Raw genomic sequence first — 288,358 nt, 5'->3', positions numbered from 1 at the left:
AGGGCCATTTCTATAAAAGTACCATAGTTTCTTTTCACTTCTCCATGACATAAGATATCAGGGTCAGCAGGTCATGGTAGCATATGCTTTTAATCCCAGCACTCAGAAGGCAGAGGCAAGTAGATCTCTGAGAGTTTAGGCCCAGCCTGGTCTATAGAGTGAGTTCCAGGACAGCCAGGAATACAAAAGAAACCCTCGAAAAAATACATCAGGGTGATCAGGCTCAATGTAGTATCTACTTTCTAAAGAGAACATTTCAAATGACAAAAAAGTAGTTTAACAGATTTTTAAGGGATAACATGAGAGTACAGCAAGGTAGACCTTCTCCCCTAACGTGATAGTTAAAGCAGACAGAGAACCTGTTCAGCATCAGGGGGCTAACAGACTGTGCTGCTTGGCGACGTGGGTATAAAATAGGGGATCTTCTAGCACCCAACCATCCCTTCTCTCCTGCAGCTTCTCACTCATTCTGCATGTTTCACAATCATTGCAAGCTCCTGACCTCACTTACCTACTCTAGCAATTCATCTCTGCTCTGCCTCGTTTTTACTTTCTATGCTAAATATATCACAAGGGTATATTTTGACAGTTGAATGAAATAAGAAAAGAAAATTGCCTGACATAGTACCTAGAACATAGTGAATAGTAAATAGTAACTCTTTCTTCTCTATATTAAAGATAATTACAGTTAATTAGTGTGTGCACCTTACATTTGTATTTTGTGCATGTGCAGTGTGTGTGTGTGTGTGTGTGTGTGTGTGTGTGTGTGTGTGTGTGAAGGGAGGAGACAAAGAAAAGTTGAATTTTCTTTCTGTCAGTGCCAGTGGCATAACAGAAATAGAATCTTTCATGCTCCATTTCTCAGAAGCATAGAGTAATGATGGATAGGTTTATTACAAGATATTGTGAATGAGATAGTCTACAATCATTTCATAGGTGCATTTGAGAAGCTACTTTTGAAAACTCTTGTCTTATCTGCATTTTCTACTGCTTTGAAGAGGCGTCATGACCTCAGCAACTCTTACAAAAGAAAACATTTAATTGGGGCTGACTTAAAGGTTCAGAGGTGAAGCCCATATTGTCATGGTGGGAAGCATAACAGTGCACAGGCAGATAAGGTTCTGGAGGTAGAGATGAGAGGTGTGCACCTAGATCCTCAGGCAGCAGGAAGAAAGAGTCAGCCACTCAGCCTGACTTGAGCTTCTGAAACTTCAAAGCCCATACCCCTGACATGCTTCCTCCAATAAGGCCACACTAACCCAAAAATGGCACACATCTTAATCATCTCAAATAATGCCATTCCTATCTGCCTATTGCGGTGATTTTCAGTTAAATCACCACAACTCACAAACGCCAACAATGGGGTGGTTCTGATCCTCTGCTTTATCTTATACCTAGCTCTCTCCCCTTGTAATGCAATCTCCCTTATATTGTAGTGCTCCGTATTTGTGTATGTATATGTGTACTATAGGAGTAATTTTATCCTATATTATAACCAGCTCTAGAATGGGAATTATTTTAAATTAACAGTTTCATTATATAGCAATAATTAGCTCTCTCTTCATAGCGAATGCTTTATAAATAATAGCATAACAATAAAATAGTAAATAATGACAATTACATAGTAATTCATGTACCTAGTGTTTTTATAACATGTTCATTGAAATGCTTGCTCTTTTTGTTAATTGACAAACACTTTAACATACCTTAAATATAAATAATAAATTTCTTTCTTGGAGGAAAAAAGAGAATTCTAGATATATCTGAATAGATACCATTTGACTGGATATTGGGATTATAGGAATCCCTTTAACTACTGGAGAAGTAATCCTGTGATTCCAGGGGAAACATCACAATGTGCTCATGCAGGGGACCATGTGAAACTTACACAGGGCCACTGCCTCACTTATATCTGAAATGAATCATGGCTGCTTTTATTTAACTAAACCACAGCTGGCTTAACCAGGAAGAAGTTGGCAGAGCAGAAAAAGTTGCCAAGAGGCTTGAAATATGTTCCAATTTCAGAAATGGGATTATGGATCTGAAATACAATTAGAATTCCTCAGAACCAAAGGATGCCATGGCGATGTTTTCTGTTTGAATCCAAATGTTCAGAAACGAGGTCATCTGTATCCACTAGCTTCTCCCCAGAGTCCAAAGGGACCAAGTTTAGCTGAACCTTTCACCACTATTTTTTTGTTTCTGAAAATTATGCCTTTAACTGTGCCCCCATTCCATCGCTTACTTGCCTTTACATAAACTACTCAAGTGCTGCCAGACAGAAGAACATTCATGTCCATTGACAAGGAATCGATCTACTCCTTAGAATGCAAAGGAAAGTCCTCTAAGGTATTTCCTGTACTAAGAAGTCCAACACTATGATTATTCCATTGAACAGAACTAATAAAGCTCCCATCCTTCACATCTGCTGTGTTTCTACTCATTATTCTGCTTTTCAGACATCAAAGAGGGAAGTGATGTGTGTCTGGAAATGATTCCTGAAAATCTTGAGGGAGGCCAGGGATATAGGGGGTAAAACATATTAAGATTAGTTCTGTAACAGAACCACTGAGGTGTAGGCCACTCTCTGTTTGGTTGTTGAAATCCTTTGAATTATTTCTTCTTAAAATTCAATTAGGCCATCATTACACTCGATGATCAAGGGACAATAATGGATTGATGTAAATAAAGTCTAAGTAAAATACCCATTAGTTGGTCCAAGAAACTAGACCAATATATGTAAAGCAAATGTAAAAAATGCAAATGCAGAATATTGTTCGTGAGTTCTGAATTCCTTGGTAACTCACAAATGTCAGGGAATTCAAAAAAAAAAGGAAAGATTAATGTAGCATAACATGATTCTGCAAAATTGCAGAGGCAAGAACTTTGTGTTTTAAAGAATGATAGCGATTTGCAAAGGAAACAAGGCCACAGAGGTGTTACATTGTCTATATTGAAGTTCTCTGTGGTAGAATATAAAGGCGAATAATCTCATTTTTAATGCCTTGATTTTCTTATCAGTAATATAGAAAGAATAATTTTATAAAATTATTCTGTACATTTAAGGTAATATAATGAATGGTGAACACACAGCAGCTCTGATTACCTGACACAACCTGCACAAGATCAAGACAACTGAAATGCTGGCATAGACAGCAAGCAGTTAATGAAGCCCCACTGTCTTGGTCAAGGTTTCTATTCCTGCACAAAACACCATGACCAAGAAGCAAGCTGGGGAGGAAAGGGTTTATTCAGCTTACACTTCCACATTGCTGTTCATCATCAAAGGATGTTAGGACTGGAACTCACACAGAACAGAAACCTGGATGCAGCAGCTGTGGCAGAGGTCATGGAGAGGTGCTGCTTACTGGCTTGCTTCCCCTGGCTTGCTCAGCTTGCTTTTTTATAGAACCCAGGACTACCAGCCCAGGGATGGCACCACCCACCATGGGCTGGGCCCTCCTCTCTTGAATACTAATTAAGAAAAAACCTTACAGCTGGATCTCATGGAGGCATTTCCTCAAGGGAGGCTTGTTTCTCTGGGATACAGCTTGTGTCAAGTTGACACATAAAACCAGCCAGTGCACCCACATACTCTTTACTGAAACACCACTGACAGTTAATAGTTTCTGGGGGAGGAAGAATCATTCTTCTTTGAAGGTATCATCACTGATATGTTTCCCATGCTCCAGTGTGTGGCTCCACACCTATGTACATAAGAGAAGCACTAATCAGATATAGTGGGTTATTTTTTAAAAGGCATGATGTTAGGGGGGTAAGATAAGTGGAGCTGAGATCCAGGGAGAGTTAGGAAATGGACATAGGGGCTGAATATAATCATATTTCATCAAGAAAGAAAAAGGAAAACAAAACAGAGATAACTTATTTTCTAATTATGAAAGAGTATCTATAATAAAAATTAAGATTCTATTATAATATAAAATTGTTCACAGCAATCATCGCCTATGATAAGATCTTAAGAGCCAGGTCACACCTGTCTCACCAAGCAGGCACAGTGGAACCCAGCCAGGCTAGGCACCAGTGTATCACAGAGAAGAGGGATGAAAAATGGAGTGGCATTTGCACTATTGAGGAAGGTGGAACTGGAGACACAACAGTGGTGACAAATGAGTGTAGGCCTAGATTTTTTTTTTTTTTGGTTCTTTTTTTCGGAGCTGGGGACCGAACCCAGGGCCTTGCACTTCCTAGGCAAGCGCTCTACCACTGAGCTAAATCCCCAACCCCTAGACCTAGATTTTTAAAACCTACTTTTAAAGAGGGTTCTCAAAAGTTTCGATCCCCCTCAAAGCCCACAGATCAAAGGTAGGGGTTAAAAGACGATAACTAGGACAAGAGAATGTGGACCTGTTTAGTAGCTCCTTGGGGTGTTCTCAAACTTTGTTTGTAAGGATATCAGCAGTCTAGTCCAGTAGGGCCAGGATACCAAACATGAATCAGCAGTGATGGCATGATCCAGCAGAAACAACCAGGCCTCTGCCAAATCTACTAGAGTTAGCAGAAGTGACGAGAGCAAGCCCAATGACAGAGGAGTTCTCTGCTGTGCTCAGTGAAGTGAAGATCAGCACTATTTGCAGGATTAGCTATGCAAGTGCCCAGTCACTGTCTGTTGAATCCTATTCATACTTTCTCCAAATATCATGCATCCTCCCATGGGTCTTAACTCAGCAAAACTCCGTGTGAATCTGCTTCAGCGAGATACTGTGTGGGTCTTTACATGACACAACAAGAAACTTCCACTTCAGATGAGAGCTAGGACTTTGACAGTGGAATGGAACATGTTCTTGCCCTATAGGGCTGATGGGACAATGGAATCACTTCTGTCATGGTCTATGATGCCATGAAAGGTCATGCTGGTATATATGGTCCATTCTGCTGCCCAGGCCATGATAAAGCTGCAGATCCATGTGGACATACACAGTCTGTACTGCTGACTAAAGCCTTGGTGAGCTTTGCCACCTCAGGGGCCATGTTCATATGAGTGGCCTGTGTAGCCACCTGAGAGAGGTGCATGCTGCCTGCCAATGAGAGCCATGAATAGTAGGTGTTTCTGATATGGCCTTGGGTCATGTAGATGTCTGTGGTCCATGGTATTACCCAAAGTCATGTGACGTCAGTGGTCAGTGCTGTGACCTGAAGTTGCCCTGTAGATGTTCATGCTCTGTGCTGCCACCAATGGCCATGTCTGTCCAGAGTCTGTCATCCTACTGAAGCTGAGGTGGAGAGAGTTGTATCTCGGGACTGTGCTACTGCCAGAGAAGGTGCAGAGGCCCATGATCTGTGCTTCCACAAACTGTGAAGCGCGACATGATTACTTTTTCTGTAGTATTAAAGACTCCAGACACACAGTTGAGAGGGAGTGACAAGGAAGGCTTCTATGACAATCTCATCCCACACCCCAAACTTATCAGCCTAGACAGGAACTCTTCAAAGAAATCTCTTAATATGTGTGAGGGAGACACTGAAGTGTAACGGTACACACTGGAGTGTGAGAGGGGAGGGACTTAAGACTTATTTAAGAACCAGGCTACTGAAAGTTTGACCATGCTTCAGTGATCTAATGAGTTTATCCATAACATAAATTGGGCTCCTTTTTTCTAGTTTTAATTTATTATTTTTATTTTAACTTTTTTTTGTGGGGAGGTTACAATGGTGGGAGTGGACATGGAAGGACTAGGACGTGAATGTGATCAGGGCCTGATGTAACATACCCGGAGAATCAATAGAATGCTATGTTGAAAAATAAATCCTAATAGGTTTTATAGATAAACTGAAACATATCTGGACTCCATTTTTATTTTTTTCTTACAGAGACTAATAACTACTACTTCTGGTTCTCTAGTTCAGATATACTTTGCTGCAGCTTCCAAGCCCAGCCATACCTGTCTATAGCAACCATATAGATAATCCAACAGACTCAAACAGTACACAGGATGGATTTGACTCACAAGCACCCAGTGCTGCTACTGTAGGTAGGAAACTGAAAATATTTCATCTGACCAAGAAATGGATTCTCAGTTTCTATGCTTCCTGATGTTTCACTGGGAAGCAGTGATTTTCTCTTCAGAGGTTTATAGACTAAGGATTCCTGAGCTGCCTCCTCCTCAACCTTTCTAACTAGAGATCGATGCTTGGCTACTATGTGGAAACTTCATTAGGAACTAGAGTCTCACAAAGTAGACACCATGGAGGTAAGAAAACACAGCTGCCTGGGATAGTGTGGACTGCAATCAGTGGCTAGTCTGTGAGGACAATAGATTTAATCCAGTAATGCTCCTCTGTCCTCACAAAGGATACATCCTTAATCTGTAATGACAAAGAAACCCAGGGATTGCTACATTGTATTTTTGAGAATGATTTGGTGGTTACAATTCAAATGCTTTATAACCTCAAACAAAAGTAAAACTTGCTTTTGTTAGGGTTTATTTTCTTTTGAGAGTCCCCAGCATCACTGAGAGAACATTGACATCAGGGAGAATAGAGAAGGTTTTGCTACTGTGAGAAGGCAGAATTTTTATTTGAACTAAAATAACGTGTCATTGAATTGAAAATCTTCAACATGGTAAAAGAAAAAATCTTTCACTCTGGGTAAGAAAAGAAATCTTGATGTTAGAAATGTTTATTTCTTAGAATGGCTTGCTATTAGCATGGGTGTGTCAACAGATACATGGTGGATGACGAATATTCCTAGAAAGAAGAGCTAATATTTTGTAGGGTTTCTCCAAAAAAAATGGCAAATAGGGGGTATTAACATTTTAAATTTACTATTTTTATATGCAATAATACTTATTTAATATTACTTTAACCTGTTGTAGTGGTTAATTATGATTGCCAACTGGAGCAGCTTGAGAAGTACCAAGCACACCAGTGAGAAACACTTCTGGGTGATTCTGTGATGGAGTCTTTAGAGACTTTCCTTTAATATGGATGACTCCATCCCATATGTAAGGGACAGGAATTGAAGACATAAAGGAGAAAGGATCACTACTGAAGACATTCTTCCCCTACTTCCTGGCCACTATAAGGTGGAGAACCTCTGTCCACATACCTATTGTAATGAAGTCCTGCCTTTCTATGGGCCCAGAAACGTAGAGACTGTGAACAGACTGGATCCTCTCAAACTAGAGCCTAAATAAACCTGTTCTTCTTGTATGTTATTTTCCAAGTGTTTGTCACAACAGTAAAGTCTGAATAATGCACCTATTTCGTAGAAAAAAAAGATTGTGCATACTTTGCCATTTACATTTCTTCAATTGAATATTTACTTTTGCAACCAATACTGATCATTGTTATCTATTACTAGAGACATCAGGTATCCTTGACAGATACCCAAGTATTTCCCTCTAAACTTGTCATAATGTATAAATAGCTGTAAACTAGTTGATAAGTCTTCACTAAAACTCTTCAAGTACAGAGTATCTAACAACGAAAGAGTGAAAAAATAATTCTCCCAAGAATAAAGAAGAAAAATGCTAAGCATGAAGAATTAATGTAAAATATGTTTTCTTGTATTAAGTCTATTAAAAATGGACTTCTTTGAAATGGTCTAAGGAAATGGTTCATTAAACAAAGGCAATTGCCTCCAAGAGGTTGATTCATGGTACCAAAATGCGGGAAGAAAAAAACAGTATTTCACAAATTGTCCCTTTGACCTCTACATGGTCACTACACAACATTCATGCCCACAGGCATGTGCACCTACATAACAAGTTAGTTAATTAATTTAGATTTTACATATGCATATATTTTAAAGAAGCTTCTACTACAGTAGGAGTCCATACAACCTCTCCAATGGCACTTAGTTTTAGATATCCCTCCCTGTCTTCTCTCCATTACTCCCTCTTACCTCCTCATCTACACTCCTTCCTCCCATTCTAGCCCCTATCCATCCATCAATAGCTATCTAGTCTACCTCCCCTTTCAAGGTAAAAAAATTGTTAGTTCCTTACCAGGTGAGTAATGGTTCATTGTACAAATGTGCCATATTTATGGACATCTAGGCTGTTCTCAAATTATATTATGAATGGAGCAGCTAAGAACAGGGTCCAGCAAGTGTCCTATAATAAGATGCAAACTTGTTTGGGTATATGTCCAAGAATGATACAGCTCAGTATTTCTCAGCCTTCCTAATGCCATACATACCCTTATAATACAGTTGTTCAGGTTGTGATGATCCCAAACCAAAAAGTTGTTTTGTTGCTAGTTCATAACTGTAATTTTTCTACTTTTTTGAATCATAATGTAAATATCTGTGTTTTCCATTGGTCTTAGGTAGCCCTGTGTAAAGGTCATTCGACCCTCAAAGGTGTCCTGACCCACAGACTGAGAATGTTGTTATAGCTGAATTTTGAGATATTTCTAACACACGGTGTGCCTACCACATGATAGGAAAGTAGAAAACATGTTTCTCTGGGCAGGGATGACTAGTACATATTGTGATAGATGAAGGTGGATGAGAAAGCTTAAGATATAGTACAGTTACAAGAGTGGAATCTAATATAGTACAGTTACAAGAGTGGAATCATCTTAGTCAGATCTTCAAACAGAGCAGTGTCACCTTCAAAAAAAAACCACTCATCTTCCCTATGCTATGATAACCCTGGGACTATGGTTTTGCAGGGATAAGGTAGATAAAGGGATCAAGTACAAAAGATTGCAGTTATGTTGACCTAGTGAACTGTGTGCAATGGATTGCTTAATGCATAAATTAAAAGCCAAATCTTGAACTTGGACATGAATGTTCATGTTGATGGAACTTGGGAATAATACACTGCAATATTGTACATTAACAAGTTAAAATACTTGAATATATTCTATATTCATCGAGTACTTAATAAAATATGTGATTATGCTCATATGTGTAATGTCTTGATATTGACAGTAGTCCCAGGGCTCTCATTCTGGTGATGAATCCATCATCCTTGGTATGACAGAATCAAGATTGTCTTCCTTATTTATTAAAACAATTGAATTGTTTTAATGTTGAATTTACCTAACACAGCTGCGTACTAAGATTTTAAAACAAATAAACATTCCCTTTTCTTACGAGACTTAATTTCCTGAAGAGACAGGACTTATATGCTTATGCATGTGTGGGGCAACATTTGGGATGTAAATAAACTACGTAATTAAAAGGATATATACAGACGACTACTTACTAATCTTAATTTATGAGTTTTTCATCATCCTTTTTTGGTCTAAAACCAAACTTTTCAGTTTTAGGGTTTCAAGAAGCCCATACTTTACTGTTAAAATTGTGCAGAATTTTATGCTGAAGACCAAGTGACAGAGTAGCATATAGAAGGCAATTATAAGGTCATAATTAAAGAAGCCTTGTATAACATTAATTCTAAAGCAAATCTTAAATATACCTAGATCAAAGTCCATATCTTTCTGCCCATTACTATCCCCTATACTGCCAACGTCCCATTCAATTACTTAAGCAAGACTTGGTCCCTATTTAGAGCAAGCTCACTAAGACTGTTTATTTAAAATGTATGCTGGACATGTCAAAAGCCATCAGATTTTGTCATGTACTAGTTTTATGACAGATCCAGGACACAGACCCAGAGCTTGGCAAGTACCACATAAATTATAGCTGCTCTGAAGCCGTCAGCAACAGCATTCAGTTCGGGCCCACCTTCCAAACACTTCTGCGAACATAAAATGATGCAGTGACCTAACACAATGAAGCAAAAATCCAATTCCTCCAAAAGCTGTAGGCCAAGCATTCAGTAAAACTCCTACATTCTTTATAGTATATTTCTTTTCTAAAAAGCCTAAAACTGTCACAGTTAACAAGGAAAAACACCCTCACATTATGCAAGGCTTTTTATTTTCTTTTTTACATCAATGTGTGTATGTGTGTGTGTGCACACATGCATTCAAATGTGCATCAGTATACGCAGAGGTCAAAGGACATCCTGCACTAGTACTTCTCTTCTTGCCCTTCAGGCCTTCAGGCTTTGCAAATGTCTTTTCCAGCTACAGCCTCTCTGCAGCCCTGCAGAGTTGTTCTTTAATTTTTAAAAAGCTCTTTTTTTATAGAGCCACAACTCAGTTGTTATTATCTCAAACATCGACAACAGAAAAGGGACATGTCGATTTTGCTTGTTCTTTAGTATTGAGCACTGACCTGGTAAGTTTTCCATGTAGTTGCATATCCTATCTGTGTTGTTTATATTCCATTTTGTAAGAGGGTGGGGGAAAGGTCATTATTTGCACAATCTAATAAACTCACAGATGCATAATTGTTCTGTGTTAAATGTTTAGACCCAACACAATTCAACCACATTTTTGAGTACATGGATAGTAAAAATGACAGTATGATTGATTATGAGTTTAAAACTAAGAAAACAAAACCCTTTAATGAAGTTTTGAACTCATTCTGAGCAAACACAACCTTCGATTTTGACTACAGATGCACTTAAATATTCATAGTTAGAAATTCTTCATAATTTATTTGTGTGGATTTTAAAAATTAAACAGTAGTAAGCCTCAAATGAATTTTATTAAATGTTTTAAACATGCTTAATCTTTTTCTTCACTTTCATATAAGCATCATAGGTTCGTTATATTTTCTAATTAGTCATCTAAACTATTATTTTTCCAAGAAATATACACAATCCATGATCACTTTCAGATTATCAGAAAAGATGAATTTCTCGTTTCCTTTAATGTTATTACAGAATGACGTCGCCAGCAATCAAATATCTTCAGCAAAAAGAAAGAAAGAGAGAGGGGGGGAAGGAGAGAAGAAGGAAGGAAGGAAGGAAGGAAGGAAGGAAGGAAGGAAGGAAGAAGCAAGCAAGCAAACAAGCAAGTAAGCATTTATTTACGTAAAGTAACCTTTAATTCCTTAAATTAGCCGAGGGGATTGGAGAGTGCACACATGTGCTATAGAACGATTATGGCAGACATGGGACAGCATGCTGGAATCTACTCTCCTTTCATCAACCACTATGTAGATTCCAAGATAAGATTCAGACAGTGTGGCTTGGTTGCAATCTCTTGTGTCTGCTAATCTGCTCTGTCAGCCTGAAAAGAAATCTACTTTTTGAAGTATTTTTTAGTGTTTATTGTGAGAAAACTATAAAGTATGATTCTGATACTCCAGCATTATTCTCCCCCTTTTCTCTGCTACTTTCAGAATAATGCTCCCTACCCTTATGGAAACATGTTCATCATCTAGATGGAGTTTATTACCTTCAGCTGTAATAGAGTTTCTTCATTAAGTACTGAAGAGATCAAATGAGTTCGTTTTGAAATATTTTATTGCAAACCAATAATATAGTTTTATTTTATTGACTTCAAATGAAAACTATAATCTTCTAAAATCTATCCGCATAGCACTTTCACTTCTAAACATATAAAAACAGTGATATGGGAAAAATAACCAATAAAAAAGAACATAAGGGTCCTGTACTTGAGGCCATATTGAGAAGTCTATGTTCCTTCTTGTTAACAACCAGTAAACCAAGCAAATTTTTCAAAAAAAGCAAAAACTGAGCGAGTTGCTCAATAGCTGTGATCCACTCTCAGACACATAAAAGGAAGCCATCTGACTGCAGTAATTCTATATAGAAAGTCCTATGTATACATAGGAACTAAGTGTTGAAATAAAACTTCCTGGAACCATGAGGGTGACCCTAGCAAGGACTAGTAAAGGAGAAAATAGAGCCTGAGCCCGCCATCCTCTGCAAACAGGCTTTCAGTGGTAGGACTCAGAGACCATCCTAGCCAAAAAACTTTGTATCTACAACCTGCCTCACCTGCAAGATTTGTGGGGCAATGGTGGCTCCAAACCTGAGGGAGTGGCCAACCAACAACTGATCTAAATGAACTCTGAGCCAGGAAAGGGAGCCCATCCTGGTACTACATGGATGGCCAGGGACTTAAAAACAACTGACAAAAAACAAATAATGAAATTATTCCTATTGATATTCTACTATACTTACTATATTGGTGCCCAGACCAATTAACATCCCAGAGACTTCCTCCAGCCAGTGATGGGAGAGGATGCAAAGACCCACATGCAAATATTAAGCAGGGATTGGTATACCCTGAGACACATGGTGGGAGGGGTTGAAGGCACCAGGAGAACACAGCCCACAGAAGCAACTAAGTAGGGCTCATAGTAACCCACAGAGGCAGAAGGGGCAATCACAGAGCTTGCATGGGTCTGCACTATGTCCTCTGTATACATGCTGTGGTTGCTTTGCTTGGGGGGTTGTCAGATTCCTAACAGCGGTAGCATTGGTGGTGTCTCTGACTCTTTTGCCTGCTGTTGGGACCCTTTTCCTCCTACTCGGTAGCCATGTCCAGCCTTAATTGTGCATATTCTTATTGCATCCCGTTATACCATTGTGTTGATATCACTGAGAGGCCTGCTCCTTTTTGAAGGGATCCAGAAGAGGGGAAGTGTGTGTAGTATGTGGGGGTGGGGAAGTCTGTTGCTGAAGAGAGGAGGGAGGGGAAACTATGTTTAAGATGTATTATATGAATAAATTTCTTAAGACATTTCTTGTTCAAAATTTAAAGGTCAAAACATTCATTATTCTGTGAATTTGCTACAAAAGTTTAACTTAATGGAAACTGAAGATAAATTGCTCTTCAGACTCATTAGATTCTCAGTTTCTAAAGGAAAATCTGACTTCCTGGATCCCATCAGACATGTTTTTGGATGGTCTGAAAAGGAACTTTGAGACATCAGATTTACAAAAAGGTAAAACTCAAGACTTTCCACCATACATACTCTAACTTCTAGAGGTCATGCTCCACTATTCCCAACATGCTATAGAGAGTCCCGACAGTGGACTGCATTCCAACAGATACAAGTTATGACAGTTTCTCAGTATCTGTTAACACTTAAAGTGAAGTCCTCATGAGGTCCACTTCTTATACTGCTTTTGTGGTTAACCCAAACTGACATTATTTGAAGCTTTTCTCAAAAGTGACAGCCTGTATTTTTTGGTTACTTTCTTATTGCAGTGATAAAACACTATATCCAAGGAAACTTTTGAGAGAAAGGCTTTATTGGGGCTTATGGTGCCAGAGAGTTAGGATCCCTGATGTCTGAACAGTCATAGCAGCATGAACAGCTAAGAGTTCACATCTTGAACTACAAATAGGAAGCAGAAAGAGAACGCTGGAAATTGCATGTGAATTTTGAACCCTCAAAATTTTACCCTAAGGACATTCTTCCTCCAGTAAGGAGACACATCCTAAACCTACCCAGTGTAATGTATTGAGGATCTAATAAGTCTTCAAAAGCCCACAAATTAGAGGACATGTCATTCAAACCACAACAATCTCCACAGAAGCTTTCTTAAAATTTCGCACACATGCACACACACACACACACACACACACACACCACTTGTGTACAAACACGCACATGTACACACACATATACACATGGAGAGAGAGAGAGAGAGAGAGAGAGAGAGAGAGAGAGAGAGAGAGAGAGAGAGAACTTCATATCTTACTTTGAACATTCATAACCCATTATAAGAAGCCCTCAAGGTACTTGATTTAGCCTTGTGCTGCCTATGCACTTAACATGATGATCTATGGCTACTGACACAAAGATGGCGTCTTATGTACCATGCTATCCACAGCAAATCTTTCTCAATGATCACTAATTACAAGGTTAAAGGAGATGAATTACTGAGTAGCTTTAAATCTACCAGAATCTAATCCAGGATTCTATGACTTTAAGGTACACACATGTGTGTGAGGAGAGCAAGAGCAAGAACAGAAAAAAAGACAAAGACAAAAAGAGACTGACTCCATATCCTAGGCTTACCTGAAATTCATGACAACCTTCTTGTCTCTCAATCCTGACATTCTGGGCACCAACCACCAACCCAGCTCAAGTTGTATCTCGTCTCTTCAAAATAATAAAAATAATCAGCACAGTTTATTATTAGTAAAATTCTAAGGTATGATTTTCAAAATGAAAAAAAAAGACTTAGGGAAGTAAGGGATGGAATGGATAAGTTTTTGAAGCAGAATTTAAATGTATTTTGATTAGACCATTTTATATAGGAAAAAGTGTTTTGTCAACTCCAAAGTCAATTTTATAAATCTCTGAAAAAAAGAAATATATTTATATCAAATAGATCAACTTTCTTTAATATGTGTTACATATGTATGAAATTAAATACAGTTTAGGTGATAAAATGCTGAGACAACTTTAATTGCTCCCAAAGGTGTCCATGTGTGAAACCTAAAGAAATTTTAGATATTAGTTGATAGCAATGATTTTTTATTTATTTCGATAGGTAACACATATATTCTCTATCTATCTATCTATCTATCTATCTATCTATCTATCTATCTATCTATCTATATGTCTATCTTTCAATCTAATTACAAAAATCCCTAATTCTTGTGACAAAACAGCATAAAAATTTTGCATATTAAACCAAAGATAAGTGATTCTGCTGAATCTTCATTGTAACATGATGTAACAAATACTATCTATCTCAAAGGGTAGACATGGACTATATTCCTGACTTCATTTTGGTCACTGTAGCTCACAGCTGTGCAACATGCCCTCATCTTATAATTTATTGATATTATGTGATAATTGTTTAAAACCTAGTAATCAGTATCTAAATGTTGTATACTTATAACATGCACTAAGTAAATGTATGAAAAAGGTAAATATTTTTACCTATCTACAATGGTAGCATACTGGGCTGTTTTTAATAAGTATATTTACTGTCTCTCTCCTCAACATCCATTCCAAAATGCCTCATAATAGCAATAATTAAAATTTAAAATAATGATGATCTTCAATAATTGGTTGCAATTATTGTGGTAATAATCTGTGGAAGATAACTCCAAGCAGCTAATAGCAAATGCCTAATTGTAGGGACTGAATAATGGGACTAATCAAATGAATTATTTCCCTACTAAACATTCATTTTTGATAGTAACCTGATTAATTGATATTGTCAGCTGCAAATCAACTTGGAAATAAACAAACCAGATTACCTTTTAAAATAATTGAGGACACTAAGGCTGGGGATACTGCTTAAGTGATTGCCAGACAAATTTGGGGACATGAACTGGTATCCTCAGAGCCTGTGTGAAAGACTAGGCACAGCAATGTGCATCTGTAATCCAAGTTCTGGAGATACACACACACACACACACACACACACACACACACACACACACACCTGAGAGAACTACTAAAGCACACCATGGAATTGATATTAGTTATGATAATATGTAAAAATTAGTAATAAAATTCAAGGTTCAATTAGTAGCCGTGGTGATAGCTGATAGAATTTTGATTCTTTGGCAAATATTACATAATGTATCAGTGCACAAGCTGCCAGACTAAATCTTATCCCCCTCTTTATCCACAGACATTTGCATTTGGTGCAACTATAGGTATTAAATATTTGCTGAAGAAGTGACTCAGTCCTTGAAACATTTCTAGGACTGCCTTTCATGGTGAAAGGACCTGTATGTGCTCTTTTAATACAAGGACAGTTTCTAGGGCAAAGGAACACAAAGATTAGTAAATTGCTAACAAGGTGCCCAGTGGATTATTGTTCTCTAAATTCATTGCAGTGAACATGTCGCCTAGGGGAGCTGGAAAGCTTAATACACAGGTTAGCATGTCCTTTTGCTGTTTCACTGTGTTAAAGCACAGTTAAGTTTTATGGGCTGCAGACAAACAAATGAAAACGGTAATTCAGGTTCAAGTCTGAATAGCTGCATAGTGTCTAAGCTTTGTTCTACGTTATAGCAAAGCCGTGGGAGTGTTCACATCACAAAATTAAAATCCCACAATCAACACAACAATATAAATAGCAAAGACCTTCATCCCTTTACAGAGATCTGCTATGCAGAGGTCAGTGAAGGTCAGAAACTTCCTCTAGTTCATTCTTTTAGTTTCAGAACTCATCCACCTTGATGGCCCTTTCACCCATAGAACTCACTAGGAGATATATATATGTTAAAATACATCTTCTCAGGCCCTAGAGTCAGCCCTCCTACAACTAAGATTTCATGAGAAGAGACTTTCATAGCCTTAGATGCAATTCATAAATAGATCAACAGTGTTGATGATATGGATTTAAAGACAGCATGAGTATTTTTAAAAGAATATTTGATGCAGAAAATGACATAACAAACTCAAATGAGTGTAAGAGGGACCATTCTGTTACTAAGAATAAGGTAATAGGTGGGCTGAGATGTGGTTGCAGTTCTGTGGGATGAAATACTGCACAAAGCCAGTTTCTTACATCTTGTCTTTTCTCTCGCTCTAGCACATACGTAGTAGAAGCACTTTGGAAATGCCAGCATAAAATTAGTGCCTTTTGTGAGCTCAGTTCTAGGACTTTTTTCCAGCATTTAGAAAAGTTTAATTATCTGTGAAGAAATACAAGTGGTATGTAGCCATCTAGGTGGGATTTAATGAATAAATAAATATTAGATTTTCATTGAAGACATACCTGAAATATCTGTGTTTCTATATCAGGATCTCCTCTTTTTTTATCAGTATGTATGAAATGTGTCAGCTTGAATTGACACCCTAATTTTCCGTTTTTCACTGGAACTGATGTGCTTGAACTATGTGTTGTATCCTCTTTGGCTCTCTATGAGTAAAAGAACAGTATCAAGAGAACAGACTTCTAAAAGCTAATGGAAAGAGAATCGTAGGAAATACTTCCAGGAGAGAATTATAGACAGAATCTCATCTAGACAGAACAATAAGCAACCACTTATCATTTTGAATTTATAGAAATCAACCTGTATTATCATATGAAGGATTTGATTTAAAAAAAATACCTTATCCAAGAGCTAGAACAGAAACACATGCTGACTGTCTGGGTCAGTGACAAATTGCTAGTTTGTAGTCCACTGTGCTGTTCCACTTGTTTGCACACCACCTAAGAACATCTTTGTACCATGGGGTATGTGTGCCCGTGCACGCGTGTGTGTGCGTGTGCATGTGTGTGTGTGTGTGTGTGTGTATTAAAGGGAGAGTTTCAGTTATCTGTCTCATTCATATGTTGTATACCTCTTTAGACCATGCAAATATATTTTCAGACATTTTTATGCTGTGGTGCTTGGTCATAAAAGTCAAATGCATAAAAATTATATCAGTCTTAATAAATGCACATTATTATGAAAAAATAAAATCTTGGCTTTTATGTCAGATGTTGGTAGCACTCACTTGTAATTCCAACATGGGATGAGTGGGCTAAGGGGATGTGAACATAGAGAGTTCAAATCCAACTTAGGCTATGCAGTGAGACCGTGTCTCACAAAGAAAAGTTAGTAAAAATATCTTAGCATTTTACAATGATATGGATATGAAGTAGAGCGTATTTATTTTCTAAGAAATCACTAAGAGGACACAGGGGAGCTTCCAAGAGAAAAATGACAGAATGCATTTGTTGTGGGCTAAGGGGAATAATGGAAAAGAAAGAGTTTAACTGGGATGATGGAGCAGAAGGTAGAGTAGAGGAGGAATATGAGGAGGACTAAATAACATTAAAGAACTTTGGAAAAAGACATGGAACACTCCTCCTGTAGAATCTTCATAAACACTGAGGCAGAGTGGAGAAGGAAGAAGACAGAGACAGAGTCGGAGAGATAGAGACAGACAAATGGAGTTACCCTACAACTTATACCAAGGCATCAGGTAGCCTACTACCCAACACAGGCTAACTAGTAAAAACTGCAATTCCAGGAAGAGGTTGCTTATCTTGGAGGTTTTGGCCACTGTGTTTCTGTAGATGTCCTTTACCATTGCAAAATATTGCCATTGCTGTTGGCTATCCTCCAGGACTTGATGGTACGACCATATTGCTGAAGAATCTACATACATTAAAGAACATAATGGGTTCAAGCTGGTAAGGACCTGCAAGCTTCATCCCCACTGGGTCTATTTCATAGTTCTGGAAGGTGCTATGAAAGCTACTAGAGAGAGACGAAAGCCGCCTAATCATCGGTTTTAGGTAACTATGAACTCGACTAGTTATGGTCCTGGCCAGAACTGCCTAGTCTTGCAAGAATGGTACAATGATCACGATAATATCCAACCCCTTTCAAAGTCCTATCTTTAATGGTAGCAATTAATATTTTTCTGCCCCAACCCCATGCTTTCTAAATTAACACACTTTTCTAAAGTTATACAGGGCTTGACAATTGCCTGACATGTTGTTACTTCCTACTTCTGGGCATTGAGCTACTTGGGAATATAGATCAATAGATGATATAGAGACAAGATAGGTAGGTAGGTAGATAGATAGATAGATAGATAGATAGATAGATAGATAGATAGATAGATAGATAGATAGATAGATGAATGGATAGATAGATAGATAGATAGATAGATAGATAGATAGATAGATAGATAGATAGATAGATAGATAGTAGATAGATAGTAGATAGGTATATAGATAGATGATTGATAGACAAATAGATTATAAGTGGTTGATAGACGATAGATAGATAAATAGATGATAGAGATAAGTAGATAATATATACTTATCTATATGACACTGTCTAGTAGGTATTCAAAAACTATTTTTAACTTTAAGACACAGTGGTATAAAGTAAAATAACTATAGCTATAGCTTTGAGCACTGCCACCTTAACAAAAATGTACTGTGTAAACCTGATATAAGAGAAGCTAGGTTTGCTGAAGAGAAGAGAAGCAGGTAAGAAAAGTGGCAAGGCTTGCAAAGATAATAAGGCTCTCAGAATCAAGCTGGCTCACAACTCTAGTTCAACGCTCCTAACAACAAGTGCAGTCATCTCTCCCTTCAATCCTTCATTTTCTATCCCAAGCATGCTTTTTCTCAGTATTAGGAGATTAAACACAAAACCAATACTAGGTAAAGACAAAGACATTCAGTAAAAATCCTAGACAGCTAGTTTTATTGCATCATCCCTTAATCTATTATAATAACGTAAGTCCATCTTGCTTTTTTTTTACAGTTCCTCAAAGATGTCCCTTTCTACTCCCCATCATTGAGATTTATTGGTATCATTTCATTTACCAACTGCCATTTTCATTTTACATTAGAGCAGATGTTCAGTCTGGCATCATCCCCAGATGAAATCAATGTGCATAGTGTTATTGCTTCTTGATTCATTTCAAAACATTTTCCTGTCTACAAGTAGAAAGACAGTTTAAGGTTCTGATGGCACAATTCAATGAGGCTGTTTGCATCACGTGCAGTTCATTGGTTGCTTCATGCTAATCTTTAAAAGTCGGCTTCCTGAAGTTCAAAACTGAGAAGTGATCATTAAGAACCCAAGAATTTAATGAAAATAAAGGTACAACATACCCAAACTTATGGGACACAAGGAAAGCTGTGCTAAGAGGAAAACTCATAGCGCTGAGGGCCTGCAGAAAGAAACAGGAAAGAGCATATGTCAGCAGCTTGACAGCACACCTAAAAGCTCTAGAACAAAAAGAAGCAAATACACCCAGGAGGAGTAGAAGGCAGGAAATAATCAAACTCAGAGCTGAAATCAACCAAGTAGAAACAAAAACCATAGAAAGAATCAACAGAACCAAAAGTTGGTTCTTTGAGAAAATCAACAAGATAGATAAACCCTTAGCCAGACTAACGAGAGGACACAGAGAGTGCGTCCAAATTAACAAAATCAGAAATGAAAAGGGAGACATAACAACAGATTCAGAGGAAATTCAAAAAACCATCAGATCTTACTATAAAAACCTATATTCAACAAAACTTGAAAATCTTCAGGAAATGTACAATTTCCTAGACAGATACCAGGTACCGAAGTTAAATCAGGAACAGATAAACCAGTTAAACAACCCCATAACTCCTAAGGAAATAGAAGCAGTCATTAAAGGTCTCCCAACCAAAAAGAGCCCAGGTCCAGACGGGTTTAGTGCAGAATTCTATCAAATCTTCATAGAAGACCTCATACCAATATTATCCAAACTATTCCACAAAATTGAAACAGATGGATCACTACCGAATACCTTCTACGAAGCCACAATTACTCTTATACCTAAACCACACAAAGACACAACAAAGAAAGAGAACTTCAGACCAATTTCCCTTATGAATATCGACGCAAAAATACTCAACAAAATTCTGGCAAACCGAATCCAAGAGCACATCAAAATAATCATCCACCATGACCAAGTAGGCTTCATCCCAGGCATGCAGGGATGGTTTAATATATGGAAAACCATCAACGTGATCCATTATATAAACAAACTGAAAGAACAAAACCACATGATCATTTCATTAGACGCTGAGAAAGCATTTGACAAAATTCAACACCCCTTCATGATAAAAGTCCTGGAAAGAATAGGAATTCAAGGCCCATACCTGAACATAGTAAAAGCCATATACAGCAAACCAGTTGCTAACATTAAACTAAATGGAGAGAAACTTGAAGCAATCCCACTAAAATCAGGGACTAGACAAGGCTGCCCACTCTCTCCCTACTTATTCAATATAGTTCTTGAAGTTCTAGCCAGAGCAATCAGACAACAAAAGGAGGTCAAGGGGATACAGATCGGAAAAGAAGAAGTCAAAGTATCACATTTGCAGATGACATGATAGTATATTTAAGTGATCCCAAAAGTTCCACCAGAGAACTACTAAAGCTGATAGACAACTTCAGCAAAGTGGCTGGGTATAAAATTAACTCAAATAAATCAGTTGCCTTCCTCTATACAAAAGAGAAACAAGCCGAGAAAGAAATTAGGGAAACGACACCCTTCATAATAGACCCAAATAATATAAAGTACCTCGGTGTGACTTTAACAAAGCAAGTAAAATATCTGTACAATAAGAACTCCAAGACACTGAAGAAGGAAATTGAAGAAGACCTCAGAAGATGGAAAGATCTCCCATGCTCATGGATTGGCAGGATTAATATAGTAAAAATGGCCATTTTACCAAAAGCAATCTACAGATTCAATGCAATCCCCATCAAAATACCAATCCAATTCTTCAAAGAGTTAGACAGAACAATTTGCAAATTCATCTGGAATAACAAAAAACCCAGGATAGCTAAAGCTATCCTCAACAATGAAAGGACTTCAGGGGGAATCACTATCCCTGAACTCAAGCAGTATTACAGAGCAATAGTGATAAAAACTGCATGGTATTGGTACAGAGACAGACAGATAGACCAATGGAATAGAATTGAAGACCCAGAAATGAACCCACACACCTATGGTCACTTGATTTTTGACAAAGGAGCCAAAACCATCCAATGGAAAAAAGATAGCATTTTCAGCAAATGGTGCTGGTTCAACTGGAGGTCAACATGTAGAAGAATGCAGATCGATCCATGCTTATCACCCTGTACAAAGCTTAAGTCCAAGTAGGTCAAGGACCTCCACATCAAACCAGACACACTCAAACTAATAGAAGAAAAACTAGGGAAGCATCTGGAACACATGGGCACTGGAAAAAATTTCCTAAACAAAACACCAATGGCTTACGCTCTAAGATCAAGAATCGACAAATGGGATCTCATAAAACTGCAAAGCTTCTGTAAGGCAAAGGACACTGTGGTTAGGACAAAACGGCAACCAACAGATTGGGAAAAGATCTTTACCAATCCTACCACAGATAGAGGCCTTATATCCAAAATATACAAAGAACTCAAGAAGTTAGACCGCAGGGAAACAAATAACCCTATTAAAAAATGGGGTTCAGAGCTAAACAAAGAATTCACAGCTGAGGAATGCCAAATGGCTGAGAAACACCTAAAGAAATGTTCAACATCTTTAGTCACAAGGGAAATGCAAATCAAAACAACCCTGAGATTTCACCTCACACCAGTGAGAATGGCTATGATCAAAAACTCAGGGGACAACAGATGCTGGCGAGGATGTGGAGAAAGAGGAACACTCCTCCATTGTTGGTGGGATTGCAAACTGGTACAACCATTCTGGAAATCAGTCTGGAGGATCCTCAGAAAATTGGACATTGAACTGCCTGAGGATCCAGCTATACCTCTCTTGGGCATATACCCAAAAGATGCCCCAACATATAAAAAAGACACGTGCTCCACTATGTTCATTGCAGCCTTATTTATAATAGCCAGAAGCTGGAAAGAACCCAGATGCCCTTCAACAGAGGAATGGATACAGAAAATGTGGTACATCTACACAATGGAATATTACTCAGCTATCAAAAACAACGACTTTATGAAATTCGTAGGCAAATGGTTGGAACTGGAAAACATCATCCTGAGTGAGCTAACCCAATCACAGAAAGACATACATGGTATGCACTCATTGATAAGTGGCTATTAGCCCAAATGCTTGAATTACCCTAGATGCCTAGAACAAATGAAACTCAGGACGGATGATCAAAATGTGAATGCTTCACTCCTTCTTTAAAAGGGGAACAAGAATACCCTTGGCAGGGAAGAGAGAGGCAAAGATTAAAACAGAGAGTGAAGGAACACCCATTCAGAGCCTACCCCACATGTGGCCCATACATATACAGCCACCCAATTAGACAAGATGGATGAAGCAAAGAAGTGCAGACCGACAGGAGCCGGATGTAGATCGCTCCTGAGAGACACAGCCAGAATACAGCAAATACAGAGGCGAATGCCAGCAGCAAACCACTGAACTGAGAATAGGACCCCCGTTGAAGGAATCAGAGAAAGAACTGGAAGAGCTTGAAGGGGCTCGAGACCCCATATGTACAACAATGCTAAGGAACCAGAGTTTCCAGGGACTAAGCCACTACCTAAAGACTATACATGGACTGACTCTGGACTCTGACCTCATAGGTAGCAATGAATATCCTAGTAAGAGCACCAGTGGAAGGGGAAGCCCTGGGTCCTGCTAAGACTGAACCCCCAGTGAACTAGACTGTTGGGGGGAGGGCGGCAATGGGGGGAGGGTTGGGAGGAGAACACCCATAAGGAAGGGGAGGGGGGAGGGGGATGTTTGCCCGGATGCCGGGAAAGGGAATAACACTCGAAATGTATATAAGAAATACTCAAGTTAATAAAAAAAAAAAAAAGAACCCAAGACTTAAACCATAGTTGGTACTCAATGTTGGCCAGAAGTAGGAAAGCCACAGGGAAATGACAAAATAGTTCACTATGACTCCTCCTGACTATCTGTTCTGTTACTTTGCACCACTCTCAGGTAGGAAATGGGAATTTTCTTAGCAACACCTTCAAATGATTTCCATCACTCTTGGAAAAATTATTTTAAAGCTATTGAAGATGAGTAATTTCCAAATAGTTCCACATTATGTTTTTACATAAGAAATTTTTACAATTGCTCCAAGTAAACTTAGTGTAATACATATTATTTGTTTAATACTTTTATCAAGCATGATACAGAACTTGCTATGGAAGTTTGAGGTCCTAAATTCCTCCCCGCAGTACCTATGTAAAAGAATAGGAATAGATGCACACGTCTGTAATCCGTGCACTGCAGGGTTGAGATATGACAGATCTCCAGATCTGCCTGGCCATCCAGCCTTGGTAAAACAGTGAGTGAGCTTCTTTCCAGTGTAGTGAGAAACCTTACACAAGGCAGTGAGGCAGAGAACAATAGAGGAGACCACCTGTCCTCTTCCTCTGAATTCGACAGGCACACACTTATGTGGTTGCAACAGACATGTATCTCTCTCTCTCTCTCTCTCTCTCTCTCTCTCTCTCTCTCTCTCAAGAGAGAGAGAGAGAGAGGAAGAGAGACAGAGACAGAGACAGACAAATAGACACAGAGACAAACAGATATCAAATAAATGAAGTTTTAATTTATAATGAAATATGCAATGTATGGTTTCTAGCTGGCACCGAACCATAATATGTATAGGAGAGAGTGAAGATTCCCAACGCAAAGGACCAGTAAATATCTTCAACAAAATCATAGAAGAAGGGGTTGGGAATTTAGCTCAGTGGTAGAGCACTTGCCTAGCAACCGCAAGGCCCTGGGTTCAGTCCCTAGCTCCAAAGAAAAAGAAAAAAAGGAAAAAAATCATAGAAGAAAACTAACCTAACTTAAAGAAAGAGATGCCCATAAACATACAAGAAGACTACAGTACTCCACATAGATTGTAGCAGAAAAGAAACTCCTCCAACCACATAATAGTCACAATACCAAATGCACAAAACAAAGAAAGATTATTAAAAGAAGTACGGGAAAAAGGTCAAGTAACATATAAAGGCAGACCTATCAGAATCACACCAGACTTTTCGCCAGAAAATATGAAGGCCAGAAGATCCTGGACTGATGTCATACAGACCCTAAGAGAACACAAATGCCAGCCCAGGTTACTGTATCTAGCAAAACTCTTAATTAACATAGATGGAAAAATCAAGATATTCCATGACAAAACCAAATTTACACAATATATCCCTACAAATCCAGCCCTACAGAGGATAATAAATGGTAAATCCCAACACAAGGAGGCAAGCTACACCCTAGAAAAAGCAAGAAACTAAAGGTTTTGCTACAAAACAAAGAGAAGACAAGCACACAAACATAATCTCACCTCCAAATATGAAGATAACAGAAAGCAATGATCACTATTCCTTAATATCTCTCAGCATCAATGGACTCAATTCCCCAATAAAAAGACACAGATTAACAAACTGGATATATAATGAGGACCCAGCATTATGCTGCCTACAGGAAACACACCTCAGAGACAAAGGCATACACTACCTCAGAGTAAAAGGCTGGAAAACAATTTTCCAAGCAAATGGTCTGAAGAAGCAAGCTGGATTAGACATTCTAATATCAAATAAAATCGATTTTTCAACCAAAAGTCATCAAAAAAGATAAGGAAGGACACTTCATATTCATCAAAGGAAAAATCGACCAAGATGAACTCTCAATCCTAAATATCTATGCTCCAAATACAAGGGCACCTGTATACATAAAAGAAACCTTACTAAAGCTCAAAGCACACATTGCACCTCACACAATAAAAATAGGAGTTTTCAACACCCCACTCTCATCAATGGACAGGTCATGGAAAATGAAATTAAACAGAGACATAGACAGACTAACAGAAGTTATGAACCAAATGGACTTAACAGATATTTATAGAACATTCTACCCTTAAAAAAAAAAAGGATATACCTTCTTCTCACCAACTCATGGTACTTTCTCCAAAATTGACCATATAATCAGGCACAAAACAAGCTTCAACAGATACAGAAAGATAGAAATAATCCCATGTGTCCTATCAGATCACCATGGGCTAAAGCTGTTCTTCAATAACAAAAAGGGAAGAAAGCCCACATATACGTGGAAATTGAACAATGCTCTACTCAATGATAACTTGGTCAAGGAAGAAATAAAGAAAGAAATTAAAGACTTTTCAGAATTTAATGAAAATGAAGGTACAACACACCTAAACTTATGGGACACAATGAAAACTGTGCTAAGAGGAAAACTCTTAGCTCTGAGTGCCTGCAGAAAGAAACAGGAGAAAGCATATATCAGCAGCTTGACAGCACACCTAAAAGCTCTAGAACAAAAAGAAGCAAATACACCCAGGAGGAGTAGAAGGCAGGAAATAATCAAACTCAGAATGGAAATCAACCAAGTAGAAACAAAAAGGACTATACAAAGGATCAACAGAACCAAAAGCTGGTTCTTTGAGAAAATCAACAAGATAGATAAACCCTTAGACAGACTAACCAGAGGACACAGAGAATGTGTCCAAATTAACAAAATCAGAAATGAAAAGGGAAACACAATCAGAGAAAATTCAAACAAACATCAGATCCTACTACAAAAGCCTATATTCAATAAAATTTGAAGATCTGGAGGACATGGACAATTTCCAAGACAGATATAAGGTACCAAAGTTAAATGAGGAACAAATAAACCATGTAAACAATCCCATAACTCCTAAAGAAATAGAAGCAGTCATTAAAGGTCTCCCAACCAAAAAGAGCCCAGGTCCAGATGGGTTCAGTGCAGAATTCTATCAGAACTTCATAGAAGACCTCATACCAATACTATCCAAAATCTTCCACAAAATTGATACAAATGGAGCACTACCGAATTCCTTCTATGAAGCCACAATTACTCTTATACCTAAACCACACAAAGACCCAACAAAGAAAGAGAACTTCAGACCAATTTCCCTTATGAATATCGATGCAAAAATACTCAATAAAATTCTGGCAAACCGAATCCAAGAGCACATCAAAACAACATCCATCATCATTAAGTAGGTTTCATCCCAGGTATGCAGGAATGGTTTAATATAGGGAAAACCAACAAAGTAATCCACTATATAAAAAAACTGAAAGATAAAAACCACATGATCATTTCATTGGATGCTGAGAAAGCATTTGACAAAATTCAACACCCCTTCATGATAAAAGTCCTGGAAAGATCAGGAATTCAAGGCCCATAACCTAAACATAATAAAAGCCATACACAGCAAGCTGGTAGCTAATATTAAACTAAATAGACAGAAACTTGAAGCAACCCCACTAAAATCAGGAACTAGACAAGGCTGCCCACTCTCTCCCTACTTATTCAATATAGTTCTCAAAGTCCTAGTCAGAGCAATCAGACAACAAAAGGAGATCAAAGGGATTCAGATTGGAAAGGCAGAAGTCAAAATATCACTCTTTGCAGATGATATGATAGTATATTTAAATGATCCCAAAAGTTCCACCAGAAAACTACTAAACCTGATAAACACCTTCAGCAAAGTGGCTGGGTATAAAATTAACTCAAATAAATCAGTAGCCTTCCTCTCCACAAAAGAGAAACAAACCGAGCAAGAAATTAGGGAAACAGCACCCTTCATAATAGTCCCACATAATATAAAATACCTTGGTGTGACTTTAACCAAGCAAGTGAAAGATCTGTATAAGAACTTCAAGCCTCTGAAGAAAGAAATTGAAGATCTCAGAAGATGGAAAGGTGTCCCATGCTCATGAATTGGCAGGATTAATATAGTAAAAATGACCACTTTACCGAAAGCAATCGACAAATTAGATGCAATCCCCATCAAAATTCCAATCCAATTCTTCAAAGAGTTAGACAGAACAATTTGCAAATTCATCTGGAATAACAAAAAACCCAGGATAGCTAAAGCTATCCTCAACAATAAAAGGACTTCAGGGGGAATCACTATCCCTGAACTCAAGCAGTATTACAGAGTGATTGTTACAAAGACAGACAGATAGACCAGTGGAATAGAATTGAAGACCCAGAAATGAACCCACACACCTATGGTCACTTGATTTTTGACAAAGGAGCCAAAACCATCCAATGGAAAAAAGATAGCATTTTCAGCAAATGGTGCTGGTTCAACTGGAGGTCAACATGTAGAAGAATGCAGATCAATCCACGCTTATCACCCTGTACAAAGCTAAAGTCCAAGTGGATCAAGGACCTCCACATCAAACCAGATACACTCAAACTAATGGAAGAAAAAGTTGGGAAGAATCTTGAACACATGGGCACTGGAGAAAATTTCCTGAACAAAACACCAATGGCTTATTCTCTAAGATGAAGAATTGAAATATGGGATCTCATAAAATTGCAAAGCTACTGTAAGGCAAAGGACACTGTTGTTAGGACAAAACGGCAACCAACAGATTGGGAAAAGATCTTTACCAATCCTACAACTGATAGAGGGCTTATATCCAAAATATACAAATAACTCACAAAGTTAGACAGCAGGGAGAAAAAATAACCCTATCAAAAATGGGGTTCAGAGCCAAACAAAGAATTCACCGCTGAGGAATGCCAAAGGGCTGAGAAGCACCTAAAGAAATGTTCAACATCTTTAATCATAAGGGAAATGCAAATCAAAACAACCCTGAGATTTCACCTCACACCAGTCACAATGGCTAAGATCAAAAACTCAGGTGACAACAAATGCTGGCGAGGATGTAGAGAAAGAGGAACACTCCTCCATTGTTGGTGGGATTGCAGACTGGTACAACCATTCTGGAAATCAGTCTAGAGGTTCCTCAGAAAATTGGACATTGAACTACCTGAATTGAATATACCTCTCTTGCGCATATACCCAAAAGATGTGCCCAACGTATAACAAAGACACATGCCCCACTATGTTCATAGCAGCCTTATTTATAATAGCCAGAAGCTGGAAAGAACCCAGATGCCCTTCAACAGAGGAATGGATACAGAAAATGTGGTACATCTACACAATGGAATATTACTCAGCTATCAGAAACAATGACTTTATGAAATTCGTAGGCAAATGGTTGGAACTGGAAAATATCATCCTGAGTGAGCTAACCCAATCACAGAAAAACACACATGGTATGCACTCATTGATAAGTGGCTATTAGCCCAAATGCTTGAATTACCCTAGATGCCTAGAACAAATGAAACTCAAGACGGATGATCAAAATGTGAATGCTTCACTCCTTCTTTAAAAGGGGAACAAGAATACCCTTGGCAGGGAAGAGAGAGGCAAAGATTAAAACAGAAACTGAAGGAACACCCATTCAGAGCCTGCCCCACATGTGGCCCATACATATACAGCCATCCAATTAGACAAGATGGATGAAGCAAATAAGTGCAGACAGACAGGAACCACATGTAGATCTCTCCTGAGAGACACAGCCAGAATAAGGCAAATACATAGGTGAATGCCAGCACAAACCACTGAATTGAGAATGGGGCCCTCATTGAAGGAATCAGAGAAAGGACTGAAAGGGACTTGAGACTCCATATGAACAACAATATCAACCAACCAGAGCTTCCAGGGACTAAGCCACTACCCAAAGACTATACATGGACTGACCCTGGGCTCCAACTGCATAAGTAGCAGTGTATAACCTAGTAAGGGCACCAGTGGAAGGGGAAGCCCTTGGTCCTGCCAAGGCTGGAACCCCCAGTGAACAGGATTCTTGGGGGAAGGGTGGTAATGGGAGGAGGATTGGAAGGGGAACACCCATATAGAAGGGGATGGAAAGGGGTTAGGGAGATGTTGGCCTGGAAACCTTGAAAGGGAGTAATGTTTGAAATGTAAATACGAAATACCCAATTTAATAAAGATGGAAAAATATGCAATATATATATGTTGGCTTAAATTTATCTCATGAGTATTTTATTTTAACTTTACCATTTATTTAGAATCTATTGACCAAATAATTTGATTCTGCCACAAAGTCTCTGGCTGTCTTAGCTTCTATAGCAAAATCGCATAAAAATTCTAATTTTAGGTGGCAAGTAAATCCTCAAAGTGAGTGACTTTCCTAAACACATAAAAGAAAAAGCATGTGAAGCATGTCCACATATACCAGTCATCCCCATACTTGGTCAGCTGAGGCAGGAGGATTGCTGTGAGTTTGAGGCCAATCTACCCAGCATGGTGAGTTTCAGGCTGTTGAGACAACTTTTAAAAATGTGCCTGGGGATATGGTTCAGCAGTTTACACACTTTACACACTTGTGGAATAAATATGAGGGCTAGAGATAATATCTTCAGTATCTGCCTTATAGCCAGGTGGGCATAGCAGCCATTCTGCAATCTCAGCATCCTATAGGCAGACACAGTGCATCCCAGTAACTAGCTTGCTAGCTAGACAGGCTGAATTCCTGAGCTCTGAGGTGCCAGCAGGTGACATTTCCTCAGTGTAAGCACAGAGCATGATCAAGGAAGACAATAGTGTCAACACTAGTCCTCTATGTGTATATACAAACACATATGTGCACTCAAACACAAGAACAAGTATACACATACACATAGAGAAAAATAAAATGGAGAAAGAGAACAGTTATGCTTCCAGTCACAGAAAAATCCCTTTATATTCTAATGAGGTGTTTCTTACTTTGCTCCTTCTGTTTGCATGTAGATTGAACTGTTAGAAAATTCTGTGGATGGACTTTTACACATTTTGTGAATATATTATAACATACCTAAAATAAATTTGAGCAGTCCTTGTGCCAAATAATATGTGATGTCAGAAGGGAATGAGGGAGCTGCTTCTGAAGGGACAGATGCAAGTGACTAAGACAGGAGAGGAGGTGATTCACTTGTTCATCATATTGATTTGAATTCTTGGAGGACAAAGATCTTAAGTCTGAAGGAGAAATGCAAAGGGTTTCCGCAGATGGATACTTCTAAATCTCTAAAGCAACTCTAGATGATGGTGAGAGTACAAAGGAGGTTGCCCTATCTGAAAACAACCTCAGCTTCTGTCTTGGAGATTTCCAAGTTCCTGAGACATCTTGACTCTTCTCATAGAGCAGAGTGTTTGTAAAGGCAAGGAAGTAGTCAAGTAGAATCAGGTGAGTCTAATTTGAACATGAGCCCTTGTTTTGATGGCTTATTGACTCTGAAGAAGTCATTGAAATTCTCCAAGCTTGGATTACCTACATAAGGTAGTGTTTATTGAGAACTATACACAGGTATCAGAGGTATGCGTTGGAGGTTCAAGCCCCAAGCACTGTAATTTCCTCAGATTCTTGTTCCATGGCTTACTAAACATATACCTGTGAAGCATGTAGTCATTCCAGAAGGTTCTGGTGATATGTAGTACATTATGTTTCTGTGTAGTAAACCACTAAACATATGTCTTAGAATACACTAAAATAATTTATGTACATAAATTATGTAATTTATGTATTGGCAAGCACTTTCGTAGGAACATAAATTTCATCTTGAAAAAAATAGTATTTTGTCTTAGCCAAATAACCTTGGGCATCCCATTTAACTTCTCTGAACTTTGCTTTTCTTTATTTTTTGTGAGCTATGAATGGAAATCCTATCTCAATTATTTCATGGAATTATAAAATAGAAATAAAATAAGGAAAGCAATATCTATTTTACTATCTAGGGATAAACTGTTCATAGGCAGAAGTTAAATGTGTTTCATAAGCAATAGATTGCTTTCCTAACATAAAATGGGAATTGTTAGGTGGGAATTCATTAATTTATTTATATACCCACATAAATTTGCTTCATATGTGCACTCTAGTATAGGCAACTGAGATACAAAATACTCAGTCTTCTAATTTCAAGATATATATGGTCCAGCAAAAGTTATAAACTTGACTCCTTGTGGTCCACAGATGTATTTTGTTTACCAATATGGTTTGAATTTTAAGACATTAATATACTCTTATTACTCACATGATTACCTTCTTTCTATTATTCTATTTCTTAAAAAGTGTTCGGTTAGCATATAAAGTAATAGATTTCATCATCGTGTCTTTATATTCACTGTGGTGACTTGAATGAGAATTGTTCTCATAAGTTCATATGCTTCAATCCTTGATTACCAGTTGGTAGAATTGTTTGGGGAGATTAACAGGAGTGGAGGAAGTGTGTCATTGGGGATAGGATCTGAGGTTTCGAAAACTCATACCATTACCAGGTAGCTCCCTCTGCTGCATGCTTGTGAATCATACCTAAACTCTCAGTTCTGCTCCAGTTCCATGTCTATGGGTTTGCTACCATGATCTCTGCCATGATAGTCATGGACTCTCTCTGAGACTTAAAGCTCCAAATAAACCATTTCTTTCATAAGTTGCCTTGGCCATGCTATCTCATCACAGCAATAGACAAATACCTAAGACACATGTGTGTCATTATTCTTTGTTCTCATTCCCTCCCTTACTGCCCTCTGTCCACTCTCTCCTCACCATGGCTGGATCCTTTCCCCCTCCTATATTTCCCCTTTATAGTTTCCCCTTTTTAAAAATTATCTTTAATCTTGTTTTACAGTGTAGTCTTTATCCCCCTCCTGGTCTGCCCTCCAACTGTTCCACATTCCATTCCATTCTTCCTGCCCCGCCCCCAATCTCCAAGAGGATGTCCCCACACTCCACCCACCCCACACTCACCCCACACCCACACCCACCACACCAAAACTCCCCACTCTCTGGAACTTTCAGTCTCTTGAGGGTTGGGTACTTCTCTCATTGAGGCCAGACCAGGCAGTCCTCTGCTGTATATGTGTTGGGGGTCTCATATCAGCTAGTGTATGATGCCTGGTTGGTGGCTCAATGTCTGAGAGATCTTAGCAGTCCAGGTTGTTGAGACTGCTGGTCTTCCTTTGGGGTCATCCTCCTCCTCAGCTTCTTCCAGCCTTTCCCTAATTGAACAACAGGGATCCTCAGCTTCTGTTCATTGGTTGGGTATAAGTATCTGCCACTGTCTCTGTCAGCTTCTTGTTGGGCCTCTCAGAAGGAAGCCATGCTAGGCTCCGTCTGTGAGCATACCATAGCATTAGTAATAGTGTCAGGCCTTGGAGCCTCCCCTTGAGCTGGATCCTAATTTGGGGCAGCCACTGGACCTCCTTTCCCTCAGTCTCTTCTCCATTTTGTTCCTGCAGTTCTTTCAGACAGGAACAATTCTGGGTCAGAGTTTTTGACAACCCCATCTCTCCACTTGATACCCTGTCTTTCTACTAGAGGTGGACTTTACAAGTTCCCTCTCCTGACTGTCGGACATTTCATCCAAGGTCCCTCCCTCTGAGTCCTAGTATCCCTCATCTCCCAGGTCTCTGGTACATTCTAGAGGGTTCCTCCACCCCCTACCTCCCAAGGTTCTTACATATATATTAACCTGTTTACTCAAACATAGTATGTGAACCTGCTTCAAAAGGTTGCACACATAGGTATACCTCCCCTTAGCCAAATTAATTTTCTATTATCCAGAAGCACTTTTTGCTGCAGCTTGACTCCAAGACTGCATTCAAGAGCCCCTTAAACCTGCAGGAACAACAGTCAAGCATGAAATTATTTGAATATTTTTTCCATGTTGGTTGTTTATTTTTTTTGTCCAGAACAAACCAAGGTTGTTCAGCATTTGACATTGAATTGTCACATAAATACAAATGTATTGGGCAGCACTCAAAGCTGTTCTGGGACACGCATGTGGTCATTTGTGCCCGTCAAACTTTCTTTGTTAGATTCTAAGTCTGGTGAAGCCATTCAAGATGGCACACTTTTCTCAGATCCTTCCAGGCCCTGAGCTTTCCCCAGACTTAACAGTGTGCCTGAAGTCTCCAGCAGGTTACACTTGTACTTGTTGGTTTCTCCTTTTTAACATTATCCTAACACTCCTCATGTCTATACCACTTACTAGGGAAAGGAACCATGTACAGGTCAGCCTCTTTCTAAAACCATATTGCTTATTTTGGTTTAACATCAGAAATTAGGTCTCAAATTTCCCTGCTTCCAGACCTTCTCCCAATGAAATCTTAGTGCAATAAGCTGATAAATAAGTGATGTATGACTGACAAAGCTTAGTCAGATAGATAAGTATTTGTATGTGTGATAGTTAAGTATAATATATATTTATGTAAATATAAACATACATAAAAATTAAAGGTCCTTGTAATCTTCAGAATCAAGTAAAGAAAGACTGCTATCTCCCCTTCACCTTGAAAAGTCAACACACCAAAAGAGTAAGAAACAAGTAATCAGAAAACCCTATGTGCTAAAATTCTTTGCTAGGAATCGATTTATTCTCAACAGCTAGAAAAAGAGCACTGTCTACAGAGACATACGGTGCATATCATCTTCTGCTGTCCTTGATTTTCAATGTAAGTGAACATTTTGGGGGCTATGTCTCTACTTTGTAGAATTATATTTTAAGTGTCTCTGCAAATAACATCTCTGGTACAAAACTAAAGAAGGAGAAAGATCACTATCTTTGTGGCCACAAATAGCACTTATCTAGGCAGCTCCTACAACATTGCAGAGTACTACACTGATGCACAAACATTTAGGATGACATCCATGAGCTCTCCGCTACTGCACCTTACTTACCTCCTCCTGTCACAATAATGGTCATAGATGCTAAACCTCTGAAATTGTAAATCCCAACAGTTAAATCTTCTATGCATTGTCTTGGTTATGGTGCCTGATCACAACAATAGAAAAGCATTTTCTTTTATCTTCATATTTTATGCCGTGACGATTTGCCTGTTTATCTACATTCATTTTTCTTTCATTGCCTTTAATGTAACACTACATGCTAGCCAGGCATTCCCAAATGACTTATAAATAAAAAGTAAATATTCTGGTTGTTTGTAAACAAATGTTCTATAGTGATATTCTATATGTAAATGAAAGAGTAACAAACAAACAATGAGTAGAAATGAAAAAAGATGAGACTTTAAATATTAAAATCAATGTTCATTATTTCTCTGCCAGTAATATCTACATGCCTTTGGTTATATGTGTGAATGCTTTTGTGTTTATTTTTGTGGCTCAAATACTGAGATGATGGTAACAATCCACCACCTTTTAACTTTAAATGAAAGGATGGAACATTTTAAGGAAAGTTGTTTTTCAAACAGTTAAGTATTACAAAAATGCTCACAGGCATCTGGGGATGTAGCTCATTGCCAAGGACTTTTCCTCTATGCAGGAGACACGAGGCTTAATCTTCAGCACTACAGATCATGACCATAGTATAAACACCAAGTATGAGTAGCAATCATAAATCACTTATATTTATCACTATTTACTCTTTGCTATCTATAAAATAAGAAGCATAGAATTAAGTCAAGAACCTACCTAGGCCCCATGTTAGTAAAAACATAGGAATACTAGAGAATTTAAAAAGTGAACATTAAAAAAAAATGAACCTAAGTCCACAACCAAAAGAATATTTCCTTGCGGTGAAAGCAGCAGATGAGATGAAATGATACAATTGTTACTGTTTTAATTATGACATGAATATTCAATCAGGGTCCAAATTTCAGACAGTTTATCCAAACATAAATAGAGCAATGACAAAAGAGCTAAGCATTTGGCAGCATTCAAATCAAGTAGATAGGAAGCCAACATTCATTTGAGCTCCCAGGCTTTGATGGGCTACTCATTAGAACACTTGGTTAATCAAAAAGAAAGAAAACACACAAAGGAAATACTTCTAAAGATTCGTTTCTACTTTTACTTAAGTGTGTATGTGTGTCTCTGCGTATGTATTCCGTGTGTGTGCAGGTACCTGTGGAGAACAGAAGGGGCATCTGACTCACTGGAGATGGATGACAAATGTTTGAGAGTGATTCAATGTGGGTGGCTGGAACTCCACCCAGGTCATTTGGACAAGCACGAAGTGTTCCAACCACTGGGTAATCTCTGAAACCCCAGGAGTATCTTCGTGTTTGTTAAGGAAATACAATGCAGAAATGAAAAGTACCAGTAATTAAAATATAGATATAGCTATAGATAAAGGTATAGATATGGATATGGATATAGATATAGATATCGATATATAAAATCTCTGCAGGACAAACCAAATGCAAATTCAGTATTTGGCTATGCAATCATGCAATCACGGTCTCAAGAATCTTTTAACCTTTATTAACCACCCTCTTGCCATTTAGGCTAGGACTTATGGACTTTAAAGTCAGATCAAAGATGGCAATGTAGGCCATGTTGGAAATAAGAATTTCATTTATTTTTATTGTGTCCTTGTCACTAGTAAGATTACTGTTTACTAGGTGAGAAATGAGGATGAGACATATTCAAGGCTACATAATTAAAGCTGTCACAGTCACATACCAAAAAATTGTTGACATTTGTCTACTAAATTGGGTGTTTAGTTATCTGTTTCTACTGGAGAAAATTTCCTGAAAAAGTACTAAGTTGAAGTATGATTCAAGTTAGAAGCTAGGTGGTGGGGAAGATGAAATCAGGGAACAATCAAGCATAAGCAAGCACAGACCCCCTGGATGGCCAGTAAGCCTAGATGCAGAGATCAAGAAGATGGGAGGAAAATAAAGATGCAAAGATAAGTTTCAAAGGACTTACTTGTAGACTTTATCAAATAGTTTGTTCCTATGAGAAGATACTTTTGAATTTTTTAAGGTAAGAAGTAGCGTCTTTCCTTACATTTTGTAAACACTGGGCTACAGTAGGGAGACGAGATTTAATACTGTAATTTAGGCACGAGGAGAATTAGTTGCATAGGACTTCATCAGGGAAGAGAATAAAAGTAAGACTAACTCAATGATAATGGAAATGGAGAGACTGAGTGGGGAACTATTTACAAAGTACAGTTAATTAAAAGTGTGAAACTGTAGGGGGAAATAGAAGTGTGGCGTCATAAGTGGTCTGTGGATGTGTTTGTGGGAAATACATTTGTAATGGTGTGTGTGTGTGTGTGTGTGTGTGTGTGTGTGTGTGAATGCATATTCCTGTGCATGCACTAATGAAGCCAAAGGAATGGAAGTCACAGGAGGAAATTAGATGACCTCACCTACCACACTGTGTACTGTGTTTCATGAGGAACAACATTTCTCACTGGACCTAGTGCTGCTACTCCAAACTTTCATGCTCATATTTGCTCCTAAGCAGTTTGATCCACCATGATAGTGGCTGTAGTACCCAGTGTGATAAACACTGGAAAAGAATTAGTTTAGAGTCGTAATGATGAACTCAGGGATGTTGACTCATGAGTATTCTGACATTACCCAAATATAGGTATCAAGGCTATAGGTGAGACAATGTTCTGGATTTCAGAAATTTCAAGACTATAGATACAAATTTTTATGTGTGTGATTTGAATACATTCAGTAACAGAATTGTGTTGCACATCCATACATAACTTGGTAATTCTTGGCCATATTTTAAAAATTTTCTCAAAAGTGCTTTTTTGTATGTGTATGAATGCATTCATGAAGAAAGCAAGAATTGTTAATAACTGGAGTTACACTGGATTAATATGACACCCTAACAAACAGACTTGGTAACTCTGGTGGCTTGAATGACAATTGCCCCCATAGGCTTACACATTTTAATAATGAGTCATCAAGAAATGCATCTGGTTGAAAAGGATTAGAAAGATTAGGCAGTTAGAGTACATGTGGTCTTGTTTGACGAAGTGTGCCACTGGAGGTGGGCTCTGAAGTTTCAGAAACCCAGTGTCTCTCTTTCTTTGTGCCTGCTACCTGCAGATCAGGATGTAACATTCTCATCCTGAGCATTTTACCAGTGCCAAATTATATGCTTTCCACCATGATCACAGACTAATCCTGTAAAACTAGATGCAAGTCTTCAAAGAAATGCTTTCTTTTATAAGGATTACCTTGGTCATGGCAATGCAAAAGAATAGTAGCTAAGATAGTAACAGTAATGTTATTAAAAGAGTGTTGAAATATGAACAGTGCACACTAGCTAAACGTGAGTATTCAAAATCAAAGAAGAGATGGCCAAGTGATTTATGGTCCCAATGAGGTCTGTTATAAAAGCAGCTGCAGTAGAATTTAAGTTGAGGGGGGCAGGGATGTGCCTTCATGACTGATCAAAGCTAGGATAAAAACCAATGGCAGCAGGGTGGGGGGGGTGGAAAGGAAGTTCATTGGCTATGAGGTGAAGGAGACGAGCTTGCCTGATGAAGAATGGGATCTCAAATTAGTAATGAAGAGGAAAACAAAGAGCAGCAGAAATAAGAAGAGAAGACATTCATGTACTACTTCCTTAAGCAAAAAAATAAAGCAATGAATCATGAGATATGTTGTTCCAAGAGATAGAAAGAGATGATCACAATATGCCCCATTCAATTCCTTAGGTTCTGGATATCAACTGATTATTCTTCAGATCCCAGCATCTTTGAATATGTCCCATTCCAGCTAATTTTACTTCATTTCTCCAGTTAACACAGACACATGCATGCATGCGTGCACATGCACACACACACACACACACACACACACACACACACACACACTCACACACACACACCCCTAAAACAGAACAGAGAAAAATTCTTATTTTGACACTTTTAATCATGAAGAAGCAAAGAAGTCAGTCACAGGATGCTTTCTAGTAGGCTCTTGGACAGAGAAAGGAAGTGTAATTAAGATGTTGAATAATTTAGTGACGTATATTCTCCAGAGCATATCTACTTTTACTGCTGTTGCTATTTCCAGAACCTATTTTCCAGCCAGTGATTTTTTCATGAGTTGCGATATTCATTTGAAACCTGAATCATTCTCTGAGATTCAACTCTCAAATGGAAAGTAGGGCTTTTCCCTCCACCTGGCACTCACTTGAAAGAACTAGAGCTGCTGTGTCAACTGCTTTTAAGAATTATGGAGGCCAAGGCAAAGGACACACTTAAGAATGATGTAATCGTTTTATAAAAAGGCACTAGTTACCTGACTTACCCTGTAAAAGTCTCAATGCTAATGTATAAGTCCCAGAGGAAAGCACTGTTTGATACACAAAATAACCTTGCTAACAATTTCTAATAAGCACCATGTGATGGTAAAATGACTCATTTGGTAGAATCTAAAATAATGTAACTGCACATTGAATGTGAAGCAAAATATTTACAAACAAAATTCTAATTTGGAAAATTCTGCTAATTAACTTATAATTTGCTTTTAATGTTGTTTTAATGTATTTGAAATCCAGTTCCTATTCATTCCTAATAGTATACTGTCTACTGGCTCTACAATTGCCGTTAGTTTTAAAACACTTTTACTCGCTCCCTGTGTGTCTGCAGGCTCAACATCATCTTCATTGCTTACTTAGAATTATCATTTTCTGCACTGTCTTCTCTCAGTTAGATTTTACATTACTGGGACAAAACACCTGACAAAATCAACGTAACACAAAGCCTTAAGGTTGACAGTACAGTCCTTGTGGTAGGGAGGTCTTGGTGGCCAAAGCATGATGTAACTCCTTACATGGCCTCTGCAGGAAGCAGACAGGATTGAACAATGCTACTCTGCTCTTTCTGTCCCTTTTATTCGAGGCAGGACCATTGCCCATGTAATGGTGTCCATTATATTCTGGGAAGAGTGAACCTCTTAGTTAAGCCTTTCTGGAAACGACGCCATGGACATAGCCAGAGATGCCATTCCACGGTGATTCTAAATACAGTCAGATCTACAGTGAAAATTAACCACCACACTCTTGTATTCACAAAATTAAGTAAAAAAAAATGTTTATTTTCATCTCATCCTTGAGTTCCAGTCTGTGATAAGCAGAGTAACTGCCTTCTCCATACAAAACTGTATGACACCCGCGGATCCCGGCCCGCAGCAGCTCTCTGCTCCCAGACCCTGTGGGAGAGAGACCTCACCGCCTGGTCAGGTGGGCACTCCTGAGGCTGCAGAGCGGAAGAGACCACCAACACTGCCCACCCCTGCCCACATCCCTGGCCCAAGAGGAAACTGTATAAGCCCTCTGGGTTCCCATGGGGGAGGGCCCAGGAGTGGCAGGACCCCTGCGCCTGAGACACCGCCAGAACCTGAAGGAACAGACTGGATAAACAGTTCTCTGCACCCAAATCCCATGGGAGGGAGAGCTAAACCTTCAGAGAGGCAGACAAGCCTGGGAAACCAGAAGAGACTGCACTCTGCACACATTACTGATTCCAGAGAAACACCAAACGCCATCTGGAACCCTGGTGCACTGAAGCTCCCAGAAACGGCGGCACAGATATTCCTGGTTGCTGCCGCCGCAAAGAGCTCGTGGGCAGCACCCCGCGAGCAAACTTGAGCCTCGGGACCACAGATAGGACCAACTTTTCTGCTGCAAGTGACCTGCTGGTGAACTCAAGACACAGGCCCACAGGAACAGCTGAAGACCTGTAGAGAGGAAAAACTACACGCCCGAAAGCAGAACACGCTGTCCCCATAACGGGCTGAAAGAAAACAGGAAAACAGGTCTACAGCACTCCTGACACACAGGCTTATAGGACAGTCTAGCCACTGTCAGAAATAGCAGAACAAAGTAACACTAGAGATAATCTGATGGCGAGAGGCAAGCGCAGGAACCCAAGCAACAGAAACCAAGACTACATGGCATCATCGGAGCCCAATTCTCCCATCAAAACAAACATGGAATATCCAAACACACCAGAAAAGCAAGATCAAAATCATATTTGATCATAATGCTGGAGGACTTCAAGAAAGACGTGAAGAACTCCCTTAGAGAAACACAGGAAAACATTAATAAACAAGTAGAAGCATACAGAGAGGAACGGCAAAAATGCCTGAAAGAATTGCAGGAAAACATAAATAAACAAGTAGAAGCCCATAGAGAGGAGACACAAAAATCCCTGAAAGAATTCCAGGAAAACACAATCAAACAGGTGAAGGAATTAAAAATGGAAATAGAAGCAATAAAGAAAGCACAAAGGGAGAAAACCCTGGATATAGAAAACCAAAAGAAGAGACAAGGAGCTGTAGATACAAGCTTCACCAACAGAATACAAGAGATGGAAGAGAGAATCTCAGGAGCAGAAGATTCCATAGAAATCATTGACTCAACGGTCAAAGATAATGTAAAGCAGAAAAAGCTACTGGTCCAAAACATACAGGAAATCCAGGACTCAATGAGAAGATCAAACCTAAGGATAATAGGTATAGAAGAGAGTGAAAACTCCCAGCTCAAAGGACCAGTAAATATCTTCAAGAAAATCATAGAAGAAAACTTCCCTAACCTAAAAAAAGAGATACCCATAGGCATATAAGAAGCCTACAGAACTCCAAATAGATTGGACCAGAAAAGAAACACCTCCCATCACATAATAGTCAAAACACCAAACGCACAAAATAAAGAAAGAATATTAAAAGCAGTAAGGAAAAACGTTCAAGTAACATATAAAGGCAGACCTATCAGAATCACACCAGACTTTTCGCCAGAAACTATGAAGGCCAGAAGATCTTGGACTGATGTCATACAGACCCTAAGAGAACACAAATGCCAGCCCAGGTTACTGTATCCTGCAAAACTCTCAATTAACATAGATGGAGAAACCAAGATATTCCATGACAAAACCAAATTTACACAATATCTTTCTACAAATCCAGCATTACAAAGGATAATAAATGGTAAAGCCCAACATAAGGAGGCAAGCTATACCCTAGAAGAAGCATGAAACTAATCGTCTTGGCAACAAAACAAAGAGAAGAAAAGCACACAAACATAACCTCACATCCAAATATGAATATAACAGGAAGCAATAATCACTTTTCCTTAATATCTCTCAACATCAATGGCCTCAACTCCCCAATAAAAAGACATAGATTAACAAACTGGATACGCAATGAGGACCCTGCATTCTGCTGCCAACAGGAAACACACCTCAGAGACAAAGACAGACACTACGTCAGAGTGAAAGGCTGGAAAACAAATTTCCAAGCAAATGGTCGGAAGAAGCAAGCTGGAGTAGCCATTCTAATATCAGATAAAATCAATTTTCAACTAAAAGTCATCAAAAACGATAAGGAAGGACACTTCATATTCATCCAAGGAAAAATCCACCAAGATGAACTCTCAACCCTAAATATCTATGCCCCAAGTACAAGGGCACCTACATACGTAAAAGAAACCTTACTAAAGCTCAAAACACACATTGCACCTCACACAATAATAGTAGGAGATTTCAACACCCCACTCTCATCAATGGACAGATCATGGAAACAGAATTTAAACAGAGCTGTAGACAGACTAAGAGAAGTCATGAACCAAATGGACTTAACGGATATTTATAGAATATTCTATCCTAAAGCAAAAGGATATAGCTTCTTCTCACCTCCTCTTGGTACTTTCTCCAAAATTGACCATATAATTGGTCAAAAAACGGGCCTCAACAGGTACAGAAACATAGAAATAATCCCATGCGTGCTATCGGACCACCACGGCCTAAAACTGGTCTTCAATAACAATAAGGGAAGAATGCCCACATATACGTGGAAACTGAACAATGCTCTACTCAATGATAACCTGGTCAGGAATAAATAAAGAAAGAAATTAAAGACTTTTTAGAATTTAATGAAAATGAAGGTACAACATACCCAAACTTATGGGACACAATGAAAACTGTGCTAAGAGGAAAACTCATACCGCTGAGTGCCTGCAGAAAGAAACAGGAAAGAGCATATGTCAGCAGCTTGACAGCACACCTAAAAGCTATAGAACAAAAAGAAGTAAATACACCCAGGAGGAGTAGAAGGCAGGAAATAATCAAACTCAGAGCTGAAATCAACCAAGTAGAAACAAAAAGGACCATAGAAAGAATCAACAGAACCAAAAGTTGGTTCTTTGAGAAAATCAACAAGATAGATAAATCCTTAGCCAGACTAAGGAGAGGACGCAGAGAGTGTGTCCAAATTAACAAAATCAGAAATGAAAAGGGAGACATAACTACAGATTCAGAGGAAATTCAAAAAATCATCAGATCTTACTATAAAAACCTATATTCAACAAAACTTGAAAATCTACAGGAAATGGACAATTTCCTAGACAGATACCAGGTACCGAAGTTAAATCAGGAACAGATAAACCAGTTAAACAACCCCATAACTCCTAAGGAAATAGAAGCAGTCATTAAAGGTCTCACAACCAAAAAGAGCCCAGGTCCAGACGGGTTTAGTGCAGAATTCTATCAAACCTTCATAGAAGACCTCATACCAATATTATCCAAACTATTCCACAAAATTGAAACAGATGGATAACTACCGAACTCCTTCTATGAAGCCACACTTACTCTTATACCTAAACCACACAAAGACCCAACAAAGAAAGAGAACTTCAGACCAATTTCCCTTATGAATATCGATGCAAAAATACTCAATAAAATTCTGGCAAACCGAATCCAAGAGCACATCAAAACAATCATCCACCATGATCAAGTAGGTTCATCCCAGGCATGCAGGGATGGTTTAATATACGGAAAACCATCATCATGATCCATTATATAAACAAACTCAAAGAACAAAACCACATGATCATTTCATTAGATGCTGAGAAAGCATTTGACAAAATTCAACACCCCTTCATGATAAAAGTCCTGGAAAGAATAGGAATTCAAGGCCCATACCTAAACATAGTAAAAGCCATATACAGCAAACCAGTTGCTAATATTAAACTAAATGGAGAGAAACTTGAAGCAATCCCACTAAAATCAGGGACTAGACAAGGCTTCCCACTCTCTCCCTACTTATTCAATATAGTTCTTGAAGTTCTAGCCAGAGCAATCAGACAACAAAAGGAGGTCAAGGGGATACAGATCAGAAAAGAAGTCAAAATATCACTATTTGCAGATGATATGATAGTATATTTAAGTGATCCCAAAAGTTCCACCAGAGAACTACTAAAGCTGATAGACAACTTCAGCAAAGTGGCTGGGTATAAAATTAACTCAAATAAATCAGTAGCCTTCCTCTACACAAAAGAGAAACAAGCCGAGAAAGAAATTAGGGAAACGACACCCTTCATAATAGACCCAAATAATATAAAGTACCTCAGTGTGACTTTAACCAAGCAAGTAAAAGATTTGTACAATAAGAACTTCAAGACTCTGAAGAAAGAAATTGAAGAAGACCTCAGAAGATGGAAAGATCTCCCATGCTCATGGATTGGCAGGATTAATATAGTAAAAATGGCCATTTTACCAAAAGCAATCTACAGATTCAATGCAATCCCCATCAAAATACCAATCCAATTCTTCAAAGAGTTAGACAGAACAATTTGCAAATTCATCTGGAATAACAAAAAAACCAAGGATAGCTAAAACTATCCTCAACAATAAAAGGACTTCAGGGGGAATCACTATCCCTGAACTCATGCAGTATTACAGAGCAATAGTGATAAAAACTGCATGGTATTGGTACAGAGACAGACAGATAGACCAATGGAATAGAATTGAAGATCCAGAAATGAACCCACACACCTATGGGCACTTGATTTTTGACAAAGGAGCCAAAACCATCCAATGGAAAAAAGATAGCATTTTCAGTAAATGGTACTGGTCAACTGGAGGTCAACAAGTAGAAGAATGCAGATCGATCCATGCTTATCACCCTGTACAAAGCTTAAGTCCAAGTAGATCAAGGACCTCCACATCAAACCAGACACACTCAAACTAATAGAAGAAAAACTAGGGAAGCATCTGGAACACATGGGCACTGGAAAAAATTTCCTGAACAAAACACCAATGGCTTATGCTCTAAGATCAAGAATCGACAAATGGGATCTCATAAAGCTGCAAAGCTTCTGTAAGGCAAAGGACACTGTGGTTAGGACAAATCGGCAACCAACAGATTGGGAAAAGATCTTCACCAATCCTACAACAGATAGAGGCCTTATATTCAAAATATACAAAGAACTCAAGAAGTTAGACCGCAGGGAGACAAATAACCCTATTAAAAAATGGGGTTCAGAGCTAAACAAAGAATTCACAGCTGAGGAATGCCGAATGGCTGAGAAACACCTAAAGAAATGTTCAACATCTTTAGTCATAAGGGAAATGCAAATCAAAACAACCCTGAGATTTCACCTCACACCAGTGAGAATGGCTAAGATCAAAAACTCAGGTGACAGCAGATGCTGGCGAGGATGCAGAGAAAGAGGAACACTCCTCCATTGTTGGTGGGGTTGCAGACTGGTACAACCATTCTGGAAATCAGTCTGGAGGATCCTCAGAAAATTGGACATTGAACTGCCTGAGGATCCAGCTATACCTCTCTTGGGCATATATCCAAAAGATGCCCCAACATATAAAATGACACGTGCTCCACTATGTTCATCGCAGCCTTATTTATAATAGCCAGAAGCTGCAAAGAATCCAGATGCCCTTCAACAGAGGAATGGATACAGAAAATATGGTACATCTACACAATGGAATATTACTCAGCTATCAAAAACAATGACTTTATGAAATTCGTAGGCAAATGTTTGGAACTGGAAAATATCATCCTGAGTGAGCTAACCCAATCACAGAAAAACACACATGGTATGCACTCATTGATAAGTGGCTATTAGCCCAAATGCTTCAATTACCATAGAGGCCTAGAACAAATGAAACTCAAGACGGATGATCAAAATGTGAATGCTTCACTCCTTCTTTAAAAGGGGAACAAGAATATGCTTGGCAGGGAAGAGAGAGGCAAAGATTAAAACAGAGACTGAAGGAACACCCATTCAGCTCCTGCCCCACATGTGGCCCATACATATACAGCCACCCAATTAGACAAGATGGATGAAGCAAAGAAGTGCAGGCTGACAGTTACCGGATGTAGATCTCTCCTGAGAGACACAGCCAGAATACAGCAAATACAGAGGCGAATGCCAGCAGCAAACCACTGAACTGAGAATAGGACCCCTGTTGAAGGAATCAGAGAAAGAACTGGAAGAGCTTGAAGGGGCTCGAGACCCCATATGTACAACAATGCCAAGCAACCAGAGCTTCCAGGGACTAAGCCACTACCTAAAGACTATACATGGACTGACCCTGGACTCTGACCTCATAGGTAGCAATGAATATCCTAGTAAGAGCACCAGTGGAAGGGGAAGCCCTGGGTCCTGCTAAGACTGAACCCCCAGTGAAGTAGACTGTTGGGGGGAGGGCGGCAACGTGGAGAGGGTGGGGAGGGGAACACCCATAAGGAAGGGGAAGGGGGAGGGTGATGTTTGCCCGGAAACCGGGAAAGGGAATAACACTCGAAATGTATATAAGAAATACTCAAGTTAATAAAAAAAATAAGAATGAGCTCACTTCTACCTTGTGAGCCCTGGGGATCAACCACCTCAGGCACTTGGGCACGTAGCAAGTGCCTTCACCTTCTTGCTGGCCCACCATTGCACTTACAAGAGATGTACAGATGTTATAATACACATCTGTATACTTTTGTACCTCTATCTTTTTTAATTCCTTTGCTTTTATGTAAAATAGTCTATCAAGAGTGGAATTGGTTAATCGGGGGCTCACTTGCATCTTTATAATATATAGTTTGAGATGACTTCCTTAAAAAGTTTGTCTTGGGTTGGGGATTTAGCTCAGTGGTAGAGCGCTTGCTTAGGAAGCGCAAGGCCCTGGGTTCGGTCCCCAGCTCCGAAAAAAAAGAACCAAAAAAAAAAAAAAAGTTTGTCTTAATGTCTCCCTTGACTAGTCAAATATGAAAAGATAGCTTTTGCTTTTGTTTTTATTTTTATTCTTTTGCCTCCACTGACGATTATGGTACTTAAAAGGTAAACATTTGTTACCTGTCATGAAAATTTATTTCTCAGGATGAGTTCTATTGGTTTGATAAATTAAAGTGTTAATCATTTACTTTAAAAAAAACTGTATGACAATCCTAATATAGAGAGTTGCTACAATTGGCAAAGGAGAATTAAGTAGGAAAATGATTAACATCTCATGATCTGAGCATAAAGATTGTCCCAGATATATTATTGGGTCCAATATAATCAAAAGAGTAAGAGGCAAATGAGGGTATAGCTGTTAAATATTTATAATGTTCTGAGTATAGAGGAAGATCTTCAAGCTAAATACTGTAAGTGGCTTCTAGAAGATGAACAACACTAGAATAGTTTCTCTTTTGGACTCCTTAGAAGAATAACAGTTTGTAATATCTTGAACTTAAATTATCAATGCACACTCAGAGACTTTGAGATTCAGAATGGTAATACCATTTATGAGTATTAGCAGAAGCCAATACAATTGTTGGAATTAATCACACCAGTCATAGAATGTCAGTGGGCATGCTTTGAAATTGTGTCCACTGACAATTTGTGTTTCAGGATCCTCATCTTCAGCATCCGCATGCTCCAGTGGTCTACCCATGACAGTGAGTAACTTTGTTAGTGAAACCCACAGCGCTTAATTTTCTGTGTAATGATTATATTTTCACATTGCTTTGTGGCAACATCATAACTTTAAAGATGTAAAACTTCTTTGGAAATTATAGCGGTCTTCTGAGAGACTTACCAGAAGAATCAGTTTCCTCCACTTCTACCCATAACGTCACTATGCTCTGTGATCTGTGTGCTGCTGCCTTCCCCTCCACCCAGATTTCCTTCTTTCATGGTTTGCCAGGTACCTTTGTACTTTTATTAGTGGCCCACTTCTATTTCTAGGATGCATGCCAGGGCTGTAATATGCCTTATTTTTGCTGCTGCATATTAAAACAATTCATGAAGTATCTTTTTTCCATTGTGTACCCTGAATAATTACAAATAAATGAGCAAAATTCTCATGTACACATGACCAATATCAAACAATACTATCTGAATTTTTTTATTAAGCCTTCTTAACTAGTAGTTCATCTGGCGAAACAAAATGTTATACAAGCTAGAGGAAGTAAACATTTGATTTATAATATACTTCTACAACACAAAGTTGACTTGTGAATCACTCAAATTAATATAGCTTGCCGTTGTCACATATGAAAGTATTTTTTCTAAAAGTGATGGGAAAGACACAAATAGACTATTGCTCTTTACACTTTGTTACAGGTTTAAAATGGGAGAAAATGGTGAAATATTTCAGTATCCTTCAAGAATGTTGATTGCTTGGATTTCTTACCATTTATTTCTGAGAAAATAGAAAGATTTTGTGCTCAGAGATGGTTACTCAGGAATAAATGAATACCAACTGGGTTGTATAATAACTTAAGAAACACAGACATAGTGAATTTTTTATATCTTTTTGCAAAGCTGTAGGCTTTACTATAGCAAAACCTTGTGATATCTTCAAACAGAATCCTCGAGTATGAAAAATGTCTAGGGTTTGATGGGTCAGCTGTAGTAAGGTAGAGATGGACCCCAGCATTGCCCACAGGGCCCTTGGTGTTTTCCTTATCCTTTACAGGTCTATACTCAGGTAAAACTGGAATGGTTTTACTGTAGAAAAGAATTTCAAGGAGAGTCAATGTGAAACATAATTTAGTAAAGGAGATTTGAAAACAAAATTATGTGTGTATGTTTGTGCACATAAGTGTAGGTGCTCAAAGAGTCAAGAAGAGTGTGTTAGATCCATGGTGCTAGAACTACAGGAGTTTGTAAGCTACCTGATATGGGACCTCTAGGAGAACAGTAAGCGCTCTTAACCAGTGAACCATCTCTCCATCTCCTAAACAGAGAATGTTAATGTAGTTTTAAGTGCAGGGTTTAAAAATAAAGAGAAAGTAAGATCACACTTGGAGCATAAGCATAGCCTTCTCAAGGAACTGTCACATTAATTGCCCTAGCAACGGTCATGTTGGTGACTTTCAAGTCATCCTGGAGGTGTCATGCATGGGATTGTAATCTGATAAAAATAAAACTGTGGTCTTGGGGGCTGCAAAAGGAGGTTAATTAGGTCATGTTATTTATTGTAAATATTATTTCTCAGGTGATTACAAGAAAACTGCTGACTGAAAGCTCGAAAGGAGAACAGACATAGATGCTAAGCTTTAAGCATGATTCTTCATTATATTAAAGTTCTTATTTGAAAATGTTCTTTATATGAAGTAGATGTCTCTGTGTAGATAAACTTCATAGAAAATATTAACTATGCTAAAATTCTTTAGTCTCAGTTGGCTAAATGCCTCAACCACATATAAGAGTTCAGGGTGTCTTTCTATCCCATATCCACCATTTTGAAACAGAATTCTCACACTATTATTGAAAAAGGCAAACTAAAAATAGTAATCACAAAATGACAATTATTCATTAATTGCCAACAATTAATAAATTGCTCCTTATATTAATGGTGAATCAGAAAGGGGACAGGATAGGAAAAAGTCCCTCTCAGAAAACTATGATATTTAAGAAAATAAATGCAGATTAAATTGAAAAACAAAGCTTAGGGAAAAAGGAAAAGATTAAAAAATCTCAATGTTTTCTTCTCATGTTTTTTTTTTCTTTCTGGATATTCAAGAAAATTGTGTCAGCTTTCTTTTATTTAAGGAAAACAGCTACCACTTCCAAAAGTTAGATAGGACTGTTTTAAAATAAGGTCACCAGCTTTTAATTCCATTGAGTAAACAAGGCACTACTTTATTTCCAGTAGTCTCTTTACCATAGCTAAGCATGAGAGGGAATAAATAGAGAAAGGAAAGCAAAAGCACAAAGAAACACATCTAAATATTACAGCAGAATACAAGTAGATTGTAGCAGAACACGAAGGTCTGGCATCATTACACATGGAGAGATAACTCCATTGTGCCCAGATAAATGCTTGAACAGGAATATGCAATGGCCAGTTTTCTCAACTGAACTTCCTTGTAAAACAAAATCTTTTCTACCTGGCTTATAAAAAACGCACACACAAATAAGCCTCACATTGTTTCTGGACAATGTTTTTGTGTCATTAAGTGATGCATGACACTTTAAATGAAGAACTTTGTGGAAATAAACACTTTATCTCGATAGCATAGCATCTTGGTAGTCAGTTCCTAAGTGTTTTCATGAAGCCTGCGTACATCATGCAAACTAGTCCAACCTGTATAGTCATCAAAAAGTTCTTAGTGCAGCATGAGCTGTGAATAAAACTCTATGGACCTCTTGTAAGAAAATCCAGCTTCCCAAATTTTTATTCACATGACAGAATGGCCACTAAATCTGCAAAGTTAGAATCACCTTATTTTAGAGTTTAAGCGATCTGTGTAGGGTGTGCATGTTGGCATCTGAAAACAAGCTTGGGTATTAGTGTTCTCCTTCCAAGTCGTTTGAGATGGTGTCCGTCTTCAGTTGTCCACTGCTTTGAGCACTAGACTAGCTGGCTAGTAGGCTTCGTGGATTCCCTTCTTTTTCTTCCATGTCACCTTGGGAGCACATCTGGCCTGGTTACTGAAGAGGGTTCTGGAATTCAAGCTCAGATTCCAATGCTTACATGACATGTGCGTTACGCACAGAGCAATCTTCCCACCCTAGAAATTTAAATAATCTTCATCACTAGAATATTAGGTTATGTTTAAAAGGTCATGTACTTGAAAAAATGCAACGCTTAATATATTGCACACGATATGAAATGGATTTGACCGGGTACTTGTTTAACTATAAGGTTATGATAATTTGCATTCTGGCACATCTATACATTTTCCATGGTCTTTAAGCCAGAAAATATTAAAGGAGTGATAAGACAATGAAGAATAGTGTTCACCTAAATTCCTGTCACTAAGTGATAAATAAGAAAACTGCTACTTCAGTTAATGTTGCTCCAACAACGTAAACCAGAAAGGAGCCTTGAATACCTCCTTTAAATATTTTATATCTTCCCTATGCTCCAGCCTACTCTTTGCCTGAACAAAAATTTGGGATGCTATTTTGTCTGTTGATTGTGATACTAAAGTCATCAATATGGGAGATCAAGTCCTTGATGATTTCCCAAATAAGCCAACTAGAAAATTGCTTTCATTGTCTTTTTAAAATTACAAAAGAGTTAAGTAATCTAAAGTATCAATCTTGTAAACAGAGAAAAGCAGCTCTCTAATCTACATTGTTTGCTGATATCTCCTGGGCACTGTTTGAAAGGAGCATCTGTGAAAGAGTGAGCAAAAGATAAACACTCTGCCTCACTATTCTTAGATCTTTGGACACCCATATCCCAATGTAGATTCATGCTATTTTATGTCAATGATATGTGTAACTGACTTAAAACTACATTTATAAAATAATGGGGGTTTAGGTAACTAGATGTAATGCACATGCCTGTATCTCTCAGTGCTTAGAACTTTGAGGCAGGAGAAATGCACCGGAGGTCAGCCTGGGTTGCAGTAAAATATTAACTAGCTAAAAAGTGCAACTGATTTTCAGTATAGTGCACACCTTTCACGTTCACACTTAGGAGACAGAGGGAGGTGGTGGATCTCTGTGAGTTTGAAACCAGCTTGGTCTCCATAGGGAATTCTGGGCAAGCCAGAGCTCCATAGTTAGAACTGTTGCAAAGACAAAGCCAAAGAAAATACACACATACACAAATATACACATATGGTGTACGTGTAATCATTTCTAATTTTTTTTAAAAAATTCTCCCTTTCAACATGTGTCAGGTTTGAATTGTAATGTGCATAGTAACTAAATTACTAAGTCATATTTAACTGTTTCTGTATTTTACCTTTAAGGCATTTTTTATTTCAAAAGTAGTACCTTTAAATTTTCTTTAGCGTACTGTGAATACAAAATAAAATTTACATTTATACCTGCCATTCTCTCTATACAGCAATTGTTCCATGACAGAAAAGCAGAAGAGCCAATTCTTTAGTGGCTACTGCTTTTCTAAACAAAGTGACGTTGCGCAAAGCATCGACTTCACAATGTGTTCTGTCTCAGAATAAAGATAAAAGAACGTGAGAAAAATCCCAACTTGAAAACTGATCCTTTGAAAAATATGGGACTAGAAATAAGTATTTTTATTATTGAATTTAATGCACAAAGTATAGCACTGTGCAAAACCACCTCATTCGGGGCTGGGGATTTAGCTCAGTGGTAGAGCCCTTACCTAGGAAGCGCAAGGCCCTGGGTTCGGTCCCCAGCTCCGGAAAAAAAAAAAAAAGAACCAAAAAAAAAAAAACCACCTCATTCATATTTTAGTATTTATAACATAATTGGCCACCGCACATAGATAACACAGAGAGAGCTTGGACTGCTTCATTCATTGTTTCAAAACTTGAGTTCATTTATCGTTCTCTCTCTCTCTCTCTCTCTCTCTCTCTCTCTCTCTCTCTCTTGCTATGTCACAAGGGTAGAAGTCAGGAGTTCACCATATTGGTCCTACGGATGGAACTGACATCAGCAGACTTGGCAGCCAGGTCCTCACACCCCTGCACCATCCATTCCTCCTCTTCTACCATGGATATCAGCCAGCCTTGGCATATCAAGTTACAGTAAGACTACGTGCATCTTCTCCTATTGAGACTAGAAGGGACAGCCCAGTAGATGGAAAGGGTCCCAAAGGTAGAAAACAGAGTCAGAGACATCCCCTGCTCTCACTGGTAGGAGTCCCACATGAAGACCAAGCTGAACAAGTGTTCCATATAGGCAGAGGGCCTATAGCAGCCCCATGCATGCTCCCTGGTTGGCAGTTCAGTGTCTTGGAACCTCTATGGGGCCAGGATGGATGCTTTTGTAGGTTTTCCTGTGATATCTCTGACCTTTCAATCCTTCTTATACCCATCTTTCACAGAATTCCCCAAACTTTGTCTATGATCGGCTGTGAGTGTCTCCATGTGTTTCTATCAGTTGCTGGATGAAGTCTGTCTGATGATAGTCATAGTAGGCTCCTGTCCATAAGTGTAGTAGAATATCTCTAACACTGTTGGGGTTGGGAGGCTTGCTCTCACAGCATGGGTCTCAAGGTGGACCAGTCCTGGCTTAGCTATTCCCTCAATTCCTAGTCCATCTTTGCCCCTCATATCTTATGAACAGGAAAAGTTGTAGGTTGAAGGTTTTGTGGCACATTTGTATCCCAAACCCTCTATGTAAAGTCTCACCTGATTACAAGAGATGGCCAATTCAGGCTCCATATCCCACATTGCTAAGATTCTTAGCTAGGGTGTCTGTTATAGATTCCTGGGAGTTTCTAATGCCCTAGGTTTCTCCATCATTCTTTGCATTCAAGAAACACACTTCAACATTAAAGATAAACATTAAATCAGAGTAAATAGTTGGCAAAAGATTTTCCAGTAAATTGGACTCAAAAATCAGGTTGGTATAATCATTCTAATATCTAACAAAATAGACTTTCAGCAAAATTAATCAAAAGAAATGCAGAAAGGACACTTCATACTCACTGAAGGAAAATAAATCATACTAGGGACTTAACAACACACCTAAGAGCTCTAGAACAGAAAGAAGCAAACACACCCGAAAGGAGTAGACAGGAGAAATAATCAAACTCAGGCTGAAAGAGACAAAGAGAACAATACAAAGAATCAACGAAACCATGAGTTTGTTCTTTGAGAAATCAACAAGATAGACAAACCCATAAGCAAATAAACTAAGCAGCAGAGAGAGAATATCCAAATTAACAAAATCAGAAATGAAAAGTGGAACATAATAACAAACACAAAGGAAATCCAAATCATTAGGTCCTACATCAAAAACCTACATACCACAAAATTGGAAAATCTAAATAAAATGAATAATTTTCTTAATAAATACACCTTACCAAAGCTAAATCAAGATCAGAACAACAATCTAAATCAGCCTATAACCTCTAAGGAAATAGAAGTAGTCATTAAAAGTGTCTTAAACAATGAAAGCCAAGGGCCAGATGGTTTTAGCACAAAATTTTGCCAGACATTCAAAGAAGATCTAATACCAATACTCCTTAGACAAAATAGAAATAGAAGGAACATTGACAAATTCATTTTATGAGGTTACAGTCACCCTGATACCTAAAGCACAAAGATTCAACTATGAAAGAAAATTTTAGACCAATTTTCCTGATTAACATTGATTAAAAACATTTAATAAAATATTCACAAACTGAATCCAAGAACATATCAAAACAATCATCTACCATGATCAAGTAGACTTTATCACAGAGATGCAGGAATAGTTCATCATACAAAAACTCATCAATGTAATCTATCAAATAAACAAACTGAAAGGAAAAAACACATGATCATCATCTCATTATATGCTGGAAAGACTGAAAAAAATTCAACATACATTGAACGTAAAAGCCTTGAAGAGATCAGTGTTACAAGACACATACTTAAATGCAATAAAGACAAATCAGAAATCTGATAGCTAATTAAATTAAATGGAGAAAGGCCTAAAGCAAATCCACTAGAATCAGGGACAAGACAAGGCTCTCCACTCTCTCCCTATCTATTCAATATAGTACTGAAGTTTTGGCTAGAGCAATAAGACAATGAAAGGAGATCAAGAGGGTATAAATTAGAAATGAGGAAGTAAAAATAAACTTTATTTGAAGATGCTATGATAGTATACTTAAGTGACCCCAAAACTCTACCAGAGAATTACTGCAGCTGATAAACATCTTCAGTGAAGTGACTGAATACAAAATGAACTTTAAAAAAATCAGTAGCCCTCTTATATACAAATGATAAACAGGCTAAGAAAGAGATTAGAAAAACAACACCCTTTAAAAAGAGCTACGAATAATATCTTGACATAACTCTAAGCAAGCAAATTTAAGTCATATGTGACAAGAATTTCAAGTTTTTGAAGAAATTGAAGAGGATACCAGATGAAAAGATATTCCATGCTCATGGATCAGGAGGATTAGTGTAGTAAAAATGATCATCATATCAAAAGCAATTCACAGCAATTTTCATCAAAAGTCAAACACAATTCTTTACAGACATTGAAGGAATAATACTCAACTTTACATGGAAAAAAATGACCCAGGATAGCTAAAACATTCTGTACAGTAAAAGAACTTCTGGAGGTATCCATTCCTGACCTCAAGCTGTGCTACAGTACAATAATGATAAAATTCACATGGTACGGACATTAAAACATACAAATTGATCAGTGGAATTGAATTCAAGACTCAGAAGTAAATCTGCACACCTATGGACATTTGATTTTTAACAAAGAAGCCAAAATTATACAATGGAAAAACAGAATCTCCAACAAACGGCACTGTTCTAACTGGATGTCAACATATAGAAGATATAGGGTCTAGATCTATATCCATCACTCTGCCCGAAATGCAAGTCCAAGCTGATCAAAAACCTGACTATAAAACCAAACACCCTAAATCTAATAGAAGAAAAAGTGGGAATAGCCTTGAATGCATTGGCACAGGAGACCATTTTTTGAACAGAACATCAATACCTCAGGTTCTAAAATCAACAATTAATAATTGCAACCTCATGAAATTGAAAAGCTTCTGTAAGGCAAAGAACACCATTAAAAGGGTAAGACAGCAGCCTGCAGAGTGATAAAAGATTTTCATCAACCCCACATCTAACAGAAGGCTGATATCCAAAATATGTAAAGAATTCAAGAAACTGGATATCAATAATGCAAACCATACAGTAAAAATGAGGTACAGACACTAGCAAAGAATTCTCAACAGGGAAATCTCTACTAGTCAAGAAACTCTTAAAGAAAAATTCACCTTCCGTAGCCATCAGTGAAATGTAAATCAAAATGTCTCCGATTCCACCTTATTCACACCATTATGACTAAGAGCAAAAGCACAAGCAACAGCTCCTGCTGTGAAGGCTGTGGAGCAAGGGGAAAGAACGCTCCACCACTGCTGCTGGGAGAGCAAGCTTGTAGCGTCCTTTTGGAAATCAGCTTAGTGAATCCTCAGAAAACTGGGAACAGATCTACCTCAAGACCCAGCTACACCACTCTTGGGCATATACCTAAAGGATGCTCCAACACCCCACAAGGAGACTTGCTTCACTATGTTCATAGCAGCATTATTCATAATAGCCAGACATTGAAAATAACCTAGAGGCTCCTAAACTGAAGAATGGAGGAAGAAAACATGGTACATTTACACAGTGGAGTCTTACTCAGCTGTTAAAAATGATGACATCGTGAAATTGGCAGGCAAATGCATGGAAATAGAAACAATCGTCCCAAGTGAGGTGTCCCAGACTGAGAAAGGCAAATACAGTATGTACTCACTTATAAGCCAGTGTTAGCCATAATGTAATGATAACCAAGCTGTATACAATCCGTACACTCCCCATTAAAGGTAAGGATAAGGAGAGCTTGGGGGAGCAGGGAATGTGTGAATCTCACTGAAAAGGGGAAGTAGAGTAATCATCCTGGGGTAAACAGGGGGAAGGGAGTGGATGGAGGTAGAGGTGGGGATGGGGACAGAGAGTCAGGTGGGAGGATAGAGGAAGAGAGTACTGGGAGAGATAAGCTGGAACTGGAGGAGGCGCTGTCAACTCTGGAATGACCTGGAAGTCTAAGTCTTAAATGGACTCTTTGATTTGCTTTTCAGTGTAGTTCATTCATATTTTAAAAATTATTAAATATGAATACAAAAGCTTCAAAATTAAATAATTTCATTCTTTACAATATCAGAGTGCTTTAAATTAGTATTTATAATTTTTAAAAGTAAATAATTATAATTTACAATTATAACTATAATTAAAATATCATATTTATAGTATTCTGGAAAGGTGCTTTAAATCTGTTTTATACAGATTTATTCATTCACAACTCTGAAATCTGAAATGTCCTGTTCAGGAGAGCTTTGCACAATAGAATATAGTCTCAGTGCACATTTTGTACTTATGCCAATGATGTCCAGAACTGAAGTATATATATAGTAATTGGGCCAGGTAAGCGGTATTTTTAAAGCTGGCTGAATATTATTTTTAAGTCAGTTATTTTGATATGCTATTTTGTTGTTTTTCCCTGCTGAAGTTATTACTCAATTCTGAGATAATTGTCAGGGAGTTATTTTGATCTGGTTTGTGATGATTGGTTTAAGGGCATAGAAAAAGAAGAAAACTTCACCCCTAATACTTACCTTATCTAAAGCTATCACTCTTTTTCTAATACTAGTGAGACTTTCTCAGGTAGGTATAGTGTAAGAGACTAGAAGAAACAGGTAGCTCTCATTAGAGAAGGGAATTAGAATAGATGTTTACAGATGTGTGGGAGGCATTTGGGATGGGAAGATTTAATGGGTAACGAAAAAGGAGAGCAGAAGTGAGAGGGTTTGGGAAGAGACAGCAAAAATTAGTGGGCATTTAAGAGGGTAGAATGGAGAATTGAGACATAATATAGTAGAATATATATAGAATACATAGAATATATATATTCTACTGTATATATGAAGGAAATGTAATTAAATCACCAAATCATGGGGGAGACAGACCTAACTGGTCATTTCTTGTCATCTTGTCACCAAGCAAAACTTCCAGTACTGAGTTTGGGTTACATCTAAACGACTTATTGGCCAGAGAACCCCAAACAACCCAAGTTGTTGCCAAGACAGTAGGTTGCTCTCTATAAACTGACATTGTAGAAGACCGCCCCTACATAGTTCATTGAAAATGGGGATGTCAAACTGGTACCTATATAGTGCTTCTGCCCTAATTTCTAGTATCTTTGTTACAGATGTCACTCTCCATAATGTCTGGCTGTGGGTCTCTATATTTGTGTGTATCTGCTGGAGGAGAAAACTTCTCTTATGGGATGTCTCTATCAAAGTCCTCCACTTGGAGCTCAGCAAACCTTATGCAAGTGGAGGTTGAAAGAAGGTAAAAGCCAAAGGGGATGATGGACACCAAGAACATGAGACCCTCTAAATCAACCTGATTAAAGCTCATATGAACTCTAAGAAAATGAAGCAGTATTCACAGGTACTCACCATGTCCTCAGTGTATATATTATAGGTCTCAGTTTACTTTTTATGGGGTTTCTGAATGAGTGAATGAGTAGGTTTCTGACTCTTGTGCCTTTTCTTCAGCATTTCTCCTTCTGTTTGTTCATCCTGTTCAACTCGGATGTGTTAGTTTTTGTTGAGTTTTGTTTTATTATATCAGATTTATTTTATTATTATCTCTTAGAAGCCTGCTTATTTTCTAATAAGAGACAAAAAAGGGATGGATCCAGATAGGAGGAGACATGAGGAGGAGCTAGGAGGAGTAAAGAGAGGAAAAGCTATACCTAGGATATATTATTTGAGGGGGAAAGTCTTATTTTCAATGAAAAGAAAAATAAATAAACAAAATGCACACACACACGTGTGTGTGTGTGTGTGTGTGTGTGTGTGTGTGTGTGTGTGTGTGTGTCCAGATATTGCCTTGTTTAATTTTCTATTGCTCTGGTAAAACACCATAACCAAGGTAAGAAACAGAAGGAATTTAGGAATTATAACTCTGGAAAGATAGGAGTCCATTACCACCATGTCAGGGGCATAGCTAAGCAGACATGACACTGGAGCTGCAGCTGAAAGTTCACATTTTAATCCAAAAACAGTAAGCTGAGAGCATATCAGAAATGGTAGGAGTATTTTGAAATCTCATGAAGGCTTCTAGCGACACGCCTTCTCCACCAAGGACATACTTTCTAATCCTTCCAAACCAGTTCCACCAACTGGGAATCAAGTATTGAAATATATGAACATGGGATGATTCGCATTCAAACTACTATTTTTCATTCCTGTCCCCCATATACTTGTGGCCATATCATTATGCAAAATAAGGTTAGTCTAAATTTGAACCCCCCCTAGATGGGAACTAATGCAAAGAAGTATTTGTTCTCATAGCCAGATATTACTCAAAGATTGAAAGACCTTGAAAACCTCAGTCCTAAATTGAATGTCTTCATCAAATCACTCCCCACCCCCTTCATTACTTAGAGAACCCAATGGAAGTAGAGTTCAGAGGAGTGTAAGAGCCAAAGGGGACGGAGAACACAAGGAAGGAAATCCTTCTAAATCAACCTGATCAAAGTCAAAACTTCTATAAACTTACAGAGAATGTAGCAGAAAGCACGGGGACTGCACACTTCACCAGAGGTCCTTTGCACTCACATTATGGCTTTCAACTTACTAATTTATGGGATTCCTGAGTGTGCTAACCAGTGAGTCTCACTGTTCTGTGTTCTGTTGGGCTCATTACCTTTTATTGTACTGTCTTGTTCAACTTCAATGTGCTAGTTTTGTTTTATCTCACATTTCTTTTGTTTTTTTTTAAATCCTTTTAAACTTTTCCTCACCAAAAATATCTTCAGAAAATATTAATTTATGCATGTCTATACCTGTCAATATATAAAAGCCATCTTCCTTGTGGCCCTGTGTACTAAAGGCTTTCCATGGAGATCTCTGACCCAGCCAGTCCAGGTGCCAGGGTTCAGGTGAAGGGGAGAGAACGCAAGCAGGAGAAGGAATTTATTCCTTCTGGAAAGGATCCTTATAAAAGTCATGGGGTAGGTCAGGGTCTGACAGTAGATACTTCCTATTGGCTTGGTCTGAGAGCTTGGGGATACCTTATCGACATATGGTAGAGCTTGGGGTGCTGCTCTTATGTGACTGATAACTACAAACCTCTCTACAGGGAGGTTGCTATGGGGGGGGGGGGGGTAAGCTACATGAGAGGGACCTGGTGCCCAGGAACAGATGAAACACCAATGGTCCCTTGAGGGTCACTAGGGTTTGTTACCTTAGCTCAACCAGGAACCAGACTGCCTTTCACAGTCCACCGCCCTATACTTCCTAATTTTACAACCTAAATTTTCTTTGAAAATCTATATATGTGTGGAATATAATTATTCACTACCAACTTGCCCCTTTTCATTTTTATTGGATATTTCTTTATTTACATTTCAAATGTTATTCCCTTTCCCAGTTTCCTGTCCATAAGCCCCCTATTCCCCCCCTCCCCTTCTTCTATAAAGGTGTTCCACACCCAACCACCCCACTTCCCGCCCCCTGACATTCCCTTACACTGGAGGTCAAACATTAGCAGGACAAAGGGCTTCTCCTTCCTTTGGTGACCAACAAGGCCATCTTTTGCTACATGTGCAACTGGAGCCATGGGTCCGACCATGTATAATCTTTGGGTAGTGGTTTAGTCCCTGGGAGCTCTGATTGGTTAGCATTGTTGTTCTTATGGGGTTGTAAGTCCTTTCAGATCTTTCAATCCTTTCTCTAATTCCTACAACTGGGATCCCATTCTCAGTTCAATGGTTTGCTGCTAGAATTTGCCTCTGTATTTGACATGCTCTGAATGCATCTCTCAGGAGACATCTATATACGGTTCCTGTCAGCATGCATTTCTTAGCTTCATCAATCTTATCTAGTTTTGGTGGCTATGTATATATTGGCCACATGGGGGGCAGGATCTGAATGACCATTCCTTCAGTCTCTGCTCCAAACTTTTAATATTTTTGTTCTACCTTTTACCAAAGAGTGAAGCGTCTGCACTTTGGTCAACTTTGAACTTCATGTGGTCTGTGGATTGTATCTTGAGTAATTCGAGCTTTTGAGCTAATATCCAATTATAAGGGAGTGCATACCATGTGTCTTTTTCTGTGATTGGGAACCTCACTCAGGATGATATTTTCTAGTTCAGTCTATTTGCCTTTGAATTTCATAAAGTCATTGTTTTTTATTGCTAAGTAGTACTCCATTGTGTAGATGCGCCACATTTTTTTAATCCATTCCTCTGTTGAAAGGCATCTGGGTTCTTTCCAGCTTCTGGCTATTATAAATAAGGCTGCTATGAACATAGTGGAGCATGTGTCTTGGTTATATGTTGGGGCATCTTTTGGGTGTATGCCCAGGAGTGGTATAGCTGGGTCCTCAGGTAGTGGAATGTCCAATTTTCCGAGGAACATCTAGACTAATTTCCAGAGTAGTTGTACCAGTTTGCAATCCCACCAACAATGGAGGAGTGTTCCTTCTTCTCCACATCCTCTCCAGTATCTGTTGTCACATGAGTTTATGATCTTAGCCATTTTGACTGGTGTGAGATGGATTTGCATTTCCCTGATGACTAACGATGTTGAACATTTCTTTAGGTGCTTCTCAGTCTTTCGCTATTCCTCAGCTGAGAATTCCTTGCTTAGCTATGTACCCCATTTTTAATAGGGTTATTTGGCTCTCTGGAGTCTAACTTCTTGAGTTCTTTGTATATTTTGTGTATTAACCTCTATCAGATGTAGGACTGGTAAAGATCTTTTCCCAATCTGTTAGTTGACGATTTGTCCTAATAACAGTGTCCTTTGTCTTACAGTAGTTTTGCAATTTTATGAGGTCCTATTTCTCTATTCTTGATCTTAGAGAACAAGCCATTGGGGTTTTGTTCAGGAAATTTTCCCCAGTGCTCATGTGATCGAGACTCTTCCCCACTTTTTATTTTATTGGTTTGAGTGTACCTGAAGATCCTTGATCCACTTGGACTCAAGCTTTGTACAGGGCAATACGAATTTGTCAATTTGCATTCTTCTACATGCTGAACTCCAGTCGAATCAGCACCATTTGTTGAAAATGCTCCTTTTTTCATTGGATGGTTTAGCTCCATTGTCAAAGATCAAGTGACCATAGGTATGTAGGATCATTTCTGGATCTTCAATTCTATTCCACTGATTTACTTGCCTGTCTCTGTACCAATACTGTTTTTTCACTATTGCCTTGTAATACTGCCTGATGACAGGGATGGTGATTCCCACAGAAGTTCTTTTGTTGTTGAGTATACTTTTCACTATCTTGGGTTTTTTGTTATCCCAAATCAATTTGCAAATTGTTCTTTCTATCTCTATAAAGAATTGAGTAGGAATTTTGATGGGGATTGCATTGAATCTGTAGGTTGCTTTTGGCAAAATGGTCATCTTTACTATATTAATTCTGACAATCCATGAACATGGAAGATCTTCCCATCTTCTGAGATCTTCCTCAATTTCTTTCTTCAGAGACTTGACGTTCTTGTCATACAGATCGTTCACTTGCTTAGTTAAAGTCACACCAAGATATTCTATATTATTTGGGAGTATTGTGAAGGTTGTCATTTCCCTAATTTCTTTCTCAGCCTGTTTATCCTTTGAGTAGAAGAAGGCTACTCATTTGTTTGTGTTAATTTTATACCCAGCCACTTTGCTGAAGTTGTATATCAGGCTTAGTAGTTCTATGGTGGAACTTTTGGAATCACTTAAGTATACTATCATATCATCTGCAAATAATGATATTTTGACTTCTTCCTTTCCAATATTTATCCCTCTGACCTCCTTTTGTTGTCTGATTGTTCTGGGTAGGACTTTGAGAACTATATTGAATAAGTAGGGAGAAAGTAGGCAGCCTTGTCTAGTCCCTGATTTTAGTGAGATTGCTTCAAGTTTCTCTACATTACTTTAATGTTAGCTGCTGGTTTGCTGTATATGGCTTTTACTGTGTATAGATATGGGGCTTGAATTCCTGATCTTTCCAGGACTTTTATCATGAAGGGGTGTTGCATTTTTTTCAAATGCTTTCTCAGCATTTAATGAAATGAGCATGTGGTTTTTCTTTTTTTTTTTTTGAGTTTGTTTATATAATCAATTACATTGATGGATTTCCATATATTAAACCATCCCTGCATCCCTGGGATAAAGCCTACTTGCTCATAAAGGATGATTGTTTTAATGTGTACTTGGATTCAGTTTGAAAGAATTTTATTGAGTATTTTTGTTTTGATATTTATAAAGGAAATTTGTCTGAAGTTCTCTTTCTCTGTTGGGTCATTGTGTAGTTTAGGAATAAGCGTAATTGTGGCTTCATAGAAAGAATTGGGTAGTGCTCTGTCTGTTTCTATTTTGTAGAATAGTTTGGACAGTATTGGTATGAGGTCTTTTATGAAGGTCTGATAGAATTCTGTACTGTACCCATCTGGTCCTGGGTTCTTTTTGGTTGAGAGAATTTTAACAACTGCTTCAATTTCTTAAGGACTTCTGGGATTGTTTAGGATCAGGATCTGATCTTGATTTAACTTCGGTACCTGGTATTTGTCCATTTCCTCCAGATTTTCCAGATTTATTGAACATAGGCTTTTGTAGGAAGATCTGATGATTTTTTTAATTTCCACAGATTCTGTTGTAGTGTCTCCCTTTTCATATCTGATTTTGTTAATTTGGACACACTCTCTGTGCCCTCTGGTTAGTCTGGCTAAATGTTTATCTATCTTGTTGATTTTCTCAAAGGACCAGCTCCTGGTTTTGTTGGTTTTTTGTATATTCCTTTTTGTTTCTACTTGGTTGATATCAGTGCTGAGTTTGATTATTTCCTGCCTTATACTCCTCTTGGGTGTGTTTGTTTCTTTTTGTTCTTTTAGGTGTGCTGTCATACTGCTAATGTATGCTCTCTCTTGTTTCTTTTTGGAGGTACTCAGAACTATGATTTTTTTTCCTCTTAGCACTGCTTCATTGTGTCCCATAAATTTGGGAATGTTGTGCCTTCATTTTCATTAAATTCTAAAAAATCTTTAATTTCTTTCTTTATTCCTTTCTTGACCAAGTTATCATTGTGTAGAGTATTGTTCAACTTCCATGTATAAGTGGACTTTCTGTCATTTTTGCTGTTATTGAAGACCAGCCTTAGTCCATGGTGATCTGATAGGATGCGTGGAATTTTTTTAATCTTCTTGTATCTGTTGAGGTCTGTTTTGTGATTGATTATATGGTTAATTTTGGAGACGGTACTGTGAGGTGCTGAGAAGAAAGTATATTCTTTTGTTTTAGGATGAAATACTCTATAAATATCTCTTTAGTACATTGGGTTCATAACTTCTGTTAGTTTCGCTATGTCTCTGTTTAATTTCTGTTTCTATGATCTGTCCATTAATGAGAGTGGGGCTTTGAATTCTCCTACTATTATTGTGTGAAGTGCAATGCATGCTTTGAGTTTTAGTAAGGTTTCTTTTATGAATTTAGGTGCCCTTGTACTAGGAGCATAGATCTGTAGGATCTACAATTACTAACTGTACTCAGTGTAGCAAAGGTTTAGAACTATTCTTTGTAGTTTAGAGAAAAAAACATTAAATATACAACTGAAAACATTAGCTATCTCTTACCTAGTATCCACTAGTAACCAATTGTTCAATAAAAAAGAATAGGGCTTCACTGGCCTCTCCTTAGTCTATACAATTGGCTGATGACAGACAGCATTCTGCAGACCCAGCACAACAAAAATTGTTGTGAGATCATGAGTGTATTATATGCTAAAATAGAATTTCATAGCCCTTCTTTGTATCTTCCTGCTTTTTCTTTCAATCCCTTCATCTTAAACTACATTTTCCTATCTTTACCTACAACCTTTTCCTCCCAATTTCATATGCCCTTGCTTTAAACTCACCAAGTCTATCCAGTGCTGTGTTTGTGGGTGTAAAATAGTCTAACTGATCATGAATAGTCTCTTAGCAGATACTGAAGTAAACTCTACCTTTTAAGACCCATCAATTGCCAATAACTTATCAGCTAGGGGTATGATTTCATGAACTCCCACCCCTTATTTGCTGGAATTTTGTCAGGCTAGATCTTGTAAAAGTCTTGATATATATTTACAGCCACTATGAATTCATGTGACCAATGGCCCTGTCATAAACAGCAAATACTCTTCCCCAATGATCGCTGAGTGTTAAGATAAAGAGTATGATGTATGATGTGTGTGTATACATATATATATATGTATATATATATATATATATATATATGCTATTTAAAGTGGAACACCTCACAATCTCTTCTTCCATACACATTGCCCAGTTGTGGAAATCTCTATTGATCAACATCTATATAGAAAAGATGTTAGATTTGACTCTTTAGATGGATGTATGTATTTCAAAATTGAGTCATAGAAATCAGAAAAACAGTAAAGAATCTCAGAAAGGGACAGTGGCTAGAGAACAGCAGTCCTAGAAATCAGTTTATCAGACAGAAATCTCAGGCACTTCCTTTTGAGTCTATGGCAAGGCAACTAGAGAGGCTCCCAAAATAATACAAATTATTGTCATTCCTCTTGTGTGCCAACCAGAACTCTGATGAGATCCTTCCTATTGCTTAATGCAACAAACACCATTGTTATATAATTTAGAGAAAACACGCTGGATCTGAGCTGGAAAGTTCCTCAGCACTGGTTAGCTTTCATAATGCCAGTTGGTGCTTTGTAGCTTTGTGGGCAAGACACGGCATCAATGCTCTTGTGTCGAGATAAGCTCTACCAGCTACTATGCAATTCTAACCAAGATATGTCTGTGACTGCAATAGTGGCATGACTATATGGTAGCAACCAACCATTCTTAGCTTAGATTCAAGACTGACTCCATAAGAGAGAATACAAGGACATGCTATAAATCTAGTCAAAATCCCATACCTTGGAGGTCATAGGCCATATGAGAGAAACCTAACCGCTGTTGTTTAGCTAACTGTATTATAAATATTTGTTTTACCTCCATTGTTGTATTTAGTTTTTCTGTAAGAAGCATTTTAATGACTATTTTATTACAGATATTTATTTTCTTGTATGGCTTTTCATTATAGAACGATGACTTAGTCATCATGAAGTGTTCAACAGCTCATTTTTGTATTTTTTACTTTATTTTTCTAGGTTTTTAGTTTCTGAGCCCTTAGATTTGTCTAACATAAATAATTTGTAACCTATATTATGTTATATGGATAAAAAATTCATATACATGTATGTTGTGTAAAAGAAAACACACACACATACACACACGTGCACACACACACACACACACACACACACACACACCGCTATCTTGCATTTTTCCCTTAACACTTAAGTTCTATTCGTGCTCTGCTGTTTTGCAGTATTCCACAATTACTTTTCCATTGACTTAGAAATGAAAAGTTAGATTGCATCCATCACTGACACCAACATAAGTATCGAAGTGAAATCCTTGATACCCTTCCACCATGGTATACCTGAGTTTTTCTTACCATTCTCTAATGGACATGATCACGCAATTTCCATCCACTAAGTGCGATAAGCCCGAGCTTTGAAACCGCTCTGTTCATGCGCTTTTCTACATTATGCTGAGAACTGCCATCAAATCCATCAATGAATCAAAATAAATGAAATTGTCCTTTGACTTTAACTTTCCAATGAAGTTGTGAGAGTCCCTTCATTTACTTTACCATTCTTATTTGCCTTTCTGTAAATTCACTTTCCTGACTAATATCCAGTAGAGGTTCCTAAATGTGTATTGTCATATTTCCTAGAAAACTGAGTTTCAGAATTTAAAAGTGACCCTTTGTAGCCTTCAGGGAAGGAGTCTTTTGTTAAACCCGACTCTCATTTTAAATCATATCCTCATATATTTTCACACTGCTAGTTGACAGTTTCTTTTGCCTGTTGAAAAATTTCACTTTGAAATTATGTAAAAATTTTGTCTGTGTTGAATACAGTTTGAATTGGATTATAACCATGACATCTTCTTTATAAGTTGAGCTAATTTTCCCAATTCAGTGCCCTCTTAACATTTTTCTATGTAAATTTGAATCTATTTCTGAATTTCCAATTCATGCTCTTGGTCTATGTGTGTGTGTGTGTGTGTGTGTGTGTGTGTATATATATACATACATATATGTGTGTGTGTGTATGCACATATATGTATATGGGTATGTATTTGTATATATGATGTATATGTTTATGTATATATGTATATACATATATATACATACATGCATAATACATTTTACATCTAGATCATATATATACTATACATGTACATATACATGTACACACACATATACATATATACATTCATATCCACACATACATACATAATATGTTGTATATTCAGAGTGTATCCTACTCTTGGTAGTCTCTGTTTTGCTCCTTCTCTTCAAAACTGGCATGTTATCAACACTAAATGGAAACTGACCTTACTGCCATGGTCCTTGTAGGTAGAGTCTTTTGTAGGTTATTAGAACATAAGAGTCAGGCTTTTAACTACTGAAATTCATAGTTTAAAAAGGCTACACTTCTAGCATGTGAGAACTGAGCATGACTAAATGGGACCCAGCAAATGGGTCTTCACCAGATACAGATTCTTACCACTTTGATCTTGAAATTCTGAACATCCAAATCTGCAAAACAAAAATCTACTATTTTGGTCCATTCATTGCAAGGTATTCTGTCTTAGAAGTCCAAAAGCACTAAGATATATTTAAAGATAAGTACTGTTTTATACCAGTTTTAACATAGACCTAAAGTATTAAAAACTTTTCTTGTGGTCTCTTGAGATCAGGCTATGCCATACTCATAATTACTAAATATTGTATTAAATAATGTAGGCATTTATTTATTCATTCATTTGTTTATTTATTGGTTTGGTTTTGTTAAATTTGTTTTTGGTTATCAGCCTTCCTTTCCCTGGGAGACTTCGTTTTACAAGCACCTTTTAACTAGATTTCTCTGAATGAAACCAGAAACTACAGCATTTTTCAGGGACCAATCATTCATTCCTGGGCACAGAATGGGATTCAGTCACCCTATAGGTTTATTGGACGGATTGTAACTGTGTATGTGTCCTCTGTGAACATATTAAAATCACATCATGGAAAAGAGGATCAAGAACTTATCAGACATAACAGATAAGGAAAGGGTATAACTCTTTTACCTGGACCCCAAGAGTGACACTTCACTATGAGATAGTATGGTCTCACACCAACCTATCATCTGAAACCCTGTTTGTGGGACAAGGTCTAAGAACATGCCACATGTGTCTGGGACATCAGTCTGACTCAAGCCCCTACTGTGGACACAACCTATTCAACTGCCTTCTAGACCACGTGTTCTTTCACTTCAACCTAACTCACTTCCTGCCTCGGGTCAATCTCCAGTTCTCTGCCCCATTCAGCTTCAAACCTCTCACCTAAGCTTTTACAGCATCTCTCCCTCAAACTTGAATCCAGCAGCTCCAGCAGAAGATCCTCCTGGCCTGGTTCCTTACCTTATATAGACGTCCTCTCAGCTGACTTCTGAAGTCCCTTGAACTCTGTTGCAGCCATTTTTTATTAGATATTTTATTTATTTACATTTCGAATGTTCTCCCCTTTCCCGGTTTTCCCTCTGCAAACCCCCGTCCCAGCCCCCCTCCCCTTGCTGCTATGTGGGTGCCCACCCACCCACCTACCCACTTCCGCCTTCCCGCCTTTTAAACTTATATTCGTCTGTAAACTGTATGTGTGCGTGTAGGTATATTTATTGTGTACTGTGTGTCACAAGAGTTAACATTACTATTTATGAGGCAATAAACAAGCTGTCTTTTGCCCTGGCAAAGCAACCAAGATAGGATTATATGACAAGTCAGTCTCACTGAAAGGACTGGATTCTGAATGTCTATTTTTATTCAGTAGGTTATAATGTTGTAAAAGGATTCAAATGTGTTTCACTATGTTCCTGTACTGTTGAACTCATGACAGTCAGATATGAGTTTGGAACTAATTTGTGTAGCATTATACACATGTTTATAATAAGTCCATTTCACCATGGTTAGATTTGCATTCTGAGAATGAAGGAATTTGTATTTATTGATGTGTTTGATAGAATTTAAAATTTCCCGTAATTTCACTACATCGTTTTGGATTAATTAATTCCTAACTCATACTAAAACTTTTATTACTTCTACCCAGTTTATCATTAGGTTGAAGACTTGCAGTGTATTTTGTTGTTGTTATTTGACTTTTGATAGTATTTTAGGGGATTTTGGGGGGGGGATTTATCAGAGCAAGCAAAAAACATTTTTCTTCTATTTGTTACATTCTCATTTCTCCTTCTCTTCTTTTAAAACTGGCTAGGGCAGAATATTCAGAACTGCAGTGTCAAGGCACATACATACCTAGTGACATCAATCATGGAACGTGTTCTATTTATTTCTGGATATCCTGCCTTTGTTACTGTAGCTTTTAGGACCTACAGAACTTTCCCACTATAGCTTCCTATATTTAAAAGCAAATCATAACAAGGTATTAATTTTATCACAACTTTTTCATATAATAGTAAGGTTACAGATTTTATATCAATCTAGAGAATGATCAGCTTTCTGATACCGGACAATAATCATATCCTTGTAGTCAGCTTCCATTGATCATGGTGAAGCATTTTTAAAAGTTTTTCTTTTTTCCACATTTGCACGCCACAGTCTAAACAAGCATATGATTCTTTTATTTATTAATTTTGCTTGTGCTTTCTTTTCTTCCATTTCAAATCAAAGTCGCATTAACTTCAGAGAAAATGATTGGAAAACTTCCATTCTATCTCTCTATTCTGTACCAGTTCCTTGACAGTTTGCACGGACTTATCAATCAAAGCCATTTGGTCGGGCCTTTTCTTTGCAGAGCTGGAGCGCACGCTAATCACCGCCTTAGCAGGTTAGAGCCTCTTCACCTTTCTATTTTATACTGCATGAGTTTTGATATTCTACACATAAATTTTCTGACATTCTACGCACTTCTACTAGATTTTTAAGTTTTGTTCTCACATACCTACTAATGTTATGCCTTTTATAGATTAGAATCATAGAATCATGATAGTATCAGAAGTCCTTTATTTTCCTTCTGGATTTTCTGTATCTCAGAACTGTATGAGTTTCTGTGAACAGTTACCTGAAAATTGTCTATTAGTCATTTCAACAGACTAGATGTTCTTTGATTCATTAGCTCTTATTTTGTTGTTTTGGTTGATTCTGTCCTAGTTGATTTCTTCCTTATTTTGACTGGATTTCCCTTGCATTCTCTCCGTCTCTCCATCACCTAGCTTTTTGGAATGTGTGCTTGCCTTGATGGTTTTCTTTTTACTCTTTCTTCTGTGGTTAATGTACTCAATGGTATCAGTAGCCATGCAGAGTTTGTATTCATACACGTTTTGGTACACAGTGCTTTCACTGCTATACAGTTTTAAATATTTTGTTTGTCTTATGTTCTTATATTATTATATACTTATGTCCAGATATATGGGACTTAGATGATTTCATTTCATTGTGAGCATCTTTTCATCTTAGAAGTCAGTTTCGGATATTGTTGGTCTATTTGTTGAAAACAGGCTACTCCCTGCTCTAAGTTACTTCCTGATGTATAAAACAGTAGTTGTTCAGGCTGCGCTTAGCCCTGTAAGGTTCCCATTTTCACACAGTTTCTGATTTCATTTTGAGATAGAAGGAAGCCTGCGCCCCCGGGTAGAGTTACAATATCCCTCATCTGATCATCACTGCCCATACTGCGCTGAGGTAGATGACATATTTTGGGAACTAGAAAAGGTGCCACCCTGTAAGTTCATCAGGATGAGTTGACAATGAGAGACACATGACAGTTTTAAAATGTCAGGGAAAACTCAAAAACTTCCTGATGCACTAAAACAAGAGAAGGGTGTAACTCCCTCGGGTTTGACTCCATAAACTGATGAACACACGGCACCAGGATGGCCAAGACCCAGTGATCTGACACCCGGTGTGTTTCCCAAACAGAGAAGTCTCACCTGCTCTCTGGGTCTCCTGTGAGCTTGGTCCCTGCTGTGGAGGCCTGAACAACTGCCCACCTACACACCTAGACACCTAGACACCTGGCCATTTAACCTCTTCGTTACTTAGCCTCCTCATCACCTAGCCACCTAACCACCTAACCACCTAACCACCTAACCACCTAGCCACCTAACCACCTAACCACCTAGCCACCTAACCACCTAACCACCTAACCACCTAGCCACCTAGCCACCTAACCACCTAACCACCTAACCACCTAACCACCTAACCACCTAACCACCTAACCACCTAACCACCTAACCACCTAACCACCTAACCACCTAACCACCTAGCCACTTAGTCACTTCGCTACTTGTCAGTACTGAACAGGACATCCTTCTTAGGACGGAGTTCTGTGTCTTGCTTTCTATTGTGACTCTCCTAGCTAGAGAGCAACAGCCTCTTCCCCGAGGCTGGTTTGACTTCCTATCAATCAATAGAGACCCCATTAACAGTTCGATCAGGATACTTGTGAAACTCTAATGTATTCTATTTTGAGGTAATGCCTGCAGGTGTCAGACAAGGACATGAACCAGTCAAACAGATAAGAATGAAGACCCGATTAGATTGACTTCGTCAACCTGGATCAGACTCTGGGAAGTCTAATAACAGGTGGTTTATTCCCAGTGCTTAAGCCCAGTATAATTTGGGGGGAAAAGCTCTCTAGTGTAATACAATCCCTGTTGTATAAGAGTAATTACATCAAAACGCAGGGTAGTGTCATTTCTTCCAAGAAGATGACTTCTAGAGATAGGCTGTCTATGGTAGCTTAAGGGCCTGGCTTTGCTCTCACAGATAGCAGGTGTTTCAGCTATTAACCACCTCTAGTCCTTAAGGGAGCATCGAGGAGCCTCTGGCTATAAAGTCATTTACATTACTAACTACTTCTGGTCCTCTTCTGGAAGCTTGGGGGAACCCCGTTGGATATAAGGAGCATTTACAAATATCTGACCTTGCTTGTTGGAATTTGGCATGGCCTGGTCTAACAGATAACACAGAATTTCAGACTGTTAATTCTTTCCAATTCCCAGCTTTCTGGATTAAAGAACAGGTTTTTATTGGAAAGACAATCCTGCATGCTTCACATTCCTGGTTTCCCTGGAGATCTGTGGGTGAAAGGATCTTCATGAACAGTTCCCAACCCTTTTAAATTTAAATCTATTCTGTAAACCATGTGCATGTGTGTAGGAATATATTTACTGTGTGCTATATGATATGGGAGTTAATATTAGTAATTAAGATTGGAATGACGCACATTGGTTCATGTTTTAAGCTTTTCATCTTAGCACTGGGGAGGCAGAGGCAGCTGGATCTCTGAGAGCTCCAGGCCAGCCAGGGCTCTATAATCTCAGAAGGGAAAGAGGAGGGGAGCAATAAAAACAAATACATTCACCTTGGCCAGATTGCAAAATAGGCAGGATTTATCTGGCAGCATTCTGGCTGGCATTGACTCCACTGAGCCTTGTGGGTTTATTTTCATTCAATAAACTCTGACACCGGTGAGAGACACACATAAGCTTGTCTACGTTCATGACACTGTTAACTCGTAAAGCATCCTTTGCATTCCAAGCTGTGTTGGTTTCTGTGCCTGGATTTGAACAGTGTCTATAAATCAGAGCTCATCCTCTCTCAGGTGTTCTTCATTGATCATTTCTCTAAGCCAAGTTTACCATTTGTCTCACAAATGCTAAAACCATCTTTAAGTGAGTTTTCCTGTCGTTAAAATTGCTAACCCTGCTTCCTTTTGATTCACGCCGTCCTGAAATGGCTTTATTTCTATTTTCTTCTATTGCGGCTCCCCGTACCTCATTCATTAGTGCAAGTTCAGACTTTTCTTTTAGAGTTTTATTTTGTACTGACAATCATTATGTAAGGATCTATTTTTTATTATACATTTCTGTCATCACTTTAATTTTCCTCCATTTATATTGTTCGCTGAACATATCTCTTTCTGTTGTGAATGTAACACATGCTAAATTTATTTTTACCTACAGGTTATTCTCAGTTTCTGCTATGAGTCAGAAACGCATGCACATGTTATTTGCTTCTGTAAGTTTCTTCATCTGACAGCACCCATCTCGTCTTCTAGAACTGAGGGATGTATTCATTTATTTTGAAACTCTCTCTAAACTCTCATGAACTTCTATTAGTTCATGGGCTCATTATTTGAACGTATGTCTACTTTTGAATTCTTTCATAAAGAAAAGTAAACAAGTAGGGGGCATATAAATTGATAATTGTACATCTATATAGCATATCGGTTTGTAGAGAGACTTAATTTGTACATTTGTTTTACTTAGACACTGTGACTTTCAGTTTCATATGCAGCAGTCCCCTGTGACTCATTTTCTGGCATTTGTCAGCAAGTACATCCTCCAAGAATTCGTGGGGGGAAAGGCTTGCATGTGCACAGGGGAGGTGAGTGGGGGGAGCATCTTTGGAGGATTAAGTCTTGAGGCACTACCCTAACAATATTTAAAATCCCACTCCTGTATTTAAGTGGCAGATAATCTGGACAACTAATACTAATCTTCCTTCAAAATTTTACCAAGATACTTCACAGTTTCCCTGTATTGCAACTCTGTAGTTTTCCAGCATTGCTAACTTCATAGTTTTCCTGCATAGCTACTCCAGGTCAAACTCACCATTAGTCTGGTACTCTGTTGATAGAGGAATACTCTCCCTCTCTGGAAGGGCAACTCTTTGTTTTTGTTTGAAACTCTGGGCTATTTCAGTCCAATCTGTTTATTTCTGTTTGTGAGCAAGAATAGTCATCACTCAGATATATATTTCTGTCCCTTAAGATTCTTAGAAAATCTCATTAACGTTGAAAATTCTATTTCACTGTTGCAATCTCTTATCTCTTCCTCTTTCCTTCTCCATTTCTTTTCTGTTTGTTTGGGTATTTTGTGGGTGTTTGTGATGTTGGGAATGGAATTGAGAGCCTTGAACAGGCTAGTCAAAAGCTGTTCCCAGGAACTGCATCTACAGCCTTCCTTTTCATTGTAATACAATGGAAGAAAACCATTGACCTCATCTTTCAAATTATTGAATTTCAGTTCTACTCACTGTGCTGCACAAAGTTTCCATTTTCTCCTTCCCACCCCATTTTCACATACTGTTTTTGAACAAGGGTTCGGGAGCAGGCTAAACAAGCATTCCCTAGCTCCCTCTTGTGCTCTCTCTCTCTCTCTCTCTCTCTCTCTCTCTCTCTCTCTCTCTCTCTCTCCCTCCCTCCCTCCCTCCCTCCCTCTTCCCTTCCTCCCTTCCCCTCTCTCCCTCTCTCTGTCTTTGTTCTGTTTTGTTTTTGTTTTTTTGTTGTGATCTTGAGATAAAGTCTATCAACAAGTTGCTCAGATTTTACTTAAGCTTTCTCTGTAGCTAAGCTGACCTTGCAATTCTCTTGCCTCAGCCTCCTAAATAGCTGGGATCACAGGCATGGGCTGCTAAACTGGTCATTCCTGCCCAACAGAGCCCCCCTCCCTGCCTCCTTCCTCTCTTTGCCTCCTCTCCTCTCCTGCTTTCACTTTCCCTTCCCTCTCTTCTCTTCCTCTACCCTTTCCCCCGTCAGGTCTCAGTGGATATGTTCCTGGCTCTGCCCCATCAAGAGGAGGGTCTGAAGGTGAAAGGAAAATAGCAAACAGAGATGGTAATGTTTTGAGGCTACCTGTGTTCTGCTTTATAGTGTTTCTATTCAGCAAGACCTGTGTCCTTTTGTCATGGGATGATGACGATTGATGCGGCTGGTTTTGTTTCTCTTTTGTAAGGATCTTCAAGGGGAAGGGGAAAGCTTCTAAGTAGACCCTTTCTTGCCTCCATTAGACATTCCATCCATGACCTCTCTCGTTAGTTTACCCTGGCAGCATAACAAGAAAGCTCTATTTTCTGGTGTGTCTCTTAGAAAACCCCAGAATCCTCTCTGTTTCTGCTGCCTCCTAAGCCATGAGAGTCTTTGAAAAGGAAATAACAATTCTGATAAACACATAAACAGGTCCAAAATTCCAGCAGAGAAGAGGGGTTTTGAGTTTGTATGACTCTTGGTTTTGCTTTTGAATTTTTATGATAGGGAGTTAATGTGAAAACAACTTTAAAATGTTATAAAAATAAATATATAAAAGACAGCATAAAGAAATTGCCCTGTCATTAAATATTTTCATTAAAGCAATGCTTTGTTTTAAAAAAATCATTGAATGCTAACTAAATGAATTGTAGTAAGCATAAGGAAGAATAAGAAGGAGGAGGAGGAGGAGAAGGAGAAGGAGAAGGAGAAGGAGAAGGAGAAGGAGAAGGGAAGGAACACGCTATGACAGACTTTCCACTAGGATTTTAGAGCACAGAACAGACTCAACTTGAGACTTAAATTTATTTTTACCTCTTCTCCCCCACCCCCCACAGCAGATGCTAAAGGGACTCTCAGACTCACTTTTCCACTTCACAGTTGTTGGTATTTCCTCAAACTTCACAGAGAAACAGCACTGCTGCTGGGGCCGGATGGACCTAAGCATGTGTTAAGGTCCATGCGTCACTTCCTGCCTGTTCAGTACTCTGGTGGTGATGCACACAGTGATGATCACAAAGATAATGACGAGGATGGATCTCAGAAGAGCTTTTCAGGGATGACAATGACATTTCCGTAGTCCTGCTTTCATGAGACTAAACTGCTTGCTACCCTGAAATGATCTGACTCCCAGATGAGTGATATGTACTGATGTGTCTTGTTGCTTAGTGTAACGAGAATGAAAGCCACAACAGCCTGTTGTTCACCACCTAGGGGTGCATTTCACATTTGTTTTCCTTTCTCCTTCTCCAGCGTTGTACATGGGGCATGACTTACCCAAGAACCCAGATCATCTGCTTCCAGGAGCTCAGCCTTTACCTAAGACCGGTGCAGTCACTTTCTGAGCAGAGTCAAGCCTTAGATAACGAAGGAATGTGTCAATTACACTCCATCCTCTATTTTCAGTCCCCTCCTTCTGCTTCCCGGCCTCTCAGGGGATGCCTTCAGAGGACAACTTCCTTTGAAAGGTTGAGTTCCTGATTTTACCATTCACAATCTCAGCAAACCTGACCCGTGTTCTGCTTTCACAGTGCGTGGTAGGTGACTTCCTGGCTAATTGGATTTGAGAGGAGTTTTAATGGATAATGAGTTATTTTGCCTGTCCTCTTGAAGGGTATTCAAATAATTATCAGCAACCTACAAGGCTTAACTCAAGGGAATGAAATATGTGGTAATTTCCAGTCTAGTGGCAAGGGTAGGGGAGAAATGTCTTTGAATCACAGTGTGTGGGAGTGGCATGATTCTGGTTTAAGATGAGCTGAATCACAGGGTGTGGGCAGCCCTGCCTACACTGCCCACTGACAGGTTACAAAGCTCTGTGAGTGGCAACCTCAAGATACAGGTATTTAGAGGCTTAAGACTCAATCGCCAAAGAACCACTGCAAACATGCCCCCCCACACACACACACAAATTCTGCCTATATTCCTTATACATCAGAGTTAAGAAGTTCAGTTTTATTGGGAATGTTTTAAAGAGATTTTTAGCAATTTTATTTGTTTTTTGCTACGTATTTCATATTACATGAAAATAATGAGGTCAACTAATTGGATAACTAGTTACAGTTTCAAAGATTTGTTTTGTTTTGTTTTGTTTTGTTTTTCTTACAATAGCCTACAAAGCCTCACCTGGTCTAGTCCCGAGATCATCCCTCTTCATCTCCTTTAGTTCCTAACCCCCAGTCAAGCTGTGTTATCTTCATCCCCTTCCCCTTGACCTAAAACCTTCCTCCAGATCTGTTTCACAGTAAACCATTTCCCAAATGCTCCATAAAGCATAGTGCTCGCACATCAATCCCTTGTTCCTGTCTGTCTGTCTCTGTTTATTTTTGAATCAAGGTTTCACACAGCCCAGGCTGACATTAAGTCGCTATGCAGTGACTTAGCAGTCCTGAATTTTTTATCATGATCTTCTACTTCCAGAGAGCTCCCATTACAGATGTGAGCCACCTCAGCTGCTTTGTCTAGTGCTAGGTATGGACTAGGTAGGGACACGCATAGGAGACAAAGCACTGTACCACCGAATTCACATCCACAGCCCTTCTTTATTTACCGTTTACCCAAAATCATCCAAATATATTTTATATCTTTCTCCAGTACAGCATAAATTTCAGTCAGAAAAAAAATTATTAAGCTCACTGAAGCTGTGTGGTTCTTAAAATTAGTAAAGTTTAGCAATTATTTGCTAGTGAATGAAGCGACAAACCTTATGTATATTATGCAAGAAACCTTATAATTATGAAACAGTGTCAAACAAGTGGGAACAACAAACTTTGAAATGTCTTAAAGCACATAATGTGTTGTATAAACGAAAGGTAGTGTCTCCCAGTGATTGCTGGGATTAGTGACTACAGTGTTGTAAACTGTCCTGTAGAGCTGGGATGTTTTTGCAGGTATCAAAGCCAGGGCATGACCCAGGATAACTCTGTTCCTCAGCTATAACTTCACTTCTGGAACTTGACCTTTTCATCATCACAATAATGCCTATCTGAGAATATTTTATGTAAAAGAATGTCAATAAAATCAATACACAAATAAGCAACCATGTGAAAGAATTTCTTTCATTCCTTACTATCCATCAGGAACTATCAGTTGATTATTCTTTATGGCTAAAATTGTAGGTTATAAATGCTATTTTTAGAATGGCTTATACAGTTGGATGGCAAATGCAATTTGGGTTTCAGCACCATGAGTCAAATATATCAAATTTACTGTCCTGTTCTGTTTTACATATCATTGTCATTGAGGCGAGAGAACCGGCTATAGTTGTTATTTGAACAAATTGTTCTGTTTTACCCCTAAATTCTAGGACGTTACCAGGGTCTCATCAAGGTGAGAAAGAGAAAGTTCTTTGGCCTTTCATTCTCACCGATGGCTAAAGTTTGCTGTTATTTTGATTTAATATTTTTTTTACCTGGGGTGGGGGACAGTGAGAAGAATTACAGAAGGTCCACTTTTAACCCTATTGTGGTTGGTTGTCTTCCAACCTAAGAGGTTGTGGACACTGGGCTTTCAGTGTACCTGCTTCTTCTGGAGGTGCTTGAATTAACATGTGGTTCAGTCTAGGTGATGAGTTGTAGAACATTGCTTTTCACCATGGTCATTTAGTCATTCTGATTCATGGACTAACTATTACAGGCAGGAACTATAAATGCCATAATGAAAACAAAGAATTAATCCAACAGGGGCAGCTTATGTCGTTAATAGCTGAAGCAATGCTGAACACCTACTTCTTCCACTGACTGGAGCCAGAGAAATGAAGAAGAGTGACTGGGTTGGCCAGTTCTACTAGCCAATAGGAACATAGGGAGGAGCACCTTAAGAGAGGAAAGGCTTATTTTGGCTCATGGTTTCAGAAGTTTCAGGCCATAATCACTTGGCGCTATTGTTTCTGGGTTGTGGTAAGGTATAGAAAAGCTTCTCACCTCGTTACTTAGTAGAAGAGAGAGGAAAGAGACAGAGAGATATAGAGACAGAAGCAGAAAAACAGAAAGAGACAGAGACAGAAAGAAACTGTCCATGGACAAAATACAGCCTTTGAAATCAAGTTACCGGAATGTGCTTGTTCCAAGCAGTTTACACCAACTCCTGCTAGACTGTGAAGTTGTGAGTCCACTTATGATTAGGTCATTGATAATATAAAACTCATCATCATCCAATGGCCACCAAGTTGCCATGTCTTTTAACACTACACGCCTTCAATACAAAGAGTTCTCAGGAGACACATTAGATTAAAAGCAGAGCAAGTGTTTTAGAGTTCTGTCTTCTATTGGAACACCTCTCTAACTGAAACACCAACCTGGTAATATGACCTTCTGGTGTGGTCGCCTTCCTGCTTAAAATTGTACACCATGCAGCTACTTCCTTTAGTAGCCTCCTTCCTTTGGTAATGCTGTTTCCTGAGTGTCATGATCAAGTGGATGTGGCTGGATGTGGTATTAGTTCAGTTTGATTGCTATAAAGAAACACCTCAGTTATGTTGGTAGTGCCTATACAAAGGACATATGCTTGTCATAGTTCTGAATGCATTGGTGTCCAGAATCAAAATGCTAACTTTTGTAGTTGATGCTTTGAGGCGATATCCCCACACGACAGAACAGAGAAGGCAATTCTCTTTACCCTTTTATGAAGGGTCGTTTGTAAGTTACTTGTACTTTTGATTTCATCCCTTTGAAAACTATTCCTTACCAAAAGTCTCATGTTACTGGAAATTTTCAACATACAAATTTAATGGTGGACAAACATTCATAACACAGGATGTGATTCCTGTAATTATCATCATCCCTTAAATATCTTTCTCCTTCTCAGTCCTAAAGAAGGTAAATCCAGTCTTTCTTCTTCAAGCATTTTATTTACCCTTAATTCCTTTAGAAAGAGCCAATAAATTTACTTAAAATGGCTTTCAAATCCTAAATCGAGATCTTCCTTAAGGTAATATATAGAAAATGAAGTCCTGGAGAGAGTAGATGGCGATATCTGAAACATTTCCATAGTAACTAGCCAAGTTCGCCTATTTCTCTAGAAGTATGTATTTCACTGTCAGTCGAAAATAAAATTTTAATTCTGGTGTCTGTGTCAGGTACTATCAGCCAATCAAATGAAAAAAAGAAACGATGCATTTATGATTGTGATAGGAATAAACAAAATCCCACATTTCAATGTTAAGATGTACTTCAAAGGATAACCATAGGCAAAACTGAAATTTAGTTTGGGAACAGATTTTACCAGAGAATGGAAAGCAAAGTCTCATTTGAATTCTATGTGAGCCACTTGAAGCTTCTCTCAGTCCAGAGACTGTGCACTATTTGCATGTAAAGTACAAATGTTCTAAAGAAACCTTTTCCTTTGTCCAGAAACACGTGAGACATATTTGTAAAGAAAAAAAATTATAAATGCTGGCTTGTTTACTCCTTGCAAAGTAACATCGCTAAGTCCGACTGCCAGAACTCAAAGCGTATTATGACCTCCATTTATTCTACATTCTCAAGCTTCTGGACACTCCCTGCTTCATTTCTAAACTTGTGTTCTTAATTCCCTTGCTGCTTTCAACTAGCTCTCCTTCCTTGTCAGTGTGGAAGTAACCCACACAGCAATCCTGTGTCCCTTCTGCTTCATACCCATACTCTGCCTTCTTTGGCAACGTCACTCAACCAGATGACTTTAAAGCTGTGCACTATGCTAACAGTATCGAAGTGCGTGTTTCCAACAGAGATATCCCAGCTAGTCCGCTGGCTCGTGTGTCTCCCATCTGGGTATTTAAAGGGGATGTTTGTATATGCTTCAGAAATACAGCAATATTATCAACTTTTTAAATAACTAAACATATTCGGTCAATTTCTATTCAGTTTTAGAATATATATTTATCCCTGCCCTTAGGACTTAGTCAGCCAACAACAAAGGATATGTGAAAATATGCTCATGTTGATAAGAGAATGAGTTTAAAAGAAAATGGATTATTTTTAAACACATTTGTAAATGTTTGCAGAAACTCATTCTAAAATGTTGCTCCGTGGCATACACTACAAATAAAATAAATTAAAAGGAAAAATTACCAGTGGCTAAGCTATAAGAAGTGGGTGTTAAAAAAAAATCTATGGTAACATAACAATTATTACAGAAGTTCACATTTGCTGAGCAGAATCGCTGAGCAGATTACTAAATTTATTATTTACATCATCTTATCTAGAACACATGCCAAATTATAAGGTACAAGTTTTACCATCATACCAATTTTTGTAAAATCTATAGTTCAAACTGCTTTCCTGAAATCACCTCACTACTAAAGAACAGGAGCAAAATCTCAACTTAAATTTACTTTGACTCTAAAACCCAATTTCTGTGCCATGGTTAAGGCTACAAGACATAGCAATTACCTGAGTTATCTAGAGGAGGAGGCACTAGTGGGAACCAGGAATGTGATTTCTGGCCTTAGGAACTAACTCTGTCATTAGTATAGATAATTGTTAAAGAAATATATGCGATGTCTTTAAAATAGTAGCCATGCAATCAGTGGCAAAATGAATTACATTGCACTATTAATGGATGAAAGAGACCAATCAAATATAAGAGTGGATCAAGAGATCAAAAGACGACAGAAAATCTGTTTATTACATTCAAGACATTTCATTAGGTCCTGGAGATGAGGAGAAAAAAAGGAAAGAATGAAATAAAAATTGAGTTCATATTTGATCCTAAATAGGTAAAGAGATAAGTCATCAAATGCTTTGGATAGGTAAAAAGTTTGTGGACTTTTTTTTTCCTTCTGAGGTTTATAAATGAACAACCAGGGGACAACACAGCAAGATATAAATTTCAGAAAAATCAAGCTGAGTAACTAACCACTCAGCTTGACAATTCTTATTAAACAACTTCTGTGACCCTGGAAGAATGCCAGCCAGGGCGGTGTGGTAAGAAATGCCTTCTGAGGGAAGGGAGAGGGCAGCAGAAATATTACAAAACAGAAAGCAACTTATTTTGAGTGATTTTTTTTCACACGAAGTTTATATTGTTGAAGGTTCCTAAGGATCTACTTCAGACTAAAGTGGCTTTTCAATTGGTTCGAATTCCTCCCCATCCCTGTTCAGTCTCTGAACATCCTGAAAGCTGATCATTCAAGATTTTCCACAACTCATGTCTGTCAGTGAACTGTCAAAAACGTTGCATCCAATCCGCTAATCCGACAGGGAAGATTTTTGTCAAGATAATTGCAATAAAATCCAAAATACAGCACAAGTCAGGCCCAGTGTCACTCTCTCTTTGTGTTGTCTGATGATCAATACATAAAAACTTTTAGCTACCTCCTCAGCACCATGTCTGTCAGCCTGCATGCTTCCCACCATAAGGGTGATGGCTTAAAACTCTACCCACAAGCTAATGTCGTCCTTATAAGTGTGGCTGCGGTCACGGTGTCTCTTTGCAGCAATAGAAACCTTAACTAAGACACTGACCAGTCTCCAAAGATTCTCTAATGTTTCCTCACCACCTCATCCCAGGACTTACATCTCTCCCACTTCTCCTTCTAATAGTCTACATCCCCAGTAATGTCACTCCCTGTAGGGGTCGTTTTCATTCCAACCACCACAGTCAATTTCAGTAACTTGTTTGTTTTGTTTTGGTTTTTTTTTTTGTTGTTGTTGTTGTTGTTGTTGTTTTATTATTGACGCTCTGCAGTTGACTCCTGTCTTTGCAAAGAAATGGGAAGAATAGAGCTCTAAACTTCTAAATACCAACATTTAACGATTACTCTCAGTCTGTTCAGGAAAAAGAAACCTGAGTGGGAAAGCTAGAAACACACTGGACAAAGATGTCTTTCCTAAAATGCAGTAAAAAGAATGATCTAATACTCACAGCCAACCTCTGGACTGAGCCTGGGGACCCCAGTGGAAGAGTTAGAGGAAGGACTGAAGGAACTGAAGAGGATTGAAACCCTACAGGAAGAACAATATCAACTAACTGGACCACATAGAGCTCCCAGGGACTGAACCACCAACCAAAGAGTATACATGGAGGGATCCATGGCTCCGGATATGTAGCAGAGGATAGCCTTATCTAGTATCAGTGGCATCAGCCCTTGGCTCTGTGGAAGCTAGATTATAGGGCACAGGGCTGTGAAAAGTACCCTGATTCCTGGTCGAGATAGGTCGAATCCTCAGGGAACCCTAAAAGGGTCGGCAGGAGCATTCCCAGCCTCCAAGTAGATTAGGCCCTTCATAGCTACAGCCCCCCCATAACCCCTGTAGAGAGGTTTAAGACAGATCAGTCATGTAAGGCAACACCCCAAGCCCCTCCTCCACAGGTGAGGACATGATCACTGGTCACATAGACTCAAGACAGATCATACATAGAAGCAAGACCACACCCCCAAATATGTAGATGAGGTCTCCCCAAGCTCTCAGGCCAAACCAATAAGAAGTAACTGCTAGCAGACACTGACCCATCCAAAAACTGTATTTAAAGAATCATGTTCAGAAGGATAAAAGGTGTGCAGGAACTATTCCATAGTCTGAGAGCTTCTGTCATAAGAGCTGTAACACTGCTGCCTGGGGAAGAGACCTGCTCTTCTGAAATTGCCCCCAGAAGCCCACTGCACTCCTCCCTGGCTATTCAGTCTCCTGCTGGCTCAGCCTGGCTGGAGCAACCAAAGTAGCACTGGCAGAAAGGAGCAGCACCCCCAGCAGAGGCAGCAGAAGCAGTCCCCCCTCCCTGCCTGAGTTCGCTTCCCTTTGCCCGAACCTAGCTGTACCAGAGATCACTGTGGAGAGCCCCAGGCATGCAGCCCCACACTGGATGACCCAGGAAGGGGATGATAGACGTGTATGGAGGGAGTTGGTTGGGTGGGTTGGGGAACACCCTTCCTCTTAGAGGCAAAGGGCAGGGGATTTATGGAGAGGAGACCTGGAAGGGGGACAACATTTGAAATGTATATAAATAAAATAATTAATTTTTTTAAAAAGGAAGAAAAGAAAAAGATGTCAAAAGCCTATAGTTGGTAGAAGTCCATGATTCTCTCAAGGTGAGAAGAAGAGTGTGGCCATCTTTATGACACCTAGCATTTAGTAACCCAGTGTTCTTGCTAACATTTGTCCTCGTGTAACAGTGTCATAGTTGATCTGGTTGAGATGAAGGATATTGTGAAGGGTTGAGTGCCCTGTGTCTTTAGGGAAGGAAGGATATATCTAGGGATGCCTTCTAAGTGTTAAGTCTGTCTTCTCTTCCCACATGTACAAAAACTCTGACTCAGTCTTTAACTGTGTACCTCAGTAATGCTTAGACATTCGTTTGGTACCCAGGGGAGCTTTCATCAAAGGGAATTAGTCTTTCCCCAGCCTTATTATGTGACCACTCAGTGATATGCATAGGATCATTGGTTCTAAATCATAAGCAAATAGATATAAAAATAAGGACACACAATTTTGGGAAATTAATAGTATTCACATGGGTGTGATAAAGAGTATTAAAAATTAACTCAGACAAATGAACCTTTTAAAAGTTGATGCACACAATTTATCACCAACACAGTGCCAAAAGGAATGCTTTCGGGCTCAGAAAGAGGCTATCAGAGAAGCATCTCTATAGTGCTAAGGGAAACAAAACGAATCATTTGATTGGTTAAATGGAAATGCCAAGCTTTCAGATCATTAAAGTCCACTTAGAGATTAGTGGTCCTGACTAAACTTTGGTTTTTTTGTTTGTTTTGTTTTTTGTTTTTTTGTCTGTTTGTTTGTTTTCCTGTAATAATATAATTCACACCCGGTTCAGCTTTGGTTTGCCCACATAAGAAACCAAGTCTGTGACAATGTCTTGTTCTTCTATTAAATGAGGTACAATCTATGTAAACATATTTTATGTAGAAATAGCAGTTATATTTTAAATGTTTAGAGTTGATCTTGAAAGCATTCAGAATGTAAATGTAAAAAAAAATTACATGCAAAGAGTAAGTTTCTTTGTTAAAACCAATGAGAGTAGTAAAGTGTTTAGGAGAAATTTATCTACATTTGCAATGTTAGGAATGTAAAATAAGCAAACAAATACATGTATAATACATAAATTATAAATAAATAAAATGCTGCTCTTTTCTCCTGTCTCTCTGTTATGTATTAAACCATTTCCCATGGGGGAAAAACCATCCCTAGTCTTTCAATACTGAATTTATTCTGAGGTGGCTTACTAGAGAGAACTGTAGAATTATTGTTTTATTTTCTCACTAGCGTTGTTTACCTCCCACTAAATGATGTAGCTTCAGGCCATGTTGTGTCTGCTGCTTAAGTCTGCCGTTTTTCTCCCTTTCTGTATACTCCCATATCCCAACTCTCACTCAAGCATAGACTTCCAAACTCTAACTGCTGGATTACATTTTTAGACTTTTAAATCTAGACCTCATTGGTCAATCACTGCGCATACATATACAGTACGCAGCCTGTGATGTGACACTTGACCATACACATAAAAGTGCTCAAAGCAAAAGAATTTTTTTAATTCTAATCGAGCTAAGAAAGTACCTGTGATAAAATTAATTATAGGAATTGCTAACAAAATACATTGATATTACTAAATCTCTTAAGTATAATTTTAATTTTTTTCATATTCTTTTAAATTAGTTCTGTTCTTAGAGTAGTTTTCAGAGGTAACAAAGAGAGCTGAACTTAAAAAACAGAAGGGAAACATGGTTTTTGAATGGAAAATAATGAAGTTATGGTTTTTCTTATTAATTTCTATTATCATTTTACTATGTATTGATTTTAAAGAGACTATTTTGAAAGAGAAAGCATCTGATTGCAGCTAATACGCTAATATATTTACAGCTTCAACTCAAAGTGTCATGGTTTAAGAAGTTGGCCCACATTCATTGTCCCACAGAAGACAATGAATTAGAGGGAGCTCTAGTTGTGCAGTTCTGGTAAGGGACTAGTTTTTAAAATAGCTTTGCTGTCTGGAGATGTAGGTCAGTGGTAGAATAGACAGTGGCAGAATAGTGGTTTCATATACAGAAAGCCTTAAGTTCATTCTTGGGCATCACACATGCACCCATAAGGGTATGACACGAACACCCTCAAGGCATTTGGTCAAGAGATATATATGCACACAAAACGGCACATAAAAGTAAGTACACCCTTATTCATAATTTCTAACACTTGGAATCAACCTATTCCAGGAGATACCAAATGACAGTATTCACCAGTCAAAGTAGGAGTTTATGGGAGTCGGGCAATTGACATTTTTGGCACAGGTCTGCCTTCCAATGGTCCCTGGGGGATTCTCATCATTCAGATAGATATAATCAGCAGTTAACAGAATCCCTGCGTTTATTTCATGACACATAGAGTGGGAACTATTGTGGTGAGAAAAATCAATCAGAAGCCATTGAACTGTTAATAAAACAAGCAGCTAGGCTCAGTGTCTGAATAAAATATTATATTAAAATAATATCATAAATAGTATATATTTCATATGTGTATACATGTATGTACATACATGTATATGTGAAACAACAATAAGAAGATGCCATCGATTTGAAAATTAACAAGGGAATGTACATGGGAGAGTTTGGAGGAAGAAAAAGAGGGAACTATGTAATTGTATTATAACTTCAAATTTTTAAAACATAAAAGTATATGGAATATTTTTACAATATTTCCATTCAATTAGCCTATTTTATTCTATGCAAAAATTGGTTTTGGAAAATGACAATTAAAGTCTTATAAATGTAATCAGGTTGGAATTATTATAATTGAAACTACTCTTTCAGATTTGTTTTTCTTTGTGTTTGAACGAACATTTCTGGAATTTAACTGTTTTCTGACAAATGTCCACCCATGGTCCCACTAACATCAGTTCTCTTTTACCTGGCAAGGCCAGCAATGTGCCTTCACCTCAGATGAGTCACAGACTCCAAAATTTTTACCATAACTTTGTCATAAACTTAATTCGTTTTCTTTTCTTTAAGATATCACTTCTGTTCTTAAAGTCAATAGTATTATTCAGATTTGACCTAGTAAGCAAGTAGCTACTACCTTGGAGTTATTGCTAAAACAATTCTTAAGCAAATAGGAAAATTATCCAACAAAACTTAAGTCAATTCTAGAGGTTTGTGGTAAGGATATTTCTTCCAAGGTGAAGTAGATCTTATTATATTTTCTCCCCTCCCCTACAAAGAAAAATGAGTTATGGCACTAAATAAATCTCTCTGGATTTTAGAGGCAACATAAAACTTATGTGGGCATCTAATTCTTCTCCATTTGCTGCATGATCCATAACCTGGCTAGCTTTATTTGAGACCTAGTGAAAAGGATGTCATGCCAGAGCAGGTCCAGACTATTGTGCAAGCTATGAGGACAGATAGGTTATACAACAGAATGGACATGATTGAGCTTGTTAGTGACCTTTAAGGATGCTTTTTGGAAACTAGCAGTAACCATAGACAAATCATAACAAGAACTTCTGGTGTTAGGGAGTAAAATGTGCCAGAGTATACAGATAAGTATGTGTTTTCCTTTAAATAAATCAATCTTAGCCTGTTTTGCAGTATACAGAAACTAAGCACTCACCACATACCATATTTTGATAGTTAATTTCTAATGTCAACTTGATTAGATTTGAAATAATCTCAGAGACACACCTCTGGATATGTCTTGAGATTTCTCTCAGACACATTTTCAGAAAAAAAATTTCAATGAAGAAGGAAGACCTACCCTGGATGTAATAAGAGTATGTGTGTCTTGTCAAACACAAATATATCTATGGCAAAATGTAAATCTGTCACAGTGAATTAGGACACAAACCTATATACTCCAAACTAAATAAAAGACAGAGGAGCGCCAGCAGTCACCTCTCTGTTTCCTGACTGTTGATGCAATCGACTTTACATGTCCTCCCCATGCCCTCTCTACCATAAGAAACTATCTTCTCAAACAATGTGCTGAAATAAACCCATTATTCCCTGAATTAGTTTTGATGGGCATTCTGTAAGAGGAATAAATGAAGTAGCTAATATAGCCACCTTATTATTATATAACATTGCCTGCCTCCAAACATTGCTGACACACCATGCTATTAATTAGGGAATGCGTTGGACTTCACTAATAAATGAAGTTGGTGTATAAAATGTTGGCTCAACAGTCACTGAAAGCCAAGTAGCACATGCAGTAGCACACATGTTAATGAGCTGCCATGACGCATTTGTCCCCTAACGATACGTATGATAAGGTCTCTACTGTTAGTTTGTAAAGAACAATTTGGCATGGTTTATTGAAGGTTCAGCATCATGGATTGGCACAGCCTGAGAGTGGACAGTTGTGGCACTGAGCCACCTTTTCTAGGACTTCTCTTAAATGCAACAATGAATGAACATCATCTTCTCCATGGGCACACAATGCACAGTGAGTGATATTGCCTTTCTCCTTTCTTCGAAACAACTGCAGGCAATCAGGTAATGGTATGGTGATATAGGGTGTGTAATAAACAACTTCACAAGACTGTAACAGACTTTGGACTAACGTGTTTGGAAAACTTGTGGCAAGGAAATTGGTAGACATCTTTAAGAGTACATTATACATTTTGGACAAGGAGAACTGCAGATAATTGTTCCCGGTATAAATGCTCAGTAACCATAGAAGGAAAATAGTTTTGTTATCAGTTCTCAGAATGACCCATTATGTCAATAGTGGTCTTTTTGCCCAGCTACTAATGCCATAGACCAAAGGGACTAAGAACAAAATTTCTATGCTGGTATTTGGCTATAAGTCAGCAAGTTCAACAAGGCAAAGTTCTACTCATCAAGACTGACCTAGGAACAGCCATGGTTGCAGGCTCAATCTTCCAGGAGCAGAGACCAAAACTTAGTTGCTAATGTAGTAACATTTCTCCAGGGAGGATGCTCAGACAGCTACCTGGTGGTGAGTAGACTGGACAAATCTCATCATCGTTACTGCAGTATTTTATTTTTACTGAAAACATACAGGCAATCTCACTATGGATTTACCATTTTTGAATACAGTGCTCTTACTTAAACCACCTCTGTGAACTGACAGAAAGTCTGCCTATGGGCTTGTGCCACAGAACTCACTGGTCTCGCCATGACTACAAACATCAGAAGCAACTGTGATATGATGGTTATGAATGACATTTTGGGTGTTCATTCACAGCATCATTGGGGTACAGGTCTTGCAGAGGGCTCTATATCCTCTGAAACTACACAGATAAAGCAGGTCCTGTTTTATCTCAGGACCATGATTCATAGATGCAAGAGTCAAGGAGAAGAAAGGTGGGTAGCATCACTCATTCACAGTACTAGTGCCCCAAGAGAAAATTCTGTATTTTCTTGTCTCCTTTTATGTTCTGCTTGAGGAAACATCATATGTCTATGGAAGCCCCCAGATTCCTGGACTATTGTTCAATCCCTTTGAGTTCTTTCCTCTGAATCAAATGGCAACAAAGAGTGTTAGTACATTAGCAAGGGTGACTGACGTGTTCAGATTATCAAGGGAAGATTTTTGGGACACCTCACAGGGCATCTCATTACTATTGTGTTGACTAACTTGAATGGCAAATACAATCCCTCAGTCCTAGAGGATTGCAAATGTGCTAACTCTTTAAGGAATGAAGATCTGTGTCATCCTACAAGATAAACCATAACTAGGTGGATGAAGGAATGCAGACTGAGGGCAGGTATAATCCCAATACTAACTATGTAGGTAGTCGTGAGTCTTTCTTCACGTTTACACATGTGAATATGACATAATTGACTTCTAATTGTATTTCCTTATTATTATTCATACTATGTAATGACTTTAAACCATAGTATTTAAGTATTATTAATTTCATAGCACAGCATTTAAGTACTATTAATTTTAGAGCACAGTATTTGAATTGTTGGATAGTACAGAGAATAATAATCACTACTTAAGGATTTTATCACCTTTTCTGGAGAATGATTTAGTACATTTTTCAAATGAAAGTCGAATATTTTAGTCAGTCACACAGGAATTCACAAGGTATCTGTGAGGGATTAGGTCCAGAAAATCAGCACCCAGAGACAAAACCCACACATGCTCCAATTTCTTATATCAAAAGACATAGAATCTGCATTCTCTAAATATACATTCCCCTATGTATTAAATAATCTAAAGATTGCTTATGGAATGGATATCATGTAGATGCTACGTAAATAGTCAGTAAATAGGCTGTTAGTAAACCATTGCAAGTAAAGGTGTGTGAATATTTAGCAATGAAGCAAGTATTTTTCTTAAATAACTTCTATCCATAATTGGTTGAGTTTTCAGATGTGGAACAGGAGAGAATTCAAGGACCAATCATATAATGTTAGTCAGAATCCTGATCATATTATTATCAGCCTTAGTTGAAGGATAGATGTCAACTCAAGATCGCCTTCTGGGTTAAAAGTGGTAAGTTGAACATTTGGGGGTTTGTTGTTGTTTGGTTTGCTTTGGTTTATACGTGTTGAGGATCAAATCCAAGGCCTAGTGCATTCTGGGTAAATGTTCTATAAAACTGTTAGATCCCATGCCCAAGGGCCAGACTTCTAGCTCTAAATTTCATGTGTCATTGCACTGGACTAGTATTCTGACTAAACAATATTTCTGGATATGTCTCTGATGATATTTATGGAAAAGATTAACATTTAAATCAGTAGGCTGAGTAGAGCAGATTGCCCTTCCCAATGTGGGTGGGCATGAGCCAATCTGTTGAGTGCCTGAATGAAATAAAACAGTGGTGAAAGGGTAACTTGATCTTCTGACTGGATGTTTGAGCTGCCATATGAGTCTCCTCATGCCCCTGGTCTTGTACTTATATAACCTGCACTTGTGACTAGCTCTGAGGCCTCAGACTGGACTGAAACTACACTTCCATTCTTCAGAGGTTAGGCCTCCAGAGGTAGAGAACTTAGACTGAGTTTTCAGGCCTGCTGACTCACAGTGGAAATATACCACCCCACCTCCAGCATGCAAATACCAGACTGAGAATTCTGAGCCTCCATAGTTCCATGAGCCAATGTCCTAAAATAAATCTCTCTGTGTATGTGTGTGTGTCTGTCTGTCTGTCTGTGTGTATGTGTGTGAGTGTGCATGTGTGTGTGTGTGTGTGTTTGTGTGTGTGCTTGTGTTCTGTTTTCAGTGTTTCCCTGGCAGTGTTTGACTATTGCAGCCTCCTCTAACAAGTGAAGAAGCTGTGGTACATACAAAGAATGGCGTACTAAAAAGAATAAGTTATCAAGTGTCTGCTTTGCTTCTCTGCTGCTGTGAGAAAATACTCACCAAAACCAATGTAGAAGAGGAAAGGGTTTCATCATAATGCTTCCAAGTCACAGTCCAGATGGAAAGAAGATGCAGCAGGGACTTTAGACAGGAACTGAAGCAGAGGCCATGGACGGTGCGGTTCACTGGGTTGCTCAACCTGCTTTCTTAGAGAATCCAGGACCACCTTTCCCGTGGTGGTTCCTCCTACAGTCATATGGTCTATTCTACACCAAACATTAATCAAGATACTGTCCTCACAGATGTGCCTACAGCTATCCTGGGCCATTTGAAGCCAGTGATGAAAGCATTTCCTGAGTCGAGGTTCTCTCTTTCCAGGTGACTCCAGTTTGTGTCACAGTGACAAGAAGCTAGGCAGTATATCAAGTCATGAAAAGACAGAAAGTGACTTTCAGCATACATTAGCAAATGAAAGAAGCTTCCTGGAGAAAGTGAACTGACAGATCAAAAGATCTTCAGGCTGTGAAGTAGTTCTGTGTGGTACCATGAAGGAACATATTGAGCCCACCATATTTACATATGATGCATACATATGAATATAGAATGCACAGCATCTAGGATGAACTCCAGGGTGAATCATGGATATTATGTGACAATGTCACTATGTGGACCCAGACTCCCAAAGTAAGGCACACGGACTGTCTAATGCTGAGAGACATCTGTGCATGCGCAAAAGGAAGTAGAGGAACTCTGTGCCTTCTGCTGTGGAATAACATACATTATATGTTTTTATAATGCATGCTAGGTCTTCTGGAATTCTGAGTGGAGGTGCCCGTATACTTTGAAAATGCTAATGTAACGTCCAAATCACATATTCTGCCATTGGTCACTTTCACTAGATGGTGTAATGACAAAATAAATGTGATAATGCTGAGTCAACCATTTTTCTGTAGAAGACAATGAAAACATATATCTAAGCACAAGTAGTTTAAGAAAGAGTGATATCGAACTTTATATCAGTATTAAGCTCACTGAACCCACAAGAGAGAATATTAATATAAATCTATCATTTAATAATATTTAAATGTTAAAACTTTCATTTTGGCAGTGAAAACTGGAAAATTTTAAGTGACATATTGTAATCAAATTTAATTCCTAAGGATTTCAATATTTAAATTGATTTGTAAGTAAAAACGTTCTCAAGCAGATTGTACATTCTTGAGAGTCTTTATGAGTTCATCGGAAGCCATCCTTCAGATCATTTATTTATTGTTCTACTTTATACTTTGTTTACCCGTGTGTGTGCCACAGTGTATGTATGAAAGTCACTAAGCAAATAGAGGGTCAGTTCCCCTTCCACTGCGTGGGTCCTCGGGCTTAAACTCAGATTTCCAGTCGTGATGACAAGGACCTTTACCCTCTGGGGCCTCTCCCTAGCCCCCACTTGTGATTCATTGTAAAAATAAGATAAATATCATTACTCTTTACTCATGATGTCTTATTCCTGCTTTTTAAAAATAAGAACTGGTGGTAAATGCTATTGATAGAAGTGTGTGCTTTCTCTTTATTCACAGTGTTCCTTCCCATAGCAAATCTTTCCTCTGAATATTATTGTTAATAATAACACTTGCAGGTAATTCTACCTGCAAAACCCCCTTTGCTAGGCTCAGCATCTTAGTATTCTCTTCATCACTGGCACTGAACAGCTTGGAGACAGACACTCACATGCTGATACATTATTTTAAGGGGGGGTTGAATGTGCCCACATTCTTTTCTGCCTCAATACTTTTTTTTCTCTCCTTTTCTCTCCTACCATTGGATGCTGTGATAGAACTGTGGATGGTAAATTTATGCATACCCCTGCAGTATGGCTGGAATGCGAGCTATGTGAGTCTTGTGTAGGAAACAGAGATCCAAAGGCAGAAGGCATGTTTTAAAATAGAATTTACACCAAGAGGTTGAGTAAATATTTAAAATGTAGAAAGGATAATTGTGAAAAAAAATGTAAATGAAAGAAGTGTCACTCAGGTCCTTAACTGCACTGCTAATGAAATTAAAACATTTCCCCCCACTACTAGGGCAAATCAGAAATATTAGTGAAATCTTAGTATTCATCATAAAACTGCCTGTAAATGCTGAGTGTCATAGCAGCAGGTAATTCTCTAGTCAGTCACGGGAGAAAGGAAGCAAGAAAACATAATGGAATGGAAACCTTCAGCTAGGTTTCTAAAATTGAGTGAAAATGAGAACTTTGGTATTTTTAAAAGACTTTCATTTCCCAATTTCTTGGGAATGTATAAATGTGTGTGGTGGATCTATGGAGCATGACAATAACAAAGGCATTGAAAGAGTAACACACAAAGAAAGGAAGCCAGAGAAGGGTAGGAATCATTTAATCAGATAGGATTCAAGTTTATCCCCAGATCGTTTGACTTTTATTCTTCATTTCAGTTAGTAACATGTCCATTGGCTTATCACAACGATTAGGCATGCACCTTGAGATGGTCACAAAAGGTACACGATACAGGGGTTTATAATTAGGCTATAGAGTATATTCAGAATCCCAGGGGAACTAATAGATTCTGGAAATATTGATTAAGCAAGATGAAAAACTCTTACACAGTTTCAACTACAGCAGTGATGAAGACAAACACACGCTTCATTAGCCACAAAGCTCACGAAAAAAAGGAATCGATTGAAGAATATCTCTTTTATGCAAAATAGACATTTTAGGATATAATTTGATAATATTCTACTATATACTGACATTTTCCTTGATCATTTAATAAAAAAATATTCTCATTGCCAGAATTTATATTTTTAATATTTATAATTGAGGTAACAATGACAAAAGACTTAAACTATGAATACTGGTGATGACTGTCTTCTAGATAGTAACAGCGTTCCAGAACTAAATGAATACATGACTAAGAAATGGTTAGATTTCTATGTAGACACTAAAAGTTTACAACATAGTTCACAAGCGGATATATAAGTGGTTTGCAAGAAAATGAGGCAATCGGTGTTTGTAGATACAACACGTAATGTACAAATAAAAGAAATGAAAACAGACCTATACTACATTGGATTCACTGCCCTCTGTAATTTGCAGCAAAACCACCATGAGCCCGAGAGGAGCCATTCAGAGCCTTGTGGGCATTTCTTGAAGCTTCACAGATGCTGACAATGAATGTGGCTCCCTGTGCTATGAGACTGTGAGAAGGGTGGACCCATGCACACGTTGGTATTTACAGTTGTTTTGTGGACTCTGGTCTGTCGACAAGCAGAATATTTCCTTGGCAAACACCATTTCAGTTCCAGCCACCATTTCTTTACAAGCTTTAAATGCCTCAGAGAATGCGGGAACTCTTCTGAACACAAACCGGTCACATCCGGTCACATTCAGTAGCAGAAGTTTCCAGTACAATCCTTGGAATGGCTAAATCTCAATGTCCCATTTTCAGCAGGCAAAAATCCATGATAAATTCTGTACAACACTGCAGTCAATAACAGCAGCACCAGACAGCATATTAATTCCTTACCGTAAATCTCTGGGTATTTACAGCATTCTATAAATGGTGTTATCAAAAGATTCACGGTATCTCTAAATTTCAAATATTTACGTCTGGGTAAATGCATTGCTGTACAAATTTCTGACATGCAGCTCATGCTCTAGGGCTTGGGAATGGAGATTAACACATGTCTTTTTCCAATAACAAAAGTAGCAACTGCCTTTCTATCAAAAATAAACATGGGAATTAGGAATTCGTCAACACTCTTAAGCATCAGTCTATTCTACTTGAAAGTAATAGTCTATTCTGCAACTGTATTATGGCATTTTCCTTCCCTCTCATATCCAAAATATCAGATATACTATTGCTATGGCATTTGGTAGGGATGTGTAAACAGACTATCTTCCCTTCAGATTAAAAAAAAAAAAAACGGATTCCCTAGAGATGTTTCCTGAAAGAATGCTGATTCCTAGAATAGAAACCAGCAATGCATTAGGCAACAGAGAACTATGGTGAAATCGCTGCTTCGGTCCTGCTCATGAAAAAAAAAATTCACAGTGCCTATTAATTTAGGTAGTCTACAGAGCATCATTAGTTTTATACACAAAGCAGAGAGGCTGCTCCAAGTAGCAAAGAAGACATGGGCAGGAGGTAGGGAGATCGGTACTAAGTTTAAAGAGACGATCAGGGCACATCTACCCTCTATGGAGACAGATAGCTTATACAATTAAGACAGGGAACTAAGACAGACAGATGGTGACAACACACGGGACGAAGCACCTGATTCAACACAGCCTGAAGAATCTGGTTAGTCCTTTGAGGCAAATTTTAAGGCTAGTCAAAAAAGCCTCCAGTGAACACCAATAACTTTTAATGTTCACACAAAATAATAAATAAAAAACAAAGAGGCAAAAAAAAAATAGACAAAAGCTTTGGGTAATATTTGGCACTTTACGTCTAAAAGTAATGACAAATTCTAGGACTTATAAGGGGGGAAATGGCTCTAGTACCAAGCAGCAATTCTTGGCTAAGCAATGCAAGCCTGGTTAGCCGTTACCTTTCTTTCATGTTTTGTGCCTTTCCCAAGTCATTAAGTAAGAGATCTGGCCTCGGCTTGCGTGTAACCAGTAATGACAACATCTTTGCAGTTATCTGTGTATACAAACAACCAAAAACATTCAGAACACCAATACAACATTTGTTTTTGTTTTTGTTTTTGTTTTTTAAGAAAAATAAATCAATCGAGAAATTAAGGTATTTAAAGTAAATACTTCTATCAAAGAATGGGTGGGGGATAGCAAGGAGAAGGGCACCCCTCCCTGCCCCACAATTCCACATGCAGAACAGGCTCCCAGCACGTTCACATTTGCAGGATGGTTTGAAGTGAGTATATGTGTCCCCGAGCCATCCGGTACCAGGACGCTACACACTGTATTCAGGTGATACAGGCAAGATGGTCCATGCAAACGAGCTGACCAAAGTCATGGTTTATACGATCTAGATAGGATCCCAGACATCTTCAGAATGGGTTGGAGTCAGTCACAAGAAAGGAAGGTCCAGTGAAGTGGTTGGCATTTAGAAGCACACTATTAAAGAATATCTCCCTGAAGATTTGCTTATGCATTCGTGCACTGGCCAATATCTGACGCTATTGGTCACCGTATAGCGAAAGGAAATTGGGCAACTCTTACTGAGTAGCAGCACTACTTTAGGCCATCTTTAAAGCCAGGAAAAGATGTTCTAGCTACTCGAGTAGCATTTCTGACTTCGAATAGTAATGTCATGCAGGATCTACACTGTTCTTAATGGAGCCTGGAGAAACTCTATAGTTAATTGTTTCCAGTACAGGGTGGACAGGAGTTGTAGTGATAGAATTTAGCCGATTGGTGCAGTTTGGTTTACAAGATAGATGGGATGGGAGACCGAGAGCGCCTCAGAGGACACGGAGAGTTGTAGGGGGATGTTACTGGAGAGAGTCTCAGAGCATTGCCTGCCAAGCCCGCTATGTTGTTTAAGCTTCGGGATTTTTCATATCCTTTCATGAAAAAATGCATAGACATCAGTTGAGTTCAACCAGTATAGACAGAGACAAACAATACTGTGCAGGGTAACCCAACGTGCTAATTTTTTTAGCTAAAACCATTTGTAAAGAATTCAATATTGACACAATTCACACATTCTGAAAAAAATTAAACCAGCTATAACAAATTATAGCTACAGTCTTTCAAAACATATTTATGCTCGATCATAATTAGTACTGACATGATTTTGGCATAGAGACTACAAGAACTTTTGAAAATTAGGCCAAAAAAAAAAAAAACCCTTAAATAAGTTTACAGACTAAACACTTTTAAATTTTCAGGACATGTTTCTAAAAAATTAAAAATATAGGAGATACATTCTTTTAAATTTTAGTATGATTAATTAATGAAGCATGCTTAACCTACAGTGTGCACTTGTTTCCAACATGTATTTTTAAGGTTTACTAGTTAGTTTAAAAGAGTGATTCATAGAATAATGGCATTGGGTGCCATTATCCACGTGATTCAGGATGGAAAGCACATTACCAATCCCTTAGGTAATAAAATTAAATTAAATAAAAAGGAAGCCAATGGAATGTAAACCGAGTCATAATTTTAGCGAAATAGATCTGAATTTGATGTATGCAGATGACTTCCTCTCTTTCCCTCTCCCTCCACGAACTAAGGTCAATTTTGTTTTAACCAATAATTCTCAACCTAATCTATTGTTGGTGGTAGCCGTGTACTTAGATAATCAAACAGCTTCTCAGGAACACGAGCTTGGTGGATTTCCCTAATCACTCCAACCAGGACCCCATCCTGTGACCTTTGAAGGCAGTCATAACGCATTTTCAGTAGACTATTAGAGGCAGCTGGATGAGCTGGGGGCGCGTCTCATACAAAGCGTGACGTAACGTGGAGAGCAAGACACGGGAATGAAAATGGAGTCCTATCACCACACAGCTTTGGAAATAAACGTTTGGCAGTTCCACCGAACACTTAGAGGGTGGGAAATGAACTTCCCGTAGGACAGCCAAAATTGAGTAAATGCGCACAATTCCAGTGAGCTTCTGGTCTCGTGTCTCCTTTAGTCTGTGAAGTACTCTCCATGGGCTCTAGTGTGCTTGCTGATTGTGGACGAAGAGAAAAGAAAGTCCTTTGTAACCGCCTCTACTTTTTATTGGGATCAAAGTAATTTTTATATTTATCTGACAGAGGAGAGGCCAAGACAGTTATACATCAAGACAGACTCCATAACAACTTTAGAACAGGCTAAAACTGGGTGAAACAGGACAGAAGAGTAAGGAAGACTCCCTGCCCACATGCACACACGTTAACTTCCAGTAGACTTAGTGTCTTCTAAATCCTTTGTAAATAGACATTTCACCATCTATTAATTATAATAGTGGTCTTGGGAAAGGACTTTATGTTGAATACACATTTACCTGCCTCTTTTCAGTCAGTATCCTTTATTATAAAACATGGGGGATGGTATGCTTTCATTCCATTCTGACAGATGATGTGATGGTTAATGGGAGGAGGCCTTCATTTTTTTTAATTGTTAGTGATTTGTCCTGACATAAAAACCATGTACATGGTAAGTTCACTCTTACTGTTCTTCCTGCAAATTAGCTGAAAATATAACTTTGAAAATTACAGAGAAAATGCTTTTCCCATGCAGTTGAAGTTGACTATGTGACCTAAAAATGTAAATTAGATAACAAAAGTTGACAGATGCTAATTTCTGCTATGGGTGTCTTAAAAAGGTAGTTTACACCCCGAATTCCTTACACAACTCTGAGACTTGTAATGATCTGTTAGATAATTTTATTTTAATCACCCAGTGATTGATGAATCCTGATTGCTATTCTAAATGGTAATTGTTCTTGTAAATTTTAGATTTTAAAGCAGGTATTTTTTATTTTGTTTACAGATCTTTTTAATTTTAACATCAGTAATTTAATATCATTTGAAGAAGCACTCCTCATTTAGCAATAACTATTTAATTAGTAAAATTATGTGTTCTTTACATATCTTCAGTTTTACCTATTCCAAATATTTCTAATTAGAAATTTTGATACTTTCTTTCTTTTTTTTTTTTTTTTTTGCTTAATCAAGCATTTCTGGTAGTGACTGAAAATATCAGTGAAGATTTAAATATAAAATGTAACTTATGCATGAAAATAAATATATTATAGTAAACCTATTTAGAATGAATGTCCAAATAAAGAACATGCACTTTATTCAGCATCTGGGAGCATGGGTTTATTTAGGACAAAATCAACACAGCTACACATGTAGTGTGCATGTGCTTTATTTTGATCACATGCTTCTCAAAAGGAGTTGCAAGGAAATACAAAGGTAATCTTGGGTCATTACTCTTTAAATGAATCCTTGCATTCTCTTAATGCATGATGGGATAGTTTCATAATTATAAGTAAATCAACAAAATAAGAATCCAATAATATTTTAAAAAATTATACAGAGAGAATTCTTTTTGAACATATAAATAGAATTAGTAGAAACCAACTTGGAAACCGAATAGATCCTCTAGGAAGTAAATGTTCGAGTAAATAAAAGAACTCTGTAAGTTATATAAAGGAAAGGGGGACAACAATGGATAGTTTCTGGTATATGTAACAATGGGAGACAAAAACAAAACAGAATCCAGAAATGATACCCACATAGAAAGAGCATGTAGCTATGGAAGAAATAATCAAGGATGTGGAAGAATTGGTGTGGTAAAAAGTGATGAAAAAATTCTGTGGGAGATTATGTTTTCAAAAAGTCCTCCTTAAAAAGTATAATTTGCATTTATGAAATAAGGCTACATTTTTACAGGCAGAATAAGTACCTTATGAATTGTTTTGTCCATAAAGCTTTGTAATTTTAAAGTAAAAATTTTTTTATTGACACACTATCTTACAGTGTCCAAAGCTTTTCTCAGACATTTTTAGCAGTATTATTTGACATGGAGAAAAATTTGTATTAAGATCTCTAAACTCATTACCTTTGTATAAGCACTGCATATAATACTTTAATGGAGGATGCATTAAAACAAATGTCTATTTAATCACATATACTAATAAATGCGTGTATACACATATTTATATCTATACAGATAAAACCTGTTAAGATATTTATGCACTTAGAAAAGGGTTTTAAACACAATTTTTCTCTGCCTAATATGTGTACATATATTTTGCCAAAATACTATATGATTTTAGCTATTCTCACAAAACATTTAAACTTTCCAGCACATATACAGATTTTAAAAATTGTAAACAAAGCCTTTCAGGGGACTGAAATACATTTCAGCTCAAGGAACACAGGTATATTATGAAACTGACTGGAATAAAGATTCATTTGAGCTAATGCTCAGCAAAAAATAAAAATAAATATAAAACAAAATAGAGGCCACTGTCTGCTACTGTGTCTCAAAGACACCGAGGCAGAGAACATGTAAATATGTTCAGAAGAGATGAAGGAGAGCTAAGAATGAGTTGTAAGATAGTTTTTAAGGAGGACATCATAAAGTAAACATTTTAAGATTAAAACGTTAAAGATACATAACAAATACAGACATTCTTATAGAATAGAGTGAAACAAAATGAAGCCAAAGTTTCTGTTCAGAGTAGCCAATTATAGTAAGAAATCACTATAGGTCTTCACCTGTTGACACATCCTTTAACAAAGACCCTTCCCTGGCCATTTTTTTTTAATTTCATCACCAAATATTTATTATCTCCTACATGTTAGATACTATTTACTGTCTGCTAAAAATGCTAATGGATTTTAAATTATCCCACTGGGCCTTTCACATATGTGACCTTTCGAGTGATTTTTTTTTTTTTTTAAAAATGCACGTGGCAGAGCAAAGGGTCTTGCTCATTGTGAAAATCAGAGAAGCTGTTGGTACCAACTGCCACAGCCTTGGAAAGTGATTTAAAGGCTATTTAGTTCTTTCATTTGGAAGAGAAAAATGACTTATTAATTATTTAATAACCATCAATTACTTAACAAATACAATCATAGAGCCATGTAGTAAGTATTGTTTTCATAAAAGCAGATAACTTTTAGAGACTGCTAAAAGCATCATGCTAAAATAACTAAGGGCTGACTTAATGTCGATGGACTTGATGACGTTTGCCTGCTCCGTTAAAATTCTGCCCACAGACAGAAGATAAATGAAAGGATGAGAGTAAGTATACAGAATAAAGGGTAATGGTTTTTATATATAACAATAGCGTAGGCTATTGTGGTGAGTATTGGGAAGCGCCTATAATGGGAAGACAGAATGGAGAGAATGCATGGGCGCCACATGCTGCGCTCCCTGGAAAATGACTGAGCATTTTGCATCACTCTTACTTAACAGCTAAGTCACCTACTAGGGTTTGATTAAATGCATGCCTACCTTTCCTGATTCCTCCATCAGAAGCGCACGTGTAATCACCTGTCGTCAACAGGAAACATGTTTCCCCTCTTCTGTTTTTGTCTCTGGTACTAGAGCGTCTGATGGGGAGCCTTTCCGGAGGTGATAATGGCGGCTCACTTCCTGTACTGTCGTCACCTGATAACACTGGTCACAGGACCACGCCCATTGACAGACAGTGATGGATGAGGAAATGAGACAGGACAGAGAGTTTACAACACATGCCTGTAACCCAGTCACTCAATATACAGAACATGGTCATCACATCACAGTATTCGCCACAATAAAGAAAAAAATTACATGGAGTAAGACGGAGGTGTATTCTAAAAGGAAGAGATGTTCCTTACGAAATTCTGATTTGTTTTTGGAATCAATCTAATGGGTAGTTAGTTTTCACACAGGTGGTGTGAACTCAGAAGAAATGTGGTAATTAATTAGACGAAATTCACTATGTATTTTGTTATGTGTTATTCAGTTACTACAAGTGAAAAACGTTAAAAACAGAGTACCCTTAATAAAAATCTCTCAAGTAGCACTGGCTTTGCAATTCTTAAAAAACTCAGTTTTCCACCAAAAAAAATCTTAATCAAAATAATCCCAAACCACAAGATGAACCATTCTACTTTAAAGACTCAAAATTATTTGGAGCATTGCAGGAAGATGCCAATGTCCTTAACGGCAATATTTACTTTCTGTCTGCTCCTCAAGGGCTCTGTTTACCTTCACCAGCCTACATACTAGCTTGACCAGAAATGAGTGTGTCCCTTTTGTCCATGCCTTTCTTAAAGACTCTGCGTAAGAACACTGAGAACCATGTAATGAGGTAACAACCCTAGCTAAAACCCTCCTTTTAGACAGGTATTCTTAACAGCTGTCAGATATGTGTTGATGGTATTTGCAGATGAATTCCCAAAGGCGTGTAAGGACTGTGGATGAAATTTTTGAAGAATAGTTCATCTCCAGTCATCCTTCTTTGAGTTTTCTGATTGCTTCATAAAATTTTCAGAAGAAAAATGGAGGCCCTTTTTTCTAAATGAGACATGAGATCATTAGCAGTCGCTTTTTTCATATATTGGGATGTGAAGTGAATAAATAAATTTAAAAGTAAAAAAAGAAATAGATGAGTAGATCATATATATACTTCAAATTTCAAAATAAGCTAGTTAAATAAATATTTTGTTCATCTAAAAATATTATATCTGACTCGGGTATAATAAACAAGCAAGAACTCCCTCTGCCTTAGCTTGGAAACACTGACCCTAGAGTTGCAATCAATCAACTATGGGTTACATCTAGCATACAGGAAAACAGGAATTCAGCAAATGGTCAGGCATTAAAATGTTCAATACTCAGTTCTAGAATGAAGAAAAGGCCAAGGCATGGTGAGATCAAAAGAAAAACGATTTCAGGAAAGAAATGTAGTTTTGTCATTGGTTATCCATGGAAGATTACCTGTACCCTTAACATTGGTGGGTATTTATTTTTTGTATTACGGGTAATTTTGTATCATGAAAAGTGTTAGGTTGTAATACCCTACCTAATTTTAAAACAATGAAAACTTAGTCAATTCGCTAGAATAACCCTGATCATGAGCTTTCTTATTGAAAGATGTGTCTTGCACATCACCTCTTTAGTGCCTAGGCCTTTGAGGTGCAAGCATCCATTCTCCTTCAATAACTGCTTCTCGTGAACGAGGTTGAGATGCAGCGTGCCGTGCGGCAGAGGTGAAACTGAGACAAACGCACCAAGCCAAATGATATGGAGGTGAACATTTGGAGAACGAAGAATGAAACATGGTCAAGGTCATACCATCACGTCATGCCAAGAAACGAAGAAACATTGGCACAGATGCAACAAATGGGCAAAAGAGAAATATTTGCATCATCAGCAAAGGTCATTCCCACTGGTGTCAGAAAACCTCCCCAGACCTGTCTGCAGATCCAGACGTAGAAGTGCTACAGTCTTGTTACAGACAAGCCTCACACAAGCACACATTTTATAAGAAGATAAAACTGCAAATGAATGACTATTTACAGAAAAGTGAGGGAAGCTACCATTTGCCTAGAAGATGCAGTAGTCTATAAAGGATTTAGTGGTACTCATTTGAAATCGTGCCTTACCTGATCTGTTATGTTCCAGAAGCCGGTTTTCTTTGCCCAGACATGTGTCACTCTGGGTACTGTTACAAGCCATGTTTAATTCTGTCTTGCAAAATGTAGGTGAGCTTGCCAGAGGGGCAGGAGGAATGTGCTTCTTTCTTTTTCTTGGAAGTTTCTGCTTCGCCATTGCCAAGGAGTAGTACATCCCAAAATTGTTGACAATGACGGGCACAGGCATAGCTATGGTCAGCACTCCAGCCAGAGCACACAAGGCCCCCACCAACATCCCTGACCATGTTTGGGGGTACATATCCCCATAGCCTAAGGTAGTCATGGTCACCACAGCCCACCAGAAACCAATGGGGATGTTTTTGAACTGTGTGTGCTCACTCGCTGAGGGATCGTTAGGTTGAGCCCCTACTCGCTCAGCGTAGTAGATCATCGTAGCGAATATCAAAACTCCCAGAGCCAGAAAGATGATCAGCAACAAAAATTCATTGGTGCTCGCACGAAGAGTGTGTCCGAGCACTCTCAGACCTACGAAATGGCGGGTAAGCTTGAAGATTCTCAGGATCCTCACAAACCTAACCACCCTGAGAAAGCCGAGCACATCTTTAGCCGCTTTGGAAGACAGCCCGCTGAGTCCCACCTCTAAGTAGAAGGGGAGGATGGCCACAAAGTCAATGATGTTCAATAGATTTTTGATGAACTCAAGTTTATTGGGCGAGAAAACAATACGGACTAAAAATTCAAAAGTAAACCACACCACACACACTCCTTCCACATATGTCAAGGCAGGATCCGTTTCGATTTCATACTGGAGAACAGCGCTGGTGCCGTTGATGACTGGCTCTGTCTTGTTTTTAACAATATTGAAAGCTTCGTGTGTCTCCAGGCAAAAGGTTGTGATGGAAACCAAAATGAAGAACAGAGAAGCAAAAGCAATAAACTGTGAGGAAAAAAAGAAACAAGAGATACAGAGTGACCTCAACTGTCACGTACTTATATCTTAATCTGAAAGACACTGTTCCCTGTCAAACAAAGTTGACAACAGAATATCTGGGGATTTCACTTCTGACGATTCTCAAATGCCAGGATAGACATGCACACCAAGCTAACCAGGCTGGACCTATAAGATTCTCCAAACTCCGGTCTTTGCTTACATGGACACAAAACTTTGCTGTGCGGTGTGAAAAGGGGAAAACTGTGAAGAAAGCGTAAAAATTATTTAAGAACAATTTTTAATGGCAACTGTCTGAAAAGGGAAAACAACATTTTTGACAATAGCTCCAATTTTGACAATTGCTTATGCCCTGGAAACTAAACAATGGTTATAACTGCACATATAAGGTGGATTACACTGCTGGAAATTTGGGAAGCACACAAATATAACTGTCAGTTTCTACTTGTTAATAAAATGTCTGGGGGGGGTATCATGAGATATGAACACAAAAGAAAAACTTGGAGTGTTCAGTGGCATCTGAAGACAGAGACTGCCCAATATAGCAAATCTGGGGTGGGCACAAACTCAAGCAGCACAAATTAAAGGAGAAAAATTAAGTTAAGAGAAGAATTCAAATACTGTTATCTTCTCATGTTTAAGAAAAAGAACCTGAAGATGCTGAATAAATTATAAAGCTACTTTTTTTTCAAAATTAGGTATCACGTTTATTTAGTCAATGATATTTGAAAACACCTACAGATATAGATAAATCCTAAGATTCCCGGTTATACAGTTCTGGCTAGAAACACCCACTATTGAACTGATTTCACATCAGTCCGTATAACACTAATGTTATCCCCATCTTACCCTTCCGGAGTAGCTGGCCAGGAGCGTTTGCATCCCTTCTTTTTTAAGGCAGTTGACATAAAGCGATAGGCTCAGACAATAACCTGACCAAATTCAATCACAGCTTCCATGCCCTAAAGTTATCAAATCCCAAAGTGGAGAATACAGATGGTGGGAGCCCCTTCCCTTAGACTGGGGTCACACACTCACACATGTCTTAATACTACAGCTCTAAATATTTGTGTTCAGCTGTTCCAATGAAGGGCGCCTGTTGTTCACAGGAGACACTGCAGAGTGGAGGGGGTCTCTAGTGTTCTCTTATAAATGTCTCAGAAGCCACACTTGCTCAGTGAGCAGGCTGTTTCTTTCACAAGTAAACAATGGAATCACCAGGAGAAAGAAACTGTATCAAGCAGGAGAAGTCTCAAAGTTGGAAACAGTGGAACTATTTCCAATGTCCAAATGGAACTATGTCTAATAAACAACCTGTCCCTGGCTGCCCCTGAGGCCTGAGCCATATCTCGTCTCAAGAACACAGGTGCCTCTTTTCAGTTCAATGAGCCTATGAGGACATCACAAAAGGACTAATTACTCTTGTGGCTGTCTTCCTTAGACAACCACCCCAAATGAAGGACTTATCTAATTAGCGTGAGAGCACAGTCAGCATTCGGCATTCAACAAGTGTCACCTCTACAGCTTTGACCAGTTTCCCACGCACATCTGCCAAACACTCCTGGTTTTGCCATTTATACTCCAACTGTTAGTTTTTCCAGGAGCATTTGAAACACTGTCTTAGTTAGGGTCTTACTGCTGTGAACAGACACCATGACCAAGGCAAGTCTTATAAAGGACAACATTTAACTGGGGCTGGCTTACAGGTTCAGAGGTTCAGTCCATTATCGTCAAGGTGGGAACATGGCAGAGTCCAGGCAGCCATGGTGCAGGCAGAGCTGAGAGCTCTACATCTTCATCTGATGGCTGTCAGCGGAATACTGGCTTCCAGGCAGCTAGGGTGAGGGTCTTAAGCCCACCCTCACACTGACACACCTACTCCAACAAGGCCACACCCCCTAATAGTGCCACTCCCTGGGTCAAGCATATACAAACCACCACACTAACTTTCTCTCCTTTGCTTTTTCTTACAATGTGCAAATGCTCTGTGTAGTCAGTTAGGGTAAGACTCAGCATCACTATAACTTTGCAGACACTAAGAGATGGTGTATTGTAGTTGCCTGTGGTCGGTTATTGACTCAGAACTGCGACCTCATTCTACCTCTAGATTTGAAAATTGTATCTGCCCTCTGCTTAAATGTGAAACCTTTTCTCATTAGAGCTTTGCACACATGGCCTCACCCATCTTCCTACCCGCAGTCCCCACAAGGCCGCTCTGCCTCCAGCATTTCAGATTAGGCATAATATTTTAGCATGGAAAGCCAATGGTCAGCAGTTAATCGGTAGTTTGGTGTTCTGTTTATAAGGATTCTCAGTAATCACTTCCTTCGGTTGACTCTGCAGTCTGAAATGTCACCGTTACATGACACGTCTCAACAGCTTCATCTTTCAGATAATCCCAGTGTGCCTGTGACATCTAAAGAACAAAAACAATTCTGTGATATGCACTCACATTTGTCAAAAAAAAAATACAAAAGCAGAGACAAATCTTGGACCTTTTATGACTGCACATTTCTCTATTACACAGCGTTCATGCACACACTGCATTAGATGCATCTCTTTGCCAGGCCTCAGGTCAAGCTTTCAATTTAATAGCAGTTAATGAAACATAATCCACCAAGGAATTACAGTATATGGAGGAGGCAGACATAAAATTCATTAGTCGCACAAAAGGTCTATAATTATAGCTGTCACAACTCCGGTAAAGAATATAAATGTGACATTTTGAAAGGAAGGATTGTGGACTATGTTTGGGATGAAGGGTCATTGAGGCCTTTGCCCACAGACATAAATGAGGGATGAGCAGAAGTCAACTGCATCAAAAGGGGAGAGGTTTAAAATCATATAGTAACAAGCTTTGCAAGAATCCTTCTGGGGCTCTTTGTTTTGAGAAAGGGTATCATAACATAGCTCAGGTAAGCCTGGAATTCTCTTTGTAGGGGAAGATAACTGGGAGTCCCAGGTTCTCCGGCCTCCATTCCTGAATGGCTGGGATTAGGGGCCTATACCGCCAAGCCTGGTGTAGTTTTTCCGGATCTGCCTCTAGTGCACAGACTCCTGTTTATAAATCCCACTGAGGATACAGACTCTGCCTTCGGAAGGATTAATCTATTTCTCTAAGGAAATGCGATTAAGCAGAAATATGACGTGGGTTTTGAAACAAGGCCTCAAAGTGACTCTTGACCAGTGGTTCCCAGTCTTCCCAATGCTGTGATCCTTTAGCAGAGTTCCTCCTGTTGCGATGACCCACAACCATATATTGATCATCATTGCTACACTATAACTGTAGTGCTGATGTTATGAATCATAATGTAAATAGCTGTGCTTTCCTATGGTCTTTGGAGACCCCTGTGAAAGGGTTGACTGACTCCCTCCCCACCAAGAGGGTCGTGACCCACAGGTTGAGAACCCTAGCTTTAGCGTCATGTAATTACTAATCTTGCTACTTTGAGTTTGTTGTTCCATATAGTTCACTTTTGTGAAGCCGCCATACTGACTTGAGACAATATGGAAATAGACACTAAAGTGATTTCTTAAGTTTAAAGGATCATACAAGTGTTGAAATTCACCAAATAGGCATACTTAGTGAACTTCCTAAAATAAACTTATTGCCTCAAAATGTTCCTTTAAAATCCTGTGTTTATGCACACTGACGCACTTATATTTGAAAACAATTTAAGTTGGTCACCCTATTCCTAGAAAAGGATGGAACAAAGATTTATTCAACAAAATATACCTGGAGAATGTACAAAAGTATGAATTCCTTACTCCCTACCAGCACGAGAGATCAGATTTTCTTAGGCAAGGTAAGAGAAGAAAAATATGTACTTAACAAGCTCCCTAGATAATTAATGTGCATACTAAAATTGAAAACCATTTTCTTGTGTATTATTCTGAAAATGGATAAAACAAATTATTTAATGAGTTGGAGGAGTTTTCAAATTATAAACATTCATTCATAGTCTTAAATGAACCTTCCTAAAGGCTTACTTAATAAGCATTTACCCGATCTACAGAAGCATACCTAGTTGTTGATATCTACTTTGTTATAATTCTGGTTCCTTCAGAAATAGTTGTGAGCAAATAAACCATCTGAACAATCTATAAACGCAGACATGTTTAAACCATAAAGCTTTGAACACCAACAGCTATTTCTGCAAAGCATTTGCTGCACGTACCTTCCCATATTTTTGTCACCACTATTTTAAGGACTGTAACAAGGTGGGTGGAGTGATATCCCAGCAGTTAAGAACGCTGGGTGCTCTTCTAGAAGACCTTGGTTCGATTCCCAGCATCTACACTGCAGTTCACAATCTCTTACGGGATCTGTCGCCTTCTACAGGCTTCTGTGGACACTGCATGCGAGAGGTGCACAAACACATGTTTCCAAAACACGCCTACACATGAAATAAATATAAAGGTTTTAAAAAGTTAGAGAACTATAATAAGAACCTAGAAGCTGCTTCTGCCAAAAGCATGGAATTGTCATTTGGGCATCTGCAAATGCCCAATGACTAACGAAAAAGAAAATGAAAGTTTAGCGTCACTGCCTTCATACTGCAACTGTCTGTTTCCATGTGAGTCATTCTTCTTTGCAGTCACCTTGGATCCCAGGAACAACAGGTTTGGCCTATAAAAATCTTGCAGTGAGTTGAAATCCCCTTTTCAGGCTGAATCAACTTTCTTTCTCCTATTAAGATTCATGAATGAAACCCTTAGACAATAGTGATCAGCCGGGTCACAGGTGGACCAAAACTTCTTGACCCCTTACGTTTGTTCCTTTTGATATATACACTTAAAACTCATTAACGCCATGCAGGACATGTCCTGCTGTTTAGAGAGCCTTTCCTGATTTTCACAAATTCTTTTACCACTTCCTTTTTGTGAGAGTGCTTCTATTGGGGTCCTCAGAATTGTGTCTTTGCTCTAGTACTCCACAGCTGGACCACAGTATAATTTTGTATTGTTTTTTAATTGCTGTATCATAGCTATGTGTAGCTTTCAACTTTAAGTCCTTTATAAATCTACATTATGGAGTGTGGTATTACTAACATTGTAAAACAATGACTCCTAATGCTATTTGGCAATACTTATAAGTTAAGTGCCTTTCCCAGTTCTCCTCAATGCAGAGACCCACAGCCAAACATGGAGGGAGGGAGGGCGGGAGGGAGGGAGGGAGGAAGAAGGAGGAGAAGGAGGAGGGAGGGAGGGAGGGAGGGAGGGAAACACATCAGGTCCCTTCCCCTCAGAAATTGGAAAACCCCTAAAGATGTGAGGAAAGCAGAGACTGTAGACGTCAGAGTGGATGATGGAGGACACCAGGTGAACAGGACCCACCAAATCAACTAAGCTGGGATCACACGAGCTCAGAGACTAAACAGCAAGCCTGGGGCTTTTGTGGGTCTGAATCATGTCCTCTACATATATGTTATGATTGTTAGCTTGGTGTTTCTGTGGAACTCCTAACAGTGGGAGTAGGTGTTTCTCTGACTCTCACTTGTTCCTGAGACTCCTTTCCTCTATTGGGTTGCCTTGTCAAGCCTCAATATGAGGGTCTTTGCCTTTCTTATTCTATCTTGTTTTGTCCTGTTTGGCTGTTATCTCTTGGAGGACTGCTCTTTTCTGAAGAGGAAGTAGAGGAGGAGTGGATCTGGGATAGAGAAGAGGGCAGAGCTAGAAAGAGTGAAGGCAGAGGAAACTAGCTGACATTAATTATGTGAAAGAACCCATCTCCAATAAAAGATAAAGTAAAAATAAATAAAGCAAACTTTAGCCTTTTAAGAAAGAGATATCCATTTCAAAAGCAGATCATTGTTACCTGTATATAAAATCAGACAGATTAAACAAGTTTTAATTGTTTAAAAATTAAAGAGTTTGTGCATCAAAGAGAAGTATGCTGTATGCCATGGGAGGAGTTAGAGATTGTCTTCTGCTGGCTTGAGGGCGGGGAACTGTGGTAGAGGTTGAAGTTTGAGAAGAGGGAATAGCAGCATTTCTAAAGAGGAACAAGAGCTGATAATGTGAGTCGAGCAAAGGCCTGCACAGGCTCACCAGCAGAACTGTGGACCGGCAATGCCAGCATCAATGATTAAGGTAACACTTTGTCTGCTTACCACTAGCCAAACCCATCAATGCTGCTTTAAATCACAAAGGCACTGGGCCAAGTGAAGGCAAAAGGGAAGAGGGGATATAACTGAGAAAGGACACACAGAGAGGTTCAAACACAGGAAAGAGTGGAAAGTCGTAAGAAGTTTGACATCAGTGAGAATCTCTGGAGATTTCGAACGAGTGTACTGTCTCCGGTCGGATGAAGAGAAGCTTGGTTTATTAGGAATTCGTTTACATATCAAACGAATGGGGGATACGAGACGCTTTGAAGGTTGGAATAACCCAGAGGCAAACATTGAATGCATTAGTAACAACTTGAAGTGATTTATCTGAAGTTCGCTCTGAGCTCCTCGGGTACAGAAAATATCTTTTCTGCCTCACTGAATAGAGCTGGAATGGTCAAAAGTGAAGTTAGAATGAATATTAGGAAAAATAAATTAAAAGGGAAGAAATGTGGGAGGAGATAATTTGTTTTTCTTCTTCATTGGCCAGGGTAGTCATTATGAGCTGGAATTATGTCATATTCATTTTTTAATCTCCTCCTCCTGGAACAGTCATTGGTAAATGGTCAGTAGAGATAAAAATAAGGATGGGAGGCTTAGGGAAATCATAAATAAATGTGAAAAATAAGGTATAATCATATTTCTTTGGGGATTGAAATGTTAATCAAAAAGAACTTACAGAAAATAAACAATAAAATAATTGAAGGAAACTGTCAAACTTATAATGGAATCCAATCAAACAGGTCATTTTTTCCAGTTGTTGCCAACGGCAGCTTCCACCCATCCTGTCAATAGAGCGTGTCTGAGGGAGGAATCGGAAAGTATCGCATGGCCATGTTCTTGCTTTTCCATTATGATAACTCCACAGACTCCCAAGGCACTAAATGAAAATGAAATTAAGCAGATTAAATAATTAAAATGTTAGAAAGCTTTCAGACAAGGTGGGTCGTGCAGACTGAATTCAGAGAACTGGTTCAGAATTCCAGGAAGTTTCAGAACGGAAATCTTCCTTTTAAAACTTGAGTGGTGAAGTCTAATGGATACAGACTTTTCTTCTTCAAGTCTAGTGTCCTCGGTGAGACACAGAAAGCGGACAGTACTTTTTCCTGTTGTATTAGCCCCATGGTGAGCGAGTCCTCATCAGGGCACTGCATGGACTATATCAACATACAGATAGGCAGAGATAAATATCTATATTTACATGTAGATCTATACATTTAGAATGAGATTGTAGAAAAAGAAAGTCTATTCTTGTTTTCATCATTTTCTATTTCCCATTAGTATCAAGAAATTGAGTTCTATAGCTTCCTCACAATAGCAAGTTCTCAAAGCTTTCAAACTGACTGATTCTTTTCTGTGCTCTTGTAACTTTAGATAAGTGATGTTATTTCTTCACATTTTAAAATTTTCACTTAAGGACAACTTGCTCCAAGTAATGGGATTCACATACTCTGACCTCATCTGGCCAAAAGCATGGAGTAGGTGTTCAGTTCCTAGTATTGCTTCAACAAAAGAATAGACTTTTAAATATGCCAGAGTAGAATACCAGGCTCTCAATAGCCCCAGAGCAGAATCTACCATTTTATTCTCCCAATAATTAATGATCAGAAAACTTGACCAATACTATAAACCTTCAAGGAGGGACTTCTTATGAAGAAAATAAGGTCAACCTTATTAAGTCAACGGGGCAGGATAATGTTTGAAAGTAAACATCACAGGCGAGGTTGTGATGTGACTTTAATACGTAATGCAAAATTTCCCATTGGCAAACTTGGAGTGAAATGAATCCAATTTTAATTTACAATCTAAAGGGTGTTTGAATGTTTTCAAATTTAGAATGCCCCATTGCTACTAGGTTCTCGTTGCTTTCTTTCTTAAACAAATGAGACAGAAACAGACAAACAGCGATAGCATCCGGTGCCAAGAGATCTGGTGCTAATGAAGCCCAGATACAATATTTTCATTTCCAGAAAGCTGCTTTGCTAAATGCTCACATTAAAGTACAGGAACAATGAATTATAATGGTATGTGCTTAGATAACATTTGTATTCTGTAAGATGACCGGGTTCACTGTATGTCCATATCATAACATTGAATAATGACATAAGCTAGTCTATATTGGAATGAAATAGCCCCAAGTAATCATGTTAAAACAAAAATAAATTGCACAATAATGTACAATCTAATTCTATTTCTTCTCTGTACACACCTGAGGAAGTAAATGAACAGCAATACCACACTGCAGTAGCAGTTACTTAAGTATAAGGCAGTAAGAACCACCGAGTCAGGTAGTGCTAGTGGAGACTCCAGTCTGAATGTTAGATCTTCATACAAAAACTTTAATCATGTCTTATACGTTTAACTTTAGAGTGAAATTCAAATAAAGCAATAAACTAAGAACATTGAATAGTTTTTAAAAACAGAGTATTATCAAAATTATGTTGGTTTTATCCATCAAAAGTTATATAAAAGAACTTTTTTTCTTCGCCCTTTCAGCATCTTAGACTTAGCAGATGTTCTTTGTTGGGGACATATTCAAGTCCTACAGACTCGCTTGGCCATAAGTAACGAGAGTGTAGTGCTGTCCACAGTACTATGCTTTCAAGGAAGACAGAGCAAATCTCATTCATTAGTGAGTCTGCCCTTAAGAGTCATCCAGACAGGAGTAACTAGGACACACGTCTCCTGTTCCCATGGAGAACTGAGAATAGCTTGAACTTCTTCTCAGGCTGGAGACATCAAGTTTGAGTCACCAGTTTTCCCTTTTAAAAACAGAGCCTCAGGTTTTTGTGAATTCATAGTATTGTATTGGAGAGATTCATTAGAGTAATACATAGCACTGGATTAAATTGAGGAAAGCTAATGACACATCAGTAGAATCTCTGTACATGATAATCAAGTTCAGATATCAGTGGAGATAATTTTCATGGAAAATATATTTATAAGCACAGATATGACCTGTGACATATATATATATATATATATATATATATATATATATACATGTGTGTGTGTGTGTGTGTGTGTGTATTTCTTCAAAAATATTATCAGGTATTAACATGACCATCAACCTTCATGCATGCCCTGGTGATATGTCTTTTACTCTTTTTTAAAATATTTTTGTCCAATGTGAACATAAACCATTTCCTTAATATTTTTATTTTCAGACTAATTTTATGGGAATTAAAATTGTTTAAAGTCTGTTCACATCTCAGTATAATTTAGGGAGACACAGGAACGAAGGTCTCTGTGATTTATTAGTGTCGTTGCAATGGATTCTGGCATATGATTCTGTAACCAGGATTCAGAGGCATCAGTGGTGATACACAGCACGATTTTAGTTTTGTAAGTTTCATGATAGGGCTTAAAGTGTTCTGCTTTCCACGAATTTCATAAAATCTCACTTATAAAATGTGATTTAAAAGCTATATATTGTACGTTCATGACATAAGCTAGACTTTCATGTTCTAATTTCAATTATTGAAAATGCCCCTCCAAATTTTCACTTTTTAATCTTTGTACGAATTTATGTTTTAAATGATTCATTTTTGTCTTGGGTTTAAATGACCTACTCCACCACGGTTTAGGTCTGAAGCCAGACTGTGTATATTTGTCGCAGACACCTGCTCTTCTGGCTAGTCAGCACAGGTAAGGACCGCGGTCCGTGAAGGCACATTCCAGCAGGCATCCAGGTTTGGGTATGGGCTTAGTCTCACTCTGTCCTGTGCACGTTTTTACATATTGGTAAATCCTCCCCAGAAGACCCGGGCAAGTTTGCCCTATGCCTCCAAAGGGGTGATGAGGTAGGCTATGGAAATTACAATCTGGTTACAAAAGACGTATTATTTAAGATCCGGAAGTGATCAGTTGGCAATGGAATGAGAAGCATCAGGGACGGGCCTGCGCGTTACATGCCTCCATGGTTTAACCAGAGTAACAGATTGGGAACTATAGTCTGTGGACTGTAAATGATCCTAAGACCTTTTCTGGGGTCCAAAACGATAGTATTGGAGTGATACTAAGAAATTACATTTTTTGTTGTTGCCTTACTAGTTTACAATGGAAATTATTTTAGAGCTTCAGGATGTGGTATCTGAACAGATTGACTGCAAAATCAGGCTAAAGATTCTTAAAATACTTGTCTTCTATCGAGTCAAACAAGAAATATATTGGAAGAAAAATAGAAGACAATGCTATTCTGTTCATTTAATTTTTATTCTTTCAGAATCAGTTTTATTTTAAGATCTTCATTTTTTCATTGGACATGTTTACTTACATCCCTGGGCAATTTCTCATCAAGGAAAACCCCTGTCTTCCAGACCTCTCATAAGTCAGTAAGAGGACTGACTGCACTGGCCCACAGTCTCCGGGTTATGTGTAACAACAACGTTGCCCATATTAGATCATGTGCAATATGGACTTAGTATGCCAAGAACACTTCACAGGCATGAACGATTTGGGCTCTCATCGAAGGAATTCAAAGACTCCCAAGAATTTTGAATAAACAACAGATAGGTTCACTGCCCAAATACTGAAGTTTATTGAAATAAATTGATGTCACTTATTTCTTTGAGTCCAGCAGCAATCAATGTACCAACAGTAGCTAAAATGTCAATCCCCAGCTGATACATTTCACCATTCGCAGTCTTTATTTTCAAATCATGAACACTCTTTTTACTTTTAGTTAGGTCACTGGCAATGTGACGACAATCAAAACAGGCACGTACACATTTTTCATATTGAAATTCTGATAGACACCAATGAATACTTGAAGTATATGTCTCAAGTCTGCTTTTCAACAGATGGGTTTTCTTTTTTGGTTTCTGTTTTGAATAATCTTTTTCCAGTTAGCCAAAAAGGCACAAGGAGAGAACTGATTTCGTTTCCCCAATGCCTCCGTCCATTGAACCCCTGAATCCTGAAAAGTTTCTCAATACCAGAGCATCATGATCCCCCTTTCTCCAATCCTGGAACCAAGGGTCTAGCTTTGACTTTTCTTTATTACTCAGAATAATCACTCCTTTAAAGAGACAATGTGATGCTGTCCATCTATTCAAAAATAGTTTAACAGCCCCTAATTACTTACTAACACAATATTCTTACCTCATTATTCAAAATACATTCTTACATGGACCTTCTTAATCTATCCTCCCCATTGTTGATATCACCATCTCTATGATGTGCCCGCCATGCACATACCTTCCTTTTCACTTGAAATACAGTGGTTTGCTTTGTATAGACAGCAAAAAACTGCATAGTGCTTAAGAGTCAACTCAGTAATAAATCGTGAGGTCATTAAAAATATCCCCGAGCAAAGACGCAAGCCAGCTCTTTATAGTCAGGCCTCCAGTCAGCTCTCTACTGCAACACCCACATCTGTCAGATTCTTATTTTCCTTAGTAGCATAGAATAACTTTAATCCACATTTTATGCTGATTTCCATTGAGTCCAGTAAGTAGTGAGAAATGTTGCTAAAGGCTGTATTCCTGTCATGCATAAGACTACATTCATTCGTGCTTCCTTTTTTTCCACACCTAGCCACTTGCTCCTGGTAGATTTTTCTTTTAAGAAAGCTCATAGAAAAAAAATGGCACAGGAAGAAAAGTCAGAGCTGAGAAGAGAAGCCTCGAACAAAGCAAGTAAGAAGGGCAGGTTGGTGTTCCCAAGGCAATGCCAGGGACGTGAAGGGGAGTGGACATGTACCCAAGGGAAGAAGCAAAAATCGCAGCTTGCAGAGTGCAGAGATTTAAAGAGGCTCACTGAATGAGGTAACCCATTGGTGATTTCTATCAAAACGTTTTTTGTAAATTAAAATAAATTACAAATTTCAAGAGCTTAGTACCTACTTGGTACTAGGAAGTGTAAGTGGTAGGGGCGTGAATACACACACTCATTACTGTGCACACAGCCATATATAGAAATCACCATACACAGGCATTGCTATGCACACAACTGTACCTAGAGGTCATCATAAGTCATTGTAGCATTTCATTTTTTGTTCTTCCCTAAAATTAGACGTGTTAATGCTAGCCCAAAAACAACATAGATGATGTCAGTGTCTGATCACAGGTCCTCGGGTTTAAATGTTAGAGATTGTTAGGGAATCATCTGATGTTTCTGAATGCCAAATACTTCTAAATGCTGGTTGGAATTGTCTAAACAGTGATCTTTGTAATATAAGCACAGCCATAGTATCTACGTATAGTTTGTTAGTGCTATTGACCAATTTCCTAAAAAATCCTGCCCGTTTTTGAAGTAAGGGCATGGGGAAAGTAAGAAATTCAGGCAAAGGCAACTGGGAAAGGAGACTGCAAAAGTGAAAAAGAAGCTGGCAGGTGACTTCAAGATGTCAGTAGGAGTGCTAACCTGAAGAGTAATACTAAAAACAAAGATGCATTTTAAATTCTAAAAATAATACTAATAACAATACAAACATGCAAAACTCTGATGAGTACATCTATCTTAAGAATAAATTTTATTTTCATCAAATTTTAAGGACAACTCGCATACCGAATTGCACTAATTTCATTTTACAGACAACCAAGCTGAGGCTTGGAGAGTAGAATAAAGCTGCCTTCCTCATAACCTATATTTTTAATCTCTGAATGTGCCTTTTTAAGCAATAATTTTCAGCTCTTATGAATAGAAAGCCTTAGAACACATATGGATAGACTATTCCTGTAAATAGTGTTTTATTCAAAGACACAGGTATTAAACTTTGGCTACTGATAACAACGATGATAAAACCAAAAGGAGGAAAACCTCAAGCTTTTCTTTCTCATTGTCTGTGGATTCCACAAACATATAATTCTTATGAAGGTATAACTAGAGACTTTTTCCTCTACGTGGTGCAAACCAAGGAAGTAAGCATGAGAGAACACAAAGTACAGACTCGGGTACTAAAGGACAAAAGTGTTACAACCTCCGAAGAAACAACTGAGAGCTGGCTCATTCCGTTCGCTGCCTTTGTATTTCCTTTCTAACCTCTGTGCCCTGTCTGGTGGGAAAGGGATGTTTTCATAGATTATTCAGCTTCATTCAGAGCTTTTGGAACAAGGTTTACAGGACTTGCCCTTGATACAGAGATAACAGAAGGAAAATTATTGAATATTTAATAAAGCTAGAAAATACTACATTTAATATTCTCTCGAGCTTGCACAGAGCTGACTCTGAAGGAGAACCAGAGTGTCTCTTTCCACATGTAGCCTCTCAAAAATAGAGTTAGCAAAGCTTCTCTAAAATGACACCCACAATGTGAACGGCTACAGTCTTAAAACCGAAGAGTTTCTTTTAAAAATAGGTGTTGAGTGTCCCTGGCTGACCAGGGGCAAACAAACTGTATACTGTTTATCCTTAGGATTCCTGGACATATTTTTTCAACAACAACAATAAAAATAAAACAAGCATTCATCGCTTTCCTTTTCAAATTTCAGCTTTTTTTTTTACAACAGCCAGAATCTTACATAGGCTTGGTGTTGATGTTATATGATTTTGCTCTGGTCACTTCTGTTTGCCTCTGCTTGATTAAAGGTAAGTTTTAGGAGTAGTAAGCCAGCCAGTCACGCAAGATATTCAATAATTTACTCCATATCTGACATGCCTTTCTTTAGTTTTGTTTTACAAATGTAAATATCTATTTAAAAACAGTAAACTCTTGAAAAGATTAGGATTCAATAAATAATCCTCATTCCTAAAGATGAGAGAAGGTTATAGTCATTCATGAGATTGTTAAAAAGTATTTCATGTAACTGTGTTTCTTTTCTATTCAGAAAACTTCTGGCTTTCTTTTTAACTTTGGGGGGAAAATGTTTTGAGACAGGATTTTGCCAAGAAGTCTAGACTGCCCTCAAGCATAAGCTTTGTCCTTGTGTCTCCCTCCCAAGTCAGGACATCACAACATCTGCCACCACTGAATTGTAAATATCACCATAGGTCATGCAGAAGTCTGTGAGTCAATAAATATTCATTGTTCAGCGAGTAAGGAAAGGTCCTCAACTGTGAGGTTCTAGAAAGAGCAAGATGAATCCCCAAGTGCAAGAAGCAGGTGATCTATTTCCGGGGTGGGGTGGGGGTGGGGAGTAGAGAATGAAATGCCTTTAAATGTGTTGGTAAAATAAAGCCAATAAAGACCAAAGATGCCATCAGAGTGTCCCAGTCTGCACTCACATTTCCACTTACAAGCACCTAGCATTTGTTCTGCTTATCTACTGCAGTATTTCTGCCAGAGGGTAAATGGAAGTCTTTTACGTTCATACTCTCCAGATCAGGAAGTGGGTAGAGGTTTCACCATTTTTAAGAGTATCTCTGATTGATTTCCCAGAGACCTTGTTTGAACATTTTTTTTCTCATTGAATTTTTTGTTTTTGTTTTGTGGTGGTCTGAATGAAAATGGTCTCCACAGCCTCAGTGGGAGTGGCACTGTGAGAAAGTGTGGACCTTGTTGGAGTAGGTATGGCCTTGTTGGAGGGAGTGTTGTCAGTGGATGTGGGCTTTGAGGTTTCTAATGTTCAAGCCAGGCCCGGTGTTACTCTCTCCTCTTTTTATCTGAGTATGGAAATGTAGAATTCTCAGCTACATTTCCAGCACCATGTCTGTCTGCCTGCTTGCTGACATGCTTTTCTCATGATGATAATGGACTTCTGAATTGTAAGCCAGCCCCAGTTCAAAGCTTTCCTTTATAAGAGCTTCTGAGGTCATGGCAAACACCTCTTCACAACGGAAACCCGAAATAATTCAGTTTTGTTTTCTTTGTGGATTATTTTGGTTTGGTTTGGTTTTATGAAATTCTGATTATGGTTTCCCCTCCCCCCAACTTGACCAACCCAGGAGGTGGGGAAAAAACCAGGAAGAGTTGGCAGAGGAGAAATCATAATCAGAATATTGTAAGAAAAAAATCTATTTTCAATAAAATGGAAAAAGGGAAAGAAGGACATGTCTAATGAATAATATAAAATAAACCCTAAACATATAAACTTGAATAGAAAAAAATAAAACAAACAGAAAAAGAGCCAAAGAAAAAATATAAAAAAACACATATAGACACATAGATACACACATTCCTAACACATAGGGGTGTCATAAATGATCTGTGCTAGAAGTGGTATTCTGACATTTTTATGTTATTTTTAAATACATTTTTATTTTTTGAGATTACAATATATATCTTTCCTCCCTCCAAGCCTCCCATGTGTTGTGTAAATGTTTAAATATATAAATATAACCTGCTCACTCTATATAATCTTGCACACAAAAATCATACATCCTTGTGTAGAGTTGAGAACTGTTAAAGAACCCCACTACCTTCCACATTAGCATACCTATTGGCAATACTTTTTTTGTATAGCCTCCGATGTTCCTAGGAAATATAGAACTCCCCCTTGCTTTGACTTTTACATTTTGTCAGCTCCCCTCCCACTGTGATCACCTTCGGTGCCGATGTTGTCCTCATGAACTCATGGATCTTGGAGGATAACCTATAACCACCACTTTACTAACCAGAATCACAATTCCTAACTATAGTCTAAAAGACAGAATAACAGAAATTACTAAACAATGTTATTCTCTGACCTCCTAATACACTATGACAAGGACACACACCCATACATATATTAATTAACAACATTTTAAAGATGTATCAACTTGACCATATGTGAAACAATTTTAAAGCTTTGAGAGTATAAGAAAAAAATCTAACTTAATACTTTGTTACCAACAAAATACATATTTAGGGAAAAAGCTAATTTAAAACTTCAGGTTCCTAGGTAATATATAGTTTAACAGGCACTTAAGATCTTTCCCTCAAAATCTTGGTTCACTTCTTATTCCAGAATGTCGTACTTGTTCCAGTTGAGTGATGGGAGGGCTGTAGGCTGACATGACTCAGCCCTGATCAGCTGATAACTCTCATCTAGTAGGGGCCTCCAGGTTGAGACTCGTGATTCACAGACATCTATCTCTAATAGTAAATGCAGCTACCTCAGTGCAGATGCTGATGTGGCTGCTGACTTTGAGGAGGTATCCTTACCTTTTCATGACTATTCTCTAGGGTACCTTTAAAGCAAAGGGCTCCTGTGGAATAGTGGCTTAAAATCATGCTACCTGTTCTGTCTCATTGACTCACTTGTTCATGTACCCTATCCTAATGTTTACCCAGCGGACTGGAAGTCTGTGGTCCAAAGCCATAGAATCTCACCATAGAGTCAAGTAGAAGAAAACAGAATCTGAAAGAAGCCTAAATTCAAAAGGCCTACTATTAACAAAATAAACAAACAAAACAAAACAAAACAAAACAAGGAAGAAGACTGAGAGATTCTTGAATAATATCAATAAAATGAAGAAACTTTAATTCATAGTCTGACCATAGGGACAAAAGAAATATTAACTCAAATGAGGACGTTTCAAAATGCTGACATGAATGTAACAGCAGCCATGAAGTGAAAAATGGGCTCTTTTCCGGGAATGATGACATAGGTAGGGTTGATCAAATATAATCTCAAGAAAAAAGTCATTTCATTTAGGCAAGAAGGTAAAAAAAAGATGACAAAATAAGCTATATCTGAAGTATTAATGTGCTTATGATGCCGTTATAGAATATCAGTTTAAACAAAACCACTTGGCTGCCAGAAGGAATGGTGATTTGCAGATAGCTGCTTTCTCGTTGTTTCCTAATTTAAGTGGGTGGGTGCCCCATAGCCTCTGCCCCCTGGTATGGACACTAGCCTTACTGGATAAAGAGTCTCTTCCTTGTGCCCTCATTAGTTTTAGTTCTACCAGTAGAGGTCCTATCTTCAAATACAGCAGCAACGGTTTAGGACTTCGACATCTACATTTTGTAGTAACATAAAACTTAGTCTACAAGACTGAGTTAGTTATTAGTAATGGAAACAGACTTTTGGTACCATGAATCTGAGAAAGAATAGAAGAATGCCATGCCTCCGGTTGTTCTAGGAAACAGGAAAGGTATCCAAGGGTAAAGGGATGGGAACAGAGAGCAGAGGAGGAGATCTGAAAGAGTGGACAAGGAGTTAGTATCAGAAGTGGGGTCCTAGAGCTAGTAGAGTGTTGACATGCAAGTAGTAACAAATAACAGTCAATACAGTGGAATTCCAAATCTCAGTTGAATTGAGCATTATGAGTTAGGAAATAGAATAACTAAAAATTCATCTTAGGTATTATGCCTTGGCTATACTTGGAGCCAATTAAAATGCCTTCTCATTCTCACAGCCTATTTTGTCTTCCTCTACAAGGACAATGACTCCACATATAATAATGACCATTAGTACAGAAAGTGAGGGCTGCGGGCTTGTGGTAGTAATGGACTGGAGGTGATGGTGGGCCGTGCTGAACAGTCAAAAGAGAAGACAGACAGTGGACTGTCAATTGTGGTCTGAAGACATCAGAAACTCCATTGAACAAGCAGTCATTGGAGCAGCCAATAGGAAGTGTTGGAGATCTTTAGAATTCTTATACATTGGGCTGCTTAGCAAGCCAATGGGCCAAATCTAAAATAATTTATAATAGACATGTCTAGGCAGATGAGAATGAACAGAGAAAATGAGGCTGTGGGGCAAGACTGGTCATGTATGCGTACATTTCCTCAGCTTGCCAACGAGTTCATTTTCACTTCTGATTACTGTTTCTTGCCCTCACAAATTGCTTCTATTGGTTTGGATGAATTTTAAAACATCCAAAACAATTAAACATTAAAACAAAAGCTAGGTGATTGCAAAATTCCTCTATATTATAAAACCATTTTTTATCAATATGTGGCCAAAATGAAAATAGAATGCAAAACTTTCCATCTGCTTTAAAAAATGTTACCTGATTTCAAAGATGAGAGAAAAACAAAGCCTGAGAGCGGAGGATGATGCACATGGGTAGTGTCTCTACTGAGTTTGATTTTGAAATATTTTATTAGAGCCTCTCTCCAGCCATTCCTTTGCTCCATGATTCTGAGACACTGTCTCTCTCACAAAGGCTTTTTGCTCATTGGTTTTTATCAACTTGACACATACCTGGATGTGAGGAGCTGTCCAAGGAGCTGTCCTCACAGATGTGAGGAGCTGTCCGAGGAGCTGTCCTCACATATGTGAGGAGCTGTCCTCACAAACTCCATTACAAGATGGCACCGGCATCCGGCAGAACGCACCTAGTAAAAAAGGCAATACGCAGGCGCCTGGTAACTTCCCTACTCAAAGGGACACGTACGTTTTGGTACGTCATCTGGCATAATTGGCAGCGACCAGTCAGAGAGTGACACGTCCTAGGCGAGGATAGTTTCCTATATAAGGGACGGTTATTCCTCACTCTCCGTCTCCGCATTGTAAGCTTATGCTCTCCCTCTCAAGACGCATTAAAGCTTTTCTGCAGTAGGATCCTGTGTGTGCCGCGTCGTTCCTGCTGGCGAGACGTAGCGCGGGACATCTGGTGCCAAAAACCCGGGAAAGACCTCACCATCGTCAGCACCTTCGGAGATCCCTTGGCGACAAGGAGGATTCAGAACTGCAGGTAGATACATTCGGAGAGGCAGCCCTCTCTTGGACTTTGGTCTGGGGTTGTCACCGCCTTGGGAAGGATTTGTTGAGTATTTGTCCTGGGAGCCACCCTACTCTTTATGTTCTGTTTTCACCGTTTTCACTGTTAAAAGGACGATCACAGCAGCTGAAGGCGCGTCTCAGTCTCTCGTATATAAGTGAGCTTCGCGCAGCTCCCTTTTACCTTCGATTTTGACTGTTGAGGAACAAGGACGCGCTAAGGCCGACGTAGATAAGCGGCACCGTCCGGGGAGGCGCGTGTAAGACTCCCGTACATAAGAGAGCAGCGTGTCCGTCTCTACCCTTTCACCTCACGCCTTGTCAGACGGACGTAGATAAGCCGCCGGCGTTCCTGGCCCATCATGGGATCCTCACAGTCTGTGGTCACGGCCTTGGAAACAGTGTTAAAGCAGAGGGACATCAAAATTGGAGGAGGAACACTTAAAAACTTTGTGAAGGAGGTGGAGAGGGTGGCACCTTGGTTTGCCTGTTCAGGCTCGTTTACGATTGCCTCATGGAACAAACTTGGAAAAGACCTTGACAGAAAATTGGCGGAAGAGGATCTGCGCCTAGGGACCAAAGCTATATGGAAGCTGGTTAAGAATTGTTTAAAGGATGAAACGTGTAAGGCAGCAGTAGTAGAAGGACAGGCCACTCTCGAGGTAGTCCGGGAAAGTCTGTCAGAAACCGAACGTAGTGAGAGGTTGGGCGCGCACAAGAAAAAAGACGTCCTAAGAAAGAAAAAGTGCCCTCCCGGTAAGTCCGCAGACAAGGGAGCGTTGAAATTTTCAGATTCCAGCACTTCCTCCTCTACACATAAACCAGGAGGGGGAGCCAGCCTATACCCTGTGAAAGAGCTAGAAGCGCTGAACCTCGACAGTTCTGAAAGCTCTGAAAATAAAACCTTAGACTCAGAGGAGGAGGCCGAGCTAGTGCTGTTAGTATTCTTGAAACCGCCGGTATAATTAAAACCACTAGTAAGGTGGCAGATATTTTCCGAAAAATCCAAATTATCCTATTAAATAGAAGATTCCCTGTATACATTACTCATATACGGGCCCATTCTGGATTCCCTGGCCCAATGAGTTCAGAGTATGATTTGGCTGACAAAGCCACAAAAATGATAGCTGTGGCCCTGGCCTCTCCTTTAGAGGCCGCTAAAGCCTTTCATGACAATTTCCATGTCACCTCAGAAACTTTACGCCGCCGCTTCTCTATAACTAGAAAAGAGGCACGTGATATAGTCACCCAATGCCAACAGTGCTGCCAGTTCCTCCCAGTTCCTCACATCGGGGTCAACCCGAGAGGAATACAGCCATTGCAAATCTGGCAAATGGATGTTACTCATAATTCTACTTTTGGAAAATTACAGTATGTGCATGTATCTATAGACACATGTTCTGGCATTCTACATGCCACCCCACTTACAGGAAAAAAAACAACACATGTCATTCAGCACTGCCTTGAAGCATGGAGTGCTTGGGGAAAGCCAAAATGTGTAAAAACTGACAATGGCTCCGCCTACACATCTCAAAAATTCCGTCAGTTTTGTGCTCAGATGCAGGTTACCCACCTGACGGGCCTGCCCTACAACCCTCAAGGACAGGGAATCATAGAGCGTGCTCATCGGACGCTCAAATCATATTTAATAAAACAAAGAGGGGGAATTATGATAGAACTCCCCCCAACACCCCGAGTGGCCACTGCTCTGGCCCTTTTTACCTTAAATTTTTTAAATCTTGATGAAGCTGGACAAACAGCGGCTGAGCGACATTGCTCAGAGCCCAAGAGGACAAAAGAATTAGTCAAATGGAAGGATGTATTAACAAATGAATGGAAAGGCCTGGATCCTGTTTTAATAAGATCCAGGGGAGCTGTCTGTGTTTTTCCACAGGACAATGAAAATCCCATATGGATCCCAGGACGACTTACTCGGAGCATCACAGCAAGTGATCAAGAAGGGACTGGGACTCCTGCACCTCCTCACTCTTCTTCCATGGATGCCAGCAACGGTGCAGGGCGAGCTACGATGGGGAATAATGTCAACCTTTCCACTCCCGATGCTGGTGATGTACCACTAACAGGGATTTAGGGTTGGCCTATTTACCTAAGGATCCACAGGTTGAACGACTAAAAGAAAATAGGACTATTCCCCTTAAGGGCAGCCTTTGGCATATTCAACAAAACATCTTTTGATCTCCCTTGCATTATGTTATGTAATCAATCTTCTGCTTGGTTAAGGGAGGCCACATGGGGAACTGGTGAGGAGGATATTGTGGATAACGCCACAGTTCTCTATGGTGGTGGCCTTACATTGCGTTAATGGTAGCTGCACTGATCTTACGCCCATGGCGATGCTACTTGGAGGAAAGGGCGAAAAGGGACAGTTGTCATTTTCCTGGACGGGGAACATCAAACCTGCTGCCTCTGTCTGGACAGCTACTCATATAAAATATCGCAGTAGTTACCCGCGTGCCTCGCTTTATCCCGATCCCTGTTGATACCCCGGGGACCATGACCTTATTTAGAGGAAAAAGAGATTTTGGTACTTCTGCAATTATTGCTGGTATTATTGCTACGACAGCAGTCGCTGCCTCGTTTACTGCCTCGGCATTGGCCTTGTCAAATTCAGTACAGACAACCCAAACTATCAATGATTTATCAGCCACCGTCTCTGTGGCTCAGGACAGACAGGCCTCGGCCAATACTCAGACATAGGGAGGCCTTATGCTTGTCAACCAACGTATAGATCTGGTCCGAGAGCAATTAGACATTCTATGGCAACTGGCCCAGCTTGGCTGTGAGCAAAAACTCCCAGGCCTTTGTGTCACCTCCATATAATATGACAAATTTACCCGAACTGCTAATCTGTCTAAGAGTCTTTCACAGCATCTGTTACAGAATTGGACCTCGGAGTTTGAACAAACACTTCGGGAGCTGAGAGCGACCATCATTCAAGTAAATTCTACCCGACTGGACCTGTCTTTGACGGAGGGATTGTCGTCCTGGATCACCTCAGCAGTCTCTTATTTCAAGGAATGGGTGGGAGTGGGACTTTTTGGAGTGATCCTCTGCTGTGGATTAGTGTTACTCCTCTGGTTGCTTTGCAAATTGAGATCTCAAATAAGAAAGGACAAAGTAGTGATCGCCCAGGCGCTTGTAGCCCTTGAACAAGGAGCGTCAGCTGATATCTGGTTGACCATGCTCAAGCAACAGGTCGCCGGCTGGACAGCTCTTGCACTCCTAGAACCTCGGTTCATTGCACAGGATTAGAGTGTCCGGCTTGAGCAGCCCATGAGGGGTGACGAGCTTAGCATCGCACAGGGAAGTTCTACCAAATACGCTCCCTGGAAGGCATGTCATATTACATGAGGGTTTCTGCCCCAGTTTTCCCTCCCTCGAAAAATGGCAGTGCGACGGGTCGGGAGTGCCCTGGGTCCCAACAACAGCCTAAGGGTATCTCTCTTGTACAGGTTCGCCAACTTTGTACGAGGATATGACCTCTGTCTTCGCCCTCCTATATCTGGGTGTCCTGTTTGCTTAAAAAAAACAGAAAAGGGGGAGATGTGAGGAGCTGTCCAAGGAGCTGTCCTCACAGATGTGAGGAGCTGTCCTCACAAACTCCATTACAAGATGGCACCGGCATCCGGCAGAACGCACCTAGTAAAAAAGGCAATACGCAGGCGCCTGGTAACTTCCCTACTCAAAGGGACACATACGTTTTGGTATGTCATCTGGCATAATTGGCAGCGACCAGTCAGAGAGTGACACGTCCTAGGCGAGGATAGTTTCCTATATAAGGGACGGTTATTCCTCACTCTCCGTCTCCACATTGTAAGCTTATGCTCTCCCTCTCAAGACGCATTAAAGCTTTTCTGCAGTAGAATCCTGTGTGTGCCGCGTCGTTCCTGCTGTCGAGACGTAGCGCGGGACACCTGGAGGATTATAGGAAGAGGGAATCTCAAAAAATGCTCTCCATCAGATTGGTCTGTAGGCAAGTCTGTGGGAGCATTTTCTTGATTAATGATTGCTATAGGAAAGTGTAATTTACTATATGGCAGTGTCACCCCTGGACATCTGGTCCTGGGTTATGTAAATTTGGCTGAGCAAGCCAAGGGGACCAAGTAAGTAAGTGTCATTCCTTTCTGGCCTCAGCTTCAATTCCTGATTCCAGGTTCCTACCTTGAGTCCTTGTGTTGGCTTTTCCTAGTGGGTTGTGACTTGGAATATTTATGCCAAATAAGCCCTTTCCTCCCCAAGTTTCTTTTGTTCAGGATCTTTATCACAGTAATAGAAACCAAACTAAGGCACCCTCTGTCAAATGTTTTCAGATTCTAATGTCATTTTGACATATTAACATAGATAAGAACTGTCTGAACACCAACAACACTTGGAATAACCCCAAGAATTGACAAATAGAAGTGTAAAGAATTAGAAAGCATAAAAAACCATCACCAGAATGAACACACAGACCATAGATAGGAGAAAAATCTCAGCAGCTCTAGCGAAGACAGGGGTTAATACTGAGAAACTCTACAGGGCTGTAAGAACCAAGAACAAATACAGTCAATACTGGATCAATAAAACAAAGAGAGCTTTCAAAATAATAAACACTAATGGTCAATAAACACTTTAAAAGCTTTCAATTTTAAAGTTTTATATTTGAATTTTATGAATTTATGTCTGTTAAGGTATATTAATTACTACTTTTAATCTAGCAAAAAGGTTTTTATGCATTATAGGCAATTTATAATGTGAATATGAACATTGTATGACACATACAAGCACATGGTACAGCACCAACACATATAGATTGCTCTAGGAAACTGATAAAACTTACACCATTGTACGTATTTCTACAACACACAAAACCAAGTGTTTAAAGAGGTGTAAACACCAGTAAGTCGTTTTCTTACCTGAATATCTAATGCCTTCCATTTGCTACGTTTAGTTTCCATAAGTTAACATTGAAGCCTCAAAAATCAAAATATGACATATTGTTGTCACACTTGGAAGTAATTAATTTCAGTAGTAAGATAAGACTGCATCACAATGACTCTACTGGTCTTCAGTGAGGAATCAAATAATCCAGAGATTTGTAATTACTGTGGTGATTATCCACTGATTTAAATTTATTTAAGTTTTTTTTAAAGTGGGATCTTGTGTGTTTTTAATGAAGTTTTGTCTCCATTTTTTCTTAACATTTTAAATTTTTAATTAAAATCAAATTCCCCCTTTGCCTTACCTCCTCCCTCAGAACCCTCTCATGTCCCTCCCCTGCTCTTTCTTAAGTCCATAGCCTCTTCTCATTGGGTATTATTGTTGTTATATGTTTATGAGAAAATACATAAACACAACATGCCGAATCTGTTCTGTGAAAGTAAATTCCCAGTTTTATCTGATTTTAAAGTAGTTTAAATTTAATGTCACTTTTTTACTTAGGATTAATTTCGTATAAACATATTAAAATTTTTTCACATACCCAGGAGGTTTTTATACTTCCCTAAAATTATAATTTTATAATGCTCAAAAGATAACACATAATACCAAGCTTTCTCTCAAACTTATTAAGTAAAATTACATTCATGTCTTTAATTGCTACATCCTCAGTTGCACAGATTTAAAAAAAAGAAAAACTAGGCTATGAAAACCTTACGTTGACAAGTTCCCTCTTTTATGATGTTACCTTCCCCTTCCCAGAGTTTGATGCAGATTTGCTATTCAGGGTTGAGCACTCCACAACACATAGTCTCTGCCTTTTAATCAGTCAATGAGTCTCTGCGCTAACTGCTGCCTATCAAAAAAAAAAAAAGCTTCTCTACCTAGTTGGGTAGTACAACACTAATCTATGGGCATATACATAAATACTTAGAAAACAGTATCACATGACTACTTAGGAAAACAATACAGTAGGCTCTCCCCAGCAATGGGCTTTTGACCAGATTTACAACATCCAGGATGAATTCCTTCTTGTTAGCAGGATTCAAAAGGTTGGTGATAACCACGACACTATCATTGAATCATCATTGCACAAATGGGCACATCTTGTCTAATGGATCGGAGCCCTAACATATGAAGATCATTGGTACTTTGTTGTCAATGCCTACCCCTGCAACAGCCTACACAGCACCTTCCAGCACTAAGAAAGCTTACCAGATGGAAGCTTACCCCATCAGGTCTAGACTAATTTCTCTATGTGCTCCTGTCAAAGTGGGTGGTGTCTTTAGTAAAAGAGTTTTGCCATGTAGCTACAATACATTGAAAATCATTTGTGTTTTTTTTTTTGAAGAGTAGATGACTGATGGAATTCTTTGGTCATAACTCATAGGACCAAAATGCACTCAGGAATGCATGGCAGATATGATTATCTATGTAAGACCTGCACAAAATTGATTCAGTAGGTATTCTATCATGGATAAGGAAAATTCATGAACTCCCACCACTACCTGCGGACCTACTGACAGTTGATGATTTCTAAGGTAGTGGTCTATTGCAGTGACAATTGTCATGACTCAAAGAAACCTAGAGAAGGGTTCATTTCACTTACACTTAAAACAGAAACCATGGTGGAACACTACTTCCTAGCTCAAGCTTAGCTAGTTTTAGACTAAAAGTCTTGATTTCTAGAATATCAATGGACATAAGAGACTTGAAAACTGAAGTCCATTGACAGTTATTAACACCAGGAAGACAGTAAAAAGAACTCAGAATGAGTCTTCAAAGGACTTGGGAATGGGAAGTCATCATTGACTATTCTTTCATTATGTTGATTTTTTTCTCTGTGAGAGGGGTGAGTACATCTGTAGCCAATTTGCAAGAGTGTCAGAATGTCTAGAATGTTCATTGTCATAGAATGCTCATTGTTCATCCCCAGATTCAGCTGTGTGAAGGACAAAGTCACAGCAAAATCGTAAAGGAGTGGCACAAGGGAAGGAAGGAGGATTTTTTGTTGTTGTTGAATTGCTCTTTTGTCCAAAGAAAGAATCAACAGAAAGGAAGAGCTTGGGTATACAGAAGAAAGGACTGATCTCTGAAAATAGTTCAAAAAATGTAAATTAACCTAAATAAAAAAGCTATATAAATTTGTCAAATAACTAAAACATGGCTTTGTTTTCCTGGAATTAAATTTATTTTTATTCCAGGCTTTGCATATGCAGATGGGTAAACACTATAATATATAATATAATGGCTTTGGAATCATTTATGTGGGCAAATTTTAGAAGTTTAAAGAAATCTTTTTTTTTCTGTTATTTATATCCAAACACAATTGGGCTCAATTAACCATTTTATTACAAAATATTCAGTCATAAGAAAAAAATCATTCACTGGTTAGATCAGGATAAAGAAGACATGAGTTTCCATACATTTGCACTCTAAGTACAAGCTTCTGGTAGAGTCCATAAACTGTTGAGCTTGATGAACCTTTGAATAGGTAAGCATGAAGTCATCTCCTCCATGCTTCAGGTGAACAATCCGTGTTCTACAGAGTCTTGGAAGACCCAATGGAAAAATTCTGGCTTTAATGGACTGTTTATAAAACAGTAAAATCACCTTCGCAACCTCCATCATTAAGATTAATAATAGCAACAATAATAAATAGAGCTGATGAGATGCCATAGGGCTTAAAGTGTTTGCTGTTAAAGCATCAGAAACTGAGTTTGATTCCCATAAGTCACATTAATAGTTGGACATGGAATTACATACCTATAACACCTGAGCTTCAAGGGCAAAACAGGAGAATCCTTAGGGAACTTTGGCCAGTCAATCTAGCCATCTGGTCAACTCCAGATTCAGTTAGTTTGTCTCAAAAACTAAAGTGACAGAGAAAGGCACCTGACGTTGGCTTCTGACTTCTATATTTATATGCCCTGTGTGCACAAGCATAGAGTCCTGCCCAATGCATGCATATCAGAGATGCATTATTAATAATTATTATTATAATAAATGATAAGAACATGGTTGTCCCTTGTGAAATACATTTTATGGGAAGTAGGGAATTTTATTTGCTCATCAAAATGTGGAAAAAAAACATTAGCTATGCTATGCATCAAATAAACCTGCATAGTTGATGTTAAAATAACAATATGCTAGATAGCTAGATTTTGCCAGAAAAAGATCCATTTTGATTTTGTACTTCGAGTGATGGCATAGTCACTCTAAACTCTAAGCAAGATCCTAAAATCTATAAAGGCATATCCTTTCAAGAGTTAAAGTGTTAGAAAGAGTATTACTATCCTGACATATGCACTCAATTCATTTTGATTGTGAAGGTGAGATGTGAACAACAGAATTCACATTTACTTTTTGAATGTATATGGAGTTTATTACAAAAAGGTTTTAATATATACTTAAACAGAGGTGTTAAGAGACCCATACATATAAGAAGAAGAGAGGTAGTTCTGGGTACACACCTCTCAAGAGACAAACACCTCATATGTAGTCTCAAATGTCAGTATTAAAAACAATAATATGCATGTCTACATGCATAGAATACAGAATTTATATACAAACTTTATAATGTTGATATGCTTTAATTGAGTATAAAGAAAATTTTATAAATTACCAATATAATTAAGGCAGCACTTATGGAAAGTAAGTCGAGTACAACTACTTTTTAAATCCCCGCTTTTTTTTCGCGTAAGACACTAAAAGTATACTCATGGGGCATTTGAATGCATCAACTCAAATGCTTACCTGTGGTATAATTAGCAGTTAAGTTCCTAAGCTATAGAAGCTTTTTACAGCAGCTCTTATGTTGCTCAGAACTTTATTTCATATCTGTAGGATTTTTGTGTATGTAACTCATTTTCAAGGTATAGAAGAAAGCAAACTTTTCCAGGATTGGGTCTGAGTCATGTCTTTAATATCGTCCATTTGTCTAACTGTGGACGATTTGCTTTGGGTTCTTGTGTCCCACTTTAAATATACAAAGAATGGAACTCTTTAGATAGCTGCTGCTCGACCCTGAAAATGACAGGTGGATGTAAAGGCATTGCATAATGCCAGGCAGGGTCTCTGCTAGCATAAAAGAGGACTTGATTGCACTTAAAAGGTGGGGGGTAAAGAAAAAGTGAACATCAGAGCCTTGTGCACTTACTGAAGTGGTGTTCAATAAACAGTTTCATCTCTCCTTAGGCTCGGGTACTTTATGAACAAAGTCTGGCCTAGAAAACATTATGTTACTTTTATTGCAGTTTTTTTTTAAAATAAACAAATCCAGGAAATGACTTACTTTCTTTTGTCACCTTAAATGGTTACCTACATAATTTCAAGTGGTTACATACAAAGTTTATTCCCATTCAAAAATTATCCCATGCACTGATGCATAATGTGTCCATTTACAAAGAATAAGGTACCAAGAAGCTATGCTTTCTCCTTAAACTGTATGCAGCTAAGCTTCATCACATCCTTTAAGATGAATAACAGCCGAACACCAATGGAAGCAAAGGCTGGCTAATAGAACGGCAGTTGCGAAGTGCTAGATTGGTGTTGATATATAACTTTGTTGGTACAGAACACCTATGGGAGGTTGTAGCTGTGAAGCCAGGCCAACTACTCTTGGTTTTTCTGCTGCTCAGCCGCTGTCCATGGTAATTATATCTACAGATGACAAAACATCATTTGATTAAAGTAAAGAACTCATGGTCTTGACAGGGCCGAGCACTGTAGATAACTGCGCTAATTCCATTCAGCTACTATGTTGATTCAGTTAAGGGCATTTTAAAAGATATTAACTTCTATTGATTAATCCAAAATAAGTGGTATAAACTAACCTTTAAAGAAATAGGATGTAATAGTGAAAAAAAGAAATGGATTTTTTTTTCTCTAACTACAAATAAAGGACAGATAAAAGATATCCCTGAAGCCCTTGACAAGTGTTGATGTTTAATTACAGGTGTTTTATATGCCCTAGTCTGTATGTTGCTGAAGTCTTGAACATAGAGAATGTTTGGAAATCTAAAAGATCTGAGATAGATAGTTAAAAAGGAAAACAGGAACCAAAATCAAGTAAATCCTATATAAAGAAGATTAGTTATTTTAGCCTTTCAGGAACATGTCTGTAGAACTTGAAGTTTTCCCGACAACTCACTAAGTGCCTGGAAACAGCCCTAACTTGGAATTTTCTTTCTTTTCTCAGACGGAATCAGAACTTCATCTATTGCAGTGAAGATTTTTGAACTACAGATCTTGCAATGGCTTTGATATGGCATGGTATTAAGTCACAAATCTTTTGAAATTGCCAAATACATGTAACTTGCAGACTTTTGCGGGATTTGGGATTTATTGATCAGAGTTCCTCCTGCAGTAGGAAAAATAATGGTGAGAGCATCTGTCCCCACTGGGGAGATGCTGCTGAGTCCTTCATTATCCTCTCTGGGCATCTATGTCTGTAAGGTATGTTTAAAAATGTTTAAATGCATGTCTGCACACTTTTCTATGCTGCCCTCAAACAAATGTCACTACATGGATGAAAAATATGCCACCAGTGACTTCAGTAAGAGTTTGTAAAAGTAAATTTATTTATCAAAAATAATCCTTGATTGTCTCCGTTATTCTGAAAAGAAGTTTTAGTCATCATTGAGAGCTGTATGCTTTAAAAGTAAAAGAAGAAGGCAACATGAACCCAGATCTTTGTAATTGTGTATCATTTCTCATGTTTATAGCTGGGTGAGATTTGAATTCAGTTCACCTAAATGTCTCAATAGAAAAATGTCTCAACATGTTTAATAGATATTTCCTCTCAGTTACAAGGCTACAGGAGTTTCAGATAGAGACAGCCTTATTTGGGGTGTTTTGTGCTTTTATTTTTCTTCAAGTATTCTGCACATTTAGAAAGATCCCACCTAAATTTAGGAAGCTGTGAATTATTCATTCAAATGATGCACAATTAAAGTCTCTGTTTAGAGAGGAAGACTATCAAATCCTAAAACAAATACAGATAGAAGATTGTTAATGATGTCGTTACTGAATAAGCCATGGACAGATTTAATATTCCACAGAGCATATTAATTTTGTTCTGTCTAGAGTCTAGATAATAATTTCCCTTAAAATATTACTATGTCTCACAATTTATAGTCTTAACTCAATTGATCTAAATAAAACTAAATATATTCATCCTCATAAAAATGTTTGCTTTGTAATGAAGTAGTCCTTAAATCTGAGTTAATTTGGCACAGTGCAGACATTGACCATTAATTAATCATTCTCTTTGATAACTATGCATATTGCCTGCCTTTTGAAATTCCAACTACTATGAGAAAGACTGGGTCATAAAGGAGCCAAAGAAGAGAATTGGACTGACTGCTAGTTAAGATGGCAGTTTGGTTTTATGATTGTTTTATGGAAGAACTGTGTTCATTAAAAACACATATATTGTGCTATAATACTAGTTGAAGGAAAGATAAATAGGAAATCAACTAGAGCTATTTACAGACTCTTGATAGATAACCCCCAAGAAATAAGAGATTGAGCTTACCTGCTAAGAGGAGGCTGTGATGGGATACTTTAATCAGAAATACAAATAGCATTTGTAGTTTTACCGTGATGATTCAAAACCTGTAAAGAAAACCTACAGTGTCCTTTTTTTTAAAATTAGATATTTTATTTATTTACATTTCAAATATTATCCCCTTTTCTTGTTTCCCCTCCAGAAAACTCTTATCCCATCTCCCCTCCCCCTGCTTCTATGACGGTGCTCCCCTACCCACTCACATACTCCCTCCCGCCGCCCCACCCTGACATTCCCCTACACTGGGGCATGGAACCTTCACAAGACCAAGGGTCTCTCCTCCCATTGATGCCTGAAAACACCATCCTTTGCTACATATGCGACTTGAGCCATGGGTCCATCCCTGTCTACTCTTTGGATGGTGGTTTAGTCCCTGGGAGCTCGGGGGATCTGGTTGGTTGATATTGTTGTTCTTCTTATGGGGTTGCAAACCCCTTCAACTCCTTCAGTACTTTAAGGTGTTCCAATTATTATGGGAGCTACTGAAGTTACATAGTTTTATGTAAAACATCTTTTGTCCTCACAAACTCTGTAACTAGTTGGAGAAGGACAGGACTCAGGACCACAGTAAGTGCTAAGTGTTATGCTGAGGAACACATTTTACCTGAGAAAACACAGTGAGACTCAAATGAGAAAACAAGTACCACCCAATAGGGTTAAGGTTTGGATTATGGAAAGGGGAACTCGTTCCCAAATAAAGAAAGAGGAAAAGGAATGAAAAATACAAACAAGCAAACGAACAAAAAAAAAACCAGAAAGATGTATTGTTGACTCTAAGTTTCATTAAAAAATAAAAAGTATAAGAAGAAACCACTGACAATTCTACGTGTCGATGCATCAGCAGAGTGGGTAAAGACCAAACCCAACAAGCTGTGCTTGATCGTCAGACTCTTATGGGACAAGGAGAAAACCAATCTCCAAATGATTCTCCCTGACATACACATCTTTAAGTACACATGTACACACATGTACTTACACATATAAAATAAATGAACAGATCAAAATAAATTAATAAAATATTTTCGAGGTTAATCTAAAGAACTCCCAACCTTTTTTCTCTCTCTCTCTCTAAAGGAAGATGAGCAGCATACTGCAAGAGGCTAATAGCATCAATCCCAGACCTTGGAACCCCAAGAAAACTTGTAATAACTATAAATTTCTGTTCTAGTTTCACCCACCTTTCTCCACATATACCCACAAAAGCCAAGCATGCAATTACATGTTTGTTTACCAGAGAAATGCTATAATTCTTCCCAGAATCACTTCAGAGAAAATACCCCTTTGGCATTTGAACAGTATCCTAAATTCCCTGGGGTGGGGAGGAAAGAAATCTGCCACTATAACAACCAAGTCTATTGTTTAAAAAAAGCCTCCAGCTTTAAGATTGGAAATTAGCAGGAGATGCTTTAGAAGAAAGTGACTGTTGTGCTATTTATACTCATCACGGTAGATATCTTGACCTGAATAGTGACCCTCCAGAGTTAAAATCTGAAGCAACCTTAGCTGAACGCCTCTCTGAGTGAGGCCCGAGGCACCATACATGGGATAGTTCTTAAAAAGCACGCCTGGGATCTTTCAGCATCCTTCCACGATGTCTTCCTCATGGTGGATGGCAATAAATGCATTAGCTCCTATCTAAAATTGGCTTAATAATCTCTCCTCCACCTTTGAAGAGGACCAATTCTAACTACAAAAACATGAGTAAATAATGCGTGGCTCAGATTGTTTGTCCCAGGAGGTTTTCCTGAACTTTTCATTTTATATTTCTCATTTCATAACCCTCACGCTCTTATTTATGGTATTTTTAATCGTAAATTTACACACACACACACACACACACACACACACACACACACACACACACACACAATCACCAATCCAAGAATAATCTTACAAAAGCCACACATATACAGGGCCTGGAATATATGTAAACACTTTTCCTTTTACCTACTTGAGAGAGAATTGAAAACACTAAAAGACTCAAGCCATGTGAAGTGGGGAGACCCTGTAATCCTACTACTTCAGAGGAAAGATAGGAAATTGGTATAATGTCAAGGATAGATTGGGTTCCATAGTGAATCACAGGTTGCCCTGGACTATAAAGTGAAAGCATGCTTTAAAAAAAGAAAACACCTCATAAGAATATTAGAATGTGTAGTCAATTCCAGGGGTTATTCTTGAAGAGTGGCAGAGTTCCTTATATAGAGAGAGTTTTCAATCAATTTATCAACCTGCAGAATAAAAGTAGCATTGCGGGGTTAGGGATTTAGCTCAGTGGTAGAATGCTTGCCTAGCAAGTGCAAAGCCCTGGGTTTGGTTCTCAGTTCCAGAGGTTAGGGGGGATGGGGGAAGTAGCATTGTTGCTGTTGTTCTCATTATTATTAGCTACTACTAATATTTTAATTATGATCAACATCTCCAAAGTACACAATTCTTAACAATTAGGCTTTTCAATTATTCTAACACCTATTTCTGCTTTTAGCTTGCTAATTGTCAGTTTTCAATTATTATTTTCCAGTTGAATGTAACATATCACTCTCTATATATATACCATTTTGTAAACATCAATTATTTTCTCTTACTAAAATTTGGGTGTCAAAGACATGGACTGACCCTGTGTTCCAACTGCATAGGAAGCAGAGGATGGCCTTGTAGGGGCACCGGTGGAAGGGAAAGCCCTTGGTCCTACCAAGGTTGGACCCCCAGTGTATGGGATTGTTGGTTGAGCAGTAGTGGGGGATGGATAGGGAGGAGAACACCCATATAGAAGGGAGGTGGAGGGGTTAGGGGGCTGATGGCCTGGAAACCAGGAAAAGGAATAACATTCAAAATGCAAATAAGAAACCCAATTTAATAAAAAAATGGAAGAAAACAAAGTTTGGGTGTGTTTCACTTCTGGTTGAAAACAGCATTAAAACCAATCAATGAGTATAAATTCATATATTTAAAACATTCTGTCTGACAAACTCAGTAAAAGATTTTTAATATAAGAATATATCTGTCTCGCTCCTGAGAGACACAGCCAGAATACAGCAAATACAGAGGCGAATGCCAGCAGCAAACCACTGAACTGAGAATAGGACCCCCGTTGAAGGAATCAGAGAAAGAACTGGAAGAGCTTGAAGGGGCTCAAGACCCGATATGAACAACAATGCCAAGCAACCAGAGCTTCCAGGGACTAAGCCACTACCTAAAGACTATACATGGACTGACCCTGGACTCTGACCCCATAGGTAGCAGTGAATATCCTAGTAAGAGCACCAGTGGAAGGGGAAGCCCTGGGTCCTGGTAAGACTGAACCCCCAGTGAACTAGATTGTTGGGGGGAGGGCGGCAATGGGGGGAGGATGGGGAGGGGAACACCCATAAAGGAGGGGAGGGGGAGGGATTAGGGGGATGTTTGCCCGGAAACCGGGAAAGGGAGTAACACTCGAAATGTAAATAAGAAATACTCAAGTTAATAAAAAAAAAAGAAGATGCCATATAGGCTTGCCTACAGACCAATCTTATAGAGACATTTTCTTAACTGTGACTTCCTCTTCTCAAATGATTTTAACTTATGTCAAGTTGACACACACACCAAAGAACTGTTGTCATACATAACATCTTTTTCATGAAATCTTATTTTCTCTTTAATTCTTGTATTAGTTCAGTGGCTTTAAAATGCTAGGTTGATACTAGATAGATTTCATTTCATTTGTAATAATCTTAATCTTCTAGTCTCATTCTTTGTTAATCTTTTTAAACTTTTTTATAACCGTGTGTATGTGTGTGTGTATGTGTGTGTATGCACGTGTATATATATATATGAAGATCAAAGGACAATTTATAGGCGTCAGTTCCCTCCTACCATGTGGGTCCTGGGGATTGAATTCATGTTATCAGGCTAAGCCATTTTATGACCCTCGTCCTATGTTCTATAGACTAATCAGATGTCTGACTTTTGAAAGATAATGTTTTTACTGCTTTTAAGATGTTCTTTGATTTTACTCTGATATGTGTATGTGTGGATTGCTTTTTACCTAATATTCTTTGGATTAGTTGACATTTTAAATTTGGATTCATGTCTTTTACCACTTTCTAAAAATTGTAATGATTACATCTTATCATTTTATAAATGCCTTTTTTCTATTTTTGCTTCTCCAATTATATATGATCTATTCTTTGACTGTTTCTCTAGTACAACCACTTTATGACTAGCTTACAAAATAAATGAGATTCATACTATAAAAAAAGAATATATCTGTCAATGAGTGCTATCAGCATTATTATTTTCTGGGGGAAAGAACATCCACTTGATCTTCATTATTAAAGAATGCAACCAAGTACGTATGGCGAGCCACACTGAAGTCAATCCATTTCATAAAGATTAGCATCTTTCTTCTTTTACATATTGGGATGACACAGTAATTATTTTCTGTACTTGGTCATTTCAGTACTATCATGTCACAGACTGAGAAAAATCATTTTTCTGATGGGACATTCCATACGTCCCACTAACCATAATTGAGAAACGAGGTAAAGTTTCTGAAGCAGCTCAGTGTCTTGGCATCGCTCACTTGTTCTTTTAGTCTTTTGCCCATAGTGACACTGAGGGACATAAAAGCATCTCTCAAAAAAGATTCCAAAATGTACCTTAATTTATAACAATGGACCTGTCACCGATCTTAAAATAATCATGGTAATCATTAGAATTTTAAGAGGGAGGCTCAGGCAATTTCAGACCTATTCAATGGGTAAGAGTCTTTGTTAGAATATCTAAGTAATGATAGGATAAGCCCTTCACAGTGTAGTACAAAAGATGTGTTTTCAGGGGAAAATTAACTGACTCCCACTTCTCCCATGGTGATGCCATAAGAAAGAAGACGAGCAGAACATTTAGGACAATAGCGTAGAAGAGTCTAAAAGAAGCCTGATGCTGGGGAAAAACAACACATACTCAGTTAAGCTCTGAGCTTCGTGGTGGTCCGGCCATTCTCACCGTGCCTATCACCAACCCACAAGTCACATTCTCTGGCCACATTGCTCCTGCCCCATGTTCTCATGATTCAAGTCCTTATTCGTACACTACTGCTATTATGTACACACCCTGAACAAAATATAATACATTCAGCCTCTTTTCATACCTTGGATATAATATTCATTACAGAGTTTGACCGACACCATCACAACACAAAATATATCTGCGGGAAGAAAGTATTCTAAACAAAGACTTGAGGATTCAGGAAGGTATTTTTGTTTGGTTTTATCTATCTATCTATCTATCTATCTATCTAGCTCTATCTATCTATCTATCTATCTATCTATCTATCTATCTATTGGTGGTGGTGGTATTTCCCTGAAGAAAATTGACTCTCCATCCCCTATCAGCCAATAGCTTCTCATCTAGAGGTAAGACTTCATCCAGCCTGCTTCTTTGTTATACAATGAAAAGAACTCAGCAAAAGTCACTGCATGACATTGTAATGATTCCTTTGCAGAGGTTCTAAACCTTGAGTTGTAACTCTTTTGTGGGTCAAATGACCCTTTCTTAGGCGTGGTCTATCAGATAAGCTGAATATCAGATTTTTACATTATGATCCATAACAGAAGGAAAACCAAGTGTGCCGACCTACAGAACCATCTCCCTAGCTCCTAGGTGTTGTTTTTTAATTATTTAATAAATTTTCTCCCAATAATCTCTCATTACCAGGACTATATTGTAAGTACCTTAGAAAAAATTTTATGCAACAGATATGTCAATATATTTCAATAATCAATATATTTGTCACATTCAATTTTCATGCTCTTTAGATAGCCTAATCAATATGTTAAGTTGTTAAATTGGAAGCCCAATCTCCCCAAGCAATAAGTTTGCCTCTCCTTTTAATCATTCATGATGACCTTAGAAGTCCCCTTGGCTGAGGACTGCATTCACAGACAATAAAGCACTGTAATGAGACCGACATCGAAACCTTTGTTCTACAGATTTACAGCTTTTTCTTAAAATAATAATTTCATTGCTGTGGATACTCTGATAAATATTTTATCTACAAACAGCTTGATCCACATCTTATAATAAATTTTTTCAGCTCTCCGGGAAAATGTTGGCAATAAAAATTTTCCATCTCAGTTAACAGTCATGTTTATAGGATCGTTTGAAAATATAAGAAAATGATAAGTATGCTTTTGCATTTCAGAAAAGAAAACCATAAATGCTTCAGTGGAAACACACATAAACTGAAAATTGTCATGTGAGTCAGCTACGTTTGGACAACCTATTTCAGCAGGCGTTATTATTGGGTACAATGTTTGATTGATACCTAGAAGTCTGTTCAAGACACAAAACTGATTTTATATGGGCGTTTTTGCTAGGTTCTTATATCAAGTATCTTTAAAACAAGTACTTATAAAACCTAAAAGGAAACTCATGCTCCTAGCTATATATACTCTCAAATAACCCTTAATTTTGTGTACGTTTGAACAAGTGGCCTTGGTGCTGTTTTTGTTTCTGCTATATGAACATGAAAACCGTGCAGACACTGATTTCTTAGTATTATCTCACAGGCACAATGTGGAGATCCATTAAGTTAGGGAAAACACTGAAAAAGGCTGTGTAAATGTAAAATACTGTGATTTTGAGAGACCAGAGTTATTGAAGATTTCCCATCCTGAAAGCATTCCAAGATGCTTCCCTTGTCTCTAAACACAGAGGAATAAACTATAATAAGGGCAATAACTGCGACTTCATATTAAGTCATAAAACCCCAGTGACAAAGATTCTACACCGGATCTTGCAACTGCTCCCACCTCCAATATTTTGAACTAAAAGAACAAATCTAAAAAAAAAAATTAGAAAATGTAATCAACAGTATCCTCCTTGACAAGTGTACCAAGGAATTACAGACTGCATTGTGTATCAAACACTATTATATGGCAAATGTTTGACTAGTTGGTTTTATATAATGCTATCATTCTAGTTTGACAATCCTTGAGTTGAGCTCAAGTTTAATTAGCTCCTGGGGTGGAAACGTACCATCCCAGGTTTGTTCAAGAGTGCACTCAAAAAAGCAATTCTCACTTTCTAGAAATTCTATCCAAGTTTTGGTTCTTGTACATCAACGTGTCGTGAATATGTATTTTCACATTGACATAAATATAACTAAAGTTACCCTATTTAATGAGAGTTGGAACCTCTGACTAGGAACAAATTGCTAGTCTTCCATGAGGAAAGGTACATCCATACATGAGAAAAGATACCACCCACATATGGAAAGGCAGTATCAGAGGAGAAGGGAGATAACTAAAGTCCACCATGGCCTTTGCCAATCAGTAGGACAAATAAGACTTTTAATAAACGAATAAGGTAAAAATAAACTAAGTACCCTCAAGAAATCTGGGAACCCAGCTCAGTGGTAGAGCATTTGCCTGGCAGGTGTTTAATTCCCATCATTGCAAATAATGATTAGTTGTACCATTGGGAACAATAATGTTTGCAACATTTGTAAAGAGGATGAGTGTCACTGATATATAAAGAATGCTGCTTAAAATAAATGAATGCCTTTTAAAATGTACGGTGTGAGTCATACAAAGTAAGAAGTTAATCTGTAAGGACTGACGTATCTTCACTGTGTATGTTTCAATGCTGTGAGGGACTGCGATGGCTCAAGTCTGATGACTTGTCTTCAATCCAGAGACAAGCAACATAGCAAAAGGAGAAAATAGAATCCTCTAATTTGTCTTCAGGCCTCCACACATGTTATAGTATGGACACAGACACACACACACACAAAGAGAGAGAGAGAAAATAAATAAATAAATAAATAAATAAATAAATAAATAAATAAATAAATAAATAAATAAATAAATAAATGTATGTAAAGTAAATATAATTTATAAAATATTTTCATCAATCAAGTGCACATATAAATCAGTGATGATTTAAAAATTCAGGGATTTTATTCTTGCTTTAGTAGTAAACGGTTACTAAGTTGTAGTAGATTAATTCAATTTGAAAATGTTGAAGATACAAATTCTATTTCATGCCAAAATCTTTTAAAGATAAACTTATCTAATCACAGATATGTAAAACAGAGTGATCTATAGACTGTTCGTTATGATGCTCCTATCAAAGGCATGGAGACTAGCTATGCCCATGTGAAGAGGGAGAGCAGGTAAAACCTGTTCACAGTATGGCTCGACTTGCAACACAGTAAGATGATATTTGGAAAAAAAAATAGTGACATGACAACTCAAGTTGCAGAATATTGAGGATGAGTCTATTTGAGTTTAAGAACTTCATGTTTCATTGTTAGGTCTAAGAATATCTATAGATAGAGAAATGATTATGTGTACAGAAGAAATAAAAATAGACTAAGAGAGATAGAGACAGGGGGAAGCAGAGGTAGAATTGGAGATAAGACAGAGGTAGAGAGCAACAAACTCCATCTGCAAAGAAACGACACAATCATGCTTATCAAACTTTAGAGATGGTTGCATATTGGTAGTGAAGATTAGAAATGCTTTATCTGTTACTCCAAAGTTGTCCCCCAAATGCAATATTTTCAAAGAATAAAAAAGTAAACAAAAATCACAATTTTACCAAAGCGATTGCCGCTCCTTTTTTCTCTAAGCTCTTTTCACTTATAGAAAGAAGAAAACTAAGACCGCTGAGCTATCTGTAGGTGCAATCTATTAATTGTAATAATAGTTTGGTAGTCTTAAAAATAACCTTTGGGAGTACAACTGCAAATCCAGTGAAGAATCACAGGCTGTGACTGCAGCTAAGAAGAACAATTCAGACGTCACAAAGACAGAGCCCAGCACAGCCTCTTCCATGGGCTGGAAAAGTAGCCTGATGTGTTTCCTAAAAGGCTCGGTCACTGATTCTTCATCTGTAAAATGCACTAAAATGATCTTGCTTCTCTTAATAAAATATTTGTGGACTTGCTTTGACATACACAAAATCTATGGTTTTCATAAGCTTTGTGGTGTATTAAACAATACAAAAATGAGAAACTGGTAACTCGTTCCTTGAATTTATGAACCAGATTAAGTCATTTAAATGCAAATGAGTCAAATCTTTCTATTGTTTTCTTACCTTACATTTCATAATTTTGGTTCACCTTCAAATGAGAATGGAGTCTCTTCTGAAGCAAATTCATATATAATATATATATTATATATATATAAGTGTGTGTGGATATGTGTGTGTGTGTGTGTGTGTACATGTGTGTGTACACAAAGATAGATAATACAGGCACCAACCAAGAAGTTCAAAATATAAAAAATCTCCATTTCCCATATTAAGCAGGATATTAATGAATCACTATATTCTTAGCTAGACAGTAACTAAATATCTTTACAATATTTACTATGCTCAAAGGAATTTTTGACTAATTGTACTACATTCTTGTAGTCATTCTACAAAAACAACAAAAAATAATCAAAGTATGTTCACCTGGCAAGATCTCTGCTAAATCCTGATCATCCAAAAACATCGTTCTGGGAGGCCTTGCCATTGCAGAGCATGGAGTGTGAAAAGGAGCCCATGAAACCAAGAGCTAGAAGTCCACGGGAGAAGTGAATGCATAATGAAAGAATATTTAAAAATGTCAAACCATTTTCTCCTTCACAACGACCTTCTCAGCAAACCAGGTCTACTTATATGGCTGAATTGAAGCTAGCATTAGTGTAAGGTGTGTAGAATGGCTTCTCGGAGGCCTCAGAGCTAACTGAAAAGAAGCTTTAAAATACTAGTGTGTGTGTGCGTGTGTGTGAGAGAGAGAGAGAGAGAGAGAGACAGAGAGAGACAGAGAGAGACAGAGAGAGACAGAGAGAGACAGACACAGAGACAGAGACAGAGAAGGAGGGAGGGAGGAAGGGAGGGGGACGAAGGGGGTAGAGGAGGAGAGGGTGGCAGTGGGAGAGAGAGAGAGAGAGAGAGAGACAGAGAGACAGAGAGAGACAGAGAGACAGAGAGAACATACACACATACACTCATACATCGAGAAAAATAATACAGGCAACAATCAAATTACACATATGAGAATTGGATGTTTCCCATATTAAGCAGCACGTTCATGAATTTTTTTAGGTGGTCAGAGTCAGGTGAGTTGATGTTCCTCTGCTCCATGGTTTCAGCAATACTGAAATCTCCAATGGTCTTGCGGAAGACATGATACATTTTCAGGTAAATATCTTGACTCCTTTCATTATTCTGGGAAATTAACATGGTTTTTATTTCTACTTTCATGGCCAAGTGGAACATGGCCTCAGTTCTATTAATCTCATGCAACCAGGTCCTGGAGACTCTCAGGCCAGCACTATTAGCTAATTGGCAGGTCTTCCTGGGAGTGTGCAGTGCTCTGGAAAGCCAGGAAGCGAAGGCTTGAGGTAAACAAGGCCAGCCATGGGAGCAAGAATGTGAGCTGGAGGGCAGTGGCTTCCTTGCACTGACAGTGTAGACCTAGATCTAAAATCCTTTGCAAACATCATCTATATGGTATCATTAGTTCATACTCACATGCTGCCATCAAAACTCTTGGCCAACAGTTCTGATCACTTCTTCCTCCTTAAACTGACCTTTGCCCCGATGTTAGAATCCTGAATTTTATGACGACAGACATCGTTCTGGGGGTGAATATGCCCAGTAATTTAAAAGTAACCACTACTCTGGCAGACTTCAACTCACATCTGGCTAATGGCTCTCACCAACCGTGTGCCACAAACAACATATTTACAGTCACCTTCAAGTGGGGATTTTAAAAGTTATCGCCCTAATATGTTCATTGTGAGGATTAAATGAGAAAACATACATGTTTAGCATGCGGTTGGGACAATTGCAAAATAAAATTTACTGAATTATATGAGGATTAAGTCCTTTATTAAGGGCTTAATGAAGATTAAATTTTTCATCCATTAAATAGGGAGGAAATTAACCTACCTCATAAACTTGTGGGGATTTAATGAGGTCCTGTATAATATGTACTTGTCTTGGTGTCTCCTTAAAATACGAGCTTAATAAGTGTGAACTCAATATACTGTGTAGACTTCAAGTTACACAGGAGGCTCTCCCAAAACCCAAGTGACTAACATCATTCGCCCAAGTTTCCATTGTAAAATACCGTATGAACAGTATGAGAAGCTTAGAGGTCCTGAACATCATGGCTGGTAAGACACAGAGTCTGAGTGACCAAAAGTCTGTCTGCCCAGGGATGTAATAGTTATGGCCCCATTGCTGGTTCGACTGGAGGTCAACATGTAGAAGAATGCAGATCGATCCATGCTTATCACCCTGTACAAAGCTTAAGTCCAAGTGGATCAAGGACCTCCACATCAAACCAGACACACTCAAACTAATAGAAGAAAAACTAGGGAAGCATCTGGAACACATGGGCACTGGAAAAAATTTCCTGAACAAAACACCAATGGCTTATGCTCTAAGATCAAGAATCGACAAATGGGATCTCATAAAACTGCAAAGCTTCTGTAAGGCAAAGGACACTGTGGTTAGGACAAAATGGCAACCAACAGATTGGGAAAAGATCTTTACCAATCCTACAACAGATAGAGGCCTTATATCCAAAATATACAAAGAACTCAAGAAGTTAGACCGCAGGGAAACAAATAACCCTATTAAAAATGGGGTTCAGAGGTAAACAAACAATTCACAGCTGAGGAATGCCGAATGGCTGAGAAACACCTAAAGAAATGTTCAACATCTTTAGTCATAAGGGAAATGCAAATCAAAACAACCCTGAGATTTCACCTCACACCAGTGAGAATGGCTAAGATCAAAAACTCAGGTGACAGCAAATGCTGGCGAGGATGCGGAGAAAGAGGAACACTCCTCCATTGTTGGTGGGATTGCAGACTGGTACAACCATTCTGGAAATCAGTCTGGAGGTTCCTCAGAAAATTGGACATTGAACTGCCTGAGGATCCAGCTATACCTCTCTTGGGCATATACCCAAAAGATGCCCCAACATATAAAAAAGACACGTGCTCCACTATGTTCATCGCAGCCTTATTTATAATAGCCAGAAGCTGGAAAGAACCCAGATGCCCTTCAACAGAGGAATGGATACAGAAAATGTGGTACATCTACACAATGGAATATTACTCAGCTATCAAAAACGACTTTATGAAATTCGTGGGCAAATGTTTGGAACTGGAAAATATCATCCCGAGTGAGCTAACCCAATCACAGAAAGACATACATGGTATGCACTCATTGATAAGTGGCTATTAGCCCAAATGCTTGAATTACCCTAGATGCCTAGAACAAATGAAACTCAAGACGGATGATCAAAATGTGAATGCTTCACTCCTTCTTTAAAAGGGGAACAAGAATACCCTTGGCAGGGAAGAGAGAGGCAAAGATTAAAACAGAGACTGAAGGAACACCCATTCAGAGCCTGCCCCACATGTGGCCCATACATATACAGCCACCCAGTTAGACAAGATGGATGAAGCAAAGAAGTGCAGACCGACAGGAGCCGGATGTAGATCGCTCCTGAGAGACACAGCCAGAATACAGCAAATACAGAGGCGAATGCCAGCAGCAAACCACTGAACTGAGAATAGGACCCCCATTGAAGGAATCAGAGAAAGAACTGGAAGAGCTTGAAGGGGCTCGAGACCCCATATGTACAACAATGCCAAGCAACCAGAGCTTCCAGGGACTAAGCCACTACCTAAAGACTATACATGGACTGACCCTGGACTCTGACCTCATAGGTAGCAATGAATATCCTAGTAAGAGCACCAGTGGAAGGGGAAGCCCTGGGTCCTGCTAAGACTGAACCCCCAGTGAACTAGACTGTTGGGGGGAGGGCGGCAATGGGGGGAGGGTTGGGAGGGGAACACCCATAAGGAAGGGGAGGGGGGAGGGGGATGTTTGCCCGGAAATCGGGAAAGGGAATAACACTCGAAATGTATATAAGAAATACTCAAGTTAATAAAAAAAATAATAATAATAAAATTAACTCTCAAAAGTATCTAAATTGAATGCAAATTCTAATCATCGTTCTACAAATACACAAGAAGGGTCTTTGTCACTACCTGAACTTCTGTTTATCAACCTTTCTCATATCACTTCCTACTGGTATATTTTCCCTCAGATTTATCCCATTATTGACAATTCAGGATTCTACTAATATTTGAGTAATTTTTAAAGAGTTTTGGTATTACACATACTTTGATTAAAAATTATACAATCTATGACTATTTCATTAGTATCATTAGTTCATACTCACATGCATCAAACATAACTCTTGGCCAACAGTTCTGATCACTTCTTCCTCCTTAAACTGCCTTTGTCCTAGTGTCAGAATCCTGAATTTCATAACAACAGGCATTGATCTATTGGATGTGACAAAATAGTATAAAATTCAGGGTGTGGTATTAAAGGGATTTTGAGATGCAGATGTTTCTTCAGTCAGATTACATCCTAAGTTAAATTCTGGGTTAGTGACTCAGAGAAACTCAAAGTAAAACTTTCAAAGGATGTAAAATAAACAAACAAACAAAAGAACACACAGAATTTGAAGGCAGATGTAAGATCACAGAGTTTAGAACTCCAAATAAGCTTGTAATTTTGCCTGGGTTCATGAGTATGAGTAACTGGGCTGAATCACAAGCCTGAGTGTGATTTCGGCAGAAGACCATTAGTAGCTGGTTAATATTGTCCATCCCCTCATAATGAAGAAACAATACAGAAGCCACAGTTTAAAGAGAAAATCCAATAACTACTTCAGATATTAAGTCCAAAAGACTGGGAAGTCACCCCAGAAGATTGAGTGAGATTTTAATCACAAACCACTTCAAATCAAGGATAAGTCATTAAGCTCATATATCAGGATTCCAGTGAAATACACCTTTGTGGGTTTTTAATTACTAAGGAAAAAATAGAATGGCAGTACATACTGTGATTATTTCTCCATTTCTAGTCCACTAAACATTATGTGACTGTATAATCCTGCCGTAGCTCACTAGTAGAACAGATTAACACTGTAGTCAACCAATGCATAAAACTTGATGTCAAGAAAGAAACTGGAATTGCAGACTCAATATTCACCATTTAATCCACTGAAACAAACATCTTCTCTTAACACACTGTATGTGTAATGTTACCATAAAATAGATTTATTGTCTATCAATAATTGAACTGACTGCTCTTTGAGTGATGTTCTTAATTGCAGTAAAGTCAAGCAAAGATAAAACCTAGTATGAATGAATTTGGTGGAATTATTTCAAACAGACCCTTCTGGCTATAAATGTTATCCATCCTAAAATAATTGAAATTGAATAAAATTTAAAAATTCATCTCCTTGGCTGCACATTTGTCACAGTTGAAGTATTTATTAAACATATATGGGTAGTGGTCACTTATTAAGCTAGGTAGGTTTGAAACACTAAAACTTCTAGCAGATGGCCTTGTACTAACTTTACTGGGGAAATGTTCAACTTTGATCTTGTTTTTAATAAGTGTAATACTACGTTCATGGCTTCTTGTAAATCTGGAACCATATGCTTTAAAAATAATAAAAATAACAGCACCATACTGTCATCAACAAGATAATCTTTTCATATGCTTGCCTTACAGGAAGTTCCAACCTCAACTCAGCAGCCTTGATGCTGCCTCTGTTGGACATTCCTGCAGCGTCTCCAGCACTGTGCTCTAAGAAACTGCTCATTCTCCAACTTCCTGTTCTAACTAGCTCAACTCACAGGACACACACACACACACACACACACACACACACACAATTTTTCTTTATCGATGCCCTCACAGTGTCTAATTTATTAGTCATTCTGTTAATGTCCTCTTCAAACAAAAGCAAAAACAGCCTTTCTTGAGGACAGATAAGGCAGGCTGTCTAAACTCTATCTGTCTAACTCATATCTGAGATAGTAGATGTTTGTACAGAATGACATGTCGACTACATAGCATAAGATCAAGAGTCTAATCATTTTTTTCATCTACCATCAGGTGTTCTTCATGGTTCCTTTAAATACTGTGGTACTCAATTAACCCTTTTCAAAATACCCAAGCATAATTTCAAGATCTTTAGTCTTTAGGATTGTTGACTTCTCCATATATAAAAAAAGATTTTCTTTCAAATATAACTCAAAAGGCCCAAAGTATATAAAGAATTGTTACATCATCATCGTCATCAACATCATCATTGTCCTCATCACTGTGGTCTTTGGTTGAATTGTATTCTCCATGGCTCTGATTGTAGTCTCAAAGTTGCCCACATAGGCAAACAGGTCAAGACCACTGTTTGCTTGCATTGTTAAAGAAAATGGATCAGACTGTGCATAATCCCCTGGCCATGACCAGCATATGGAAGAAGAGTATCTTGGCATGAAGAAATCCTCCCCCATGATAGAACATCACCGTTGAGACTTCTTTCCTTTACATGTACCACACATGCCCTGCTGCTCAGAATGATTGCAATACAAATACTACCCAGATGATTGTACCATTCCTAAACACTAAAAAAAAATTACTGGACTTTCATTTGAATTTTCTTCTTAAGATTCATGTTCTTTAGGTGTTTGCTCAGATCTGTTAAAGCAACAGTGCAGGAATAGTCTTGCATAAAAGCAGTTCTCCATGTCAACTTAGCATTAGTAAAAATATAAAATTTTGCCTTGTGGACAAAAAAATAAACCTTTTTAAAGGCTTCCTAACAAGTTTTTTTTCTTTTGAATTTCAGTTTCTCTCTAAGAAATAACAAAATATGCTTTAAAAAAAACTTTGTCACATAGGAAGTACTTTTATCCTCATGGAATCTAGACATGAATCAGATATGTCACTACGACATAAAGTTCTCTAGTTTCCATGATGCATACTGTTTTCTTGTTGTTATTTTGTCTTTGAATGATGTTTAGAAATTGACCATGGTGAGAAGTCTTTATAACTCTTCTAAAAGTATTTATGAGGCTTAAAAATAATGATCTAATGGCACAGTGGGGCAGTAGAGACTGCAGGAGGGAGGGATAAATAAGTTTTAAAAAGCTACATGGGAGCCTACTATTTTATAATCTCACTGTAATACATAATAAAAAATGTTTAAATGGCACTATCTACAGGGAGTGATAACAGTCTCCTGAAAACCAAAATTATTGAACCAAAATCTTAGGTAACAGATCATTGGGATCAGAGCCTCAAGACTATAGGCTACTGTCCTAGCTTTTGGATGTCCATTGGACCCTAATGGCAAGACCCTAGAAAAGAAGATACTATGCTTGGTCATGTGATGTGATCATATATGATATGGCCATGTGATATGGTCATGTGGTGTGGTCATGTGATATGGAGAATGAGTTGCACAGGACAGGACACTTTCTCCCAGTGGAGTGGCATCTGTAATGCAGGTATCATAGTTTACATGCAGGCTATTGGTGGAAAGCAGTGATCCGGAGGGTTACCAGGTATAAAGCATACCTGCTACAGTAGTCACTGGGATAAGCACCACAGTAATAATTGAATACCTGTTCTAAAGGACGGAGCTTATGCCTGGTAGTGTAAACTCAGCCACGAGTTTATGACTGGGGAAAATAAAGAAAATAATAATAACAGCCTAAAAATGTTATGTAAAAATATGTACGAAGAAAGCAAAATACATAAAGACTAAGCAAATATAAAATCATGTTCTTTAATATATACATTCAAATGTTTTATATTCTAAGCCAGATGTTATCTATTTATTACCTCTAAATTATGATAAATGTCTAAAACACCAATTATAACAAATAGTGGATTTAATTAAAATATCCATGTTGCATTTCTTCATGGCTTTCTTTAAATATGAGTGTCATTTTGTTATAGTACTATGTCTCAAAAATGCATTTTCTGGTCTTTTGAAACCTTACAAAAACCTACCCCCCAGTGACATACATCCTCCAACAGAGTCATGCCTACTTGAACGAGGGCACACCCCCTAATCCTTCCCAAAAAGTTCTCCTAACTAGAGACTAAGCAGTCAAACACATAAGACTATAGGGGCCACTCTTATTCAAACAAACACAACATCCAACAGTTTATTTGTAAAAATATCTTAACTGGTGGAGCTCTGCCCTGAAAGAAGGAAAAAACGAACTTACTTTTCATTCTCTTAGAAAAGTATCCAAGTATATTTTCATTCAAGTTTTCATTGAAATTCACTGATGACAACTTATATAAATATCTTCAGGGCAAGTTGGATAAATTCATCACAGCAACCTCCAAAGAATGAATTCTTCCTTCTGTGACAATTCTAGTAATGGAAAAGAATTCTAAAGGATATCCAGATATGGAAGTATTATAATTAATAAGTGAATAATCACCTATTATTTCCCCTTCCCAGTAGCTCCAAAAATCTGGAATGAAAAAGTTAATATATTTCAGCCCCAAAGACATCATTTGAATAAAATGAGCATGTTAATTGCATTGCTAAAAAATTAACCCTCATATGTATACAAGCTTATAATATTCCAGAAGTTTTTCCTTGTATTTATTGTTCCATAAATTTATCAACAAAATTTAATCATAAGTATTGACGTGACATGAAAAGATAGTGAAATCTAGTGCCTGATTGTAATTTGATCTTTTTAATTTTTAAAACTGGTTGAATATATATGTGTTCTTTTCTCTTTAAAACCTCTCAAAAGGAAATTATTAACATAGAAAAAGAAAATTATCAATCAGCTGACAAATGACCCTTTTACAGGATCATTTCATGAATTGATAGAACTAAAATCCCCCTGCAGCCCTGTGTGTGTGTGTGTGTGTGTGTGTGTGTGTGTGTGTGTGTGTGTGTGTGTGTGTGTGTGTGTGTTCTAATGAAGGGCCACCGACTTATAGACTAATTAAACTCAGCAGTCTTCTTTCAGAATATTTTCCTCATTTTGTCAATGACTGAATTAGTGTCAGCTCTAAATATATTTCAAGACTACTTTGATTTAACGAGAGAGAAAGAGAGGGAGAGAGAGAGAGAGAGAGAGGGAGAAAGAGAGAGAGAGAGGGAGAGAGAGAGAGAGAGAGAGAGAGAGAGAGAGAGAGAGAGAGAGAGAGAGAAAGAGAGAGAGAGTCCCAATAATGTGTGCTCTTAACTTCACACCCGTGCAGGAAATCAGTCACTGTAAATAGCAAGCGTCACACAAATCTGGATTCCCCAGAGGCCATATTTACCTCTGGTAAGAAGCGGACATATTGACATTTCCTGGACACTCCTAAGTGGGCTATTAAACGTCTCCAAGCTTTCTTCCAGTTTACTAAGGAATCAAAATAGCCGCGCTTCCAGAGTATGATGAAACAGGTTAAAGATGCAAGGAAAGCTGTCCACAACACGTAAGGGTCAGTGACACAGTGTTTAAATTTGGAGGTCATGACACAAGGGTACACTTACTAAAGCCTATTGCAATTTTCATGCCCAATGGCGACTGTAACTAATGGTTACCCAACAAGAGATTCAAGATTTTCAGACAAAGAAATGTGGAATTCTTCTTACTTAGGGTTCAAAACATGTATGTACCCGCAAGAAGAAGAAGAGCTTTTTAGTAATTCTGGTATTGTTGTGCAGCCAAGTTCCAGACTGCATTTACATGCTGATTCATCATCTATGTGGGTACAGCTTAGCCACGTGTTAAGCATAAAATTATATAATTTATTTTAAGTAATTTTTAGTTTTTTTTCAATCACTTAAAAAATCGAAAGATATACAAATCATATATAAAAAGCCAAACACTACCTCTTCTTTTTACACTACGTTCACACCTATCTTTACATCTGATCTTTCTCATTTCCCACTACTTTTCCATGTGCTAATACTATATATAATTAAATCACCCTAATGCATTTCTCTACCTGGATAATACATAGTAAATGAGTTGTCAGTCTCAAGAAGACAGTATAATAGCCTGATTTTTTTTGCTAATTATAAAACATACAGCAAAATTATTTTAGTTCTGTATACTTATACATGTTTACATCTATTATTTTTATTGATTTATAAATTAATTTTTCCTTTTTTCTTTTTTATTAATCATCTTATTCATTTACATTTCAAATGATATCTCCCTTCCCGGTTATCCCTCCATTATCCCCCCCCTCCATAATTTTGACGCTGGGGCATCAAACCTCCACAGGACCCTAACCCTAACCCTAACCCTAACCCTAACCCTAACCCTAACCCTAACCCTAACCCCTAACCCCAACCCCAACCCCAACCCCAACCCCAACCCCAACCCTAACCCCAACCCTAACCCTAACCCTAACCCTAACCCTAACCCTAACTCCCATGGATGTCAGATAAGGCCATCCTCTGCTATATATGTATCTGGAGTCCTGGCTCTCTTCATGTATACTTTTTGGTTGGTGGTTTGGTTTCTGGGAGCTCTGGGTGGTCCGGTTAGTTGACATTGTTCTTCATATGGGGTTGCAATCCCCTTCAGATCCTTCAGCCCTTCCCCTAACGCTTCCATTGGGGTGCGCATGCTCAGTCCAATGGTTGACTGTGGGTATCTGCTTCTATCAGGTGCTGGTAGAATCTCTCGAGGAACAGCCATACCAGGCTCCTGTCGCAATGGCTTCTTGGTATGGGCATCTATTCTATTATTATATTCTCCTAGCTTAAAACACAAACTCCGAAATCAAAATTCGTCACTATTCTTTCAAATTTTTATTTACCAATAATTTGTCTTCTTACTTAAAGCTACTAACAACTATCATCCCTCTCACTCAGGAAATTGTCTCAGCTGTAAAGTCCTTGTTGTTTTTCAAGAAGGTTTTAGCCTTTCTACAAAAAAAAAAAAAAAAAAATCAAGGTTTCCAGAGGACAATCCAAGCAGACATTGAAAAGTTTCCAGGAATTTTTTTTAACTGAATCAGAAGTGATAAGGATTAATTAGCTACATCTGTCCTCATGACAGGGCTGATGTATGAACAAAAATAGAATGAAAGGTCCATCCACAGAAACTGGCAGAGGGGACAACTTCTCTGCCTCTCTAACCTGAACTCTCACTGCAAAGACATCACAGAAAAAGCTCTAATAAAAATATGAAGAAAATATAACCCACTGGGCTTGGAAACAGACCAGATAACTCTAGGAACAACATTCTGAATGGTTTTAGTTTAACAAGAAGGGAAATAATCAGAAACCAACAGTGAGTGTTCCCTTGGTATAAAAAAGAATGAACTTTATATTGTCCATTCCAAGGGCAAAATATCTGCTTATTGGTTTCTGATTTATATAACTGAATGATCACAAGGATAGGGGAGTGTAAGGATAGAGAATAACTTATGATAATGATTAATATAAAAATTAAACAGCAAGCATGACTTGCAATTCATCATTTTAATCCACAGTACTGGCTACTCTCCTGCATTCTGTTGGTTAGATCAGGATGCATGGTCTATGTGAGCAGTGCCGTACTTAAAAAGGCTTGGATTTGACTTAACACTCTCCTGACAGTCCCTTGACATTTGTAGCATTTTTTACAAGAGCCCACATTTTGACATTTTCTTGAGTTCTCTGTACTCTTGGCAACTCATTCCTACTCTCCTATTCTCCTTCATGACTGTTTTATATCTTGGTTCCTTTCATGCCCAAGAATACTTTGCTACTTTTTTTCATTTTATTGATTTGGGGTTGGTATTATTATACTACAGAGGAAATAAATTAAAACGATCAAAAGGGAGTTTCTTTCCTACATCTGATATCCAATTATTTATCCACATATACTTGAGTATACTTAAAGTCTGGCCTCCTGTTAATAAATTGGATGGATAGCTCTTTCTTTCCTTTTCTTTTCTTCCTTCCTTCCTTCCTTCTTTCCTGTTTTCAATTAGCCTACAAATCTTTGGACTATTCAGTCTTATAAGAGGTTGAACAATCTGTATAATCCACGTACTTCAGTCTAGCATCCCAAGCTCCATTTTGCCTTTAACCCTGATCACGTTTTCCATGGACTATTAACATTATTATACTTTCATTTTATTATATTTTTTAGAGGGAAACTAAGATGATACCATGGGTTTCCCTCTAAGGCTTGCAAAGTCATCATCCCTTTTGGAAGAGATAGCATCTTTGAGACTTGATGAAATAGATGCTGGCATCTTGTTCAGTGCTTAAATGACCTTGCTTTATTTGCTAAATGACATTAAATTGCTCAGATTTCTTATCTTGACTCCTCTCACATAGTACTGGTAATTCCTCTTGTGTGAGAACGTTAGTGTAAACAGGCTTTGTGATTCCACCATCCAGAGAAATCTACTTCAAGTGAGAATATGGTGACTCAAAATGAAACCTCATTTGAGAATCAAGTTTAGATCGGATTTGGCAAAATGGTGAAATTATAGAGGAACATATAGACTATGTCTCACTCTTCTCTAAAACACAAGCAATCTGCATCGGGATTGGCTTCCTCGATTTTCTGCTGACACAACGGACAAATCCCATTTACATTGGCATATTGCAAGAGACAACAAGACTCCTGAATGCAACTCTTGTCGAGCTAACTTTTATTTACAAATAAATACACAATTCAATCTCTCACATCTATAGGGTATTCAGTTCATGTGAATATAATAAGGAGTATAAAAGGAATATTTTCAAGTTGTGTTTTTGAAATTATTTTGGGACAGCTTTAGGGAAGTGGGGAAATTGGGAAAGACTGTCAAAGTGTATATGATTGTCTTCCCCACAAACCATGTCAGCAGCTCTCTTCCTCACTTAGTAAGTTTTCTTATACAACTTCCTCTAACGTTCTGGACTACTAAAAATGATCTAAGGTCATTAAAGTTCTAATGCCTAAAGAAAGCTTTATTCTAAAAAAAGCCATATGGTCAATTTGTTACCCAATAAACCTGTTTAAAGGGAAAGGGTATGTTTATTCGTAATGCTCTAGGGAACATAAATTGTAACATATGAAGAAAAGGTTTGGACAGTGGACAACAGAGAAATAGGCAATAAATCATAAAACCTCGTTTATCTGTCCTTATGTTAGCCCTCTGCCTTCTATCCTCACACACTTAACAAGTGAGTTTACCCAGACTTAATGAATTGAAAGAGCAAACCTGAAGTTTATATATTAAGAAAAAATCAAAATCTGGTATTAGCCATAATATTTAGTGCATATATGACACTGTCACTTGTTTTAGGCCTGAAAAAAAATTCTATTTTGAGGCATAATTAATTTCCTTTCACTATTTTTCTCCTTAGGGCTAAAAATTAAAGCCAGGGATTTGTAAATAGTAAGCATATACACTTTCACCTTTAGCCTACAAGAAATATATACATATATATATTTTCAATGTTAATAGCGACTTCATTGAAAATGGTCAAAGCCTGGAAGCAATCAAACCCTCTATGATGGAAAGGTTAGCAGGCTGGGAAGCACCCGTCTACGTCACAGCCTCAAAAGTCACTTCTCAAAACACAAAAAGATGTAGAAAAACTTAAATACATATTGCTAAGTACTGGGTGCCTTCTCTTCTCCCAACCCCTACTAATCTGCTTCTTTCCCTATCTCCAGAGTTTTGTCTTTAAAAATCCCACAAAATAATAAGAAAAAAATGCATCCTATCTTATTTAGAAAGTGATCCTACTTAATAAAAATATTTAGAAACAATAGTTTGGTTCTGATGGCAAAAATTCAGGACATGTGAACAATCGCAGTATAATAAACTTTATTGCCTGACATCTATGTTACACTTAACCAAAAAAAATTAATTTAGACCTCTCAACAGCTAAGTTTAAATATTTACAAAATAGAGGTAACACTTATAGCCATTTCCTGTATTTGTTTTTCTTGATATGAAGTGTTTAGAAACCTAATCATCTTTTCTTTCTTCTTGTGGAAATAAGAACAGTATCAAGTTATGAGATGGCTCTGTTTGGACCAGTAGGATGAATTTACTGCTTTCTACCATTGAGAATTCTGTAATAAGCAAGCAGGCTGTTTACGTTGATATGAATGTGCTTAATTAAAAAGCCTTGCTCATTTCCAAACCTTAAGGAGAGGGTCAATTGACAGTGTACAGTATCCAGTCTCAGCCTCTTGTAGTAAGTACGCGCTGATCTTACTTAGATAATGACTGATTTAAAAACATGCTTATAAGCGTGAACAGTTTATGTGACTAAGCATTAGCCGCGTTTTCTAGATACTGGCTCCTATTTTTCCTAGTCAGAAACATCGGCAGCCCTTTGCATGCTCACGTGGCTTGCCAGGCTCTCGTGTTGCTATGCAATCTGTTGCTATTTGTAAAATATTTATTCGCATTACTTTGGTTGGCTGATTTGGGTTTCATTTCCGCAGGGAGCTGCAGTGAAGCTTCTCCAACATTCTGAATCTATCCCAAATCCCTTTTCTCTGTAGACTTCTTAGATTTTCATGGTCTGCTAACAGGAGTATTTTTTTTCCCAGCTATCATACTGGAAGAATTTCAAGGATGAATAAAATCACAAGCAAAGTGTTGTCTGAAAAAAAAATGTCACACAGGAGACCTGCTGACACACGGAGTAGGACTTTGCATTGGGAGCTTGGAAATGTGATCCTGGTGTCCTGCTGACTCATCGTTTGACCTTGTTCAAGGACTCTCTTCACTATATGTGGGGAACGAACAAAAAGTGTCAATATCTCCCACATCATTTGATGGTAGCTTCTGGAATAATAACCTCTTTTAATGACAAATCTCACAAGGGGTGCTGCTAAAAAATGCAAAACACCAGTATTACTTATGCAAAATAATATAATAAAATGCAAATAGAAAGCCAGAGTGTATTAGTTTGAAAAAAATACGAACAGGTTTTTGAGAACTGGCAGATGCGTGAGGGGCTATTTGTTCTGACGTCAAATACTTTTGGAATTCTAAGATTCCAATGAAAGAAGAAAGTGATTATGTTCATGCAAGCCCTGAATTGTACAACACTTCCAGGGGTCTTGGAGTTTCATTTCATTCACATTCAGATTCAGATACAGTTCCCTTTGCTCACACTTTGGTTTTGTCCATGAAAAGCCCAGCTGGTTACCCAGCTGTGTATCAGCCATTCTTGACTACAGCCTTCTTAGTGGGTTCGTCCCCCTGCTATTCCCCTCGATGCTAAAAAATGACAGAGCCTCTATCTCCTCCACATGGAGGTCATACAGAAGAGTTTCTGATTCTGCCAACGCAAGGATTATAAAATGAGATACCATTCAGACACTTTCATATAAACATATGGTGTTTATCAGAACTCAATCCTGACTTGTTAGAGCTTCATCACAAAGCTGTCAAATGATCAATTATCTGAAGATAAAGAGCTCAGCTTTTGAAAAAAAAAAAAACTAAATTCCTACTACTCCCGTTCCAATTTCAAGTAACTGCATACCAAACATATTTGGAGAAAGGCTGTCACATTTCTATCCCTTACGACATTTGTCAGAAGGGCGGAGCTATCTGTGGAACAGCAGAACGAGTGTCAGCTTTTGATGAGAGCGAACAGTGCTATGACCTTGGGATAGCACTCAGCCCTCCATGTTGGCCTCCATTTACACACAAAACTGGGGGCTTTGAAACTGGTTCATAGAACTGTATTCTCTGACCATGTTTTAGGAAATGTTAAAGTGGCAGGAAAGAAACTTAACTGGATGGAATTTGGGGTTCCTAGTCATTAGTCTAACTGTATTAGTCTTCCTGGTGTTGTAGTGAGATTTGGTTTAACACAAAAGTTTCCTCTTCTAAATACATTCAATATAATAAGCTGATTTCTACAGCCTTTAGGTGGGGATTGAAGAGCTAATGAGGAAACAGTTGATAAAACTAAGATGAATTCTCTTCCATCTGTTCCTTAAGCAGGACTATATCAGAGGTTTGTTCCTGCTTTGATTAATCTGATATTACAGCATTATGCACTGAAATATGTTCCTGCAAGTTTTCTGAGGAAACATGGTCTGTCAATTCATATGGCCACCAGAAAAATGTATAAGAGAATAAATAAATATATTTTATAGTGTCATATAATTTGGATAAACATTTAAGTTTACATATTGGTTACCCTTTAACTGCATGCATAAATAATGATATTATAAAACATACAAGCAGATATGTTTGGATGCTGGTAAGCAATCTTTTATATTTTTTGCTCAATAATTTTGCCAGTACTCCTCCGGGATTTTCCATTTTCAATAGCGGTCATGAGTTTAAAGAGTCTTGATAAAGTATGTAAATAATTACTCAAAATCTGGAATTATACCATGGAATTTTGATTGCATAGTTTTCAATACAATTTTTTCTCAAGCACAAGCATGACAAAGTACATCACAATCATGATATTCTTTAATCTTTTTGCACTATAAATGGTGGCCTATCTCTGAGGACACAGATTCTGATGAAGGCGAAATTTACACAAAACTCAATGAGACTAAAAAGCAGTCAAGGAGTTTTAAAAATAAGGTATCACATATAAAAGCGTCACCTTAATTTGAGTCATAAGACTAAAAGAAAACACTAAAATTATTCAACTGCCAGGAGAAAACAGTGGAAAAATAAGATTGTAAAAATGGGTTAACCCAGTAGTCATAAACCGCAAACTTTGGTAAGCTGGAGATCACAAAAAAATTAAGTCTTCTGTTTATATTTTAATGACAAAGGAAAACAGGCAAATATTCAAAAGCCATTTGCAAGGTGCATGTCTGGGGAAGGACCTGTGTGTACAATACATAGAGAACTCAGAACTCAGCATGAAGAGAGTCAAAAAAGACAAACGTCAGACAAAGCACTTAAGATATCTCCTGAAAGGAAAGAGCAGATGCTGAACGTTGTACATAAAAATGAGTTTAGTTATCATTAGTCGACGGAGAAACAAGAATAAAGTCAAAGTCAAGTATTGCTACAAAACTACTAGGAAGGCTCAAAATGGAAAGCAGTGGTGCACAGTCACAAAAGTGCTGTGATGAAAGGAACATGGAGTTTCGTTTACACTGGCACACATGATCCTTGTGCAATTATTTGGGGCTGGGACATTTGGACAATTGGATAATATGCATGAAAATATGGACATTTGGATAATTGGATAATATGCATGAAAATATGGACAATTGGATAATATGCATGAAAATATGGACATTTGGACAATTGGATAATATGCATGAAAACATTCCTGCTAAATGACTTACACCAAGGACTTCCTCACAATACAAGAATGAAAGTAACTGAAGCTACACGTTCATCATTCTAGTGTTCAACCTGGGGGTGGGGCAATCAACAGTTACATGGCAATTATCAAAGCTTAAATAAAATTGTATTTAGCTTGTGTACCAAGGCATCTACACTTCCAATGAGAACAGTAGACGGCTCAGACATTGTTGGAGCTGGTCCCGATCCTTCTCCACTTTACAGATTTTTTTCCAACCTTGCATTTAGTCACAATTGGAAAATGATAATAATAGAAAACACTATGGAAAAAATTCTAAATAGGTGTCAGGAAATCTAAATCTTTATCCTCTCTGAATTTGACCCTATTTAACCATAATGTTAAAATATCTAGTTCTGTTGGATGACAAATTAGAATAAAAGTAGCTCCCTGAGCCACTCTGTTACAATAGTGAATTTAAAGTATTTCACTAATAAGATGCTGAAAAATTTAAAACCTTTAAATCTTTCAAATTCTCTGAATATGTTTTATTTATAGCCATAGTTATTATTTTATGTATTTCCAATTGTATTAAATATTATACTTAAGTAAATACACATTTGTTGTGTACTTACACTGTAAAATAACTGGAATCATGATAGCCGGAGTGATTGGAGCTTTCTTTTCAGTGTCTTGTCAATAGGCTATGACTTATTTTAAAAAGGTTTATCACGTACATAGTGTTCTACCTCATTGCCAGAAGAGGGCGCCAGATCTCATTATAGATGTTTGTGAGCCACCCTATGGTGGCTGGGAATTGAACTCCAGACCCCTGGAAGCACAGTCAATGCTCTCAACCACTGAACAATCTCTGCAGCACGACTTGACATTCTTAATATTTCTGGATGACACTGGTATCAAAGCCTTAGAGTAGAAGGTCTCAACCTTCCTGTGCTGTGATCCTTTAATATGTTTCATGCTGTAATGACCCCCACCATAAACTTACTTTTGTTGCCATCTCATATGCTTTTGCTACTGTAAGTATCTGTGTTTTCTGATGGTTCCAGGTGACCCCTGTGAAAGGGTCATGTGGTCCCCAAAGGGGTCATGATCCACAGTCTTGCCTTAGAAGACTATTTTAAGCATATTCATACTGTGGGTTTGAATGAACTGCCTTTTAAACAGGAGATAGTAGAAAGTTATATTTCAGCACTGAAGTATAAGTATTGTCCTGGACCCTAGGAAGCTCTCAGAGACTGAACCACCAACCAAAGAGCATAAATGGACTGGACTTAGGCCTCCCTGCACAAAAGCACAGCTGAGTCTTCATGTGGGTCCTCCAACAACTGGAACAAGGACTGTGTCCCTAAAGCTGTTGCCTGTCTGTGGATCCTGTTTCCCTAACTACGCTGCCCCGTGTGGCCTCAGTGAGAGAGGATGTACCTACTCCTGCAGAGAATCGATGTACCAGGGTAGGGGGATACCCAAGGGGGACCCTCTCAGAGGAGAAGGGCAGAAGGGATGAGGGGAGGGACCAGGAGGAAGGGATAGAAATCAGGATGTAAAGTGAATGGATGAATGGATGGAGAGAGAGAGAGAGAGAGAGAGAGAGAGAGAGAGAGAGAGAGAGAGAGAAGATGGCTACATGAAGAAACATTGTAATTATATGATTGCAAAAGACTCTAAACTGGTTTTATTAAAGTTTACCCTGAAGGTAAGCATTACATAAGAAGTACTGCAGTTCCTTCACACTCTCTGTAATCCCAACAGTCGGGCTGTAGATTAAGGGCAGGGGCAAAGATAACATTGAGATCTTAAGAGGAAAACAGTATACTTATCTTTGTAATCAGCCCATGCAAAATTATTTTGTTCTTAATTGTAATAATTAAATAAGTTTATTAAAACTGCGAAAAGACTATGCTTAAGAAAATCCTTCTCAAAATAGAAAGTAGTTGAAAGATACATTGTAACACTGAATTTAATATATTATATATATTTGTTAATATATGTATATATAATATATATAAAGAAAATTGCTTTTAAGGAAACTACTCATACTTAAGTGGTAAGATACTTGCACATGTCTATCGTAAAGATACTGGTAGTTTTAAGTCAATGACACTCAATAAGGACATGTTATTTTAAGGCAGACTTGCTTATTCTTTTGATGAATCATCTCATATACCTATAGTTATGGTGACTGCCAGGCTTCACTTACAATCTGAAAAGCTGATAAGACAGGGTTTCCTAATTAAGGTGATTTCTGATCCATTCACTTACACACACACACACACACACACACACACACACACACACACACACACAAACATATATACACAAAAACAAGCAAACAAACAAAAAGTTATACAGTACATATATAGCACATGAGCAGCTTAGTCTTCATGCAGATTTCCCCAACGACTAGAGCAGGGGCTGTCCCTGAGACTATTGCCTGCCTGTGGATCCTGTTCCCCTACATGGCCTGCCTTCTCTGGACTCAGTGGGAGAGATTGGCCTCAGTTCTGCAGCAACTTGATGTGCTGGTGGGGGTTGAGGGGGAGTGCTAACATCCAGTGGGGGGCTTCTCCCTCTGCAAAGGAAAAGGGGAGGGTGGAATCCAGGGAGAATTCCTGAGGAGGTACTGGGAGGGGAAGGGAGCTGATATTAGTATGTAAACTGAATATATAAATAAATTTAATATAAAAAGTAGAGGAAGACAGCTAATATTTTGAATGAGTATTTTAGCTACATTTTTCCCCACATTGGGGAAAATGATTAAATTTCAGGTCATACAAGCTCAGAGACATGCTGTATCATTCAGATGCAATCTCATATTGTGGCCTATTCTGGGAATCCCTGCAGGAACTTTTGAAGTGGCTTACCAAGAAACCACATCTTGTTTCAGAGTTAGCTGCTTGGCCTGTCGCGCACAATGGAGCAGCTTCGTGCTGAACTTGGCAAACAGGAAGGCAGAATTCGTTGATTCCATGTAAGAGTATAAGTGACACCATTTCCTTTAAATAAACATCTCTGAGAAAGAACAAATATGGCCACCATTTAGCTAGCATCCCTTGCTCCAAAGAGCTACCTAGCATACAAGTACTTCTTCATCAGAAATGGGCCAAGAACCATTGTTTTAGACTCTGTGCTTCAACAGATTGTCCAGATGCTTCAGGTACAGCTACACTGATGCTATGGTGTTTTTCTCGAGCTCAGCACCAGGGGAAACGGGGAAAGTAGCAAGAGAAAAGTGAGACAAAGACTGAATTCATATTCCTCTGTGACCAAATTTAACAAGCCTTGAAATTGCTAGAAAATGAAATCTCATTTAAGAGGAAAGAATGCATTTACATTACCCAATCACCAAGTTCAAACCACTTCTCTGAGCAATGCAAACTGACAGCACATGCCCATGTACAATCAAATGGGAAACGGTGATGGAACGTCTCAATGGAGTGCCTAGCACGGAAAGTCCACAGCCCAAGGGATCTGTCAAGAATGATTTCATTCTGTGCACTGGCCTCATGCTGAGTTTTGTCACAGGGCAATTTCATCAATGGAGAGTGCAGGAAATACACAGGCAACAACAGGATCTTTCTTCCCAGCAAGTTTCTTCTCTAGGGGAAAAGAAATCAGGTTTTCCCCTAGCAGAAGTGTTTGCTAAGTAGTCATATTTTTCTGTTTGTGGAATTACACGGGAAATGAGCTGTTTTCTATATGCGAGGGCAAAAAGAGATTAAGGAGGCAGGAATGTAGCAGATTTCTCTTTTCTTTTTTTTTTTTTTTTTTTGACTCTTCTAAGGAATATGCAATCATTTGGAATGGCTTTCAAATTATAATCATTAGGTGTTAGCTCAATGAGAGAAGACATCTGCATTGGTTACCTATGATTAATTTTGGAGAAGGCTAGCAGCAGTAGTCTCAGATCGAAAGCTTACTGGGGGACAAATAGATTTCCATAAGGATCTCTAACTGTAAATATCTAGACATGTGTTCTCAAGAATACTTTCATATCTCCCACCATACATTGGTATTATATATGTATACCTGCACGCACAGATTTCTAATATACACATATCGCTAATTAAGTATATGTTTCCATTTACATATACACATACACATCTATTTTGTATTTTAAAAGAAAAAAGAGTTGAACCTTAATTGAGCAAATTAAAGGCTTGTCAGGAAAAAAATTCATTTTCTCTAACCTACTGAGGCTTCAGAAGGTCTAGAGAGTGGTACTGCCCTATAATTCCCCTCATGAGTTTCTTGATAGGAAACTTTCTTAAACAGTGAACAATGCATTCGATATTGCAGTCATATCGTCTGTTTTATATTAGAATATATAGCATGGAATCTTTGTATATCTCTGTTATTTAAAATGGTTGTAGTAAACGGTACTCAAGGCAAGTATACCAAGGAGGGGAAGTGGTGTTTGACAATCTGCATGGGCACACACATGAAAGAACAGGATGCCAAGGCAGATATTGGGAATGATGAGAGCAATTTTCAATTTTCCCTAAGAGAGTACTAGGTTGCTTATAAAATCTTCTCCAAGGAACAATCATAGGATCTACAAATGCATATGATTAAAAGGGCAAAATCCAGCTCAAATGAAAAGCAAACAAATCGGTAAATTTAATTGAAAATGTCCCACTGTGACGTTTTGGCACACAGAAACATTGTAAATATGTTTCTCAGATGTTCATGGGTTTCTCCGCCCACTTTTCACTTCTTTTTTACCAAATAGAATTCACTGGTAAGGAGATTCCGACATGGATTCTTGTCCATCATCTTAGAATCTGAAGGATAAACCATGCATAAAATTTCACCAGTAAACTTGAATAAGACATAGAAGCAAGATCAACTGTTACATGAAGAAAAATAAAAAGATATGCCCTAGGGAATTGGTTCTTATTATCACTGCCGTGATTATTGATGTCATTTTCTTATTTAGTATCAATGACTCTTTTGGATATTCTGTCCTTACCTGGTTTTGTTACTTTCTAGCTCCAGATGATGCATAATGGTGTATAAATATCTCATTATAAGGAGAAGTGAATATATTTTAGCATTATCGATTTACAGGTATCCATCAAACAGAGTTGATAGTACAAATTCACTACAAACCTTCCCTGTTCACCGAGAAACTGATGATAATATATAAGGATCAACACAGCACATTACTTCCAGAAACAATAGGGGAAAGAAACAATATTAACTATTATTCATTTTGTATTTTAGTAGCTTCCAATGAATTGCACATTGATTCTGCACTCTAACTAGTTCATACAATAATTTAATCATCACCATAAACTTTTACTTAGAACTAATACGTGTTGGTTCTTCTTTGAAGTGATTTCCAAATGTCAATTTATCTTTGCAATATTCTTTTGAAGTAGATTCACATAAGAAAAAATAACACAGAGAGGTTAAGAAGTTGACCAAATAGTAGAATCAGGATTCAAGCTCAGAAATCTGCTTGAGACCCCAACACACTACCACTGAGCACTAATCCTGTATAAACAACAAAAATCATTTTCCCCCTTTTTAATAACTTTAAGTCTATTCTGTTAACAAATACCTTTTGTACATCTACCATATTTCCGACACTAATCCATGTTCTCAAGACAGGAAAGTGTCAAACAGTATGAAATTTCTTGACTGGAAGTTATGTTGCTGTTAAAGTCAGAAATAAGCAAAGGATGTTAATATTTATGATATACAAAATATCAGTCATTCCAAGGGAAGAAGAAGGAAATGAGTAAGATGGAAATGGCCAGATACACAGGGAGTGACAATTTACTGTTTTGAATACCTTTGTGGCAGCACAGAAAGCATTTAAGAAGAGGGTGGAGGGAGACTGAACTGTAAACAGACAAATATCAAAGGGCATTAATAGCAAAAGTGCATCAAGTACAAGTGCCCAGAGGCTAAAAAAATGCTTAGCATATACTACTAATACCAAAAAGGTCAACATACCAGCAGTAGCAAGAACAAAGCAGCAGAGAGACACAAGTGTTTGGACAGACACAGGCACTCACAGGCGCACACAGGCACACATAGGCATACTCACACACACAATGGAAGTACTTCAGCTCCTACTTGGAAAATAATGGAAAACAATTTCTGGGTTTGTAGCAGGGGACTGTTTTCATAAGAATAGACTAAAGGGGGATGCAGATGTTATTACTAAAGGCAATAAATTACTTCAAGCAAGTGGTAGAGTCAGAAGGCAAAGTCAGCAGATTGACTTCAGCTGTGAGAGCTTTCCCCTCGAAACAACTGTGAGGCAGTTAGTCGGCCTATCACCTCTCTGACCGTAAGATACAACTAGCCTCAGGGCTAGAATGTGGCACGCTGACAAACCTCTTGCTTAGCATGCTTGCTGCCCTAGATTTAGTCCCCAGAGCCACATGAACTGGCCATTCACACCAGAAGAGTTCAAGGTCATGCTGAGCTAGAGTGAGTTCCTGTGCAGTCTTGGATACATGGTATTCTATCTCAAAAAGAATAACAAAAGGACTAAAGGGGGAAAGTGAAGTCTCTGAGCGCCATTAGAAGGCTGCCATTGACAGAGAAAGAGATGAGCACAGGTCCTCATTTGACAGTAAGGCAGAAAGACAGAAAAGGCATCATTTCCCAGGTCCTGACAAAGAACTGGAGAAAAAGAAATGCAATGAGCTTGATTTGAAAGTTTGCTCCTGTCTTCCTGGTTGCTGCCGCTGCAGAGAGCCCCTGGGCAGCACCCCACGAGCGAACCTGAGCCTCGGGACCACAGGTAAGACCAAATTTTCTGCTGCAAGAAAGCTGCCTGGTGAGCTTGGGACAAACGGAAGCAGAATTTCTCTAGGACCAGGCACGTTCTGTGTTTACCGGAAGTCCCACACCCGAGGATCCCGGCCCGCAGCAGCTCTCTACTCCCAGACCCGGTGAGAGAGAGACCCAACCGCCTGGTCAGGTGGGCACTCCTGAGGCTGCAGAGCGGAAGAGACCACCAACACTGCTCACCCCTGCCCACATCCCTGGCCCAAGAGGAAACTGTATAAGGCCTCTGGGCTCCCGTGGGGGAGCGGCAGGACCCCTGCCAGAGACACCACCGGACCCTGAAGGAAACAGACCGGATAAACAGTTCTCTGCACCCAAATCCCGTGGGAGGGAGAGCTAAACCTTCAGAGAGGCAGACAAGCCTGGGAAACCAGAAGAGACTGCTCCCTGCACACACATCTCGGAACAGAGGAAAAAGCCAAAGACCATCTGGAACCCTGGTGCACTGAAGCTCCCGGAAGGGGCGGCACAGGTCTTCCTGGTTGCTGCCGCTGCAGAGAGCCCCTGGGCAGCACCCCACGAGCGAACCTGAGCCTCGGGACCACAGGTAAGACCAAATTTTCTGCTGCAAGAAAGCTGCCTGGTGAACTCAAGACACAGGCCCACAGGAACAGCTGAAGACCTGTAGAGAGGAAAAACTACACGCCCGAAAGCAGAACACTCTGTCCCCATAACTGACTGAAAGAGAGGAAAACAGGTCTACAGCACTCCTGACACACAGGCTTATAGGACAGTCTAGCCCACTGTCAGAAATAGCAGAACAAAGTAACACTAGAGATAATCTGATGGCGAGAGGCAAGCGCAGGAACCCAAGCAACAGAAACCAAGACTACATGCCATCATCGGAGCCCAATTCTCCCACCAAAACAAACATGGAATATCCAAACACACCAGAAAAGCAAGATCTAGTTTCAAAATCATATTTGATCATGATGCTGGAGGACTTCAAGAAAGACATGAACACACTTAGGGAAGCACAGGAAAACATTAATAAACAAGTAAAAGCCTACAGAGAGGAATCGCAAAAATCCCTGAAAGAATTCCAGGAAAACACAATCAAACAGTTGAAGGAATTAAAAATGGAAATAGAAGCAATCAAGAAAGAACACATGGAAACAACCCTGGATATAGAAAACCAAAAGAAGAGACAAGGAGCTGTAGATACAAGCTTCACCAACAGAATACAAGAGATGGAAGAGAGAATCTCAGGAGCAGAAGATTCCATAGAAATCATTGACTCAACTGTCAAAGATAATGTAAAGCGGAAAAAGCTACTGGTCCAAAACATACAGGAAATCCAGGACTCAATGAGAAGATCAAACCTAAGGATAATAGGTATAGAAGAGAGTGAAGACTACCAGCTCAAAGGACCAGTAAATATCTTCAACAAAATCATAGAAGAAAACTTCCCTAACCTAAAAAAAGAGATACCCATAGACATACAAGAAGCCTACAGAACTCCTAACAGATTGGACCAGAAAAGAAACACCTCCCGTCACATAATTGTCAAAACACCAAACGCACAAAATAAAGAAAGAATATTAAAAGCAGTAAGGGAAAAAGGTCAAGTAACATATAAAGGGAGACCTATCAGAATCACACCAGACTTCTCGCCAGAAACTATGAAGGCCAGAAGATCCTGGACTGATGTTATACAGACCCTAAGAGAACACAAATGCCAGCCCAGGTTACTGTATCCAGCAAAACTCTCAATTAACATTGATGGAGAAACCAAGATATTCCATGACAAAACCAAATTTACACAATATCTTTCCACAAATCCAGCACTACAAAGGGTAATAAATGGTAAAGCCCAACATAAGGAGGCAAGCTATACCCTAGAAGAAGCAAGAAACTAATCGTCTTGGCAACAAAACAAAGAGAATGAAAGCACACAAACATAACCTCACATCCAAATATGAATATAACGGGAAGCAATAATCACTATTCCTTAATATCTCTCAATATCAATGGCCTCAACTCCCCAATAAAAAGACATAGATTAACAAACTGGATACACAACGAGGACCCTGCATTCTGCTGCCTACAGGAAACACACCTCAGAGACAAAGACAGACACTACCTCAGAGTGAAAGGCTGGAAAACAACTTTCCCAGCAAATGGTCAGAAGAAGCAAGCTGGAGTAGCCATTCTAATATCAAATAAAATCAATTTCCAACTAAAAGTCATCAAAAAAGATAAGGAAGGACACTTCATATTCATCAAAGGAAAAATCAACCAAGATGAACTCTCAATCCTAAATATCTATGCCCCAAATACAAGGGCACCTACATACGTAAAAGAAACCTTACTAAAGCTCAAAACACACATTGCACCTCACACAATAATAGTGGGAGATTTCAACACCCCACTCTCACCAATGGACAGATCATGGAAACAGAAGTTAAACAGTGATGTCGACAGACTAAGAGAAGTCATGAGCCAAATGGACTTAACGGATATTTATAGAACATTCTATCCTAAAGCAAAAGGATATACCTTCTTCTCAGCTCCTCATGGTACTTTCTCCAAAATTGACCATATAATTGGTCAAAAAACGGGCCTCAACAGGTACAGAAAGATAGAAATAATCCCATGCGTGCTATCGGACCACCACGGCCTAAAACTGGTCTTCAATAACAATAAGGGAAGAATGCCCACATATACGTGGAAATTGAACAATGCTCTACTCAATGATAACCTGGTCAAGGAAGAAATAAAGAAAGAAATTAAAAACTTTTTAGAATTTAATGAAAATGAAGATACAACATACTCAAACTTATGGGACACAATGAAAGCTGTGCTAAGAGGAAAACGCATAGCGCTGAGTGCCTGCAGAAAGAAACAGGAAAGAGCATATGTCAGCAGCTTGACAGCACACCTAAAAGCTCTAGAACAAAAAGAAGCAAATACACCCAGGAGGAGTAGAAGGAAGGAAATAATCAAACTCAGAGCTGAAATCAACCAAGTAGAAACAAAAAGGACCATAGAAAGAATCAACAGAACCAAAGGTTGGTTCTTTGAGAAAATCAACAAGATAGATAAACCCTTAGCCAGACTAACGAGAGGACACAGAGAGTGTGTCCAAATTAACAAAATCAGAAATGAAAAGGGAGACATAACTACAGATTCGGAGGAAATTCAAAAAATCATCAGATCTTACTATAAAAACCTATATTCAACAAAATTTGAAAATCTTCAGGAAATGGACAATTTCCTAGACAGATACCAGGTATCGAGGTTAAATCAGGAACAGATAAACCAGTTAAACAACCCCATAACTCCTAAGGAAATAGAAGCAGTCATTAAAGTTCTCCCAACCAAAAAGAGCCCAGGTCCAGACGGGTTTAGTGCAGAATTCTATCAAACCTTCATAGAAGACCTCATACCAATATTATCCAAACTATTCCACAAAATTGAAACAGATGGAGCCCTACCGAATTCCTTCTACGAAGCCACAATTACTCTTATACCTAAACCACACAAAGACACAACAAAGAAAGAGAACTTCAGACCAATTTCCCTTATGAATATCGACGCAAAAATACTCAATAAAATTCTGGCAAACCGAATTCAAGAGCACATCAAAACAATCATCCACCATGATCAAGTAGGCTTCATCCCAGGCATGCAGGGATGGTTTAATATACGGAAAACCATCAACGTGATCCATCATATAAACAAACTGAAAGAACAGAACCACATGATCATTTCATTAGATGCTGAGAAAGCATTTGACAAAATTCAACACCCCTTCATGATAAAAGTCCTGGAAAGAATAGGAATTCAAGGCCCATACCTAAACATAGTAAAAGCCATATACAGCAAACCAGTTGCTAACATTAAACTAAATGGAGAGAAACTTGAAGCATTCCCACTAAAATCAGGTACTAGACAAGGCTGCCCACTCTCTCCCTACTTATTCAATATAGTTCTTGAAGTTCTAGCCAGAGCAATCAGACAACAAAAGGAGATCAAAGGGATACAGATCGGAAAAGAAGAGGTCAAAATATCACTATTTGCAGATGACATGATAGTATATTTAAGTGATCCCAAAAGTTCCACCAGAGAACTACTAAAGCTGATAAACAACTTCAGCAAAGTGGCTGGGTATAAAATTAACTCAAATAAATCAGTTGCCTTCCTCTATACAAAAGAGAAACAAGCCGAGAAAGAAATTAGGGAAACGACACCCTTCATAATAGACCCAAATAATATAAAGTACCTCGGTGTGACTTTAACCAAGCAAGTAAAAGATCTGTACAATAAGAACTTCAAGACACTGAGGAAAGAAATTGAAGAAGACCTCAGAAGATGGAAAGATCTCCCATGCTCATGGATTGGCAGGATTAATATAGTAAAAATGGCCATTTTACCAAAAGCAATCTACAGATTCAATGCAATCCCCATCAAAATACCAATCCAATTCTTCAAAGAGTTAGACAGAACAATTTGCAAATTCATCTGGAATAACAAAAAACCCAGGATAGCTAAAGCTATCCTCAACAATAAAAGAACTTCAGGGGGAATCACTATCCCTGAACTCAAGCAGTATTACAGAGCAATAGTGATAAAAACTGCATGGTATTGGTACAGAGACAGACAGATAGACCAATGGAATAGAATTGAAGACCCAGAAATGAACCCACACACCTATGGTCACTTGATTTTTGACAAAGGAGCCAAAACCATCCAATGGAAAAAAGATAGCATTTTCAGCAAATGGTGCTGGTTCAACTGGAGGGCAACATGTAGAAGAATGCAGATCGATCCATGCTTATCACCCTGTACAAAGCTTAAGTCCAAGTGGATCAAGGACCTCCACATCAAACCAGACACACTCAAACTAATAGAAGAAAAACTAGGGAAGCATCTGGAACACATGGGCACTGGAAAAAATTTCCTGAACAAAACACCAATGGCTCATGCTCTAAGATCAAGAATCGACAAATGCGATCTCATAAAACTGCAAAGCTTCTGTAAGGCAAAGGACACTGTGGTTAGGACAAACCGGCAACCAACAGATTGGGAAAAGATCTTTACCAATCCTACAACAGATAGAGGCCTTATATCCAAAATATACAAAGAACTCAAGAAGTTAGACCGCAGGGAAACAAATAACCCTATTAAAAAATGGGGTTCAGAGCTAAACAAAGAATTCACAGCTGAGGAATGCCGAATGGCTGAGAAACACCTAAAGAAATGTTCAACATCTTTAGTCATAAGGGAAATGCAAATCAAAACAACCCTGAGATTTCACCTCACACCAGTGAGAATGGCTAAGATCAAAAACTCAGGTGACAGCAGATGCTGGCGAGGATGTGGAGAAAGAGGAACACTCCTCCATTGTTGGTGGGATTGCAGACTGGTAAAACCATTCTGGAAATCAGTCTGGAGGTTCCTCAGAAAATTGGACATTGAACTGCCTGAGGATCCAGCTATACCACTCTTGGGCATATACCCAAAAGATGCCTCAACATATAAAAGAGACACGTGCTCCACTATGTTCATCGCAGCCTTATTTATAATAGCCGGAAAATGGAAAGAACCCAGATGCCCTTCAACAGAGGAATGGATACAGAAAATGTGGTACATCTACACAATGGAATATTACTCAGCTATCAAAAACAACGAGTTTATGAAATTCGTAGGCAAATGGTTGGAACTGGAAAATATCATCCTGAGTGAGCTAACCCAATCACAGAAAGCCATACATGGTATGCACTCATTGATAAGTGGCTATTAGCCCAAATGCTTGAATTACCCTAGATCCCTAGAACAAACGAAACTCAAGACGGATGATCAAAATGTGAATGCTTCACTCCTTCTTTAAATGAGGAAAAAGAATACCCTTGGCAGGGAAGGGAGAGGCAAAGATTAAAACAGAGACTGAAGGAACACCCATTCAGAGCCTGCCCCACATGTGGCCCATACATATACAGCCACCCAATTAGACAAGATGGATGAAGCAAAGAAGTGCAGACCGACAGGAGCCGGATGTAGATCGCTCCTGAGAGACACAGCCAGAATACAGCAAATATAGAGGCGAATGCCAGCAGCAAACCACTGAACTGAGAATAGGTCCCCTATTGAAGGAATCAGAGAAAGAACTGGAAGAGCTTGAAGGGGCTCGAGACCCCAAAAGTACAACAATGCCAAGCAACCAGAGCTTCCAGGGACTAAGCCACTACCTAAAGACTATACATGGACTGACCCTGGACTCTGACCCCATAGGTAGCAATGAATATCCTAGTAAGAGCACCAGTGGAAGGGGAAGCCCTGGGTCCTGCTAAGACTGAACCCCCAGTGAACTAGTCTATGGGGGGAGGGCGGCAATGGGGGGAGGGTTGGGAGGGGAACACCCATAAGGAAGGGGAGGGGGGAGGGGGATGTTTGCCCGGAAACCGGGAAAGGGAATAACACTCGAAATGTATATAAGAAATACTCAAGTTAATAAAAAAAAATAAAAAATAAAAAAAAAAGAAAGTTTGCTCCTCCTAAAACAGGATGGAGTTGCCATATATTGAGGTAATGAAGACTTTTGGAGACTAACAAGAGATCATTAGAAAACATTCTTAGTCTGTGATTGTGCCTATAAGTAGACTGGGCAGAAAAACGTCTAAGACAAATAGACGAATCCTGAATTGAGGGAAGAAGGATGTAAAGTGTCCAGAGATGGAACTCTGGATAGAATGGAGAGCTCGTTTGGGTGGGGTCAGAGACAGTTTGATGAGTAGAGGAAGAAGTGGTGTTGAGAAAAAGGCGTTGAGAGCCCAGATCCTGAACTCATCACCGGGATACTGAAGAGGAAAGAGCAGCAGGTGAAATGGGCAGGAAGCAGACAGAAGGAAAAGCAGACGCTGGATGGAAAAATATTTCAGGCAGAATGCAATCTCCAGCTACATCACAGGCCATTGATAGAGGTGAGTACTGGGAATGCATGATGGTGTGGTCTCAGCTTCAGCAAGTGTTGGTGACCAAAGCATGAAAAGAGCCCTCCCTCAGTAAAACTGGGAGCCAAAAGCCTGAAAGTGGCCAGGCAAGCAAGACCTAACTAACAAAACTAAAACAGACAGGAACTAACACAAGGGGAAAGGGAGTGGAAAATGTGTGGGGGATAGATTTTCAAAAAAAAAAGAGAACAGAGAAATAAGGAAGTCGAGAGAAGGAAATACAGTATGTTGTTCCTGGGCTCGTGAGAATTATTCATGAGGTGAGAAAGGACCAGCTACAGGAGAGACAGAAATTGCTAGAGAGGTGTCCTGCTGCTGTGGAATAAAGAGGTATAGGCTTTTTGATAGGAACCGTAAGGTAATAATACATTTATAATAAATTTATAATTAATTATAAAGTCAAATATCATTGAAGTAATGGCAGCAAATATTAGTAACTAAGTATTATATTCTGTTCAGTGATTGAAATTTCTAGTTTATTTTGCTAACTTCTGCTTGAAAGAGAAAGTGGTCTCTAAGATTCACCTCTGATTAGTGACAAGAGCTGTCAGTCTCAAACCATTGTGATAGATCCCGTTTCGGTTGCAGCCCAGAAGGAAAGGATGACATCTATCTATTGATTTGAATATATTTCTTGCAAATACTTTCAAGCGATATAGCTACAACTTTTTGGTTTAAAACTCAGAAGGGTAAGAGAAATTTGGTAATGACAAGCCCCAAATATGTGATGTTTTGAGCAGTCTGAAAGAGCAAACACAGATAACTAGCCTCTGAGTCATCGACCTTACCCTTTCTGAAATATTCAGAAAGAGCTGCACAACAATTACTTCTACCTGATGCATATTAAAATGAAGAGCTCTCCAGACTCTCTTATTTTCTGAAAGTGGCGAGTAGAATCTTGAGTGCTTTTCGCTTCACTACTCACATCCCAAAAGATAAGGTAAAATCGAAATCCAAGGAAACAATCATTAAGACTTAAAGGTAAACGTCACCGGATTCATCCTTGGGCTCCTCCCCTTCAGGAGTCAGGCACATCATTTCAGTGGATATTTACAAAGAAGATGGGTTGAATCTATAAATGCTTTTTGAGGAAATGGAACAAAGTATGATGTCGTTTTCTACTCCTCCAAAATGACTCTCTGAGGATAAATATGTATTAAATATGTTAACTACCACTGCGGATTTTTTGGACTGGGAGGGAAAGGTTTAAGTAAGAAAGATGTAATCACTACTACCATGACCTTCAGAAAAATACTTACCCTCTCTGACCTTCCATTTCTACATCCACAGCTTTTAGCAATAACATCTGATTTGAAGTGCTAGTACTTTTCTGATCTGGCTGTAGGACAGCATCCATAATGTATTTAACTGGCATTAAATAAAACAAGGCAGAACCGCACAGCCGCTGTTACACCTATTCCCATTGTCATTGTGGTGATGAATTTTTCCACTGCCTCGGTTCTTAATGGGTTCCAAAATATCCCAGACCATTGTTTAGCCATTCTACATTTCCATATGCGTAAATTCTTAGTATGTTACCTATGGTGAGGACTCTGAGAGAAAATTGTAGTTAGAAAATAGAGGGAGAGGGAAAGTGATGATTGTGATTTTGTTCTAATCATAGCAATTCATTCATTAATATAACTGTGGAAGCTTATCTTTTATCAAAACTCTATTCATTAATATAGCTTCATTAATGTATATATATATTCATTAATATATTACTTCATTGATATAATGAACAAAATATAAACTCATCAATATAACTACGGAAGGTTACTGTTTATCACATAATAAAGGTAACATATCTCTCATATACCACTGATCATCATCTAATAGAAAACCTTGGCCGTTTCTAGGGGGACCATATGCCTGGTCCTTAGACCTAATGTCTCCACCACCATCTTTCATGATCACCTCTTCAAGATACTCTGGAAGGACACAACAGGTACCCATCTTCTTGTTGGGTATCAAGAAACCATGATTATGGTATTATTTGGACCCTGGTGCTCTAGTAGATAACTTTCTTCTTTGAGGCCTTGAGCTATCTTGGGGATCTCAGATTTAGTAGTGTCCACAAATATATGAAAGAGCTTAATAGGGGCTAGATTATCACTAGATCTAAAACTATGCCTGCACAGGGTTACACTGCGTCCAAATAGACATGATAAGTTATTCTATGATGCCTTCTAAGTCTTACTCAGGCTGAAAAAGAAAGAAAGAAAGAAAGAAAGAAAGAAAGAAAGAAAGAAAGAAAGAAAGAAAGAAAGAAAGAAAGAAAGAAAGGAAGGAAGAAAGGAAGGAAGGAAGGGGGAGGGAGGGAGGGAGAGGGAGAGAGAAAGAGAGAGAGAGAGAGAGAGAGAGAGAGAGAGAGAGAGAGAAGCTATTGAGCTTTTCCCCTCTCTGATCAGCTAGCTCTTATGAGATCCTAACACCTCGGCACAATGCCTACAAACATACATGGAAATTCAGCAACATATAGATGAAGATGACAGATTTTGTTTCAAATGGTTCATTTTAAAAAAATGTTTGACAATAACATGAACTAATTAAGAGCAAGAAAAACATGTAACAACTTTCTTCAGACGTTTTGACTAGAATTTTTTAAACACACTAGGGAGAAAATGAAATATGGCATGAAAACTTTTAAGAGTTTAGCAAAGATCTACGGGAAGGAATCCCTCAGAATACAGGAAAGAATAAATAAGACTCAAAAGACTGCAAGAGAAAAGTTTATTCTAAAGGAAAATACAGGAGGTTTGATATGCAAATAATGAGAATTTCAGATGAAAGAAAATGAACAGATGGAAAAGAGTGAATAATCAAGCCAACAATAGACAAAACGTTTTCTGAACTGAGAAAACCCTTGAGTTGCAGATTGAAAGAGTTCATCCTGTCCTAGGAAAGACAAATGGGAGAGAAAACACACCCTGAAAAACACTATTCTGAATTTCCAAGATGAGGTGAATTCTTTAAAAGAATAAAGAAGCATTCAAAAATATCTGAAATACCCAAGGCCCCTGAGGGATGACCGTGATTAAGAACTTGCACCCAGGGCTAAGGATGTGGACATTAAGCAGAGAATTTGCTAGTATGCATGAACTCCTAGAACCACACAAAATGGGCCTGGTGGTACATGCCCGTAACCCCAGCATTAGGACGGTAGAATATGGAGTATCAGAACTCAGAGTCATTCTCCTGTATTTATTGTGAGTCCATCCTGGCTACATGAAACCTTATTTCAATATATATTATATATTAATATATACATAGATTTGGTTATATATAAATTATATCCAGGTATCACTTACTACATAGGAAAATAAGAGGTAGACACCTCTAGATGTGCAAAGATTCTGATAGTTAATCTAGAAGTTCCTGTCTAAAGAAAATCTGTGAGAAGCTTCTATGCTCCTGTTGAGAAAGACGGAGGATACTCTTAGAGAAGTCACAGTAAGAGAGCATCATCCACGGACTCTGTAAGGAACACAGACATATGAATGAAAAAAATGTATGAATGAAAGGGTTACCAACTGTGATGCTCTAATAGTGAATTAATTCTCCTTACGTACAAACTGTGCTACATATATAAAATCCATAAAGCAATGAAAGAAAAAGACTGCCTAGGAGCCACGTGTGACCTTGTCTCTCCAACATCCCTCAGCCTTGCAGCAGCAGCAGTGGCCATTAGCTATTTCTTACTTTCTAAAAGTTTGCACAGAAATAATGTCTTACTCTCTCTGGATGAGTGTTTTGCTTGGGTATTATGTCTGTGTACTGCTTCTGTATCTGGTACACTCAGAGGCCAGAGAAAACAGTGTCCCCTAGAACTGGAATTACAGACAAAAGACTTTGTATAGGTGCTGGGAGTCCAACCCAGGTCCTCTGAAAGAAGAGACAGGGCTCTTAACCTCGGAGCCCTCTCTTAAAACCCTTAAACTTCCATTTTAATATCATATGCGCATGCCTCTGTACACGGTTTTCTTTGTTTCATATTTTAAGGTATTTATAAAATTGACACTAGCACCTAAACAGTTCTCTGAAAATTATTTTTATCCAATAATTTTGCATGCCCCTTACATACTTTTCTAAAGTGATTTGCCTTAACAGTAATGATACACTGTTTGACTGCCCACTGACTCCTGTACAGTGCATCCATTTTCCTATTGGAGAGTGTGGTGGTTACCAATTACAAAGAATATTGCTGTGTAATGGCTAATCTTGACATATATACACATATATATCTACACACATATATATTTCTAAAAGTTTACATGTAAATATTGTCTTATTCAATATATATGCATACACACACACACACACACATATCCACTTGATCAGCAAACTGACTAATACATGCTGCATTTTCTTTATTATACAGTTCTTGGTAGTAAAGTTTCTAAAGGAATAAAATTAAATACATCAATGTATTCATACCAAGAAATCCATTCTACAAACCAATTCTATTTCATTCTTTTGAATATGAGTTAATACTACTACATAGTCACTACTACCTATAACGTATGCATTTCCATTGAAAGATACAAACATTTGACATTATCATTCATAAAACTTCAAAAAGGCTTTTGAAACATTACAAGAGAAGCTCTGGGATTAAGAATAATAACAGAATAGATACTTACGAATGGATAAGGAACCGGAACAGGAGGATACGTGGGGAGGGGAAAGGAAGAAAGGAGGTAGATGAGGGAAGGAATATGGGAAAAGACAGCTAAAATTAGGGGCCATTTGAAGGGTAGTAAAAAACAAATATAGTAGAAGCTTCTGAAATATATACATATATGAAAGTAATCTAAATAAAATTGCCAAATAATGAAGAAAACAGAGTCCCAACTGAGCATCTCTTGTCATCGAATGAAACTTCCGGTACCAGAACTGAGTTGTTGGCCAAAGGGGTCCCATGGAAATCTCCAAAGCCGCCAAGCCAGTGCCAGCATTGTAGATCCACCAAGCCAGTGCCAGCATTGTAGATCCGCCAAGCCAGTGCCAGCATTGTAGATCCGCCAAGCCAGTGCCAGCATTATAGATTACACCTCATGAACTGATCGCAAGGCGCCATTGCCTAAGACAGCCTCCACACACTCACTGAACACAGAGAGGTAGAGATGGTGCCTACACAGAGCCTTTACTTCTACACACTGATGTCTTTGATACATGAAGGTTCTCTGCTTGCTACAAAAGGAGAAATGAAAGCACCAAGCCATCCCCAAACCCTTTGTTCCACAATTTTGCCCTAACAGCAAGATATACTAATGCAACCTTAGCACAAAGATTGTCAAAATAACTACACATCTTATTTGATTGAAGGCCCACTCCATGAGATGGAACCAATATGTTTCCCTCTGCATGACCAAGAACCAGAGTCTAGATAGCCCAAGAACCTATGTGAAAAACCAAATACTCTGTTCTAAAAAAGAACAAGGAGGAAGAGGAAAAGGAAGAAGAGGAGGCAGAGGAAAAGGAATGAGGAAAGCTGCAAAAGAATTGAGCAGAGATAACTTTCCATTCTACTTAAAGAGCACGGCCTTGCTCAGCCATCATTTGATAAACTTCCTTTTATAACAAATACAGAGACCCACAGCAGGTCATTAAGCAGAGAGTTAGAGATCTTGGGACATGCAGTCCTAAACAAGATGTCTCCATTAAGCATCTCCCTTTGTGGCTCAGCGAACCACTCTGAAGAGGCAAAAAGAGTATAAGTCAGGGAGGATGAAGGATACCAAGAGAGTAAGGCTCTTTAGATGAGCATGATCAAAGTTAAAACTCCCAAGAATTCACAGAGACTGAGGCAGCATGAACAGGGCACACATGGGTCTCCACCACGTCCTCTGAACACATACTATGGCTTCCAGTTTGTGTGTTTATGGAATTCCTGATGAATGGGCGTCTGATTCTTGTACCTTTTCTTGGGCTCTTTTCCTTCTGTCTGTCTTCTACAACTCTGAAGTATTAATTTTAGTTTTCTTTTATCTTATTACATTTTATTTCACTATTACACCTTAGGATGAAGGTTTTAAAATAATTTTTAAAGAAGGAAAAAACCTGGTGTTTGGGAAAAGACATTTCACAACGTCTTAACATCTGGAGTGTTCAATGTGAACATACATACGAGAAGGTATCTAACATTTGACAAATTTAAACAATTTATAAATAGTGAACTGACATTAGTCAAAATATTCCTATCAACACATTTGGGCCTGAATACTTAACATACACAGCCACTATACCAGCTGTTCAAAATGCCATCCAGCTTTGCTTAAAATGAGTTGATAGTTACTAAGGATATCGCCTGACCAAAATGAATGGGAAGCTCTCGCTAAACCTCAGACACCTGCCTTTGCAAATTTACAACATAGTACTACAGGGATGACGGAAAGTCTGCCTTCCTGCTCTCTTTGTGCTCAAGTTTAGTCTCAGGCATTTCTCTAATTCAGTGCTAGTCCTGTCTCTGGTCTGCTGCATCATGACCGTGTGAAAATGGGAAGGCAACGATTTCTAGCCATTTAAAATCATTCTAAAATAAGAGACCTTTAAAAACATTGTTCCATCTTACCTAATAAGGCATATTTACTTTAAAAGCCTATTATTTTAAAGGTTTTTGTTTTTATTTTTGAGTGTGTGTGTGTGTGTGTGTGTGTGTGTGTGATGTATATAGAGAAGAGACAACCACAAGTGTCATTCCTCAAGAATTTCCCATGTTGTTTTGTGAGTAAAAGTACCTCACTAGCCAGGACCACACTGAATAGTCTGTGCTGGCTGGTCAGGGCTTTGCCCACAGCACTGGGACTACAAATCCCATCATACCTAGCTACGTCATACCTAGCTTTTCACATGGGTGCTGGGGAATCAAACTCATGTTCTCGTGCTTGTGCAAGTACTTGAAATCTGACTTATCCCCTATTTGCCATCCATTTACAAACGGACGCTTCTATACACGAAGAACGGCATCTGCTCTATGTGTTTCATGCAAAATTGAGAATTCTTCCTGGAATTCTATTCTATCTCTCCTTTATGTACAAAACCCTTCAAGCTGCCACAATTTGTCCTGACTAGCTTGGGGTCACAATGACACTTCTCCTCTGAACACATTGTCCTCTTACATCAGAATTATATAGATTAGTACCTGGTCACTTCTCTGCTTTTGTTCAGTTCTCATCACTTCTAAGCAAAATTATTTAAAAATCTAATGACAGTTCTGACTATCTACCACAGATACATAATAAATGCGAGTATAATATTTTGCAGACTCAAAGAAGTGCACGCCGACAGGAACAGGATGTAGATCACTCCTGAGAGACACAGCCAGAATACAGCAAATACAGAGGCGAATGCCAGCAGCAAACCACTGAACTGAGAACAGGACCCCTGTTGAAGGAATCAGAGAAAGGACTGGAAGAGCTTGAAGGGGCTCGAGACCCCATATGAACAACAATGCCAACCAACCAGAGCTTCCAGGGACTAAGCCACTACCCAAAGACTATACATGGACTGACCCTAGGCTCCAACCTCATAGGTAGCAATGAATATCCTAGTAATAGCACCAGTGGAAGGGGAAGCCCTGGGTCCTGCCAAGACTGAACCCCCAGTGAATGTGATTGTTGGGGGGAGGGCGGCAATGGGGGGAGAATGGGGAGGGGAACACCCATAGAGAAGGAGAGTGGGAGGGGTTAGGGGGATGTTGGCCCGGAAACTGGGAAAGGGAATAACAATCAAAATGTAAATAAGAAATACTCAACTTAATAAAGAAAAAACATATTTTGCAGACCCCAAACTATTCTTGGACTCTCTGCTTTGGATCATTTCTTTAAGCTTTGCATGGAAATTATTGATATGTTCCTTGAGAGCAGCAGCTCCAATGTACTGTGTTTTGTGTCTGGCATGGTGCAGAGACCCACTGTGTCAAAGAACCCCAGTATGTTAGGTAATGAGAAGCAATAGGATTCTAGGAGGAACCCTTCGAACTCCATCTGTCCACATAAAAATATTGTGTGCGTGGTGTGGAAGCCAAAGTGTAAGACACTGTAACTTCGCAAAGGCATCCAGTGCAGTTCAGAACCACTGTGTCAGGGTCACTGAGAAACAAACTCCAAAGCTGATGTCAGAATCTCCATGTCCTTGTCAACTGAAGACAACTGAAGGACAGCTGTCACACTCCTGCCTCCTGCATTCTCAAAGGAGACTCTCCTCCTCGGGATGTGACTGGAATCACTTTGTATAAAGATGGTAATAGAATAACCAAAAGAAACAGTACATTCCAAAATTAAAGCAGCCTTCTAGAAACCAATGTTATTTCTTCCCTAAATCACATACTTTCCTTTGTCGGATTCAAATGAAGTAAGCACTCAGCAGTAACTAGTGATGTGTGTGTGTGAGATTGTGTGTATGTTATAAATACACACACACACACACACACACACACACATATATATATATATGTACACACACACACGCACGCACGCACACACTGAATAGAGAGGATCGCTATCAAGATAAAGATAGCAGCATTTTAAATGGCAAAAGCAGTGGGAATAAACAATAAATGATGATATTCTAGATTGAAATTCAGATTTTATATAACAGAAAAGCACTTGAAAATGGAACAAAATAGTAGTGCAAGAACAGTGAGCCTCTCGAAAGACCCTGTCCCTAATCCTCAAGCCCTGGCCCTCTCAGTCCACACTCTTGAACCCTTTGTCCTTAGAAGATAATGTGTGTGGACTCACCAGGCAGTGATTGGTACAATATACTGTCTACTTTATACCTAGACTAGATGGCACCCACCCTTTCAAAGCTTCCCTTGTGTAGCTTTGAAGGAGTGGAGAACCATCTACCGTAGCTATACTTTCCAGGGGAAATTTGAAAAACACTTCCTTTTCCGACTGTTCTCTGATCCCACACATCACACAAGCAACACTTTTTTTTCTTTTGCTTTTGGGCATAGCTACTCCCTGACTCTCATTAAACCAGTAATTGCCAGTAATTGGGTTGTTTTTTTGTTTTGTTTTGTTTTTTTTTCAATTTTACAGAAGAGAAAACAAAAAAGAAAGGAAGAACTTCCAGATTTAATTACACATTTGTCTTCATACACTGAGAAGTTTCTAGGTTTTAAAGCTTTGCATTTTTCGAGATCTGTGGTGCTCAAAGAAGGTTTTCTTTTGAATGCATTTGTCGATTCATTTCAGAATATACAAAGGAGAAAAACAGAAGCAGCTCTGTCGACAGGCTGTCTCTGTATTGCCTTTATGATCTGGATCACAACCACCCAATGACAATGAATGTAACAACTTGTCCTCTGAAAGGACTGGAACAGTGATTTTTCTGTAGCCATTGTTAGGTCCATTGGGTAACCTGGCAGAATACGAATGATTTCTGAAGTCAGATGCTCTTTTCCTGCATCCAAATGACTTTCGTCATTATTCCTTAACAAAGGTAATGCCACAAATATTTAGGATATTGATTTTTAAAACAGAAATTACTAATCCATGGGAACCAGCTAAATAATGAGGGTTGCCAGTCCCTGGAGAGACAAACCCGAAAGGACAATGAAGTCACATAATGGATATTAATGTCTTCTGTACGTCCTTGACACAGAGTGATCTATAAACACTGGGAATTAGAAGGTGCTCTCTGCCAATTTTTTTTAATGGAGATGATGAGTTGTACAGTAAAGTGTTTATAACAGTGCATGCTACAATTTAGAGATATAAAGCTTCAGCATCCAAGGAATGGCACTTCGACTCTGTAACGAAAAGACCTTGCACAGTGACGAACGTAGTCAAAGGCTTTTTGTCTGTGAGGTGGCTATCTCGATACATAGGAGTAGCGAACGCAGCACTCTTCAAAACAAGACCTGTCCGTCGTCACTCTGCCTCAGAGTCAGTGTTCAGTCCTTAAAAGTCAAATGGACTTTTAGAAAGCTTCAATGAGACCCCTAGGATTTTTAACAAGCAGAAGTTAGACACACAAAACAAGTTTCCAGAGGGCAAGTGATTTAATCAAAACCTTTCTATTACATGAGGATTGGTCATTTACTGAGTACCATTACTGAATAACCTACAATGTGCCAAATATCCAAAGACAGCATCTACTTGTTACTATGGAATTTCTAACTTCAGGTGGGAACAGGTGCATAATGAGAACAAAAGCAAACAAACAGAGTAAAACAACTCTATCTGATGGAGCTGGTTAACAAAATAGACAAGCCTGTGGCCAGGTAATATGAGGGGTTCGGAGAAAGCTCTATAGAGAGGTTACCCTGAAGGACCCCCTGAATGTCAGATGGTGACTGTGAAAGTCAAGAGGAAAAACAAAACTAAACAAAGTCGTTTAAGTAGGAAGATGGGGGAGACCTGAAACAGACGGTCAAGGAGCAAAGGAAGAGTAGCTTGGATACACTGGAGAAAATAGAGTGTGGGAATAAGTCTGGGAAGGTTGTGTGTTAGACAGTGTCTTCAAAAAGAAGGGCTCCATTCTGCCCCACCTCAAGTTCAGGAAGATTTTAGAAGGAAGTCAAGGACCGAAAAATGAACCAGGAGATAACGCACTTGCTGCTTCCAGGGCGTGGAAACCGGAACTGGACCTGGAATTCACAGGAACTGGAAAAAGAATCAGCTCCACAAAGTTGTCCTCGGACATTCACATGCTCCCGAGAGCACAAGAACACACACACACACACACACACACACACACACACACACACAGGCGCGCGCGCGCGCGCACTCATGATTTAATTTTTATTAACGAGTCATTTTGACAGAACCTGGTCACCACTAGAAAAAACCCACATATTTTCTATCTCTGGTGGACAGAGTTCAGCGAAACATGAATACCATTATATTCTACTGTTTATTGTATAGTGTCTTCCCACGTACTGTCTCACATGTTCATCAACAGAACACTATGTGTAATATTATCATAATAATTATCCTCCAACAGGTAAACAGGTTCAGGGAAGTTGGCAATTTAACAAAAAACAAGAACCAAGGAGCAAAACAAAACAAAACAAAACAAAACAAAACAAAACAAAACAAAACACCCAGCAAATACCTGGAATAACAGACCAGGCCTTGAAGTCATTTTTCTGGCTCCCTTTTGGTTTGTCCAACCCCATGATTCTTACACTTGTAAAGTCACCATTTCCCCCAGGCAGCTGCCTAAAACCAAAGCCATGAGACTTTGAGATAGGCTACTCTGCTACTTCAGAGTTTCTGTATCCCAAAATTCGCAGTGTGCTTGTGTGCATGTAAAACTTTTCCGAAGATTTTGCTGTTGATCGGCAAAGCAACGTACGAAAGTCTGTGAGACATTAAAAGCAGTGGCACCTCATTAAATTTTAGTTAAAAAAGAATCCATAGAAATACATGAAGAATGTGCTCTGGTTGTCTTTGTGGTACAACTGGAAGACAAATTGGGCAAGAGATGAATCAAATGGTTACCATACTCTAAATAAAGCTTTCAGAGACTCACGGGCCATCTCCTCTGTCTCCCTTAGAATTAACTGAAGACAGAATGTAAGTGTAATAAGAATGGAATGAAGAAAAGAGAAGGCTAAGTCTCTCAAAAGCTTTGGCTTAAGAATTCTAGTCCACTGCCCTTAAGGGGTATGCAGAACAACTCACTCCCGTTCTCTGCAAACACTCTATCACTTTAATAGTCGTTGGGACGATACAACATGGCAGCAGTCTGCTGTCAACACTCACAATTGATTCATGCTGCATCATAGACCTCAGTTTCCTGGGTGCACTGGTGGATGAGACTTGGCAGACAGCCTCCTGCCTGGCTTTCTACCAGAAGGTGTAACCTCCTGCTTCTGCTGTGCCGTAACAAGATCCTCTCAATCAAGCCAGATTTACAGCCAGGAGTACATGGAAAAGCTCTTCTTTATAATGCATTTTCCTTGGCCCTGCCAGTTGTTTATGGAGTTGGAACAAATCCATATGATTCCTCTTAAGTCCTAGGGACCAATCACTCTTGGGAGCATCTGAAGCTGCATGTGTTAAGGCCATAAACACAGCCAACACCCTTAAAAGGATGTCTCGCTCCTGACACAGAAGTGCTCGAGTTAATGAAAGACTGGCAGAAATCAGAGACTCTTGCAGAACAGCCCTGGACATCTGGCTACTAATTACTCTGCCGAACAAGACAGTGGTTTATCCACAGGATTGGAGTGTAGGGATTCTTCATATATCTCTTCAGATCTATTCAGTAGGCTTTGGGGTTATTCTCACAATTCTCAGCAGTTCACAATATTTCACTTCCTTTATTGGCCAAATATTTTCTCCTTAAACACTAGCTTGAACCAGTAATCTGAAAAACACATTTTAAAACACTAATGGGTACTCATTGCATCAGTGCCTCTCTGCATTTGTGTATTATGTGGGGAGTTCACTCAAAGCTGTCCTCTCTATAGTCTCTGCCTTTGACTTCTTCCAGCCTTCTCTAGACCTCCCTCTTGTCCGCATGGCCTGAGATGACAAGAGTAATTTAATGACCTATTTTCCCTCTTTTCAATCAATAATGTTTCCAGGTGTTAATCCACCTCCCAGTAATTTCTAATGCTACAGGTCTCTATCACCAATCCTAATGACTTCCTGACTTGGATATTAAGGTATTCCAATGGATCTCTCATTAATTATACCTGATTTGCTTTCCAAACCTTTTCCTTTTGAGTCTCAAGCAAGCATGTCAGCTGTTTTGTTTTGTTTTTTTGTTTTTTGAGGTTTTTTTGGTTTTTTGTTTGTTTGTTTGTTTGTTTTTTTGTTTTGTTTTGTTTTTTTGTTTTTTTTTTTTTTGGAAGCTGGGGATCGAACCCAGGGCCTTGCGCTTGCTAGGCAAGCACTCTACCACTGAGCTAAATCCCCAGCCCCCTGTTTTTTTTTTAAATAATGAACAAGTCCTCTTTTTCATTCTTGAATTAGGAAAGACAGGGCTATGAATAACACAAGGGGCTAAGGACGTCGCAATGAACACTAGGCAGCCTCTGCCCTCTGGAGGGAACAGATGCTAAGCAACTAGACACACATGAAACTGGAAAAGATTAGTTGTCATGTGTGATAGGAAAAAAATATCAAGGGGTGGGAAGGAGTCTGCAATGGCCCCCTGAGGAACTGATTGCATTCCTCACAGGGCCACAATCAGTCTTCTTTGTTTAATTATGCCTTTTGATTAGCTATTGAGGTTAGAATGTTATATTAGTTTGGTTAGTATTCAGCATGTGATTCAAACGCTCTCTGCAGCTGTGCAGGGTCCTGTGTCTTTTGGAATTCCCTATAGAACAGAGCAGTGCTCCCCATGGGCATGTGCAGTGAATTAAGGAGAGTGTTTGTCCCTTCCCAGCTCAGCTGTAATACCAGAGCAAACTCTCCATCCTCATTCTGGCGTTCAACATGATTGTTGACTGCCTTTACTTCAACCAGAGATGAGGTCCTTTTGTTAAGTTCATCCAACATGGGAAGAAAAAGCTAGAATGCAAAGCTCCATATTGTCAGCTTCCTGATCAACTGGGTGGAGAGTGTTCTGAGAATCCACACGTAGAGATCACTGCAGACAAAACAAGCGCTAGCAAGCACGGCAACCCAACCAAAATACTTAGGAGTGGGGTGCAAGAAGAGTGAAAGGGGTCCCTAGAAGGACTGAGATATTTTTGCCCTTTGGTAATTGTCCCAATGGACAATGAGACTCTTGTGTTAGAATGGAGAGAGCAGGAAAATTAGGCCTGTGTCCTACTAGTCATAACAGCAGACAGCCTATCAAAATGACATACAAATCTCACGATAAGGTTGGTACTGACCTTTCTGTTTCACAGACGCTCATAGAGACTCATAGAAGCTGAGTCTCAGGGCCCAGTAGGTGGTACAAAGACCCCACTCTCTAACTGGAAATAGAGTGGAGCTTAAGAATGCCCTATAATAACAGGACCACATGTTAGAGGTCAAAATGCCAATCATGTACTAACTCTTCTCATTTGTGGATAAATGATCTGAGGTACTTATCTACTGATAAGCACTCCTGGATGCAAGATGAGACAATCATCCTCCCCTCTCTCGGGTTTCGGTACCAAAGGTATCATGGCAAGGCATACCCAAAGCTACAAAGCCCCGTTTTAGGAGGTGACAAAATCTAAGGACAGAATTTTCTTAGAGATATTACACAAATCAAAACTAATACAACTAACTAAAAGATATCAGAGCAAGTGAGAAAATCTAAGCTTTCCATTATCGTTGCTCATCTATGGACTAACCACACCCTCTAGTATTTCTGAAGGTCACATAATAAAACAATAAACCTGAGTCAATATCAGAAATCAAAAATAATAATAATAAATAAATAAAAAACAGACATTATTGTGGCTCACAGTTATCACAAAAATTTATCCTTTGGAGCATATTTATTTTAAACACAAGACATTTAAATGTGATCACTAGGTCATTCTTTGGTAATTTGCAAGCATTTCACTGAGCATGGATATTTTTATTTTGAGGCTTTCAAATTCTAGATATAAAATCTCATGGAGAAAGGGTTACATAGTCTTAAGTACGGTATGTTAAAAAGCCAGTGAAAATTTGCCAAGAAAAAAAAGTAAAGGTTGCCATATAAGATTTGCTCATTGTCAAATGGTAACTGTTAAGAAAGTTACTAACCTATGGGTATATGAGTTCGCCCCTAGTTTCTTTAGTACGACATCTTTTTAGCAGCATAACTGTAATAGGTTCTCCACCAGGGTTTATGACCTATTTAGTTACTGTTTCTTGGCTCCCAAAGTAGTGCCAAGTATGGCTGCCATCTTGTGGACTACGTCTTAAATCCAATTAGACAGTATTTGGTTAATCTCAAAACACATGCATCACTTTACCCCATAGTCATGCTATTGACATCGTTCTTGGCTACACTCTGGAACTTGACAGTAATACCCTATTGGTGAGTCCACCACATATTTGACTCAAAGAATGTGGAGAATGAAGTTGAAACTGACCTGGAAATGTCGTCCCTGCCAGCTAGCTTTCATAATGTGTGAAGGTGTTATGCATGCGGGCAGAGGAGAAGTCCCCATTCTTTTTTTTTTTTTTTCATCTTTATTAACTTGGGTATTTATTTACATTTCGACTGTTATTCCCTTTCCCGGTTTCTGGGCCAACATCCCCCTAGCCCCTCCCACTCCCCTTCTATATGGGTGTTCCCCTCCCCATCCTCCCCCCATTAACGCCCTCCCCCCAACAATCACGTTCACTGGCAGGACCAAGGGCTTCCCCTTCCACTGGTGCTCTTACTAGGCTATTCATTGCTACCTATGAGGTTGGAGCCCAGGGTCAGTCCATGTGTAGTCTTTGGGTAGTGGCTTAGTCCCTGGAAGCTCTGGTTGCTTGGCATTGTTGTTCATATGGGGTCTCAAGTCCCTTTAATCTCTTTCAGTTCTTTCTAAGATTCCTTCAACAGGGGTCCCGTTCTCAGTTCAGTGGTTTGCTGCTGGCATTCGCCGATGTATTTGCTGTATTCTGGCTGTGTCTCTCAGGACAGATCTATATCCGGTTCCTGTCGGCCTGCACTGTGACCTCTGTGAACTATAATGACTGGCCTGGCAGGGCATGCCTACTGGTGTTATGTAATCTCATGATCTCTTGGATGTTATATCTAGAATTTGATAGACTCAATTTAACAATATCCATACTCAGGAATGTGTTTGCAAATTACCAAGGGTATTAACATGAAGATACATAACTGGTCAGCCTGCAGAGAATACGAGACTATATTTTATTCTGTCCCAAATGGATTATTGATACAACAACCCTTCCTGCAGAGCTCAGGGTTCATCCCAGAAAATGGGGTAGAAAGATTGTAAGAGCCAGGGAAGGAAGGAAACAGTTGTACCTATGAACTCATAGTTGCTATGACAGACCCATGTGCACAAGATTCATGCAAGCTCAAGGCAGACAAAATTGCAGCATGGGACAAGAAGGTATTCATGATGCCCCATCCTTAATTGGAAAGCTTTTGCAGTCGCTAGCTTCTGGGAATATAACCCCTGATAGATCTACCATTTTCTAGGAATTGTCCTCCAACCCAAAAATATTCTGCAACATAAATTGGATACATTGAGCGTCAATAAAAGAAGACATGAATTCAGGTGTGTGGAGAGATAGGGACAGATCTCAGAGGAGCCGGGAGAGGTATTGTGTGCATGATCAGCATACATTACATAAAATTCTCAAAACATAATAAGGATATTATTTCTAAAACGTGTCTTCCTAATATCATTATCTGATATTAAGGTGGGGCTTTAATGTAAAATCCTAGCAGTTTTATAAGAATATAGACTCACATACTCATTCAAAGGAAACATGCACGCCAAAGCCCTCTGCGTTTGCCTTATTTCACTTTTCATAGTACGTATATGTATATATTATGTGTATATAATTTGTTTTGCTTTGTTTGGCTTAAAGTCAATGCAAGCTAGGGTACTGCTTGAAACCAATTCTATTCTTAATAGTATAAAAATAGATATCACGAAATACTTCTCTTCTAATTAAATGTGTTTTAAGAATATACTCTGAGAGAAGAGTAAAACAAACAGCTTGGCAACCTCCCACCGCCATGAGCACCTACCTTTCCCAAAGGCCTCTTTTAGGAATGAACGGGCCGTTTGTAACCCTGAGCTCTGCTAAAGGCTCCTTGTGCTAATCATTCATTCTCATTCTGCCAAGAAAACAAATATAGAAGCATTCTCTTTTTTCCTCTTAGGGGAACATCCTAAATGTGTCTGAAAACAAGCTTGGAGACCTTGATTCTAGGCCAATAGAATTTAAGCCAGCACAGTCTAAGGATAGTTGTGCCTTGGGGATTTGCACCAACCTCCTCTGTCCTCTAATTCTTCCACCTCAAAGCAGAACCTCAGGAAGCCCAAGAGTCAGTAAGCATCATTTCTCAGAATCAGAAAACAAGCACACCTTCAAAATCAGCTAGGACTCAGAAAACTGACTATGGAGAAAGCTATCATGAGTAAATTCCAAAGGTTATTTGTACCAAACTAAAATGCAATACCATTTTCCTAACACAGTGGAATCATTTTCCAGGGAACACTACAATTTCTAATCCCTTATATGACCTCAGTTCACCTAATCAAGCAAATGCAATTTCAGCCAAGATGAGAGGAAGATTGTGTATAATTCCACAAAAAATACCTCAAAGCTATCAAATTTTGCTCCATGAAAGTTCATCTTCTGAGTTCATGGATTGGTTCAAATACACTTAAGTAATAGCACGTATCCCAAATCCATTTTTTACATCATATATAACTCCAGGGTAAAAAGAGACCTGTCTCCCACTGATCAATTTTTATGCTTTAGGAAAGAACAGAGATGTACTTATTCCCATATCACAAACCATATCCAGGGGATTTATACACCCCTCAAAACATCTTCTCTTTATTGATTGCCTCGGCCAAAATCCTGCAGGTTTATTTCAACATAACTAAGTGCTATGAAGGCTTGTTACGTAGCAGGTAGTCAACTATTTTATATCTCCACTAACAACCAAATAAGAGATTTAATTGCAAAGAAAAGGAGATGATATATAAATGCAAATTGTTTGCAGAAGAGTGTTTTAGGATGTTTTGTACATTATTAAGGGTTAACCTTCTAAGATGAATTAAATATTCAGTCACATAAAAAGATAACGAGTTTGAACAGTGCCATTATTCAACAGAAGCAAACCATGACACAGGTGAGTCTTTGATGAAAACCATGCTTTCTAAGTATTAAAAAAGGATTAAGATGTAGAATTCCCATGTATTAGGTTCATTATCTCCTGCTCAAAATAAAATGTTTTGCCTTTTAATAGTGATTACAACATTCTATAAAAAAAAATATAATCCCCCCCGAAATTTTTCATACTTGACTTCATTTTAAAAACTATTCCTACTGAGTAGAGCTTACTCATACTGTATCAATTATGGGCAAAAGCTTATAACCAAGAAGACAGGAAACATGAAAAAGATCCAGGTGACTAGTGCATGTTCTGCCCAATGGGGAATAACTGTGCCAAGTGGTAGATTTGTACAGATGGCCTCCTCCTTTAATAATTGGCTTGCGAGTGTGGGTGTTCAATGGCTCAAGAAAAGAATACCACTCTATGCTGAGTAGTTTGGAAGATAAATTCTAAATCTTGAATTTATCCAAAATTAGTTGGAGCAAGTTTGACCAAGATTCAGGTATGCTAGATTTAATTGTTATTCTGCTTAACTGAGTTTTCTCTTTAAAAAAGTTAAGGGCATGCATGTGTACCTGCATATGTGCATGGGTGCATATGTTCATGGGTGTATGCATGTGTGTGTGCACGCATACATGCATCTCATATTTTTAGAAGAGGACTGACAGGCAGTGGTGAGCTGCCTGGTGTACATGCTGGAATCTGGACTCAGATCCTCTGACAAAATAATAAACATGATTTTTCTATCTCGTTTTGCCCCACTCTCCTTCTTCCAACTTGCCCTGCATCCCTTCCACTTCCTTTCAGAGTTAGGGTTTCTTACTCATCAATTAATAGCATCATATGTGTTTATAAATGTAACTTTATGAGATCATCATCGTTCATATGTATTAATGCTCATCCCTTGGGATTGGCCAACCTATTAGAAATAAAACAGATTACCCGTCTTCTAGCAAGCATCAGTTGCCTGTAGTTCTTATACCAGGGCGAGTCATGTGAGAATTCCCCTATCCATGTTGGCATGTAAACTGGTGTCATGCTTGAGGTCTAGTTTAGGCAACTGTGTTTTGAAATATCTTGGGTACAGCTTTCCTGCTGGAAAGTACTCTAAAGCACTGAGTCATCTCTTAAAGAGTTGATACTTTTTAATTTCTTAAGATATGTAATATCAACTATTCAATAGATTCCAATAAGATTGAGTCAAGCAGAGAAATGGAGTATTGGGTGGATCTCTAATCCAGCTGTTCTCAACCTTCCTCATGCTGTGGTGACCCCTAACCATAAAATGAATTTTATTGCTACTACTTAACTGTAATTTTGCTACTGTTATGATTCTCATTGTAAATATCTGTGTTTTCCGATGGTCTGAGGTATCTCTAATGAAAGCCACTGACCAAATGTTGTGAGCCACAGGTTGAAAACCACTGCTTTAACTGCATTTCTTAACATTTATGGATTGCAGAATATTATACCAACTCTAAGCCTGAGCCATTAGAACTTCACCTCAGCTTCAATATAATTGTTATAAGATTTATCTTGGTCTAGACATATAGTCTACTATAAAAAAAGTGGGGAGTAAATTTTTCGTTCGTGTCATTTCATCAACAAAATTTTATCTGTAGACACTTCTTTTCTTTTAATGTACACCACAACAAAAACCATATTCTCTGGCTATAAGTCATGACCTTCCAATGAAATTAATCTCTCTCCTTTATTCTTCATCTGAATTCTGGGCTTTTCCCATTCTGGACTCATCCACTGAGAAATCGAACATTCAAATATAAAATTCGTTTTCGAGTATTACCATTTTGTATTTATAAAGTAATTTAATATATATGATACTGCTCTACTACTCATAAAAAATCAATAGCAATGATTTAAACAACGAGAAAATTAATGTTCTGTGATAGCTTTCTAGTGAGCCACAAAACCAGTACTAAAAGCTCAGTATGACTTTTTTCAATCTTGTCACCTTACTACTAATAAAATGTAAAGAGATATATGTTTTGTTTTGTTTTGCATGAGGCAGGGTCTCACTATGAAACCTTAGATGGTCTAGAAGTTCTTATATAGATCAGGCTGGGCTCAAACTCAGAGATCCACCTGCAGTTGCCTCCTGAGGTTAAATTAAAGACCTGCACCACCCCTCCAGACAAGAAATATATCTTTATATTTATATATAGCCTATCCTAGTGCCAGGTAACTAGTTTTAATTGAACGTGTGCTAAATTGAGGAGCTGAAAGTGAATTAACTCACTAAGAGTGAGTTAGTTCATTATCCCACACTGCTTCTTTGTTTAGAAAGATTCATTTGAAAGACTGAAGACCTAAGTCAGTGGTGGAAGTCTTAACTTGCATACATAAGGCCGCCATGGGTCTGATCCCCAGTGCAACAAGACACCTCCTTGAAATAAATCAGAATGATAAGCAAGAATATAGAAATGATTTCTCCTGAATGAGACAGTAATTTCGAATACTGAAATAGCTTTGTCTAATCATGCATTTCCCCAATAAACATTTACAGAATACCTGCTGTGTGCTAAGCACTGAATGGGGCGCTGAGAATAAAGCTTGAAAAAGACGTTGCCATATCCCTGAGTACTTTATGAGCATCGCTTATTAGATTGCAAAAAACATATTAATGATGCTGTAGATACTAAGAGTTTAGGAGTAGCCCTGTCTTCAAAAGACTCATGTGTGATGTGACCAAAGTACACTGTGTTTGTTAGGTGAGGACACTGTTAGAAGAGGTACATGATATCCCAAGGCTGCACAGGAAGTAGCATGAGATATATCAGGAACCTGACATCACTAAAAAGAGCTCTGGACAATGTTCAGAACACCAAAATAGACTGAAAACAAAGGATCTCTCGATGTCTTGATTACTTAAGGAGTCGTTAAATGGTTACTAGCAAGAAAGATCTGAACAACATTTTGTTGTAAAAAAAAATACTTTAGCCATAAGGCAAACTAGAAATATTTCTTTGGTGATGCATTCAAACCAGGAATTAAGGCAGAAGGACTCCAAAAGCATCTTCAAATAGTACTCAGTATATTAAGGCTGATCACAGGACTTTATTATAAAAATTCTTTTTATTCAATGTTTCCTTCAAATAATCTAAGCTACTGGGGCCATGTTGACTGGGTCACTGATGAACAGCTCTCAGAGCATTCTCTTGTACCGTTGCTTTGAGCCTTGAATAGTGTTTTTGAGAACAGCGCTACAACTAGATAGCTTTGACCATTTCACAAACACTTTGAGGAAACTTTACCCCTTTCCTGTGGAGACCACCACCATGGCTACTGCTGAAACCACAAACTTTGGCTTGAGGAAACCTCCAGTTACCTTTATCACAGCCCACTCTGGTATCACAAAACCTCAGCTATGACCTGAAGCTGCTCCAGAGGCCTCCATCCCTGGAGCTGAGCCTCTTCAAGGTCTAGGATGAAATGCTTCTCACCCAGATATACCACAAAAAAAAAAAGTTTACCTGTGCCGTTTGTGAGGCTTGTAATGGATCTTTATGCAAAACTTACAGCTGGTTTCAGTGTGAGGCCTGTGAGGTCTTGGCAGAACTAGAAACCCAGCATAAACTGAAGATGTGATTTGGTTGAATTATAATTGGATCATGAGCCTGAAGCAGCTTGGTCCTGGTGATGTAAACACAAGAGTTACCACTGTCTGAGGTTAGCCTAGAAGTTCTTCCTTTTGGTACTGCTCCCAGAGTTATAGCAGAATGTCCCAGTGACAGTTCTGAGAAATGATCTATCTACTTGTTCATTACAGGTAGAGTAGGCTCAGGTGGTTTTCTCAGAACCAAACAGCAGCATCAAAGGAAAACTTGACGTTTTGAACCACAGCACAAACCTCAGGCAGAAGGATGCTGAACTCTTGAGACAAGCCAGGAGCAGCTAAAGAATCCCAGAGACCCCAGGAACCAAAGACCAGGTACTCAGCTCCAGTCTGTAACAAAGTCAGCAGCTATGTAACAGTCTCAGAGAGGCGTGGTGCCCACACTTAGAATCATAAAGATAAAAAGTGGAAGAGAGAGATAAAGAGTTCCAAGGAGCAATGAAGGCCGAATTCGATGACGCCGAGAAGTACTTTGAAGCAAGCAGTGCGGAAACAACAAGCTCACAAAAGATAAGAGGCTATGAAAAGTGGAGGTAGCGTGGTCGAGCGGTCTAAGGCGCTGGATTAAGGCTCTAGTCTCTCTGGGGACATGGGTTTGAATCCAAGAGGCTATGAAAATATCTTCAGGTGGGCCCTGAGGCTGTGAGGACGTGGGTCCTTTACGAGATTCAATGGAGAAGGCCACAAGGCTTAAGGAACCAGCTCAATGGAGAAAGCCACAAAGCTTAAGGAACCAGCGTCTCACTACCTAAAGCTCAACTCTAACTCTAGCCATCACATATTAGCGCCCTTACCCGAGAGCAGAAAGCCATTGTGATGAGCATGAAGAAAATTCATTTTTGAGTTTCAACACTGAGTTTCTAATTCATTGGGTGATAAGTAAAATACCTCTGGGTGCAGAAACCCAGCCTATGAGCCTCTGGAACTTACAACCTTAAATATTAAAGGAACTGCCCCTTTGCCAATCTGTAATTTCGATTTAGCAAGACCAAAAGAGACCTAGCCAGGCTTTAGGAACTGAAAGGTTCCTTTATATTCTTAAATCCCATGGTAAAAAGCTAACATCTCCCCCTATAATTTTCACAGAATGACCCTGACAGCTAAAGAGAAAAAAATATTCGCATATAATAAACATTCCAAGACCCGTTTTTCATATTTCTCATTAATGCAATGGTGCGTTAAAATGTCCTACATTAGTTAACGTACTGTATGGTGTTTTCTTCCTTGTTTGTCTCAGTTAGTGTTTGGGGTTTGGAACTTGTCACAGAGATTTATGAATGGAACCTCAACGGTGGAAATTACAGAATGCAGGTAGTAACAACCTTTGTGTTCTGGCAAAAGCCCCGCTTTAACAAAGTGCGAATTAGTAGCTACATGACAGCATTAGTTGGAAACGTAGCCCAAATTAAATTCGAACAATATTGGAAATTACAGGATCTGTCTCTTGCTTTAAGAAGAAAAGGCCAGTTCTCCAGCTGTTCACAAGAGAAAAGGGAGCTTGATATTTAAGGAACGCTGCCTAAGGGCTCAATGGAAGAGAAACTAGCAGTTTTGTGGTCTGTTTTATTTAGTCCTAGCAGTCATTCAGGATTAATAATGGAACATTTCCATTCCAAAACATCAAGGGAAACCATGAGACAGAGACTGCAGGTCTTCAATAGATCACCAAATCCTGTGGGGTATCTCTCCCCAGCTAGAAATCTTTAAGGAGAAACTATTCCGTAAGGGTGAGAACTGTAGGGTGAATATGGGGCAGGAGAGAATGACGCTCTAAAGCCGTGGTTCTCAGTATTCCTCATGCTGCGGTGACCCCCAATGATAAAACTGTTTTCACTGTTACTTCCTAACTACAATTTTGCTACTGCTATGATCATAATATACATATCTCATAATCAGGGTATCTGATATGGCACCCCTGTGATAGAGTAGCCAACCCCCGCAGGGGTTGAGAGACACGGCTCTAAAACAAGCGAGCAGATGAACATGACAAAAACCACGTACACCTTAAAAAAAATGATGCATATGACCGTTTGGAAGACAAATTCAATAGGAAAAGTAGAGTCCGTCTTACAACCTTGTGATGGGAATATTTTTAATCACTAGCTCAATGTAAATTTTTGAATAAGTTATTACTTATGGAATTGCTCGTGAAATTCCCTTTTCTTCTTTAAGTAAAAAAAAACCAACAAAGATTCTTCCAGAGCTAGCTCAGATAGACAACCAAACTCTGTAGCCATCTGAAAATATATGACTAGTATTTTCATCTGAGCTAGTACTGCCATGTAAGCTAAAGGTAAAGTAAATCAAAAAATATAAATTTTGTCAAAATATTGATATGTGTCATAATGATAACTATATTTTAATGTGAAATGAAACTGTCATAGCAGAAAAAAATCTATTCTTATCACTAATGAAATCCACTCTTACGACAATATTGAACATGAAAACATCTACATTCCACCTATTTTTAAAGACAAAAGGATGATAGAGAAAAACCTTCTGTACAATAATTACAAAAATTGAGAAGAAAAGTAACTCAGATTTTATTTAGTTTTCCATGCCCTACAATACAAATCTACTCATTCGATTATCCCAGCAACAGAGATACATTCTGTATCAAATTGTATGCATATATTTGCTTAATGTATATTACAAAAAAAGGCCATAAGGAAATGAAAATACATAAATGCTTGCCATCCAGTTCTGTAGCTTTAAAACCACACCCTAAAAGAGCAGACAGTTGCTGGATTTGAACCCCTAAACATCTTCAGAATTTTTTCAATACAAAATTAAAAATAAGACAAGCGAATTTTCAGAGCACTAAAATTCCTTTTAGTTTAAAATATAAGCAAGCACCTGGTAGAGAAAAAGGTTCAAAGAAAATATTATGCGTCACCAAATAGAAACCCAGAAATGCTAGACTCTTGCATTCCTAAAAGTGAAACTCAACCTCCTTTTTGTTAACTAAAAGGAAAAGGGGAAAAAAAGCTTATCAAGAATTCTGTCCTTCAAACCTTACATGAAGGAAAAATAAATACTCATGCCTCAGAAGGATTCTAAGTGCCCGGGTATGTTATTAAAAATGAGACTAAACTTTTGAAGCTCATTAATTTTGTCTCTGAGGCAAGAGGAAATGCATATAATCAGATAACCAAGAGTGGAGAGCCCATTATACTTTATTTATTTCCGTGTTTTCTCTGGGGAAGATGCAATTAGGCACTCACCTGCTAATCAGACGCATGGCTTCACGCCTCTCAGCATTTCAATTGCTGTTGATTCATAAAACTAAGGTCAGGTTGTCACAAAATAGGAAAACCTGCATCCACTGTAACGGGTCAAATTGATTACGGGTTGGAGAAGTAGATTGGAGAAACAGCCACTTCTGACACATTTTGTATTGAGCTTACCAAGATGACACCTTACAACTTTTCTTAACCACTTTCTTATTTCTCGTGATTATGCACCACAACACTCACCAAATGACTGTCTTATCCACACAGGTCACAAGACTCAAGGGCAAATGAAGAGACACTGGAAAAATCAGTAACAAGCAAATACACAGCATTTTTGTAGACGACTTCTGAAGCATTCTAGGGAATGAGAAATAAGAGGCAGGAAACTGTTGGTCTTCCTGTGGAGTCCCCATCCTCTTTGGGTCCCTCAGTCCTTCCCCCAACTCCTCCACAAAACTCTCCAAGCTGAATCTAATATTTGGCTTGCCTCTCCACATGTTTCCATTGGCTACTGGGTGGAGCCTCCCAGAGGACAATGATGCTAGGCTCCTGTCTGCAAGAATAACGAATCAGGGATTGGTGCTTGCCCATGAGATGGGTCTCAATTCAGACCAGCGATCAGTTGCCCATCCCCTCAGACTCTACTCTCTTTGTCCCTGCACATCATGTAGGCAGGACATGTTTTATGTCTAAAGTCCTATGTGTCATTTGGTGTCCTTATCTCTTCTTTGGGAGTCCTGCCTGGCTATAGGAGGTGGCTACCTTGGCCTCCAAATCAGCTAGAGTCATCCCTGTAAGTACCCTGGGGCCTCAAGCCCCAGACCCAAGTCTTTGGTAGGTCCTAGAGATGTTCCCTCTCTCTCCCCTGCCCTACACTTGATTTTCCCTCTGCTGTGCTCTCTTCCCCATCCCCTCTCCTACACAGTTCACTCCCACCATCCACTTTCAATATCTATTTTATTTGCTCTTCTGGGAAAGATTCAGCTGTGCACCCTTGGGCCTTTCTTGTTATTTCGCTTCTTTGGGTCTGTGGATTGTTGAGTGGGTATCCTGTATTTTATGGCTGCTATCCACTTATAAGTGAGTGCATACCATGTATGTCCTTTTGAGTCTGGGTTACTCACTCAGGATGATACTTTCTAGTTCCATCCATTTTCCTGAAACGTTCATGATGTCCTTATTTTTAATAGTTGTGGAGTGTTCCATTGTGTAAATGAACATCATTCCTTGGGAGCTCTCAGAGGCTGAACCACCAACCAAAGAGCAAGCATGGGCTGGCCCTAGTCTCTCCCCCTACCCTGCCATATTCACAGGGTATACTGCAGATATGTAGCTCGGTCTTCACATAGGTCCCCCAACAATTGGAGCACAGCTATCACTGTATCTGTGGCACACCTGTCAATATTGCTCCCCTAACTGGGTTGCTTTGTCTGGACTCAGTGGGAGAGGATGTACCTGCCTAGTCCTGCAGTGACTTGATGTGTGAGAGAGGGAGGCATGGGATACCTAGGGGGCATTCTCTCTTCTCAGAGGAGAAGGGAAGGGAAGATAGGGAGAAGATCTGTGTGAAGGGGTACTGGGAGGAGATGGGAGGCTGATATTGAGAAGTAAAGTGGATAGATAGATAGATAGATAGATAGATAGATAGATAGATAGATAGACAGACAGACAGACAGACAGACAGACAGGTAGAGAGGTAGACAGGTAGGTAGGTAAATAAAATACATAACAATGAAGAAAGTGTTGTAAAAAATTAAAAGTGGCAGGAAATTAATATGCTTTGAAGGATTTGTACACCCACAAGCAGATCAATGATCATCCTTAAAAAATGAAAATGAAAAATACAAACTAACTTATATTGAACTTGCCCTTCCTGACTCTCCAGTTTACCAAGCACTAAGTATTAAAAATGTGTACATTCAGAACTGTGTATCTTTGTCCATCTGAATCGAGTTAATTGTACTGTGCCTGTCCAACCAAAATTATCTATGACTAAGATTTGGAATAGAAGGCAGTGAGAGAAGGAATTCAGAAAAATTGGCTAGAGGGTGACAGAAAATTACTCTTAAAAACTCTCTGCCACTACGTGAGACTCATGCAGGAAGATAAGGATGAACAAAATGTCTGTTAGAGATGAAAAGTTTGAGTGGCCATAATAATCACATACCAGTAAAATCGTTATAAAGTTAGAATATTGTAAAATGCTAACCTTCGTATCTCACTGTGCTGCAAAATCTGAGAAGATATACGCAAGTCAGATTAATTACTTAGAAACTGGTTGGGCTAGATAAATATAAAAGAAAACAGGCAGAAGTATATCTCGAACACATTTGCTTAAATCAGCAGGTCTATACCACAATACACAATTTTTTGTGGTACCAAAAAACAACTTGCCAACAATTATTTTTGGTACAATCTACAAGATACATGTTTGTCTGTTTACTCCTTAAGGCCACATGTCGTGTCTTACATGTATGAAACTGGTCTAATTGGGTTTGAAGCATCATAACAAAATAGGTCCTAAACCCCATATCTATTTATATATGACATCACTAATTTTGATACGTAATATTTATCATAATTATGTGATAACATGCCTGTATTCTTTTCTATTTCAAAACCTTACTTAGGTCATGTTCCTTTAATACTTTTAATGATAGCAATTAAAACTCTGTATCAATAGCTCATGTACACATTGTTCGTTTTAACTAGGTCTTAAACATCTTTAGAAATCTTCATCTGTACACATGAAACTCAAGACGGATGATCAAAATGCGAATGCTTCACTCCTTCTTTAAAAGGGGAACAAGAATACCCTTGGCAGGGAATAGGGAGGCAAAGATTAAAACAGAGGCAGAAGGAACACCCATTCAGAGCCTGCCCCACATGTGGCCCATACATATACAGCCACCCAATTAGACAAGATGGATGAAGCAAAGAAGTGCAGGCTGACAGTTACCGGATGTAGATCTCTCCTGAGAGACACAGCCAGAATACAGCAAATACATAGGAGACTGCCAGCAGCAAACCACTGAACTGAGAACGGGAAGGAATCAGAGAAAGGACTGGAAGAGCTTGAAGGGGCTCGAGACCCCATATGAACAGCAATGCCAACCAACCAGAGCTTCCAGGGACTAAGCCACTACCCAAAGACTATACATGGACTGACCCTGGGCTCCAACCTCATAGGTAGCAATGAATAGCCTAGTAAGAGCACCAGTGGAAGGGGAAGCCCTTGGTCCTGCTAAGACTGAACCCCCAGTGAATGTGATTGTTGGGGGGAGGGCGTTAATGGGGGGAGGATGGGGAGGGGAACACCCATATAAAAGGGGAGTGGGAGGGGTTAGGGGGATGTTGGCCCGGAAACCGGGAAAGGGAATAATAATCGAAATGTAAATAAGAAATACTCAAGTTAATAAAGAAAAAAAAAGAGTTAGAAAAACAACAAATAAACATTGGAAATGAATCGATAACAATATCTATGAGTACATGGGCCAATCAATAAATCCAAAAGCTATATTTTATAATAAATTTACTTAACACCACACTGAAAGAATTTTTAGAAGGCCTGAAAATAATTAAGGAAGTTAACTTAATTTGCCCAACTCAATAAAAATATTTGGATGGGAAAAAAAAAAGAAATCTTCATCTGTTTTGTCCCAGGCACTGACCTTGATGAGCACAAGATAGACCTGAAATAGCTCTTTGTAAGAAAATGAATGGATGATAGAATTCGTTAAATAACCAAAACATTGAATGTTCCCTTTGTGCCGGTACCAGATCTGGGACTTGAGAAGGCTTTGAAGATGACACGCGTCTAAGCTATGGTTTAATGAGTATGCAGAAATCACTACAGCATAGAAGGTATTGAAAATAACCAGAATGTGCTAACTCACTCTCACAGTGTGTGTGTCAAAAGCCCTCATTACTTAGGGGAGTACACTGATGATTGCATTGAGCTTGAGTGTCTTTTCAAACTCTACAACAGCAGCAGTATCTCATAAAGGAGTTCTCTTAATAATCAAAAGTATCCGTGTCCTGAGCAAGGCCAGAATCAAATAAAATGAAGCAGAAATTCAAGAAAGCGAAGCTCTGGGGCTGGGGATTTAGCTCAGTGGTAGAGCGCTTACCTAGGAAGCGCAAGGCCCTGGGTTCGGTCCCCAGCTCCGAAAAAAAAAAAAAAAACCAAAAAAAAAAAAAAAAAAAAAGAAAGCGAAGCTCTAATTCAGTCCCCCCTCTAACGCAGATCAGTTCACTGACAATCGTGAATGAGTCTCCGGCATCTGTCATTGAGAGACAAATCCATGCCATCTGTTCTAGCTCCTCAGTGAGTGCTGTTGGGATGCACCGATGCACTGTGTGCACATGCCTTTCAGGATATTACTGGAATAAGCATATGTTGAGAAAGGGCCTAAGGCTTGGAGGCAACTAAGGTACTTAAATACTATCCACCTAAGTAAGCAAATTTATATTATTACAAACTTTCATAACTAGACAGGTAACGTTGGCTATGGTGCCTCAAATAAAGACACAGTGGTTCACTACGTAAATAAGGGAATATTCCACATGGAAGAGAACTGTAATTTTCTTTTCCATAATAAAATAAAATAAAATAAGAAGATAAAACAAAAAATCACATTGAAGGGCTGGAGAGATGGCTCAGCCGTTAAGAGCACTGTCTGCTCTTCCAGAGGTTCTGAGTTCAATTCCCAGCAACCACATGGTGGCTTACAACCATCTATAATCAGGTCTAGTGCCCTCTTCTGGCCTGCAGGCACATACACGCAGGCAGAAAGCTGTATGATGGATATATACATAATAAATAAATAAATGAAAAAAATGTTAGTTTAAAAAAAATCACATTGAAGTTGGGCAAGACAAATCCACAGACGGTAAAGAAGCCCCAAGAGAAGGCATGAAAATCAGAGACCCACTCATTCATACATTCAGGAGTCCTATTAAAATACTAACCTGAAAGCTATAATATTTCACAGAGGACCAGCACAGACACGTGTTAGCCCTGTGCTTGCTGCTTTATTCTCTGTGAATTCATATGAGCTTGTCTCAGTTGATGTAGAGGCCCTTGAAGAACCATCATTTTAACATCTCAATACAATAGCCCTCAATAGCAATGCAGATGTCAAAGAGTAAGTGTGAATTTTACTATATTTTCTTCCATAGAGTTCCTCAAAGTTATATGTATAAGTTTTAACATGCATTCAAAAATCATTAGAGGAATTGTTAAAATAAACAAATACTGAAAGCAATGACATATAATTAATTATAACTATGATACACATAATTGTTCATTCATGTCTTCAAAGTTGTCATGTTACATGACAAAGGGAATTTTCAAAATGTAATTAATATCCTCATGTGGAAACTATCATGCATTCACAAACACAATTTGATCAATATCTCAGTGGATTTGGAGGTGGACTTCTCCTAGACACAGAACCCAGTCAAGAGGACACTTTGATCACAGGTCTGGAAGTCTCAGAGCAAAGGATGCAATTTTGTCACACTCAGCTAGACTTCTGGCATGTAAAAGTGTAAGAAAGTAAGTGGGTGTCACTTCCAATCACCAAGGTTGTGGTAATGTGTATTGTTGTACAAACGACAACTATAAAAGCTGGGACTCTGGAATCTGACTTCACAGGTTCAAATCTCAGCTCTACTTCAGAGACAAAAACCTCAGGAACAATGCTAACACTAAGTAGTTGGTTGGGCACTGTGAGAATAACTTTGGGAAAGTCATGGTCCTGCTTGGTCTATTTATACTTTCAAAATTGAATTCATACAAGCAATGTCTTCCTTGCAGATATATACTTGAGGTATCAGTAAGATACCACAAGTGCAGGCTTGGCAAAGGCCTTTCCATGAGGCTTAGACAGAATATAAATACTAGCTGCTTCTATTTAGTATTGAACACATTTTTCTTTTTTAATTTATTTTTTATTGGATATTTTTTGTTTACATTTCAAATGTTATTCTCTTTCCCAGTTTCCCTTCCATAAGCCCCCTACTCCCTCCCCCTCACCTTCTTCTCTAAGGATGTTTCCCCTCTCAATCCACCCACCCTTTCCCACCTCCCCACCCTGACATTCCCTTACACTGGGGGGTCCAGGCAGGCAGGACGAAGGGCTTCTCCTCCCATTGGTGCCCAACAAGGCCATCCTCTGCTACATATCAAACTCATCGTTCAGCGCCTTTAACTAGACATATGTTTGTAACTGTAATTTACTTTGAAATTTTCCAAACATAAATGAATGCATGGATAGGAAGAAGGTTGAGGAATTAAGTGGTCAAGTGTCAAAATAGATGTCATTGAGGCTGCACAGTAGACCAGGTGATGGGCATAGGGACACGGTAGGTAAGATAGTTTCAAGGTCTGATATACTTTACACAAAGTCCTTGACTTTTCGGAGGCTTTGAGGAAGGAACAAAAACTATATTGAAGTAAATTAGATAGTACCAGCAAAATCACAAGCCTTGGTACTTAAGTTCATTATGATCAAAGTGAATATTGTAGAAGCAGAATTTCCTCAACATTTAGATGAAATAAAATCCTCAAATGTCAAGAGGCTTTGGGGAAAGAACAAAAACCACATTGAAGTAAATTAGTTTTTATATTATTCACATATTATGAATATTACTAATAGCATATTATTAGTACATTAGCATAATAATACTAATTACTTATTCATGGCAAAACCACAAGCCTTGAGAGCAAACCTTGGTTATAACTCAAGCTCCTTCTGAACTGAAATGCCCTGTGTTCCTCTGAGATGTTAGGAGGCTCAAATTACGCATGGGACTAAATCATCTGAGTGAAATTACCTGCACAAGATCAAAGAAAATGCTATGTGTTATAGTTTTCAATACAGAAAAAGGTCTCATAATAAACCGGGTGCATGTTTTAAATAGTTTCATTAAACTAAATGGACCACACAAGACTTATGAATCCATGCAACACAAATTTAACGATAGCATCCTACTAATCCGCATCTCCTACTCTTCTTTACCTGCATTGCTGTCCATCACTCCCTGCACGTACAGCTCATTAACTCTCACATTTAAACCCGCATCTTCTAGCTGACTGAAGTTGCCTTGAATATTTAATCATGTAAATGAGGAAACAATTATTGCCAAAAATTGCTAAAGATTTTATTAAATGTGTTAATGCACCTCTGTTTTCTTTGTAATCACAGGACTTAATAGTTATCTACTTATGACCCAGAATCTTGATTGAAGTTTACTATGGGTACCTGGTATAAGGATTCTGATATTGTCGGTAACTTATAGCAGTTGTATTTTCTATGAATGAGTGCTATCCTGTGGATAAAATGCAAGTTTAAATTAAGACTTGACTAAATCCAACGAAAAATTTAAAATTTAGTATGTAAAAAAATGTGGACAGTATACCATACCCACATCATAATGAATGCTAATAATGGATCTCAGAAAGTGCTCACATGTCTAACAATTATATCCTAACTCCAACGTATGTGATGGTTGTGTTGTATACTGCAATAAACAATGAATAAGTGAGAGTACTAAGACTGTAAAATCAAATACTGTGAACATGCATGAACACTGAGTTTAATGTACATCAGAATTCTACCAACAGCCCCAGAATAGCACTGAGAAGACCTAGTTCTAATGTTAATCAGGAAAACGTGTGTACTCCGTGAGAGGTACAAGGAGAAAATTAAATTAACATTTTAATAAGGCATCTATGCTAGAACTCCAGCTCTCCCAGATGATAGAGAAAATGATATTAGAGTGGTTATGGCTGCTGTTCATTAGATATTTTCCAACATATGCATTCTCAAAGCTAAAATACAAAGGTAAGTTGGAATCCAAAGAATTCCAGCTCTTACAATTTAATGTTGAGGAAACGTTTAAGTCTGCGTCATTTACCTTGATCTTAGTGGTCTTAGGTACCAAGAACTTCTGGGATGCTAATGCTTTAGAAAGGTTAATTTACTCCTGAAATCAGAAAAAAAAATAAAATAAAAAAGAAAACCACCTTGTCCATATTCAGGAACTGTTAAAGAACAAGTCAGTAGCCATTCTGTATATAGCAAGAAAAAACAAATAATACAAACTTATTGAGCAAAATCACCTTGTTTCAATATCACTATTGAAAAAGAGTAAGTACATAAAGAGAGAGGGTGTGAACTGTGGACACCCCTTTAGCTAATTAATTGGGGGGGAAGGCCAAGGGAACTCACAAGCAACTGTGAAGAACTACGGGTGCTTGGTCTTCTGCCAGCAAGGACCATAGAGGAACAAACAGATGCCTGGGGGTGGGTTCTGATCCCTGTCTGCTCCTCCAATTGGCTGAATCTTGGGAAAGAGAAAGCAAAGGGTGCGGCTGACAGAAGACAGGCGGAACTAAAGCAGGGGAGAAGGGAGAGTAAAGAGGCCTGGAGAGGCTAAGAAGGAAGTCTGACACTTTTCATCACCCAAGAGGATGCTTGACTTAAAACAATAAAAATAAAGCAGATGGGTTAAAAGTTGGTAAACCGTTAATGAAACCACCACGGCACTGTGAGGACTCTTCCCAGCTACCCCAACAGGCTCATCAGGGACTCGATACTGCTACCCTTGTTAAATGAGTGAAGCCTGTGTTCCTCCAACGTGGATCAGAGATAAAATGTTACAGTGATGAAAGAAAGGCATTGTCTGTTCGAGTGGAGAGCATTCAGACTTTGACTAGTATGCGTGAGGCTAGCTTCAGGCTTTATTTTAACAAGTGGTAACTGACTGAGCATACTTTTATTTCATTCCTAGCTTGTTGGGAAATTTTATTATAAAAAGCCATTGCTTAATATCTTATTGTGTGCTGAGAACGGTCCATTGTTTACCTTAATTGGTTTATTAATATTGCAGAAAGGTGGATTATATTGATTTATTTCTGTCGATTGATGTCTGTTGATACCTACATATTACTAGATTTGACTTGATATTTGAGGTGATTTCTGAGTACATGTTAGTAGGCAATGTTAATCTGTAGGTCTCATAACTTGTATCTTGTCTCTGTGCTGTATTTTCATAAGAGACATGAAAATTACACAAAACCACAAAAGAAGTTGGAAAACATCTCACTCCTTTCACTTTCTGAAAGGCCAGGACTTTTCTTTGTGGGAACACTTTAAATTATAAGTTCAATTGCTTTATTAAGTTTTGGTCGTTAGAGTCACCAGTATATTTTTATATTAGCATCACCAAGGGAATGTACATGCCATTAGAAGTCACCACTGTAAAGCCTACACCAATTTGTTTGTAATTCATAGAAGAGTATATAACTTTACCTACCATTCTGATTTTATGACTGTTCTTAATCACCCAAAAGGAAATTCCATAGCTATTGACATTGACTTCTGACCCAAACCTCTCCACAGTTCATAGCAACCACCCGCCTACTCTGTATCATTTGTGGCTATTCAGAATATTTCATATAAACAAAACCATACAATGCCTTTTATAAAGGTCTTATGTTGCATAACTGAATATTTTTTACAGTTCACTAATACTTTAATATATAACACTACTTGGTTTTATAGCTCTGTTATGGTTTCTTGTATGGATTTACTGCATTGCATTAATTTACACTCAGGTTGTTTGACACTCCTGTTGTTCTTACTTTCTGGCTATTGTGACGATGCCGCTTATGAAAGTCCATTTGTGACCAAGTGTTTTCAACTCTATTACGAAACTGAAAGTACGATCGGTGTGTCAAGGGTTCATTCTATATTTAAGCTATTCTAGGACAGTCAAAATCTTTTCTAATTCGGTTATAAAATTTCACAGCTTTACCAAAATTCCTGAGTTCAAAGTTACATCCTCATCCCCACCTTTTCATTGTCTTCTCTTTTTACTGAGGTCACTGTACTGGAAGTGATGTCTCTCAGTGTGGCTTCGGCTTGTGTGCCTTCAATGGCTATGACGTTGAGCATTTTTTCACATGGTTGTTGGTTATGTCTTAGCTTTCATAGATGATGTTGAGTTACGTTCTTTGAATATTTTTAAAGTTACTACTGTTTAGTTATGAGTAATTTATATGTCGTTAATACCTTCTCCATTTCAGACATAGAATTTTAGATATTTCAACCCCACAATGCAAGATGTCTTCTCAGATTTTCTTTACTGAGATGATTTAGTTGGCACTGTATACACTTTGTGGTTCATTTATTGTTTTTCATTCTGCTTGTTGTGTTTATTTTCTTGCTTCTTTGCCGTGACTAACAGATTTTGAGGATTATCAAAACCATTGTACAGGATAAGGGATCCGGACTCACCCTGTTTGGAGTATCGGAAATTTCAGACCCATGAACCTTCAGACACTTCCGCTTCATTTGTCTTCACAGGAAAATGGGCAGTCACCCCCAAAGCAAGCCGGGCTCCCCCAAGCCTAACTTGCTGCTCATTTCCCTCTTCTCCTTATTTTCTTGTGAAAATTCTTTCAACTGCACTCTCCCCATAAAACCTCTGTCAACTCCAGTGAAGGAAACCACTGAATATCCTCTGGAATCTTTCTCCCTGCTTTGTGGTCTGGACAGCCTCACATATTTAGTGTGGGCAGTGGCAAAGCTCGTCTCAGTTGTTTCCCATCTCACTATTCTATGGGCAGGATATGGGGAAGATAGGAGAAATCAGGGACATTTGTACAAAACTAAGAATATAATTGAAAAATAAGATTAGAAATTCAGAAACACAAATAACATAGTAAAATATTTTCATTCTCTGTCTCTCTGTCTCTCTCTCTGTCTGTCTCTCTCTCTCTCCCTCCCCCCTCTCCCTCTCTCCCTACCCCTAACCCCCTCTCTTTCTCTGAGGCAGACTGAGCGTGATCAGGACAGCAAACACAATATCACATAGGCAGGGAGATGGAGAGAACTTAGGAGGAGTGGGGGAGGGGAAGGCATATAGTCAAAATATATTGCGTGCATAAAATTAGATGAAAAAACAGTTATTTGGTAAGTAATTATTTACTATGTAAATAATTCTAGCTTTTCTGAAAACAGAGAAATGTATGTTTATTCTCTTTGCTTTAGCTTTGTTTTTTTTTAAAGAGGTGGTGGTGTCTAGTCAGTTCTGTGATTAGAAAAATCACTACATAGCCGTGTACAAAATAAGAACAGCAGAGGAGAAGAGAGGCTGGGAGTACGGAGCTATGTAAAGACTGTTGGAATGATGAGCATGTACACTTTAAATAGTTGGCAATAAATTCCTGGAAAGACGTACCACTTGTTTTGAAAAATGTCAGAAAGGAGGCAGTTGATACTGACATTATTTGACGATGGTAATTATTTCATACTAGGAAATGAAAAGAGAAGATGAATATTTTATGAAGTAAGAAACTACATAATTAAAATTAGGACAAGTTAGGAAGCACCCTCCTAGAGGCAAAGAGGAGAGGGAGAACGGGGTTGGGATAGTGGTGGGGGGAGTCTGTAGAGAGGTTACCCGGAAGGGGGATATTGAATAAAATGACTAATAAAGAGAATTCTAGATGGCACCACCTAAATGCACTTTGACCTAGCACTGGTTCTCTGTGATATGTGCACATAACATATTTACTAGGCAGCTGCACAGTTACACATTGGAAAGAATTCTGGATTTGGAAAACTAATGACGTCATTTTTCCTTCTAAGTTTATCAAGCAATCGCTCACCAGTCAAATCCCTGTCATTGGCCCTCCTGTACAATCTGCATCAAAACTCAATTCTGAAGCCATCAGAACAACCACAGATCTACCTCCCTTCATCCCTTCAGTGCATCTGAGAGGTTTCAGCCAAAGAGTTAGGATGCTTGCAAAGACTATTAACACCTTTGCACAAAATGATAGTGATTTATACTGAAACACACACTTAGAGCTAAATGAACATGAAATTTTAGAAATTATACTTCCGTTTTTGTTGCTAATAGAAAAAAATCAAGGTGATTCTAGTTAAAAATAAAATATGGAAATAAAGACTGGGTGCTGGGGTTTGGGGCACGGGGGATGGTGAAGAACCAGTCCTATGTTTTGTGTCCTGATGAGAGCAGCACTTGCTGAACAAGTTTCTGTCTCACATAAAGACTATAACCCAAATTCTCTTTCCATTTATGTTGTGTCCTTTGTCAGGGGAAATGAGCTCAACTTCCATTTAGATTAGATCATGTGGACCAGTGTAATGAAATCTTTTCCTGCTTAATTGGTTGTACCCTTCTGGTTGTGAGAGTCCTTTAGAGAGGTTTTGACTTATCTAAGGCCCATGGAGACAGCCATTTACAAACCACGACCTTTAAAACACCGGCTGAGAATTTCAACAGTACTTAGTTATGAATATCCACCAGGAAATGTATTTTTTTCTGGTTGACAAGAAGAAACATGGAACACTTCTTCAGATTACAAATAATATGATCTCATTCACTCGTGAATCGGATTTGTAGCAATGATAAAAAAAAAAAACTGTAGTCAGTGTTTTATATGCAAAGGATGTATAATGCCCTGTGATTTTAAATCCACGTTGTATAGACAAGGAAAAGGGGGTTTCCAGTAGTAACACTTCTCATTTAAATTTATCTACAAAATCTGCTGACCAAATATAGTACAAATCACAAAATGTGCTGCTCACGGACATTACTCAGATCCTTGACGATGATGAAGACATGCTTGTGTGTGAATCTGTTAGGCTGTAGAAGCTAAGTGGAAATTCTTTCCCATCATTTACAATATATATGCTTTTGCTGGATATAAGCTGATTTTTACAAAATGAAGCTTAGAAGAATCCTCTTAAACTCTTTCTGTTGTTTATTTACTTTACTTCCAGAAGATTCTTCCTCCCTTTGCTTTCTATTTCCAATGCAAGAACTGACCCAGTTCCTTAGTTCTCCTCAGCTGAGATGAATAACATATTTTTATTTTCTGCATAAGAAGCCATTCACCACCAAAGCTCCACGTGGAAGTTGAGTTCTGCTTTGAGCCAGTGTCTCAAAAAGCTGAGCAATGTCAAGTGGCCCAGAAAGGAGTCAGATGTATAAAAAAAAAGTGTAATTTGTCAGCTTGTAGAGAAACATAAAAAAAAGTAACATTATTATTTTATTTACTGGTGTTTATTTTATCTATTTATTTATCATTATTTATTTATTCATTGACAAGAGTATAAACGTATTCATCCAGTGAGGGCTATAAATCACATACTATATACCCCAAACTGGACTCTAAAGCACCAGCAGTCATGGGACAGTGCCACTTGATTATTCCTTTAAACAACATAATTATAATTATCAAAAATAGCAGGTGGCAGGAGAGCTGATGTTAACAGTGTGGAGCAGGAGTATTCTTGAATATTTATTCTGAATTTTTAAAGACATTGTCACACATGTGTGAAACTCTGACATTAGACTTGTCACACACAAAGGAAAAGACGATGTCATCTTTACCTTGATGCAAAGGGACTTAGACACTTGTCAATCCTCTGACAGGTGAGTCTCTGGCCACTTCAAACTTCTTTGGTAAAATTAGAACATAATTAAGCAGCTATGACAAATACTTAGTGAATCCTTGTTGAGTAAAGCGTCTTAATGTTCAAAGGTCTTTTGTTGTGAATCTCTTCGCCCAGGGAAGTATATGAGTAACAGATGCATGATTCTATCCAAATATTAGGCAATGCTGTGCTCTCTGAGACAAGACTAAACAGAGCAACATAGCAAATGTGAGGTTGGAATTGGAGAAAACTAGGAATGGCCAGTTTATGGTTGACTTAGAAATAAATAAATGTATAAATTCAGGACAGCAAGAAGGATTGTGCATGATTACACACATTTCTAATAACATTAGCAGTCGCAGTGTGTCTGCAGAGTTGGCAAGGAAAAGAATGTGCTGCTATTCTCGCTTCCCAAAGTGATCAAATGTCAGAATAGCAAGTAATAATGTTAGAAAATCTTTAAGCAACTACTGGCCTTGTTGGAAGCATCTATCCACAGGTAATTAACTGATAATATTTTTCATACATTCATTTTTCCTAAGGCATACTCTTACAAAGACAAGAACATGATACAATCCCATTTGTTTTAAATACTCCAAAATTCTGACTCAAGCTGAAGTTTTCCCTGGTTTGATTAGCCAGGTTATAAAGTAGTATAATTGCTCTCACAAAAAAAAAGGAATGACTTTCAGCAAATCGATTCATAATCATAATTAGATAATGTTGTTATAAATAGTCTTTTAGTTGTGCTCTCAAGCAGCATGTCACTCAAGCCACCGAGGTAACATTGATTATTAGGTCCTAAGGATTGAAAATTCTGGTTCTTTTGAACATCCCTGTCCACAGTTATATAGCAAGATAGGAGGAAGTTCAGGGCAAAGCAGATGGAAAATAGCTGAATTCATTAGGCAACATTCCAGGTGTTTGTTTCTGGCAAAAATGTAAGGGGAAAAAATGTTCTTTAATCCCTAACCATAATGCACTCACAGCTGTGTGTGGATGTTATAATGGTGGTAGTTATGTTAATGCGTCCCTCTTTAGTACAACAGGGTTGGTCCCCATTATTTTAATCACACATTTTAACATGTCCTACAGGAAGACCCAATGTACTACTTTCTTAATATTAATGATCTTCTTAAGTTCTTTCTAGAAAAATAAGGGCTCAATAAATATGTGCTAATATCCAGAGTTCATGGATAAAATGGACTGAGTTTGGGTGGATTCAAGCAGCTAAAATTAATAACACAAACCAATTAATAGCAAGAATAGTTGTTGCATTTACAGGCATCTTCGTGATGAAATGTCCCTGTACAAGTCTTTCATATTGTTGTATGAAAGCAGCTTTATAGTCAATGCAATCTTAAGGACAATTGGGAAAGGTTAGGAATCATACAAACAGTCAGCTGACATTTCTTTCTCGTCTGTTCACATTCTGAAAACCACTGTTTAAAACTAGGAAACAGGGGTTGGGGATTTAGCTCAGTGGTAGAGCATTTGCCTAGCAAGCACAAGGCCCTGGGTTCGGTCCCCAGCTCCGAAAAAAAAAAACTAGGAAACAGCGTAGACCTCTTCAGCCTGGGTGTGAACAAAAAGCACAATAACCTCTGCCTCGGTCTTTATATACACAAAACATAAAACTAGAATGGGATGGTCATGAGGCGGATGGACAGACAGACAGATGGATGGACATACATACATACATACATACATACATAGACAGTGGAAGGAAGAAACAGGTTCATAAACGACAATTGTATTCTTCTTGGAAACATTCGTTATAATCTATTCCTGATAAGAGTGTAAAAAAATCTGATTACATGCAATAAATTTGTGATAACCCGCCCCCCCACCCCACAAAAGGCACATGATGAGAAAATGAAATGGAGAATGGTGGTGTTTGAATGAGAATATGTCCCTATAGAGTCACGCGTTTGAATGCCAAGTCCCCCAGTTGGTGGAACTGTTCACTAAGGATTAGGAAGGGTGACCTTGGTGTGTCACTAGGGAGCCATTTCAAGGTTTCAAGAGCCCACGTCATTTCCAGTTCGGTTTCTCTGAACTGTGGTGATGTCTCAAGATGCTGTTGCTCACCCTGGGAAGCTGTAAGCTCCAACAAACTTTCCTATAGAAGTTCCCTTGGTTTGGGTGACTTGTCATGGTGATAGAAAAGTGACTAAGCAGAGATGCAGAAAAAAGAAAGAGGCAGGCCTGGGGAAAAAGAAGGACATAAACCAAAACATAGCATTATGGAAAAACGTCCTGAAATCCACTACTTTGTATGGTAGTTTTTAACGCGTTCCTAGTAGCATACACATTTATTATTATAGCCAACAGTAATTTTTTTAAATCCCACTGCGTTTATTTCCCAGAGAGAAAGTCTAATTAATCAAGATTATCAGCATTACTGAGAGCCCACTCAGGAATGCAATGCTTACTTGCGATGGGCTTCCATTAATCAGCTGTGTTCATGCTGGGTCCTCCTGTTGACTGACTCGCTGATATTGATGTAAACAGTGTCCTGTTAATTTTTTTCCTTTTGTTTTCAAAGGTTTGTTTTAGAGGACTATGCATCGGAAGCATTTATTTTCTCAATTAGAAAACATGTTGCTGTGTCCCATGCTGTCACATGACCTCAAAGGCAGAGCAACCAGCAGTTTCGTCTTTATGACTGGTCTAAAAATATGTTTAGACAAATCTATGCACTACTGGTACGATTTGGAAGAAGAGAAAAACAACATAAGACTGCCCTATAAAGTAAATTTTAGGGGACCAGCTTAGAATCACCTGAAGGTTTATTTTTAAAAAATTACAAAGTCAAACAACGAAACAAAAACAGTGTATTTCTTGGGAATAAAATGAAATCCATTGTAAATGATGGAATATAATATGAATTAAGATTTTTTTCTGTGTATATGTGTGTGTTTGTGTGAATGTATGCTATGTATGTGTGAATACCCAAGAAGGCCTGAAGACAGTGTTGGTTTCCTTGATGCTGTATTGCAAGTGGTGTGAGTCACTCAACGTGAGAAATAAGAATTGAACTTAGGTCCCCTAGAAAAACAGTCAGAGCTCTACACTATTGAGCGATCTCTGCAGCCTTGAGAGTTTATATTTCAATAAATTTCTAACGTAATCTTCAGGCACACCAATTTTGATGAAAACTACGCTATTGCTTCTAGGGAAAGGAAAGGGTTGAAATAGAAGATGCCACCAAAAAAAAATGCTTCCTTTTAAGAAATTTGGCAATTTTCAATTTCATATGGAAACACCCTCACCAAAAATAAATAAATAAATAAATAAATAAATAAATAAGAAAACTGCTTAAGGTATCATAATCTCTGACCTCAAATTGAACTACTGAACTATAATAACTTTTTTGGTTTTTTTTTTTACCATTTATTTTTTTTTATTAACTTGAGTATTTCTTATATACATTTCGAGTGTTATTCCCTTTCCCGGTTTCCGGGCAAACATCCCCCTCCCCCCTCCCCTTCTTTATGGGTGTTCCCCTCCCTATCCTCCCCCCATTGCCGCCCTCCCCCCAACAGTCTAGTTCACTGGGGGTTCAGTCTTAGCAGGACCCAGGGCTTCCCCTTCCACTGGTGCTCTTACTAGGATATTCATTGCTACCTATGAGGTCAGAGTCCAGGGTCAGTCCATGTATAGTTTTTAGGTAGTGGCTTAGTCCCTGGAAGCTCTGGTTGCTTGGCATTGTTGTACATATGGGGTCTCGAGCCCCTTCAAGCTCTTCCAGTTCTTTCTCTGATTCCTTCAACGGGGGTCCTATAACTTTTAAAAAGCATGGGACCAGCTCAAAAACAGACACACCAATCACTGGAATTGAGCTGAGGACCCAGATATAAATTCATACACCTATGGACACCTGATTTTTAGATAAACAGGCTAGAAATACAAACTGGGAGGGGGGACAACATCTAACAAATGGTGTAGATCATACTGGATGGCTACAGCTAATTGAGTTGTTGACCAAAGGGGTCCCATGGGAAACCCCAAACAACCCATGCAGTTTCCAAGAACATACGTTGCTTCTTCTCAACTGAAGGCAAGGTCCCATTGCTGAAGACAACACCTACACTCTAGCAGGAATGGCAGGACCACCTCTATGCAAATGCTGGGGTCCTTGCAGCTACAAAAGCATCTCCTGCAGGAGGACCTAATTGAGGACTGTCTGAGAGAGCAGGGATTGCTGGTGCAAACAGTGCCAGCCAATGAGGAACTGCTGTTTAGAAGCGATAACTTTCTTGGGACCAATGGGGCGCAGGTGGAGGGGATTAAAGGAGTTTGCAGCGGTGCTCAGATGAGCTTGCTGCAGTGTTTCTCACCTGCTCCTGGAGTCTGCGTCCTTGACTCTGTGCTAACTCACCTCCAACCCCAAAGACAGATAGGGTCAGGCAAAGAGCTGTCCAGGGCATAGGCAATACAACAGGACTCATGGAACATAGAGAAGTCAAGCTGGTGCCTACATATCCAGCCTTCACGCCTACATTCTAGTGTTCCGGAGACAAAAAGGTACTCTTTAATTCCCAGTAGAGAGATTTAAACACCAACCCAGTCACAAACCCTTTAATCTTCAGTTGTGCCCTGCTTGCATCATATGCTAGTGCAGTGGGGGCACAAAGCTATGGGAGTAACCAACCAATAACTGATCCGACCTAAGGCCCATTCCAGGAAATGGAAACCATACCTGACACTGCTCTGGTAACCAACAACCTGAGACTAAATAACCCAGGGCAGTAAGGTGAAGTCTAGAAACAAAGGTGGCAATCAAATGCCTTACTCACAGATCACTGCCTTCCTCAGCCATCATCAGAGAAGCTTCATTCTGCAACAGCTGGGGAAAAAAATACAGAGACTCCCAGCCAGGCATTATGCAGAGAGTAAGAGACCTTGAAACGCTCAGCTCTACATGGGATGGCTCCATCAAATTCTTCCCCTCAAGGCTATGGAACCCAGTGGAAAGGAAGGCAGAAAAAGTGTAAGAGTCAGAGGGAATGGAGGACACCAGAAATCAAGGTCCTCTGAACCAGTAGGATTAATGCACATAAACTCACAGAGGCTGAGGCAGCACATGTCTGCACAGGATGTGGTCCCAGAGCTCAAAGGAGATGTGGATATACAACCCTAGACCTACCCAAGAAGCGATTTCCAGTAGGTAACCACTTGAAAATGAATATTTAATTTTCTCCAAGGGACTCTCATTGAATCTCTCTTAAGAAATTATTCTTAAGGGTCAGCTGCATGGCCAGTGGTAGACAAATATCAGAAAATGAACTCAGTAAGGTCATTGGGAATTTCATATCTTATGATGGCATGGCCTGGCACTTCTAAAATTTTTATCTTTTCACTTTATTTATATACATATTTATCCCTATCCTTTGCCCTACAGGTACTTTGTGTGTATATGCTATGGCTTCCAGTGTAGTGTTTCAATGGGAGTCCTGAGTTTGTAAATAAGTGTGCACCTCTATCTTTTCTTGTGCCCTTTCTTGGACTCTTGTTTGTTTTGCCCTATTTTGCTGTAATATTTTATACTACATTTTATTTTATGATTATCCCTTAGAGAACTATTTATTTTCTAATGAGGAACAGAACGGTGGTGATTCCAAACAGGAGATGTTGGGAGGAACTTGGAGGAGTAGAAGAAGGCAAAAACAACAGTCAGGATCTATTAAGTGAGAAGAAAGCTATTTTCAATAAAATGAAAAACATATGAATTAGATAAGAGTCAGAAAAGGTTCAGGATACCTGCCAGGGTGACTCACCTAGGAAAAGTTGAGACAATGAAGGTATTCTAGGATAAAACCCTGGAGACCTCTGCGACCTAATAAATCCTATTACTTACTGTCTACACTTTTAAGATCAGCGTGACTGCCGCTGCTCCTTCAGAATTAAAATAACCAGCTCACTTCGTTTCACGGTGCTGCACAATAAAGCACTCTTTTCAAGCATCTAAGCTGGCCCACATAGAATAATAAGGCCATGCCTTGGAAAAATAATGAAAAAGAATAAAACATGAGCCAAAATTTTTACCTCATCCTCAACAGCAGCTGGGATTTAGGGTTAGAAATAAGCCAGCAGACTCAGGTGACGTTCTGTTTGAAAACAACCAGGCAACCAGGAGAAAGACTGCGACATTTTCTTTAAAAGGAAGATTGTGTCTGAAGGCAAAATTTTGTAATGCACACAATATTTGCTTAAATTCAGGTAAGGTTTAATTGGCTTTCCACATCACAATATTATTTTCAAGCTCAACCTCCCTTTCTCAAAACACATTTTAAAGTGGTGGCTATTATAACTTTGCCTGCATTTATCTTTACAGAAATATCTTTACAGTAAAAGCCTCTCTTCAGTTGTAAAATGGAGCAATAAATGACTTTGGATATGATTGATATTTAACATTAAAATGCTCTGAAATTCTTCAAATATTTTTGTGACAATTATGAGAATCTGATTCTCTTCTAACCCATCTGAAGGAACCTTTAAAATACTTCAGTGAAAGAAAAACTAAGAATAATACCATACTTGGGCCCACAATAAGGAGACAATATTTTCTTACTAAAATAATTTACATGGTAGCTAGTTGGGTCAATGGTAATATGCATGAATACCCATGTCAACTACCTATTGCTTGAAAGAAACCATTCTGATGTGTAGAAATCTCATTAGAAATCATATATTAACTCAGAAATCTGTAATTTAGACTGCATTTGCTTGGATGTTCTCTTGTTGATCTCCATCATGGGGAGATCTCCACTCACAGGGTCGGGCAGGGGGAATCTCATGTTCTTTCATGCTTCAGAAAGGCCTCAATGAGGTTTCGACAAGCTAGCATGTGGGTCATTAGTTTTTTTCTCTGCATAGCTTCTTCAGCATGTTTTAAGAAAGCAAGCCACAGTAGGTTTCAGTGTGTAGAAAACATCCATGTTTCTCTGAAGCCTCTCTTCGTATCACATTGTAGACACCACTTGAAAACGTTCAGTCACACAGAGGCTCAGTGACATACCTAGTTGATGCCTGAGCTCAGATTCTAAGTTGGGCTCTAGCTGAGTGCCAATGTGTGAACAAATACCCTTGAATATCCTCGGGGGGGAGGGGATAAAAGATCTTGCAGCAGAAAAAAAAGTTGTAAAGACTTGTTTAAGATCACACAATGAGTGGTAAATCTGAGAGTTCAACTCATAAGTTGAAAATTAGTTTTAAATAGATGACATTACAACAAAACCTACAGGCTAAGCAGTTTCTTCCGTGTATGACCTCCCTGGGAACTACTACTCAAATAAATAATAATTCTGTCTGAGCTATGACAACTTACCTCCTAAATGTAGCATCGTGAACTATCAGTCTTTATTTTGGGTCACAAATCAAAGTTAAAGGAGACAAAAGTCACGGTTGGATGTTTGACAGGGAGCTCCAGGCTCCACCTTATAGGTATTTCCCTTGTGTTAGTAAAAGGTCAGATTGTCATGTGGGGGTCCATTTGGGGTGAGCTAGGACCTTTTGTTTCTTTTCTTGGAAGCAACTGCAGAGATTACATAGGCAAAGAACTGTGCTAATAAGCTCCACGTAAGAAGCAGGCATCCTAAGAAAACCATTACAGGACCTGTCTTATCTGTGACAACCTAGTAGCGAGAGTCACATATTGACAGTTCACAGAAGTACTCACAGTTGGATTGACCACACTCAAAGGAAGGGAACCTAAACGTTTTCTTCAAGAGAAAAGAGGCAAAATGATTACATAATCACACCCTATTTTCTTTTTTTTTTTAAATTTAACTTTTTGTGTGGTATGGGAAATCAAACTTTTAGCAACACTAGGCCCATTTTTAATTCTTGAATGAATCTGAGGGATGCACAAAGCTCTGAGGAACCAGATCAGTGGCTCCGTGAGTCAGTATTTTGCAGCCTATGGATATGGTGTTGCTATTAAAAGACTATCCCTCTGGAGGTAGACAAATTTAAGGTCTAATTCCAAGTGATTGGACCAACTTTGTGTGCAATTAAAGCTTTTTGTACTCCAGCTCACTCATCTGCAAAGCGAAAGAATGGTCTTCCAGGGCTTCACCTCTTCTCCTGAACATTTTTCACAGACTACTGTCCCTCTCTAGCCTCCAAACACATGTACCAGCTGCTGTGCTCCTAGAAGACAGCCTAGCTTCCTAGATTTTCACCAACTGTGTCTCTTCCTTCAACTGCAGCAGCTGACGAGAAACGTAGGTGTTGAATTGGCCACCAATCTGGATATGATCCTAGCTACTTGCCCTTGCGAAGGTTGACATAACACTGGCTCGACACTCATTTGACATCTTTCTACAATAACAGTTCACCTCTCCCTGATCCTGAGCTCTCCTGAATTTACCTGAGCATTAGATTCCAACAGAGCAACTGAAGAGAACGCTCTGTCAAAGTACTTGTAATGCAGGCAGTGGGATCAGAGACCAGCTCCCCAGCATCTACTTTTGTAAAACGGCAAGAATGGTATCACCTGGGGAGGTAGAGATGGACAGATCCCCAGAGCTTCTCGGCCACCCAGCTTTGTCTAATCCGAAAACTGTAGAACAAAGGTGAGCCCCCCAAGATGACAGTTCCTGAGAAGTGATACCTGAGGTTGACCTCCATCTCCACAGACATTTATGTGCGTTCGCACATGCACGCACATGCGTGTGTGTGTGTGTGTGTGTGTGTGTGTGTGTGTGTGTGTGTCTGATGTTCTCTGGCCTCAAGGTCCCTACTGTCCTCTGGTCCTCCACTCCCAAATTGTCTCTCCACACCTTTCCCTTTCTTTTTTTTTTTTTTTTTTTTTTTTTTTTGGAGCTGGGGACCGAACCCAGGGCCTTGCGCTTCCTAGGCAAGCGCTCTACCACTGAGCTAAATCCCCAACCCCCACCTTTCCCTTTCAAAGCCACCTCTTACAAAAGCAACCACTAACTCTCTGGAATTTTCACATTGATTTCTTTTGCTTTGTATGCAAAATAACATTAAAGCCTTTCTGCAAAATCTTCTGCAAGTCATCGTGAAAACGCCTAGTGTGTGTGATATGTTTTGATGGAAGTTTTAATTAGACATTTAGAACTAATTTAAGTGTCAGTGGTGTTCTTACAGTCGTGTAGGCATACTCTCCAATCGATAATAAAGATGACATATGGATGGCAGAGAATTATCACATGGGAGTAAAGACTGTCTAAGAAAACATTGGAATATGCACAGTGAAAATCCATTTTTAAATAACTGATATCATATAAGCAATTATAATGGTTTCACTTGTCACTGTAGGCATACAAAAGTAGAATACAATTTCTACTATACAAAGATAAATGCAATGAATATATTGTCTGATACTTGTAACAAATCCATTTTAAGTTTTCATCTGCTTTTTGTTAAATCACTACGTCAAAAGTATCCACAGGGAATTAAATAGTCTGAAGTACAAGTTAGTAAAATAAATGGATGGTGGGTGGGGGAGCACCCTGTCAAAGGCAAAGGGGAGGGGGGACATGAGGGGGGTTGCAGAAAGGAGACTGGGAAGGGGGGCACACATTTGAAATGTGAATAAATGAAATAGTCAACCAAAATGGATATTACAGAAATATTTTTCAAATGTAGTGTAGCGAGGCCATCATGTGTTAGTATCATATGAGACAGCAAAGCGAATCACTGACTGAGTGGAGCACTGTCAGCCACATCATCAACATCTTACCATTAATTTACTCAACGGTTGGCTAAATTAGACCCACCAAATGATCAGGTATCTTTTCATAACCCACCAACAACATATTCCACAGTTCTCCACCATTTTAACACCTATAACACACACACACACACACACACATGAATATATATATGCATATATATATATATATATACACCATCGACATATCTGGGTTACCAAGATGCCACGTGGTATACAAATTGTGAATCGTCTCTGGAGATGGTCTCCTTTTTGACACATATTTTGTGTCCATCATCCAAACAGCCCTAAGAGATCATCATCAAGTCAGTTCATATAACCTTAAACTGATGGGAAAGTCAGGGGAAGTGCGTCTCCACAGGAGCCAGCTACAAAATGCTCGCACGAAACAAAAAGACTTTGGACTTTCCAGACTAGGGGTGTTTTTCTTTTCTTTTTTAATTCTTTTATTTATTTACATTTCAAATATTGTCTGCCTTCCTGGTCCTTTCTCTTTGAGCCTTATCCTTCCTCCCCTTTGCCTCTAAGAGGGTGCTCCCCCACCCACCCACTTCTACCCCAACCCTCTAGCATCCCCTTCTCTGAAGCATAAGCCTCCATAGGACCAAGCACATCCCCTCCCAATGAGGCCAGATTGGGGTGTTTTTAATGGAAGGAAACATACTGAACCAGAAAGCTAAAGCCCTGAGACTAATGTGTTAATTATACATAGAGAGGGGGAAGTTCCATGTCTGCCCACTTATCTACAAATTGCAGGCCTCACCTACGTCTGCATTTAAGAAGACCTCCACACTCTTTCCACAGAAGTGCATACCTGAAACTACCTATGGATCTAATTTCAGGAGTATGTTTCCTAAAACCTCCCCATGCTGTGTAGAGCATTTCTACAATTCACAATCTGAAATACATAGACCAAATGACTTCTAACATTATGAACAGAGCAAATGTTTGATCTTATAGGTTTTTGTGTTAGCTCTTGATTCTTTACACAGTGGATATGAGCCTGATACACCGAGCTTGTGGTCATTTTTTTTCTGTAGAAAAAACCAACATGGAAAATCCAATAGCCTATTGGAGTAGTCTGAGATATTGATGATCTTAGAGGTTCCCTTAGTCACTGGTTCATTTAGTGTAGTTAGTATACAGTGTGTTCCTTCCTAGGTCAGTATCTATAGTGAGAATGGTATTCCATACCATTTCATATTTTCATATGTATTTCTGAAATGGAGACCAAAGATGAAGCCAAAAAATTTTTAAAATTTGAATCACTGTCAAGAATAGGAGAAACCCTTCAGGATTTTGTTTATTTTACATCATGATAAAAGGTATAACAGATGCAAATGGTGTGGCGGGCAGTGGTGCTTAACTATGAAATATGTCAAAATATAGCAAATATTCAGTGTATTATAAATAACATGCAAAATTAATGAACAGTGATCTTGTATTTATTCAAAGTCTTTGCTGTTGTTTTAAATTATTTAGTAAACTAAATGTTACTTCTACAGATAAATCCTATAATAGCACTAATTTTTTTCTGTCTTCATGAATAAGTGACCATCACCCTCCTGTGATTGGGGGATTTTATTTCTGTGCAAGGATGTCTTATATAAAGTTATATGCAAATAAAAGACTATATATATGAATTTAATTATTTTAGTATATAATTTTTCCCTAAAAGTCACTTTTTTCTGATTGTATGTACAACTGTATTGAGTTCTAAGCAAAAGAAGATGGTAATATAAATATAAACAAATAAATAAAAGTCTGAAGAAAAAGGAAAAATATAATCTTAAAGTTTGCAAATGTACCTTTATGGTTAGGAAGCACAAACAAACCCACAAAGTTAGAAATTTGATTAGATAGAGGGCTAATATCCAATATATACAAGGAACTCAGGAAGTTAGACCTAACAGAGCCAAATAACTCTATTAAAAATTGGGGTACAGAACTAAACAAAAATTCTCAACTGAGAAATACCGAATTTCTGAGAAGCAAAACAACCCTGAGATTTTCACCTCACACCAGTGAGAAAGGCTAACATCAAAGCTCAGTAACACCAGATGCTGCTGAGAATGTGGAGAAAGAGGAACACTCCTCCATTGTTGGTGGGATTGCAGACTGGTACAACCACTCTGGAAATCAGTCTGGAGGTTCCTCAGAAAATTGGACATTAAACTACCTGAGGACCCAGCTATACCACTCCTGGGCATACAACCAAAAGATGCTCCAATGTATATCAAGGACACATGTTCCACTATGTTCACAGCAGCCTTATTTATAATAGCCAGAAGCTGGAAAGGACCCAGATGTCCTTTAGTGGAGGAATGTATACAAAAAATGTGGTATATTTACCCAATGGAGTACTACTCAACTATTAAAAAAACACTAAATGAACTTCTTAGGCAAATGGATGGCTAGAAAATATCATCCTGAGTGAGGTAACCCAGTCACAAAAGAACACACATGGTATGCACTCACTGATAAGTGGATATTAGCCCAAAAGCTCAGATTACCCAAGATGCACAGAACACATGAAGCTCAAGAAGGAAGACCAAAGTTGTGGATGCTTCAGTCCTTCTTCATAGGGACAACAAAATACTCAACAGAGGAGATACAGAGACATAGTGTGGAGCAGAGACTGAAGGAAAGGCCATCTAGAGACTGCCCCACCTGGGGATCCATGCCATATACAGAAACCAAACCCAGACACTTTTGTGGACGCCAAGAAGTGCATGCTAACAGGAGCCTCTTATAGGTGTTTCCTGAGAGGTTCTGCCAGAGCCTGACAGAGACAGATGTTCTCAACCATTGGACTGAGCATAAGGTCCCCAGTGGAGTAGTTAGAGAAAGGACTAGAGGAGCTCAAGGGGTTTACAACCCCATAGGAAGAACACAATATCAACCAACCAGAGCTCCCAGGGACTAAATCATCAACCAAAGAGCATACATGGAGGGACCCATAGCTACATATGTAGCAGAGGATGGCCTTTTCAGGCATCAATGGGAGGAGAGGCCCATAGTCCTGGGAAGGCTGGATGCCCCAGTAAAGGGGAATGCCAGGGAGGGGAGGCAGAAGTGGGTGCGTGGGTGGGGGATTGTCCTCATAGAGGCAGGGGAGGGGGAATGGGTTAGGGGTTTTCTGGAGGGGAAATGGAGAAGGGGATAACATTTGAAATGTAAATAAATAAAATATCCAACTTTTTTTAAAAGAAATGTGATTAGAAAGCTGAGTGAGTTTTATCACTATTACAAGCGCTCAAAAGTTCTTAGCAAATCTATCAAAGTTAACTACTTTCTCCATTAATCTTTTGAAATAAATATTGTAAATTTGTGGACAACAATATCAATGCCACCTCCTGCCTAAAGATAAACAAAATGTATGCAGGAGACTCATGAAGAAATACATAAAAACTCATGCAAGTTGTACAAATGACCAAGTAAATAGGACCGTAAACATCTTGAATAAGAAAGATGATAACCAGTGGGTGGAGTGGACTATGGCGAGGAAGAAACTGCTGGCACCTCTCGCAGTTTACAACTTAAACAATAAGGATGAAAATACAGATACTATACTGAAAACGATTCAGATCTTTAAATTCCAGAGTTAAGAATTCGAACTTCCAGCCCACCTGGACCAGCAGAGCAGCCCTGTGAGAGGCTCTCTACTCAGCTGCTGTCCAAGACAGATGCAATGTCCGCAGACAAACGTTGGACTGAGGTCAGGATCCCTGTGGAAGAGTTAGGGGACGGACTGAAGGCCCTCAAGGACATGGCAACCCCATAGGAAGACCAACAGTGTCAACCTGGACCCCTGGGAGTTCCCAGAGGCTGAGCCACCAACCGAAGAGTATACATTGGTTACTATTTTTTTTTTTTCTGAAAACACAAACGTGATATTCACTGACAGTGCTGGAGCTTTCTCAAGTCTCAAGATTTAGCCCAGTTTTCTTCAAAGAGCATCCAAGTTTCTGAATTTTCTTTCTGAATTAATATTCCCCAGCATGAAACATGTATCTAGGTCAGCATTCCCAGCGTCTGTCTTTCCCGCTCCCTCCCTCCGTTTTGGACTAACTTTCAATTCAAATTTTGAATTGCCATCACGTACAGACTTCTAAGGGGGCATCATTTCTCATTTGTCTTGTGCCCTGTCATAATTGCTAATATACAGGAGGAAGAACTCTTTTGATGACTTATACAAAAAAAGAAAGAAAGAATGAATGAAAGAAAGAAAGGGAGGGAGGGAGGGAGGAAGGAAGGAAGGAAGGAAGGAAGGAAGGAAGGAAGGAAGGAAGGAAGGAAGGAAGGAAGGAAGGAAGTCCTTGTGGAAAGGTAGGGTTCCTATCATCTTATCAACATCTACCAGAAACTTAAAATGTGAAGACAAACTGCCAAATAGCCACTTTCCAGTCACTGAGTGAGTCGAGCACGCATTTCAAGAAAGCTCATAGCCCCTCACTTACAAGGATATTAATGTGTAGAGAATGTGAACAATTCTCTGTGTGTATCAGTGTGTGCTGCGAGCATACCACTTATTTTGGAGTTCCTCACCTCCTCTGCTTCTTATACTGGAAATCCTAAACCGCAATGCGCAGCCTCCTCTGCCCGCAGCTTCCGTTCACAGATTGACACCGCCCATTCGTCTGATTGTATTTGCCATCCCTCTAAAGCACCTCCAGTAATGTGACAAAAGTCAGGGAAACATGGAAGGCTCTCTCTGTGGATAATTCCAGCTTTCCCCCGGAAATTTCGTCGGTGGAGCCTAGTTCTCCTTGCCAGGTTTCTAATTAAAGAACAATGGGTAAGGATACTGGATGTCTTCCCACGCGTATTCTAGTTCAATCCTCCTGGTAGGTTATTTCAATCATTACTGCTCCCGCACTCATAAACTAACTGGCCAGTGTTTACTCCATATATATTTGTATAGCATCCCAGAATTTACAGTACAATGAAAGGGTGCTTTAAATCCCTTTTTAGAAAAATTACTCATGTAATTATCTGGTAATATGAAGGTGGGCAAATCTGACTAAACATGCACATGCATGGTTATTACATTTAGACATAAAATACTCAATACCTTCTTTTTCAGTCGCTTTTTACCCAAGTCAATTTTCCTAAAGTCTGCAGTAGAAAATTAATGAGGCAAACTCGGGGAAAAGAATTCAGTCGTGTTCAGCCAACAGAGTCCGTGAGTGCCTTCAAAAAACCCTTTTGTTTTAACATTCTTGGTTTTATAATAGAGTTTTTAATCTTCCAAAGTTCTCAAAGCACCCTGGTGTCTTATCACTTTTGTCCTCGTTCTTCTTGGACTTCACGGCATTGCCTTGCACAGAATCTAAGATGCTGGTATTCTGCACCTCCATCCAGGGGCTACTAGGCCCAGCTCCCAAGGGAACTGCTGTATAACCTTTACTCAGAAAGCACAAAACAGTGGTATTTATCACTAAAAATCCATTTAAGCCCCGAGACTTTAAAATGACCTAGAAATACTGAAGGAATTATCGACCTTCGCTTAACAGTTCATTCCACTTTGCACTGTTTTTCCTCACAGTCAACACTAATACACTTCACTTCTGTAAATATAACTCGTTACTGAGCCTTTACTGTCCCTATCCTTCAAGTAAGAAACATTGTCTCCACCACACACACACACACACACACACACACACACACACACACACACACACGTTTACACACCCGGCACCTAACTATGAGGCCCTTGATCGCATTGGCTGACTGAATTGATCTTTCCTCTCAATTGCCAATAGTTCTTTGAGATTATATCAAAGTTATTCAATTAAAAAGTTATCCCTTTACTAAGTAGACTGTGAGATCTCTTATAGATGTCATCTAAATGTCTAAATGCATATTTGCATATCTTATAATAGCCTTTAAATAAAATATTGTATCATCATATTTAATACAAATATAAAATATGTATTAATATTTTTCTTTTGAAAACAACTTTATTGTAATGAATCATCACACAGCTAGGTTACGGCAGCCACTCAAACACACGCTTACAGTCTGGAACTCTATGTCTCTCTGTGAGTTTCTGTAGTTAGAATGGCCATTCTGTAGCCACAGAACTTCATTTAGAGTTTTACACATTCACACATTTTTCCAGGTTTATCCATCAGAAACAAAAAGAGAAAGAAAAAAGAAACTGTGACAGATTTGGAACTAGAAAACCAGTAAGTATTTTTTGTACCTTCTCATCTTACGTGATTCAGCCCTTGCTGATCGCCTGACAGTGTCTGTTCTTTCTCTCTTCTCTCAGTGTTATGTTATACCCACACTCTACCCAGCTCTCTGCTCCCAGAAATATACTAGAGAACGCCATTAAGTACCATAGAGACTTTGTGTGTATTGCCTTTCTGCATAGATTGTAAGGAAGCAACCTCAATATCAAAGTATGAGTGGACGATGAAATATAGTATACATACCAAATGAAGTTTAATAAATCTGTAAAGAAATGCAAATGTAAGAAAATGAATGAATTTAGAATGTAATAATGTTGGAGTCACCCAAACTCAGAAAGAAATGATCCCAGAAGGCCTGGGATGTTCTCTAGCATGCCCAAACATGGCAACAGTCCACGGGGAACAGACGACTGTGCAGGTTCCTTCCTGTCACTGGGATTTAAGGATTCTGGACGAGTACCTTCTGCTCGTGTTGATTCAGGAGAAATGATGGTAAAACATGTAAGAGTGTATCACAAACAAATGAACTTGGAAGTGGCTTTTGCAGAATGGCGAGCGCAGATCTGGGACTCCTTGTGGACTCTTTCAATCGTCACACATGCCTTAGCAGTGTCTAATTTGAGGCTCCCTGCCTGATGCCCTCATGGATTCAGCAGATCCCATTCTCTTGCTGCCTTTCCATCTGGGCATCTATGACTCCTCATATCTGGCATTTGCGATATGCGGACACTCGGCTACAGTAAATCAGGCTGACTAAATCAACCAATACCATCTGGTGTGTCTGGAGGTGTAGTTAGAAGCCATCATATTTTTTTTTAAGCTGTGCTTTTAGTCATGGAATGTGTGAGCCACTCACCCAAACAAGTAAAAGAGGAAAAATCACAAGTCTTCATGACTTTTCTTTTCACTTTATGTCATTTCATAAATCATTTGACCCTTATGCTATGAAAACTAAATATATAGACTATAAAGGAATCTTCTGGGTTTTTTTTTTCCAACATAGTGATGGTCACATAGAATCTCATTCACATTTTAAGCATTTCGAAAAACTGAAACTTGTTTCTCATAAAGCTTTTGCCTTTATAGTTAGATTTTTTTAAAGGATCTTTCAAGTTTTAACACGCTTTATCACTTATACATGTTACCAACTGCACATCAAAGAAGTTCTAAAACTATCTCTAAACAGTTTGGTGCTTACACAAACCCCGGGTGAATGAGAACTGATAAATTCTTTCCTTTCTCCCAATAAAAACTGATGTAGGCACCAGACTGGCTCTTCTGTGTTCAGTGAGCTCTGTAGGTGTTGTCCTCAACAATGGAGCTGTGATGTCCGTTGGCTGAGAGCACCTCATAGTCCTGACAATGGCTTGGGTGGTTTAAGGATTCCCATGGGACTCTTGTCCAACAACCCAATTACATGCAATCCGATCCAAATACTTGAAGCCTCATTTGATGAGGAGAGATGACCATTAAGAGCTGTCTCCACCACCCCCACTTTATGGTGATTACATTTAGATCACCTTCATATATGTATATGTACATCTTAGGAATCCTCTATTACCTTAGGTTTCCACACCACCCCTAAAATCTCCTTAATTTTAGCTGTCTCCATATTCCCTCAGTAATTCATCTCTCCATTCATTTTCTCCCACTTGATCCTGCCACTCCATCGCCCCTCATTCAACCATAAATATCCATTCTACTTTCCTTTCCTGGGAATGGCTAGCTGTCCACAGATACCCACTAGTCTGTACCTAACCTCTTTCATTTTATGGACTGTACCATGGTTACCATTGACTTACCAGCTAATATCCACATATAAGCAAATGCACACTATATCTGTCTTTCTGGGTCTAAGTTACCTTACTCAAGGCGATTTTACAAGTTCCACCGTGTTGCCTGCAAAGTCTGTGACTTTGTTTTTATAACGGCTGAGTAATACTCCATCGCGCAAATGTACCACATTTTCTTTACCTGCCCTTCTGCTGGAGGAAATCTAGCTTACTTCAAATTTCTGGCTATTCATAGTGATGAATATGGTCAAGCAAGTGTTTCTTCAGTACAGGATAAAACATCATTTGGGATAGACTTAAAGCGGGACAGCTGGCTCTTGGAGTAGATCTATTCCCATCTTCCTCATGAAGTGCCAGACTCGTTTACACGGTGGCTGTACAGTTTGCACTCCCATGCAGTGTTCTGCTTACTCCACATCCGCACCAGCAGAAGCTGTCTCTACTGAATTTAGCTCTTCTGATAGGGGTAAGTTGATATCTCAAAGTAGTTTTGATCTGCATTTCCCTAATAGCTAAAAATAATGAACACTTCTTTAAGTATTTCTCAGTCATTTGAGTTTTCTCTATAGAGAATTCTAACTTAGATCTGTGCCCCATTTTTAATTGAGTTGTTTTACTGTTACCCTGGTTAGCTTAGTTTTGTTTGTTTTATCTTCTTTTTGGCTTTTTATAAATTTTGGATATTCTCCCTGTATCAAATGATGAGTTGGTGAAAACATTTGTCCATCCTGTAGGCTTCCATTTTGCCATGCAGAAGCTTCTCAGTTTCATGAGGTCCCATTATTAGTTATTGAATTTTTGTGCCTGCACTATTGGTGATCCGTTCAGAAAGTCTTGTTTTATGCCAATGAATTCAAGGCTCTTCCCTACTTTCTCTTCTATCAGGTTCAATGTATCTGGGTTTATGTTGAGATCTTTGATCCACTTGGACTTAAGTTTTGTGCAGGATGATAAGTATGGATCTACTTGATTTTTTACATGCAGACATCCAGTGTGATTAGCACTGGTTTTTAAAGATACCATCAATTTCCCAGTATGTACTTCTGGATTCTTTATAAAAACTCAGATACCCATATGTGTGTGGATTTATGTGTGGGTCTTCAATTTTATTCCAATGATCCATGTATCCGCTTTTGTGTCAATCTTATGTTGTTCTTATAACCATAGATCTGTAGTGCCACTAGAAAATTGGAGATGGTATTATGTCTGTCCCAGTTATTTTAGTATTGAGAATTGTTTTAGCTATCCTGGGTTCTTTGTTTTTCCATGTGAAGCAGTTATCCTTTCAAGATCTGTGAAGAATTGGGTTGGAATTATGATTGGGATTGCATTGAATCTGTACATACTGTTTGTAGTATGGTTATTTTCACTGTTAATCCTACCAATCCACAAATATGAAAGATTGGTCCATATTCTCATATCTTTTTCAATTTCTTTCTTCAGTTTCTTAAAAGTTTTATTGCATAAGTCTCTCCCTTGTTTGGCTAAAGTTACCCCAATATTTTTATTTTTAATATTATATGAGGTTATCATGTTGTTTCTCTGATTTCTTTCTCAGTCTGTCATTTATATATTTTATATATACTGATTTTTTGAGATAGTTTTGTATCCAGCTACTTTGGATATGTGTGTGTGTGTGTGTGTGTGTGTGTGTGTGTGTGTGTGTGTGTGTGTGTATTCTGCAAATAATAATACTTTGATTCCTTCCTTTCCATTTTGTATCCCTTTGATCTCCTTCAGTTGTCTTACTCTAACTAATACTTCAATTATTATAGTAAAAATATATGGAAAGAGTAGATAGCCTTGCCTTGTTCCTGATTTTAGTGGAATTGCATTGAATTTCTCCCCAGTTAAGTAAATGTTGAGTATCACCTTGCTATAAACTGTCTTTACTAAGTTGAAATATAACCCTTGTTTCCTTATCTTTCCAGGACTTTTATCATGAAGAGATATTGGATTTTGTCAAAGCCATTTTATGCACCTAATCAGATGGACATGTAGTTTTTTACTTTCAGTTTGTTTATATGGTAGATTACATTTGTTGATTTTTGTATACTGAAACATCACTACATCTCTGAGAGAAAGCCTACTAGATCATGATGAGTGATTTTTTGATGTGCTCTTGGATTTAGTGTTTTATTGAGAATTTTTACATCCATACTTATAAAAAAATTGGTTTGTGTATTTCTTTATTTGTTGGGTTTTTATGGCATTTGGAGATAAAGTTAACTGTGACCTCATGAAATAAATCTGGTAGTGTTCCTTCTGCTTGCATTTTGTGGAATAATTTAAGTAATATTGGTATTAATTTTTCTTTGAAATTCTGGTAGAATACTGCACTAGAACCATCTGGCTCTGAGCTTCTTTTGGTAGGGAGTCTTTAATGACTGCTTCTGTTTAGTTAAATGTTATAGGTCTGTTTAAATTGCTTACTTGATCCTGATTTAATTTTGGCACGTTTAATGTATTTAAAGAATTTTATGTTTATTTTGGATTTTTCAAATTTGGTGGAGTACAAGTTTTAAATGTATGTCTTTAAGATATTTTAGATTTCCTCTGTATCTGTTGTATTTCCATTTTTATTTCTATTTTTGTTATTTTGGATCTTCTCTCTCCACATTTTACTAAATTTTGATGAAAGTTGATCAATCTTATTGATTTTTCTCAAAGAATGAAGTATTTGTTTCATCGATTGTTTTGCTTTGAGTTTTGTTGTTTTGTTTTGTATTTCATTTGTGTTTATTTATTGACAGCTATTCCTTTGAGGTGTGAGTTCTGTTTTTGTTCTAGAGGTTTTAGGTGTGCTCCTAAGTTACAAATATGAGAGCTCCACAATTTTTATGTAGGCACTTACTGCTATGAAGTTGTCTCTTAGAATTAGCCTTCATGTGTCCTATAAGTTTAACGTATATTGTGCGTTCATTTTCATTGAATTCTAGTCATTAATTTGTTTCTTAGTTTCTGTCTTGATCCAGTTTTCACTCAGTAGGAAGATGCTCCATTTCCATATGTTTGTAAGTTTTCTATTGTTTTGTTGTTATTGATATCCAATTATAGTTCATAATGAACATACGGTGCAGATTATTATTTCAATTTTCTGGTATTTGTTGAGACTTGCTTTATGTTAGACTATATTTGGTCAATTTTAGAGAAAGTTCCATGAGGTGTTGAAAAGAAGGTATATTCTTTTGCATTTTGGTGAAATGTTCTATAAATATCTGATAGGTACATTTGGTTTATAATGTCAGTTAGACTGAGCATTTCTCTTTTAATTTTTGTCTGGAAAAAACTGTCTAAGGCAAGATTGGTTATTGAAGTCTCCCACTGCCAATGTGTGAGTGTCAAAGCAAGGTCTTTAAAGCATTTTAATATCTGACAAAATAAATTTCAACCAGAACTAATTAGAAGAGAAAGAAAAGGACATTGCATACTCATCAAAGGAAAAATCCATTGAGAGGGGACTGCAATTCTTAACATCTGTGCACCAAACACAAAGGTATCCAAGTTCATAAAAGAAACTCTTCTACGACTTTAATCATGACTGTTTTTTAAAATAAATATCACAACAGAATAATAGCCTAAGCTATTAACAACCTGGAATGTTATAGAAACATTTGTTAAGCCTATTATATATAATCTTACTGGTCACTGAAGTAAAATCCTGATATTTTCTTAGCTCTGTGACTTTAAGAAAGAGCCACAAAATGAATTGGTATATTTAGATGGTCCTTTCACTGAAGACTAGGTGGAAACAGGGTGATAGACTGTCAGAAACACTTAATCTAGCTTTGCACATCACGAAAAGTAAGTTACAGCTAAAGTAAGTACGTAATTATCCACCAAGATAATGGATGCGCGCTCATTCGCTTGACAGCTAACCACTTCTGTGTGTTTTCAAACCTCTACAATCATTTAGAACTTTCAATATCGTTACCCATAAGTTCATCCTGTTAGACTGTTTCTATATAATTAGTGAACGGGATGGTAGCTAGCAGTCACTGAGCAATCTCAGGGAAGCCATATGACATTACCTGTGGATAATTCCAACTGGCCTAATTTGCCAAACTTAGCCTGATGCTTGCCTACTGAGAGTGATCCATTCTCTCTCACTCTTGAAGATTCACATCTGTCAGGGACAACAATGCGCTTAGATAAAATATAATAAAATATAACATTCCCCTTCTCGCCTAAAAGCAAAAGACAACAATAAATTGATTATAATTGCAAAGAAGTAGTATTGGTGGGATGATGTGGATGGAGGTTGGCTGGACTGTTGCAAGAGTTTGTAGTCCTTAGTCTCACATCATGGCTGAAGGTGGTTTCAGGAGAAAAGATTAAAAAAAAATCACAGAAACCTGGCCTTTGACTTTCTTAAACTACTAAATCAGGAACCATCGACCTCCAACACATCCCGAATAATTCTAAACAAAGATGCCACACCTGGTCTTTTAATTTCTGTGTCCTCCAGCCAAATCTCTGACTCAAGCATCTATCCTCAATGTAGTTTCCGACTCATTTCCACAGCCTCTTAACCGCAATAGCAGGACAATTGTATGTTAGCAATTTCAAGATTCATAACCAACAGCTTTTCTTGTAAGATAAAGCGATATACAGCATTCATAAGTTGGGTAGAGGTGGAGAAACAGACTTACGTCTTGTAGAGAAATGAGTTTGAGATGTCAGGTTTTAAATCTGTCCTTCTACTCTGCTGATGCTGGCTACAGTGATCTTATTCGACATCTCTGGTACAGAAGTGTAAGCCGTGGGCTGCAAGTGTGAAGTGCGATTAAATGATCACCCAAAGACATTTAAAGTGGAAAATTAAAACCTAGTGAGCCTTTGGCTCTCACACTCTCCAGTAAGCATTTCCCCTAGATTTATTTAAACCACAGATGGCCTCATTCATGTCAAGTGTATTTCAACTGGCCCTCACTCAAGTAGGTCATGGATTCAAGTTGCATTCTGTATTTGACAAATCTGTCACTATTTTCATGCTATGTTATTTACACAATTGACATTTGAAGTTAATAGAGGTCAACAGTAGATATTTATGCTTTTCCTGTTTTGTTATAGGTGCATTAATTTTATCAGCCTTTTGTTATATTAATTTATCTAAGTAGGGTTGCTGCCCAACCAAGACAAGCTATGAAACAGATCAGAAATAAAATCAACATCGTTGCTACTCAAAAAAAAAAAAAAACTTAAAGTACTCTTACCACTGTTAAGGCCAGTAGACTCAAACCTCTAACTGGGACAGAGAGAAGCTATCCTCGATACACTGAAGACAAATTGTACACTGAAAACCTCTCAATGTCATGACTGAAGATCATATTTTTAAACACTTCAAGGAGAAGAGAGGCAGCCACACATTTTAGTTAGTTGGAAAATCAGGCAGCGGCCTCCTGTCTTCGAACAGGGTGTCACTTTGCTTCTCCCTCTGGAGAATGGCTGGAACTTTGAAATCCAAAGCTGGGACTTTTCACAGTTATGACATTTCCCATGACATTTACTCAAAAAAAATCAATCTGGCTTTTAAAGCACTGGAAACAGGGGCTTGTGAACTGAACGGAGCATTACAAGGTTCCAACAAACAAAGTTACTTTTTGATATTTTTTTTCTTCTGAAAACATCCGGAAAAGCGTTACCTGAATATGGAAGTTGGTAGCTATACTTCAAGACATAAGGCCATCTCAGATCCATGTATAATATATGCATTAGACAGATGACAGACAGACAGACAGATAGCAGAGTTATCTCCTTTTACCAATTATCACTTTTTATTTTATCTCTTCAAGACTTTGAATATAATCAGGTCACAGAGTCAACACAGCACAAAAAAATATTTTTGGCACTATCTTAATCAGACTCTGAGCAAGCAGTGAGAATGACACACCCCTGCGTAAAAGCCTTTCAGACACACTGAAAATACAGCCTTAACAAGAAAAGAGAGAAGCTAAAGATTTGTGCAACACACAAACTGGTGACAAGAAACTTGGCCTGACACTGAACTTTGATTTATCATTAACAGTTCATTCTTGGCACTGTTTTGTTGCTAGGATAAATACCTCAGAAAGTCAACAGATTGATTTGGGCTCATGGCTTCTGAGGTTTCATAGTTGGATGGCACCATTGTTTCTGCAGCCTTAGTGAGATGGGACATCAGGGTGGAAAGGCACAGTAGGAAGAACTGCTCATCTTATGGTGATGACAAGTCAGAGAGAGCTAACTGGCCAGAGACAAGATAAGTCCTCCAAAGGAATGGAACTATATTCAAACTCCTGTGTCCATCCCCTCCCAGAAATGTCACCAATTTGTAGGTCAGAGATCTCATAGTCTAGTCACTCCCTACTCTTTTCAACACTATGGTAGCACTCAAGCTTTTGAAACAGGGTCCTTCCATTCAGGGAAGTATATGACTTCTGGCTTTGGGAATAATGGTTGGACTTGTTGCTACATTCAGAGACCTATTCACATCACTTAAACAATGTTAGGTTATCTGACTATATGACTGAAAATGTAATGGTGTGCAAAAAAAAAAAGAAAATGCATTCCATGACTCAAGTCAACTGTGCTCATGGTGGACAATGTACTTGAGACTCTAAGTTTACAGTCTAACATCTCTTAGATAGATGAGTTAGTGAATAGAAAAGTTCTTGAATATCTGAAAAAAAGAACTTACATATTGTCTATTTCATGGGCAGACTACCCCATCATCCACTGATGTTTCTGTAACTACATATTCCAACTCTAACCTATAGGAGCTGTGTATAATCAGGAGTCTATACACATTGAAGTCCTTCAGTCATTCTGTAGCTCAGTCGAATACAGAATTTATATACCATGACTCAATTAGAGTATTTGGGTAGAGATAATTTGGGTAATAGGGTAGAGAGAGTATTTGGTATCTTTGAATCTCCTGTATCTAGCAAGTGCTTCTCAGAGAGTAAGTTCTATGTGAGTAGATGCAAGCTAGAAAATGTACAAACTTATGCAAAGACTACAGGGTATGTGTGCTCTTCAGACTGACTATCTCTAAGCCCTATTTACTAGTGTCTCAGAATGTGACTGTGTTATTGGCGAGGGCCTTCAAAGAGATAATAAACTAAGTGAGGCCTTAAAAGAATGACCCTTTACTAACTCAGAAATAAAACATAGGAGCCCTCAGCCAGAAAGTGTTCATGGAAAGGAAGCTCAGGAGAAGCCAACAGAGAAGCCTAATCATAGAACCATAATTACAACTATCCTCTAAGATATGATGCAACCTATAAACTACTAGAGGCAATGTTCTAAAACTTTCTTTAAATCTAAGTATACTCCAGGTTCAATTAAAAGCTGGGAGAAACATATGCATTTAAACTCAATGGGCTATTATAATAAGAAATAGTTCTAAATGCATATAATACAATTTTCAATTATGTTATTGATCTAAAATTTCCATATCTCTCCTAAAGATAAAAAAGAAAGAAAAAATCAATCAGAATAGATTCTTAAATAGAAACTAATTTTAAAATAAAAAGAAGAGGCTAGAGATGTAGAGTGGTGACTAAGACAGCATTTTGTTCTTTCAGAGGACCCGAATGGGGTTTGTACACCACAGATGGCAGCTCGCAAACGTATCTGACTCCAGGGAGTCTGAGAATCTCTTCTGGACCCCATGGGTATCTGTACTCTTATATGCGCATACAAATACACAGACACATATAGGTATAACAAAATAAACCTACAAAAATGAATTTGAATATTTTATTCCCGCCTACTACTATGATATGTGATTTGGCAAAATTATGTGTGTACACATTTAAATTATATTTTCATGTTGTAAAAAAATTAATGGAATGGAGATGTCATAAATTACCCATTTATGAATTCCATTTCTTTAAGGATCATAAAAGCCTCGATGATAAATAGGTAAGAGGTAAACGAAATTACTGAAGTCAAAATTATGTTGCAAATATTCTAGATTTATTTCCAAAGGCATGCTTGTAAAAAGAACTGGCTTTCTCCAAAAACTCACACGGAAAGCTATTTCAGGTTTCGACTCAAGAACAGGTCTGAGGACAGATGAACATGATCAGGTATCTTCTGGATGAGGAAATACCCCAATTTCAGGGTCTTTTGAAGAATACTGTTCTATCAAGTGGTGTAAAAAATGAAACTGGAGCACCCAAAATTTCTACTTGGCAGAGACTTTTACTGCCATTTGTCCCCTCCCCAGCAATGTAAAGGAAGAGAAATGACTGCTGTAACCATGTTGGTAAATTTTCTGCATCAGCAGGTTTTACAACCAGAGTTGCCACGCACACTCACGCTGCTTAGCAACTGCCCAACTCTTGGGAGAGACATTCACATAGACTGGAACAAGAAGTGAATCCTCTGGGCTCATCCTGCACTGCTTGTAACTAGGAAATGTGTTCTGCTTTAAATGTTCCTACGAATGCAAAAACATTTTCTAATTTTTTTTAAAACATCTTTCTCCCATCCTTGGTTATCTATGGGCCCTCATTGTGGGAAAAATACACCAACCTGTAAAGAATTAATATGCATGCAGAAATGCTGAAAATCACTGAAGAGATAGTATTATTAATGAGACAAGAATTCCATCAAGGCTTAGTTCTAGTGCTATAGTCCCAGAGAGCAAAAGTATCACCCATCCAATCAACCAAATGCAATGTGTTGCCCTAAAACATAAAATTGACTGAATTTCTATTTTTAATATTTAGTTTTACTTTTTATGTGTATAAATTATAGGTCAATATATATAATAAAATCTGGGCTATAGGAATTCTAAATCCTGCTTCTTGATGTTTCTAAATGGCCAGATGGTGGGTTTCAGGCTAAATGAAGACTGGGTTCTTTGGCATTCTGAGATTATCAGCTCTCACGTAGCCACCACACAAATGACACCGGTAAGATATGCCTCTGGGCCTGATGGATAACTTCAAATACTCGCTGCCTCGTCTGTCTTTCAAGAATACTGGCCAAGGACAAGTCTCACTGGTTTAAACACTGGACAATCCTTTGACAGACATTATGCTTTAAGTCATATGCAGATTTCTTATCAGACAGATAAGCCGGCAAAAACCATATGCAAGAAGTTTACACAGTGAGGCCTTGGCCTTTTTGTTAGGAGAAAAAGCAGACCTAACAACATCTGTGCATCCTAGTCACCCTCAGAGAAGCCTTTTCTCCATCTTGGTTTCAGTTTTTGAATAAGTCCATCTTCTTCCCGTTGTACTTGCAGGTCAAAGAGAGGGAATCCTCTCATCTCCTTTGGGCAGCATCTATCTGGGGCATTTTTCATGGTTGATGATTTTTACCAGTTGTGAGAGTCCAAAGTCACGACCTACTTCCTCTGATTTCCCATATTTAAGAGTGAGATGATCTTTCCTCTTAGAAGCTGGTCTCATTAGGAAGACCTTCTTGGATGCCAATCACACAAGTGCATCTGCAGGTCCAGCCTTGATCCTTCAACAGACCTGAGCCAGGAGTCAGAGTTTGGACTCAGGCAAGATGACGGTATCTGTTTGTTCTAGAGACTAAGGCCTTATGTGAGGCAGAAACCTTATGTGAAAATATGGGAAAGAAAGGGGACAGCTTTTGGATAACTTAGGCTATTTCATCTCCTGATTATCTGTCATTTCTTGTATACGTAGCCCCTTTCGATGAGGAATTCCCTTGAGGTAAAAGGATTTGATTAGGTTTACCCTAGATAAAAGTTATAGAAACTAAACAGAGAAGTTGATAGGAACCAATTATTTAAATAGGGTTGCTAAATGGGCAGCCGACCAGATGGTAGAAAAGAACACTTCTCAAACAGAGTAAACGAATTTGAATTTCTGCACATTAATAATGTTTTAATGCTAATCATTTATAGATAATGAGTTCTACGTGGTAAAAATGAACATTAAATACATACATATTCTTGTGTGGTATGATAATTTAAAAACATGAACTAGATTTATAACCTATATTTTCTGTATAGCATAAAGCATTTCTATCTTCAAAAACGCCTTTCTGGATCCTATACCTTTGCATAGTTAAAATAAAAGTTTCTTTCAATAAAAGAAAGCAGAGGTTGAAGTAAGATGGAGCTGATTAAATGGGAAACTAAGCTGTTTTTAGAGTTGCTTTATGCTTGATGGAATCCCGTGCACCTCTGCATTTTATCTAAAAAGTATCGAAAAGTGTTCGTTTCAGGCCAAGGAGTCCGTGTTGCATCAGCAGCCAAACAAATGCTTGAGATTTCATTCTGCCTTTTCAGCCTCCAGCTAATTATCCAAATGTTATGACACTTTGCATTCACTCTTTAAACTCTAGCTCCGCCGAGATGATCGTTCCAACTTCTCTTTCTACCGACAAGGAAAACAAACATCAGAATGATTAAGACACTTATCCAAGCATGCTCATCTATCACTGGCAGACCTGACACACCAGCCTAGGAGTCCTGCTGTGGTAGCCATGTTCCTAACAGTTGTTCGCCCACTGCTGCCATTCACAGACTCCGGAGATGCTCAAAAGCAGGCAATGATTCAGTAACTTCATCTCTTATGAAATACTGTAACTAGAAATGTTGCAATATGAGCCTGTAAGTGTCAATTTCTGTCTGTGTTCTTAAGTAAAACTGAAAGGAATGTGTTCTGGTGTGACGTGAGTTTTTCTTTGAAAATAGGAATCAGTGTACGTCAAACAAGGATGTCTGCAGGGAGTGAATTATGGCTGGTTCTTTGCTTTGTGGTTTCCTGTATTTTTGTTTTCTTCTTTTGATTATATTTAACACAAAACATAGTTATATATACAGTATTTTTATCTGTCGAATTAAAATATGTAAAGTATTTTATCTGCCAGATTAAAACACTGTTGCTAATTAATTGAAAAAGAGGCCATGAATTTGTAAAAGATCAAAGTGGCATACATGGTACCTTTTGGAGGAGAAAAGATAAGGAGAAATTATTGAATTATATTGAAATCTCAAAAACTAAAAAATATTTTTGTAATCCCCATTTATTAGTTTTTTCTTTTACTAAAAATAGCTTTCTTTTTCATACACTATACATTAATTATGGCTTCCCCTCTCCCCAACTCCTCTAGATGGGAGGGGAGGTGTGAAGGATCTCAAGAAATATTTACCATTGGTAAATAAAATACAATATTATATGGGTATTAAAATTTTACCATTTTCCTGAGGCATCAAAATTAGACTACCCACTTTCCTCTTCATAATTTATTATAATTGGGGCCAAGAATGAAGCTACGTGGTAGAACGTTCTGGTATGCAGGTGTTTAAGCCATGGAGTCACAGTGTTGGGGGTGGTAGTGGACAAAAAGGTAAACACAAGAGTAACAGAGAAGAAAACTGAACAAAGTAACTCAGAAGCTAATGTATAACCAGGTCCAGGACTCCGCAATGAGAGGATAAAGGCTGATGCTTGTGGCTGCCTTCACGGTGTAATCTTAATTGTGATCCACACACAGTAGTTTAACAGCTGATGCCTTTTGTCTGTGTCTTTCCAAAAGTTCAGTCGAGAATGACCAGATTATCAAATTGTGCATTCTGCCCAATAAATTATTTACTCTTTTCATTTAACAATCCTTTTCCTTTCCACATGACCTCTACTTCATAATGGGTTTAAAACCTGGCTGTATTTATGACAATCTCAAGGTTTTCTGACTCCTTGCTACCCTTAAAAAGTCAGCTTATCAAGACATGGGGGCACAGGTCTTCGATCCCAGCACTCATGAGGCAGAGACAAGAAGTCTCTGGCTGGCCCCCTGCCTGGTCTAGAAACCAAGTTCCAGGTGAGCCAGGGCTATACAAAGAAATCCAGTCTCAGAGGAAAAAATATCCTAAATCGTTGATCATTATTTCCAAGTTTATATTAAATCTCTGCATTTTGATCTTCCATGTTGGATTGACATTTCTTTGTCATTAATGCATGATATGAGATTTCTAGAGACCAAAACGAGCAATTTAGAATTGCTATCTGGAAATCCAATTTCCCCCATAACTGTTCACCCTTCTGCAACTGATAAAATGGAAACTGATATTTTTTTAAATGGGTGATTTGAGAAAAACTGAAAGCCATATCTACATTGAGCAAAGCAATCAAGACGCAGAGGAAAATATTTCTAGATAATCTATTCAGCCTAGTGGTACGCATAGTTGTCTATAAAATATGGTAAGGAGGACTAAGCACAGATTTTTCAGGTGGGTTTAGTCCTTTACCAAATATATCCCAGACTTGTTTTGTAAAACAGAGAAATGAGTCAAAGAAGCTGATCAATGACCATCCTAAGAGGCTGGATATTGCTACTGGAAGGCTGCAGGCCGTGCCAGTTCCTGTGCTGAGCTCTTAGCTACGAAGTCGCAATTATTCACCATCACGTTTCCACACACCAAGAGATTTCCCATAACTTTCTGCAGAAGACACATGAGCGAAAAATTAAACAATATCCAATTGTTCAGAAGCTGGCAAAAGATCCATAACATCTTTTTCTTTTGCTTATTTGTGATTTTTTCTTTTATCTTTGAGATTATAATTAGATGATTTCTCCCTTCCCTTCCCTTATTTCCCTCCAGATACACTAATATATTTTCCCCCTTGCTCTTTTTTCAAAGTTATGGCTTCTTTTTTTTCCATTATCATTGTTACGTGTGTGTGTGTGTGTGTGTGTGTGTGTGTGTGTGTGTGTGTGTGTGTGCGCGCATGCATGCGCACACATGCTTAACAATAGCCTCTCAGTCTGTATAATGTTATTCATATGTGTGTTTTAAGGACTGACCACGGTACTGGAGAACCAGTTGGTGTGCTGTTCCCTGGAAAATACTTTTCCCAGTCTCCACTATAGGAAACCAGAGCCTATCAAATGCATTTTCTCTTACTTTGCCAACTGCATTCTCTATTTCACACTCAAATGTCATTGGCCAGTGGAGGGTTACTCAAAGGCAAAAATGATTTCTTCATGAAATGTAGTTTCAAATCACTTTTGTGATCAGGAGTGATAGTAAATAACACATCATTCTGTGAAAGGCAACTAGACATGAGAATATATCACAAGCTGTCTGATTGGGCCAAAATGAATATTGACAATCTGTCTCACAGTTTATACTGTCTTTCATCACAAGATCCTCTCCCCTGGCTCTGAGCATGACTAATTATGCTTGTGTGGGTCTCCCTGCAAAATGGACTCAAATAGGAACATGATAATTAAGAGAAAGATCTACCTCAGAGAAGCTCAGGTAAACAATGTTTTTTAGTCATGAAAATTCACCAAAGGCAGGTGCAGAACAGGGAGGAGGGAGAGAGAGAGAGTGTGTGTGTGTGTGTTGGTCAAAATCACTTTTCTAATAAACAACTCATATTCTGCATGTGGCCTTTCTTTCTGAAACCTAGAGATTAATAGAAATAAAGTAAATTGAGAGAGCTAAATCATTTTTTAAAACCTAAAACTATTTGAAATTGACTTTGTCTGAGATCCATATATTCAAAAAAATCATGATCCCCACCCCCAAAAATCATGATTACACATAGACAAAAGTCCACAATAAACACTAAAGAAAAAATATTCATTAATGAATGAATGAATCATTCATTGACCATCATAAAATAAGGCTGAAACAGCTTGGTTTCTAGTTGAATCAATAACCAATGAGACTGCACACATGATTAAAGCTAATAAGACACCAATCATGGTCCATGTGAGTCAGAGGACAGTTTGCTGTACAAAAGTGACCCATTTAAAATTTCTTAAATCAAAAGTATTGATGGATAACAAAGCTATCATACTCTAGGGAAACTTTTCATTCAATTCCTATGGAAGTCAAACCTAATGTGATTTATACATTTATTCTGTGGCAACATAAAATGTTAACCTTCTGTACCTTTAAAACTAAAAAGAACACTTAAAAAACTATTTCAGTGTATAATTTTCATAGGTATGTTCTGGTCTCCTATGATCATCAGTGGTTCCTGATGCCTGTGGACAGAAGTCTGAGTATTAAGAATAAAATGTAGGGAGAGAACACTCTTCAAACATTTCATCTTTGTGTTCCAGTAAAACAAATAAACAATCAAAAAAAATTTTTGAATGAATTTGATTTTTAAAACCCACAACTGCTTTCTTCTTTCTCCAAACTGACATCTCTAGAACTCTAAGCACACAGTAAGGCAAAGATACGCAAGATGACTTAGAAATAACCTGATGTCACAGAGCTACCTCCCAGCCGCTGGTCTCCTGGGATTTGGGCAGTCCTGTAAAAGAGCTGAAGCAAGCATGAGCACCTTTCATTTTACAGAATGGAGCATGTGCGAAGGACGGGCTGAGAGACTCGTGCAAAAGGCCAAACAGGACACAGAAGATCAGCCCAGGCAGAAACCCCACTCCCCAGATGCTCACAGCTGGGCAGAATGCAACAAGGAAGACTGAACTGTGCACACTCATTCTAAACTTCCAAACCCAGGCTTCCTGAGTGAAGAGTCTTTAAACTCCAATGCGCATGCAAACAGGTCACACAGTTCAAACCACACTGTTGAAGGGCAAAAAGCTATAATGTCTTCAACAAACCAAATAGCCTTAAGTTAATATTTCTTTTTAAGGAAAACAATGTCTATTACAAAATTCTATTAAATGGCTCTCTTCCAGTATCAACATAACCTGATGTGTATGGACCAACGAGACGTGTATGCCTCGATAAAACAAATTCTTTTTCAAGACTGTTTTGATGATAACGTTTGTCAACAGATGTCCCATATGATCATGTCAAGTTTGAGGACAACACATACCTATTACCCCAGACTTTCTGAGATTAGAAGTCTTGCCACAGAATAGCCGCTCTTCACCTCACAGGTACATGCATGATGCCTGTTCTTTGGGCTGCATTCCTGTTTAGGCTGTGGAATGTCCTTTTAAGTTCCTTAACTCTTGCGAGGCTTCTGTTGCTCAAGGATCCAGAAGTAAAGTGGCTCGTTTTCTGTCCAGCTGTGAGCTTAGGGATGTTCCAGCTCCTAAAGGCCATTCCTTCATGGCACCCACCTAGGTCTCTCACTACATGAAGCATATTACTTCAACACCAGCAGGAGACTCTCTGTATTTAGAATTCCCTGTCCTTGTCTGTGTCTGACCTCTAGACAGTTTTAGAGGATCCACCTAATTAATTCCCAGCCACCCTCCATAGTCTCCCTTTGATTAATATAAGGTCCACTGATTAGGATTCTTAATTGCTTCTGCAAAATTTCTTCACTTTTACCAAATAATATTTCCCGGTCACAGAACTGCCATTAATTCCTATTAAGCCACCACAGCTAGGCTGACAAGGAAGGGACTGTTAAGGCTGCTACGGACACAGTTCCTGGAGATGGACCGTCATTTAATAATTGTGTACTTATCATTGATTACTATCAATCCATGTTGCCTTGATTTTACAACTGAGACAAATAATAAGAAAATACAATACCTTTATTGCCTATTGTTTGTTGTTTTTTAAATAAAATTAAATTTCAGGCTGTTGAGGTGAGTCGGTGGGTAGAAACACTTGCCACCAAGCCTGATGGCCTGAAGTCAATATACCACACCCACACAACAGAAGGAAAGAACATGCTCTCACAAGTAGGCCTCGAACATCTGCACATATTTGTCACACACACACACACACACACACACACACACACACACAGAGAGAGAGAGAGAGAGAGAGAGAAAGCAAAGAAAATAAAGATGAATGTCATATTCCTCAATAAGAAGGATAAGCTTCAAATCACATAACTCATTCATAATTTTTGAGTATTCAGTTTTTGATTCTGTAGCAAAGATAAGCTAAAACCAAAAGCACATCAGTATTTACTCAGTACCTTTATCTCCCAGCTACTGAGAAGGAACAACCAGGTCATTCGCTCATTGGCTTTCTTCCCTATGAAATTTCAGGTGCGTCACCTCCTCAGTGCTGAGACCTCATGAATTTAAAGTGCTCAAAGCATTTCCTGGTGGATGCAGGAAACTAGGAGCTTCGAATGTGCTGGACTTTCACACTCCTCGGTTAGAACATAAGGCAATATTCCTCAGCTGAGACAAACCTTCGTTTCTGACAGGCTGCAATTGAGAGGACACAATTCTACAACATCCCAAGTCAGCCCACCCCTGTGTGCCTGCTGTCCCCCTTCATGTCTGCAAACCGTCAGTCTAGGGGTTCCCACCCCCGCAGGGTGGGAGCTGACTTTGACAAGGTACCATTATTACAGCCAAAGATGCAGAGATAGCTGGAGAAAGTGAAGCTGGTCATTACAAACCCTTTGAGATGCCAGCCCTAAGAGACTATTTAATGATCAGGTTCAATATCATCTATATCTAGATATCTAGATATCTATCTATAGATGATATAGATATAGATATAGATATAGATATAGATAGATAGATATAGATATAGATGATATAGATATAGATATAGATATAGATATAGATATAGATAGATATAGATATAGATATAGATATAGATATAGATATAGATATAGATATAGATATAGATATAGATATATGTATGACCTAATTCTATTCTGAACCATTATATACCAATCACATATTCTTTATCAGCTAACATTTCTTTCAACATCATCACCATGTTTTCATGCTTACCTCTATGAATTATTTGCAAATTTTACTTTACAATCTGTATTTGTCCTCTCATCAAACAAAATCGAAGCGCTTTTTATCCATATACCTTGCTATTTAAATTAGAGTCTATTCTAACGCTAACATTTTTTGACCCTACTTTTTTTTGTTTACCTCCATGGCCCTCTGTCTGGAATAAGATGTCACTAAAGCTTGACGAATGATGAAAAGGATTCCATCAAGTTCACTGCCTCTGACATCTACCTCACAGACACAGTTGAAATTAGTTTGTAACTTGTACACGGGAAATAATGAGATCTACAAACGAACCACTTTTCCCTCACATTTGAAGCTGTCCACCACCATTTCCACATCCCTATTCCCTCCCTCCCTTACGGGCTGACAGGGAAAAGACGGACCAAGCGTGTATGGCATTTCTCATGGGCACACTCCTTTCCATTTTATTCCAGACCTATTTCTCTTCCCACAGGGACTCCATGTGTGTCACCGTCTCCCTCGTTAACACACTACATAATTATATACTCTGTAAACATAAACATTTTAAAGTAGAACTTAGGGAACGGGAGTTAAAAGGAATTTTCAAAAGAGTTCATCATAATAAAAGAGTTTCATAAGATGCAAAAAATAGATTTGAATTGAGTATGCAAAAACTCACATAAAGGCCGTTATTGCTCTATTCATCATGTTATTTGAATATTTAATTATTTCTGAGGCTTTGAAACTCAGATATGTTTTAAAGTATGTCCTTTGTCTCAGTGCCATAATAGTATGCTCATATATAAATTTCTTAACCAGCCAAATTGTCTTGGTACTTTCTTGTCACTAAGCATGAAGGGAAGGCTTAGAGGGATGACTGCAATCTATTTCAGAGCATTCTCGTCTCCCTATCTTCTGAGTTTCATGGGTTAAATTCAGAATGGGCTATTATTCCTATCAATAAAAAGTCATTTAGGAGAATATTAATTTCTTTAACATGTATTTTTTTTACTACGGTTAAGTTTCGTGCAACATTTTCAAACTGGCTTTATAATTTAGACAAGGAATGGAAACTGGTAGCAAGCTGGGATATCCTAGGTCATTTCTCAGACCTGAACAGCATCCTTGAATACCAAAGTGGCTAAGATGTTATGAAGTGGGTGCCGACTTGTAACCACCATTTTAAATAGTACTTTCAGTCTCCACAATAGATGTCTCGGTAGCTACGAACTTTAAGATGCAGTTACATGCTCAGAGAGCTAGGGTTAGAATGAGGTGTGGCTTGGGTCTCCTGCACAAACAAGTAAAATCAGTATCTATTCCATTTCGGAGTGTCTACTCATATATAATTATGACACAAGCAACTAAAACACATTATTATCCCAAAGAGATAAACCAGTAGGAAATGGTTAAAATTCTATAGTGGTTTGAATACCCATGGCCCAGGGAGTGGCGCTATTAGGAGGTGTGGCCTTGTTGGAGTAGGAGTGGTCTTGTTGGAGGAAGTGTGTCACTGTGGGGATGAGCTTTGAGACCCTCCTCCAAGCTGCCTGAAGACAGTCTGCTCCTGGCTTCCTTTAGATGAAGATGTAGACCTCTCAGCTCCTCCCACACTACGCCTGCCTGGATGCTGCTGCGCTTCCTGCCTTGATGATAATTGACTTAAACTCAGAACCTGTAAGGCAGTCCCAATTAAATGTTGTCCTTTATAAGAGCTGCCTTTCCCTAACTAAGACGAATTCTAAGTTAGCGTAAGATAAACAGCGTTAGAGGACTGAAGGCTGTTCTCACCAAAATGTAAATCTAGACCTGACCTCATTAAAGCTCTTCCCAATTTGGGTCAAGGAACCCTCCTTCATAGAAAGTAGCAAGATGGCATACCTGGTGGCTCATAGTTGACAGGTGTGAAGTAATCACTTGTGTTACAGGCAACAGTGTCCCTTGTCATTTCAAGCCAGAGCTAAAGTAAGACTTCCAGAAGTTTGTTTTACCTCTGTCATTTAATAAACATGTATTAAATAATCAAAAGTTTGGGTGTTAATTCGTGTGCATGTGCACCTTAACTTTTTAAACAATAATTGTTTCAGTAGTATCACACTCATTTTTTTTACTCTAATTCTACAAGTTCCAGGGGGCAGACCACATCGGCTTTGTTAATTCTGTGTAATTAAATTCTGACACTTACTAGAACTTCAAAATGGTCCATGAGTAGTTGCTGTTAAGCTCTTTATGAAGCCTCTCTTACGTAGGGTTTGTGTACAAGTAAGGTCATCTCATGACATTCGTGACTCACTGTTAAACTAAACAGGTTTGGTTCTCACAGTAACATTTTGGGAAACTTTCTTCTGGGAGGAGGCTAATAAGGTGTAAGGGTAAAAGCTGTGGGTTCGATGATTCCCCAAAGATACAGATCTAAGCCCTTCTCCACGGTTACCAGATATACAAGTGTGGACATTACAGGGTCACAGGAATGAATAATTCACATGGGAAGCACAGTGCTAAACGTAGCACAGGCCATGAGTCCTTTAATTACTAACTACTGCTATCACATTTGGGGTGTATTTGTTTGTTGTTTGCTTGTTTGTTTCTCAGATGAGAAAACTGCCTGCCTCTTGTGGAGTACTGAACAGCTTTTCTAGGGTCTTCGGTGCCTTTTTCAAAACCTTTGGGGCCAGATGTGTTTCCAATTTTTCAACACTTTAGATCACAGAAAGGTAACATGGAATGCTTAGTATGTGTTACGTAATGCCTCCAGCAGGGTGGGGGAAGCACCCCATAATCAAGCACATTAATATTTCTGCAGCAATGAAAGCATTCACCCTAAGAGGGATACATAAAGACTATAAATAGCTTCACCTCATTCCAAGACAAGACTTGCTTCAAATCAGTTACCCCCCAGAAAAATGCTATTTCCAGATCTTTTCGGATTTTGGAGTTAAAGACAAGAGTCCGCAAGGTCATCTGTTATTTAAACCGTAGTGGATGCTGAGGACAGGAACTGAATGAAGAAAGATGAGCTGAACCATTAAGCACTTGAAACAATGCCTTCATCATCATCCCAACCTCTGTCCTTCAAAGGACCAGTCTCTCTACTTTCTCCTTAACACTGCCCCTTATTAGAGGGACTTGTAATCTGATCACTAATCTGTCATAGTGTTTATACTTGAGAAGAACCTAACAGTGACCCCACTAAGGAAACATTTGCATAACAGATACACAGAAACCAGAGTATACTAACTGAGAAAGGGATTCCAGAATTTTCTGTCATCGTATCACTGTAATATGGTGCAAATTTATTAGTGCAAAACAAAATTTGAAATTTTTTTGCTAAACAAATATGCAACTCTACAGCCTAATTTTTTTAAAAAATTAATGATTTATCATAAAAGAAAACTATCATAATAAAGTTGAGTTTTCATTTCAAAATCTAATCCAAAAAAAAACAAAAAAACCTGCTCCTCATTCATGCAATCATCTGTTAGATTCAGGTGTGAATTAGACAACTTATAAATAGGATTGAGTTCCATAGATAAAACAAATATTATCTTTGGAATGTTCACAGAATTTCACAAAATTTTGAATTACTACCAGGATCCTTTAACAATCTTAGTACTATGATTGTGACTCTTTTCAAACCCACCCAAATGCTATTTTTTCCTTGTCTCCACAAAAAATGACTGAAATATTGATTCTCTATGATTATGTCTTACAAGATTACAATGGAAATCTCTTTGCCCTAAAATATAAAGTCTAAGCAAATAATATTCTCATTTGAGAATATTTCCTTGACCAGTGGAAATTGAAAGCTTAATACATTTTTGTAAATTAATAAATAAAAGCTAATTTTAAATTGTCTAGTTAGTAACAGTTGCTTTGCTTATAAGTACTGGAACTTGCTTGAGCTTGCTGATCACAGTGCACACTTCTATAGAAGCCAAATTTGTACAGTACTTAGGCCTGCAGGGAAGTGTGCTACTACAGTCAAATGGCAGCATTTAAATTCCTACGATGCCTATTTAACTCATTGCTCCACTTTGCTCTTTTGCTTCCTTTCTCTCCTCTGTAAAGTCAAGCCAATGGTACGTCTACACCTTACTGTCTCTCTGTCACTCATTGTATGTAGCAATCCCTTCACTAACTTCTCATTGCTCTTAGGATAAGCCCAGATGCCTGAGCATGGCTTACCACATGATCCCCATCTATCTACAATCTCATCTCTCCTTTACATTCTCTGCCTCAGATTCACGGAGCGCTGTGTTTATTCAACATGAGCGGCTTCCTGAAGAACTGCATACTCATTGCTGCTCCAATCTCCCACATTTTATCTTGCCATTCACAAGATTTCCAACATCATTCACATTTCCAGTCCAAGCCACACTCGTCCCATTCAAGAATCAGGGAAAGCTTCCATTGCTGTGGGTTCTTTGATAATCATGACTTGTTTTCACTCCTTCCATAAATATCCATATGTGTGTGTGTGTGTGTGTGTGTGTCTGTGTGTGTCTGTGTGTAATATATATATATATATATATATGTAGTAAATATCCTTATATATAATGTATATATATATGTATAATACAATATATTATATATATTCTCCATCACTTACTACAGCTCCTTTTCCAGCAATGAAAGTTGAAACTTCTTTGGAGTCATACACTTAATTGATAAAGCTGCCATGAGAAATCAGGTCTAAATTTCCCCAGACTTTAAACATTCCAATTCTTGATAAAAAGATACTGTCATACAGTCCTTCTCTCTTGAAGGAAAGGAAGATAAGGGATACAGAGTACAATGGTCCCTCTCTCTCTTAATTATCGTACAGTACCTGACAAAAGTATAAACAAGGGGGTTGGGGATTTAGCTCAGTGGTAGAGCGCTTGCCTAGCAAGCACAAGGCCCTGGGTTCGGTCCCCAGCTCCGAAAAAAAGAAAAAAAAAGTATAAACAAAATATGCATCCAGGGCTGTAATGATGTATTGACTGAGGAGAATCTATATGTCCCCATAAATGTCTGTGGCTTTGCAGCAACAGAGAGTAAATAACTGTGGTCACAGATCTCACCTCATAACTCAAAGTGAAGGTTGAGCATGACTGTACCCAGTGATAACTTTATTGGAAATTTTTAGTATGTAAGCAACCTTTAATGGACCTGTGAATACAGACAGTGTATCAAAGGATTTAGAGTTTAGAGTAGAAGGGTAGATGTATCAAAGTAAGAATGGAAGGCAGAAAAAGAATGGAAAGAGTAAATTCTACCTGGGAAATGCCTTAAAACAGTTGTTCGCAACCTGTGGCTCACAACCCCTTTGGGGAATCAACATATCAGATACTCTGCATAACAGATATTTTCACTACAACTCATAACACTAATAAAATTACAGTTATAAAATAAAAACTAAATGATTTTATGGTTGGGCATCACCACCACTCAAAGAACTGAACTGTATTAAAGGGTAACACATTAAGAAGGCTGATAACCACTGATTCAAAATCTGCTATATTGTCTCAGAGGAGAAAAAGTGTAATCATGGGTTGAAATGGGATTGAAGTTGCAACTCTTTATAGGAATAATGACAAATGGTATATTTAATAAAGTAACAGACAATGGAATTAGACATCTCCAAACCGTGTCGATAATAGTATTGTTACTGTTATGTGATTATTCCTCTGCATAGTTAATCAATTTCTATATGTTAAGATAAACGCTATTGTAATGTTATGGCTTGAATATTGTTCTCAATGTTCATATTTTGTAAACATGATCTCTAATGCTGAGGTGTTGAGAGGTGATGACAAGAGAGGAGTAATTTGGGTCATGGGGACAACACTCTGATGGATTAATGGCCTCTCTTAAGAATGTATTAACCACAGCAGGAATGAAGTTTTATAAACAATCTTCCGTGTCTTGTATTCTCCCCCACCCCTTTTTTTTCTTCTCTTTTCTAGTAGGCCATGGAAGAAACACAAGAAAGCTGTTACTAGATGCTGGTTGGTTCCTTGACCTTGCACTTTCTAACACCAGGAACCACAGGCTAATAAATGGCTGTTCTTTATAAATTATCCACTTTTTAGTATTCTGTTATAGAGGTGCAAAACAACCTTAGTCCTATAAGTTTTTGCTCCTGCTAAATGAATGCACCATCACTCTTCCTGTGTTACTGTGGCTATTCTACCCATTAAAATTCCAGTAAGAACCATCTGAGGTATACCTGCAGTGGAGTTATGTAACATAATGTTCTAAAAACTCTATACTTTGGGAAGTTTTCCTTAGGCTTCTTTGAGAGCTCGTTCTGGAATTCTTGAAATAGCTGGTGTCTAGAGCATTTTAAGAAAATCACTGTCTGCAAGTATAGCAGAATAGCATTAACCGTGTCAGGGGTGAGCTCCCTCTCATGGCATGGGTCTTGAGCTAAATCAGTCATTTCTTAGCCATTCTCTCATTTTCTGCTCTATCTGTACCTCTGCACATCTTGTAGGCAGGAAAAATTGTAGGTTGTAGGTTTGGTGGCTGGGTTGGTACCCCAATCCTTTCATTGGTAGTGTTGCCTGGTTAAAGGAGATAGCTCGTTCAGGCTCCTCCATATCTTCTACTGCTAAGAGTCTAACCTAGGGTTAACTTCATAGATTCCCTCTGAAATCTCCCACATGATCCTTCCTGTTCCCATCCCCACCCTTTCTCCCATCCCTATTCAGTCTCCTCCCCCATCCACCCACTTTGACTATTATTTTTCCCCCTTCAGTGAGATCCAGACATCTCCCCTTGGGTCCTTGTTATTTAGCTTCTTTGGGTCTATGAATTGTAGTATGGTTATTCTTTAGTCTATGACTAGTATCTACTTATAAATGAGTACATATATTAGGGTTTTCTTTCTGGTCTAACATCACTCAGGATGATTTTTTTCTAGTTCCATTCAACTGTCTACAAATCTCATGATGTCACTATCTTTAATAGCTGAGTAATACTCCACAGGTATAAATGTGCTACATTTTCTTTATGCATTCTTCAGTGGAGGGATATCTAAGTTATTTCCAGTTTCTGGCCATTATGAATAAAGCTGCTATGAGCCTAGAATAACTCTCATCACACAACAATTGATGGAAACAGATTCAGAAACCGTCAGCCAAATATTAAGCAGAGCTTGGGGAATCCTGCAAAATAGGAGAAGGAAGGATTGTAGGAGCCAGAGAGATCAGGAACACTACAAGACAGCCTACTAACCTTGGCCCATAGGGGCTCACAGAGATTGAACTACCAACCAGAGAACATGCATGGGACTGGCCTGGGCCCTCTGCACATATGTAACAATTGTGTACCAGCAGGCACAAGGGCTGTTTCTGACTCTGTCACCTGGCTTTGAGACTCTTTTCCATTACTGAGCTGCCTCTTCTAGCCTTAATGGGAGATGATATCTTAGTGCAACTTGATAAGCCAAAGCTGGTTGATACCCATGAGAGACCTACACTTTTCTGAAGAGAAAAGGAGGAGAAATGAACGAGAGGAAGATGGGGAGGAGTAGAGATGAGGGAGGAGAAACTGCAGTCAGGATGTAATTTAGTTCATTAATTAGTTAATTAATTTTTAAAAAAAGAAAAACACTAAGCTCTTCACACACCACATACCCTAAGCCTCTACATGCTGCAGCTAAAATTATTGACTTGTGGAGAACTCATAGACACAAGGCATGCCTGATGTCCCCTTTCTTGGGATCATCTTTCCTCTTACTCTGCCCCTCCTTACCCAGAGCATGACTTTTAAGACCCCGCTCAGGTCACCCTCTCAAAGAATCCCTTTTGATTGTTTTTAGTTCAGGGTGAGGGTACTTATTCCATGTGCCCTTACATAACTTATGAATCTCCCTCTTGGACTGATTGAAATATATAATGCTCTGTTCACCCATCTGCTGCAGCCTACTTCCCACCCCCATGCCCAACTGGACTTTGGATTTCTTCAGAGCCAGCATCAATAGTCTCTAGCAACAATAACACTTAATGGACATGGAACTCAATAAATGTCTGGTTCCTGAAAAAAAAAAGTAAAATCGATTTGGGTGCTTAATTTTTCTCTCTGATGCTTTCTCTCTCAATGGCGCACCTTCGAGCTTAGACATCAGAGGTCAGAAACCGGAGGAACTCAGAGCTCCTTTGAAAACAGAAGAGGGCCAATAGATGCCGTGAATTGTTCTGTCTTCGGTGTCATGAGCTTCCACTGCAAAGGCTTCTGCATTTTCATCTTTTAAAGCTATTACCTTAGGGGCTGGAAGGATGATTCAGTTCAGTGGTTAAGAGCACTGGCTACCCTTCCAGAAGACCCAGATCCAAATTCCACCACCTACATTACAACTGACAACTGTCTGTAATTCCATTCTAAGTGAATCCAATGCCCTCCTCTCACTTCTGCCAGCACTGGGAACACATAAAGTGCACAGACAGACAGACAGGCAGGCAAAACACCAATATACATATACATAAAAAATAAAACTAATATAAGCACTTTATAAAGTTAGTATATATTCAGACATACATAACCAATAGGACAAAAGGAAGTGATATCAGATGTTTTGATTCAACTTTACATACTATAACTCATAAAACAAATACCTAGCATTTATTTACCACATATTTCTTTAGGGACATTGACACACAAGAAAAATTGGCCTTGGTAAGACCACATTTTTAGAAAACAGACTTCTGTGTTTCTATATTGTCCTAAAAGTTTTCCCAATAGAACAGGTTCCTTCCTTAACCAGGAGAGATTTGTCCCAGGACACCATGGACATCAAAAGTCATGGAAATTCATGCTTTTTGCATGACAAAGCTGTATTTGCATGTAACCTACACCCACCAACTGCTTACTCTAAGTCATCTATATAGTACTTGAAGTAACTATTACAGTTTACGTGAAGTGTAAATTTCTTTAGTGTTGCAATTTTTAGGAATGAATGACAAGAACATGCTGTCCTCACATATTCACTTACAGATGCAATTATTGTTCTGAATGTTTGCAACCTCCACTCGACTGAATCCACACCATGCAAACAACTGGACTGTTGTAATTTACATAAAACTATTATCTCTTTCTGTTTGAAATTAAAATTATTATTTTAAGATAATTCTGCTACTCATATATTTTCCAAGGAAGACTTAGTAAAAAATTGTTTTCCTCAGATCTAATATATTTCCTATAATTAATTCCTAAGAAAAATGAGAATGCAAGATTTGGATGAAATTTCAGCTTACAACATTTCGCTACTTGAGCTCACTAAGGAAAGAAGGACTGGTATTAGTTCATAGTAGGACATGTGATATTCATGTTGGATTTTTTTCTCAGTTCTTCATCTCTGAGTATATAACGGTTATATAATCAAGGCTTTTAGATATTGTCTCGACTCACCAAACTCAAAGGCATACAGTGAACTACATCATTTCATAAAACTGCAATCTCTCCATTCCTGTCCTGTAGTTGGGAGAAGGAAAATCATAGGTGCCACTTCTATTTCTTAGATATGTTTAAAATGATTTATGGCTTTAGAGCAAAGGCCTTTACAATTCAGAGCTGGTAAGATGGTTCAGTAGGCAGTGCCACTCACTGAACATGAGGATCTGAATGCAGATTCTTCACATCTGTCTAAAACACAGATAGGTAGAGAGGCACAGTGCTAGAAGAGGGAGATGGGGTGGTCTCTGGAGCTCACTGGTCAACCAGTTTAGCTGAACTGGTGAGCTTCAAGTTTAGTGAGTGATTGAAGGAGTCATCGAATGCCAATCTAAAGTCTATACACACATGTACATACAGCACACACACACATACACACACACGCACACACACACACACACACACACACACACACACCTAGATAAATAATTGATTTCTCCTTTAAAATATGTCATAAGGCCAGGCCAAATGTGGTGACTCATGGTTGAGATCCCTGAACATAAACATAGAGGCTAAAGCAAGACGCAGAGGCAGAAAGGATCATGAATTCATCCCGCATACATAGGGAGATAGTGAGGAGCCTGAAAAACAGGAAAGGTGCCAAAAGCTTCCCGCTAATCTGCGTGTTCAGAAGAAAGACAATCTCTTCACTTTTTTGTTTTGAAGATTCCTCAGAGGCCTGAACACACAACATGCATTGTGAGGGAGGAGGTGAGCCTCAGAGCTATTGTGTCAAAGAACACTTCAAGGGAATTGCATGCCCTCAACTGGCTATCACCATTGCTTAAAACATTGGAGTATATTCAAAGGCTTATTTACCAAACTAGCCCATTTGTAGCTTAGACTGTACTCTTCGCTCCTGCCTTTGTCTTAAGTCTTAATCTCCTTGGATTCCTTCCATCACTTTCTTGCTGTTTACTGAGTCAAGAGGAACTTGAAATGACACAATCTACTATGGCTACAGAGGACAGTCCCCTTGCAAATAGCCCACTGAGAGCCAGACGGAGGCACAGAGGACCCAAATCAAGCTGGAGGTAAGACATCTTACCCAGAGTGCATGAAGAAAGTGCATGCATAATTTCAAACTAGACAAATTATAATCACATAACAATAACAAAAACAGGTAATATATAGGCTAAAACATATACTATGCACACAAAAACCAAGCCAATATGCTTAAATAGTTGAATAGTATGGGGGGGTTGGATATATGGCTCAACAGTTAAGAACAGTTGCTGCTTTTATAGTGGACCCAAATTCAGTTCATAGTGCCCACATGGCAGCTCACAACTACCCATACTCCTGTCCCAAGTGATCTGGTACTCCCTTCTGGACCCATGGGACCATGCATTCACGGGTACATGCCACTCAGATACACACACACACACACACACACACACACACACACACACACATATATATATATATATATATATATATATATATATAACTAAAAATAATAAAAATGACATTTTTGAAAAGAGCACAGTAAGATTACTATTGACATGGGTAATGTAATAGAATTAGTTGTTTACTTATATAACCCCATGACTAAATAGTCATGCAAGGTACCTTTCAGAGTAATAATTGAACAGAATTATTTAAGAATGTTTACAGTAAACATGAAGAACCTCTGTGTGAAGTCAAGTCTGAAATCCCTTTTGAAACCTAAAACCATATCTGATAAAAATGCAGAGATGTAGTATTCCTAACTACAAAACTGTTAGATTCAAAATTTACCGAGCTGAAGAGATAGCTCACTCAATAAAGTGCACGAAAACAAATGTTTGATTCCCAGCACATAAATGAAAAGCTGGCAGGGGTGACACAGTATAATTCCAGGAAAGGGCAAGTAGAGACAATAGGAAACCTGGGATTGCTTAGCCGGCCAGCCTAGTTTACTTGGTGAGCCCAGGGTCTTGGTGAAATACCCTTCCTCAAATAACCTGGGTAGATCCCGAAGAATGGCTGTTAAAGTCAACTGGTAGCCTACACCCGTGTGTGCATACATAATACTCACAATGCACCGATACATGATCACTCACAAACACATGCACACATACACACTCTACACACCCATACATACAAACACACACACACACACACACACACACACACACACACACACACACACACACAAGTCTACTGTATGTCTTTAAGGCTACATAATCTCAGGGAAAAATGTGGTAAGTTTCTAAATGTCTTTGAACAGAAAGCTATGTGTCTCCTTTACCTAGCCAACATTATTTCAATGTGTTTTTGTAAGGATCCTACTTTTCTGACTTAATAGCACTTTTGTTGAAGAATATAAACCACAGAACTGTTTAGTTTTAAAACCACATGATCATGATTTTCCTTAAACAGAGTAAGGTCTTAAAACAGACTTTCATCATTCCCACAGTGATCTTTTTGTCTCCTTAGTGCCTTAAACAATCCTGACACTGTCTCAGCTCAGTTGGGATATCTAGGCATAATTGTATATAATTGTATTTTAAATATAATTATTCTTTCCTTCATTGATCTGATAAAATGTATTCCTGATTACATGTGGGGAGGGGGGTCAGCATTGGATCTTCCTAATTTTCCTAATTTACTAAATGAAGCAAAGTAATAAGAATGTGTTAAATGAGAATCATTTCTTGCTTTCTCTCCTTGTCTGATTTCATTGCTAACACAATGTCCATTTTTCAACATCCTTCCTGAGGATACAGTATCCTTCAGCAAAGGTCTTACTTCCTGGACTTAGCAGGACAACCAATGTCATCTGTCACTGTTAGGCAGTTGCATCTCTGCCTAATGAGGACTTGACAGTCACTCCCACTGGCATTGGCTCTCTGGTAAAATTAAAGCGCACTAATATGTAAACATCCCTTCAACTTAAGGGCACGATTTCTGCAGAGACTCACCAGCATCTGCTGAGTGATCAAAGTTCACGGTTCTTACAAATGTATTCTCAGTAGGTAGGTGACAAATTAATGTATTACTTGGTCTAAATGGTAATTTTCGGAAAATGTTTAAATGTTAATCTAACAGGAATTTAAATCATACTCTATACATGGGTTTTGAAACTTCTCATTTGGATTAAGTATTGGAGATAAGAGTAGATCAAAACATGGGGGAAATATGAGCTAAAAAGAGAAAAAGAAATATTGCCTTTATGGGAAAGAATCAGAGAGGAATGTAGCCTCGTAGGCAAGGGAATCACCAAGTTATTCAGACAGTGATAAAATCCTGCTGAGGACAATAAGCTTTAGTGATCCACTGCACAGTATGGTGGTTGCGATAAATAATTCATATTATATTTCAAAAATTGCTAAATGAGTGGATTTTAAATGCTTTCACTCCAAATTAAAAAAAATAGGTACATGATACGCTATTTGTTAATATGCCTGATTTAATCATTCCACATTACAAATATATATCAAAAACATTATATTATGTGCCATAAACATATGTAATTGCTATTTTCAAAAAAACCTACCAGGAAAATTATCACCTACTATTCATAAGTCTGGGGAAAACCAAAACAAAAAGGATTCAAGAGCATCTGCCACACAACTCCATAACTAGTGAGGACAAGAAATCGATGGGTAGATGTCATTGTGTGGCACATATGGAATGTTAATTAATAATAATAATAATAATAATAATAATAATAATAAAGAACCTATATACTGTGGTGTGACTATGAGATGAAAGGGAAGATGAAAATTCCCATCACCTACTATTAACATAGCCATCATAACGTGGTGGCATAATGCATTTAGTGCTTGTGGTAACATTAGTTAAGCAAACAGTAATATATTCACATAACCATGATGACAATGACAACAGTTGTGTTCCTTAGTCAGGCATGTGCTCTACTATAATTTTTCTCATATTTTAATTGAATGCACGGCTTCTAGGATGAACGTATAGTTAACCATAAAACATCTTCAGAGATAACAGTTCCATGTGTGTGTGGCTCCCTAGGTAGATCTCTCTGTGAAACAAAAGGCATGGGTGGAGAATGGAGATACTTATGATCCAGGGCCTGTGTAGACCTAGGCTCATTAACACGTCTGTGTCTCAGTCACTAACAAAAACATCTACAAAGTAAAAATGCTTAATGGAAATGACCTTAGCTGAAATACCCAACAGTGTGGAGATAGAACCTGAAGAGACCACCTCCGGCAGATAGACCATGGTCCACAGTTGAAGGAATGGGACCATCCACCCATCTCAAATTCTTTAACCCAGAACTGTTCCCATCTAAAAGAAATGCAGGGGCCCAAAATAGGGTAGAGACTGAAGGAAAGGCCATCCAGCGATCACCCCACCTTGGGATCCATCTCATCTGCAGATACAAACCCTGACATTATTGCTGGTACCAAGATGTGCTTGTAGAGAGGAGCCTTGTATAGCTGTCCCCTGAGAGGCTCTGCCAGAACCTGACTAAGACAGATGCTGAGACTCACAGCCAACCTTCAGACCAAGCCTGGGCATCCCAAGGGAAAAGTTAAGGGAAGACTTGAAGGAGCTAAAGGAGATTGCAACCCCATAGGAAGAACAATATCAACTAACTGAGCCTCTCAGAGCTCCCAAGGACTAAACCACCAACCAAAGAGTATACATGAGTCACTCCATGATTCCTAATAGTACATAGTAGACGACTGCCTCAGTAGGAGGGGAAGGGCTTAGTCCTATGGAGGCTTGTTGCCCCAGAGAAGAAGGATGCTAGAGAGATGAGGCAGGACTGGATGGGTGGGTGAGGGAGCACCTTCTTAGGGGCAAATGGGGGATATGCTGGAGGGTTTGCAGAAGGGAGCCTGGGAAAGGGGGGACAACATTTGGAATGTTAATAAATAAAATAATAATAAAAAGAAAGAATAAAAATAGAAACATGCTTACAGAATCAGTTCATAAGAAACAAATGTTGTACAGCTTCAAAGTATATCTGTGTACTAAGCTTCATGTTCATTACAAAGAATTAAAAGCTTAAAAACTAAAGCATTTATAAAGTAAATAAGTTACAGTGAACTAAGGTGAGTCTACAACTAAGGAAAGGAAGCTTTTATGAATATACTATAGCCTAAGAATATCGTGTTTATATAATCTACAGCCATATAAAGCAATGCCCCAGGCCTAACATTCAGTGACCAGCAATTCAGACATTAAGCAATTAGTGACCTACATATGTATACCAATTTTCATCTGTTATACTGCATTTCATAAACACTTAACCCTTAATGGTATGTTACAATTGGAGATAGCATTCAGCACATAATGTTATACAAATCTAGAACTAAGAAACAAAAGGTGCCTAGTAGGCCATCCATCCGAGTTTGTGGAACTGAACACTGCAACAGTCTCACAAAGATGGGTTGCCTTAACTATTTACTCCACAGTACTTCCCTTCTTGGCTACATGATACTCAGATACACAACTACAATCTAATTCTAGTTCAAGTACCTCACTCCTTATCCAAATCTCATTTAAAATGTTGACAAAAACACAAGGATTAAAATCAGAAAAAAAGAAGTTGTTTGTTGGCCAAAAATATTTAGATATGGAGAAATAGGATTTAATTAGTGGAGATAAAATTTGAATAAAGAGTATAGTGTGCGTGTGTGTGTGTGTGTGTGTGTGTGTGTGTGAGAGAGAGAGAGAGAGAGAGACAGAGAGACAGAGAGACAGAGAGACAGAGAGACAGAGAGACAGAGAGACAGAGAACACGTAAGAGTCAGAGCAAGCACATGCATGCCTGTAGAAGCCAGAGGAGGACTTTGGGGATCCTGTTCTATCACTCTCCCCTAACTCTCTGGAGACAGCGTCTCTCAGTGAACACAGAGTCAGGCTGATGGAGCAAGTCCACAGCACTTGAGTTACAGATGCCCACAGGGCCACTTCAGTTTTTTCATTTGAGATGTGGAAACAGAACTCTGGTCTTCATGTGTATCTATCAAAAGCTCTTACCCACTGAGCCAATCTCTTCAGCTTTGAGAGTATTTCTTAGGATTAGTCATTTTTCTCCCCAGTGAAATCCAGAGGAAATTGAAATTCAGATGCCACAGATCTAGTAGGGGAGCTGGAGGTAGAGTGATGGTTCAGGATTGCCCCACTACTTTAGTGACTGCCTACAGAAACCAAGTCCTTGAATAAAGGACATCTACCCCTCCATTAATAGGCTGGAGCGACAGAGGAAAGTAGAGAAAACTCACACTACCACAGATTTCCTCCAAGTACATGGAGAAAAGGAAAAGTCAAATTTTGTCCCCAAATAACCCTTACTTTCTTAGACTGTTGCTGGAACCTTAGGCTCATTCACCTGCTTACACACCCCACCTTAAAGGCATGCTTCAGCAGGATCATCTGTTTCCACACAGGCACTGTGCTACCATTATTCCCAGCCCCCTTCAGAGAAAGCGATACTTGAAGAGAATCAATCATTTAAAATACAAGAAGGTTAACAGAAAAATAATGTTCAGAAAGAGGCTAGATTAATGCCAGAGATGAAAGAGAAGTCTTTTTTAATTCCCTAAAAGTACTATCTTCAGAAGATCTCAAAGACATTTCAGCATTAGAATATGACATAATATGGAAGGGGGCAAAAGAAAATAAGAAGGACATTCGTTGCAATGGCTCACATCTGTAACCCAGAGCTACAGAGGACGAGGGAAGAGGACTGCTGCCAGCTCAGGGTTAGCCTGGACTACATAATACACTCTAGACTAGCAATGGCTGCAGAGGGAGATCTCTGGCTCAATTTTTTAAACAGAAGGAAAATAAAAATAAAAGAAAGATTCCTTGGGTGCTATAAGAAATAACAACAACAAAAAAAAAAACAGAAAAATGAGAGAACTGTTGAATAATGACCCTCAAGTTCATGTGTACAACAAAGATCATAACGTGACTTTTTCTGAAATGAAGCATTTTTGAATATATAATCAATAAAATTAAACTGGAGATATACTCCACTGATTGCGATATTCACCAGAAAAGAAATGAGACTGGTTCAGAGAGCTCGTGAGCAGAGGGCAAGAAAATACTTGGAGTAATGTATCCATGGCTGGGGGCATAGCCCAGACCTGCTGACCAACCATCAGACACCAGCAGGGATTTGACTGTCCTTCAGACCCTCCAGAAGAAGCTAAAATTGGTGATTTCCAGACTCCAGACACTCTGTCCCAAACTGAAAAAAAAGAGTAAGTCACTATGTCATTGGTTTGATGGTGGTTTGTAACGGCAGTCCTAGGAAATCTGTTCAGTTGGTCAAGTGCTAGAATACAGTGTCTGTAAAGAGAAATGGAAGCTTGGACAAATACACAACAGTGTTGAGCAACGCTTGAGACATGAGGAGGAGTAAGGCTTGCAAGATGTTAAAAGATGAAACCAAGAGGATGGTAGGCTGTTCCAGGCTGTAGGAATGGTGGTGTGCCTGTGGAAAAGGGGAGAACATGGTTCTTGTATTCTAGGATGAAAAAATAAAAATAGCTGTCACTTGAATCAAGCTGTATTTTCATAGTAAAGTCGGAAACAGAATATCTGGGAGTTTGAAAAGTCACGGGATCTGAGGAGTTATGGAATATGAGCTCAGTTTGGAACCAAAGAAAATGGACAGAGGTTTCCTAGACAAGGAAGTAGTGTGCACATGCATTGGGAAGAATTCCTTGACCTGATGTCACCACCTTCTTCCAGCTTTAACCCTATGAGCCATGCTTTTATTTTTTTCCTCATTCTGTTTCCCTGTTCTGAACCTTTCTAAGTAACTTCCGTTTTAATCAACGTCCTAAGGAGCATTGGACCTTTGATTATACACTACTGGTAGTTTCTAGTTCACGTTTGTAACTTTGGAATCCACTTGAATGGACGATGACATTGGATAGCCAGTTCTATGTCATAGCAATGCAAACCTTATGAACATTGTCTTCATGGACTTTAATTTGAAATGGTCACAACAGAAATTCTTTATTTCCTGGAGAAAAGAGTGTCCATTCCCTCCCTGACTTGTTTGGGTGGGAATTTATAGTTATCAAGAATTTTTAAGGGGCATACTTAACACAAAATCTATAATCTCTATAAAATGCTTTTTGAATTTAAGTTGTTAATGCAGAAATGTAAAAAGGAAAAGAATCACAAGAAATAATTCTAAATAGTACAGCATTAAAGCCCATGAAAGAATCATTACCGTGTGCCAATATCCAAACCGTAATCATTCAATCCAGAATTGGAAAAAAAATTAGGCCCCCCTTACTGTGCAAAAGGGAAAAGATTCTTGACAGAAAAGTAACAAGTTCAAGGGCAGGCCAGATGAGGCTTACACAAAGAGACCAAAGCAAGTGGGTAGTGGGGAAACCCCATTACCAACAAAGACTAGACTTCTGGGCTTTTTAAGCCAATCTCAGCTCCACCACTGCCTGTAGCTTCTTGGTTAGTAAGCTAGCTGTATTCATTTACCCAGGGTACACTGCAGAGGCCTCCCTCCTCCTCTCCTTCTGAAACTTTATTTAGGCTCTTCCCAGTATCTAAAAACGAAACAAATCATGACGCGGCAGACCACCATCCCTCTGCCCTCTTTCAGTGCATTACTACAACCCTGTTAAGGGTAGGGAATATGTCTTCACTCTGCCACTTGAAAAAATGTCTAATCCATAATAAAAAATGTATTGGATATTATCATCTAACTGCTTGCTACTTAATCACGAATGACCGATAGCCGTTTTCCAGACCAATGGTCATTCAGTATCCAGATGAAAATTCTCAAGGAGAGGTAACTCATTCCTTCAAGAACATTCCAAATGCCAGAAATTTTCCATAAGATTGACTATGACTACCACATTACCTCCCAAAATGACTAAAGAAAAAAGTTTATCTTTATAGCCACTACTCAGTAAGATATTTTACTTTCTCTCTAGTCCAGAGAGCTAAAGGAAACTCACAGAAATAGTTTATAAAGATTACACTTGAATCTAAGGTGTTATCAGAATGAAAATTTAGCAGACTGAGTCCAACTGTGAACACTTTCATATCAAAACTGACTGGGAAGCAGAGAGCCAGACTTTCAACCCCGTGACCCAAAAGAAGATAAGTCATTTAAAAGCTAGTGCTGCAAGCTAAGGTGTCCTGCCTTATATCCCTTGCCCTCTGACATTATACTGTCCTGCCTTTACCATATCTGCAGCCCTTCTGACCTTCCTATTATTCAGTTACTCTCTACTATGTTTGCGGACTGCCTATTGATCTTCCCTTTGGCTATTTACAAATGCCTACGTATCTCAGGGAGTTAAGAGTCTGTCTACATTACACAACAGCATAGCTACTTTCTTACACTATGCGTCTGCCTTATACCCCTACCTCCCCTAAAGTGTGTAGCATGTATGCTGATACTGTAACTATTAATTTATAGATTTTTTCATCCTACAAATATCTTTCCTGAAGCCAAATGCTGAATCTCAATTTGTTTTGCTTTCTTATTGGGCATCATAGTCCTGGCCAACTGTTGAAGCTTGGTGATTATCAGAGGAAAGACACAAAATTGAAAGCAGTAAGACCTCTGATGCTTGCTGTTTGCTTGGTCTTTGGTTAAATGAGGCTATGCCCATGCTTTACAATATTTATGCTATTTCATCAGCCAATAAATGCACACCAAGGTAGAGAAAAGAAACCCAATGTGGCAGAAGTCTATGAAAATCTCTGTCAACTATGCTTAGATCTAAAAAATCAAATGTCAAAGACAAACCACAAAGGACAGATGAATCAGAGATTAACTAAATCAGTGCTATCCAAAAAAGAAAAAAGATTAAGGAAAAAACCACTATATTTAAAAACTATAAAAATCTGATGTGTACATTCTAAGTAAAATATAAGTAGTACATAAAAATATTAGAAAATTAGTAAAACCCAACCCTGTTTTTACAAAAAGGCTGTTTGGTTTAATGTCTTTAAAGTCTAATGTTAAAAAACATTTTACTACATTGATATTTTTTAATTCTGTGCCTCTGCATAGCATGGTACAATAAATAAATACTATTATGAGACTAGAAGTGAATCATAACTCACCATTATTTATCATTCATATTCTAAGACACAGTAGTTCAACTTTGCTATATTTGTTGGTCCTATGACAGCACCATGACTCTGATCGCACACAATTCTAAGAGCAACAGCAAACCAGAGGCGACAGTTATTTGAGACTTAATTTGATAGGCAATGATCATGTATCCCACCCATTTTCTACTTAATCTACTTGAAAGAGAAGTTACATCACATATATTCTCATAACTCTCATAATTGTGCTGTAATTCCTCACTGCATGATGTCCAAATGGTGGATAACTTAGGGATAACTTAAACCACAATCACTGTATTGCTGTTTTTATTTATTTTATACTAATTTCACTGACCTTACCCAAAATTAATTTAACAACAACAGTAAGAAACAAAGTTTATTACCCAATGATCACTCTTATGACATAAATATAATTACTATAAAATATTCTCTTTTAATAAATACTACCTTATAATAAATCCAAAAATCCAAAGCTACTAACATAAGAAAACTCAGAAAAAATTATATATACTTCCTAAAACAGCACTCAAATACTCAATTATTTGATCAAAGGGTTTTTGCTTGAATTTGATTCATTATCATGTAGTCTTAAATTTCAACATATTGTTTCAGTATGTTGATAATCTTTAAAATGATTTTATTTTATAAGTAATGTATTTTATATTTACTGAGTATTTGAAGATGTTTCAATTGAAATACAATTACATCATTTCTACCCTCCTATGACTCCCTGAGTATTTTTCAATCTAGACAAAATACTGGTATAAAATAAAAAATCATGTGTGGCCAAAATTGTTGGATTTTTGGTTCTAAGTCTTTTTGGGTGGGCAACTTAAAGGGAAGCACTTCCAACTACTAAGACTAAATCAAACGGTATCTACTGAAAAAGATGACTTTGAGCTAGGCATAATGGCACAGGACTCAAATCCTAGTACATGGGAGGTAGAAACAGGATGTTCAGGAATTTCCAATTTATCCATGACTACATAATGAGTTGAAGATCACCATGAGCTACATGAGACCCTGTCTCAGAAAAAGAAAAATCAAAGAACCCTCCCGAATAGACAGTCCTGGCTTTTGATTGAGGGATTGAGGTTTTAAAAGATATCAACAATACAATGGATTGGGTAAACAAACATACTATAACCTTAACTGAGTCCTGTCTTTATAAACAGAATCTAAACATTTAATTAGATACATGAAGAATGGCAGTGTCTTTTGATAGCACCTAAACGTAGATCTTCACACATAAGAACATGAAGAAGACATTAGATACCCTTAAGGAATCTTCGTGGAACTTTCTGGACACATGGAGCTCTAAAGACTATCCTATTATAATAATGTTTTATCAGTATCAAATTTCAGGGAAGAAGTCCAGCGACCTACTGTAACAGTCCTGAAGTATTTTTAACTTAATAAATATCATTTTGCCCAGAGTTTTTCTGTTTTGATTTCTATAGAATGCATTCTGTCAGACGCTGTCAAAATCATAGCATTACTTTACAATCATGCTATATCTTCAACCAACTGACCATTATAAAAAGGTTCAGGAAAGAGTGCGTGTGACTTCCTGATCTCACAGCAATATCCAACTTCATGTGTGAATTTCCACTAGCTTTAAACATTTTAATTCTCCCGACTCACCAGCTATCTCAGTAGAAACTCATAATCCTGGTTGTTTACATCTGAAAAGTCTACGCTCTACACATTACAGTACCTATCACCCACAGGGTGAAGCAGGATCACAGTTTTTAAAAACTCAAAGCCAATACATCCAATAAGAGTAGAACAAGGAAAGATCTATAGACCCAAAGGAGTCCAGCTTTCAGAGTCTCAGGACAAGAAGGGGGTAGCTGTATTTTTGAGGCTTTGGGGAAAGTACAAAGACCGAATGTGAAACTGAAGATGGCGGTGCTAGAAGAATGTATCTGAGTCTAGTGGTCCCTGTGGAAGAGCAGTTCCCTGGTATTTGCTGAACAAACACAGCTAAAGGCAGAGAGTGGCATCACTATTCCTACCCTACTCACTGCATCTCAGTGACGGAATGTGTGCATTTGGTGGGGAATGTGGGATAGACTAAGCGACCATGTTTGAATGGAAAGTGCAATGACCCAGAAGTCGAAGACGGAAGATCTAAATTCTAGCCCTTCAATTCTCACTAACTAGTCACGGTCGGGACTTGCCAGCTGTCTTCTCAGAATGAGGCAGTTGGGTCAGATGACTGAGTGTTCTTCTTCTAAATCTAATCCTCACGAACACTAGACATCTACTTCATATTTCAGTCACAAGTTTTATGGAAATAGTTTACATTTAGATTACATATATGTGTGTGAGTATATGTATATGTGTGTGTATGTGTGTGTGTATGTGTGTGTGCTCATGTACATAGATGTAGAAATAGCTTGCATTTATATATTTGGGCTATATACACATATACCTTATATGTGTATATATAATATATATATCCCATATACATAATACATACTGTATTCTTTAAACTAAAAACCATATTCCTACAAGTTCTCTTCCATCTCCTCTCCACATAAAATTATGAAAACTTCTTCCTTAAAAATATATCTATCATCCCTTTCTATATGTAAATACATATATCCCACAATAGACTATGTTCTTAAAGGGGGAAAACAGAGCCCAATATAATAAACATACATATAATTTCCACTAACGCATTCAATCTTAGCTTTCAAGTGCGCCAGAGAGCAAACAGTTCTCCACACTAATACTGATAGACCAGGTTATGAAGGAGATGAGAGCTGGAGGATTTTTGACACTGTTTTGTAAGCATTTAAATGTGTTAGACACATCTCTAAAACCTCACATGAGTAAGATTCTCCCTGCTGCATAAAATATGGGAAGGGGAAAAAAATGATGGTGTCTTTGACAAGGTACTTTTCAAATAAAAATAAAATTGAGATTATCTAATCAGTTACCCTTGTGGGTGGATGGATCTACACCTGCACTGAATCTTAGGCCTAGGAAATGACAGAGCAGATCATCTTTATGGCGTTCATGACAGAGCCACAGCAAAACGATTTCCTGAGATCAATATGTGGTTAAGAGAAAGCTGTTTTCAATGGAAACAGGAAGCTAGGAGCTAACCTGTTTCTATGGTAACCAGAGCAGCAGCTACCCAACAGCTGTAAGGGGGGAGAAAAAAGGGCAGAAAGTTACAAATGAAAAAAATCAATTCTGGTTTACCTTATTGGTGTGACAGTTCTCGGAGTGCAATCAGAATGGGCAGAGACAGGATGTTCCTACTCAGCATCTTTAGCAATAGTTACCCTATAAACCTCAAAACCTTAGAGATGATATGAAGTCTGGGTACTATCTTAGTCCAATGTGTTGTCTCCATTTTTTATTACTGGTATTATTTACTTTTTGGAATGGGGTAAAGGAAGGTGAACTGAGCTCAACTCAAGTTGTTACAGGGTAAGAGTACAGTTCTCATAGCTCCTAATACAGATTTTATATTTTGCAATTCTGCTTCCACATATTCTCTACCTCGGTTCTTTTCTCCCTTCAGACCCACTTTCTGTAAAAATATGGACTATGTAGAATTAGAATTGCTACCCTTCCACCTTTTAAACAAGCATCGAGTCATGTTATTTTATCATAAAAGTCTGCCTGAGCTGTTCTACAAGGAAAGCCCTTAGAACTTCACGCAGAACTGAATTACCTTTCTGTGATATATTCCTGGTTATTGTTTAGAACATTTGCCACTATATATTTCCTTCTGGGGATCTGTGTTTATCTTTACTGTCCTTGCCATTTCGTGTAGATGTATCTTAAAGGTTGCTATAATAAAAAGAATTTATGACTCATAAGTTCGAAACATATAAAACTTGAAAAATACATTTACTTTACTTGTGGCAGTAAACATAAACAGTGATGATTTAGACAGTCAAGTGAGAATGCTTAATCTGCACATAAACTTGCACATTTTCTTATTTTTATTTGCTTTGCAAATAACCTCTTGACAGGCAGGGAATATTTTCTTGTCTCTCATTCAATTTTGTCAAGTTGAGTCTACATATGGGCTGTTTAAAAATATACATGAATATCATACTTAATCCATCCAACTGCATTCATTTTTGGTATACCTGGTCCACCAATGAAGCAGCTCACTTAGTGTGTGACTGTACACACTACTAAAAGTATAATGTAACCAATAATGGGCCGTGTTCTTTTACTGATGTGTTGAGACTCAGGTACTCTCTGGTCCTGCCCAATCCCCACAATAATTTAACAGGAATTGAATTTATTTGTGAATTATATAGTTAATGTTCTGGAAAAGGTCAAAAGATTCTTAGATTGAAAAGGGAAACAACCAGACATCGCAGCGAAATCTCGTCGAGGACATGAACTTGAATTTGCTTTCTCCTACACTTGGCCATGATTCAAAACTAACAGAGGAAAAAACTGAAGAGACTTAGCCACATTCTAGGAGTTCACTTGTTTGATGCAAGTACCACCTTCGTTATACTGTGAAAAGACTAGATGCACAGAACACATGAAACTCAAGAAGAATGACCAAAATTCGGATGCATCACTCCTTCTTTAAAAGGGGAACAAGAGTACCCTTGGCAGGGAATAGGGAGGCAAAGATTAAAACAGACACAGAAGGAACACCCATTCAGAGCCTGCCCCACATGTGGACCATACATATACAGCCACCAAACTAGATAAGATGGATGAAGCAAAGAAGTGCAGGCTGACAGGAACTGAATGTAGATCTCTCCTGAGAGACACAGTCAGAATACAGCAAATACATAGGCAAATGCCAGCAGCAAACCACTGAACTGAGAATAGGACCCCCGTTGAAGGAATCAGAAAAAGAACTGGAAGAGCTTGAAGGGGCTCGAGACCCCATATGAACAACAATGCCAAGCAACCAGAGCTTCCAGGGACTAAGCCACTACCTAAAGACTATGCATGGACTGACCCTGGGCTCCAACTTCATAGGGAGCAATGAATAGCCTAGTAAGATCACCAGTGGAAGGGGAAGCCCTTGGTCCTGCCAAGACTGAACCCCCAGTGAACATGATTGTGGGGGGGTGGTAATGGGGGAAGGATAGGGAGGGGAACACCAATAGAGAAGGGGAGGGGGAGGGGCTAGGGGGATGTTGGCCTGGAAACTGGGAAAGGGAATAACAATTGAAATGTAAATAAGAAATACTCAATTTAATAAGATGGAGAAAAAAGTGAAACTAAAAAAACAAAACAACAAAAAAGAAAAGACTATACATTATTCTGAAACCAAAAACAAACAATCAAACACCAGAAGATCTTGAAGCTTTAAAAAGGAATAGGGTAGAAGCAGCTAGAGGATTAAAGTCTTCATTGTCATGTTAAGGAGCATGTACTTTATTCTGAAATGTATGGTACCAGTTAAAGATTTTCATTTAAGGAAATCATGGTGACAAAAGTTTGCCCAAGAGGAGTTGAGCATGAAGAGAGTGGTACAGGGCAAAGCCCCAGAGACATGTGCTCTCATAGAAATTTCAATGATCTATGGTCCTCCAGTCTAAACACAAGCAGGTTCTTGGGAGTGAAGAATATGTAGCACTGTTGGTCTGAGAACAACAGCTAGAAAGTAGGTTTTACAATCAGACATTGGAGGAAGGTGAGTCTTGGTTTTGGGGTTTGTTTTGTTTTATTGGTTTTGGGGGGGTTGTTTTTTGTTTGTTTGTTTTTCGGGTTTTTTGGGTTTTTTTTTTTTTTGAGAAAAACACTTTACTGTCTTGGAACATTTTCCTGTCTTGTTGGCTTTCCTCGCTTCAATGATGTCTTTAGGAAATATTTTTATTATAAATGAAATAATTAACTTAGTGAAATTAAAGAACTGTATCTTCTGCATGCCATCCTTTTATGTAGATTTTGATGGAGAGTGTTTAAATAATAAATACACACCAGAGAAGCAAGGTTTCTACAAGAAAACCACATTTGGGAACCATCCTTTGTGAGGCAACTATAATGTGTGACCATTAAAACACTTTCAACCTAGCTAGGAAAAGTTAATCAACCTGGTCATCAAAGGCATGCATAAGTCACCAAAAAAGGGTTACACTCTCCAACAGGAGTGAGGTTCTTCACCTAGCTTCATCTACAAAACAAAAAGAGAGGAATGGAGAACAGTTAGTCCCACCTCCTCCAGCCCTTTAGAGCTGGGAACAAATTCTTTGAAATGTTTTTTTTTAAAGCCTGGCAATTTATAATTAGAGGAATAGTAATTCTGAAAAGGATATAGAAGCTCTACCAAGAAATTTATGCCTGTCATGTTCTCTTCTGGTGCTGAATCTCGAATGAACACTCGTACTCCAAACTGTAAATGTTGAGTTAGAAGTAGAGAATACACAGTACTTTCCCAAAGGCGTCCCTACCCCTCACTATTTGCAAAGATTGTCAATAGCATTAATACAGCCTTGTCTCCTCCCTTTCCTGATCTTGGTTTTCTACAACAGATTTCCATGACATGGGAATTTTTAAAAAATTAAGAAAAATAACATATAAGGATGGCATATTAACTGATTGGCCAAATCTCTAGAATATTAAAAATCTCTAAAATATATATTCATGTCATAAATTAAACTCTTCGATAGAGAGGACAGACATGCCAGCCAGAAAAAGGCAAAATTACATAAAAGTCAATTACCATTTCCTATCACGAGTGCTTTAGTGCGATAGTGCAGGTCGTGAGAGAGGAAATAAAACAAGCCTAACTTAAAACTGAAGTGATCTCCTTGATACCCGAAAAATCATAAACAAATAGGTGTAAGAACTGAAAAAGAGAATTCAGCTAAAATTGTTCATCTACATACTTCGGAAAATATAGGACTTAATGTAAAGATAGGACGTTCATAAAATGCTTAACTTTAAGAATGAGATCTGTGAACCAAAATCCCTGATAATGATTTGCAGTTCCTAGAATCAGAATCACATCACTTAAGCACAGTTTCCTCCTGCTGACTCCTCAGTGGTATTGTCTGTGAAAAAAACAGTCTGATACCGTTAGGTGAGGTCAGAATTGGAACTAAAATATTACAATAGTATGTGAAGTAATGATACTATGTGTTCTGATTCAGGTAATCCTTGGTGATCTGGAAAGGTCACCCTGAACTCGAAGTCCGCAAAGGAAAGCAACATACTGGACACTACCAGTCCAATAACAAACAGGAAATTCCAAGGGGGTTCACATAAGAAGTGAAGGTCACACATTTTTCTTCCTTTTGTTGACTGATGCCCTGCGAAATGTATCCCAGACAATGTTCTCCAGTGCATGCATTTTAAAATGTTGCAAACGTCCTTTCTGAGTGGGAACCCTAATTAATGTCTTAGGTAGCCATGCTGAGTCCTCACAATCTAATCAGTTACAATCAGAGGTTTTTGTGGAAAGGGGCCAGGAAGATGTCACAACACCACTAGAATAATCTTGGTTTAGCTAATAATTTGACTCATGACCTTAACCATTTCTTAACCTCTGAGTCTTCATTTTCATCATCTCGATTAGAAAGAGAAGGTCTTTGCCAAGTGACTCCCAGAACAGATTTCAGGCCGGAGATTGATTGTCACCTGATTTTGCTCTCATCTGCTATTGACCTTGTGCTAATCTCTTGCTTCTTCATCTAAAACAGACACGAGGCAAATCCTCCACAGAGTTACAATGAAATCTAAGTATAAAAATTGTTTGTAGGGGTTGGGGATTTAGCTCAGTGGTAGAGCGCTTGCCTAGAAAGGCAAGGTCCTGGGTTCGGTCCCCAGCTCCGAAAAAAAGAACCAAAAAAAAATTGTTTGTAAAACCCAGTGGCTGTCAAGTGGACTGACCTTTTCCACTAATGATCAACAGAATCAAATTTCATAGTAAGATAAAGGCTGTAGATCCAGGCTTATGATAAAATTCAAACCAAACTGAGGATATCATGCTATGTTATCAGGAGGAAAGATAATAAGGTAACAGTTTTATTGAACACAAGCTAAAGACAGTCATGTAATGAGCCTGAAAATAAAATCAAATTATTTCTATAATCACCAAATGGGAAGAGCACAGTGGCACTCAGCTGAGAGTGAAATAGCACAAGGCCAAGGTCATGAGCCTGTGACTTTCTTTATATCACTAAGCACTTATTTTTGTTTTTTGGTTTTTCAAGACTGGGTTTCTCTGTGTAGTCCTGGATGTCCTGAAACTAGCTGTGTGGACCAGACTGTCCTCGAACTCAAGGATCTACCTGCCTCTGCCTCCCAAATACTGGGATTGGAGGTATGCACTACCATGGCCTAGCTATCAATAATCATACTTTAAACATAAGCTTTTTGCCATATGAAATACTTTTATAAGCAATAATTTAGGATTAACCTTAGTATTTCCACGTTTGAATATAGGAGTGTGGGACGATCCTAAAATTTATGCGTGGGCTCAAAGGTCAGGCCCAGGGGAGCAGCACTATTTTATGTTGTCTCTCTTGTGTTCCTTTTCTGTCTGGAAACCAAACACATACGGAGAATCACCATCCTGTAGGGGAGAAGGTCTTCTCTAGGCAGCCAAACAGGACATATACAGTTGCAACCATTTACTAAATTCAGTGTCTCACTCTAATACATAACTAAAACCAATTCACATCCTGTATTATTTTTGACTATTTATATTTCTCCTATTCCCTTTAAGCTGAAGACACTGTCATTGGAAATTTTCTCTAGTCCCTTCACGGGATTCTGGGAAGATAAATAGGTAAATATTTACCACTCCCTTAAGTTAGGAACAAAAAAAGAAACATTGAGACTAAGATTATAATATAAAAAGTCAGGTAAAGTTTTCAACAATCTGAGTTACTCAACAGAAGACAGGTCAGTTTGGTGATTAATTCACGATCAACCTGTAAGGAACACAGACACGCAAGCAAGATCATTGGGAACATCCTCTTAGGCCCTGGGAAGAGACAAACTCAGACACATTCTCCTCCCAAAATGATCCTCCCTGCACACTCTACCTCCACCCAGACTCACAGACACAGATGCCATTTCCCCTCTCCCTGCCCTTAGATTAGACCCTCATTGTCGCTACTGCCCTGCTAAGTCAGATCCGAGAGCTAGAGCTCATTGAAACTGTCACATCAGGATGGGCAACAGGCTCCAAAACACATCCTGGCTAAAGGAAAAGGCTGGAACGAAAAGCGTTAAGGCAAAAAACTAAGGTGAATGTAGTAACAGCATTAGAACATATCCCGGGACTCTTACATGGACGGGTCCCATTTGCTAAAGTAAATCTGTGTGAATTGGAGAGCAGCATGATGACTAACAGGAAGGGTGAAGAGATGGGGCGAAAGTCTCTGGGCTTGCCCTACCCCACATGAAACATCTCCAAAACCATGGTCCTTTCTTCCTCTTCATCTCAGAGGCTGTAGGAGGAGAGAATCAAAGTTTGAAGCAAAGTTGAAGGAAAGAGTTTGCAACAACAGGGAACTGGAGATTCAGGTCTTACCCTAGCGGCTCTGGATGAATAGGGGTCCTCAAAGAGAGCCCACATGCGAGGCTGCAGCTTCCTCCAGCGGCCAGACTTGCCATCGGGTCCTCCCAGCCCCGCAGCATCCTCAATGCCCAGTCTCTTGCCCCCTAGGTCCTCATCATCACCAGGGTCGCCTCCGATGAGGTCGGGTGTCTCGAAGATATCCAGGGCCTCCTCCGCGTCCCGGTGCTGCCTGTAGGTCATCCAGCAGCAGGGCTCCACGTCGGTCTCATCGATGCCCCAGAATGCCAGCTCTTCCTCGAAGAGCGGTCCACACACGTCGGCGGGGCAGTGCAGCTTGCCCGTGCGGTAGTAGTTGAGCACATAGGCGAAGACTCCTGGGTGGCGATCGAAGAAGAATTCGCGGCCTCCCCCAGGGTGGTCGCTGCCATTGCCACCGTGCGAACTGCAGTTGCCTGCGCCGCCCTCGAAGCAGCCGCTGGGGACAGGGGACAAGGGAGGCGGTCGCGGCGGTGGAGACAGCGGAGGGGGCAGCGGCTGCAGCTTGTCACCCGCAGCAGTCAGGCAGTCGCCCTGAGGTTCAGAGGAGGCGAGAAGGGCCAGGCGAGTTCCAGGAAGGGTCTTGAGAGTGCTGCGGTAGGTTTCGTGCCTGGTGCCTCCGACATTGAGGATCACCCTCTCGTTGTTCTCGATCTTGCCCATCTCTGTGGCTCAGACATGACTAGGGAAGGCGAACACAGCACCAAGTTAAAGCTCTCGTGGGCCAGATGTTCACCGTGGCCCTCTCTACCTCCACCTCAACCCAAGAGTGCCAAGATGCAGAGCAGGCAAGTGGGAAGGACCCTCCCAGGAGGAGCTTGGTGCCCAAGTCCTGTCCCCGCCTCTTGCATCACGCCTGGCCCAGGTTCCCAGAGAATGAAGAACAGTTGAGTCTTCCTTGACCTTCCAGGAAACCTTTTGTATTGGCACACAGTCCACCCTTGGCTCTGACCTCTCTTTCCTTCTTGCCCTCCACCATGTCTCCCCTCTATCTCTGTCATATCCAACCTTCTTTTAGTCCCCAAACTCCCCTTTCCTATCCCCCCAATCCCCACCGCTCACTCCCCAGCCTTTTTTCTACCCGCCTTTGCTCCACGCTCCTCTCCCTTGATGGACCCCTTCCCCGCTGTCCCATCCTCTCTCTCTCTCTCAACCCCTCCCCTGTTCTTAATGCAATTCCCCTTCAGGGAGTTACGTTCGCTGAGACAACTTAACAGTGTTGAGTGGGAGGGGGCCTCGAGTGCCCCAGCTGCCTGCAAACCCTGGTCTAACCTTGGACAGCTCTCTGCCCCCCAGCACTAGGGAACTGCTCTTTGCCTGCTCCGTCCTCGGTTCACTTCAGTCCCTCACTCACCTACCTGGCTGAAGACTGAATACAGAAGTCAGAACAACAACAACAACAACAACAAATGTCCCCGCTACCGCCTTTCACCAAGGAGACCTCTGACTAATTTCCTCATCCAATTTCCTCTTCACATTACTGTTGCCGTTGTTGCTAATGTTATTATTACTTGGGAAAGGAAACGACTAACTAGGATCCATCTTTGAGGACAAAAGTGAGCAATCTAAGCCACCCCTCCCCCTTCCCAAGAAAAACAAACATCTTGGGGTGGAGAGAGGGGGTTTGCTTTCGAGGAGGGGCGAGGCCCAGGAGAAGCTGCGGGAGGCACACCCCCTGGGTCGCTGAGCTGGAAGACCGGCTGTTTCCAGCTTCTCCCCGGGGTTCCACCTCCACATTCTAACAGCTAGGCAGGGGGATGCCCGGCTGCGCTGCCCCTCCCTGCCTCCCCTCCTCGTCCCCGGATACCTTAAGGAGACCGGGAGAAAAGTGGATCTGCTTGGGTCTCCGTGTGGACGAGGTTCTTCCTGCAGTCGGACGGAGTCACTGTGGCCAGCTGAGCCGCCCTCCTCAAAGGAGAAACTACTTGTTGGCGTTTTCGGGGTTCAGGTGGTTGAGCCGCTTCTCTGGGTGCTGAGGTCGGGGAAACAGCCCCCGCCCGCCGCCCGCCGCGCTCCCCGCCTTCACGCTGCTGCGATCTGCGGGCTCTCCCATAGCCACCCTCCGCGCCCAGAGTCACCATCGCGCGGGGCTGGGCGAACCATGGAGCTCGGGGCGGGTCCAGCTGGCGCAGCCCGACCCTGCTGCAGACCTTCAGCCTGGCTGGCTGTGTCTGGAGCGGAGGCTGACCTGAGTATAGGGAGGCTCACCCAGTTTAAAGTGAAGGCTCTCAGCTTAGATTTGGATCCACAGATTTGGTTCTCCCCCAACCCCCGCCCGAAAGCATCCTCTGCTAGAACTGTTCCTTCATCACCGCTTGCCTGAGCACACAGCTACAGTGGGTGGGTGGGTCTGGGGAATCTGAGACAAGCAGCAGCATCCTCACCCTCTGGAGCTCTACCTGCACTCTTCAGGCACCAATCTCCACACCCTGTCTCCCCGCTGCCCCACCCCTCCCAACAAGTGAGAGAGACTCTAAAGCAGATTGCTTCTTTTCCTTAATGACAGCTGACAGAAGTCTGCTTACAGGTGACAGGGAGCTTGTTTCTTGTGCCTTCTACAAAGCTCTACTTTCTCTCTTCCTTCAAATGTAGGTCTCCAGCCACCACATCACGGTTATGTAAAACAAAACAAGTTTTTAAAAGTTTATCCCAGGAGCTCAATGCTCCAAAAAATAAAACTTCAGCTTCCTTTATCTGAAATATCCAAGTGACAAAACAACACTCTCTCATGAGTCAAGTCCTGCTTAATTCTACTGTCTATTTGGGCCTCGTTTATATCACTAGTGCTAATACAACTATTATAAACCGCAGGGCTGTCCCCAGAAGAAATAGAGTGCCCCACAGTTGCAGGGCTCAGGGTTGGTCCTTCTGTAGGCCCTGGGGATGAGTGTGAGTCAGTCAGCTTCACCAGCTTGAAGGTAGCTTCTTCTCCAGGCATCTCCTCACACTACTCTCTTCCTGTGTGCATGTTATCTGTGTCTCCAGATACTCCCTTCTCCATGAAGACATCAGCCACATTACAGAGACCCATGATAATGGCTTCATTTCAAACTGATTGCCTCTAGAAAGACTCTGTGTCCAAATAAAATCACCCTCTAAGTAGTGAACATTGGGATCCCAACAGCTTATCTTAGGGAGATCTCTCTCTCTCTCTCTCTCTCTCTCTCTCTCTCTCTCTCTCTCTCTCTCTCTCTCTCTGTGTGTCTCTGTGTGTGTGTGTGTGTGTCTGTCTGTCTGTCTGTCTGTCTGCCTGTCTGTCTCTCTGTCTCTCTCTGCCTCTGTCTGTCTCTCTGTCTCTCTGTGTGTGTCTGTCTGTCTCTCTCTCTGTGTCTGTCTCTCTGTCTCTCTGTCTCTCTCTGCCTCTCTGTCTCTCTGTCTCTCTCTGTGTGTCTGTCTATCTGTCTCTCTCTCTCTGTCTGTCTGTCTCTCTGTCTCTCTCTGTGTGTCTGTCTGTCTCTCTCTGTCTCTCTGTCTGTCTCTCTACCTCTCTTTCTCTCTGTGTCTGTCTCTCTGTCTCTCTGCCTTTCTCTGTCTCTGTTTCTCTGTCTCTCTCTCTGTATCTGTCTGTCTGTCTCTCTGTCTCTCTCTCTGCCTCTCTCTCTCTGTCTCTCTGCCTCTCTCTCTGTGTGTGTGTGTGTGTATGTGTGTGTGTGTGTGTGTGTGTGTGTGTGTGTGTGTGCATTTCAAGGAGAGACAGAGGGGATGGGTGGAATGGAGGAGGAGCCAGAGCATGAGAAGTGTGCTGTTCCACAACTCCATGAGCAATGATAGGATCAATATCCAACCAGTAGGGAAAGCACCAGAATGTAAGTGGAAGGAGGTAACTCTGAAAAAAACAAAAACAAATTTTGCTGCCAATACTATTGTTTAGTGACAAAGTCAGCTTCAGTTGTCAAATTGACATGACTGGAAAGAGAAACTTAATTAAGGAATCACCTCCATCACATTGACCCATGGGGAAAAACATGGGGCATCTTTTTAGCTAATGATTGATGTGAGAATGCTAAACTCTAATTGCTAGAAAAAAATTACCAAATATATTCAAATATATATATAGCCTTTACTTGACTAGCTACTCCTTTACTTAATGTTGTAAGTTCAACATAGAAATAGAATATGTTATCAGCTTTAAAGTAAGTTTACAATAGTAGTAATGGTGGCCCAAGCATTTGTAGTATTAGATAGCATTTACTGAGAGCATAATAGTTGTGAAATGCTTTGCAGAGATCCCATCCTTTGGTTTTAATAAAAGTAATGTTCACATTATATAATAATTAGGACTATAGAAAGATAATTTGTGTCTTATATATTAGTGACCAGAATCTCTGATTAGAGACCTCTGTTTCATAATAGTAGTTGTATTCTGGGGAAATGTATGAGCAAATCAAAACGGAAAGGAGAGTGGAAAAGGGGCCTCTCGGGGAGGGAAAAGGTGACATAAACTCCAGTGCGTTGACTGGATCTAAGTTTACATGGGCTACTGAGAAGTACTCACACTGATAGGGGATTATCCTTTGGAAGGAGGCAGAATGTTCTTATGACTTAATAGATGCAAAATAGAGAATGTGGCAGGGAAATCTGAAGACAAGATCTGGTAGAATAAAGGATGGACTGCGTCCATCGAGGGAGAACTGGCACACAAGCACTGACTGGAAAGTCGTTTCTGTTTCCTTGTCAATGAGAGCATCCTCACACAAACATCCAGGGTCCGTTACATAAGGTAGCCAAGAACAGAAAACCCCTCCGGCCAGCTAACTCCACAGATCTTGCTGTAAAACTCAGATAAAAGTGAAAAGACAACAAAGCAGGAAGAGATGATGTGCAAAACTGGGGGGAAAAACACAGCAGCTCCAGTTCCCTTTATGACTGGTGGGGAGCGAAGGTTTAAAAGACCGTGTGGACAGTACAGCTCACTGGGAAGCAACGGAAATGTGGGTCCCTTTGTGTTCTGGACTTAGCATCAGAAAAGGCTACAGAAAGGGAGCATTACATCATCATCACAAGAACTCTGGATCTCTGGAATATATGTGCTGAGCCTGGTGTGCTGGCTCATGACTCTGAGGCCAGCACTCGGGAGGCTGGCGACAGAGGAGGACTGTGTTCTAGGCTCCATCCTGACTCCATGGTGGGACCTCCAATGATCCAGGTTAGAGAGTGAGCTTCTGTCCAAAAAGAAAACTCTATGACTCCGAATGACATGCTTGTAAAAGTTTAATATATAAGCAAATTAAATTATTTAAAGTGTAACAACTTTTTTTAAAGTCACTCTTACAATGTAATGTATTCGTAAAGAATTTCTATCAAGTAGACAAGAAATAACCACAATTTCCCATCAGACCCCTCTTATGCAGGGACCCTGAATTAGCTTAGCTACTGAAGTCTGCAGAAACATAAGGAAAGTAAAGCTCTTGAAGCCTGGTAACAAATGTGCACTTTTAAAAAGTAATTTTCTTTCAAAATATATGTTTAATCATCTTTTAATGACCTACTTGTTAACCCAATTGATTCTACGCCATCTTAAGAGTGAATCTGAGACTAATTTCTAATGTATAGAAACTGGCTTTTGTTTTGTTTCATATTGCCTTTTGCAGCTCAGAAGTCTAAGAAGTCCAGAACTGTCTAGACTGTCCTGTGAACCTGTGTTCTCACAAAGAAGAAGAGAAGGAAGGAGAGAGAGCTCACTTCCCATCAGTCACAGCACGACTCCATGATTCTTACCTAAACACATCAAGAAACAGCCTCGCCTTCCAGCACTGCCAAATGCGGGAACAAATTTTCAGAATACTTTCAGAACACACAATCAGACCATAACATTTATGCAACGCATTTCCATCCCTACCCAAACTAATCATTTATGTTGATTATGATGAGGTAGACTTCAATAAGATAAATTCATGATTTTAGAACTTGGCAGTTTCATTTGTATGTAATACAGGCTACGGCTTTTCTCAGGGACCAGGGGATCTGCATAAGTATCTATCACAGCAAGGATATTTAGTCAATTTGAACTTACTGCTTACTTAAAAAATTGATGTGCAAGTGTTCTGAGGAAAGGCATTCAGGTTGAAAGAAGAGAAAAAAATGCCCATGTATTTAGGATGGTACTCACCCATAAGCATTTAAAGAGAGTTGAGAATAGCCTCTTTTGATAGAAAAATCTGTATTACAGTCTTCTGCACCAGCAACGCACTTAAAATAGATAAAAGTGGACTGTGAAGGACACTCAGTCCTTAAAGTGCTTGTCACACAAGCATGAGAATCTGAATTTGGAACCCCAGGGCTAGCAGAAAAAGCCTGATATCACAGGACTGATATAAAATGTCTGGCATCACACAGCATGCCTTGGAATCTTAGCGCTGAGCAGGCAAAGACAAGAGAATCCTTGCTACTCACTGACCATCCAGTATAGCCAAGCAGTGAGCTCCAGGTTCAGGGAAGGAGGCTGCCTCAGAAGAGAAAATGAAGATGATATGTGGCATCAGGTTCTGTGCCCCACAACCCACACTTGAACATGTACGAGCTCACACACACACACACACACACACACACACACACACACTCACACACACACACACACAAATGGATGTAAGCTAGGCAGATCATAATGACGAAGATAAATAGATGATAGAGAAAGATGATGGATGGATGGGATGGATGGGTGGATGGATGGATAGATGGATGGATGCATGGGTGGGTGGATGGATAGATAGATAGATAGATAGATAGATAGATAGATAGATAGATAGATAGATAGTAAATAAACAAAGGACTGCATACACTTTAGTAAATATTCAGTAAATAACTAGTGGAACATACCATTAGTTTGAAGTCATAACTGTTTGAAGTCATAACTTACAAAGAGGATATTATTGAATATCATCCCTAATGTGGTTAGTTGCCCTCTATATAAGGAGTAAATGATCAGCAGATATCAGTAAAATGCATACTCATTATTTTTGCTCCTGATTAAGTCATGGATTCTAGATAAGATATGATTAGAGTATATTTAGTACTTTCTTGTCTTCTATCTTCTACTGTTATCTAATGTATGCCCATATATATATGTATGTGTGTGTATATATGTACATGTAGATTTCATCTGATTATTCATTGTTACTGATTCCCTTTCTACATTTTCTTTAAAATCTCCCAACCACTGCTATACCTTAAAGTCTATTGCAAAGTGTCTAAGTACATCCTTTGAAAAGCTTTTAGTAATGCCAAAGTTTTACCATGAGATTCTGCTGTGACTGGCTTACTCTAAAACCTTATAAATCAGTGGTCTCGGCATCCTACACTCTTAGACCACTTGGATCCTACAGTGGTCTCAACATTCAACATCCAACATCCAACAGGACATTTGATCAAATCTAACATTTATGAAAATATGACAACACATTAATTGTCTGCAGTATATGTTAGGAAAGAGTGCAACCAGAAAAGAAGTAACTTTTATAAAGGGCAAACCAATTGTTCTAAATGTTATCTATTATGTATCTTCGGTCAATCAATGTGCCTGTGTATGTGTGCTATGTGTATACATATGTGTGCACATGAATGTATATGCACATGTGCATATATGCAATATAGTTTTGTTATGAATTATAGCTAAGTCTACCAACTAATGATTTAAGTAACCATTTTTCCTGTTTGACAGATGATTGTCAGGGCAATAAAGGAAACAGTATTATTAATAATTATATCAGTCAAAACTTCCCTAAGTATTTAATTGAAAAATAAAATATCAGACCCTTGGCAGGGAAGGGAGAGGCAAAGATTAAAACAGAGACTTAAGGAACACCCATTCAGAGCCTGCCCCACATGTGGCCCATACATATACAGCCACCCAATTAGACAAGATGGATGAAGCAAAGAAGTGCAGACCGACAGGAGCCGGATGTAGATCGCTCCTGAGAGACACAGCCAGAATACAGCAAATATAGAGGCGAATGCCAGCAGCAAACCACTGAACTGAGAATAGGTCCCCTATTGAAGGAATCAGAGAAAGAACTGGAAGAGCTTGAAGGGGCTCGAGACCCCAAAAGTACAACAATGCCAAGCAACCAGAGCTTCCAGGGACTAAGCCACTACCTAAAGACTATACATGGACTGACCCTGGACTCTGACCCCATAGGTAGCAATGAATATCCTAGTAAGAGCACCAGTGGAAGGGGAAGCCCTGGGTCCTGCTAAGACTGAACCCCCAGTGAACTAGTCTATGGGGGGAGGGCGGCAATGGGGGGAGGGCTGGGAGGGGAACACCCATAAGGAAGGGGAGGGGGGAGGGGGATGTTTGCCCGGAAACCGGGAAAGGGAATAACACTCGAAATGTATATAAGAAATACTCAAGTTAATAAAAAAAAAAGAAAAAAAAAGAAAATATCAGTAGCATTTGGTTTAACCAACAATTTGGTTAAATGCATGCTAGAGATGAGGAGGCTAGGGGTGAATTTTTCAAATAATTTGCCAAAATTCACACAGTAAAAAAAAGAAAGAAAAACTGATATTATTCAAACCCACCATTTTTTATTCCGATGTCCATGTCTAGTTAGAGAATAAATAATAGATTCACAGTCTTAATGGATGTATAACCATGAAATGTGTAGGAATTAGCAAAATATATAGAGATGGCAAAAAAACCCACAAATCTAACTTGATACATCCCAGTTGTTCTGTGAATTGAAAACCCATTATCAAAATAAATCAGAGTTCTGTCACTCCCTTACGTTTCATAAACAGCATATGATAAAAGCCGTAATCAGAATAGGTAGGTGAGTGTTTTTCTTGTTTTAAGAAGTCTGCTTGGATTTGCTTTGTACTGAAGAAGAATAGAAGTCCTGAATCGTAAATAGTGTCCTGAAGAGCTTGGGAGTGATCAGACTGGTTTCCTCAGGAAACAAAAATAAGGGCTCCAGGAATAAGGAGCTAGAAGTGTCCTACAATGAGATGAGAGCACGTCTAAGCACAGCGTACCAGCTCAGTTTCAATATTTAGAAAGACTTCTAGGCAGGCGGAGACTCGGGCTTCTGAAAAGACACTTTCTGCAGCTTTCAAATAGAATTGAGGTGAGTAAAAATAACATCAGGGCAAAGAAGCAGTTCTGGGGAGAGGAGCAGTACTCAGAAACCATTATTGAAATTCTTTTCCTTTAGCCTGGCTATGGAAATAGGCTTCTCAGTTTTGTTTCTATTCAACTTGTTTTTCAAATGATACTACAGAATAGCAGAGATGATTGTGCCATTGGGGAAAGGGGGATGAAAAAAATAATATAAAGTGCCAATACAAATTAGTATGGCAAAATAATTCCTCAGAGAAAATGCTAAACCATGCAGGGATAGACGTGGATTATACAGAAATATATGGAATTTTCAGAGTTCTGTCAGACAAAAGAACTCACCAATTCCAATATCATATTTAGATGTATAACCAGAAAGAGTCCAGTATTTTCTGAGTGAACTGAATCCGTTTATTGTGATAATTAAATTTGGACATTCACTTAGATTTAAGAATACACTTCATTGCTTTTACAATTTAACTCTGACTCCTAAGTTCATATCTGTAAGCCTAATTTCTAACGTGAGAGTATTAAGAAGTGGGCGTTTAGGAGACAGTTTAAGCCACGATGAAGGCAGAGCAGAAAACCCTCTAGGTTGGATGTGGGCCATTGTAAAAGGCTTTGAGGAATGGCTGGCCTCCTCCTCCACCTCCTCCAAGGCTTCCTCAAGGCTCTGAGACAAGCTGCACACGGCGTACTCAGCATATGCAGATACACAGAGCAGCTTTCATTTCCTCAGGACAGTTAGAAGTTAGAATTGCAATTGCTTCCTTTGAATTAATCGCAATTGCTTGTCTCTTGTGCTAGCCTGTAAGTACTGGAATTAAGTACATCCCGACCACAATGATAGACCCAATATCCAAGAGTGGCTAGGTTATAACAAAACCACGATGCCGACAATAAAGATGTCACAGCTGAAGAGACAGCTGTTATGGCATCATGACGTAATGCGACCGCAAATGCCATTATCGAGCATATACCATTTTCCAGGTTCTGGATATGAGTGATTTGTATCCGGAGATAAGTAATCCGCACGCCTTCTTCCTCTTAATTGTCTCAATAGCCTGAGGGTATACGAGCTATAATTATTCACATATTATCAGTAAAGATATGTTTATACAAAAAGATTATATCATCAGTTGCCTTAAGTCAACGCCGTGGCCATTTGAAGCAATCGCACTTGAACTTAGACGTTCTGCTTAACGTTACTGTGTTTCCTAGCAGTGTTTATTGCTGTGGAGTGTTCGGAAGTGAAGGGAATGGCGCCTTGAAACTCTTGAGTCTCCGTAACAGAGTCTCCCATATCGGATGCATTTGTTACCCTACTTTCTCATTCACTCATAGTACAATCTTGTTTTCAACTGTGAGTTTCCTTACAGTGCTAAATGCCGTTCCTCCTTGGGAGTTAGGCAGCCATCAATATGCAGTAAGTTGATGAAACTCAAGGGTTCTAGTGAACATTTAGGTCTTTCTGTATCAATGTCTTCTTCACTTTTATGTTAACATTTCGATTATTTGCTATTCATTCTTTTCCCTCCCTCTTTCTGAAGTCATAATGGCATCATCTCTCCCCTCCCCTTCCTCCCCACAAACCCTCCCACATGGCCCTCCTTGTCCTCGTTCTAATTCATGGCCTCTTCTTTGTTAATTTATTGCTATATGCATATGTGTATGTAACATATAATATATATATACACTCTTAAATATTACCTGCTCAGTCTAGATGATGATATATATATACATATATATATATATATATATATATGTATATGTATATTTTCAGGGCTAACCACTTGGTATTGAATAACTGATTTTTATGTCCTTCCCTGGGAAAGACCATCTCTGCACCCACGTACCCCCAACCCAGCATTCCTTGCCTGCCTATAGTTCTTTATACATGGCTGAGCTCTCGTGGGCTTTTCTGTGTTTACATTGGCATGGCTAATGCCATTAACTTTCTCCAGCTCATGCTTAGGCAGTCAAGTTGGTGAGGCTTTATGGCCTCGCTCGTGACATTACTAGGAATCATACTCTTCGCTTTTCAATTAATGTCCTACTTGACATTAGTCAGATGCATCTAGAAGGGATACTTCTTGCTATATGTGAGAAATCCTTGTCTAGTTTGTACTTGATATAGTTTAGAGACCAAACGCCTTCAAAACGTTTGGCTTTCCCTGTCACGGTAATCCAAGCTGATATAAATCTCTTAAAATCATATCGTATCGAATAATAATCTACTCTAATCTAAACCAAAGTCATAGCCAGACATCTTTCCTCTGGGTACACCTTGGTATCCACAAGTATATTCACAACACCACAGGCCTTGGAGTGACTCTGTCTCAGTAGGAAAGATCTATAGGGCAATATCTTCACATTCATTAGATAGCTGCTGTCTGAGAGTCTTTCCTAGCTTCTAATACAGGCCTTCACAGCCCTAGTTAGATTTCACTTCTCTGATACTCTTTTTCCTAGAAGAGACTAAGAAAAGAAACAGCTTTAATTTTCAATTCATCAAGTTCTGTCTCACATAATTTCTCAAAATTCTGCTGGGGTTTCTTCTCTGATGTTTCTTTTTTTTTTTCTTTTATTTTACCACAACTACACAAAAAGAAGAGCCAGTTGTCACTTTCTACTCTCTCCCCTACCTGGCCCAGGAGTTTATTAGAGTCCCTGCCTGTTCATCTCATCATTATATGCTGCAGGACTGGGAAACCCCGTGCTACTTCATCAATCTTCAATAGCCCTTCCTCTCAAGCCCTCTGCAATGTCTTTGCAACTCCAATGAACCATTTCCATTGTGTTCCCTCAGATTTCCACTACCACTGGGCCCCGTGGCCAACAGCAAATGCCTTGTTTTTCTGCAGTCGCTTCCCACTTGCAGACTCAAATTCTGTTCTGATGACACTTGCATAACAAAATCACTCCAAAGCTGTGTGGTTTAAAATACGAGCCATGGAGTTATCGTTGCTGATGGTTCTCTAGATGAGGAGCATGGGCACACACAGCACTGCAGAAAGAGCTCATCCAGGCCTGGTCATATTTTTGGCATCCTGTTAAACTGAACCCAGCTTTAAGCCGAAAGCCCACTTGCATTATTTCTGGCTTTGAATGTGCTGAATGAGTTCCTACCTTAGAATCATTTCCCATCAGTCCCTCCCCCTCCTCCGGATCTCTAGTCTTTCTGCTCTTTTCCTGGATTGTCATTCAAGTCTCCTCAGAGTTAGTGTCATGCACTGTCCTGACACATAGCTCACAGCACAAGTCACCCAGAATCCAGAGACGGATGTCACCTTGTTTAATGAGACAGAGAATATGAAGTGAAGTCAAAAGGAAGGCAAGCACCCTCTTGGGGAGGTAGTGTTAAACTATAAATGTTGTATGTATACCCTGGACTCTGACCCCATAGGTAGCAATGAATATCCTAGTAAGAGCACCAGTGGAAGGGGAAGCCCTGGGTCCTGCTAAGACTGAACCCCCAGTGAACTAGTCTATGGGGGGAGGGCGGCAATGGGGGGAGGGTTGGGAGGGGAACACCCATAAGGAAGGGGAGGGGGGAGGGGGATGTTTGCCTGGAAACTGGGAAAGGGAATAACACTCGAAATGTATATAAGAAATACTCAAGTTAATAAAAAAAAATAAAATAAAATAAAATGTTGTATGTATAATTCCATTCCAGCATATTCTTTCCATTCCTAAATAATTGTGGTCTTGTGAGGAAGACCTATTAACAGTGTAATCATATGCTTCTTTTATCTTCTTATGAACAATGACCCATCCTAAAACTCAACACTCCTTCCATCAAAGGTATCAATCACCCTTAAACTGTTTCCCCATTATGCTTCACCTCCATATCTTGAGAAATAACAGCAGGATAGAGTGAGAAAAATGTCTAGCATAAATCCAATGTGTATACATTAATAGACATTTAAAAATACCTCTTAGATTCTCACCACTCCTCCCTAGACAACAGAAGACAAAATGAAAAGGCAAGCTTAGCAATTTGTATTGCACGTGGGTAGAAGGCTCTACATGAGAGTGATGTGTGCTGTGATGTCGTCACAGATGCTAATAGAACACAACAATTAGATCACCTTAGAGTGACCTCTTCCTCTAAGAGAAAAAAGAAAGAAAAAAATGACTTGATTGTAATTTTTCTCCAAGTCTTAGAAATGTGGGCTCCAAGAGGATATCATTAAACATCAAGGCTCAGCTCTTCATTCCAGAGTTAGAAAAGGCATTTTAATTTTACATGCACTTTTTTCTTAGTAAGGAAAATGTTTCCATAGAATCTAACTCATGGGAATCATACTAGAATCCATTACACAGTGAAAATGATACAGAAATATCTCTGTGCCATTACTAGGCTGAAAAAGCAGAGCAAGGCAGCTAACTTGCACTGCCCATTAAAAGAAAAGAGAGAGCCCAGAAGCCCTATTCTCAGGCTGGTGAAATAAACATCTCAGTCACTTCCTGTGGAGAAGAAAAAAATCACTTTGCTGGAGCAAAACTACTTCAAATGACAGCAAAAGGGAGGGAGTCTGGTTATTAGGGACAAGTGGACCTCTAGTTTGTTGACTGATAGAATACCCTGTGTATGACAACTATGCTGGCCTGCTGTGAAAGATGAAAGCCTACACAGTCAATAGACCTAGTCACTCCAGATTAATGCATGAAAAAGATTAGAATTTCATTGCAGAGTTGGGAAACTGTCCAAATGTTCATAATTTCAAGATAAAGCAACTAAACTTATTTTTCAAAGATTCATTTTTTTCATTGTTTTAAAGAATTCTATGCAGAATGTATTTCACATTGTTTCTGTCTTATTTTTTTATAAAAAAAAAAACCCACTTCTTTATTGATCAGCATTGATAGGAGTTACAGAACCTTATGACTGGCTACCTTCACCTGTGAGGGAATCGACAGGACCCACACAGTGTTTCTGCCTTATTGATAGCAATAACACACACACACACACACACACACACACACACACACACACACAAATATATATATGTGCATAATTTATTTTCTCCACTGATAAGAGAAAAGTTATACTGCTGTTTTATGGTGTTATACTCATTTGACCACTGATAATAAATTACCACAAATATTTCAAACATGTGCCATTTACATATAGAATTATTTTATATGCAAATTTGTACTTACATAAATACATATTTGTACGTTCACCACATCTTTTGGAAGTAAATTGTAGATGACTTAAAATATGCATTTATCAATATTTCACCTTGCATGTCTTATGGCTGAAGACACTCTCCTACATAGCTTTAATAACTAGCAAAAATAATAACTCAGTATTTAAAACATATTATCAATAAAATAAAATAAAAGCTGCACATTAAATTCTGATGTTTCCCTCAGCTATCTTTTAGGACAATGCTTGTTTGCAATTGAGTAAATACAATACTAATTATGTTCATTGTGCATCTGGTATCTTTACATATGCAATCATTTAATCTCCTTTTGTCTCTCATCCCGTGTTCTCATG

The 288,358-nt window shown here is 38.8% G+C and overlaps 1 protein-coding gene across 8 annotated transcripts; it reads right to left on the bottom strand.

Moving 5' to 3' along the window:
- Positions 1-91,770: 91,770 nt before the first annotated feature.
- Positions 91,771-276,228, bottom strand: Kcnc2 (potassium voltage-gated channel subfamily C member 2). 8 transcript variants are annotated; one of them, XM_087555736.1, is made up of 6 exons: positions 275,602-276,228; positions 273,771-274,476; positions 101,479-102,406; positions 99,341-99,505; positions 93,963-94,057; positions 91,771-92,890 (listed from the first exon to the last, which is right to left on the bottom strand). In XM_087555736.1, exons 2-5 carry the CDS (start codon positions 274,455-274,457, stop codon positions 93,996-93,998), a joined length of 1,842 nt encoding a protein of 613 aa, XP_087411862.1. In that variant the 5' UTR covers positions 274,458-274,476; positions 275,602-276,228; the 3' UTR covers positions 91,771-92,890; positions 93,963-93,995.
- Between the last annotated feature and the right edge of the window lie 12,130 nt (positions 276,229-288,358).

Source organism: Rattus norvegicus, chromosome 7 (assembly GCF_021556685.1).
Source record: "Rattus norvegicus strain SHRSP/BbbUtx chromosome 7, alternate assembly SHRSP_T2T, whole genome shotgun sequence".
Taxonomy (NCBI): domain Eukaryota; kingdom Metazoa; phylum Chordata; class Mammalia; order Rodentia; family Muridae; genus Rattus; species Rattus norvegicus.
Note: the sequence above shows the minus strand (reverse complement) of the source record. Positions and strands in the feature narration are given on the sequence as shown.

What these genes read in the sequence shown, in the direction of transcription:
- Kcnc2 (XM_087555735.1), bottom strand. Translation starts at nt 274,457, where the DNA reads ATGGGCAAGATCGAGAACAACGAGAGGGTGATCCTCAATGTCGGAGGC. An exon ending in ATTCATCCAGAGCCGCTAGG is followed by an intron (nt 102,407 to 273,770) that starts GTAAGACCTGAA and finishes TTTTCCTCACAG; the next exon opens with TTTATTGCTTTTGCTTCTCT. An exon ending in TGATGGAGGAATCAGGAAAG is followed by an intron (nt 94,058 to 99,340) that starts GTAGGCATGCAT and finishes TTGTATACACAG; the next exon opens with ATAACTGCAAAGATGTTGTC.